Source organism: Mus musculus, chromosome 3, assembly GCF_000001635.26.
Source record: "Mus musculus strain C57BL/6J chromosome 3, GRCm38.p6 C57BL/6J".
Lineage (NCBI taxonomy): Eukaryota > Metazoa > Chordata > Mammalia > Rodentia > Muridae > Mus > Mus musculus.
In genome coordinates, this window is record NC_000069.6 from 122661280 (window position 1) to 122949637 (window position 288358).

The 288358-nt window shown below is 40.9% G+C and overlaps 4 protein-coding genes, 4 long non-coding RNA genes and 2 pseudogenes across 19 annotated transcripts in view; 4 read left to right on the forward strand and 6 right to left on the reverse strand.

Moving 5' to 3' along the window:
• Positions 1 to 940: 940 nt before the first annotated feature.
• On the reverse strand, positions 941 to 22801 carry Gm40140. The gene is made up of 5 exons (XR_867613.1): positions 22718 to 22801; positions 4974 to 5066; positions 3943 to 3961; positions 2799 to 2933; positions 941 to 1223 (listed from the first exon to the last, which is right to left on the reverse strand). It is a non-coding gene; the product is annotated as a predicted gene, 40140 (long non-coding RNA).
• A 45077-nt stretch (positions 22802 to 67878) lies between these two features.
• On the forward strand, positions 67879 to 198095 carry Pde5a (phosphodiesterase 5A, cGMP-specific). 2 transcript variants are annotated; one of them, NM_153422.2, is made up of 21 exons: positions 67879 to 68088; positions 86610 to 87198; positions 99599 to 99688; positions 113274 to 113345; positions 114977 to 115066; positions 117656 to 117793; positions 120288 to 120355; positions 132981 to 133089; positions 133955 to 134042; positions 141753 to 141928; positions 143271 to 143330; positions 156642 to 156788; positions 161777 to 161902; positions 163636 to 163730; positions 174274 to 174361; positions 178263 to 178363; positions 179692 to 179769; positions 181766 to 181829; positions 190371 to 190445; positions 191259 to 191342; positions 193916 to 198095. In NM_153422.2, the coding sequence occupies exons 1-21, from the start codon at positions 67967 to 67969 to the stop codon at positions 194051 to 194053; spliced, it is 2598 nt and encodes an 865-aa protein (NP_700471.2). In that variant the 5' UTR covers positions 67879 to 67966; the 3' UTR covers positions 194054 to 198095. The 2 variants fall into 2 exon arrangements, with proteins under 2 accessions (NP_700471.2, XP_006501544.1); XM_006501481.3 differs by lacking the exon at positions 67879 to 68088 and adding an exon at positions 69107 to 69377.
• On the reverse strand, positions 126940 to 127460 carry Gm34139 (annotated as a pseudogene).
• On the reverse strand, positions 133812 to 140701 carry 4930447N08Rik (RIKEN cDNA 4930447N08 gene). Its single transcript, NR_045168.1, has 4 exons — positions 140558 to 140701; positions 138464 to 138567; positions 137064 to 137773; positions 133812 to 134009 (listed from the first exon to the last, which is right to left on the reverse strand). It is a non-coding gene; the product is annotated as an RIKEN cDNA 4930447N08 gene (long non-coding RNA).
• Positions 153057 to 189280, reverse strand: Gm34577. Of its 2 annotated transcripts, XR_867614.2 has the most exons (6): positions 188661 to 189280; positions 180718 to 180891; positions 176263 to 176390; positions 162764 to 162949; positions 155525 to 155578; positions 153057 to 153416 (listed from the first exon to the last, which is right to left on the reverse strand). It is a non-coding gene; the product is annotated as a predicted gene, 34577 (long non-coding RNA). The 2 variants fall into 2 exon arrangements; XR_867615.2 differs by lacking the exons at positions 153057 to 153416; positions 155525 to 155578 and adding an exon at positions 158165 to 158191.
• Positions 198096 to 200608: 2513 nt separating the features above from the next.
• On the forward strand, positions 200609 to 201398 carry Gm9364 (annotated as a pseudogene).
• A 19914-nt stretch (positions 201399 to 221312) lies between these two features.
• 4933405D12Rik (RIKEN cDNA 4933405D12 gene) lies at positions 221313 to 262837 on the reverse strand. Its single transcript, NR_046036.1, has 6 exons — positions 262784 to 262837; positions 258400 to 258526; positions 255341 to 255517; positions 228870 to 229015; positions 227989 to 228156; positions 221313 to 221408 (listed from the first exon to the last, which is right to left on the reverse strand). It is a non-coding gene; the product is annotated as an RIKEN cDNA 4933405D12 gene (long non-coding RNA).
• Fabp2 (fatty acid binding protein 2, intestinal) lies at positions 233793 to 238227 on the forward strand. Its single transcript, NM_007980.3, has 4 exons — positions 233793 to 234200; positions 235458 to 235630; positions 237422 to 237529; positions 237952 to 238227. The coding sequence occupies exons 1-4, from the start codon at positions 234134 to 234136 to the stop codon at positions 238000 to 238002; spliced, it is 399 nt and encodes a 132-aa protein (NP_032006.1). The 5' UTR covers positions 233793 to 234133; the 3' UTR covers positions 238003 to 238227.
• A 280-nt stretch (positions 262838 to 263117) lies between the features above and the next one.
• Positions 263118 to 264915, forward strand: 1810037I17Rik (RIKEN cDNA 1810037I17 gene). The gene is made up of 2 exons (NM_024461.2): positions 263118 to 263377; positions 264200 to 264915. Coding segments are annotated over exons 1-2 (198 nt in total). The 5' UTR covers positions 263118 to 263180; the 3' UTR covers positions 264201 to 264915.
• A 5291-nt stretch (positions 264916 to 270206) lies between these two features.
• Positions 270207 to 288358, reverse strand: part of Usp53 (ubiquitin specific peptidase 53) — a 53415-nt gene continuing 35263 nt past the window's right edge. For 9 of the 10 annotated variants that reach the window (XM_017319820.2, XM_011240314.3, XM_011240313.1 and 6 more), the window contains 4 exons: positions 287845 to 288358; positions 286082 to 286158; positions 274709 to 274805; positions 270207 to 273316 (listed from right to left, as the gene is read on the reverse strand). The exon at positions 287845 to 288358 is cut by the window's right edge and continues 219 nt beyond it. In XM_017319820.2, the coding sequence (XP_017175309.1) occupies positions 272443 to 273316; positions 274709 to 274805; positions 286082 to 286158; positions 287845 to 288358 (1562 nt within the window). In that variant the 3' untranslated portion in view covers positions 270207 to 272442. The remainder of the gene's footprint in view (positions 273317 to 274708; positions 274806 to 286081; positions 286159 to 287844) is intronic. The other variant, NM_133857.3, reaches the window with a different exon arrangement.

Here is a 288358-nt window from a genome sequence, read left to right on the forward strand (position 1 = left end):
CTCAGGATATGAAATGCAGATAGTGAATAAACACATGAAAAATTTTAACATCCTTAGCCAGCAGAGAAATGCAGACTAAACCTACATTCAAATTCCAACTCATTCAAATCAGAATGGCTCTTATAAGAAAAGAAACAACAAATGCTGACAAATATATGGGGGGTGGGGAATAGAATTTGAGTTCACTCATGATGAGCCTATAAATTTCTCTAACCACTATGAAAATCATTCCAAAAACTAGAAATAGAACTGCCATGAGATACAGATGTGCTATTTTTTGGATAGATATCCAAAGAATTATAAGGAAACATATCCATGTTTATTGAAGTCCTATTGAAAGTATGCAAAAATCTAGATGCCTACTAAAATGTAAATGAAGAAAATGCGATATATATGCACAATGGAGCTTTATTCAGCCATAAAGAATTAAATTATGTCATTTGCTGGAAAATGAGTGCAACTGGAGACCATCGTATTAAGTGAAGTAAGCCAGATTTGGAAAGACATATGCTTTCATTTGTGAATCCTAGATGGTTCTGTATCTACATTAGCCATATGTTTGCAAGCATGTGGGTATGAGTATGTGTGTGTGTGTTTGCGTGTGTGTTGTGTGCTTTTTAGTTCAGTTCTTTTAGCAGCATCATGGGAGAATGACAGACATTTTACTTTTCAACAATCCATTCTTCAGGGTAGGTGTTTGTCCGCAGGAAAACTGTCCTATATCACAATTGAACTAACACAGTATAAAGTCACTTCTTTTTCTGTGTTTATAATTCTGAAAACCCCTCCCCAAGGGTCCCAGTAGATTCCCTTCCATGACTCCTTAATCAGAAATACATTACACATACTGTTGGCAGGAAGAATGAGATTACTATGATTTTATTAAGAAAACACATGGCCCTCTGGAAGAGGTTAAATCGTCCAAGCAAAAACTGATGCTCTGTTGGAAAGTCGGGAGAAGGGAGATGTGGTGGATTTTTATCCAACAGTGATGCAAACTGGGTACCACAACAGGGACTGGCATTTAGCAAGTGACCTAAAAGGTGCCTCATCGTTTCCCAGGGGGTTCAGTATACAATTAATTTCTGAAATTACATTTCACTGGGAGATTCTGTGATAAGACAGCCTGTGGGTATGAAACAGCAGGAACATGATCACGAGCTTAAGGAACAGGTTACAGTTGGAGACAGGCTTGAAGAAGTTGGGAAATTCCGTCCCGGTACCTGTTAGGAGAGAAGTATTCATTATGTGATTGAGGCGGATGGAATCTGAAGCCTTCATCCAGAATGCAGCCATCTCTCTCACAAAAGACCAGTTCCAAGTAATATAATTGCTGGCAAGTAAAATCTGCATTCCTAACCCTGTGTTGTTCTTTGGTCAGCTTAGTCTACAATATGCCTTTTAAAGACCTCACTGGCTTTGCATTCCTCTCATGTTTGCTACATCTTTGACTCTCTTTGTTCACACATCTATAGTCGGTGAATTTTCACTTTTTACCCTTGTCACTGGCAACCCACATGTCTTTGCACTTGGAGGAATTAAGGAATAGAAGACACTGTAACAACATGGACAGCATATATTCTACCAATAGGACTGGCTGATTCTCTTTGAAACTGATTAATGGCTGTGGCAATGTGGGCTGAGTGAAAATTTCCAATTTCTCAAGACAAACCTGGAGACTTATGCTCACAACGGTATCCAAAACTACTGGGAAGTGATTTGAAAAATGCACGAAACTTTATGAAAACTCCGAGACATACACTTTGATTTGAAGACTACAAAAGCTAATACAGTTTATTTTAAGGGTCAGAATCTAAAATTGAACAAAGTTAATATTCTAAAGGTCCAAGCTATGAAGAAACAATTTGTAATGATCACTGGTCCTGTGTGTCGTGGCTTTGTATGACAGGGGGAAAGTTTGAGGAAGGAGAAAATCATTGGTTACCAAAGTAACAAGAGCAGTTCGTCTATTTTGACCCTTCTACACTCTAGTCCACCTTCAGTGTCTACCAGTGAAACAAAGAACAGAAAACTTGACAAGAAAACCCAATGTTCTTGGGAGCTGGCTGATAGTAGGAAAAGGTCAGAAAATTCCTATTTCCTTTTCTCAACTAATTCCCCAAAGTAATAAAACAAAATGTACTCCAACTATAACTCTGGAAAGCTATTCTGAATTTTCTAAATGTAACAGAAAGCCTCCCAAGTACATTTCTCTGGTGTGGTTTAAGAGTCTAGAGTAGAAACTGATACTTGATAATGCATATTGGGACTGGGTGAGTTTCAGAGATGGTTTGTCTGGCCTTTCTGTTAGCTTATGTTTTTAGAGTGAGTAATTTAGGATGGATGGGCTCTTTGTGGAATTTCACAACAAATAGTTTGAAGTATTTTGGTGCTAAAATTATAGCAGAGCTATTTGTTGATGTTTTCTTATGTTCTAAGGACAGATTTAAACATTTGAACGTATGAGAATCTGCTTACAGATTGCAGAATGTTTAAAAAAATTGTTATTTGAACAGGAAAGAACAAAGTACTTAAGAATGAATGCCCAAATATACATTAAAGTGGAATTTTCTGTTTTTTTTTTTAAATCAGTTGAGTCACATGATGTTTTTCTGGAAGCTGCCTTGTGAAAGGATGTTTTGCTAAAACAGACACATGAGAGTATGTTTTGCCGAAGCAGACATGTGAGATGGTATGTGATGTTTTGCTTGATAGAGTGTGCAATGTTTAGAGAGTATAAGTAGAACCACACAGAGTGAAAGGATGCTCTTGCATTGCTGCTGGCCTTCAAAACTCACCAATGACCTTCTCGAGGTATTCCGGCTGCTTCTTGCTGCTTCTACTGTCTCATATTGATTCCATGGAGCCTCTTGATTTCTGCTGGATCAAGACACTGCTACTGATTTGTGTTTGGTGTTTGCTATTGGTTTGTCCTGACAACAAAGATTGAAATCACCTCAGAGAACTACTTCTAAACAGGTCCACAATCCTCTCTGTCCTATTAACTATCTTTCTTCTGTACCTTCAGTGGGTGGGCTAGAATGGAGGTTGAAAGTGTTAAAGAACTCTAATTAAAGTAGGCTTTAAAAAGAAAATCTAAGCCTACAATACACGTGTGAGAATCTGTGAAAAATTGCAATCTGGATATGTTGCAATTAAACATAAATAAATAGGAACACGAAGGAGCTTAACTAATTAAGTACATTACAATGGTAGTATAGATACTACTGGTTTCTAAATAGAATGAAAAGAATTATTAGCAGTGAACACCATCATGTATCTCTGCCTAAAGGAAATACAAGATTTTTTGGAAAAGCTTTTATGTTTTATCTTGTTCCTTTAAATTAATACTTTACGTATTTCTAGAGGATGAGGTGATGTCTACATGTACACTAATATTCAAATCAATATTAACATTTTTATCTCCTCAAACACACAGTGTCATCGAGGATTTTAGCATGTAGCCTAGACTCCAGTGGCTCCAGCAGATTCGTCTCCTTGGCCTCCCATCCTGACAAGTCAATTAAACAGATAAGCAGTAGCAAAAAGTAGAAAAACAGAGATGTTTTTCAGTGTGGCCACATTAGAAAGATGAACAAATAAAGTGGTCCAGTGACCTTTAATCTACATCCAGGGTACTGACATGAGGTTATATTCAAAGAGGTGTGCATAATTTGGCAGTCATGGTCAAAATTTGGTTCCATCCAACACTGAATCATCATTGTTTCTGTCCCAGCTTTCAAAGTGATCATTAAAGGTCATCTTTTAAGTAGTAAATCTGTTCATCATTGTAATCAACCAGGAACCCAGTCTTCTATAATATGATTACTTCTATGCTAGGGACATCCTCACTTTAATGAAAAGTTGTTCTCATCTTGGAGGAGATCAATTCTTGAGAGGTTTTGCTCCTTTTGGAATTCAAGGAATCTCAGGATAACTTACCTCTGTGATCCCAGCCAAACTACAGGGGAAAAAAAAAAAAGACTGAGATGAGAAGCCAGAGGGGGAAAAAAAGAAGCCAGAGTTTCATCTCGCCTTAAGTTACCTCCAGTGCAAGTGTACAGTCAACTTTTCTACTTCTTTCCTTCCTTCCCACCTTCCTTCCTTCCTTCCTTCCTTCCTTCCTTCCTTCCTTCCTTCCTTCCTTCCTTCCTTCTCTTTCTCCCTCTTGCCCTTTCTTTCTTTCTTTCTTTCTTTCTTTCTTTCTTTCTTTCTTTCTTTCTTTCCTTCTTTCTCTCTTTCTTCCTTTCTCTTTTACAGAATCAGTTTTCAAGTTCCTCTTTCAGGAGTGTGTTTTTACTGTATCCTCGCTGTGTGTTCTGATGTTTACTCCTGTAGTTATTACTCAGTGGTCAGTTTTCTCTCTCCCTCCCCCGTACTTTCCACTGTGGAGAGCCATGCCTCGAGCAATTGCCATTATAAGATGGTGCTGGCTTTCGCTATGCCTAACTAGTAAACAAGCCTTGTGCGAAAGTGCGAGAGTGAACTCACACCTAGTCACTGCCCATCTCAGGGCGTAGTAATGAGGTGATGGGCGAGCAACAAATCAGGAGCTGACACACCACATCAGGTGCTGAAACGCCACGCTGAGGGCTATATAAGCAGCACCATTTTCTGGGGTCTGGGTTTTCCCTCCTTAAGAAGCAATAAAGCTTGCTGCAGAAGAATCCGGTTGTCCGAGTGTGTTCTTGCCGGCGAGAACGATAGCTCAGGACACTCCACAGACCTAACCACTCTTCTCGCAACTTCTACAAAATGTACCTTTTTGATCCCACATAGGAACCAAGCCTTCTCTTTCTGTGCCTGGCTTATTTCACTTAATGTAATGACATTTAGATTCATACATGTTTTTACAAGTGATAGGATTTCATTATTTTATGATAATATTTTATTACACACACATACACACACACACACACAAAATCTATTTTCTTTATTCTTTCATCAGTGATAGCCTCTTAGGTTGGTTTTACCTTTTCTGACTTTTTTCTCCAATAGTGCCACAATAAACAGGGAGTTCTTTTGAAATATTCTTCCTGAGGAGAGAGATTAAATATCTCTTCATCCTATATAGGACAATAAGGAAAAATAAACTGTCAACTTCAGTAAATTAATGTTAAATAAAATGAATAATTGTTTTCCTTTAATACAGAGTGGAAGACTTGGGGGTAGGGGAGATATTCCATGTACAAAATATCTCCAGAAAACCCATGGTAAGGAGTCTCAGGTAGCTCTTGCCTCTTCCTATTTCAGCTCCTTTCCAATTGGGTAAAAATAAACCTAAAAAAACAAAACAACAACAACAAAAAAAGCCAAAACAAAAAAACAAACAAAAAAAACCTTACAGCTGTTTGACAAGGACTGCCACTTCTTTTTGGCCTGTCTCTTTCCCTATTAGATTTGCCTGATCCAAGCCCCCTGATACTAAGGACCTTCTAGCTAATATTCCCACCACATAGAACCATGGATTCTCCAATCATTATGAGCGACACAGTGACCCATATCCCTGCCTTCTACCTGACAGAATTACTGCAGTTGCCCATATTTAGGCTTGAGACCTAGGAGTAGTCCATAATATCAATAAAATTTGTTCAAATCTTTTTGACCAAACCACTGAAGACACCAGAGAGAAACATCAGAGTTGTGGTGGAGGATTTAACCCCAAACACCAGACAGAAAAATCAAGATCCCAACCTTGTTATGACCTAGTCTTATCCCAAACGTTTTAAATACCTCTGCTAGAAAAAGAAAGGTTACTTGAACAACCAAGAAAGAAAAACTCAACCAACAAACTAACTCCAGGTACACAAATCACCATGCAGAATAAAAAACAATAAGAGAAATCAAAATAACACATCACTTCTAAAATTACAAATACTGTAGTAATGACCAACAACCCCAAAAATTACGTGGAAGAACTCAACAGACTAATAACTCGGAAGAATAATTATAATTATGGTTAAACAACTCAAAGAATACAAAGAGATGAGGGAAAGTCAATCCTAGGCATGAAAATGGGGTTTGAATGTTTTAAGAAAGCGCAAATTGTAATGATGCTGGGAAGGAAATACTCAAGAAGGCAATTAAAAACCTCAGTGTGAACCTCACTAACAGAATAGATCATGTCAAAAATGGAGAGTTAGGGCTGGAAGACAAAGTAGAGGAATTTGGTACATCATGGAATGACCTAATCCTGGAATTATGGGCACAGAAGAAGAAGAAGGAGAAGGAAAAGGAGAAGAGAAGGAAGAGGAGGAAGAGGAAGAAGGAGGAGGAAGAAGAGGAGGTGAAGGAGGAAGAAGAAGAGGAGGTGAAGGAGGAGGAGGAGAAGGAGGAGGAGAAGAAGAAGAAGAAGAAGAAGAAGAAGAAGAAGAAGAAGAAGAAGAAGAAGAAGAAGAAGAAGAAAGAAAGCAAGCAAGCAAAAGAAATTCTCAATAAAATACTTCTCAAACCTGAGAGTCCACATGTAGAAAAATGAAACACAACTTATCTCTTATTTCTGCACAAAAGTCAACTCTAATAGATTTAAGGTCTTGTTTAAAACGTGAAACTCTAGAACTGCTACAAAAAAAAAAAAAAAAAAAAAAAAAGCAGACAGCACACTGAAGCATATAGGCACAAAGACTTTCTGAATAGGACTCCATCTTCCCATGAATTAAGCTCAACACTTGACAAATGGGACTTACCAAAAGTAAAAAGTCAGTAGAGTGAAGAGACAGCCTGCAAAATGGGAGAATATCTTTGTCTACTATACATCTCTGAGAGGATTAATATCTAGAACATACAAAGCACTCAAAAGCAAAGGATCAAGAAAGCAGACAACTCCTACCCCAAAGCAAGCTACAGAGCTGAACAGAGTACTAAAAAAAAAAGTTTTAAAATATCTAACAAACATTTGGAAAGATTGTTCAACATCATTAGCCTCTGGTGAAATGCAAATTAAAAACACATTGAAATTCTCTTTAACTGAAATAAGAATGGCTATCAAGTAGTCAAAGAAGAATCCTTATCCCTATTGGTGGAAGTGCAAACTGGTACAGCTGTTATGGAAATCAATATGTAGGTTTCTCAAAAAGATAGCGGTAGAACCACCACACCACCCAACTGTTCCTGGCCATATACTAAAAATAAAACAAAACAAAAAAACGAAGAACAGAACAAAACAAAACAAAAAACAAAAAACCCCCAAAAACCAAAAATCTTACACTATGCTATAGAGACATTTTTTTCATCCATGTTCATTGCCATTCTATGCATAATAGCTAGGAAATGGAATCAGTCTTGGTGACTAATCAACTGATGAATTTGACTATGAAAACTTGATGCATATTGAAGGAATTTTATTCAGTGGTTAAAAAAAAACAGATATTGTAAAATTTCCAGTTAAATTCATGGAGTTAGAAAAAGTATACCTAGCAAAGTAGAAGCTAGAAAGAAAAATGGCACATGCCCTGCCTCACATGTGAAATGAGAAATAGAAATATGCAAATGGAAAGGGTAAATATCAAGAGTTTGGGAAGGTTGAAGCAGGAAGATTGTGAGGGAAGAAAGGATGGAAAAGGGGTAGTAGGGTGAACCAAGTTAAAGGATATATATATAAAAAATCACATAGAAACCTAGTGTTATTCAGCTCAATTTTAAGAATATAACTTGATAATACATGCACATGTATGTGCATGCATATATATGTATATGTTCTTTATAGCTATTCTTATTGGGGTAAGATAGAATTTCAAAGCTTTTTTAATTTGCATTTTTTCCAATGGCTAATAATTTGAAGATTTTTATAAGACTGTTCTTAGAAACAAAAAAAAAAAAATCCCAGAACCAGATATTAGATACCGTCATTTGTGTTGTTGGCCGGGGACCACCAAAGAAACATAGGCTTTTGCCACTTCTGTTGGTTGCCTACCACAACTAGATGATAAGACCTTGTTGCTGAAGAGACTGTATCCTTGATTATAGGATACAGAAAAACCAAGCTGGAGTCGAAATGGAAACTTTCTCCTAGAATGCCAACCTGGCAGGCAAGAAGTGCCCAATCAAAGAATAGTGGCGTGGTTGCCATGGAAGTAACCAACAACTTTCTGATTAGACTTGAGGCCTGCTCCACAGGAGGCAATCCGTTTCTGGAACTGTAAATTGCAGTAACAAACAAACAAGCAAACAACTCCATGCCTGGGGAAGTAATAGACTGTAGGAAGGAATTTATTAATATTTAGCAAAACTGATAAAGCATCAAATTACCTTCTAATTATTTATATCCACAGACAAATGCTACTCTTGACCTTAACCTGAGAAGCTTCTCTTTGCAGTCATGTGCTGGAGCCCTCAAGGTGCCAAGGGTTAAGAAGACATAAGCAAGACTTAAGCCTCCTAAGGCCCAGAGAAAACCAAAGAAGAGGAATCAAAAGACTGAAAGGGCTGGGATACAGGAAAAAAAAGAAAAGGACTCTGGAAAGCGAGCTATTTTCTGGGCATGATAAAGCCATTCCAATGGTTAATTCAATGCAACTTTGCCTGCACAAGAATGGGCCTGTCAAAAGCCAACCATGGATAGCCCCATGGTTGGACCACTGAGAGGCCATTATTTTTCACTAATAGACTCTGGGAATCGGGAAGTCACTGCCTTCTGTAAAGTAGCCACTGGTAGCCTATCAAGCGCCGTGGGTGATTTCCAAGCTCATGGTCATATTGATGATCTTTATTAAACTCATTGAGTCTCAAAACAAAATAACAAACCAACAAATAAAAAGAAGATGCCTATAGGGCAGAGGAGGAGTTGAGAGGGTTGGAAGGTACCAAGAGAGGGTGGTGATCAAGATTAATCATTATTAATGAATTAACTAATGAACTAATCATTAATTAAACATGAGTGTGTACATGTATGAACATGTTATAAAACAAACTTAACTTTAAAATGTTATAGATTTGTACTTCAAAATGCATGAATAGTCACCTAAGTGAGGTAGAGACCCATATTAACTCTACATCAGATCAGATCAGGTTTTAGACCATTAGACCATCAGGCCATTAGACCAACTGTTGCAAAATGCTCGTTTTTATGATTTTTATTTTAGAATTTCAAATGATATATTATGGACCACATAATTTTATATTTTTAAAAGGATTCAAAAAAAGTGATTATATAAGCTAGACTAAGTACATCACCTGTCAATATAACAAGCACCCCATGGTTTGAAAGTGCCGCTAACACTGCAGTTAATACTATTATGATTACTATATTAAATATATGAAATATTTATTTTCACATAAAGATATTAACAGTATTTTGTAGTTTTCTCCTAGACATTCCCACGAACAAGTTGCTGAAGGTCTTGGATGTCTATGGTCTCTCTTATTTCATGCCCGAGTGTGAAACTATCTTATCCGTTTGTTTCTTCCATCTTCCTTGGCAAAAAAAAAAAAAAAAAAAAAGAAAGGAAAGAAAAAAGTCTTTGTGCTGGGTAGTTTTGTGCCAATTTGACACAGGCTAGAGTCATTTTGGAAGAGGAAACCTTAAATGAGAAAATGCCCCTACCAGATTGGCCTGTGGGCATGCCTGTGATGCATTTTCTTGCTTAATGACTGATTTGTCAGGGTGGTGGTGGGCAGTGTGGGCAGTATGTGCAGTGTGTGCAGTGTGGGCAGTGCATGCAGTGTGGGCAATGTGTGTATTGTGGACAGTGTGTGCAGTGTGTGTAGTGTGTGCAGTGTGGGAAGTGTGGGCAATGTGTGTAGTATGGACAGTGTGTAAAGTGGGCAGTGTGGGCATTGGATACAGGCTGGGCAGAGTGGACAGGTGTGGGCAGTGGCACTCCTGGGCCATTAGATGCTATAGGAAGACAGGATAAGAAGCCATGTGAGCAAGCCCATAAGCAGCATTCCTTCATAGTCTGTGCATTAGTCCCTGCCTGCAGGTTCCTTCCCTGGATGATAGACTAGAAGATGAAAGGTGGAATAAACTCTTTCCTTCCCTTTTTCTTTTTTTCATGATGTTTTATCATTGCAACAGAAATACTAACTAGGGCAGTCTCATAATAAAACAGAAGAAAGACAGAAGGAAAGGGAAAAATGCAAGAAAGAGAGAGAGAGAGAGAGAGAGAGAGAGAGAGAGTTAGTTGTTGGGTATTGCACATTTACTCTGAACTCTGTGCATTTTGTATAATTACTTGTTAATTTTTCAAACTGTTTATAGTATTTTATGGTCATTTTAAAGTTGAGCCAAGGAGAAGTGAATGATTTTGTCAAAGGACTTCAGTAAGACATTTCTGAAATATTACTGCATACACACTGCTGTCTGGAAGTAATCAGAGTTTACTCACACTTTTTTTTTCAATTTTTTATTAGATATTTTCTTCATTTACATTTCAAATACTATCCCAAAAGTCCCCTATACCCTCCCCCCGCCCTGCTCCCCTACCTACCCATTCCTACTTCTTGGCCCTGGCATTTCCTTGTACTGGGGCATATAAAGGGGCCTCTCTTCCCAATGATGGCCAACTAGGCCATCTTCTGCTACATATGCAGCTAGAGACACGAGCTCTGGAGGTACAGGTTAGTTCATATTGTTGTTCCACCTATAGGGTTGCAGACCCCTTCAGCTCCTTGGGTACTTTCTCTAGCTCCTCCATTGGAGGCCCTATGTTCCATCCAATAGCTGACTGTGAGCATCCATTTCTGTATTTGCCAGGTACTGGCATAGCCTCACATGAGACAGCTATATCAGGGTCCTTTCAGCAAAATCTTGCTGGCATGTGCAATAGTGTCTGTGTTTGGTGGCTGATTATGGAGGCTCCATCCCATAATTACTCATACTTTTTAAAGGGTAGTTATTGTTCCAACATTTAAGAATTGCTGAGGTTATAGATGTAAGAACATCATGGACTGGAGAATGGCTCCATGATTAATAAATAGCGCAGACTACTCGTGCAGAAGACCTGTGTTATAGTCCCAGCACCTGTGTTGGGCAGCTAACAACAACCTGTACCTCCAGTTCCAGTGGGCTCTGATACCTCAGCCCTTGACAGGTTCTGCTTTCACATGAACATGCCTCCACAGAAATTCACACATACATATCATTTGAAAAACAAGTCTTAAAAAAGCTCGTGATATCAAATGAGCATTATCAGATTCCAGATTCATGTGGGGTTTGTTTACAGGTCTCCATGTGCTTGCACATACTTTCACATGCACGTGCATGTGCACATACCTATATAGGGTAACAGCGCTGATTCTGCCAGAATGGGCACTGAGAGATACTGGTCTATAAAATACTGCTTGTCAGAGCTACGAGATGCCAGCGCTCTACATGCAGTTTGACTCTGGCATTTCCTCACAACTCCTGTCTTATTGATTCTACAAATATGAGGTGTCTACTCTTTCCAGGCCATTCCTATAACTACCATATTATAATATCTACTTAAGCCCAAACCATATCTAACTACCCATTTTCAAACACAGTGTTTACACATCATGGCTTCTTAGGGTTTCTAATGAAAGAGTGACTAAAGCTATATCCTAAAGAGATGCCTCAAAATGTCCTTTCTACTTAAATTCTGACTCCATTTTACATATAACTCATATCACAGAAATAAGTTGAATTGTTACCTTCATTTGAATGTCCAGAAAACACAACATTTTAGATTCCTCAAAAATAATACAAACATACGTTTTAAAAACTGTAATGAATATTTCTCCAGTGTGCTCTGATTTCCCTCCAGTTCCTATGTATGTTGGGGCCTCAATAGGCAGGCTTAGGTGGTCAAAGCTGAAGCAAAAACCAGTTCAACAATAAGAAGTTTTTTTCAACCTATACTTCTCATCATTTCTTCCTATTTTCAGCATATTTTTTCCTATAAAGCACACATATAAAATGCTACAAAAATGTTTCCTTCTAATAATATGACTTCATCCCAACCATCCAAGGGGCATTTGTCACAGGCTGTTTCATCTGAGGCTTTAAATGTACCAAAACAAAACAAAAACTTTGTCTCCTCTCTTCAGTAAGGAGTTTGTTTGTGTAAATCTTTACAGAATGGAATGCTAGTAGTCTTAGTCTTTCCATTTATTTTCAGAATAAAGAGCTTCAAATAGATGCATGCCTCAGAAATAACACGTGTAACTTCTGGGGTGAGCCTACAGGAGTGTGAGAACAGAGGGTTAGAGTAAGCTAACCCTACATTACAAGTATAGATCAGAAGCATTTCACGATATAATTTTCATACAACTGAGAATATAGTAATGATGAAAACACTATTATTACATCTTGTAGAGGCTGTGGAGGAAGGACAGGTATTGCAGGACAGATATTTACATCACCGATCATTACTGTTCAGTATCAAGTAACACAATCTCTCGACTGATGCTTGGGAATAACGTTTGAACTTTTGGTTAATAAGTGATGGAAAATAGAAGTCATTTCTTTTCTTTTTTGATGTTTATAAAGAGAGTTTATTTTTTAATTAGATATTTTCTTTATTTACATTTCAAATGTTATCCCCTTTCCTAGTTTCCCCTCTAAAAATCCCCTATCCCCTCCTCTCTTTCCCCTGCTCCCCAACCCACCCACTCTCATTTCCTGGTCCTGGCATTCCCCTACACTGGGGTATATAACCTTCACAGGACTAAGGGCTTCTCCTCCCATTGATGAGTGACTAGGCCATCCTCTGCTACATATGCAGCTAGAGCCATGTGTCCTACCATGTGTTTTCTTTGTTTCGTGGTTTAGTCCCAGGGAGCCCTGGGGGTACTGGTTAGTTCATATTGTTGTTCCTCTGATAGGGCTGCAAACCCCTTAAGCTCCTTGGGTACTTTCTCTAGTTCCTTCACTGGGGACCCTGTGCTTCCAATGGATGGCTGTGAACTGTATTTGTCAGGAGACAGCTACATCAGGCTCCTGTCAGCAAGCTCTTGTTGGTGCCCACAATAGTGTCTGGATTGGGTGGTTGTTGTCTGGTTTTGGTGGTTGTTTATGGGATGGGTCCCCAGGTGGGGCAGTCTCTGGATGGTCATTCCTTCAGTCTCTGCTCCGAACTTTGTCTCTGTAACTCCTTCCACGGGTATTTTGTTCCCCCTTCTAAGAAGGATTGAAGTATCCACACTTTGGTCTCCCTTCTTCTTGAGTTTCATGTGTTTTGCAAATTGTATCTTGGGTACTCTGAACTTCTGGGCTAATATCCACTTATTAGTGAGTGCATATCATGTGTTTTCTTTTGTGATTGGGTTACCTCACTCAGGATGATATCCTCCAGATCCATCTATTTGTCTAAGAATTTCATAAATTCATTGTTTTTAATAGCTGCACAGTACTCCATTGTGTAAATGTACCACATTTTCTGTATCCATTTCTCTGTTGAGGGACATCTGGGTTCTTTCCAGCTTCTGACTATTATAAATAAGGCTGCTATGAACATAGTGGAGCATGTGTCCTTATTACAAGTTGGAGCATCTTCTGGGTATTTGCCCAGGAGTGGTATTGCTGGATCTTCCAGCAATTTTCTGAGGAACCGCCAAACTGATTTCCAGATTGGTTATACCAGCTTGCAATCCCACCAGCAATGGAGGAGTGTTCCTCTTTCTCTACATCCTCTCCAGCATCTTCTGTCATCTGAGTTTTTGATCTTAGCCATTCTGACTGGTGTGAGGTGGAATCTCAGGGTTGTTTTGATTTGCATTTCCCTGATGACTAAGGATGTTGAACATTTTTAAGGTGCTTTTGGTTAATAAGTGATGGAAAATAGAAGGCATTTATTTTCAATTTTTTTTATTGGTCCTCATATTCAATTGGCCCACTGCGTGTGCAAAGATAATGAGATTTCAGGATAGGAAATATATGCTGAGTTGTAGCATTGTCTCATGAACAGTTTTAAATTGCATCCTGTATCTGCCATCAAGTGAATTTATGGAAAGGAAAATATTAACTTAAGAAGACATATTCTTAGTTTTCATGATGAATATGTTTGAGAAAGTTCTTAGGTTTCTAAAAATATTTATTGGTATTAGTTTGAATTTTGTTGTAGGTGTGTGTCTGTGTGTGTGTATGCATGTTGATATATGGATATGTGCATGTGAGTGCAGGTGCCCTCAGACGTATCAGATCCCCTGGAGCTGGAGTTACAGAGGGTTATGAGCCACCAAATGTGGGTGTTGGAAACTGAACTGTATTTCCCGGAGTAGCCCCAAGTGCTCCTAATTGCTGAACCATCTCTCCAGCCCCTAGTTCTTAGATATTTTTCTTAAGTGTCAAAATCCACTTTCTAATAATAATAATTTTTAAATTTTCAAATTAATACATTGAAGTTTGGGGACAGTGAACCAGTTATCCAAAGTCTTTCAATAAAGAACAAAAGTTAGAGAAATAATATTTTCACTTTATGAATAAGAAATACAAACTAATTGAGAAAGTTAAAGAATGACAGGAGCTTAAAAGCTAGGTGTGTTGGCACACACTTGTGATACCATCACAGGGAGGTTAAACTTGCAGAAGAAGGAGTTTCAGGGCAGCCTGGGTGACATTGCTAGGCCCTATCTTACAAACCAAGGAGGAAAAGAATGAAGAAGGAGAAGAGAAGGGGAAGGAAGAGGCATTAAAAAAAAACTACATTTTGTTCTCATATATTATGTCCTAAACGCCACATTAAAAAAAAAAAAAAGATTTAACTTTGAATTGTGTGTATGCATGTGTATCTGTATATTTTAAACATCTTTATAAAATAAAAAAAAAAAAAAAAGAAACCCAGCCAAACAAGTGAACTCTATCACGGTTAAATAGCCACATTATTTTGTACTCCTGGTTTGCAAAATCAATTGTTGAATTAAAATTTTCTCCCAAGAGCAGGAAAGAGAGAAGATTGGTCTCCCGTCCTTTTTTTTTTCCCCTTTTCTTTATGATTGGTGCAACATTCTACACCCCGCAGATGAAAGGAGCAGTACTTCCGTTCTCATGCAATCAAAGCTCCTCGAGTGTTTGGATTAAACTGACCAGGATGTTTCTCTGTCTCCAACACGACAGTTATGCCAATCTTCCCAGCTGCCTGGCCAGGCCAGCTCTCCCAGGGCCTCTCAGCTGATCAGCACATCAGTGCATTCCCAATACCAAACTTCCTTTTCTCTCAGTACTAAGAAGAATTCCACCTCCCTCCAGAACCTCCTGCCTCCTCCTCAGACAGAGGCCTATAGGAAGACTGCCTTGCTGACGCTTTCAAACTAGAACCTGCTCTAGTCTGTTGCTTGATCTTTGTAATACAGGATGTGTGTTTGATGTCTATGTTCTTGACAAAGCAAATGGTTGAAATCCTTACACTGGGGGGAGGGGGAAGCTGTATTTATTACATTTTTGCTTTATTCCCAGAAGACAAAAGTTCCATCAAATTAAAAATTGGCAAATAGTGTTGAAGAATGAGTCATTGAACTAGGTGGGTCTCATTAACACAAGTTATTTTAAATACTATGTGTGGTCACGCATCATTTTTGCGTCTTACTGTTTTTTAAGGTCTAGAAAAGTATAACTAAATTACTTTGATTCATGGCCAGATTCCATGGATAACTTTTAAGCAAAACCAAACCAAAACAACCCCCACAAACAAACAAACAAACAGACAAACAAACCACAATAGAACAAGCTGTAAAAATAGTAGAGGAAGAGGGAATATATCTCAAAATATATTCACAGTATTATTTAGCATGAACCTGATCAAACAAAATTGTGAACCGCTTTCTCTAAGGAAGAGTAGAAGGATGTTTACATTCTTAACTTTTCCTCTCATCTCCATCCAAGGCTGAAGACTCCAAGAGTTAAAGGTTAGCTGCATCTCTGTCATAGAAACCTTCCCCTTCCGTGTAGAATCAAGAATACCACTGGGATTGAAAGGAAGTGGTTTCAGCGGGAATGTGAGAAGCAGGGGTGGGGGTGGGGGTGGGGGTGGGAGAGAAAGAGGACGCAAAGCAGTAGCATCAAAAAGGAGAAGGATCCCAAATACCCATCCTCATCTAACTCAAGACAGATGCGCCTCAGGCCGTGACTCATCCAGGATTGTCATCCGCTTACCCACTCCCAGTATGCCACACTATGCTTTCTAGACCAGAATCTTTGTATGTGGGACATGGTCATGGCTCTTAAAAATTAAGAACTTCCACCAGTTTTTCTGAAGCACACTTTAGCATAAGAACCACGTTTGTATTGCAATCCCTACTCACTACCCAAATGCTCCGATTTGTGGCCATCCTTGGGTAATTTCATAGACTTATTTCTGTAGGCTCAAGATACGTTGAACAAAGCTGGCGAGCTCCCTTTCTAGATCTTCCTACCAGTCATGTAGCTGAGACCCTGGCTAGTGAAGATGCCTGAGAGTAATACTTGAGTCTGGCTTCTGGGCCTGAGTGATAAATCCTATCCAAGTGTTCTAAAACTGCAAGCACCAGGTTCTTCTTGTAGTCATTTTCTACCAAGATTAGACTGGTACTTGTTTTCCTGTCTGCCTTTGGCCCTAGGCTAGTGGTTTTTCAACCTCCCCCATGCTTTGAATCTTTGGTACAGTTCCTTATGTTGTGGTAATCCTCAATCCTAAAATTATTCTTAATGATACTTCATAGCTGTAATTTTGCTACTGCTATGAATTGTAATATAAATATTTGTTTCCCAATGGTCTCAGGTGACTCCTGTAAAAGGGTCATTGACCCCCAAAGAGGGTGTGACCCACAGGTTGAGAACTGCTGCCCTAATTACTTTCCTGCTACATACGTACTTCATCAACATGGTCTCTTAGAGCTTTTAGCTGCATCCTTTTATCAAGTACACATTGGAATTCTGGATCTCAGTTTAGATTAGGGAAAAATCCTTATAGTGAGTCTTGTAAGACCAATACCCTTTCCCTTAAGTCATCTAGAATCTAGCTAGGCCAAGGAGATCAAAAGGTCTTAGATTAAAGAAGTTGGTAAGTGTTGACCCCTGAAGATATTCAGAAAAATGTATTAATGTTTGCATTTCCAACTCGGAGGCCTAAGTTCCATTCTGATTGTCTACGCATTTAAGAGAAAGAGAAGAAGTTGAAAAGGCATTTAAGTAGAGTACACATTCATTCTTAGTTCTCCAATCAAAGGCCTATTTGAACAATCAGTAGGTAGTAAGTGACCTTCTTGCTCCTGGCATCCTCTTGGGGCTCCCTCCCTTATGACAGTGCCATACTACTTGCCAGTGTTTTTCATTTTTACAAGTGGCCAGCCCCAAACTGTGTACCAAATTTTGTTCTTCTCTCCTTTTCCTAATATCCTACAACAAATCTACTAGCAAGCATTATCAGCTCTACAACTCTAAATCTGATTTTATCAGCTTCCTTCTGTCTTCATTGACTACAATGCATGCTGACATCATGTCTTCCTGAGACTAACATAAGAAGGAGCAACTGAATTTTTTATATGTACCTATGTACCCTGCAAAATTTTTTTATACCCTGCCCAACATGCTCAGCTTCCTTTCATACCTTTTATGGCACCAACCTGGGACTGCTTGGAGTCTAAATCTAGAGTTTGAAGAAGAACTTCAGGTAGGTTTTCCAGACACAGATTCACTTCCCCCACTCACCACCCCCACCTAGCCCACTAGCCACTGGCCCTGGTACAGATGTCATGTGAAGCCAGACCACAAATTCTACTTAAGAGACCTTCAAAGTCGGCCTTCTCTGCTCCCCCCACCTCTGCTCACATAGCACCCACCCCTTCCACAGTACCTCTGTGGGACTGCTTGGAGACTGAACCTAGAGCTCCAACAATACTCTTAGCTACTCTAACTATCAAGCTGATCTTCAGCCAGTTTGAGTATGAATCCTGAAACTGAGAGTGGTGCCAAAACTGAAAACCAAGCACCATTGAGCTAGTCTGCAACCGGAATAACTGAGGCAATATCAAACAAAGCCCCAAATTCCCACCTAATAGAAGCAATACTATATATCCACACTGAGAAATGTTTCAAACATTCTAACTCCAGATGCCTAGATCTTATCACGAAATACAAACATCAGCAACCAAAACAATATGCCTCCTCAAGAAACTAGCATTCTTATTGTAATATTTTCTGTAAAAAGCAATTTATCTGAAGTATAAGATAAAGACTTCAAAACAGCAATTATGAATATGTTCAAGGGCCACAAAGAGGATGTGAATAAAGACCTCTATAAAAATTGTGAAAACCCAAACAGTGGAATGAAATAATGAAATGAATTCAAGGTCTGACTATGGAATTTGACAAAAAGATAGAATTGCTAAAGAAGAGCCAAACTGAAACAAAACTCAAAATGAAAAATTTAAGAAGTCAAACAAAAAAAAAATCCAGAAGAAAAACATGTAAGAGTTTCAAGTACTGAAGACAAGTTAAAAGAAATAGATCAATCAGTCAAAGAAAGTATTAAATCTAAAAATATTTAGGAACAAAACATCCAGGAAATCTGGGACACCATGAAAAGACCAAACCAACAAATTGTAGCCAAAAATGGAGAAGAAACCCAAGTAAAAAACTTTAGTCTAATCTCCATATGCTTGTAAAATGTATTGACAGAAAGTGAGGTATCAAAGAACACACAAAGCCATGGAAGCTAAACATAAAGAGAGGATCAAGGCAGAAATCAAGAAGGAAACTTAAAACTTAAAAATTGAGTGTAAATAAAAAGATAACACGTCAAAAATGTCTAAGAAACAATGAAGGCAGTTCTAAGAGCTCAGGGTACAAAGTACCACCCCCCCCCCCACGCCACACACACTGGAAAGATATCATGTTAATAACTTAAGGACACACTTGAAAGTTTTGAAGAAACAACACCCCAAAAAAGTAGACAAGAAAAAAAATAATTAAATTTATTGCTACAGTTGATGAAACAGAAATAGCAAAAACAACAAAGAAGAAAATAAAAAGATCAGTAGAATGAAGTTAATTCTTTGAAAAAAATCAATAAGATTGACAGATCTTTAGCCAAGATAATACAAAGAAAGAGAGAGGATTCAGAATAGCAAAATTAAGGAAGAAAGGGAGAGCCAACAACAGATACTGAGGACATTTAGAGACCCATAAGCACAGAACATAACCATCTGTAGTCCACCAAGTTGGAAAACCTAAAGGAAATGAATTCTTGATATACATGCTCTAACAAAGGTAAATCAAGTTGAAATAAACAATTTAAACAAACCCATAAGCTAAGTGAAGTAGAAGCTCTAATTTGAAATCTCCCAACTGAAAAAAATCCCGGAGTCTGATGAATGTAGTATCGAATTCTACCAAAATTTAAAAGAGAAACTTATTGAAGGATCTTACATATTTCTCTCTCTATATTTAATGATGCCACTACTACCCTGATACCAAAACAACACAAAGACACAACAACAACAACAACAACAACAACAACAACAACAACAACATTATAGGACCTGGGAGTGACCTGAAGAGAGACATCCAAGTGGTCACCCAGGGTCCCTGGTAGGTGTCAGTCATTATGCTGAGTGACTGAGTGATGGAGAGATGGGAAAGAGAGTATAGCTGTGGAGAGATGGGAGAGAAAGTGAAGCCAATTGGTTCATTCTCTGTGTAGAAAGGTGGAACTGGAGAAGCTATGGCAGTCAGACACAGGCCGATATGAGAAGCTTGTACAACAACGGGGGCCATGGTGATGTCTGACTCAGGCTGCTGCCAAGGGCATGTCTGGGTCAACGGTTCTATTGCAGCTTGGATCTGTGCTGATATCTATGGCCCATGTTACCACCAAAAGCCATATGGATGTACCTGGTTTGGGCTGCTGCCAGGGGCCATGTTGATGTCCAAGCACTGTGCTGAGCTGGCCCTGCCTCAACACATTTGGGAACATGGCCCTGCCTCTCTTGCCTTGGCAGCATGGGACTGCTGGCAGTGGTGGTGTGGGTATGGGAGACATGGCTCTTATGAATGAGTACAAGAGAACTGGCCTCACTCCTTACCTGGGCAGCACAGTTGAACTGACCTTGATGGCATGGGTGCCAGAGATCTGGTAGACTGACCAACTTAGGCCTCACCTAGGCCCAGATCCAGAGCTCTGAGTTGGCTTAACCCAACATCTACCCTACCTATGAACTGCTGGAGCACATGAAAGGGCTGGTCCCCCAGAACCAAAGCCTCAGGTTCTCCATGACACAAAGCAGCAACAGGATAGCCAAGAGGAGTCCCAGTGAAAATCAAGTATTGATAGCGTAGCAGAAGCCAGAGGTACTGAACCAGACCAATGACTCACTGCAATGAACATTTACAAATAAAGCCTTTGGACAAATGGGATATACTGTGTGACAAGCTATTCCGCTCTTGGACATATACCCAATGAACTCTACATCTTAATGAAGAGATATATGTTCATCTATGTTTATTGCTGCTCTAAATATAACAGTCAGAAACTGGAAATTTTAAAATAAAGATTGCCATATATACTCACATATATAAACAGCATTTTCTTCCAAATGCAAATGTCTACATTCTAGTCTTTCTTTGTCCCTTCTCCCTAAACTCCAAGATACTGCTGCATCATCCCATTGAAAGGGAGCCATTGGTCAAATAACCAACCCAACAATTACCCCTGGAGTTTCCACAGACATGGAAACACCACTTCCTCTTTGATCTGCAATAGATAAGCATCTCTCTTAATATATGAAGCATAAGTTTGCTGGCATTTTAAAGACAAAAATAAACAAACGAAGGAATGGGTGATATTTGGGAACTCTCCACAATGTTAGTTAGCTCCTGAAGTTTGAATCCTAGAGTTCATCTGTAAACTGAGGATAATGATGCTGAATTTGTCGGATATAAAAGAAGAGGAGGAGGAGGAGGAGGAGGAGGAGGAGGAGGAGGAGGAGGAGGAGGAGGAGGAGAAAAAGAAGGAGAAGGAGGAGAAGAAAGGGGGAGGAAGGAGGAGGAAGAAGGAGAAGGAGAATAATAAATACCCTTATACTCTGCTGGACACATAGTAGTTATCTTCTTCCTGTGACAAACTTCAATAATATCAGAAAGTTAGAAATTAAAATGAAAGCATCTCCTTGGGGGGTGGCGTGTATCCCACATCACATTGCAGGGTCTTAATATGCTTGTTTAAACTGTCATATGGTTGATGATCATTGTTTATCTTCCCATTAGATGTCCAAGGATATATTTGGCTTTATTATGAATTCCATTTCTTAAAACCTTGCGGGGAAGCCTTAGTAATGCAGTGTGTCTAATACAAGCTCTGTTTTGCTTATTCGTACTAAATAGTTTCTAATCTCCAGCCCACGATGCTGCACATGATTTATTTGCAAAACCTTCAGCCAGAGCTAGAGTTCCCCAAGTCCCGAGGATACACAAACTCCCTGCCATCACTGGGTCAACTCTTCTGATGAGAGTTTGATTTCAGTGTGTTTGTCCACTTGTGTTTAGAAAAATACTAGTTATGGATCATATTTTCCAGTGACAGCCCTTTCATTTAGAAAGTCTACCACTGAAAAGTTAAACTTCACGTATTGACTAAAATGCTACATAGATTCGAAATTAAATCTTGAAGACATGATCCCTATATCATTATCATTTCAGAAAGTTGTATGATATTCTGAGTTGTTCTAGTGAACTCAACAGGCCCATGTTTTGGATATGTAAGCCGGTTTTGTGTGATAACATGAATCACACCCAAATTCACACACAATCACGTTGTGCAACATTTCTGTCCTTTCCACAGTAGGAAACAAAGCTCTGATTCCTATGTGACATACATGTGACTCTTTGAGATATCTGACTTGTAATGATTTTAGACATTTATCTAATTTTATGTTCTCACTAAGAGACTAGCTGAAAAAAAAAACTTGTTTTAATAAGACATAAAGAGAATTCTAAAATTTAAAAAATCTCCACTCAGTCTTCAGTATTTTGCCTGGTATTTTTAGAACATCAGCAAAACATGAAAGCAAAGTTAGCATATTTGAAGGTAGCATCCATTCACACAATTATCTTGACAGTATTTTAGTAGTTAACTTGCAAAATTATCTCCTAATTGAGACATAAACATAAAATTTCAGGAAATGAAAAATACTTCCTTCAGAACTTTTAGCTAGTAAATTAAGATTTATTAATAAATTAAGACCGATAAGCTTACCTCAGGATGCTCAGCTTTTCTGCAAAATAATATAACTCACACTCATGTTAAATAATTCTATATTAAAATTCTTTAATAGACATTATCTTAATGATCAAGTCACAAGCTTCCCTGCAGCTGTCACAGTGAGGTGTTTGTTTGTTTGTTTGTTTGTTTGTTTTTGAGGGGGAAGTTTCAAGGACAGAGGGCAGATCTGGGGGGACGGGGAGATGAGTGGATTGGGGTGCATGATGTGAAATTCACAAAGAATCAATAAAAAGTATTAAAAAGTGTTTTTCATTTCAGAATAAAATTAATGTACTATCAATACTATTCACCTCAATCAGTTTCACCCTTTTAAATAGAGTCTGAATGGGGTAGATGTTCATACAACTTGTGAATAAGAGCCTGAAATGTTAAAACCAGGTTAGGAATTGGACAAAAAAGTGTCAAAACACAAAATAATAGAGCATCAAGCTCCAGTGGACTTAAGCATGCAGAGCGTGCTGGCCTTGTGAGGCAAATCCAAAAGATAAGCAAGTTCAAGTGGATGGAGTGGGCGCTCATGGGAATCCCCAGGAGCATAGGGCATGGCATCCCCTCCCAATACCGACCTAGTCAGAGGGAGAAGAGGTTTCCTAGGATCATCGGTGATCACAGCTCATGTCTTGCTCTTCTTTCCGCTCCTCTCTGTTCTCCTTTTCTGCTACACACTGCAAACCAGTCAAAGGAGAAGGGAGATTTTCTTATTTCAGTGAAGCTAGGCAATGTGGCTGCTCTAGAAATACGGAGACATTTCAACCAATGCCTGATAATTTCTTAGCGGGTCGCCCTGCTAACAGAGGTCGAAGTCTGGCATTGCCCGGAAGTTCTGAGCTCAGTGCAAAATGGCAGACTCAGATTCCTGGACCGCCTCTCCATGTTAATGACGCATCTCAATACCTCAGCTGTCAGCCAATGACCTTTGCCCACTCTGGATCTTGCTCCCTCCTTCCCCAAAACTATTGTCCTCTTGGTCTTGATGATCCTGGGGAGAAGAGAGACCCTCATGTGAGGAGCTATGTTTTACCTCTACACCCAAGCCAGTATTTTCTGTACTTTCTGCACTGCAGAATGAAGTTAGTGCAAATGAGATGTCACGCGTTTGTGTGTGTATGACAAGGTCATTATTTATTTGTTTGTTTCTTGAAAATTTGCCAAAAATATGTATCCATGTACTCAAACACGGTGAATGAAAAGGCACAAAGAACAATTGATGTAGAGTAAAGATTAGTTGACTTCTTAAACTGCCTAAAACTCATCTGGGACCGAGGTTCTCAAAGGTTTCCATTATGGAAGCCTTGTGTCAATTTTGTCTCTGGGAGACTTTGCTTAGCTCTATTTGCCAACAAGAATAGCGATACTGGCAGTGGTACTGCCTGCCCCTTTGCCTCATACCAGTCTCCCAACACACACATGCGCACGTGAACACTGTGTCTCTACCGTCCTTAGCCTGGTCAGTGGCCCCACTTTTGTCTTGTTTCTGCTCTTTCCTCAGTGCAGTCCAGGTTTGAGTTCTTGCATGCACAGACGCATAGGCAGTCCCTAAATAGTCTTTTGGCTAACGGTGAGCAGATTCCAGTACTATGAAGATTAACGACTCACTTTATTTCTTTTGGAAGGCTTGGCTGTAACTGAAGCCCAACATTTTGTTTATCTTCCACTGTTTATCTTCCAAGGAACACACTCAAATTCATTCACCATGACAAAGTGCTCGCTATGGAAATATGCTTTAATACTGTGAGGGCTTTTTGATAGAAGAAGGATTATGTCTAATTTTGAGGGTGTTTTAAGCCTTCCTAGAGGTGGACAAAACATAAGATGATTAGCGATTTTAAACACAAAGATTTTAAACTTTGTTGAAGTAGTATTTTTTATGACTTTGTAATATATAAAGTTTAGCAGAATGATCCTTATGGTAAATGGATACCCAAAACCTATAAATGTTAACAAATTCTTTTTTTTTCTTGGATATTTTCTTTATTTACATTTCAAATGTTTTCCTCCTTCCAGGTCTCCCCTTCAGAAACCCCCTGCTACAACACCATTTTTTTTTTTTTTTTGTACAACTAAAAGAAGAGAAAGGAAGAGAAAAAAGCCTGTGATCTTGGTCATGTCACAGTGCGGGTTCTAATTAATAATGGGATGTGGCTAGAGGCCACAGTGAGAACAAAGACAAGCAAAGATGAGATGATGTCACTCTACAAGCTCTGCCATCAATCCCTAAATACCTAGAAATTCATCACTAGTGGGCACAGATTTTCCACGACTAACTACTCTCTAAAACAGAATAAAAGGCATCGTGAGATGCAATGGAATGAAGGCTTGCTCAGCAGCAACCATCCCCCACCCCAGCATTTTCTTTAGCCCTAAGTGCACACACAATATTGGAACTATTTAAAGTAATGTACATTGGGGAGATAGTAAGATTTATTTTCAGTTTTTTCTTTAAATATACTTTTAGGAGAGTAAGAAATAAGGAATTTAGTAATTTTAATGTTTGTCTCACGGCTGGGTTTAAGCATTTAAACATAAAACCCTCAAATGTGATGTAAGTACCACAATTCAAAGTGTGGTAGAAGACAAAGTATTTCAATAAGAATTAAAACATATAGTCTTAGCCTTCTTTTGACCAAAATATTATTTAATTAATATTCAACATTTACTGATCATATGTTATATGCTAGAATTTTATATTTTAATTATGGAAACTATTATCTCACATTCAAATACTATTGAATAAATGAGAACTTTTGGCGAGCGCCAATCCTCTGCCTTGAGGATGTGAAAGGGAGAAAGTTCGAAGGAAAAAAGAACTTGGCGGAGATCAGGGTTCTGCTGGTAAATGTTGAACAACTGGGTCTCCATAATTAGTTTTTTAATAGAAATTCAAATGGCCAGTTATCACGGCGGTGTCACTGTGAATGCTCCATCATACGTCAATCTGTCCATTCTACCAGTTAGACATCTCTGAATGTAGAGTAGGGAAGTGGTCCGTTCTGACCCATAGATAGGAGGCCATGTCAGCAAATTACTGTAGTGACTACCATCTAACAGCAGGTTACCACTTCCCAGATACCACAGGTGCACACTTATAACTGCATAGACAGAAGAACTGGGAGACCTGTGCGGGTCGGGACAATGACTGTAGATCAGTGTAGATGCATTGATGTGCTGCCTTTTACGTTCTTCCCTTTTCCTATTGGAATTTAGAGCACCTGTTCACATTAATATTCTGTCTCTGTCTGTCTGTCTGTCTGTCTGTCTGTCTGTCTGTCACTGTTTCTGTTCTGTCTGTCTCTCTATCCTTTTATCCCTCCCTCCCTCCCTCCTTCCTCCTCTTACCCTCTCTTCCTTCTCCTGTGCTACATGAAGCAGCTGACCTCTGGCTATGCCTTGGGAGATAAGCACTTACTTCAATCTTTGTCAACTGTTTCACTGTTGTAAAATTGTACATGCTCACCCCATTCCTAGCAAAGAAGCTACTTCGAAGTGACATTCACTTGCAAAAGACAAATTAGTTTTCTCCAGTGGAGTCTCACTGGGTATACAAATTGTATACCCATGCCCAGCAGTAAATGGACAACACAAAATGAACCCAATGGCATTTTTGGAGGTTTTGTGTTTTTTTTTTTTTAGTTTGTTTTGTTTCATATTGTTTTGTTTGGGCATTTTAAAAACTATACTGATCTTTTACTTGTAAAGCATGGTTTCTGATTTTGTGTTTTTATGTTTTTTTTGTGTGTATGTGTTTCTTGTGTTTTTTCTTTTTTATTATTGTTTGTTTTTTATTTTTGCTTCCTAAAGAGAAAGAGAAAGAAGGTGTGGAGTTAGATGAGTGGTGAGGAGCGGAGGGTCTGGAAGGGGACAAGGAAGGAGAAACTGTGATCAGAATATATGGATTGAAAAAAATTATCTTCAATAAAAGGGTAATTGTTTCCTCAGGGATAGGATTTATTAAAACTAATAAATGTTTCTGCTTCATTAAGAATATCTTTAGGGGCTGGTAAGATGGATCAGTAGTTAAGAACACTGACTGCTCTTCTGGAGGTCATGAGTTCAAATTCCAGCAACCACATGGTGGCTCACAACCATCTGTAATAAGAAACAAACAAACCTATGGGCAGAGTGAGCGGGGCCCAGAGCAAGCAGTCTGGAGCAAGAGGGAGAAGGGAAGGAGGTGGGGGGGGGCGGGGGGGTGGGGGGGGGAAAGAATAACATTAAAAAGGAGAAGAAGAATATCTTTAGTAATAACTTGAAACTTTTCATTGAGAATATGTTAAGATACTCTAGTAGATGGCTCTAAACTTATGCATGTGCAACATTAATTTGAATTACAGGCTTCCAGCAAGATAGGAGGAGGAAAAGGAGGAAAAGGAGGAGGAGAAACAAGAGGAGGAGGAGGAGGAGGAAGAAGAGGAGAAGGAAGAACAGGAAGAGGAGGAGGAGGAGGAGGAGGAGGAGGAGAGGTGGGGAGGGACCTGCCAGAGGGAATATCAGGAGGAGTCAAAGGAGAAAATGGGGTGATATTCTTTGTATATACCATGTCTTATTGTATATTTGTGTAATATTCTCAAAGAATGAAATACTAAAGAGAGTTTAATGACTAATTACAATTCATTACTTCCACATCAGTTCAGACTAATCTCTTTTCTTTCTCTGAACTTTTTTTTTTTTTTTTTTTTTTTTTTTTTTTTGGTTTTTCGAGACAGGATTTCTCTGTATAGCCCTGGCTGTCCTGGAACTCACTCTGTAGACCAGGCTGGCCTTGAACTCAGAAATCTGCCTGCCTCTGCCTCCCAAGTGCTGGGATTAAAGGTGTGCGCCACCACCGCCTGGCCATCTCTGAACTTATGAAATATAGTATTATACCAGATCTTGACACATGTCCTTCATTCCTGTAATGCTTTCTTTGTATGTCACATACATGATCAACTTCATATTTTTTACCTATCAATTTAAATCTCACTTTAAGAGGCACTCTTTAATATTAGGTTACATTTCTCCCTGTTACAGGATCTCACAAGCAGTCTTGGGATTTTATTACTAGTGTGGTACTACATATGTTTCCAGTTAGCACCCCCCATGAGACTATAGCTGATCAGAGAAAAGATGGCTGGTCAAGCTCCTCCTCAGATCCTTAGCCCTTGTCACAGACAGACTGTGAGCTTCTGATGTTTTCTGAGTTTATTGAAAGATATTATATAAAATCAAAGGGGAGGAATTGAAAATTTGCTTATTTATAAGTATCAGTCTGTCTGCTCCGTTGACTGCACAAAATTGACCCGGTGACCCCAACTTGTAGAACAGGACAGAACCTGCCTCTAGCTCTAAACTATCTACCAAAGAGTTTATTACTAAAATAAAGATTGGCAAGCTGAAGACACAGAATATCTCTCTCATCCTCACAGTAATCAAATTTGAATGCCCACCCCAATAATGAAGATTTTGTCATAGGGATTGATCTGTTGCACATTAGTCTCTTTATTTTAAGATAATGAGTCTCCAAGGAGATTCCTAAACTCCTCATGTAAATAGACTACATATAGCCTGTAGACATACGCAGCAGACATTCCATGTCTGCCCTACTTCAGCAGAAAATGCTGAATTCTTTTAATACATCTGGGATGTTGGTAATTTCTTGACTTTCTAAATAGTGTTATCAAGTTCCCAAACTTAACATTCGAAGCGTCCCTCATCTCTATATAATACTAAAACATTTGTTTCCTTCATAGTTCTTTCCCATGAAATTAAGGAATCCCAGGAAAGTTTCCAGGTTGTATGTGTGGCCTTGGTGGCTTGCACAAGTCTCATACCTAGTGATGACCTATCGGTAGGAGGGCATGGTGGTAGTGTAAGAAAGCATACCACAAATCAGAATTCCCAGTATTTCTTCTCAAGCCCAAACGAATACACCAAAACAACACAAAACCTCAAATAACACTTTTATAACACTTATCTACTAATTCTACTATTGAATAAATTGAATTATATTATTGCAGTGTATGAATAAATCACAAAACTTTAGGAACTAGAGAGATAGCTCAGTGGCTGAGAAAGCTGGCCACAAAAACATGATGACCTGGGTTCAAATCCTTAGACCCACATAAAAACCAGGCACGGTAGAGCACATCTCCAGTCTCCGTGCTCCTCTGTCAAGCGGGACTTAGAGACAGCAGAATCTGTAGAAGCTTTTTCTCAAGCTGATTACCCTGGCACATAGAGCAGCAAACATGCCAGCCTGTCCCAAACTCAGTGCAAGATGAAGCTTGACACCTAAGGTTGTCCTCTGACCTCCACACAAGTGCCGGAGCATGCAACATGCACTCTCACGCACAGCAGTGCACACACATATAGACAAAACCCAGTGTTTGTTGGTGCTGGAAAGGAAAAGGTTTGGGGCTAAATGGCTATTTGAACCTAAATATTTCAAACAGAAACGTATAAGAAATAATGCTTCCTTGAGTGCTCCCCCAAGCAGATGTGCACATGCAGGATGAAGTTTGGCTCATCCATCACCCTGTACAAGAATCCACTCCAAATGCATTAAAGACTCCAGCATCAAACCTGAAATGACCAAATGTAAACACAGCAGAGAATTCCTTCTGCATTAGTATATATTTCTTTTGCTTCCCCTTGACAGTCTTTGGGACTAATATTTATTGCATTGTCTTTGAAAAGGAGACAGTAGAGTCTAGCTGGAGAAAGATAGTGGTAACCAAGAGACAGACTAGAATTGAGTCAGCTAAAAGGTAAGGATGAACATATTTATAACGGGAAATTGGGGAATACCCCACGGATGCCATTCTATTATCTTTTAATCAGTTCCTTTTAATAACAAGTTTGAGGAGAAAAAAAAAAGTCCTATTGGAAAAGTTCACAGTAGGTAGTCAGCGTCTCAGGCGGAGCTAGTGATTGTCTTTGGAAACTTAGACATCTAGAGACAAACAGAAGGAAGTGCCAGAAATCTCAGTCTTTACCATAGAAGCATCAAGGGGAAGGAAAAATCAATCCTATGTGCTATCCTGGGAATTCTCCAAGATGGGGTCAACAATGTCGAGGCAATGGCACCCGGCCTCTCACTAGGCTGTCAAAATCTAAAAACAAGAGTGGAAATGTAGGAGAAATAGCACAGTTGCTTCTACCTAAAAGCCGTGCAGCCGTAAAGGCATTTCCTACAGGAGGACCTAATTGAAGACTGCTTGAGTCACCAAGGATTGCTGACGGCAGACAATGCCAGCCAATCGGGAACTGCTATTTGGAAGAGATGCTTTCCTGGGACCAATGGGGCGTGGGTGGAGGATATTAAAGGAGCTTGCAGCAGCATTCAGATGAGCTTGTTGCAGCGTTTCTCACCTGCTCCTGGAGTCTGTGTCATGGATTCCGCAACACCTCACCTCCAACCGCCAAGGGCAGGTAGGGTTGGCAGCAAGTAGCCCAGGGCGCAGGCAGCACCCATGGGACAATTGATTGACAGTGTTATTTAATGGTGTAGAAATTGCCTTTGTTCTTTATGTCTTTAAATAGCTTGTTTTCCATTAATTTACTTATAAACTTTACATCCTCGTCATAGCTCCCCTTTCTCTTTTCCTCCCAGCCCCATCCTCCCCACTTCCTTTTAGAGAGGGGAACACCACCACCCCCATGCCAACCTGCCCTGGTACATCAACTCTCATCAGACCTAAGGCACTCTCTCCCACTGAGGCCGGACAAGGTAGGCCAGCTAAGGGAAAGGGATCCAAAGGCAGGCAACTGAGTTCAACTCGGAGACAGCCCCTGCTCCAACTGTTGGGAGACCCACATGTAGACCAGGCTGCACATCTGCTAATATGAGCAGGGGACCTAGGTCCAGTCCCTGACTGCTCTTTGATTAGGGGTTCAATCTCTGTGAGCCCCCATGGTCCCAGGTTCCTTGGCTCTGTAGGTCTTCTTAGGGTATCCTTGACCCCTCTGACTCCCTCAATCCTTCCACTTTCTCTTCCGCGAGACCCCCGATCTCCACCTGATGTTTGACTGTGGGTCTCTGCATCCGTTTCCATCAGCTGTTGTGTGGGGACTCTCAGAAAACAGTTGTGCTTTTTAACTGTGTAGGTTTGGGTTTTAGGCTAAAGGCCCAACTGAGTCACACAGTGTTCCAAAGTACCACTATTCCTCATTAAGGAAGCTGTAAAGGTTCAGTTTCTCATGTGCACTGAATAGCACACCCCTTGGTGGCCCACAAGGTGGAGGAATGAGCTGGGCATTACTTTTACTCTCTTCCTGGCTTCCTTTAGGCTTCCAGCTTGCTTGACCCATGGTTGGTGTCTTCCCCATTTTAACGCAGCACTTCCGATGGGGCTTTCTGTGACATACTTGGAGACGGCAGAACATTCTGCACTGGGGCAGCTCAGTGTGGTGGCCACCATGCAGCCTACTCAGCTTTCAATGCTATTTTATTTTTAACACTTTTCAATCTCTATTCAAATGGCTCCCTGCAGCTAGTAGACAACACAGCATGACAACATGTCTGTCTCCAGTTGGCATGGTGACTCACACCTGTAATCCCACTCGTGGGAAAGCGGGAGCAGGATTATTATGAGAAATAAATTTAAGTATTCAAAGTGCCTTACACACTCCTTGACACGTGGTTAGTATCTAACGAGACTTTTATTAGCATTTATCATTGCTGCTATTATTATTTCATACACTGTAAGGTAAAATACACACATCTGAGACTGTGCCGAGCAGAGACTTGGAGTGGGGAGGTCATGACGCAGACCTGGACATGTCACCCCCATTTACATTCTTCTACAGAGCATCAGTCATAAGGCCACACCTCTCTGCAAGGGAAGCCCGAGATCAGACCAGCAAGAAAAGCCAAGTGCCACACCCTTCTTGATGTCCTACAGAGGGACATCCCTCCCCCTCCTCACTCAAGGACTGGGTGACCATTCAGATGCCTCTCTCACCTCCTGGGCCAGCAGAAGACATCTTTTTTTACTGAGTCACTTATTTGTCATTTATTGAGTCATTATATATCAACCTTGATACACATTCTAAATGCCAAGACCTGCAGCGTGATTCCTCATTTCAGAAGATGAATGGAGCTTCAGCTTTTATTATTTTGTTGTTGTTGTTGACACTATTCTCTATAGGACAGGATCAAAAATTGTTTTAATGCGTGGGAAAAAGTTGTTAAAAGCTGTCAGGCCTGGTGTGGTGCCACAGAACTATAATCCCAGAACCTAATAGGCTGTGGAGGATCACAAATTGAAGGCCACCTTGGGATACACAGTAAAACCTTGTCTCAGTGAACAAACAAACAATAAATTGTACTTCAATAGAATGGATGGAGTGCCAACTGAGGACTAGATATCACAGGGTTTGGTGGCATACTTCTTTAATCCCAGCATTTGGGAGGTGGAGCAGGCAGATCTTTGAGTTTAAGGTCAGTCTGGTTTATAGAATGAGCTCCAAGACAGCCAGGGCTACAGAGTGAAACCCTGTTTAAAAACAAACAAACAAACAAACAAACCAACCAAACCCCAAAACCAACCAACCAACTAACCAGTTAACCAGCAACCAACAAACAAAAACCAAAAAGTAAAGATAGTATAAATAGCATGTATCAGTTCTATTTTTTCTCTTTTCAGATATTCCCTGAGCAGCGCATTGGTAAGCTGGTACCTTGGATGATGTTAGTTGAACAATCTGTTATAAAATGAAGAGCAGATACAGTCCCCACATTAAGGGATGAAACATCTAGCAAATGAAAACACAGCATGCTCCAAAGCTGAACTTCCCCTCCAGAGTCTGCCCACATCCTTTTTCTTCTTACTGATAAACAGCACTAAAGCGTTGTAGTCATTTTAGCTTTTTCCTTCTCCCACATCTCTTATCCAAGTTTCCAGGAATTCCTGTGACCACATTTAAATTGAGCAAACAGAATATGAACATTTCTGTCCGTCTTCACTGCTGCTACAAATTCACACACTCTATCACCTAGGTTACTGAATATATAGCATGCTGCCTAACACACACACACACACACACACACACACACACACACACACACACACGAACACACGCACACACACACATGAACACACGCAGACACACAGAAAAAGGTAGGGAGAGAGAAAGCAAGAGAGAGGAAGAGAGGGAGAAGGAGAGGAAGGGAGGGGCAACCTGGTACAAGAGAGGTACTCTACAAGCATTAATAAATATAAATCAATTTTATAGCAATAGATTTAAATTGATAAATATATATATATCAACTTTATAGATAGTGATGTACAATTCTGGGGACAAAGAAAAAAGGCCAAAGCTGTAAACTGTCTTTCTTGGGACTCCTAAGCAACCATTTTCCCATCCCACCCTCTCCCAGGGAAAACAAAACCCATGTCTCCCCTGAAAGCTCACACCATATGCAAAAATGACCTCTTCCAGCAAGCAGATCTCTTCGCTTCATCAAGCTTGATGCTCCCTCGGGTTCTAGCCTTTTAAAATCACTATAACCTGCCAGAAATGTTTAATGAAAATTCTTGGGGAAAGAAAAATCTTAAAGCAGTGGTTCTCAACCCCTTTAGCAAACCTCTATCTCCAAAAATATTTGCATTATGATTCATAACAGTAGCACAATTACAGTTATGAAGTAGCAATGAAAATAATTTTATGGTTCAGGTCACCACAACATGAGGAACTGCATTAAAGGATTGCAACATTAGGAGGGTTGAGAACCACTGACTTAAAGTATAATAGAAAATAGACAAGATAGTCTGGATGGATAAGTACAATACCTCACTCTTAGAAGGTCACAGTCATATTATCTTCTCTTATATATTCTGCTGTGAGAAATCTGACTAAGTATAAGCCAGCATTTCCAAAACGTAGTTTTCTTTCTTTTTCATAGGGCAACTATATCTTAGTTAGGGTTTCTATTGTGATAAAACACTGTGACCCGAAGCATTTTTTTGGGGGGGGAGGAAGGGGTTTATTTGGCTTACACTTCCACATTGCTGTTCATCACCAAAGGAAGTCAGGACTGGAACTCAAGCAGGTCAGGGAGCAGGAGCTGATGCAGAGGCCATGGAGGGATGTTCCTTACTGGCTTGCTTCCCCTGGATTGCTCAGCCTGCTCTCTTATAGAACCCAAGACTACCAGCCCAGGGATGGTCCCACCCACAAGGGGCCTTTCCCCCTTGATCATTAATTGAGAAAATGCTTTACAGTTGGATCTCATGGAGGCATTTCCCCAACTGAAGCTCCTTTCTCTGTGATAACCCCAGCTTGTGTCAAGTTGACACACAAAACCAGCCAGTACAGGCTGTAAGATCAGCAAACTGACAAATGACCCGAAGCAATTTAGGAAAGGGATTATTTCAGCTTACACTTCAAGGTAACAGTCCATTGCTGAAGTAAGTCAGGGCAAGAGCTCAAACAGAACAGGAACCTGAAGGCAGGAGTTGATGCAGAGGCCATAGAGGAGTGCTGCTTACTGGTTTCCTCTCCTTTGGCTGGTTCAGCCTGCCTTCTTTTCTTTTCTTTTCTTTTCTTTTCTTTTCTTTTCTTTTCTTTTCTTTTCTTTTCTTTCCTTTCCTTTCCTTTCCTTTCCTTTCCTTTCCTTTCCTTTCCTTTCCTTTCCTTTCCTTTTCTCTTCTTTCTTTTTTTTAACTTTTTATTTTTTATTTTTCCAACTTATTTTTTATTAGATATTTTCTTCATTTACATTTCAAATGCTATCCCCCAAAGCCCCCTATGTCCTCCCCCTGCCCTGCTCCTTAGCCCACCCACTCCTGCTTCCTGGCCCTGGCATTCCCCTGTACTGGGGCATATGATCTTCTCAAGGCCAAGAGCCTCTCCTTCCATTGATGACCGACTAAGCCATCCTCTTCAACCTGCTTTCTTATATCACTCAGGACCAACAGCACAAAAATAGCTCCACCCAGTGAGCTGGGCCCTCCTACACTAATTTTCAGTCAAGAAAATGTACCGCAGGCTTGCCCACAGGTCAATGGGGACATTCATTTTCTCAGCTGAGGGTCCCTCTACCCAAATGACTCTGGTATTTGTCAAGTTGACATAAAACTAGCCACCACAAACTATTCGAATCCTGTGGAATCACTGATCTGAAGGATACATTTGGCGATCACGGCTCTAGGCCAATGGAAGTCATTTAACATTAAATTGGGTTTAGCTTTGGGATGCATAGTTGGCTGGTGCAAATGTGAAAAGCAATGACTGTTATGCGCCTAGTGGTGTATTTGTTTATAATTATATACATGTAATTATACTGTATATAATATAACTATACTCAATGGTAAGTGTCTGAATGTTCAGTATGCCTTTTATGTTCAGTAGTAGAAAGGAATATCTACTTTCTTTTATGCAACAACAGAGTGAAGGATCTAGCCAAGTGATTAGGTGAAAAGAGAAGTTTTAAATAGAAAAATAAAACTATCTTTATTGTAGTGTTTATTATTTTTGTATTATACTGAGAAAAACCTTAGAAAACCTTAGGACATTTGAACATACACATGCAAGTATACATACATCTTTACCCATCACAAATAATATATAAAGTTCAGCATTTGTCCTATGCTTTATCCTGGAACAGCGGTGCAAATAACAATGGCCCCCACAGAGTGCTTAGTCACCAGGGAGTGGTGCTATTTAAAGAAATTACAAAGATTAGGAGGTGTGGCCTTATTGGTGAAAGTCTGTCATTTGGAGTAGGCTTCGAGGTTTCAAAAGGTCAGACTAGGTCAAGTTCTCCCTCTGTCTCGTCTCTGTCTCTGTCTCTATCTCTGCCTCTGTCTCTCTCTGTATGTGTGCATGTGTGTATGTGTATGTCTCCCCATCCCTTCTCTCCTCTCTCTCTCTCTCTTTCTCTGCCCACCCCTTTCCTCCTTCCCTCCCTCCCTCTCTCTTTTCCTTCCTTCCACTCTCATACACTTTCTCTTGACCTGTGGATCAGGATGTAGTTACCGTCTCAGCACCATGTATGCTGCCACGCTCCTGGCCATGATAATAATGGGCTGACCCCTTGAAACTATAAGTAACCCCTAATAAACATTTTCTTCTTAGAATTGCTTTGGTCATGGTGTCTCTTCACAGAAATAGAACAGTGAGTAAGACACCTAGGGAACAGTAAACAAATAGCCATGCACCCCAGATAGGACACTGACAGACTAAAGACATTATTCCATCTAAGTCCAGTTTGGTGAAACAGCGGGCACATTGAAGCTATTTGCAGGAACATGGGTGAGGGTTTATTTACAACAGCATAAGTGACTCAAAAGCCCTAGTTTTCCAACAATACCTCTCAAGATGATATGATTCGGGAAAGGAAAGTGCCAAGGAATGGTGGTTGGGATTGCTGTAGAGGGGCTGGTGATCCTCTCTGTGTCCTTATACTCTGGAACGTCTACAGCTCCATGGCCCTGACTTTAGAGCTAAACAAAACAACTGTATTGTTTTGCTTATTTTGTTACCATGGCTACAGCTATGCTTCATGATGGCAACGGTCATATTATGCCTGGAGGAAATGACCATATCGTTACATAATGATCACAGAACTCAAGGCCTATGCATGGAAAAAAAAAAGGTTATATTACTACCCAATAGCAATGACTTAAAGAGAAATGAATGTGAGAAAATAGCAGCATTAGTAAAAGTATCAAAAGGAACAGAATATTTAGACTTAACCTAACAAAAGATGCATAATGAGAGTACATTGAAATATATATGATCATCAGGTAAATGAAGATCTAAGTGATGGGGAGACACCCTTTGTCCGGGGTCTGAAAGACTTAAAGTTATCAAGATGGCAGTCCTTCCCTGAAGCATTCTACAGATTCAACACGATGACTATTAAAGTTCATACTGATTTATCTTTCCATAGAAACTGACAGACCTGTCTTAAGATTCAGACTTGTATAGAGCTTCAAGATTCTTATAAAATAGCAGACATTCTTAAAGGAAAACAAAGACGTAACCCACTTACTGACCTTAAAACTTGTTATGACACCACAGTCATGAAGACAATAGAGAACCAGCCATATCAAAATCTCTAGACTCATAGTTCTCAACCTTCCCCACGCGACCACCTTTTAACACAGGTCCTTATGTTGTGGTGACCCCAACCATAAAATTATTTCCATTGCTACATTATAACTGTCATTTTGCTACTGTTATGAATTGTAATGTAAATAATTTTGGAGACAGAGGTTTGCCACAGGGGTCGTGACCTATAGGTATAGACGTGGGGGATTTAGGGTGAAGGAATTCACCCTTTTAACCACAGTAGAAAGAAGTATTTTATTTAGCATACTGCAAAGAGGACTAGAGATAACCATAACAGTAGAACCTCTGTGTACAGAAACAGGTTGCGGGGACTCCATTATGGAGGGGTGTACATTTTGTCAGGGTGAGTCACATTTGTATGTAGTTTCTAGGCATATAATTCTTGGCATGCAAATGACAGTGGCCTGTGGTATAGGCTAATTTTGTCGGAAGACATCAATCTTCTACTCCGGTTTCACTGCTTGAGTAGAATGAAGTCACAGGTTTCCTTTGGGGCATCTGGTTTGAACCCAGCTCACACTGGGTCTTTTCACATCTTGTTCCTTTTCTGGTCTTTCAATCATGGCCTTCCAGTACATTCCACTCTGACAGAGCAAGAAACCCAATCTTGTGGCGTTAGAGGTCTCTTCTTCAGGAGCTTTTCCAAACTGGGCTGACACACTGAACACTGTCTCTACCTATCATTTATTTCTCTTGTAGGGGTTCCATGAGGTGCCACAAAAATGAAACATATTCAAGGGCAGTTTTGCTCAATGGTCTGGGTTGTGTGGTATAGGGGTTTTAAGTAGTGCATCTTATGGCAAGGATCAAAAGCCTGGCTGAAGAATCACATGAAGATGGAACTGCTGAACCCTAGAAGGAAACAAACTTGGTTAGAAGATTTAAAATATAGGGATCGAGTGTAAGGGTGGCCCCAGGAAGGGAAGCAACCAGGACATCTAGGAATACACACACACACACACACACACACACACACACACACACACACATATATATAATTTTTAAAATCATTACATTCTTTACATTTCAAATGATATCCCACTTCCAGGTTACCCCTTCCATCAACCCCCTCCCATCCCACATCTGCCCTTCCCCCTCTCCTTTGTCTCTATGAGGATGCTCCCCAACCCACCCACACTCTCCTGCCCACCAACCACTCCTGCATCCCTTACGCTGGGGCATCAAACCTCTCCAGGACTAAGGGCCTCCTTCCCATAGCTTTCAGGCCAGGCCATCCTCTGCTACATATATATCTAGAGCCATGGATCCCTCCAGGCACACTCCTTGGTTGGTGGTCTAGACCCAGGACCAGATAGATATTTTAAAATCCCACCAGTCAAATCTTCGTTTTGTTCTGTCTCCCCAAGGTCACTGGCGTGTTTGATGATATCTTGGTGACTTTGTTGTGATGCTTTATATTGTCATGTCTGCTTGGTGAATACACCATTCTTCTTTGACCGTAATGCATATTCTACCTTTAGCATCAGTCAGCAAATGTAGAGCTGACTGTCCTGGAAACTGTAACTGCTGAGATGAATTCAACTGTTCCTGTGTCATTTGAAGTTTTGGGCTAGCACGTGCTTGGTCTGTGAGTGCTAAAGACGGAACAACGGGAAGAAAAAGGTAGAGGAAGAAGCTCAGCGTTAAGAGCAAGTGCTGCCTGTTTGGTACGATGGTGTGACGGCACGTTGTGCATGGGGACAAGAAATTTGGAGTATGGGGAAGACACCATTAAACAGAAGAAAATAAATACGTTTTCATATGTGACAATCAGTGTGTACCAGTTGCCCAGTGATGGTCTAGAGATCCCTTCTATCTTGGCTTAAGTTGCTTAACTGAATAACTAACTGCCTCTGCAGGTCTTTAGGTTCACCAGGTTGTAGAATTAAAATAATTAAATAAATCCTGTCAGTGCATTCCTCAATATCCATACCAATGCTCTGGGTTCCCAAATGAAAGACACACTCAGCCTTTATACTTTGATATACCTTAATCAGTGCAATGGCTAGGCCACTTCCTAACCTCCATGCAGCTAATTCACCCCAATCCCTCCATCCCCTCTGATAATCCCGAGTTATTACTTTCTAAATCCTACATTCTATCTTGGGTGCTCTGGACCCAGAGGGCTATCCAGCTGGCCATACTCTCCCGGCTACTTCACATGCCAGCAAAGTCTTCCACTCTCCTCGGGCATGGTGGCTCTCCTCTCCTTCTCCTGGCATCGCGGATCTCCTTCCCCTTCCTCTCTTTCCCTAGCCTGAGAATCCTAAAAGTCCTGCCTCTGCCTGCCCTGTCCAACCATTGGCTATTGGCATCTTTATTTACCAATCAGAACCAACTGGGGGCAGGGTCCATCAGTGTCTTACATGTGGACACTCGTGTGAACAGTTTGTGGTACGTAATTAGCATGAGAATACAAGCAGCTACACCTGGTTCGTTAGCTGACCCGGATTAAGATGAGAATCCTAGCTGAGATCGGACAGAAATTAATTTTTAGTAATATTAATTATCTTACTCTTATTGTCCATACTGTTCCCATACTGTCCACTTGGGTGCTTAAGGTCACGTAGGTGGCCAGGATTAACGCACTGGTTATGTTGGGAGGCTCCACAGCTCTCCTTTTGGGTTTTAGGAGGAGCTGGGTGTATTCTGCAGTTACCCTTTACCAGCTGTGTCACGTGTTGGGATGGGTCAGCTTCTCACTGACTGTCTTAGGGGATTTTATTGCTGTTATAAAACACCAAGGTCAAAAGAAATATGAGCAGGGAATAATTAGTTTTAGTTTACACCTCTCAGGTGAAAAGTTCCATCCTGAGGGAACTGAAGAAGAAGCTACGAAGGCTGCTTACTGGCTTGCTCCTCATGGCATTCTTATGTCTCAGGACCCTCTGACCAGGGATGGCACTGTCCACAGTGTGTGTAGCCCTTCCACACCAGTCGTTAATCAAGAAAATGCTCCTCAGACTGGCTTACCATCCAGTCTGCTGGAGTTACTTTCTCATGTGAGGCTCTCTTCCCACGGGATTCTAGCTTGTATCAAATTGACATAAAACGGACTCACTGACCGTGTAGTTTTACTGGGAAACGTTAAGGACATTACCCTCCGTAAAGACATTATTGGGAATCCATCCTCTGGAGTCTCAATGATCTCTCTAATCAAGAGGACAAATGGCTTAACTGGAGCTATAGAACTTTTGCAAAGGCTTTCAACCTCGTCACCTGGCTCCCTGGAGTAAAGGTCAAAACAGAACCTATTCTCATAGGCCCTTAGTTCTCACTGAACTGAGTTTAGCCTCCAATGTGGCTGTTGGATATCCATGATGTCTATTAAACCAATCTTAAAGAAGGAATAGGAGTTTAAAATTCAGCTGTTTAACATCTAGATTGAGCATGACAAAAGCAATCAGACTGTCAGACCAAATTTAATGTGGTTGTACTAAGTAGTTTTAATCCTGACAAATTTAGGAGGTAGCATAAGTAATTATCTTTCTAAAGATTTTTATTTATTATTTGCCTAAATATTATTTTATTCATTATTTTTATTATTTGATACACACACACACACACACACACACACACACACACACACACACACATGAGCAGGTCGGAGGATGGTCTTGTGGAGTTAATTTTCTCCATCTGCCTTGACATGGGTTCTGGGAACTGAGTGCCGGTTGCCAGGTTTGTTCAGTAAGCAGCTTAAAACTGATCCACTTGCTGGCTCATGAGTGAGTACAATATTAGGATTTTAAGCCAGTTTTTGTAAATGTTACTAAAGTACCCAGGATATTGTATTGAAAACATAGAAAATATTAATATATCCTAAGAAGAATGTACTAACAGTCTTATAATAATTTCTATTATTATTCTATCTACAAATATTAAATGACTAATTTGTTAGGTTTCTCCATGTGTATGCATTTGAAGGAAGTTGGATTACACATATATACATTTTCTTACATATAAACCAATTTGAATCAAAATTTCTTAGGTTGCATTTTCTTGCTAATTTTGTGAAGAATAAAACCCTCAAATTATAGGCATAGACTAGCAGTGGGACAATTGGCAGGATACTTGTAAGAAATTATATCAAATCAGTAATTATAAGTACTCTAATAAACAAACTCAAAAGACATTTAACATAATCATATTTAATCAGAGTGTACCGTCAGTAAAAACAATGTAGAAAATTTCACATAGAGCTTAGCCTAAATATTGAGAGTGAGCAGCGAAGGCAGAATGACGAAGGTAAAGTTTGTTATGTAGATGTAGGTTAGTGACGTAAGATAATTGGTGTTAGGAAATGATGAGACAGAAACTAGAACTAGGACCATTTATTTTATGGGGAAAGATCTGGTGGTATTTTAATAGCACAAGGCATTTCCTTCCCAGGATCTGAGAATCAAATTTCCTTCATTTCCTTAGAATACATCCCAGTGGTGAGTCTGAACGGCCAGAAGGGTGTTGTCCCATGTTGAGACAGCAAATCAGTGACTCCAGGTCCTGGAAGGACAACACTCCAGGGTAAAGGGGTTCATAATGGTCTCAAGAGACTCAAGAAGCAAAGTTCAAAAAGCCTGTTGTGTTTCCTGAAAGGAACTTCTGATGGTAGCCCTCCTTTCATAGGAACCGACTGGTGCTGGAGCCAACAGTTAAACTGAGGGTGCTGGAACAATTTCAGACAGACCCACAAGTGAGGTATCCTAGAAAAGTCCTCAGATGAGTGCAGAGACTGAAGTTAGGCCTCATAAAGGACAACCAGAGGAGAAGGGAAGGAGAATTAGATTCGTATCTTCTATAAAGTGAACCAATCCATCCTGCAGCAGCAGCTGCTTAGTATGTACTCGGGGCTGAGGAGAAAGAAAGAAAGGAAGAAAGGAAGGAAGGAAGGAAGGAAGGAAGGAAGGAAGGAAGGAAGGAAGGAAGGAAGGAAGGAAGGAAGGAAAAGGAAGGAAGAAAGGAAGGAAGGAAGGAAGGAAGGAAGGAAGGAAGAAAGGGAGGAAGAAAGGAAGGAAGGAAGGAAAAGGAAGGAAGAAAGGAAGGAAGAAAGGAAGAAAGAGAGAAAGAGAGAAAGAAAGAGAGAGAAAGAAAGAGAGAAATACAGAAAGAAAGAAAGAAAGAAAGAAAGAAAGAAAGAAAGAAAGGAAGGAAGAAAGGAAGGAAGGAAGGAAGAAAGGAAGAAAGAAAGAAAGAAAGAAAGAGAGAAAGAGAGAAAGAAAGAGAGAGAAAGAAAGAGAGAAATACAGAAAGAAAGAAAGAAAGAAAGAAAGAAAGAAAGAAAGAAAGAAAGAAAGAAAGAAAGGAAGGAAGAAAGGAAGGAAGGAAGGAAGAAAGAAAGAAAGAGAAAGAGAAAGAGAAAGAAAGAGAGAGAAAGAAAGAAAGAGAGAGAGAAAGAAAGAAAGGAAGGAAGGAAGGAAGGAAGGAAGGAAGGAAAAGAGAAGAGAAGAGAAGAGAAGAGAAGAGAAGAGAAGAGAAGAGAAGAGAAGAAAAATAGAGTCTTGGGGTTTCAGACCCCACCAGAGTTGCTTTGGCCAGGGACCCCGTTTCCAGAGGAGGAGGGCCTTTCCACGGAAATATCTGTTCATAATGTTGGGTCCCTTGCCCTGGAGGCCTGTGGGAGTTTTTCAAGGAACCAGTTCATGAAGGTCCTGAGGAAGAGAAGTTTCCAGAGCAGGTGAGAATTAGTAATTAGGCTATGGGAGCTGACAGTGCGGTGGACAGAAACATGGACTTTCTCAAACTTAGGACCCATATGAAAATGACACTGGCCAGGAGTTGACTATTTTCTCCAGAATATACACTAACATGCAATTACTACTGCACTACTGTTAAGGACAATGACCTTAAACTATTGCTCTAGTCCTATGAATTAATTAACATTGTTATTACAGGATTGGGCTAGAGATAAAAAAAAAATTAGTTTGGCCTAATTTTGTTTTAGGTTTTAATCACCCCTCTCTACTTGTGCATGTGTGCATGTGCGTGTGCGTGTGCGTGTGCGTGTGTGTGTGTGTGTGTGTGTGTGTGTGTGCACATGGAGGCCAGAAGAGTGTGTTGGACCCCTCAAAGCTAGAGTTGTAAGCATTTGTGAGATACACAACTTGTTACTTGGAAACTGGGATCTAAACTCTGGGTTTTGTGGATACACAGTGAGCCGCTGAGCCAGGTCTCTAGCTCTGGTCTGCTTCTCTGGCTCACACACAGGCTCACTACCTTTTCCCCATGCTGTGTAACAGAACAAAGAGCTCATGAGATACCAGAGCATGTTGTCAACCTTTCCAGATTCCAGAACTGTGAAGCCATTAGCATCTATCTTTGCAAATTACTCAATCTACGGTATTCTGCTGCATCAGGAGAAAATGGGTTAAGATATCTTACATCCTTACCTTTCTTGCCAACATATCACTTTCCACAGGATCAAAAGAAGTGTTAGCTATGTGGGAAGGAGACTTCTACATATATATTATACATAGAAATCTGTTCAGAATGTGTTGAAGGGCCTCAAAACTCTGAAGGTTCTCAGAAACTTTTAGTCTCAGAATAAATGTACTAAAAAGACAATCCAAAAAAAAAAAAGTTAGCTTCACTCATCACTAAAGAATGACATTACAAACTTTTCTCATCTGAAACAGAGAGTAAAATGTTTCCACAGTCAAGCCCAGAGCTAACAGTGTTGGAGCACAGAATGGCTTTCTAAAAACCTCATTACTTGACAGCTATTCTGTCTTTCTCTTGTCTTAGATAGTGGATTTGCCCACAAGAACACTGCACGGTCTCTGGCTGCTCAGAGAACACAAAGCCGAGCTATCTGCCTGCCAGGAAGCTGTCCAGGGTGGGAGCTTTGTATATCCAGCTGTAGGCTTACACCAATGGCAGTTGTTTGACAAGACAAAGGAAGGATGTCCAGAGAAGATTGTGGGGTCATCGTAGGCCAAGCTTCTCAAGTTCTCATTTGTCTCCTTTTAAAGCCTGTAGAGCTAACCACATGCTGGTTCGAGGTTTGATAACAGTGAATCATAGGGTGGAAATAAGCGCTGTAGCTGGCACACATGGTAGGCTCATTTCTTTGGACACTGACTCCAAACAGTTGTCTTCTGTGGGAGTAGCAACGACTAGCAAACACTTATAAAGACTTTATATTTTATCCAATGGAGATGACACAATTTATGTCATTTTAGCTAAAACAAATAACATTTGAAAATTGGCATTTCACAGGTCAATAGCACACCGAATGAATTGCAGAAATGTACTTAGCTTTCTAAAAATCTAAATTTCCCTGCTTATTAAAAGAGCAACACTAAAACTCACCCTTCTTTCTCTGTGTTGATAATATTATTGTACATGCTGTGTATGCGTTTAGGCCTGAATGAGTTCAGGGCCAAGATTCCAATGCCTACTGGGTAGTTTGGGAGCCAAATGTAGAGAACTAATTTGTCTTCTTACTCTTGTTTCTATTTTAGTCTGAGTTTATTAACTTTTAACTTATTGCATCATATATTTTATAAGTTACTGCCTCTAATCCTTTTGTAATAAAATAAAGCTATAAATAATTCACACCTTAGTGAAGTAGTATAGTTAGTTGTCGGTTGTTCCGGACTGTGTAGTATGTGATTATGGGAACGACGCACAGGCAACAGCAGACAATTTTAATCCAATGTTTAGGAGCAGCAATATATTCACCAGTTTAAGAGGATGCATAGATTACAAGGAGGCTCTCCTTGGTTTTAGGGAGAATTTTTCACTTTAGTATAAGGTAGAAGTGACCGGCAAGTGTTTGACCATTGTGTATGGTATACACAATGTGAGAGGTTGTTTCAGCTACATCCGTCTGGGTTTTCCTGCCAGCGATCCTCTAATGTATGCCCTATTACTATCACCATGTGTCTCTTTCACAAGAGAAAAACGATGAGCAACTGGTTAAGCATCTTGCACAGAATCGCACTCCTGGGAAACAGCAGCAAGGTCTCAAAGCCAGCTGGCTGCTGCTGAGGCTCTTATGTCGCTACGTAACAAACATTGGCCTGAACAAGACAGCTATACACATTGCTCTCTGACTCTTCACCCCAAAGTCCTAGTAGCATTGTCTAGAGAGGGGCAGTAAAAAGTGTCCTGTGGAAGTGCATTCAGATACCATGCACTAGATTTCTAAAAGGCTTATACATGAGATTTTTTTTTTCTCACACTCTGGATAAGAACCACTAAAATAGAGGGAGGGGTCTTTGGTTTCCATTCATAAGCTAGAATGTACTTCAAGGATTATGTTCTTCTCAGCCTCTTTTAAGTCTTTGGAATAAAAAAAAATGACTGAAATGGAGTCAGTGCCATAGTGACAAAATAAGCCACGAACGAATGAGAGCAAACCATCTATAGGTCCTTCACTGCCATCACCTGCTAATCAATGATACCACAATTGCAGCAGGGAGCGACTCATATTCTAGGGGTCATTACAAGTTCAGTAAGAGTAGCAACAACCCCAGGAACCTTCCATGGACTTTTATTTGTAAAGTATTGCATTGAATAATTGAAAATCTACCAAATAGTAAGAAAATGGTACCAAAAGAATCCTGAACATTGATAACTCAAACACTGTGGTGGTTTGAATAAGAATGGCCCCCCTAGGCTCATTTGAATGCTTGGTCCCCAGTCACTGAAACTATTTGAGAAGGATTAGGAGGTGTGGCCTTGTTGGAGTAGTTGTGTTCTTATTGGAGGAAGTACGTCACTGGGTTTGGGTTGTGAGGTTTCAAAAGCCCACACTAGGCCCAGGATCTCTCTCTGCCTGTTCCTTGTGGATCAGATGCAAGCTCTCAGTTACTGCTCCACTGCCACTCCTGCTGGCTTGCTGCTGTGTTCCCTGCCATGATGCTCATGGACTAACCCTCTGACTGTCAGCAAGCTCCCAATTAAATGTCTACCTATACAGGTTGCATTGGTCACGGTATCTATTCAGAGCAATAGAAGAGTCACTAAGACAGGCAGAAACTAAGTTAACAATTTCCCTGATGGAAACAAAGTCAATGATAGAAGGCTATAGAAATGCTGTAGTCAGATTACTGAGTAACTAGTACTTTATCTGAACTGCTGCAGGTCTTTAAAAGCATCTGCTGATACTGGCCTGCTCCCCATGTGACCTGGAAGGGGCAGTATGAAGAAAGGTGTCCACATCTTTATTAATTGCACTCTTCCAGGCCTCAGCGTGTTAGGCAGGCCTGATCAGTTCTGTGGTGCCAACAGGGCAGATGGATACGGAGGCAGCGCACAGAGCCTTGATTGCTACAGAAGGCGCCAAGGCCTGGCTTTATGACCATCTCTGACACTATTAATAATATTATCCTATACTTGCAGACAGCAACCTAGCATAAGTGTCCTCTGAGAGGCTTTGCCCAGCAGCTGATGGAAACTGATGCAGAGACCCAGAGCCAGACAGGCTGAGCTTGAGGAATCCTGTGGAAGAGAGGGAAAAAGGATTGAAGGAACAAGAGAGGTCAAGGACACCACAGGAAAACCTACAGAATCAACTATCTTGGACCCCTTGGGGCTCCCAGAGACTGAGCCACCAACCAAAGAGCATTCATGGAGCAGACCTAGCCCTGCTACACATATGTAACAGATATGTAGCTGGATTGTCATGTGGGACCCCTAACAACTAGAGCATGGGTTGTCTCTGACTCTGTTGTTTGCCTCTGTACCCCTTTACCCTAACTGGGCTGCCTTGCTCAACAGGAGAAGATACACCTAGTCCTATTGCAACTTGATATCCCAAGATGGGTTGATAGCCATCCCTTTCTTTGAGGAGAAAGGGAGGGAAGAATGGGGGGAGGAGGAGAGGAAGAAGGGGCCATAAATAAATAAATCAATCAATAAATAAATGTATGTATGTGATGGTTTGTATACGCTTGGCCCAGGGAGTGGCACTATTTGGAGATATGGCCTTGTTGGAGTGGGTGTGACGTCACTATGGGCGTAGGCTTTAGTACCCTCCTAGCTGCCTGGAAGCTAGTGTTCTGCTAGCAGCCTCCAGGTGAAGATATAGAATTCTCAGCTGCTCTTGCACCAAGCCTGCCTGGATGATGCCATGTTCACACCTTAATGATGATTGACTGAACCTCTGAACCTGTAAGCCAGGTCCAATGAAATGTTGTCCTTATAAGAGTTGCCTTGGTCATGGTGTCTTTTCACAGCAGTAAAACCTGAACTAAGACAATCAATCAATCAATCAATCAATCAATCAATCTTTTTTAAAAATCTCAGCCAGCAAGCATGGACACCGTGACTGTGAGCCCAAACCTTTGATAATGTTGACTTCACTGTCTCTGTTTGTTGACTTTGTTCCCCCTCCCATTTGTATCTACTTTCAGGAAAAAAAAAAGACTCATTCTTTCTTAACTTTCGATGGTTACCTTAGGCAGTTTCTCTATTTCTTTATTTTTTACTTATAAAATGAAGATACTAATCACTACAGAACCTTTTTCATTTTCAAGGGAATGCATTTTTTTAAAAGAAAAAACAGCTTCAAGTGATTATAATGAAATGTAGCCAAATGTCAATTCATAAAAGAAAACATTATTAGGTTATAATGTTATTGACAGAAGTTTATCCAAAGCTATGAAACTTCACAAATAATAATAGATGCAAGAGACTGGAGAAATGGCTTAGCAGTTAAGAACCCTGATTGCTCTTCTCCAAGATCTGGCTTGGATTTCGAGATCAAACATGGCAGCTCACAATTACCTGAAGCTCCAGGCCCAAGGGATCCGTCTCCCTCTTCCAGCCTCTGCAGGCTCTGCTGTGTACGCACATGGACTTACCCACAGGAAAGACACCCACACACATAAAATAAAAATAAAAAGAACACTAAAAATGTAGGTACAAAATAAATTTTCACACTTTTGAGTTAGTAAATACTGTATTTTCTTTCCCACCAAGGGAAATTTACAAATACTTTCATGTTGTTAATCCCACTTGGAATGCAAGTTTCATGTGGAAACGAGGGAGAAGTCACAGAAAGCAGCTCGGCTCTGCATGGACTCACAAAATCAATATCCCGTGGCCTGCTGTCTCTAAAGTCAGATGCTGTGACATGCATCAGGACTGAAAACTATTGAAATGGCTTAGTTTTTGCCTAAAAAGGAAAAGAATGAAAAGGGTGGAGAGTTCCCATCTTGAACATCCAGATGTGTTAAATATTATGGCAAGGATGTTTACGTAATATATCATCTAAATCCTTATAATGGTTTTGTGACATAACTGTCTTAACAGGAAAGTCACTTGAAGTTCAAAGAGAGAGAATCCTTGTCAAGCATAACTGTTAGTAGATTAGAGTTTGACTCTGTCTGCAGACGCTAAAACCCAGCTAAGTCTTTCCGGGTTATTGCCTGCATACTGTCTCGAACTATGTTTTGGTGGAGAATTATATTTTTGGAGAATAGTCATCACAGAGGTAACAAGGCATTTTCTTCTGACACAATAAGCTTTTATGTTCTCATTATAAAGGCCCCTTTACAACAGCATATATAAAAAGATATACACACACCGACAGTAACCCTGTTCCATTAGATATAGGATGGGCTGAGGTCTCACTTCAGCCGCAGGGTGACTGGTCTTTCTTTAATGTTTGGTAATGCGTTTGTCCTAGGGTCAAATGGGAAAGCAGAAGCAGCAGCTCATAACTCTAAAAAGAATATGGAACGGGCACAGCCTGGGGCCAAGAAGACAGCAATAAAAACACACTGGACGAGTGCTATAGAAATGTGTCTCAAAACACATCTCAGTTCTGCAAGGCAAAGAACAAGACCCAAAGTCTCACCTATTTTTTTGGTATAAAAGGCGAGAAAACCTGTAAAGTGACATGAAAATGATGTTTATGCAACTTAAACTCCTTCATGGGTTTGACTTTTATTGGGAAATAATGTACATACAGCAAAGTGTATAAACACACACACCACAGACATACACAACATACTCACTACACACACACACACACACACACACACACACACACACACCATCATACACATACCACACCACAGCACACATATAACACACAGAGACAACACAGCACACATACCACACCACACACATATAACATACACATACAACACACCATATACATCACACACACACCACATCACATACTCACCACACTACACACATATCACACCTCACAACCACACCGCACACATACAACACATACACTCCGCCACACATACCACACTACACACATACACACCACACACACACACACATATCACACACACAGACAACACACCAAACACACCACAACACATACATACACATTACACCACTCACATACTACACACACACACACCACACACAAAAACATGACACACATACATAAACCACACACACCTCACACCTCACACACCACCCCTCACACACCACACACATACACACACTGCAACACACACACACACACACACACACACACACACACACACACACACACATCACTCACACACCACTCACACACCACTCACATAGCACACATACCCCATGACACACTCTAAGTGCATACACCTAGGTAATCAAAGAAACAGCATTTTGTGTGCTCCAGAGTCTTCGTCCTGCTGGCAGCCACGACTCTTAGACTTCCGATACTTGGTGTGCCTTACCTGCGGTTGACCTTCATGGCAAGCAGAATCATGCAGTACGTGCTCTTGGTGTCTGACAACTGCTGGACATAGTGGTATGAGCATGTAGAAGCTGTTTCTGTTCTCTGCTGAGTAAAACACAGCTAATTCCTTCTTTCTGTGTTCATGGACATTTAGACTACTGTCAGTTTTAACTTTTATTAAGATTTAAGAGTGATACATACTTAGGCACACGACTTTTGCCCTTCCCATATATCCATTGCAGTCATTCCTAGAAATGAAACTGCTGAGGCTTTGGCTGTAATATTTATTTTGGAAGCACTTTCCAGAGTTGCTCTCATCATTTACACTGGGACTGAACCATGTTCCAAGTGCTCCACACTTTCCCCGGGCTTGGGATGGTCAGTCTGTTCAAGTTTAGCCATTCTTGAGAGCATTAGGTGGTATCTTATCGTGGTTTCAACTCGTACTTCCCTAGTGAAAGACAAGTTAGATAGCTGAGCATGGTGGTGCACACCTGTAATCCCAGCACTTATGAGAAATCAGGAGGGGGAGGAGTCAAAAGCTAGCTTCAGCAACATAGTGAGTTCAAGCCCAGGCTGCGCAACATGAGGAGCATGTCTACAAAAGAGAGAAGATTTTATGATTATTGGCCACGTGGCGGAGCTTCTTTGTGGAGTGTGCGTAAAGACTCCCAACTCTGCTCTGTGTTCTATGCTCACTGTCTTTTCTTTTTCAAGCATTGAATTGTTAGTAAATATGCTGTTTTTCTTCTCTCTCTTTGATGTTCTGATGGTGAGTCTTGTCGTGGTGCACTGCAGAGGTCTGAATGAGAAATGCCCCCATTGTCTCTGGTACCTGGACACTTGGAGCCCAGTTAGACGTATGGCTTGGGATGCAGGCTTGTTGGATGGGCTGTGTTCCCTGGGGTGAACTTTGAGTTCAAAATCAAGCCATTGCTAGTTTAAGTTTTACTCTTTCTGCTTTGTGCTAATGGTTCAGGATGTGGGGCAGGGGATCTCAGCTTCTTGCTCCTGCAACCATGCCTGCCCTCCATGAGGGATGTGTGTCCATCTGGAACCATAAGCCAAAAGAAACTGTTTTTCCCATAAGTTGTTATATGTAACTAACACATGCGTGTACCACGAATGTCATTGCTTGTCTTATGCCTTTCCTTGTTACATTCTTAAGTTTACTTTTTATCAACAGAGATTTTAGTATTTACAACTCATCAACACCCCCCTCCCCCTTGAGTGGTGTCCTCTTTATCTTGCTGATAACCATGGAAACTTATCCTGTGTACTCTGGCTGGCTTTGAATTTTTGGGTTAACATCTATCCATTGCACAGACACTTTTCTGACAAGACCTGTCTGAGATATGTCCTAATCTATAGTTGTAGAGATGCATACTTAGAAGGCAGTTTGATGTTAAGGTCATTTAGCAAAGTCATACTACACCTGGCACGGACCTTTTTATTTGGCAACTGATGCTTCTGGGGTGAGCATAATCCTTTATATAGGGTGACTCCAGTTAAACACTCTCTCTCTCTCTCTCTCTCTCTCTCTCTCTCTCTCTCTCTCTCTCTCCCTGTGTGTGTGTGTGTGTGTGTGTGTGTGTATGAATGTGAATCACATAGCTTTTCCGAATACCCTCAGTCCTATGCTCCCAGTCTCCTCTCCATTTAAACATCCTTCTCCAGTAGTTCTCTGTGCCTTAAGATCTTTCTCTTTGCCACAGTGGTCCCTTTTAGAGTTTCTTGGCTTTCATAGATTTTCTGAGTTAAGCGTACAACTCAAAGATTCAATGATAAGGACCCTACATTTCATCTGACCTTTTATTTCCCCCTTTTAGGACATAATCTACATTAATAGTAATAGGGCACTTGGACTTCTAGGTGGTATGTTTGGCCAGTTGTTTGTTCAAGAAGACTTTGGTGAATAGAATAATTCAAATTGTGGTCACTGTAATTCTTGGAGCCTAAAAGTTGGTGAATTTCTAGATGGTTCAGCACAATATATTGAGTGGATATGCCACCTTCCAAAATTGACTTACTCTGAACTGCTATTTTTATTATAAAAAGTTTGTAAGGAAGAAAGAACAGAGCTATTTTAGTTACTGTTCTACTGCTATGACAGAACACTATGACCAAGGCAGCTTATGAAAGAAACCCTAAACATGACCTAAACAAGGATAATACCAATAAACACACCAACATGGACAGGAAAGCCCAGAAGGCTTCTAACCCACATAAAGAATTGCAGGCAACCAAGGATGCTGAGTGTGGAAGAAGTAGTTTTCCACAGGCAAGAACACTTCAATTGGTTATCCAATACCAAATGGTCTACTGAAAACATTCTTACAAGTAACATTATAGAGACTGAGAAGGTTGCACTTATATATTTAGAATATCAACAATTAAGGAAAAAATAGGTCATGAATTTGAAGGAGAGCAAAGGAGGGCATGTGGGAGAGTTCAGAGCAAGGAAAGGAAAGGGTGAAATGTAATTATACTATAATCTCAAAAATAAATATTTTCAAAGTTTTTAATTGAATTTAAGGCTTCACCATACATCAATCTTACATTGGCTTGTTTGGCTTCATCTTCGTTCGAGAACCAAAGCGGGGGATACTGGTTATTTATGAACTTAGTTATTACTTATTTATTTTGAGATGAGGCCTCCCTGTGTAGCCCCAAATGATCATCAGTTCCCTGTATATCACAGGCTAGCCTTAAGCTTGTGATCTTTCTGCTTCTACATCTTAAGAGTATAATGCCACTGTAGAACTTGGTGAATGTGAAGGTTTCATGAAGGTGATTAGAAAAATATATTGGAACACTGTTGAGATCATAGGCAAAGGCAATGATGCCTAATATCTACTAGTCATTAGTAGTTCATACTAGTTAATAACTGAAGAGAAGAAAACTGGGAAACTACTGACAACGTATATTATTTTAAAAAGTGACTTAAATATCAAAAGATTATTCTCCTGCTTTTAAAACAAAGTCTCAAGAGAAAGTTGTCATTCCTTCCTATTATCTGTTTCAAGAAAATTATGCCAAGTTAATACCAAATTCATTATTTATGCTAAGAAATAAGTAACTTTTAAAGATAGAATATCGATGCCTTAGGATGAGCTCATTTTCCCAAAGCTTAGCTTGAATTTAAGAATGAACTTTGCAGCTGGGCAGTGGTGGCGCATGCCTTTAACCCTAGCACTCGGGAGGCAGAGGCAGGCAGATTTCTGAGTTCGAGGCCAGCCTGGTCTACAGAGTGAGTTCCAGGACAGCCAGGGCAACACAGAGAAACCCTGTGTCAAAAAACTAAAAAACAAAACAAAACAAAAAGAACGAACTTTGTAGTGGTTTAAATATGCTTGGCCCAGGGAGTGGCACTATTAGGAGATATGGACTTGTTGGAGTGGGTGTGGCCTTGTTGGAGGAAGTGTTGCACTGTGGGGGCTGGCAATAAGACCCTCCTCCTAACCACGTGGGAGCCAGATTCTCCTGGCAGCCTTCAGATGAAGATGTAGAACTCTCAGCTCCTCCTGCATCATGCCTGCCTGGATGCTGCCATCCTCCCACCTTATGTCCATGACAATGGACTGAAAAGCCAGCACCAATTAAACGTTGTCCATTTAAGAGTTGCCTTAGTCGTGGTGTCTGTTCATGGCAGTAAAACACTAACAAACTTTCAAATTACTTATAACATGCTATGGTAACTTTTATGCTACTCTACAGTGTATTCATCCTAAATTTTTTTTCATCAGATATCAAACGAGCTCACATAATGAGCCTTTTGTTTCATTATTATTCATTTTATGCATGTGAAAATGGGCTATACATGACTTCCCAGTTCACCAGATCATAGGCAGGCACCATCTGAGAGCTCCTAGAAAGCACTGCTTCCAAATGAGAATTCTAAGTCGCCCCAATCATAAAAACTATTGTTATAATATCAAAAGGACAGAAACTACAGAACAACGAAGTCAACATGAATAGGGAGATGTTGTTTTAAATTCCTGATTTTTAAAGTTTCTAAGAGTAATATGACGATGTATGATACTTAACTGTACAGGTGAATCCAATGGGCTTTTAAATTTGGGGTCAGAGTGTGCTTTTTTTTTTTCTGTATAGAAAAATTAAACTCAACTGTTCTGGAAGAAACAGTTTCCTAAATCTAGGATATTCAGGGGATCATTTAGCACAAAACAGCTTAGCAAGCTTAGAGAGCACCTGGAACCACAGCCCCGCCCCGTCAAAGCTCGGGGCTACACTGCTCAAGTGTTCAGACTAGGAGTATACGACTGATTACACATGCAAATGGAAACAAATGATGTATCGCCAAAGAGTCTCTGGGGAACACTTTCCACTTGTAGACATACCCACGAGACTCATACTTTATATATGTAATAGCTGGAAGAAAATTTTTTCCCTAACAAGTTTGCAATTGGAGCCTTATTTTTCAAAAGAAAGTTTTTTTTCCTGGAAATGCATAACTTTCTTCTATTTCAACTCAATATAAGATGATAAATTTGTTTACTGACTTTAGGTAAAATGGAACTTCTTGCGTGGAACACTTTTATGGGAGGCAGATATCAAATCTGTCAAAAACTAAGACAACAGTAAGAAAAGCAGACAGCAGCAAGTCCTGAAGGAATTGGAACCCTCCCGCATTACTCAAGGGACTGGGGAACAATGCAGCTGGCATGGCACATGGGTTGGCAGTTCTTCAAAAGTTAAATAGTTGTCACATGACCTAGCAGTTCCGTTTCTAAATATTTACCTAGGGAAACTGAGGACACATGTCCTCACAAAATGTGTCCATGTTCATAAAGAACGTTGTTAATAGTGGCCAGAAGGTGATAAAATCCTACTGTGTACACGTCAACTGGACTGGGCAAACAAAATATGCTATGTCCTTATAACTGAATAGTATTTACCCATAAGAAGAAATGATACATGCTACTATACGGAGAAAGAGAACAGATACTTGCTTCTCAAGCATGAAAATCTGAGCTCCCATAATCCATATAGAAATGTCAGGCGTTGTGTTATGTCCTTACAATCGAAGTACCTGGGGAAACAAAGGCAGTTAGCCTACTCAACAAACAGGTTCAGTGAGGAATCCTATCTCAAAGGAGGTGGTGGATGCTCCTGGAGATGACACCTGAGGTTGTGTTCAGGCCTCCACATGCATGCACATACATGCGTATGTACACACATATGCACACAGACGAATACATTTTATTTTATTTTACTTTATTCTTTCTTTCTTTCTTTCTTTCTTTCTTTCTCTCTCTCTCTCTCTCTCTCTCTCTCTCTCTCTCTCTCTCTCTCTCTCTCTCTCTCTTTCTTTCTTTCTTTCTTTCTTTCTTTCTTGGTTTTTCAAGACAGGGTTTCTTTGTAATGCCCTGGCTGTCCTGGAACTCACTCTGTAGACCAGGCTGGCCTTGAACTCAGAAATCCGCCTGCCTCTGCCTCCCGAGTGCTGGGATTAAAGGCGTGTGCCACCACCGCCCGGCGACAAATACATTTTAAAAAGAAAGCAGCCACAAAAGGTTACATATTGAATAATTCCATTTTCTTTAAATATGTACAAATAGACAAGTTGAAAAAGACAGAAAAAGACTTAATTAGCCTCAATAAAGGGAGAGACAGTGTTTGCCAAGGGGGTCTGAGTTTACTTTGACATCTATGAAAATATTCTAGATTTATTCTAGAAATCTCTATACCCGCACTGGTTGAAACCTAATCTTACATAGACCAAGGTGATTCAACATTTGTGCTCTCTACAGCACCTCCAGAGACTTCATGGCATAAATGGTGTGAAAGCAGCAGACCACAGCTTAAGCTTTTATTGACCAGCTCTGGCAATGGCTGAGAACTGGGTTTATTAAGTAACTCCTATATCCCCCTTTTCTCATCTATAAAATCGGTAATAATTCATGTCAAACAGGCTGATTAGGGAGATTAAACAAGTTGTTTATATAAATGGTTTAAAAGAGTGTCTACTATAAAGAGAGAAATGTGAAATCCTATTAAATAAAACATTGTAGGATGCATGTGGCTAGACTCACTGAATCTGGAAAACATGGATAGCCTTCAAAGCCACTTCATTAGGCTTGTATTCAGAATTACATTTTATTTTCTAGGTATAATTACTTGTTATACACATAAGCATACTGTTTTCCTAGGACCACTTTTTAAAATTTTTAATCTTATTTTTTTACTTATTCACTTAATATCCCACTCACTGCCCCCATCTTGGTCACTCCCTCCCATAATTCTTCTCCCATCTCCCCTCCCCTTCTCCTTTGAGCAGGTAGGAGCTCCCTGGGTACCTCCCACCCCCTGGCACTTCAAATCTCTTACAGGCTAGGCACTTCCTTTCCCACTGAAGCCAGACAAGGCAGCCCAGCTAGAAGAACATATCCTACATACAGGCAACAGTTTTAGGGATAGCTCCCAATCCAATTGTTCAGGACCCACATGAAGACCAAGCTGTACATCTGGTACATATGTGTGGGGAGGCCTAGGTATGTTCTTTGGTTGGTAGCTCAGATTCTAAGAACCCCAAGCATCCAGATTAATTGACTCTGTTGGTATTCCTGTGGAGTTCCTATCGCCTCTGGGGCCCGCAATCCTTCCTCCTATTTTTCCATAAGAGTCCCCAAGTTCCATCCACTGCTTGGCTGATGAGTCTGCATCTGTCTGAATCAGCTGCTGGGTAGAACCAATTCTCAACTTGATATGGAAATACAAAAAACCCAGGATAGCCAAAACTATTCTGAACAATAAAAGAACTTTGGGAGGAATCACCATCCTTGACCTCAAGCTGTCATACAGAGCAATAGTGATTAAAAACTGCATGGTATTGGACAGAAACAGACATGTTGACCAATGGACTCAAATCAAAGACCTAGAAATAAACCCACACACCTATGGACACTTGATTTTTTTTTTTTTTTATAAAGAAGCCAAAACCTAGGATCATTTCCTATGTGGCTTTTGCAAGTGTAAATTTTGAAATGCTCCCCCAGAATGCAGCTTTCTCCTCACTTCCCACTACACCTTGAGAAATGTATATTCGACCTCCTGTTGTAACTAGAACCCCTGCTGGAGGTATGCTACATTCAGTTTGAGTAGTCCGGGGAACTTCTACAACTTTGACACTTCCATATTAAGAAACAAGCTTCTGTCACATGAACTATTGAGAGACAAACTATATCCAAACCAAAGTAGAGACTATTTTACAAGGCTGAGTGAGATTAAAAGCCAGTAACAGATGGTAACAGAGCTACTGATTGCAAGAAGCCATTCCCTTCCAAAGCTGAGAAAACAGGGGAAGTTATTTTGAGAGGGACGTCTTAGTGACACTTTGGCAGAGGTACACAACCAACCAAAGATGACCTTGACTAAAGCTTGGCAAGAATTTAACTAATTGTTGGCAAGTAAGAAATGTCTCCAAACTTAATAATGTAAAATGGTGGTTATGCATCACATTTATGATTCCATGGGTCAGAAATTCTAAATAGAACACAACAGGAATGAACCGTGTCTGTTTTACAGTGCAGGTAACCCAAATTGGGTTGGCGTGAACTCTCAGGCAGAAGGATAGCTTGATGGGCTCAGATAGCTTGAGCCATACTTCTGCTCTCACCTGTGGTTGGGATGCCATGCAAATAGGTGTCTCCATTTACTGGACCAGCTTGGAGATGGGCAGGCAGCTAACATCATTTTCTCTCCAGGAAATCTGCCTTTAGCTACTTCTTATAGCTCCCTGCAGGGGACATTCTTCAGATAGTGGGACTTCTTATATGGCAGCTCAGAGCCAGAGTATGGGCAAACAAGACACATGCAAATTCTGGGTAAGAAACAGCATGCTATACTTCAAGAACACTGATGCTGATATGTCTCTAATAAGCAATCAGGACCTGATCCTCCGTGGCTAGGTGGGCTCTACCGAGAAACAGGTCCTATATTCAGAGGATGATAAGGAGTTGCTCTAATACTTTTAGAGGAAAGTGACTCTAGCAGAGTTTCAATTCAGAAGTTCACTCTTGTAGTGCACTATTTCATAGACTGAAGACAGGTAGCAGATGTGGGAAGAGAAACAGGGAATGAATTTTAAAGAAATGGCAGATAAGATCAATGTTCAGGACTCCATGGATGGCTGGAAAAGGTAGACACAAATAAAAGTTAATCATGCCAGAGAGCTGACGACAAGCCTTGGATTGGGAGAGATCTTTGCATTATGTGATAGAGATGAGTAGGTGGAGGAGTTTTGTAGGTTGGGGCACCACTTCACATTACCACATCATTCAACAGCTGTGCTGATAGTTTTATGTCAACTTGACACAACCTACAGTTAACCCGGAAATGACGGAACCTCAATTGAGAAAACGCCTCCATCAGATCTGACTGTGGAAGATTCCTTAACTAGTGATTGATTTAAGAGCAAGGCCCAACACATGTGGGTGGTGCCTTTCTTAGGCTGGTGGTCCTGGGTTCTATAAGAACGCAGGCTGAGCAAGCCTTGATGAGCAAGCCAGTAAGAAGCACCCATCTATGGTCTCTGCATCAGTTCCCACCTCCAGGTCCTGCCCTGCTTGAGCTCTTGTTTTGATTTCCTCTGATGATGAACTGTCACGTGGAAGAGTAAGCCAAATGAACCCTTTCCTTCCCAACTTGTTTAGGTCATGGTGTTTTTCACAGCCAATAGTGACGCTGACTAAGAGAGTGGTTCTATCCTATGTGGGCTTTGTGGTTTCTATAAAGATGAGTCACTGAGCAGTAAGTGCATGGTCTATAGTGACACAGCTAGATAATGAAAAGATAATGAGGATTTTCAACTTTAGGGACAAGTCTAGTAACTTTGTAAACATTTTTTCTCCATACACAAATACAACCCTCCCACTTCCCATAAGGTTATAGATGAGATGACTTTTAGTATTTTAAACAGAGAAAACAATAAATACTTTCATTATAAAGTGAATAAACCAAATTCTTGTCACTGTTGGGAAGTTTCAAGATGCATGCAGATTCTGAATGCAACCCAATGATGTTAGCTAAATGTTTTAAAAAGTTATTTCTGTTATTTCCAAGATTATAATATAATTACATAACTCCCCCCTTTCTTCCTCTCCTCCCAAACTCTCCCAAGTAGCCCTCTTTGATCTACTTAAAATTCATGGCCTCTTTTAAAATTGTTGTTGCATATGCTTTTATAGGTGTGTATGTGTATAAATATACATACATGTGAATATACATATATACACATATATCCCTAAATATCTAAGTACAACCTTCTCAGTCTATATAATGCTACTTGTATGTATATGCGCTCAGCACTAACCATTTGACCTTAGATAACCAGTTGGTGTGGTTTTCTACCATATGGAGATTTTTCCTCCATCCGCAGAATTCCTTAGTTGCCTGCAGTTCTTTGTGTAGGGTTGAAGGCCTCTGGCCTTTCCTTGATCCACCTTAGCATGTCTAGTTTTGGTTGCCTTATTCATGTCATGTTTAGGCAGTCATGCTAGTGACATTTTATGGCTGTAGCTTCTGACATTCCAAGGAGGCACAATCTCACAGCAAACTTGGCCCTCTGGCTCTTAAAATCTTTCTACTTTTCTTCAACAATGATCCCCAAGCCTTAGGTGCAGGAGCTGTATTGTAGATGCATTGGTTTCCACTGACCTCCACAACTCTGCATTTTGATTGGTTGCCATTTTCTATAATGGAATCTACACTCATTTGTGGGTACAAGAAGAAATATTTAGAATGTAGTTAGAGATTATGCAGGTTTAGGAAAGTGCTGGCTGTAGAACTCCAAGATCCATGACTTCACCAGCTTGCAGTTTGCTAGGTTTCCATCACAAAGCATGATTTCCTTCCTGTTGACTAGGTCTACCAGCTAGAGAGCTGTTAATGACTGCCAAGAGTAACCTGTGTTTGTCTTTCTGAGTCTGCCTTACCTCACTCAATGTGATCTTTTCCAGTTCTATCCATTTACCCACAAAGTTTATGACTTATCTTTTTTTACATAGTATTTTATTGTATTTATGTACCATATTTTCATTATTTATTTGTCCTTGAAAGACATTTAGGTTGTCTCCATTTCCCACCATTGAATAAAGCAGCAACGAGCAAGGCTGAGTGAGTGTTTGGGGAGTGGGATGTGTCCAGGAGTGGTACAGTTGGACCCTACTGTGAGGTTTAGTCTTAGAGAATTCTCCACACTGAATTCAAGAGTGGCTGGACCAGTTTGCAATCCCACCAATAGTGAATGAGTGCTCCCCTTTCTATGCACCCCCTCCAACATTTGTTGCTGGTTGTTTTGCTGGTCTTTGCCATCATTCTGACAGGGGTGAGATGAAAGTTCAAATTCAAAGTTGTTTTGATTTGCAGTGTCCCAACTGATAGGGATGTGGAGCTTCTTTTGATATATTTCTTAGGCATATATTACATTTAGTTCTTTATACATTCTAGATATTGGTCCTCTGCCAAACGTATAGCTGGCAAAGGTTCTCCACCATTCTGTGGCCTTCCTCTTTGCTTGCTGATTTCTTTCTCTGTGTTTTCTAGTTTTCTGAGGTTCCAAGCATCAACTGTTGGCCTTAATTCTTGGGTGAATGATATCTTATTCAGGGAGTCTTTCCCTACATCTACATTTTGTAGGTGTGTTTTTTTTTTCTCAAAGCCTCAGAGTTTTAGGCTTCACATTCAGGTCTTTGTCCCTTGGAGTTAGATTTTGTGCAACGTGATAGATGAGGGTCTAGTTTCATTCCCTTGCATGTGGGCATCCAGTTGTAATGCTTCCCTTTTCATTTCTGACTGTTAATTTGGGACCTTTCTTTCTTCATTTGGGCCAATGGTCTAGCAATCTTGTTTATCTTCCCACAGAATTGGTTCTTAGGTTTCTGATTTGTTTTATGCTCTTCTCTGTTCATATTTCATTAATTTCTGCTCTGGTTTTTAAAATTTTCTTGCTGTCAACTGGGTTCAGATTTGGTTTGTTCTTGTTTTACCGATTTTTTGAGGTGTATCGTTGAGTTCTTATTTTTGCTCTTTTTATTTTTATTTTTGATATTATAATTTACTTACAACATTTATTCCTTCCCTTTCCTCCCTCAAAATCCTCCCATATACTCCTCCCTGCTCTTCTTCATATGCATAGGCTCATTTTACAAAACTAATTGCTGTATATTATATATATATATATGTTCCTAAATATAAGCTATTCACTCCATATAATGCTACCTGTATATATCATTTCAGGGCTAACCATTTGGCGCTAGACAATCGATTTGTATGCTCTTCTCTCCCCTGGGGAGTGTCATCTCTCTAGCACCCAGATTTCCCCACTTGCCTATAGTTCTTCATGCAGGGTCGAGGCCTGTGGTCTCTGCTCTGTTTGTTTGGCGTGTTAATGGGGTCAACCTTGTTCAGCTTATGTTGGTGAGACTTCGTGGGTGTAGCTTCTTAATGTAGGGACTCATAACTGTAAATTTCTCTCGTGGGACTGCTTTTGATGTGGTCAGAGGTTTTGCTGGGCTGTGGTTTTGTTTTCATTTAGTTCTGGGAAATTTCTTATTTTCTTTCTCCGTTTCTTCACTGACCTACTCGTCATTTCGTAATAAGTTGTTTAATCTCCACGAGTCTGTGTTTTTACTAGAGATTGGTTTGTGGTCAGTTTTAAGCCTCATTACACTGTGGTCAGATGGGATACATGGAGGTATTTCAACCTCTTTGAATGTGTGAAGGTTTGTGCTGTGTCCGAGTATGTGTTGTGTTTTAGAGGCTTCTGTGTGCCTCGGAGTATAATGTGCATCCTTTTGTGTTTGGGTGGAATGTTCTGTAGCTGCTAAGTCCATTTGATGCATGCATGATGTCATTTAACTCTGATGTTTCTCTACTCATTTTTCTTTGTACATATGACCTGCTTATTGGACACAGTTGGGTACTTAAATCAGCTGTTATTAACGGGGGCTAAAATGTCCTTAGCAACACAAACTGCTGATTATGTATGACCTGTGAAGTAATCACTTTAGAGAGAAAATCATTTGTACTGCTAAAATTTCAGTTTTGAAACATTCCTGGGACCTTTTCAGCTTCACAAGTGACTTTTAGCCACGATGTCGAAACAATCATTTGGGCCATACCATGGCGCCCGGGGAGCTTATACGGAGAGTGAATTCATGCATTTTGGTGACTCCATAGTCAGCAAAGAATGGGGACAAATGAACTTCAAGGTATTGAGTCTGTTTTGTGGATATAGCTTCTTTTTCTTATCAAATTGTTGACTATTCTTAGAAGTGCTACCATTTAATGCCAACTATTTTTTGTAAATATAGCTGAAAATTATAAAAAAAGAATGAGCTTTGACTTAGTCCCAATCCACACATAAACATGTGTTTTTGTTTATTTAAAAATAAGTCATTTTTTGTTTATTTAAATATAAGGCATTTTTCACGTTTATCAAAAATAGAGTGAACATTTTCGTACAAATCATAACAATCCTAAGTTTAAGGTCCAGCTTATCATTGATTTTCACTAATTTTTAAAAATTTTATCTTATGTGCTTTGGTGTTTTGGCTGCATGCGTGAGGGTGTCCAATTTCCTGGAACTGGAGTTGCAGACAGTTGTGAACTGCCCTATACTGGGTCCTGGGAGTTGTACTTGGGTCCTCTAGCAGAACGGCCAGTGCTCTTAACCACTGAGCCATCTCTTCAGCCCCGATTTTCACTAAATTTTAAAAGGTTGTTTTAAAGAAAAGAATCAATTTATAGAAACATCTCTAATAGTAATGTTTAGTTTTTTCTGTCTCTGGTTTGATAATAAAACCAGATTTTTCATTACATATGTGGGAGGCAGCAGGCTTCATAATCCTGTGTATGAATTCTTCCATTGATGTTTTAAAAATGTGACTTTGGGCACCCACTCCTCTGTGTTTCCCATATTCAAAGCAAATGTGAGTGATTCTTTGGACTACAAATTCAAAATCAGAGAGCTTCTACTTCTATAGATGTGCTCTTGAAGATGGTACATCTTTATACCATTATAATTACATATATTTTACTTTGTTATTATTTACTTTATGATATATGTATATTTTGCCTTCACATATATCTGGTGTTGATGGAGGCCAGAAGAGGGCATTGGATCACTTGGAATTGGAGTTACATATGGTTGTGGGCTGCTTTATGGGTGCTGGGAATCAAACCCAGGTCCTCTATAAAAACAACAAGTACTCTTAACTGTTGAGACATCTCTCCAGCCCCTAGAGTAGAGTTTCTCAAACTGTGGGTCGTGAACTCTTTGGGGACAATGGACACTTTCACATTAGACCTTTGGGAAACACAAATATTTACATTATGATTTATCACTCTGGTAAACTTACAATTATGAAGTAGCAACAAAAACAATTTTATGGGTCAGGGGTCACCACGACATGAGGAACTGTATATTAAAGGCTTGCAGCATTAAGAAGGTCGAGAACCACTGCAAGAGTCTATTTTAAATGACCCACTTTTAAATTGGCTTTTAGTCAAATGTGCCACACCTTGATAGAATTGGGATGGAATTGACCCACTCTTTACTATTTCATTCTAATTAATTATTTTATGTTTTATCATTCTGGTTAGCATAGGGCATTTTCTTTAGAGAATAGAATCCCTGTAATAGAAAGATGGATGGGAGGGATGGACTTTTTCTGATTATGACTGTGTCCTGTTAGGTATTTTTTGAGTAGCTAGTATTTTTATTAAGAAAAAGGTTAATTACTCTGTCTAGCATATTCTTCATGCGCAGGTGAAAGGAAAAACTCAGCCCTCCATCGGTTTCTTGGGTTGATCTGTGTCTTAGACAAGACTTCAAAGCATCGTCAACAGATGGTTGCCTACACTCTCCATTAAAATCCCTTGGGAAATATTCCACAGTTGGTTTTCATTGTACGTCCATCCGTGTTCCAGCTGTTTGTCAGGAAAATGTGTCTGATATTTGCCTTAAATCACCCTGCATTAATATGATTTTATTTCCTCTACATATGACTGTTGTTGTTATGAAGAACAGCTGGTTACCATCATCTGTAGATGGTCTTCCCACGTGGATTAGCTTTGGTACATCAGGTTAAGTTCTTGGCTGCTGGAAGAGACATTTGTAGGAAATTTCCATATTTGACTTGGAAAAAGATAATACTGTACACTCACGGGATCATTCTGACCCACGTTGTTACAGTTAAGCTGGGAATCAGTATCCGACCTAAACTCAGTTTGAAATAGAAGGCTGTATTTAAATGTTTGGTTGATATTAGGATGCTTGTATACAACTTGAAATATCTTCTCCAGTACTGTCAATAGAAAAGTGCACCCTTGCAGGTTCTCAGTGCTGCTACATAGGAAGGTTGTCTTAGTAAATATGGTAAAAATGTCAAAGACCACAAAACAAACAAGCCAGCCAGCCAGCAAGCAAGCAAGCAAACAAACAAACAAAACACCCTCAAAGTTTAACTGCTGAAATTTTAACATTCAACACACTGAAGAAAGGTCATAGGAAGTTAAGAAAAGTCCTACGTTTCATTTTAAATAGACCCAACAAATCTCTCTCCAGCAAATATTTTGTTGTGTTTTCACTTATTACTGTGAAATTTTCTGCTGATAGTACTCGAACACACATTTTAACTCATCACACAGGCATCCTAATATAAGGCTGAAAGTTGAAATCTAACTTCACATTTTAAATGTGTGAATTACGTCAGATCTGGATTCTGAGTTTAAATGGCGAAATCAACTTAACGGTAATCCTGGATCTCTGTGTAGTGATTCAGTGAGTGCGCAGAATCCCTTCTTCCAAATTTGCGCAACTGGTGAAGATTCTGGTCTGTTCTGTGGCTTTCTTCATTCAGTTGATTGTGACTTTAGCTGCACACAAGCACTTCGGTTTCCTGGGCTCTCACTTACCAATTGCTGGCCTTCAGTCCTAGGTAAATGGTGTTCTGATATTCAGAAAGTCCATTCTTACACCTACATCTGTCTTGTAGGGCTTTTCTTATATTTTCTTCTAGCAGTTTTAGTGATGCACCACCTTAGGTTTCAAACTGAGGTCTTTGGAGTTAATTTTAATGCAATGTGATACAGATCCAGGAATAATTTCATTTTTCTGTATGTGGATTTTTGCATACTACTTGCTGAATATTCTATCTTTCTTCCAGTGTATATTTTTGGCATTTCCTGGTCAAATATCAGATGGCTGTAGTTATGAGAACTCACACTTGGCTCTTTAAGTCCATGTATGTTGAGCCATCCCTGTGTCTCTTCTGGGACAGGACTGACTTGGTGCTGGATGCCCTCCTTGATAGATGCCTGTATTCTGCTTGCTCGTGTTTATTGAGGAGTTTTGCCTCTATACTCATCAGAAATATTGGCCTGTAGGGCTCTGCTATTGCTGCTCTGTCTTTACCTGGTTTTGGCATTTGAGTATTCCCTTGTAGAAAAAGTTGGGGTATGGTCTTTTGTTCCTTCCTTCCTTCCTTCCTTCCTTCCTTCCTTCCTTCCTCTCTTTCTGTATGTTCTCTTGAATAATTAAAGAAGTATTGATTTTAGATCTTTGAGGGTCTGGTAGAGTTTTGCCGCTTTGATTCTTAGTCCATTGAGCTACCTATGTATGTTGTTTAAAGAGTTGAGGCCATTGGTAATGATTACTAAAAGACATGTAGCTGAATGTGGAGGCATGTGTTTTTAATCCCAGCACTCATGAGGCAGAGGCAAGTTGATCTCTATGAGTTAGAGGCCAGCTGCGTCTATATAGCCAGACCAGGCCAAAGTTGTATAGTGAGATCCTATCTTAGACAACAACAACAACAACAACAGCAACAAAACAACCCCCCCCCCAAAAAAAACAAAAATACCCCAGGGAAAGGTATATGTAGATTGTAGTGATTGTGTGTGTGTGTGTGTGTGTGTGTGTGTGTGTATGTTTGCTTCTGCTTTGTACTGTTTAATTATAGCTTCTTTTGTTCTCTTTGTGTGGTTGCTTGGTTGTGCTAATTCCTCTCTTCAGTCTTAAGCATTGCTTCTAGTATTCTCTCTACAATTGTTTTCGTGGACATGAATTTTTAAAAAGCTGTTTGTATCAAAGACAGTTTTTTTTTTTCCTTCTTCCATACTTGCAAATAGTTTTGCTGGGTATAGTAGTCTATGTTGGCAGTCAAGGATTCTTAGAATTAGGATTTCATTGATCCACACTCTTCTGGATTTTAAAGTTCCCATTGAGAATTAAGCTGCTTTTCTGGTGACTTTCTCTTTACATGTGACTTGTGTTTTTTTCTTTCCTCTCTTGTAGTTTTCAATAATCTTTTTTGTGCTGCATATTTAGCATTTTATTTATAATGTGATGTGGGGTTTTTTTTGTAGTCTTTTCAATGTAATGTTCTGTGTGCTTCTTGTATCTGTATGGATGTTTCTATATGGGAAAGTTTTCTTCTATGATCTTTCTAATCTATACATGAAAATTCAAGGAATTACTCTTACCATGGTGTTAGTGTTATACACTTTCTGCATATTCATTTTCTGTACTTGAAATTTTTTCCACCATCTTTGATTGCTTTGTCTAATCTTCAATCTATTCTGTTTGTAAGGCTGTCTCTTGAGTTCTTTAGTCAGGTTATTGAGTTTTTTCCATTGTGTTTACACTTTAGCAGGAATTCTCTTCAATATTGCTATCTCCTTATTTAATCCTGATTTCAAACCCTAAATTGTCTTTGTAATTTCTTTCAGGTATATATTGCTATTTTCTTGAATGTCACTCAGGCATTTATTGTTATCTCAAAGTTCAATGTGGCGCCTGTGTCTTCTTTAATTTTCTTGAATTCTTTGATAAAGTTTATGATTGTTCTTTTAAATGTTGTGTTCTGAGGTTCATCGAAGTAATTCTTAGTAGAAAACATTTCTATAGGACTACTGTGTTCGAAGGGACACATAGCATCTTGGCTGTTTATATTGTGCTTGTAATGTGACTTGTGAGTGTGACCTTCTTTCTTTGGTTGTGTTTGAGGTAAGAATTTGTCCTGTCTTAGACTGGGCCGGTGCAGTGGCTGGGTGACTTAGCTGGCGCATGAATTCTTTGATTGGACTAGAACGAGCAAAGGTGGTATTGGAACCTTGTCCTGCACTAGCCCTGTGGGTGTGGATATGGCGAGACTGGTGGGACAGAGGAGGAGAGATTTATCAGGCAAAGCTGGCTGTTGGCCACAGGTCTGGAGGTAGAAGTGGAGATAGCAGAGAAGAGAGGGAAGAAATGACTTAACCAGCAAAGACAGCTTTGGAACTGAACCCCAACTTATGGAATAGAAGGAAGGACTCTTTTTATTGGATATTTTCTTTATTTGCATTTCAAATATTGTCACCCCCTGCCCCCGAAGCCCCCTATCCCATTCCCCCTCCTCCTGCATCTATGAGGCTGTTCCCCAACCCACCCACTTCTGCCTACTCGCCCTAGCCTACAGGACCAAGGGCCTCCTCTTCTTCCGTTGATGTCCGACAAGGCCATCCTCTGCTACATATGAGGCTGGAGCCATGGGTCCCTTCATATGTACTCCTTGGTTGGTGGTTTAGTCCCTGGGAGCTTGGGGGGGGGGTCGGGTGAAGGAAGAACTCTTTTTTTTTTTTTTTTATATTTATTTATTTATTATATGTAAGTACACTGTAGCTGTCCTCAGACACTCCAGAAGAGGGAGTCAGATCTTGTTATGGATGGTTGTGAGCCACCATGTGGTTGCTGGGATTTGAACTCCTGACCTTCGGAAGAGCAGTCGGGTGCTCTTACCCACTGAGCCATCTCACCAGCCCCCGAAGGAAGAACTCTTAACCACTCAGCCAGAATGAAGTGTCAATATGAACTTTGGAGGGAGCGGGCACAAACAGTTAAGGCCCAATTTCTAGCTATTATCCCAGAGTTCAGTTTTAAATCAGGTGACTTCCTGGTAGGAGGAATGTGTAGATATGGGGTGGGGGTGGGGTTCACCAACAAGGGGAAACTCCCTATTCGCTAAGCATATTTAATGTCATAGTAACATATCAGGAGAGAACTGTCATTTTAAAATCTAATATAATTTATCATGTGTTGCTTTGGTCATGGAATTTTATCACAGCAATAAGCAATGTAAGGCAATACTATTTCTGAGGTATCGATGCCAGTTAAATACAAATGAGTTCATTTTAAATCAGGCTAACTGGGTGTTCCCAGTTGTACATGGGTAGCTAGTGTTAGGGTTCGTAAGTCAGCAGAATCGTGTAGAGGTAGTCTTAGCTTCAAAATTCACAGGCCAAGGACAGGTGGTTGTCATTTTTATGTCCTATGTCTAACCGAATCTTGCGCTTCCATAAGGAGGGTCTTTGGTGTATGAATCAATGATTACAACTGATGTTAGCCTTAAGCTCGGATGTGGTTTTGATGGAAGCCACTGTGTCCCGTACCTGCAGGTTTGTCATAGCGGTTTCTTCCTCATGTCTCTCCCTAGCTTGTAGGGTTGGAGTGCTTTCCGGAGTCACTGGGAGGGCTGCTGTGAGGGAGATAGGTTCTGGGTCCTCTCCACCAAGAGTTGCTTAAGGAGAAAAGTGAGGTGGGGCTGTCCCTGTACTACTAAGAACGAAGAAAAACAATCACGTTAACTTTTTCCCACACTTTCTAGTGAAGCTCCTGCCTCTTGCCTTCTGGACTGTAGATGAGTCCTCACTGTGATCTTTCTGTCCTAGAGTTGGTTGGTTGGGAATTGCAAATCCACCCACTGTCACCTTTGCGCATAGAGGGAAGCTGACTCGGCCCACAGCGCACCCCAGCGGCGGTCTGGAGTCCTTCTAGCCTTGGCCACTTGGCTTCCGGAGGGCTCGCCAGTCAGCGCCGAGGCAGATGCAGAAAGCCGGTTTCCGCGGGACCCCAAGGAGGACGCCCGCCACCTGGGAACCTCGGGGACCTGGAGGGGCGGGGCTGAGCGAGCTCCGGGGCCGGCCCGCGTCTCTGTGGCTTCGCTGAGACACTGCAGGGACGAATAAAGGCAAAAGGGGAGGGTCTCGAACACTGTCCTGCTCCTCTGAGAGAGAGAGGTGGAAATCCGGCACCTCCGAGCCGCAGAGACGCGCGGCAAGCACCATGGAACGAGCGGGCCCCAACTCCGTGCGGTCGCAGCAGCAGCGGGACCCGGACTGGGTGGAAGCGTGGCTGGATGATCACCGGGACTTTACCTTCTCTTACTTTATTAGAAAGGCCACCAGGTAAGAAGAGGAGCCACAAAGGACACAGCCAGGGACATGAAGCGTGACCTGAGGCTGATCTCTCTCCCCCACCATTGAATTTTCCCCTCGATCCAACATTAAACAATCCCCGTTCCCAGGCCCTTTGCTTCGGAAGTAGCTTCTCGGTCCCAGTACGGACTGGAGTCCTCTACTTAAAGGGAGCACAGTTGAGAAGCGAGGCGTCGGATTAGAAAGGACTTGCCCACGAAGTTAAAAACAAAAGCGTACACCCGGCCCTGGAGCAAGATTACTCTCCCGGGCCTTCTCCCCTCCCCTCTACTCTCCCGGTTTCCCTCCCAAACCCGCTTAGCAAAAACCAAAACAAGCCAGAGCCCCTTCCCAGCGGCTCCGGAAGCACCACTGCGGGCGCGTCCCTGTGGTCGTGCTCCTCCCCTGCCCGGCTTGCTCTGACCCTGGAGGGGCGGGGAAGCCGGGGGGGTCTGGACCAGGCCACCGGGAAGCCTGGGTGCCGCAGCTTGCCCGGGTCGCCCCCAGTGAGGACTGTCGCCTTTGGTCCCCCAATAGTCCTCTGGTCATCCCTCTTCTGGCTGCGTCGCCGCAAGGAGGATTTTCGCGGAGCTTTGCGGCGCGCACACAAAGGGCGGGAGGGAGGCGGCCCGGGCGGACTCGGGGACCCGGGGACCCGGAGCACCCCAGAGGCCAGTTCTTCCTGGTCTCGAGCCAAACGCCGGGAGGCCGCTGCGGAGGGCGTGGAGAAGGGAGCCTGTCCTTTAGGATCCGACTGCTGCACGGGCAGTCGGGGCTCGCGCAGACTTGAGAGTGGAGCGGAGGGACGAGAGGGTGGAGCGGAGTGCGTGGCGGGCGGGTCCCCCGAAGCTCGAGGAGTCGCCGTGAAGCCCGCGCGCGCGCTTGCCTCCGGCGCGCCGATCTGGGCTGAACTAACCAGCTCTGCTTTGGAGAAGGGGCTGGAGCCCCGCCACCGGCGCCTTGGGGCAACGGCCGTCGAGCAGCTGGTGCTGGCCGCCCGAGCCGGGAGGGCGACTCTCGCCGGGCGGGGATGGTGGACGAGCCGGTGGGGACTCGCCCGAGCGCGGCCGCCACTCGGCCGGGCGCTGCCCGCCAGGGGGCGACGCAACGCGGGGTCCGCAGCCGGCGACCCGCAGCGAAGAGGCGGCGGGGGCAGTAGGGGAGCCGGTCGGGCACTCACGGAACTCCGTCGGCCCCCAGAGTCTCCCGAGTCCACCATCCGAGGAGTTCGCAAACGAGCGCCCCACCTTTGCTATGTTGCCCTTTGGAGACAAAACGAGGTACTTCCTTCAACATCCCGCTGGCCACTTTGTCTGGGGAAGGGCTGCGGGGGTTAGCGGCTGGCGGGGGCACCCCTCACACCTGCGGGAGATGAAGCCGCCCGATAGACGGGCAGTATGACTTTGTCTCACCTTGCTTTTTCACGGAGATACTACATGGGGGTCAGTTTTCTCTCTTTTCTCACGGAGCCTCTTCTGGACAGTTTTGGCGTTTTGCTTGTGAGTCTAGCCTTTCATGGCTGAGCGCTCTCTCCAGCCCAGATATACTCTAAGTACCCAGCCCTCCTTTCACCTCCCACCCCCATTATTAAGCCTTTCCCCATCAAATTCTGAGCATAGAGGGATCGGATGATAACACAGAAAGTAGAGCGGTTTCTTTTTAAAACATTACAGGAAGTTTGAGCCGAAGCACCAAGACAGACCATCTCGACCTAGAATTATCTTGCTGGGAACCACCAGTTTCCAGGGGTCACTAGTTACTCTTGAGACCTTCTGTCTCCCGTGTCCTTTCACTGTACACTCCCATCCTCTGCTCCCTTTGAATTAGAGCACAGAAAATGGGGAGGGGCCAGAGAGCAGGGCTGAGTTTTAAAGTATGCTTTGGAGATGTTCTTTAGATGGGCTGTTGTTAACAGTTGAAAGCTAAAAATACAGCAAAAATGACCCGTTCTTTGTTTTACCCTCTCCGCTTTAAAGACAAACTATGGATAGCTTACTGGAGGTTTTTGAGTGGTCCTAGGCTAGGGCACTGTTAAACCTTCCAAAAACCTTGAAAGAGTAGCAACATTGTAGTTGAAAGTAAAAAAGAGTCCTTTGATACATTTACTATTAATTTTTCCCCCTCTCAAGTAGAAATTAAAATTACAAATAAAAATACAATTAAAGCCTCAATTACAATGCTAACTGTAAAATTAGATATTCTGAGGCCCCAAAAGACTTTTTCAAGTTAGGACATTATGTGTGTGCTGTGTGCATGTCCGTGTGTGTGTGTGTGTGTATGTGTATGTGTGTGTGTTAAGAGTGCAATTTGGAAGATGAAAGTGTAAAATGCTTTAAAATAATTCAGGCCTTCATATTTTTAAAAGGAGAAAGTTCAGAAAGTTATTGACATAAAGAACAACAATCTAGGAATATGTAGGCTGAGGGCCTTCTGCGTGGAATTGAACAAAGGGATGAACGGAAGCTTTTCAGTCGTCACAGCCCATTTGTATGAATTTGAGTGTGAAAGTTGAACAAGTTATAACATCATCTGTTGGCATGAAAATTAACATCGTTTTCCTAGTGAATTGCAAGTGGACATCTCCACCCTCACCAATCTAAGCAGTTTAGACTCCTCCAGGACTGCATTAATTGGAGGTTTTAACATGCAGACATTTACAGCGAAGACCTTCTTGGTGCCGAAGCCACTTATTAGCTGTTGTTATTCTTGACAGCATATTTGAATAGCATTACCTTTCATTAGTTACCGGTCAGGTTGATGATTGTGGGTGATGTTTTAAGTCATTTCGTTTTGGAGGCGTGAGGTGGTTGGGTTTTATTGCTTTGTTTTGTGCCAGGCCAAAGCCTGAGAATATTTGGCATATAATGGAAACAAGAGACTTAAAAGGCTTTATGGCAGGTTGGATCAAAGTCCAGGAACAGAAGTTGTACAGGTCTTTGTCACAGGAGTGTGACATATTTCATACCACAAAGCTGTGCTGAATTAGTTACGTCTCTGGGTCCTGTATATGGGATTCTTTGTCATTCTCTTCTTGGCTTTTTGTGTTTATTCCTTTTGGTGCAGTACTGGGAATTAATTATGGCCTTCTGTATGCAAGGCACTGGCTCTGCCAATTGAGCTATATCATACCCAGCACTCAAAAATTTGTTATTTTGAGATAAGGTCTCATTAAGTTGTCCTGTGATTTTGAACTCACTATGTAGCCCAGGTTTAATGAACCTCAGTTTTCCAAATACTTACAAGCTGGTGTTGTGGGCATGGGCCACTATGCCTGGCTCCCTCTTCATTTCTAAATACTTAAAAGCTGGTGTTGTGGGCATGGGCCACTATGCCTGGTTCCCTCTTCATTTCTAAAAGATGTATCATTTTTACTTGTAAGGCACATATGTTAAATTTAGATGGAGGATGTAAAATAAATATTGCTATCCATTCTTAAAATAAATATCGCTATCCATTCTAAAAGGTTACTGCTTCTATAATTACATAGGAGTAGAAATGTTCACAATGTTCAAACAAATAATTTAGTAAGCATATTTTTAAAGGCAAGGCCTGTATTAAGAATAATGTAATCTTCGGAGCACTGGCCCAGTCTGTAACTGTGAGTTCCTCTATCGAGAGCAGTAAGTCTCATACACTAATGGCCAGTTTTCTTGTGTTCTCTTGTGGTCCCTGTGTTTGTGCTGCCTTCTAGCCTCCCGGAAGCATTCTGCTAGGCTTCAATTCTTCCTGCCTAGAAGGGTCCACAGAAGCTCTTCAAACAACAGCATTTCCCAGTTCCCTCCTCTCTGTGATGTTTTCAGAGCTCTAGATCCTTCTTAGAGCCTGAACTATGTGATCAAGATTTGTAAGGAAATGTGTAGATTTCATGCAGGATTAATCATAAATGGCTCTCTTGAAATAAAACGATTTTCATGTTATAATGAAAACTCAATAAACTTGTAAAATTATATAGAAACTACTACTGTTTCTATTATATCACGTTCACAGTATTTTAAGATTTGGAAACACTGGTGTTTGGCATACTTCAGGTATCACGATTTATTTTTCATGGAATTATAGAGATTGTATCTACAGCCCCCCAGCACTGTAGGCAAGTTAGGTCCCATCAGAGAACCGTGTACATGCTCAGCCACAGTTGCCTTTAAAATAATTCCATCATCATAGATGATCTCTAGTCACTTACATTGTTTCTTTTTAAGATACTTAGACTAAAAAAACTGTATAAAGTTTCACACTCCCTCCACATCAATGGCAGACAATGTGTTTGCTTTACTCAGATGTACCCCTTCCATTGTATTTGGAGACACAAATTATAGCTTTGCTCAAGCTGTCTTGGGCATTTTACTAATGCTCCAGAATGATTTCTTTTGTAACAGGAAAGACTAAACAGAACTCGATAGTATTTATTTGTTTCTATCCCAAACATAAAATTATTAAACCTTTAATTGTGGGTTTCAAGTTACGTTGGCTTCTGTTGTTGTTTTCAGAGCTGAATGTAGGGATGGAAAAAATCCTTAATAAGAAGTGGGGCAATGGAATAAGTCAGTGAGTTGATTGGTCACAGAGAGCTGACAATGCTTCATTTCTGAAGGCTGTGCGCAGGCTTTGCAGGGCTTCCTGTAACATTCATTAGCTTAGAGGCACAGATGTGGGTCAAGGCTGACTGCTGCTCTAGCAATGACTGCACTTGGAAGTAACTTTCACATCAGGCTCTCCAGGGGTCAGCTCCTGGGGGCTGCACACACAGGAACCACACATGGGAAGAGAGCCTCTCCACGTGACTTACTCTTCTGATATTTAGCTCTATAATATTATTTGCTAACTTGTTATACTCATTTTATTTTAAGTTGTATCTTTTAAGTGTAAAGACTCTATTCATTTTTAATGAATGGCAGGGTTTTGTAATTATTGTCAATCAAATATTTAAGGTAGGCAAAACAAATTGAGTGTTAAGTTTCTCTTTGTCTATGTTGACAAATCCTCTTTTCTTCTTCTTCTTTTGGTTTACTGAGGCAGGGTTTCTCCGTGTAGCCCTTATGAAATTGATTGGAATGACCAGCAATTGCATCAGTTATGAGGTCACTTGACCAGATAATCTTGTTAAGATTCTGTATTTTCGTTTGCCTGTCTTTCCCTCACCCATTCCTCTGTCTTTTGGCCTTGAACTTCAGCTCTGCTTTCTTGCATGCTTTCTCCGTGTGCTGGCAGAGCTCGTCTTTGATGAGTCTTAAACGTGTGCTGCTAAAAAGGTTCCTTCTTACTCTTGGCCGTGCTCCCCAAACTGTTCCTCCCTTACTTGGGTCATCTGCCTACTCTGGACCAATCAGTGTATCCAAGAGAGTAGGGAAGTCTGACTACTCCCGCAGGTAACCCACAGTCTCAATTTCCCTTTATGGGCAAGTCAGGGTTGGGGGTCTGTAAAGGGAAGGGCTCTGTAAGCTTAATAAACCTCAAAACCCTATAGAAACTGCTACTGTGCACAGACCAGTTTGCCAGGTGCAGTATCTGGTGCTGACTTTCCCCAGACCCCCAGCCTTGATTGTTTTCTTTTTAGAGAGAGCTTTACTCTGTTGCAGGCTGTTCTAGAACTCACGGTATAGCCATGTATCTCCAAATTCGTAAGAACCTTCCTGCTTCAGCTGTCTTTGAGTTCTTTCCCTTTGAATGTTAAGTTGAATGTGGTACTATGAAAAGTAAAATTAATATAAAGATTTACTTTAATCCTAGTTAACAACATTTAGGCAACTGCTGGCCTAAATTACATTTTAAGTTGGTTCTGAACAGAATGATAAAGCTACAGTCAAATGCAAATTGGCAGCAGTCATCAAATGCCCCTTGCAAAGTCCTTATGGCCCCAAGTGGGGTGACGGACAGCACAGCATGTTGCTTAGCAACATCTCGCTTCTCCCACTCACCCCCCCCCCCGAACACTCATGTACCCTTTAGTCCTTTAGCACAACAAACTCACTTTGGGATTTCATTTTTCATATGATGTGAAAGTCTGCTTGCATGTTAACTTTGCTTTCTCACTAAAATTAAAGGGCAACACTTGGTAATAAGTCAGAGATCCCACTCCTTTATGACATAGTCCCCCTCCCCTTTTATGGTTTAACTATGATCTTTTGAAAATACCAAGCCAATGCACTTTTGTAGAACGTCAGAACATATCTGTATTGAGCCTTTAAGACTTCAGGTTGATAAATATCCATTCAGCACGGCTTCTCTGATTTCTAAACTGCAAGCCAATCTATATATTTATTTAGTGCGTAGGCTACGGTTTCTATGCTTTCTTTCAGATAGGAGCAGGTTTCTCTTTAGGCGAAATCATTATTACATATAATTAGGAATGCAAGGAAAAATACAAACCAGAATGACCCTACTAACTTGGCAGCTGTGCGTATCAGACTTCGGGAAGCTGCTCTTGCATTCTCTGACTTGGTCTTGGAAAGCTTCTCTCAGAGGAGAGCCTTTTCAAAGACTGAAGAAACGAGGTAGAGGATTCATTTCATTGCCATGTCAAAGCCAAGTCAGAGTAGAGACTGTGGAGGAAGTGAGGCGCCTCAAATCTCCTGGTTCCCTTAATAGCCTCATAGCCAGCTAACCTTTTTCTCAGGAAAGTGTTCCTCAAAAGAGGATGTTGGAATCTGGCTGTGATGCTTTTCTGCCTTGGGAAGCTGTCCGTCAAAACTGCAGGGTGAATTACATCCTCAGGCCCCAGACACTTACGGCCAGATGGATCCTTAATGCCAAGCACACTCCCAAGACTGTGAAATCAAATCTGTTCACACGAATTTCCAGATTTCCCCCAAGGATGGGCGCCATTACACAGTTTAGAGCCACTGTTTTTACAACCTTCGAAACGCAGCGTTTCTGTTTATGGAAATTAGGAACCTTACATGTGACAAGCTTAGGCATCAATTCTGAAGCCATCTTTCTGAGAGAATGACATGAGGTAGGTTACTTACTGACTGTAACTTCGACCAGATGGGCTTTAACCCTTAAAGTTCTCAAGACAATGGAAGGAGATACTTTATGCTCCCTGTCCTTTCTAATAGTGTTTTGTTCTTAGTAGTGTGCTGCTTTTCTGGTAGTTGATAATTTTCACAGTGAGAATTAAGAACAACTAAGACTTGATCATAAACATTGATGGTCATCCCATATTTCTGACAAATGAGAATCAGAACATCACAGTAGGGACTTCAGAAAGTCTCAAGGGCCCCTCATTTTCAGATGGCTTTTTATTAATGGCTTGAGCTAGCCTGGTTTGGGATTGTGCAAGGCTCTGACAAGGTAATTGGTATAGGAATTAGGCCGTGAGGTTTTGCTCCCAACTTCACTGTTTATGAAGACGGGAGCCACCGGTAAGGGGCTGAGGAGAAAGGACACACGACACACGTGAGCTTTGACCGTCTCCTGCAGCTCCAACATCTCTTGCTTCCCAGGAGAAGGCAGCATCATCTTCTCGAGTTAAACAGTTCTGTTCTTGTATTTTTCCAAGCTTGAGTATTGAGTGGATCCAGGTCAAATTATGCAAACATTGTAACTAAAACTGTATAAAATAAGGATCTAAGAGCAGGAAACATAGCCAACATTATTTTTATGGGAGTTATTTTTGTGTTTTTTTTTTCCTTACAAATAATTTTAGCAGATTTTTATATCTTTCCAGTCTGAGGACTGAGGAGGCTCTTTCTAATTCAGGTACTAATGATTAATTGATACAACTAGTGGATAAAGAACATGGAAAAGGACAAAACCATGACACTTTAATAGTGTAATTATAAACATGAACGTGCACTTGTGTTTGGTGGATTAGTCACACCTGCAGATTTTCCCTCTGTTTTGGTTAAGGCACTCGAGAAAGCTTCCTCAAAAGTTATTTCTCAAAGAACTGCTCTGTAAGTATCCTTGAAGGCCAGGAGTGCTGTCAACTTGCCTTCAGTACTTCCCTTAAGTTGGGTAAAGTGTAAAATGGCCAGTTTTTATACCCAAATGTCCGATAACATTTTTATTAAGTTAAAAAAGTATGTCCAGGTATAGAATTATCATATAATAAAATATTGCTATGATTTAGTTATTTCATATTTTCTAACATATATGGCTAGATAACTTCATTCAAGTTAATTCTTATAATTTTTTCTCAATTAAATGTTTAGTTCATAATCTTTATGTATGATTCAGAAAGTTATGTAATATGTGGGTGTCACTAATCATATGGTGAGTACATTTTTAATTTTTAATTTAAAAAATACATTGAAAATTTTCTTTTTGGCATATTAAGAGTTTCTGTAAAAATGGTGCTTTTATGTTTATTTTAGTGTGTGTTTATATGTGTGTATGTATGTATGTGTGTGTGTTTGTGTGTTCAAGTGCATTACAGTCAGTTTACAGAGGTCAGAGGCCAACCTATGGGAGTCGTTTCTCTCTTTCCATCATGTGGGTTCTGGGAATCAAAGTCAGATGCTGAGACTTGGAGGCAGATTCTTTTACCTCTGAGCCATTTGGCCTGCCCCGAAAGGTATTTTTAAGTTAAGTACTTAAAAGGAAGAAATGGAGGGCTGGACAAGATGGTGCATACCTGAAATCCCCGATGATGGGAAGCTGAGACTAAGACAGTCTTTAGCTCAAGTCCAGCCTTGATGATTTCTAGACAAAACAGAGGAAGTAACAATAGTTATTATCCTGCTTAAGTAAATCGAATAAATTCTCATTATTTAAAAAAGTCAATTGATTTAAAATACATACTACATTTAATGGTCAACTAATTATATCATTGCTATGCACATTGAATTATTTAGTTTCCTGGACTGTAGGAAGGAAATAATATTTTAATACACAACGAGAGCAAGTAAACAGGTAATGTCATATTCTTTGGAAGAGTTGGTTTGGGTTTGAGTCCTGAGTCTACGTTGACTACAGCTGCTTAACTATCATGCTACACGGAAGTTCAATGGAAGAAAAGCCCAAGCTCGTAGATTTCACGCGATGTGGAGTCTTACTCAAGAAGAGATCAGTGTCTCTCTCACTTTCTCTTAGTATACAAGCACATTCATTAATGGGGTGTCTTTGTCAATGTGAATTTAGTTTTTGTCTATAATTTTCTAAAATAAAATCCTAATGACATTTTTTTTAAAGTGGCTGAAATTTTAGATCTCAGGCTACTGCACTTAGATCTTAGTACTAGAACAAAAATACACTAGGTTTGGGGCTGGAGAGATGACATCAGCATACACAACTGTAACTCTAGTTCCAAAGGATCTGTACTCTTCTGGCCTCCATGTGCATGCATATACTCAGGTACACATGCCAATAGATAGATAGATAGATAGATAGATAGATAGATAGATAGATAGATAGATAGATGCATAGATAGATAGATGCATAGATAGATACTTAGATGATAGGATGATACATTCATTCATTCATACATACATACATCCTTATAAGATACCTAGTGCAGTATATTTTCAATTTACAAAATTCTTTAGTAACATTTGTTTGGGGAGCTGGAGAGATGGCTCAGAGGTTAAGAGCACTGACTGTTCTTCCAGAGGGCCTGAGTTCAATTTCCAGCAACCACATGACGGCTCACAACCATCTATGTTGGACCTGATTCCTTCTTCTGACACATGAGAGTAAGTGCAGGCAGACAGAGCACTTATATCTGTAAAATATATAAATACACAAATATTTACAAATGTAGCAATAGCTTGGATGCATTGTGTTAGTTGCTTTGTACATATATATATATATGTATATATATATATATATATATATATATATATATATATATTTTTTTTTTTTTTTGGTTTTTCGAGACAGGGTTTCTCTGTGTAGCCCTGGCTGTCCTGGAGCTCACTCTGTAGACCAGGCTGGCCTCGAACTCAGAAACCCGCCTGCCTCTGCCTCCCGAGTGCTGGGGTTAAAGGCGTGCGCCACCACGCCCGGCTGAACTTATATTTTTAACTCAAGGGAGTTATTAGGTTTATAACACTAAAATTTTCTGTTTCCTTTCTTTACTTCACTAGATTCCAAGATATTCTATAATATTCTATATGTTACTACATCACAAATATTCTGTAAGACATAGATAAAATGTTTTATTTTTCACTGTCAAGCTATCTAGACTATTTAGTATGCATTTGAAGCCATATAAGGAGTTTGACTGATTGAAAAAGTGATGTTACTGCCTCATGGAGCTACTGACAGAAACGTGCTCGCGCGCGCGCGCGCGCGCGCGTGTGTGTGTGTGTGTGTGTGTGTGTGTGTGTGTGTGTGTGTGTTGTGAAATGTGTGACGTTTCACTTCCCTCTGTTCAGTCAGTGAATCAAGCCTCTGGTGCTTCTTTCTAGGTAGTCAGTGGCCAACTCGAAACGAGCTAAGAGGTAGTTTTGAAGGATTATTATTATTTTTTTTAATCTCACAAGGATTTGTCCTGGATATTTTGATTTTGAATCTCACATACCTTTTGCTATATTATGGCTTCTGACTCTGTTTTTATGGAATTTCTGTGTGCGCAAATGTGTATCTTAGCATCTGTATGTGTTTCTTCTGCTTTTTCTTTGGCTCGTTTCTGATTGTGTTGTCTTATTCTGACTTGCCTTCATTACATCATCATCATCATCATTATCATCATCATCATCATCATCCTTCTCATCATTATTGGTACCTGCTCGTATTCTTTTCTTTTTTTTTTAAATTGGTAATTTTTTTATTAGATATTTTCTTTATATACATTTCAAATGCTATTCCGAAAGTTCGCTATTCCCTCCCTCCGCCCTGCTCCCCTACCCACCCACTCCTGCTTCTTGGCCCTGGCATTCCCTTATATTGGGGCATATAAAGTTTGTAATAACAAGGGGCCTCTCTTCCCAGTGATGGCCGACTAGGCCACCTGCTACATATACCTGCTTGTATTCTAATGAGAGAAAAAAGTCTCTCTCTCTCTCTCTCTCTCTCTCTCTCTCTCTCTCTCTCTCTCTCTCTCTCTTTCTTTCTCTCTCCCTCCCTCTCTGAGTTTTTTCCCAGTTCTTTCTGTGTAATAGCTCTGGTTGTCCTGGAACTAATACTCTTTGTAGATCAGACTAGCCTTGAACTCATGGAGATCTGCCTGCCTCTGCCTTCTGAGTGCTGGGATTAAAGGCGTGTACCACCATGCCTGGTTCAAAAACAAAAATCTATTTTAAATAAAAAAATAGATAAAATACTTGTGAATAGGAAGCTATTTCTTGTCTGGTTAAATGAAAAACACAAGCCATAAATTGCCCTTTTCTTTTCTAAGATTAAAATAATTCTGAGTGAAAAGTGAGATTTCAGTCTTCACACAATGTAAATTTACATTACACACACACTGTGTAAATTTTCATTTTATAAAAGTATTACTAATCCATAAAAACTTTAGAGGATGTGAGTCAAGACATAACATGAGAAATTAAAAACTGTTGTGTTTATTTCAGCCAGGCTCTTATTATTCTCACACTGGCTCCTAATTTATCATGTAGCCAAGATGATCTCGAATGGCTGATCCTCCTGCCTCTACCCCTAGAGAACTGGGGTTACACATGCAGATCTGGGGATCCATGGATGCTGGGCCCGCTGTTTTATGTTAATTTGAGACAAACAAGGGTTATTGCAGATGAGGGAACCTCAGCTTTAAAAAAATTCCCCACCAAATTGGCCCGTGAGCAATCCTGTGGTGCATTTCCTGATTGGTGTCAATGTGGGGAGACCCAGCCCACTGTGGGCAGCGCCATTCCCTAGGCTGGTGGTCCTGGGAACTAAATGAAAGCCGGCTGAGCGACTCGTGGGCATCAAGCCAGTAAGCAGCATCCTTCCATGACCTCTGTATCAGTTCCCGCCTCCGGGGTCCTGCCCTGCTTGGGGTCCTGCCCTGACTTCCCTCAGTGATAGACGTTCCCTGGAGGTGTAAGTGAAAGAAGCCCTTCCTTCCTGAAGATGCTTTTGGTCATGGTGCTTTCATCACAGAAATAGTAACTGTAACCAAAACTGTAGGCAAGCACTCTAGAAACAGCCACATCTCTGCCCCACACTGAAACTTATTTAGATGTTCTTTAGAAAGTATTACTAGTTTTGTACCATCTACTCAACTGATAATTGAATCTATCATATATTGTTTTAAATGGAAGCATATGGGGTATGTAAAATGAAAGGTATAGCATTTTATTTCTGCTTGTGTATAATTTCAGATGTTAAAATCATTGTAAAAATTAATGACAACTCACCTCCTAATCATCCTGCAATATTCCTTTAAGTCTTCTGTAACCACCAGACAGTTGACTCCAGCTTCTGTGTATTATGAGACCCAACTCTCAGATACTGGAGTATACTGCAGCTGCGGGAGCTTGGCTAGCAATGGACTTGGAGATGTGTTTCTTGGCTCTCTACCCACACAGTCTTCAGCATCATGGAATGTGTGACAGAGAAGCCTGTCTTAGCTAGGACTTTATTGCTGTAAAGAAACACCTTGACTACAGCAACCATTATAAAGGAAAACATTTAAATGGGGTTGGCTTAATTGGAAGTTTAGTCCATTACCATCATGGCAGGAAATATGGCAGCAGGCATGCATGGTGCTGGAGGGGTAGCTGAGAGTTCTCCCACTGGATCCACAGGCAGCAGGAAGGTATAGTGACACACTGGCCAGGCTTGAGCGTCTGAGAGCTCAAAGCCCTTCCCCCCAGTGACACACTTCCTCCAGCAAGGTCACACCTCTTAATAGTAACACTCCCTGTGAGCCTATGAGAGCCATTTTTAGCCAAACCAACACAAAGCCTCAGGAAATCAAAATGTCCTAAGCATTTTCTCAAAGGCACTGATTGCTATATTAAATCATTGCATAGACATTTTGAGGTACCAAGTATCATCTCTAGAATAGAATCTTAGAATAATATATTTCTAATTAGAGTCCTCATCTAAAAAGATTTGAGATTTAAGGCTCAAGTCACCTTCAAGGCAGGAACTCACGGCTTGCTGGTGATGATAACTTCCATTTGATTTCATTTCTCCTTGTCTGGATCTTTTGGTGTTTTCTGTACTTAGTATATGTTTATTGAGCCAAAAACCATCTGTGGTAAACAAGTTTGAAAATCTAAACGATAGTCACCCATTGGTGTTACCTAAGACTAGTCACTGCCAGCATTTTGAGACCCTCTAGGTTTTCTTTGGTTATTTTAAGACATACTGTAAAAACTGAAAACAAAAGCCTAATTCTCTGACTTGAAACGGATGTATAATGCAGTTCATTTATGAAATAAACATTTTTTGTGTGTAGTAAGGTGAGTGACTGGGGAGTAATTTGGTGAGGAGAGGGGGCTTCTGGGTGGGATGTTAACATGAGAATTTCAGGCATCAAATTTTATTACATTTTTCTTGGCTAGCTTTCTTCTAGGTAGGTTGTCCTTTATTAACAGCCTTGTAAAAGTCAGAATCGTGTGACTCCTGATTTGAAGATACAGTTGTATGTGAAAGCCACATACTGAATTATTAGTGCTTGTAGCATTCCTTTGCCCCGATGTTTGTTATGTAATTTAAACGGTACTTCAAAAATGAAAACAAAAACAAAGGAAGCAAAGAGAAGTGCTCTGTGAAGGATACCTCTTGAAGTCGCTGCTTTGGCCATGGCCCAGACTGTCCACGATGGATGTAGTTTGCATATACCAAACCTTACTTGTCTCTGTTCCTGTTATGGGCCCTTCTCTAATTGCCTGAACTGTATGGAGCTCCTTTTTTAGTTCATCATGTCCATTAGCATGATGTTAAGGATCTCGGAGATAACACAGTTCTGTATCTGATGACCCTACTTTCCCTTTCTCTGCTTAGGTTTCTGGCCTTAAGAGAAGAGAGCATGGATTGCTTGCGCATGCATGTTCTAATTTGACTTACCCATCACGCAGGGATGAGGGACTCAGGAGAATTTCCTCCTGTATAAAAGAGAAGAGGTTGAGGAGCAAAAAGAGTTCAGTTGCTAGACCCAAGACTACCTTCTGGTTAGCGGATAACATAAACTGTCCTGGGGCCTTAGCCTGTCCATACAGCAGCCATTGTTACCACTAAACAATTTGACCTCCAGGGTTCTGAAAGTAGCTGACTATTGAAAGCTGAACCCTAAATATCTAGATCATCGTCTTCAAGGCTCAGGGAAACATTGTGTCTTCAGTGAGGGGGTGGAAGAATGTAAGAGTTGGTGTTATGGAAGGCTTCTGTGTGGGTATGGCAAGGCTGTCGCTCTTGAGCCCTGGGCTTCTGTGATTTATCAGCATAATCGCTGCACAAGATTGGGCCCATCCTCATACTGTTTGAGAGGAGGGAGGGGTTCACGAAGCCCCTGTTACACCTTCCCAAGGCTGCCAACTTGTGTCTGAAGAGGAAGAGATGTTATCCTCACTGGTCTGACCACCGGTGAGGTAGCCATGCTCCTGGAAACAACCCCTCACCCACACTTCTATAAGCAATCCTAATTAAACTCAGTGGGCCACAAAGAGGCAGTGGTGGGGGTGGAGAGAGAGCAGGAAGAAATCCTGGCAAGGGAAGAGGGATTCTTTGGGAAGAGAACAGGAATTAGCAGGAGTGAGAGGAGAAGAAGGGTTATGTAGAGGTAACTATAATCAAAATATGTTATACGATGAATGATTGTGCCACAATGAAACCTTCATTGCATATCATTAATATATGCTAATAAAAAATTTTTTACCAAGTACTAACTTGACCACCAGAGACATTGTAGAGTTTCTGCTTTGACTTGCATGTCCAGCTGGTGTCTCATCTGTGTAGTGTTGAGGTTGTATCTAGAATTATCTTCTTCGTGCTGCTGTAGGGTTTCTGACTTTTTAATCCACTGAAGAGAGTCATGTGTCTTTTACCTTCTGCAGAGAAGTTGGGGCTGGCCTGGGCTGGCGAGATGGCTCAAAAGTTAAGAGCACTGATTGCTCTTTCAGAGGATCCAGGTTCAATTCTCAGTGCCCTCGTGGTGGCTTTTTAGACACCAGTCTCAGGGAATCTGATACCCTCTTCTGGCCTCCACTGGTGTGGGATGCATACATGTGAACAGAGTGCCCATACATTTAAAATGCATTGAAAAAGAGAAGTTGGAATGGTTGGTTTGTGTTTTATGTGTGATGAAATTGAAACTCAAAAGAAGAAAGTTCCTTATTCCTGCTTACACATCCCGTTAGTAACAAATGCCATGATTGGAACTCAGATTTGGAGACTGAAAACTTATAAACCCCCAAATTTTAGCAATCAATAATTTCTCCCCTTATAAGAAAATTTCAATTTGAGGGCATTTGCCCTCCTATAAAATATATTATAAATGTAAGTTTGAAAGCAAGTGTTATGCTCTAGTTTTAACATAATTTAGTCCAAGAACTTTGAAAAGATCCAGTTATCAGAAACAGAATCAGTGTGGCTATCTTTTGTGTGCTTTTAAGTGATAGAAGTAGTAACCCGGCAGCCTGACAATTCATTGATATGCCAGATAAAATTGACCTTATCTGTTCACCAGAAAGTTCAGGAAAAAAATAGAATTACTGAAGTGTCCAGATGAAATACAGGACACCCAGTTAAATTTAAATTTCAAATACTATTTATAATAAGATAGTTATTTCTTGTTTTTCCTGAACCCAATATTACCTACGTGTCCAGTATTTTTGCTGTTGGTATGTCTATAGTCTAAATCCTTAGAATGAATATTTTTTCAAATGTACTCATTATATATTATTTTTAGTGCACAGCTTTTTTGATTTATAAAATATGACCTGCTTCCAGAGAAATATAGACATGATGGGATTTCATTAGATATTTTTAAAGATATTATCCTTAAGAATATTTTTTCCTTTGGGTTCTCTCTGTTAATATTTTTTAATTGTATATTTATAATGTAGCATTAATTATGACCCAATCTAGAGGACTAGAAGATGTATTATCATAAATGGTTATATTATTTTTGGGCCTTCATTGTTTAAATTTGGTTTTGATTTTCAAATTTGCTTAAGTTATTAAGATACCTTCTTCATGACAGGTGGTGATGGGTACTCTTGGGAAGTCGATATTCTTCTACATCACAGCACTAGAAATAGGAGACCTGATTTTGCCACCAGATCGCAGAGTGGATTTGGTTCAGATATTTAAATTACTTTCATAGTTTAGAAAGTAAAATTGTTAATATCTACCTCACCAGGCTTAAATAAAAATGCTACTTTTTTTTTTAATAGTAATGACTATTTCTCAAAATTCCCTAGTGTCAAGAAAGAGGTATGAAAGTTGAGATAGTATCCTAGGCTGTAGAAGGGATTTACTTTTGCCCTCAGTACCACTCAGGCCTGGTTTGAATTGAGAATGGTCCCATAAAGTTGTATGTTTGGATAATTGGACCCGGTTGGTAGAACTGTTTGAGAAGGATTATGAATTGTCGCCTTGTTGAAAGAAGTGTGTTAGTGAAATCACTCTTTGAGATTTCAAAAGACTGGCACCCTCTTAGTGTGTCTTTCTGCCCCAACTTGCTGAACAAGTTGTAAGCTCTTAGCCATTACATCGGGCACTCCTTTACTCTGCCATAATGGACTCTAACCCTCTGAAACCATAAGCTGCACATTAAATGCCTTCATTTATAAGTTGGCTTGGTCATGGTGTTTTGTCACCGCAATAGAACAGTAACTAAGAGAGAAGTTCAAACCAGGCTATGGACTATTGCTGTGACAGGCCTAACCATAGTTTTTTAGAGGAATATGGAAGACTTTGGGAATTTGGACTAGGAAAGCATTTGGTTTCTATAAGCAAAGTTTAATGGGCCATCTTAGTAGGATTTGGAAGACAGTACTGCTGGAAGCAGTGTGGACTATGTAGGCTTGATTCAAGAGTTTTCAGAGGGGAACAATATTAGCATGGGGCTAGAAGTGTAAATATTACTTTATATTCTCAGATGATAGGACGAGATGAGATCTGTACCCAGGTCATGAGAATGCACAGCTTGAGCTGAGCCCAGAATGTTTCTTTCTCTGTTCTAATTCTCCCTAGGCCTAGACCTGGAAACTTCTAGACTCCCTACAATCTAGTCTTCCAAGCTGACTGATTCAGTCTGGCTTCTCTCTGCGTCTGACTGAATTGCTTTGCTTGGCCTCATACTGACTTTGGCAGCATGTCCTGATCTTTTAACTCCTCGTTTTTGGCTTGTTCTGTTTTTACCTGTGTGTAGTTTGTTCTTTCTCTGCAATCTGTCTCTGTCAAACTGTCCCATTAAATCTTCCATACACACACTTATATGAAATTTCCACTACATCACCTTTCACCCTCACCCCTCTCTCTGCTCTTAAGGTAGCCTCTCTTTCCTCTGCTGCTATTGTGAGAGTTGGGCATAGCTCTGACTCATTCTGTCAAATCTTTCTGTGATTCATCACTTTGTCTGTCTCTAAATTAGACATTGTTTTTAAAGCATGGCTTCTTCTTTCTACAAACTAACTTTCCCCTCATTTTAGGTATTAAAGGCATGTACTAAGGGGTTGTCTGTATTCCAGGAAGGTCATACTATAAAGCATACATACCAGGGTGTGTGTGCTTTTTGGCCAGATCATATAGTCCTAGAAAATCTTTGGATGTGATCCCTTGCCAAAGCAGCCATGCTACTGGATTAAAATTCTTTTACATTGAAAGCATTCTTGTGATATTTTGGCAAGGAATGTGGCTACATTCTACCCTTGTCCTACAAATTTGCCTGAGGAAAATTGTAAAGTTTTGGTTTCTTGGTGGAGGAGATTTCAAGACAGCTTAGTGTTGACTCTGTCCCATGGTTATTAGTAATCGCTCTTACACAGGTCTGCAGAGAAAAGGAGCAAGTAGGGCAAAAAGCAAAATAAAAGTAAGAACACAAAGAAGTAGAAAATGTATAGTTTGAAGAGAAAAATAGCACCAGGAAATTTAATGTTGGAGCCGAGGATTGTACTTAAAGAGATGAGAAAGATTAAAGAAAGACCTGATTCAAAGTGGAATAAAGGGAGAAGAGCCCTCAGGGCAAGACCCAGGGAATTTTCTGTTCCTTAAAGGGCACACCGAAGTAAAGCTGCTGCAATGAACAGGTCTGGAACATGCTAATTACACACTCTAGCACTGAGCCCCAGTCCCAGCTTCCACAAAGATCATTTATGTAAGTCCACAAACTATTGCTAAAGTCAGCCTCGTTTTCCTTTGTAGGTGTCATGTTGTGTATAGCCAGCTACCCAATGGAATTAGGATGCTGCTTATCTTTGCTACAGCAGATAATATTACAGTCAAATACTCTTGTATTTCCTTTGTTATATGGAAAAGTAATTTTATCTTAGAGAAATAAATTGCCATCCATAGAGATCTCCATGTGTGTGTGTGTATGTGTATATGTGTGTGTGTATTCCAGAAAGATTGGAGAGTGACTATAACCATACATTGACAGGATTTTTGGCAGCTTTAAAAAAACAGTATCCTTTTCCTTCCTTCAAGTATTTAAGATGTCTACATGTTTTGTTCTACAGAGACATGGTCAACGCATGGTTTTCAGAGAGAGTTCACAACATCCCTGTGTGCAAGGAAGGCATCCGAGCCCATACCGAGTCCTGCTCTTGCTCTCTGCAGCAAAGTCCTCATGCAGATAATACCACCCCTGGAGCACCAGCCAGAAAAATATCTGCCTCTGAATTTGACCGACCTCTTAGACCCATTGTTGTCAAGGATTCCGAGGGAACAGTGAGCTTTCTCTCTGACTCAGGAAAAAAGGAACAAATGCCACTAACCCCCCCAAGATTTGATAGTGATGAAGGGGACCAGTGCTCAAGGCTCTTGGAGCTAGTAAAAGATATTTCCAGTCATTTGGATGTCACAGCATTGTGTCACAAAATTTTCTTGCATATCCATGGACTCATCTCTGCGGATCGCTATTCCCTGTTCCTTGTCTGTGAGGACAGCTCTAAAGACAAATTCCTCATCAGCCGCCTCTTTGATGTTGCTGAAGGTTCAACATTGGAGGAAGCTTCAAATAACTGTATCCGTTTAGAGTGGAACAAAGGCATTGTGGGACATGTGGCAGCTTTTGGCGAGCCCTTGAACATCAAAGATGCCTATGAGGTAAGTAGGGGACAATGGGAAGGACAGTGTGGTTAGAACATGAAACAGTGCTTGTGAATGAATGGTGAGAATGTGGGGAATTGAGATACATTTGCATAGTTATTGAAAACTGGAATGTAGCCAGGGCTGTAGCTCAGTGGTGGACTGCTTGTGTGCAAAGTCTTGGATTGAATCTCAAGCTCTCAGGGGACTGAGGAGATTTTAAAAAATAACAAACAAAAAAAAGCAAAGAGTCTAGGATAGGAGCACTGCTAGCTTGTCGATGCCAGTTTTTTTACCCTAGTACTTTAGTCAAGGGCAGGGCCTAGGGGAAATATTTTCTTTTCCCATTAAATAAAATGTGAGCAAATACTTCTCATATCTGTTATATGAGGATTATATATAATGTACCTATCTCTATATGAGCCTTGTGATTTTAAACTGAGATTCTAAAATGATAGGTCTAAATAAACACTATCAAAATAAGTAAATAACAAGCCTGCCATCTTTTCCCTTTGTTCAGGATGCATTCAAGAAGTCACTGCTATTTTTGAAAGCCTCATTGATACCAGAGTTTGGTTTTCTTTCCTTCCATCTTTGTTTGTCTTTTTTCTTTCTTTCTTCCCTTGTTTCTTTCTTTCTTTCTTTCTTTCTTTCTTTCTTTCTTTCTTTCTTTCTTTCTTTCTTTCTTTTTCAGATGATACACTTGGGGACTTTAACATAGTTGCAGTTAGGTCATGACAGAATTCTGATACAGCAACCGTTAATATTAAAACTTTATTTGCAAAGATATTAGGAAACTTTATGTCCTTATATCCCTGACTTTGGAAATATTGTCAAAGTATTTTTAATTTGCATTTCTCTAAAAACTAGGAATATTGAACACTTTAAAATAGTTATTGTCCATTTGTACCTCCCCCCTTTTTTTCAAACTGTCTATTCCATTCATTAGCCCAATTCTTAATTGGCAGTTCCATTTCCTTGCTTCTTCAGTTCTCCATACATTTTGGATATTAGCCCCTCGACTGAAGTATAGCTGATATAGATTTTCTCCCATTCTGTGGATGTTAGTGTGCTCTGCTGGCAGTTTTCCTTAGCTGTGTAGAAATGTTAATTTCACTTTGACCCATCTGTTGATATATATGTGAGGCTAGATCCCATGCCAATTCAGTTCAGAAAGCTCTTTTCTACTCCAGTAATTTGGAGAGCATTCTCTGTTATTTTTCGTCTCATAGTTTCTGCATTTTAGGCTTTTCGTTTATTTATTTTGTTGTGTTTTGTTTTTTGAGTCAGACTTTCTCAGTGTAGCCCTGGCTGTCCTGGAACTCACTATAGACCAGGCTGTCCTGGAACTCAGAGATCCACCTGCCTCTGCTTCCCAAGTGCTGGGATTAAAGGACTGCACCACCACCACCTGGCTTCATTTTAGTTTGTAGGTTAGTTTCTTTGGTCCATTTCAGATCAATTTGTGAACAAGGTTAAAGATATGAATCTAATTTTATCCTTTTACAGGTGGATATCCAGTTTTGCTACCATTGTTGACGAGGCTTTCCCAATGTATGTTTTTGCCTCCTATTGTCAAAGATTATGTTAGAATGTTTTTTTCAGCTTATATCTGGGTCCTCTATCCTATCCCTTGGTCCATCTGTTTGTTCTTATGCCAATAGCAGACGATCTTCATCTCTGTGGCCTCACAGTGTTTTTGAGGTGAGATGTTGCGATGCTTCCAGCTACTCATTCACTCCTTGGGATTCCTTTGGCTTGGGATTGCTCATGGTCTTTTGTGGTTTCATATAAATTCTTGGATAGTTCTTCCCCAATCTGTGAAATGTGACATCAGAATTTTGAAAGATACTGAGTTAAATTTATAGATTAGTTTTGGTAGTAGAGGCATTTTCACATCAATTCTGCCAGTCCAAGAGACAGTCTTTTTGTCTTCTAGTGTTTATCAGATGTAGATACTTTTCTGGTAGATTCTATAGTCTTTCAAGTGTAGGATCGTGTTATTTGTAAATAAGGATAGTGTGACTTTTGCCTTTTCTGTTTTTATCCCTATATTACCTTTCTCTTGTCTAATTGCTCAGATGTCAAAAATTATTAAGTAAGAGAAGGAAGAGCGGGTATCCTATCTTAATCCTCATTTTAGAGGAATTCTTTCAGTTTTTCTCTATTTAATGTAAGAGTGACTATAGGTTTGTCGTATATAACTTTGTTTTCTTGGGGTACACATCATCTACTCCTAACATCCCCAGTACTTTATCATGAGGGCAAGTTGAACTTCATTGAATGCCTTTTCAGGAACAATCAAGATGATTATGGAGTTTCTGTCCTTAAGTATGTTATTTTATTTTTATGTGTGTGATTCATGCATTTGATTTTGTTCAATCAAGCTTGACTTTCAGAGATAAGACCCACTTGGTCATGGTGTATGATTGCCTTAATGTGTTTTTAAATTCAATTTGCAAGTATTTTGTTGAATTTTGCATGTGTTCAACAAAGAAATTGGTCTTTAGTTTTCTGTCTATTCTTTTTGCTTTCTTTTTTATTGTGTCTTTATCTGGTTTTGATGTCAGGATAATACTGGCTTTACTGAATGAGATAATTTCTTGTATTGTTTAGTTTCCAAGTGTCTGTTGTTTTTATCCTTTTTTTTTCCCCCAAGACAGGGTTTCTGGCTGTTCTGGAACTCACTCTGTAGACCAGGCTGGCCTCGAACTCAGAAATCCGCCTGCCTCTGCCTCTCAAGTGCTGGGATTAAAGGCGTGTGCCACCATGCCCGGCTTATACTTTTTCTTGTTGATTTTTATTTTAATTATATTGTGAACTGATAGGATGCAAGGGATTATTTTGGTTTTTCTTTTTTTATTACTTATTAATACTTGATTTTTGTAATATGATATAATTGATTTTGGAGAAAGTTCCATATGGTGATGAAAAAATGTGTATTTTCTATCTGTTGGATGGAATAATGTATATATAAATATATTTATGCATATATATGTTAAGTCTTATTGATTGGTAGGTAGCGTGTTTTAGCTGAAAAGTTCTTTGATTTTAGTATAGGAGACTTCTAAGAATGAGGGTAGAGTTTCAAAGTTCCCCACCACGATTATTCCAAGGCTTATATGTCCTTTTATGCCTTATAATGTTTGTTTTTTATGAAATTAGAGCCTCCAGTGCTGGTGCATACATGTTTAGAAATCTTGATAAATGATTCCCTGTATTAATATATACTGTCCTATTTTATCTCCTGTAACTGGTTTTGATTTGACATTGACTTTAATACAAGGATAGCTAAGTCTGCCTGTTTTTATTTTCCATTTACTTAGTAGTTTGTTCTCCATATTTTGATATAAGCTTTTGGATATCTTTTCTCACTAATTGTGTTTCTTATATAGACAATATATAGTTGGTTCTTGGGTTTTTTTAAAAAAAGATTTACTTATTTATTTATTTATTTATTTATATGAGTACCCTGTAGCTGTCTTCAGACACACACCAAAGGAGTGCTTCAGATCCTATTACAGATGGTTATGAACCACCATGTGGTTGCTGGGAATTGAACTCAGGACCTCTGGAAGAGCAGTCAGTGCTCTTAACCACTGAGCCATCTCTCCAGCCTCTTGGGTTGTTTTTTTTTTTTTTTTTTTTTGGTTTTTCGAGACAGGGTTTCTAATCCATCTCATTAGTCTGTATTTTTAAACTGTGAGTCTAGGCCATTTATATTTAAAGTTATTGTAGAAAAGAGTTTGCTATTATCTATGGATTTGCTAGGTGTTTTCCTGTTTTGCTGTACCGTTGGTATTTCCTCCATTAGTTTTGAGGGTTTGCTGAGTTTCTCTGTCAGAGTCTGTTTTGTCTTTCTGTTCCTTTCATGGAGTGTGCACTACCATGCATTCTTCTAAAGGAAGCTATCTTTCCTCTTCCTCCCTGTAAAGTATTCCATGACGAATGTCCTTCAGTGCTGGCTTGGTTGTCATGTATTGCCTTAGCTTGTGTTTGGAAATATCCCAATTTCGCCATTAATTTTGAAAAATAACTTTGTTGGGTGTAGCATTCTTGATCCACAGTTATTTGCTTTCAGAACTTGAAATATTTCACTCCATGTAATTCTAACCTTTATGGTTTCTGAAAAGTCTGGGGTTAATTCTGATAGTTTTTCTGCCTTTTTATGCAATTGATGGTCTTCTCATGCTGATTTTAGGATTATTTCTTCACTTTTTATTTTTACATCCTAACTATGATGTTTCCTGAAGAGTTTCTTCTATCTTCATTCTGTTTGGAGTTCTGTATATCTCTTCGGTTTAGATGTCTACTTCTTTCTTTTAAGTTTGCTGTTATTATTTCATTATTAATAGTCTGCCTATTTTATTTAATTTTATCTATGCTTCTTTGCCACTATGAATGTTCAGGTTTAGACTCCAGAATGTATCCCAGAATTCTTTAAAACATCAATTTATGGCCCTCAATTTTGTGTGTGTGTGTGTGTGTATTTGCCTTATTGTCTTGACTTTGTCCTACATTCTTGAAATTTCTCTTTCTTCACAGTCTATTCTGCTAATGGTGCTGCCTGTTGTGTTTTTTATTTGTTTGTTTACATCCTTCATTTCAAGGATTTATATTTAGTTCTTTTTAAGTGTTTCAGTCTCCTTCCTGAAATTTTCTTTCATATTTGGACCTTTCACTTTTACTTTTTTTCCAGTTTATTGTTTTATTCACTTTGGAGACTGCCCTGTTGAAGTCTTAGGTTTCATTAATTCATCCATCTGTCTGTTTGAATCTTCTATACAGTTACTAATCCTTTTTTGAAGTAAGGCTGAATTCTTTCTCAGTTGTTTCTTCTCTCTGTGGTGTTGGATTCTCTAAGGGGGAGTTGATCAGTTGAGGGTAGTTGTGGGTCAGTCGGCCGTGGGTGGTCATTGTAGCATTTGCTTTGCCGTGTCTGCTCATCTCTTGGGTTGAGTTGGTCTTTCAGTTCTTATCTACCTTAGGTAAGAGTCTATGTGTATGATTTGTTCTGAGTGAGGTATTTGCATAAACTACTGCTGTAGGATTGGTGGAACTTGGTGATGAGGGTCAGATGGAGCCTCTGAGGTGATACTGTGTCAGCTATGTGCCAACAGCACCCTGTGCACACTGAACTCCAAAGCAACCAGATGCAGTAAAGCTTTGGTCACCCCTTTCATTTTGTGAACTTCCTGGAGGCAGACACTCACCGAAGTCTTTCTAGTATGTGGAGACCCAAAGTAACCCTGACCACAGCAGAATAGTCTCTTGGTCCTTTGGGGACTACTGGAACCCCAATGTCAAAATCCCACACCCACAATGAACTCAGATACCAGTAAAGCCAGGCTCTGTCTCTTGGGACCCTGAGCACTCTGGAGCTAAAGCTCTGGCCCTGCACTGGTCCTGAGGCCCCTGGAGCTAGAAGCTTCGTCACATGGTGATCTCGGGTCCCAGAGGCCTTTTTTTCCTTTTAAACAAATAAACTTATGCCTATGTTCTTTTTAAATGGAAATTTTAGCTCTGAGATATTTCAATGAAAAGTTTTGATAGTTCTACATTTATTACAGCTATGTACAGGTTTTTTATTTGTTTTCAAATTTTCCATTTAAATTGCATTATATGTATTAAGGTTGTATTTATTATTTTAGATGTATTTGTGTTTTGCCTATATCTCTATCTATGTCTATGTTTATGTATATATCTAATCTATGTGTACCATTTACATATAGGCGATCAGATCCCATGTAACAGGAATTATAGGCATTTGTTAGCCTCCATATGGGTGCTGGGAATTTAATCTGGGTCCTCTAGAAAAGCAGTCAGTGCTCTTAACGAGGGAGCCATGTCTACAACTCCTTAAAGTGAATTATAATTCTTAAACAAAACATCTTAACTGGGTAAATGCTACTTTGCCTAGTAATGAGGTAGCTTACAGTACCTAACAGTTGTTCTAGCTGTGTGCTAGAACACAGTGTGGCCCAACTCACTCCTGTGTTCCTGTTGCTGGTTTTAGTGCCTGGCAGATAGGAGTTAATATATTCATTGCATTAAAATTCTGTTAGATACAATAGATAACTAGAATTTCTAGCATAAATATCAGACCTCAAACTGGTCATATCTGTCAAGGGAAGTGTCATCAGGATCAGGTATGACATCCAGGGAGGAGGATGGGGAAAGGTTTTTGTTTTTGTTTGTTTGTTTGTTTGTTTTTTTTGAGAAAGAAATGCTTGGATGGGCCCTGGAAACTATGTAGGATTTGAGTGGCTTGGATGTGGGCCTGGCGAGATGCAGCAATAGAGAGAACTGTGAAGGAGAGCTGGGGAAATGGGATTGTGGATTGTAAGTGTCAAAGTCTGAGCAGACACTAAGGAGCTGTGGGTGTGCAGCCAGGAAACCGCAGAACTCTTGATGAGGGATATATCATCAAGTTAGAACCAAAGGAGAAACTAAAGAAGTTCTGAAGGGTGATGAGAATGTCTTAAATTGTGTTCCACACGGTTGAATTGTCATCTTCCCGACTTCATAAAGCATATTAGAAAAATCTAAAAGCTGGGAGGGCAGATATATTATTTTAGCAGTCTACTAGCAAGTGGGTCTTTGAAACTTACTCCAAACTGACACATCAGAAGAAAGGAGTGAAGTCCCCAGCAGCAGTATGGTCTGCTGAGCTGGACAGCTAGAAGGAGGTGACAGTGGTGGAAAAGAGGACTCAGAAGTGACTGGAGCTTTGGAAAAGGGTGGATGAGTATTGATATCCAGGAGTATCAGGGGCAGGGATGTGGTATGATAATCAGGTAGTTTAACTCCAAAGATAACCCCACCCACCCCCTCACCCTATCCTCCATCCCATCCCCATCTCACCTCCATCCTACCCCTACCCCACCCCATCCCATCCCCACCCCATTCCCACCCATCTTCCACCCTCACCCCTTACCCCCACCCCACCCCAATGTTGTGTACAAACAACTCTTCAATTTTGAAAAAAACATGGTCTTCATGGAGCTATCCCCCGACCTCTCTGAGCACTGTGAGTAACATCACATAGTAGCTGACCCCAAGAACCATGAACCACAATTCTATCACTGCCAAATTTGCAGGTTAATTCTCTCCTGTTGGAGGTGATGGCTTTCAGTGGCACCATAGTCCCTAAAACTGTAGGACTATAATTCCCAAAAGCTTTGTCAAGAAATCTGTCACCTGTCCTGTGGTCTTACATGTCTCCAACCTGTCACCCGACTGTATTTTACTTAGTAGACTTCCCACATTTAAAGTTTGACAGTGTGTTTTTGCCTTGTAGTTAATAAGGGTTTAATTCTTAGACTGGGGTCTAGGACAACCAGTTCTTCTCACTTGCACAGATCCTGGGGTGAAGGCTCTTAGCTTTGGGTTTCTCCTGCTCTTCACCTTGGTACCCGGCCTTAGTGTTTATGGTAGTCTTGCAGATTTTCGTGTGGAGTTCATCTATATTCCAGTTCCCATTGGTATAAATGCTGGAAGTAATTTGTCTAATGAAAAATTCACCTCTCAGCTTCAAGCATAACTGGATAGTAAAAATGCTTTCTCGGAGCCTTTTGTAAAAGCAGTCAGCTATGGACATAAGTACGGATGCTTCCTGAGTCTGACTCCTTTAACCATGCGCTAGAAAAAATGACACTGTCAGTGTGCTTGTTCCTTAAGGATATTTGGCTAGGAAACACTCTAAAGGTTATGATGTGGCAGAAATCTAAGAGTTGACCATGAACTAGTGCTTGTGTTGACACCAAGAACAGTTCTTAAATTTTCACAGAAACTTTAAGTGTGAGAAATTATCAACATTTGAGTTACTATTTAAAAATTCAGCACAGACAATTATATATAATAACACAAACTTGAAAATACAGTTAGTACTAAAAAAAAAACCTAACACACTGCCACATTTCCTCAGCTTAGCCCAGTGATTCTGTTGGACTGTGACTAATAACAAGGAGAGGATTAGCTGATGGATGGTATTTAAACACTGACTGATGTGGTCTTATGACTTCCTAGTTGGGGAAACTCTTCAGTGTGGCATATTTATCAATCATAAGACAATATTAAAGCATCTATCAATAAGACGGTAAGGAAACAGTATGTGTAAGATATTGACTTAATAAGATATGTTATAATAATAACAAAATATCTAATACCTACACAAGACCACCTTGAACTGGTTCACTTTCTAAAGAAGTTATTATACCTCCTCCCTGTGATTTTTTTTTTAATGTTGCAAGGTTTTATATTGCTAAAACCCCCGCCTCTCTCCTGAATTGACTCTAATGCAAGCACGCAAGTTCTGCTTCTATATGACAACCACACTCTCGGCCCTTGACTTCTGTAGAGCGTAGATGGTGTTAATGAGGAGTCATGTTACCATTTCATGATTCTTAGATCTGCTTCGCCCTTCCCTTTCCCTCTTTTCCAGAGGAACAAATCAACTTCTCTCACTCTGTGGTCCTCAGTCTCTACTGAAGGACTCATCAAGTTCCTTTCTTAAAGGAGTAGGAAGTCTCTCTGGTGGAGTCCTAATGAGTACAGTTATTTCCAAAATAAATATTAGAAAAGGAAAGAGCACCAGCAGATGCTTCAATTTAGATAAATCGTGGGCCCTTGCAGTGTTACTGTGCCCCGGGGGAGCACAGACTGGGAACTGCTGTGTCTCTGTCTGGCCATGGTCAGGGCTCTAATTTTAGACATTATCTTTAAAATGCCATTCTTGGAGAAAATGAGCCTTACTTGGCGATTCTTCTGTGCTTTTGTTTTTGTTTTCTGTCATTTGTGTTTTGAATTCAAAGATCAGTATAAGATATGTTCATACATTGTTTTTCTCAGCTTACCACTTGTTTCTCCTGCTTCCTGTCTCCTGCCCCATGTCAGCTACAATACATAGTGTGTGTGTGTGTGTGTGTGTGTGTGTGTGTGTGTGTGTGTGTGTGTGTGTATCACACTTGTGGAGTCAGGGAACAATTTGTGGGAGTCAGTTCTCTATCCATGTGAGCCCCAAGGATTGAACTTAAGTTTCCAGGCTTAGCAACAGGAAGCTTTATTCGCCAAGCCATCTCACCGGGCCTTCATTTCTGATCTTCAGGAAGAACATTTCTCTACAGACAATAAGTGGTCAAATCTCGAAAATTCGACAGCAATGCAATACTATTATCTAATGTGTACAAAACATCTCACAATCCATGCTCAAAAATTTTTCAGTTAACCTAGTAAATATCCCTTGTACAGTTATATTTCTTTCCATCAAAAATGCAATTCTGGATCAAAATTTGCGTAGAGTTGTCATGTCTCCTTCCAAACTAAAAGAGCTTATCACTATGTATTTATCTGTCTTGATTTAGACTTTTTTGAAGAGTACAGGGTAGTTGTTCTTAGACTGACTTTCTTGGAGAGACTGAAGCTAGGGTGTTCTTATGGCAAGAACACCCCCAGATGTGTAATCTTGAGACCTTGTTTGGTTTTCCAAACAACTAGTTCCCAATTCTCCACATGAGGTGGAAGTTTACACTCCTGTTTAATTCTAAAGCTACCTGGAGGCACACAACCTGCGTGTTGAGATGTCAGCCCCTCCAGGATGCTCAGTCTCCCCAGACCAGCCTCAAGTGTGATCCCAGGCATCCCACACTCCCTTCATACTGCCTCAGTAAGAGTCTTGTAACCTGGTCAGGTCCAGTCATTTGATCAGATGATCAACAGGGCTCAGCAAGGCTTTATCCCTTTTGCTAAAGCTCAGAAACAGTCTGAAGGGAACACAAGATCCGAGAAATGGGAGAAGGGAAAAACTCCGACCACTGTCTGGTGCTTGGCTACCCCAGCACAGATCTGAGGTTAGCCTAGAAGTTGCACTAACCTGATAACCTGCGTTGGTGTTGCAGTTTTGGTGCGTAGACAAAAACTCTACTACCTTGGTAAAATGGTTGTGTTAAATCTTCTTCTTTATAAATTGAATTTGTAATTCCTGAATTCATTAACAAAATTATCACAAAAGATACATTCTATTCTCTACTTTTGATTTAGTATTATGTAAAATAATTCACTAATTGTTCATTTTTACTTCTTTACCCTTCACCATCAATGTCTTTCTGCTTTTCTTAGATACAGTGAAGTCTAAAGATAAAAATGTCGAGATATGCAAAGCTAAAATAAGAACTATTTTACTAGAAACATTTAGCGAACACTTCCTGTGCATCTGAGTAAAACCTAGTGCATATTTGTTGGAAAGAAAAGAATGTAGTGGAATTTGTTATGTAAAATATTTATACTGATTTATCTTTTCCTTTGAAGATATCTTTAAAGCCAACTTCAGTGCTACCCTCTTGAGAAAATTGGCCTCATTTCTGACCCCATTTGATAGAATCTGGTGTAATTACCTACTTCATTCACAGCTCTGGCTTTGCACGACTTTAGACCAATTTAAAGAAAAAATAGAAATGACCTTCAAAAGATGAGGGCTTTCCTGAGTGAATATTCCGTAGCCCCGAGGGGAATTCCAAATGCAGCTTTTAGAACAAGGAGACCGTTAGTATGTGGAGGACAGAGCTCACCTGGGTGGGACACTTTGTCGTGGATGTTTCCATTCTAACCTGACCATCCATGCTCAGACCGGATTTTCTTTTCTAAGATTTCAGTCCTAATGAGCAAGGCTTGCTTTGAGGATCACAGACCACAAATGACCACATCTGATAACGATAGTATCATTCATTATGATTCTCCCAATTACTAATAACTACCAAGTATGAAGAAGACGGTGATGGATGAGAGAGCTTTTTAAAACGTTCACTTAATTCATAGCTCAGTTTAGATCTTGCTAATCTAAGTAATGATGGAGAACTGCCTTGTACCTTAATTTGACCTACATTTAGAACTTTGATACCTTTTCACATATCCTTTGTGATTCTTAGATCTTCATCTCTGTGCTTTAAAAAAAGAAAAAGGAAAGATAAGGCTAGAGAGATGGCTTGGCAACTGCTACACATGCAGAGGACTGGGGTTTGTTCAGTTGCTATCACCCAGGGCAGAGAGTTCACAACTGCTCTAACTCCAGCTCCAGAGGACCTAGTGCCTTCTGGTCTCTGTGGGTACCTGCTCACATGTGCACACACACACACACACACACACACACACACACACACACACACACTTAAAAACCAGTTTTTAAGAGCAAAGAGCTTTAGGAAGAAACAAAATCCTTACACCCAATAAAGAAGTGTCAGCACTTGGGAGGGCAGAGGGAGGAGGCATTTTTCTGTGCTGAGAACCTCAGCACCCTGAAGACTTCCCTTAGACTTTAAAACCAAGTGAGGATCCTTGGGTTTGATGGAGAATAGGATTTAAAACTAGCCAGTTTATGAAAGCAGAGTTGAGGTTTAAGAAAGCTCTTTGTAAGTGAGGTTCGGTCTGAGGGTTAAGGGAAATAGTCACTCAGAAGAAAGTGAGACATGCTCAAGGGTGTGGGCACGGATCATTCAAAGAAGAGTTGGGCTCATTTGTGTTTTGAACAGTCACGGATAGGATTGGGGTGGGATTTTGAAGTTACTATCGTTAAAGAGTTGCTAAGGAACCTCAATGAGGTTACTGAGTGGGTCTTCCTGGGCAGCTTCAGGAGACAGCTGATAAGGTAAGAGTCTAATCTACAGCGATGAAGGAATGTATCTTTAGTATAAACAAAGTTAACAAATTTCATGTCCTGGGGAACAGGGTTGAGGCCTTACCTAGAATTATATACATTCAGGCCTAGGTCATCATTACTTTAATTTAAGGTAGCTATATATGAAATGAATGTTAATTCTATACTGGCAGCTTTTATGGAAAATTTGAGCTAGAATTGGAGATGTTCACTCGGATGGCAAGGGGTTTTACCCAGACTGTAGGATGAGTCTCCTCTTCTTTTCCATCCCCCATGGTTTCCATATCTTACTCCCCTGTCTCAGAAGGACAGAGTGGATGTGTAGAACAATCCTTACAAAAGACATTAAGTCATTTGTTGGGAAGGTTTTAGGACAGAGCTGCTGTTCTGTGAGTGACACAGAATCACCAGACAAAGACAGATGAGAACAGACAATTTTTGTCATAGGGCCAAAGAGGTTACTTTTCTTCAACTATAAAACACTCTAAATATTTTGTATGACATTTATTTTTGGGTTATTGTTAAAATCTTGTTTTGGGTTTGGGATGTTTAGTTCTCATAAGCATGGGAACCCCCAAAATAGCCCTGAAATTTATCTCTGTCAGATGCTATGGGCTTACATGATTTTAATGCCTTTCACAATGATAAAATCATTACTCAATAGTAACAAGGTAAGTCAAAGGTTAGATTTCTCTAATCTAATGCACAAGAAAAATCAAATCAATCTTTGTACAGGCCAACCAATAAATTGAATTTCTCTTTTGTTCCCAGGATCCCCGGTTCAATGCAGAAGTTGACCAAATTACAGGCTACAAGACACAAAGTATCCTTTGTATGCCAATTAAGAACCACAGGGAAGAGGTAAGCCAATTTTTCATTTTATATAAAAGATCATTTAGAAATCTTTTTTATTTTGAAAAACATCTTTTACTCTCATATTTATGAAGTAATACTATATTGACAAATTATTGTTAAATTTGAGTATATAAATACTTCAAAATTCTGTTTTAGATTTTTTAACTGTAGTTACAGTGTTGAATGGTAAATAGAGGATTTCCCTTGACTATTGAGAAGCAAATTATGTACATTTCACTTCCTATCTCTCCTCTGTCGTTGGACTGTCTTATTCTATCTTATATATGTCATTATGGTATGTTCTAATGGATTTATTTCACATTGAATGAATGTTTTTTTTTTTTTTGATTTTTTGAGACAGGGTTTCTCTGTATAGCCCTGGCTGTCCTGGAACTCACTTTGTAGACCAGGCTGGCCTCGAACTCAGAAATCCACCTGCCTCTGCCTCCCGAGTGCTGAGATCAAAGGCGTGCGCCACCACGCCTGGCTGAATGAATGTTTTATTGCCTAAATAATGCTTATTTCATAAATGTTCCTCCAGTTGCTATCATTATCAGTTGATTTCTGTGGATTTAGATTGCAATTTGGAAAACAGAAATTGTAGCAAGTTTCAATGACATAGATTTAGATATAAAATTATAACAGGTAAGGGAAAATATTTTATATTTTATCTATCTTTTGTTAGCACTCTGTTTCCTCTTTATTTTATACTTCTATGAAAAAACAAAACAAAACATTGTAAGTTGTCAATTAAACCAAATGTTTCAATTGCACATTCTCAAATCTGAATTCACATTACAATCAACCAGGGGATTTTGAAGGATCACCGGTTGGGTGAGTCATGGTTTTCCAGATAAAGAGAGTCAATAGAATGCTTATAGATACAGCTGAGATTTATTATGGGAGTTGGCCAATATAATTGAAGGTCATCATCTTCCTTCATTAACCCAGAGAACTATTTTAGTGGGCAGTGTAACTAAGGCTTGAAATCCTTAGGGGCTGCTGAGTAAAATCAAATCCAAATGCCTTAAGTCCTAGAGTTCTGATGTATAGAGGTGAGAGCTCCAGGAGAGGGGGCGAATAGCCTCTGCCCCTGGCTATCTGGTCTACCTAGATCCTGAGTGGCTTGGACAATGCCCACTCTCATTGGTGGATCAACACTCTTCTTCACGAGTCTGTTGATTCAGGTGCTATTTCTTCTCGAGACACCTTCACAGATGTACTCAGAAATAGTTGCACTTGTTGCCTGGAGTCACTAAAAGAGGAGGATATATAAAATTAACCTTTAATACCAGGTAAGCTGGAATGTCTGTATTAACTGTTTTTATGGTGCTGTGATAAAACATCTTGACCAAGGACAACATAAGGGAGAAGTTTCATTTCAGTTTGTGTTATCAGAGGGAGAGTCATTCCACAATGATGAGAGAGGCATGGCTGTTTTTCACCAGAGTAGGAAGCTGAGAGACCACGACTCCATACTCAAGCACAAAGCAGACAGAAGTGGGGCAGAGCTATGACCTCCCAGTGACTATCTCCACTGACATTCTTAACCTCCTTGGATCCTCCACAAATAACACTACCAACTGGGGACCGAATGTTCAAATACCCAAGCCTATGGGAGACATTTCTGATTCTAACCACCAGGTCCTCAGAGATTCAAAGGCCACTGTAGGTTTTTATAAAATTTGTGCCTGGCTTAATCTCAACTATGTAGCAGAGAATTTTCTGCATGGGCTCTGAGACAGCAGAGTATAAACCCATGCTTGCCTATGGTTTATCCTCATACTGAATTCATATCCAACAAGGGTCTAATGTCAACCAGAGCTGTCTTCATTTTAACAAATAACATCCCCTCCTTTCCTTGTACAGGTACATGGAACTTTTCAGTCTGTGGGCTGGGCCAGTTCTTCTGTCCTCCTGAGACTTCACCGGCCATGTACCTTTTAGTTAGGGTGTACCACTCATTAGGGTGTGTCTCCAGAATGAATTTGAGACGCAACCATAGTACTGAGGTTTGTGCTTTTGAGACCCAATTCTTTGTCATTCTACTGGAGGAATGTAACTGTGAATGTCAAGAAGACTCCTGGAGGTTTACACTTCTCATTTTCTACAGTGTTGAAGGGAATTAGATGGATGTAGATTGGTTAACTTGGTGGCCTCCATTAGAGAGACACCCCCTCTCCCAAGAGCTATACCAGGACTCCCTTTGCCCATGCACTTCACTTCCTGAAGCAAGCCTCCTGCCTACTCTACTTTTTCTCCTGTTAGTGTCTGGTCCCCCTCATTCCCATTATTGCGTCCTAGAGGGCTTCCCATTTTGAGCTATTGCAGGTTAAATTAAAGCTCCCAGACCTGTGGTTATTCCTTGTTGTCAGGCCCTTAGGGTAGCCGAGTTTTAAATGGTAAGTTCTTCTTTTAGGGTGTGCCTGGCCACTGCCCTCTGAGTCATATGCAGCAGCTGCATGGATATTGCCGGCCTTCTCTATCTAGTCCTGACCTTCTGCATGAGGAATCCCTGTTTGACCAAAGCCCACAACTGGTTTGGGGTTTGTGAAGCTTTGGCTTGTCCTGAGGGCAGGACTGCCTGGCTCCACTCACCTCTGGGTTGAGGCTTCTGCTGCCTCCGCTCCCAGGGAGCCTGGCCTGAGCTGTCTGCCGGGGTCTGCTTCCTTTTGGTGGAGTTGGCAATCTTTCTCTCCGCATGTTTCTGTCATCGCTTTTGTGAATCTCCAAAGCTCTTCTCTGTCTTTGGAACAGTTCGTGTTATTCCTCTTCTCCTTTGTCACATCAGGTGGAGATAGTCTCTTGACTGTTAACTTACCGGAAGTCTCTCGAATTTTCTTAAATGAAAATTTACAGGCGGGCTCGACGAGCCTTTTGGAATAATTGTAAAGACTGTTTGCTCCGAGCTTGACTCTCATCGTATTGCTTCCTGTATGACTAATCGGGGTTAATCTCTTTGAACTTCACTTTCCTTCTCTGCAAAGCGGGGGTAATAAAAGACCCACTGGCAAAGCTGTATTCACACAGACACAAGGCTAGACATGCCTTGTGACACTGTGGAAATGGTCAGTAAATACCATCTAGTGCTTTTTGAAACGACTCACGTGAGTAACAATAATGAAACTTGTAAGAGAAGGAATGTGGGAGCCCGAGGCAGTCACTAGCCAGCTCGTAATCATGGGCTGGGTCCGATGAGAGTGGCATAGCCTGGCCTGGGATTCTGCTTGTCATCCCTTAACCAAATATCAACTTTAAAAGAAACATGGCCTTCTAGTCTTTTTTTTTTCTTCTCATAATTGAGGGTGAGTGGATTTACCTTCTCTTTGTTTAAATCATTCCCATTAAGCTACTTCCCATTCTAGTTACTTACCAGAAAACCTAACAGAGCTATGATTATTGAATTACTGTTTATCTCTTGATTATAAAATATTTTATACTCTTTAGTGACAGTGATATTTTTTTCAGGGGAAAGAGTCCTGGCAGTTGTGTGGTTGGGGAAGTTGGGTGTTACATACTGAAGTCTGTGCTCTGACATAGGCCAGGGCACTCTGAAAGATTTTTAGGATTCACTAAAATGCTGAGTATTACCTCTTGTTATGTATTTACTTATTGTCTGTACACACACACACACACACACACACACACACACACACACACACACGTGAGTGTATACACATACACGCATGGAGATCAGAAGGTAAGAGTTTTAAGAGTTTTTTCTCTCCTTCTACCATGTGGGTCCAGGGAATTGAATTCATGACTTTAGGGTGGGTGGTAAGCACCTTTTACTTGCTGAGCCATCTTGCCAGCCCAGCCTCTTGTTCTTGTGAGATATATTAGCAAATTAAAATTTTCAGGAGTTCCTTTCAATAATGTTACGTTATAATCCATTGACATAATGGATATAGCAGTGTCATTTTGGAAGCCGGCATCATGGCTATGCATACAGTGTAGAGAGTAAGGTTTTATCTTTCTCCCTCTTCTCTCTATTCCTTCTAAAGGTACGGGTTAATAGGGGGAAAATGACTAGAGAAGCTTGAGGAAGCTAAAATAGTCTATTTCCAAAAGGTCAAAGACCTATTAGTCAGAGGCAAATGAATGGCCAAAGGACAAAAGTCAATCAAAGGAGAGGAGATCTGTCCAGTGTGTGAGAGTGATTAAGTGGTGTGAAATAGGACTTGGAAGAGACAGAAACTCTGGAGGGAGAGTCCCTGATATGTGGTGGAGAAGACAGCAGGGCACTCAGGGCAGGGAAGTGAAAAGGAAGACAAGCATCGACACTTGGGCTCTCAATAGTCACAGATCAGAGTCTGTCCAAGAGCATGTTCAAGGTCTCCGGGGCACAGTGCAAAGTTCACCTCACTGATACCTTCCAGTTGTCTATGAAAAGCAAAAGATCCACTGACCCGTCTCTCAGAGACTATGCTTAGGAGAGCACATCTAAAACTCAAGCTCTGGTGCAACACCACCAGTGTCCACTGAAGAGCAACACCACCAGTGTCCACTGAAGAGCAACACCACCAGTGTCCACTGAAGAGCAACACCACCAGTGTCCACTGAAGAGCAACACCACCAGTGTCCACTGAAGAGGTAGCAGTGTGTCGAGGGCTATGGCTGTTTACTCCCTGTCTGCCTTACGGGAGCATTGAACACTGTGTGGAATTTCTTCCTATCCCCATCACTTCCTTATCATTTCTCATTCTCAATAGATTTTGATTCTTCTCCTTCTCAGCGATAAAATGGAAACAAAGGAAAGAACAGCTTTCGTTTCCCCCAAACCCCTCTGTGCTTTTACAGAGCCGTGAGGACAGCAGTACAAGGACTCTTGCATTCCTGCTGTGAGGGAGTGTTATGGAGTGTTATGGAGTGTTATGGCTGATGCCACTGCTACCCGATCACCGAATTTCTTCTCTACCTGCTCCAAGATGGGGTCCTCTTAATTTTCCCTCCAGATGGCTCATTCCTAGTAGCACAGAAATATGCTGCTCATGAAAATTTGGAATAGTCTTCCTCAGAAATAGGAAAAAAATGTAAATGACACTAGTGTGACCTGTTTCAAAATGTGTTTCTCAATCAAAACAGCCACAGTGAGCAATTGTTATTTATCCAAATTAGATGACTAATTGGTAAAATTCACATATTGCATTAAATAAGTTTAGCGCATGTCAAATAAGAGATTTATTTGCTTAGTGAGTGGAATAGAAAGTTTTTGAATTGATAAGCTGTTAAATTAATTAGTGGTATAGGCTGAATATGATGTGGTTTCAGACTGGAAAATATGTTATTCATTAAACAAAGATACTGAGATGTTATAATTTTTTATTATTTTATTATTTAGAACATCTATTATGTTCAGTAAGAGAAAGCAAAAATAAATAAAGCTGTTAAGTGACCGAGAGAGAAAAAAGGAAAGAAATAGGACTTGGGAAGTAATTGCCTTATGTGGAGAAGGCAGTTTCCCTGTGTAATGTTTCTGGAGTAAATACTGTGGGAATTGTTCCAGGGGTCTGTCATTTTTATAACACCCTGGGAAGCACGCATCTTATGCCCTCATAACAGACCAAGAAACTAAAGTGGAACATATAGGGGTCTTGGTCACATAACTAGGAACTATAGACTAACACCCACAAACACACCTTTGGACTGTGAAGTCACAATACAGAAAAGAAATTGTTGACATTCCACCGTGCATGACAACTGCACTGTCTCTCCTTCTTAAATTTCTGTGGTTTTGCATGGGAAGGGACGGAAGGGGTCCTGATGCCGTGTTGTAGTCACAGCCAGGGGACCTGATGGTCTTCTGATGACCATTCAATGTCAGGGCCTAAGTCACTTAACGCAAAGATTCCTTCAAGGAAGGAAGGAGCAGAGAGACACATTCTCTAGGCCTGTAAGAAAACTCCATAGGCAATCTTTTAGCAGGCACAGAAGAGTTGCAAGAGGGTTCTTGCACTAAGCTGGGCCAGTGTGCCCCAGAGAGCAACCATGGTATGCCTACAAAGCAGACTGGAAGGAAAAAAAATATGCAAGTGTGCTTTTCAGACCTGCTATTAAGTTTCGTTCAGACTTAATTCTGGATTTTTCAGGCAAAGGCACTTGAGACAGTTCTTATTTTAGTCACTTGCATTAGTTATTTATGTAAGCAGACAGAATTCTCTTATGTTTAGCAAAGGAGCACGGAGAATTCAGCTGCCACTGGACCAGATGGCCTATTTCTGAAGCACTGCCCTTCCTCAAAGTATGGTTCCTTGTAACAGTACTGGAAACGAGTGTTCCTTTGTATTTATAGGGACCAAACCTAGATACTAACTCTCACACGGGGACTCATCACTTGGAGCTTCCTGCTGCTTCCTCTGTGGATCACCTGGGGCGGAGGGCAAGGGAGTGAGAGGGAGACAGAAGGCAGGGCTTTATAGAAGGCAGGAGTTTACAGAATAATGCAATGCTGAAGAGAGCATCTGCCAGTTTCTAGCTAGATTCCTGAGAGATAAATACTTTGATGAATTAAAGCCATTTAACACACGCCCACATCACACAATAAGGCCCGACAAATGTGTCATTAAACTACAATACGCAAAAGTAAATGCTTTGTAGAATTTAAGCTTTGTATGGCCTGTGTTTTGACCATTTAAAATATTGTCTCTAACACTGTCTTATTTGACAAGTAATGGTTGAATTATTGAGATATATAGATACTGATCTAAGCAAAAGAGAGATGAAAAATAAATAGGAAAATAAATAATTCTGGCATTATAAAAGCAGATACAGGAGGATTATCAATTCAAGATTAGCCTGGGTTACTTAGAGAGACCTTGTCTCAAAAAAGATAATAATAATAATAGCAATAATAATAATTATATATATATTTTAAAGAAGCAAGCAAAATACATGCTTTTTACTTTTTCCATTTGGAATGAGAGTGCTTGTGTCCCAGGAGCAATTCTGTATGAGGTGGATGTTAAATGGATCCAGGATTCACATGAAATGCTGGACCAAGGAGCTGAGACTTTGCGGAACAAGGCCGAGAGCCTGCTGCTGTGTTCATCTGTGTCTTTGCCCGCAGCCTTTCAGGAGGAAACACCTGCTCCCATGATCTGCTTGTCAGTGCTTGCTGCACCACGGAGGTAGAGACTGAAGATCTGGTGATCTATGCCCGTTGTAACAGGGGAGGGTTTTTTAGATTTGACAAGGAAATTCAGTACAAATAAAATGTTAAGAGTGGTATGCCTCTAACCATTTAATTCCAAGGAAAATATAATTACAAAACTCAGCAAAGTTTATTAGTGGACTGTCAGTTGGTCTAGGTCTATTTTAGTCGCCTTAAAGAGCTGGTCAGCTTTTAAAAACAATTGTTCCCGGAGCTTACTCCCCTGCAGTGTTCTTTCTTGTAGGTTTGTTTTAGAAACAAAATAGACTTGCTGGGAGAGGTTTCTGTTTGTTCTGGACTGGAAGCTGTGATGCTGAAGAGCCTTCCCTTTTCCACATTAGCACTTAGATAATAAACAACTGTACTTTCAGAGAAGAAGGTAACCACTTTCCCAAGGGGGGTAGGGACGATTCCTAAGAATAGCAGATGAAGAATAGTCTAATAGGTGAAATCTTTGTATCTACATCATGGACCCAGAGCAAAAGGGAAGTGCATAGACAATTCAGACTTGAGAATCCCACCAGCAGTGTGTGCTATCACTCAAACCAGGCCTCATTGAGAATGCTTAGAAAATGTGGTTCATGCTATCCTTCATTCAGCAGAGGGTCCAACTTCATTGGTACAGTCTTTACCCATTCTGATGCTTGTTGGAGGGTATTGCATTTTTTAATTTTATAGGTCATTTATACATTTAATTTTGATGAGTTTTATATAGTCCTCAGTGGTGAGTGTTAAGGATCTGCAACCAGTTGCAGATAAGAATAAAGAATTTCTTTGTGTAATATTCAACCCAAGCCTGCATATTAAACCTGTAGATAGATTTTGAGATTTTTCACACATATTATGGTAATTATTAATGAAATTACAACTCTAAATAGGTATGTGTGCCAGCATCGTATTCAGATAAGGACTAAAGTTTCACAGGGAAAGTCCTTTATCAGCTTCCGTGACTCATGTTTCTTTTTAAACCCAACTACATTTTAATATCTACATCACAAAAAGAATTATGTTGAAACTTCATCTAAAATCCTACTTTCTTCTCTACCATAAAGAGAAAATTAGTCCTCCAGGCTGAATTTTAAGACAAAGAGATGTGTCTTAGTTAGGTTTTCTGGCACTGCCATGAAACACCATTACAAGAGCCAGTTGGGGAGGAAAGGGTTAATAATGTTTGCTTACATTTCCACATTGCAGCTCATCTATAACCTCCGTCCATTTGTGTTACTTCTTGTCGGGTATTCATAAGAAAACTAACAAGTGCACGCACCCTTCTTTTCTTATTAATGGGAAAAAATTTAACATATGCACATTTCTCACTTTGCACTGTGAAGAAATGTCCTAGCTCCAAAGAAACTCATTTATTTAGAGAGTAAGCAGGATTTTGAAAAGAACACTTGAATGCATTCTCCACAAGTTGGTAATACTGGATATTGCTGTTGTTTTATTTACATTATGTCGCCGTGTTCTGGTTTTCTTGAGGTGGTGTGTGGCCAGGGGGTGGGATGTCAGGATTTGCAGTCTCTTCCATTTCTCCTGTGTCATCTGATTCCACGTGGAGCTTCTGCTGAAAACTGAAATAGAGAGATGTATTGAGACTGATAAGTGACCCCAGAAAACGTCTAGGACTAGCTGCTTATTGAATAAGGGGTTGCTCTCTGTGACAGTGATGGGTTGTCCCTGACACGACCAGCAGTCGCATTCCACATTGCTCGCTCAGAGAGACTCAAGCTGTTCCTAGAGATCATTCAGCTATGTGGGACATAATGTCAGTTGATGCTGTGGGTATTGCCAGTGAAACTGAGGCTCCTTTCTGCTTGAAAATACAGCATCGGGCACGAGGGCGGCAGCAATCACACGGGCTTCCCAATAGTGCTCTGACATTCAGAGTGGCTTTGACGCAACTGTGAAGCCTGAACATATACTGGCCATAAAAGCTGCCGCTGAGAGCTAGACCAGGGAAGCTAGAGGATCAACATTCCCAGGCCAGTCTTGGCTACGTAGTAAGTTCCAGGCCAGCCTAAGCTATATATTAAGGAGAGACTTTGCCTCAAAAACAGCAACAAAGCTAACCACAAAGTCATTACTTGATCTTAAGAAAATGTACCGATTTGTTCAAAGAGCAATCCATGGCAGACTAGAGGGAGAGCCTTTACGGCACACAAGGAAGGCGGAGGATGCTGACTTTGTTCTAGGCAGTTGAAATTCAGACCACCGATGTCTTTTACCTGTGTGACTTTAGACAAACATTATACCTTTTCTTTCCTTGTTCCTGCTGATGCTGATGACTGACTAAGAGTCTTGTTCATGGTAGACAACTGTTCTACCATTGAATTAGAGCCCCAAGTGTCTGTTCTTAACCTATTGCTTTATTCCACGATGATTTTAGAATGTCATCCTTCAGAAGGTAGAAGAACACACACACACACACACACACACACACACACACACACACACACACACACACACACACTTCCCTCCTGAGAGTAATACCTAGTGTATGTTTTATGTTTGGTTAGTTTGATTTTGGTGGTGGTGGGGAGAGTGTTCTCTTCTTCTTCTTCTTCTTCTTCTTCTTCTTCTTCTTCTTCTTCTTCTTCTTCTTCTTCTTCTTCTTCTTCTTCTTCTTCTTCTTCTTCTTCTTCCTCCTCCTCCTCCTCCTCCTCCTCCTCCTCCTCCTCTTCTTCTTCTTCTTCTTCCTCTTCTTCTTCTTCTTCCTCTTCTTCTTCCCTCCCTCCCTCCCTCCCTCCCTCCCTCCCTCCACCCACCCATCCACCATTCTATCTGTTTTTGCAATATGGTCTTTTTGCATAGATCTGGCAGACCAGGAACTCACTGTGTAGCTCAAGTCGGTCTTGAAATCTCAGCAGACCTCCTGCCTCAGCCTCCCCAGTGCTGGGAGTACAGCTGTGTGCTACTACTTGCTTCGTTTTGAATTAATTTATTTCTATGTGTAGGGATGTTTGGCCTGCATGTGCCTGTGTACTGTGCTGTGCTGATACCTTCAGAGTTCAGAAGCTGGTTTGGATCTCTTGAGACCGGAGTTACAAATCGCTGTGGGCTGCTCTGTGGGTGTTGGAGATCAAGACTTTGTCTTCTGAAAGGGCAGCCAGTACTCTTAACTGCTGAGCCATCTGTCCAGCCCGCACTTGCCCGATTTTTAATGTAAATGTTGTACTCAGTAATCCTAACTAAAACAAAAGCAACAACAAAAAACTTGTCATCTAAGCCTACGGTATTAGTAGTAGAAAAATCATCAGCTACCAGAGAGTATGGACTACTTATCATGAATATGAGAATGACGTATGAGTATGGGAATAACTCATTCTATGAAATTGTCTAAGTACATATCTTTCTTTACTATTAGAAGAAATTAAATACAGTCAGCCTTCTGTAAGGATGGGTTCTGCCTCCATGGATTTATCTAACTTCAGATAACCATTCGGGGAAAATTGGTTTGTTCAGATTATATACAAACTTTTCCTTTTGTTATTCCTTGAATAGTACAATATAGCAACTACTAAGATAGCATTTACGATGGATTGTGCATTATAAGTAATCTAGCAGGGACTGAAAGGAGGTGGGGGTATGTGTATGTTGGATACAAACTATATGTCATTTTACATGAAGGAGCTTACTGTTCTCCGATTTTGGCATCTGAATGGCAGGAATCTGGAACTAATTCCAGACCCTGTGGCTTCTTGGGTCCAACTGCATAGAAAATCTTTGTTATTAGAGGACACAAAGAAGACAAAATTGATGTAGAAACCCTAGCAGCAAACTAGTCCAGGATCAAAGTACAAGAATGGTACAAGAAGCAAGGTTTAAACTATACAAAGGAGTTCAAAAGGGAGATGGCATTAGAGCGGGGACCAATTGATGTCTGAAGCCAAGTGGGAAATCCAAGGTAAGGAAATTGAGCTTCCAAATGAGCGCTCAGTGTCTGAGCTTCCATGTGGTCAGAGTGAAGTGTGTGAGTGGCATCTGTAGGCCGTAGGAGAGTCCACGCCGCAGGTGGGGGCCAGTGGGCTTAAAGTGAACTCTGTGAAAAGGCTCAACCGTTAAATTCTACCTATGAGCTGAGTTCATCTCCATCAGCAGCCCTGGCAAGCAATGATGGAGCTTGCCCTCTGCTTAAGCCAGTGCCCCACACAGGTAGCAGGTTCAAATCCTCACCCCAGTAGCATGCAAATAAAAGTTAAAAGGAAAAGTACAGAGGCTTATGCCAGCAAGCATAGCATATGATGAGAGGTGGAGGCAGGAGGATTGCTACAGGGCCAAAGTCATCCCAGCATACAGAGTGAGAGAGACCCTGTCTTAATCAAGAAACCATAGAGAGATGGGGGAGGGAAGTAAGGAAATAAGAGGGAAAGGGAGAGAGAAAATTTGGAGCACAGATTTTAATGAAGGAGAGCCCCAGGGACCCTCATGTGTCTGCTGACGAAATCTTGTTCCAAGTGTTCTGATACTAAAATGGAAGACACCAGGAACACCGTGGGACCAGTGTATTTTGAGTCTGCTTTTCTACTGGGTATTGATGTTCCCTGACCCACCTTCTCTTGTATGTCTCCCTAGTTATCCCAGTCATTGCCTGGACACTGACTGTATAGCCCACTGACCAAGTTAAAGTTTTGATTGCTGGTAGTCCAGGAACTCAGAGTCCCAAATGGCCTGTCTTTTCATTGGCTCCATTTACAGGGGACTTCAACAACCTCATGAAGTCACAATATGGCTTTTATAACTCCAAATTTTTCAGAGTTGAACAGCTGATTTTGTTTCTCTTAAGACTTGAATGTTGACCTACCTCACTGTCAATTTATGGTGGCATACTGATAGACTCTAACTTGATTTGAGGGTCAGTTTTTAAGTAACAGTTTTTGAGTGAACACGTCGAGCGAACTTTCTGAGAAGTGCCCCCCTAATGTGCCCCCAAATATGGGCAACTGCATCATAAAACTCCCCACAAGGCATACTACTTCTGCTTGGGTCATTCTCTGCCCACTGAACTCTGAACTCCTTCTATCAGTTATTCTTTGATTTTTTTTTTTCAAGTAGGCAGTTTAGCCCTTGTTGAATAATGAATGAATGAACAAACATTTAAAATCAGGTTAGACTTACATTGCTACATATGAGGCCCGGTCGGGTTGTTCTCATCAGTTCTGTTTCCAGTGAAAATACCTAGCTATAAACCAGACATGCTTGACCTGAGCCAAAACCTTTCCCAGTCTTTGTCATTGAGACTAGAGAATCTAGAGTATACAAGAGGCCTGTGAAAGTCGGGGTGAGCCAAACCCAGGGCAACAAAGGCAGTTAGGATAAATGAGTAATTCTCTTTTATAAATATAAAAAAGTATATTGTTCTTTTATGATACAATACAGAAGGAGAGAAAATACAAGAAGCAAACCACAAAAAACAAATCAATGTTGGGGGGACCTTTCCCTTTTCCGATCTGTGCTCCGAAGGGGAAACTTTGCATTATTTTCTTGTAGGTAGAGAATTAGAATGAACTGAACGAAGAAACACAAGCCTCCCACACAGAATTCAGACTGTGTTTCCTAAAGTGGGAGCTCTTGGGGGAAGTGGTTTAATCTTGATAAGACTAAATTGGGAAAAGAGCGAAGCAGTTGAATTCATATTAAGAGGGAGCTGCAGTAAGTTGTAAGTTGTTACAGACTTGAAGTAATTCCCCAACCTGAAGTTAGAACTGAACAAGTGTAACAGCCCCTGACACCGAACCACGAGAGGCTTCTTCAAGCCTCTCCAAACCTTTTGTGGAACTCAAGGCTTACGGGCCAAGTTTAGCTTGGCCAACTTAAGTACAGTTTATCTTTCAAATTCCTTCTGACCTATGTGAGAGTAGGCTTCGCCTGTTAATTCCTGTTTTGGTTTTTTTTTTAATAACTTCTTTTCCCAAAAATAATTCTGTTGAAGGTCAAATAATTTTCAAGGCCAGCGTTTCAAAAGAGCACGAGCTACGTTCCTACATGAGAAATTCCTGCACATGCATGATTCGCCCGCATTCCTCTGTAGCTGGCCACTGGCTCCTGCTTCATTTTTAGTGAATGAGCCTTTTTGAAATAGTTGCAGTCAATGTAAAATGTTTGTTTGATTATATATTTTATTGGAAATGTAAAAGATTGTTCTGCTTTGTGTGTGTGTGTGTGTGTGTATTAGAAAACTATGCAGAATATTTACTTAAAACACAATTACCTGCTAGCTTAATCTGATTATAAGATGAAGATCTGAAGTCCAGTGAGGTTTGGGCTCTAGGAAATTAGGAATATTACTACCCTTCTTAAGAATAAAAGGCTGGACGCAGGAGTTTTGTTTTAGCTTTGCAGCTTTGTGCTTTTAAACAGCCCATGTCTGCTGTAAACACGTTCACTTTGAGGATCTGAGGATAATGGAAAAAAAAAAGTGTCACTTTTCTCTTCTTATCCTAGGTTGTTGGTGTAGCTCAGGCCATCAACAAGAAATCAGGAAATGGTGGGACCTTCACTGAAAAAGATGAAAAGGTAACAAAACCAGAGGCTGGCATGATGCCAGCTGAGAGAGACTCGTTCTCTCTATGGCACATGACCTCTGGAGTAAGGCCTTGCTGAAATGGTTGCTTGAAAAAAAATTACGGTGAGAGGTGTGAGTGTGTGTGTGTGCTCGTGTGCATGCATCAGTAACAATTAAGGAAATGGGGGCATGGAAGAAGTTGGCGAGGCAAGAGGGTGGAAGGGAAAGGAGATAACTACAGTACTCATTTGTGAAATTCTCAACAAAATATTTTTTGAAGAGGAAAAAAAATGATGTGAATTTGAGAACACTGTCTTCAGCTAACTATGGTGTTGTTTGACCTGAGGGTTCTTGAGTGTCATCAGGAACCCCGTGTTCTCCCCTCACAGAACCACCCGGCAGCCTTCCCCTGAGCTGGGTGCACAGGAAGGGTCCCTCTGTGTTCTAGTGTTCTCATTGTACTTTCCATACATGTCGGACAAACATTCATCCTGGAATGGGAACACTGACTTCTCTAAGCCCTGTACCCTGCACTTTTCCTGCTGGTAAAGCAAATCTAGTTTTATACGCTTCACACAGGAGTGCCCAGGTGTAAATTCAGGATGGAGTATAGGAATTCATCTTCCAAGAGAACAGCAACCAGCGTTATCTTACTGTTCCCCTCCAAGTCTTAAGAAAAACATTCCACCTTCCACACTGGCAAGATTCCCCTCCTGCTCATCCTTAGGTCTGCCTCTGCCTTCATTCTCCAGAGACCATCGAGTTTTATCTATTGAATATGTATTGTACATCTGTCATAGCACACAGCATTTCCATTGCTCCAAGCCGTTGCTGGTGTGTTGTTCCTCTGAAAACTAGTTGGTATTTAATTCAAACAAGGCGATTACTTGTGTTTTTGTTATATAGCAGTATTGACACCTATGCTAGCCCCTATGTATGTTGTAATCCAAACCATAGGAAGTGCCTTTGAAAGTCAGAGTAGCATACTTCTATGTTATTAATTACACCTGGATACTTGATATCAAAGCATAATTATTAGATAAACTTTATGTCCACTATTCTTATAGTCCACTGGAATAACCCTACTCTTAATAGATATTTAGAACTGTATCACATCTTGACAAAATATATCCATAGGTGTGGATAAATCATACCATTTAAAGATTGCTTTAATCACTAACTTAACCATGAGCACATCACCCTACTTCAGTGTAGTAAGGATTCAGATTCAATTTAAAAAGATGTATTTAAACTAATACTGGTAACCTTGCATAACACTTGTTACTGCCAATGCTCTCTTAAATATGTACGTTTTCATTTGCTGCAATAATAAATTATGAGCGGTTTACTTGATCCCTCAGAGGTTTGCATCTTAGTGTCATATCCAATCTACTCCAAGTCTTATAGAGGGGAAACTGTGATTTCATACACAGTCATCATTTCCAGGCCTCTTCTCTTCTTCAGTCATCTGTTAACTTACACCTGTTGGCTAACACTCAGCCTATCCTGCTTTTGTGCATAGCGAGCATCTACATTTTAGCATTTCACATTTGCTTCAACTATAGTACTTTCATGTTTCAGGCAGTGTTTCTAGATAGTTTTACTGGCAGTTCCAACCTGGCTGTTATCCTCTCTGTTCTAGGACTTTGCGGCCTACCTGGCATTCTGTGGTATTGTTCTTCACAATGCTCAGCTCTATGAAACGTCATTGCTGGAGAACAAAAGAAATCAGGTAGGTGTCACTTCTAAAGAAATCAGGAAAGTGTCACTTCTAAAGAGATCAAGGTAGCCCATGTTAAAAAAACAAAAAAACAAACAAAAAAAACAACAAAAAAGACCTTGGTCTCGTAAATATTTTTGCCACTTTTTTCTGGTGGTCATTTCCTTTTATGGTTTCCATGCTCAAAGGCGCCATCGCAGTTAGACAGTGTTCTTTGCCACCAGAGACATACATGAAATAATGTCATTAAATAATGTTCTTAGCTGCTGCTCTTCAACTGTAGGCACCCTTCCGTTCCATAGCTTCCCAAGGGAGCATCTTAGCATCCTTGGGGTCTTCCTGACATCCTTCCCCAATCCTATTTCTTAGACCTGCTATCTGAAACTTTTTTTTCTTATTAATTGCTGAAGTTGCTAATATACATATTGGTCTACAGCCATGATGAACTGTTCTTAAGTTTTGTTTATGTTAGTTCTAATTTTTAATTATGCTATGAATATATCTGTATTGCTCTTGCTGTATAACTTTTAATTTCCTCCAATATTAATTAATTCCCTTGTTTCTTGGAACTGTTTGCTCTAATGTAATCTTCTGTTCCTGCCCCCCACCCCCACACTCAACTCTCTCACACATTTCCTAGAGGTCTTCTTTTTTTTTTCAGATGTCTAAATTAAGGATTTCCATATTTCCTGTCACCTGAAAGTCCCCCTCTGTGCCTGGTGTGCGTTACAGCCACATGGAACTTTCCTCCACGCTCCACTTAGGGAAATTCTATTTTCTGGGTCTCTCAACTCCTTGTTCACGTAACTCCTGATTTGCTCCAGCATGTTCTCAGTCAAATGTCTAAGAAGCAGCATGGAGGACGTTGTCTCTGTGAATCCTTGCATGGATGAGGGTGCCCGACTTACCATTGCGCCCGGCTGCTTGGTATGAAGCTGTATCTCTGACTTTAAGTCATCGATCTTCTGAGGAGCATTCAGGTTCTGACTCTTGGTTCTTTACAAATGCTTTGTGTGTGTGTGTTATCTATTATATATAAAATAGGACCTATGTTGCCTTATATAATTATATTTCTAAGCTTTTTGTAATGCTTGGTTTTGTTTCTGTACGAGTCTCACAAGGTCTCTCTCTTCTTACCATGCCTGTATGTCAGGTCACCTGGTTAAGACTGGAGATTTAAGGAAACCTTCAGTTTTGTGTAATCATTTTCTATGACTTTGTAATCCATAAACTTCTCCACACTCTATTTTCTCTTTTCAGAATTAATGTTATGTCTGGAACTCCATCTCAATGGCAGGTCTCTTGACTTCACCGTGGGTAAAGCCCAAAGTTCAATTCCCAGCACCAAAAAAAAGAAAAAAAAAAAAAAGGAAGACCCAGTGCTCTTAAACCGGAGAATTCTCCTTATCTCCTACTCTAATCTCATCACCTTCTATTCCAGTTAATTTTACAAATACAGCTGCAATAATACCACCTCCCTCCTGCGCAGTCACAGTCCACGTCCCCTGGAGGCTGAGGCTTGGTGGGCCCCCGCCTCTGCTCAGGAGGATTCTTGTCTCCCTGCTTGTCCTTTTGAGCTGAGCGCTCCCATAATCCATTTCACCTCTTCTTCTCTGAAATGTTTCCTTCCCCAAGCCCACCTCACTGAATCCTGTTCTCCCAAGCGCAGTTAGAATGGCGTCTCACACAGCAAGTCCTCTGGAGAAAAATTCTTTCTGGCCCTCATCATCTAAATTCTCTGTGAGAATCTGCAAAGACTCCCATGCCAACCAGAAGCAGAAGATACTACTTTAAAAAGCTCAGGAAGAATTTAAAATGTCCTTTTTTTTTCTTTTTCACAAAATATATTTGGGTTATATTCTTTCCCTTCCTCAGCTTCTCCCTCACCCTCCTCATCTCCCTAACAATAAAACAAAATAAGAAGCACACATGCTTGCATGCACCGAATCTGTAAATTGCTTTTGGTAAGATGGCTACTTCCACAGTATTAATACGACCAGGCCGTGAGCTAGGGAGATCCATCCTCTTACAGCTTCTGCAGTTTCTTTCTTCAGTCTCAGAGTTTTTATCACACAAGTCTTTCACTTGTTTGGAGTTATTCCAAGTTATTTGTTTTTTGACGTTATTATGAAAGGTATCATTTCACTGATTTGTTTATCGGTACGTTTGCCATTTGTAGATAAGAAGGCTCTGATTTTTGTGTGTCAATTGTGTGTTCTGCTACTTTGCTGAAGACGTTTATGAGCTTTAGAAGTCTTCTAGTAGGTTCTTTGGGGGGGGGTCTTTTAAGCATAAAATCATATCATCTGCAGATAAAAATATTTTGACTTCTTCCTTTTCTATTCATACCCCCTGGTCTCCTTCACCTTTTTTTCCCCCGTAGCTGAGACTTCAAGAATTATATTGAATAGTTATGGAAAGAGTGGACAACTTAAATATGGAAACTCTTTCTACTCTACTGACTGCGTGATCTGTGTAGGGTTGCATTAGCCACACAGACGTGGCTGTAACCGTTGCGTAAACGTGCTCACCAACAGCCTTTAGCCCACTGTGTTGCTTCAGTCTCTGCGTGATCGTGACCTGCCACCTTTTCTCGTCCAGGTGTTACTTGACCTTGCCAGCTTAATCTTTGAAGAGCAGCAGTCACTGGAAGTCATTCTGAAGAAGATAGCGGCCACTATCATCTCCTTCATGCAGGTGCAGAAGTGCACCATCTTCATTGTGGATGAAGACTGTCCTGTGAGTACAGAGATGGACTTTGGGTTTTGCAAACGAACACATCTCTTCCTTGAAGGCACATTCTGATTCCAAATGCTATTTTTCCTTAGAAACCCACCCCAACTCCCAGTGTATATAAATATTGATGCAAAACCAATACAAGAGTGAAATGTTTTTGAAGTGGGATGGAGGTGAGGGTAGCAAGAGCCTTCGGTGCCCCATCACTAACCATGGGTTTCTTCTCTGTGCTACCCCTGCCTGTGGCTGCTCTTAATCCGGAAACACCCTGTATAGCACTGTGCAGACTAAACGTGTAAGAGCTGTGGTGCCTTGGTGTCCAAAACAGGTAGACTCCCACTCTGAATGGATGGAGTATAAAATTTTCCTCTTACCAGAAATTATTTAGAAAAATTAGCCGGGGGTCTAGGCAGGTGGTAGGTAAAACTGACGGCATTTGTAAGTTCTACATCATTTCCCAACAATAGGAAATGACCCACTGTTCTATCACACAGATTTTTGGTCCATTTATCTCTATTGTTAGGAAGCTTTCCCTGATGGGAGAGAGAGATGGAGCCCTCTCACAGGGATGGATACTTATGCTTAAATGTTATGCAGAGTATCTGCCTAGAGTTTGCCTGAGAATCAGACCACTGGCCTGCCACAGGAATAAAACGCAGACTTTATCCCTCCTCACTGTTTGAACCATGGAATATTCCTTATGGTAGTAGTTGTTCTTCCTGTGGTCTAACAGGAGACGTTCATTGGTAGGCTATTAAGAAGAAAGGATAGACTATCGCTTGAATAGGTCAGTTATAATTCATATAGGATATTTGAGTTGACATTTCTGGTAGAGGTAGAACAAGAGAAGACATTCAGTCATACTACATTTTTAATTGGCTTAGATATTTAGATAATTCATTATCCTCTTAATATGTGTGCTAGAATGGGTGCATTGAATACTGTAAAATTCTTACTAACAGTGTGTCAAATAAAAACTCACTGTACCAAAACAATAACCAGCATTTTCATGGGTAGCTACTATTTTATGTTTCTATTGGTCTCTAAAATATTTAATATAAAGTAATTAAGGATAGTTGCTAGCTTTTGAAAGTTCATGTCAGAATTCAGTAATTCCATATACTAGCTTGCCCTTTTCCTTCAGTGATCTTCTCTTTAGCATTTAATCTTTTAATTTTTTCTATAGAAGCACTCCCTTTTAAAACCGTAAGTCTCACTGTATGAACATTTAGTGGAGGTTTAACAGTTAATATGGTACCAAGCTGGTTTAGGCCAGTGTGGTTGACTCTCAGCTCAACAATATGGCTAAGAATATATTCTGACCCCTTTTGTTGGGTTTAGAAAAGAATTTAGTTGAGTTGATATTACTGCTGTTTATGGATTAAAACCACTTCAATACACGTAAAAATAAAAAATGTAAGCTCCCCCAATATATGCTCAGCTTTTCCATTCTCAAATTATACTTTTATTGTCTTATGCTTGTTTCTTCCCAATCTCTCCTCATTCTGCTGTATGTACAACATGGAGCAATATGAATTTTGTTTTGTAATATGAGGTAAAACTATTTCCTGATATCACTAAAGTCTTTATAATTATTTTATTTTCCTTGTTAAACATTGCCAAATGGTATATCTCTTTAGGAAAGACTTCTATGAGCTGGGGAATAGCTGAGCCAGCAAAGTCCTTGCCTTGAAAGCTTAAGAATCCAAATTTGCTATCAGAAGCCAGATAGCAATGCCAAAATGTTGGGGCAAGCTTGGTACTCCAGTGCTTGGAAGGCAGAGACAGGGGGGCCCTCAGGGCTCCACAATCGGTCAGGGCAGCCTAACTGTGAGCTCCAGGGTAGGACAACATTCCTGAGAATGATGCCAGAGGTTGGTAGCTGGCCTCCCCCTCCCCCCCCACCTCTCTCTCTCTCTCTCTCTCACACACACACACACACACACTTTCTCTTTCTCTCTCTCTCTCACACACCCTCTCTCACAAACACACTCTTAAAAACACACACTCTTTCTCTTTCACACACACTCTCTCTCTCACACACACATGAACATACCCTCTCACACACACTCATGAAGACATGCGCGTGCACACATACATACTCATGAACAATAATACACACACACATGCATGCACACACACACTCATGGAAATATGCATTTAAAAAGCCTGAGTTGTACTAGCAGCAGAAGTGTATACTTGAAAGCTTTCTTCAGATAAATTCAGAAATAATGTGAGCCTTTAATAATAGAAAGAATCTTTGAGGATGTTGTGAATTTAGTGCTTGGATCCATTTGGTTGAAGAATAAGGGAAATATGTTTGAGCACTGGCACCCTAGTGTTGCACAATGTGTGTGTGTGTGTGTGTGTGTGTGTGTGTGTGTGTGTGTGAGAGAGAGAGAGAGAGAGAGAGAGAGAGAGAGAGAGAGAGAGAGAGCCTGTGTGTATTTTCCATGGCTTTGTACATGTCTCAATGACGTTGTCACTCTGTTTGCAGGACTCTTTCTCTCGTGTGTTTCACATGGAGTGTGAGGAAGTAGGAAAACCCTCTGATCCTTTAACGAGGTAAAGTACACTCCCTGACTCGCTCACAAGGAGAGCACGCTGCTAAGAAGTGCTTTGTTAGTCTGGGGTAAGCTGTATAGGTGACAGGCTGTTTGCCCTGCAAAGGCCATTGTATTTCCTAGGATACCTTCCCTGGTGTTAATCGACAGAGAATTATTTCTTATAGCAGAACTCTGGTTAGCACAGGCTTGTTCTGTTCTTATGAACTCGTTCAGCTAAGAACCACAAATACTGCTCTTCTGTTACATTTTTTTCTGTTTACATATCTGGAAATATCGTAGATTTCCTGGCAAGCTTTCTGTAAGACTATTCCAAGTTGGAATCGGCCATGAGAATTTACCTAGGAACAGGAGGAGGTCTACCATCCTAATCTTAGACATCTATGTACCCGCTCTTTTCCACCGTTTTTAAATATGTACTCATTTTTCTATTAATAGTATTTATTTTGAAAAGTATGTGCTGTGTTTGTAGATGGAGGATAAGACGCAGTTATCCCAGTCTGGCAAGTGCTTTCTGGAGATTGTGAAGTGGATTTAGGGCACACTACTAAATGTTCTTACTAATATTTTTTTTTTTAACCATACCAAAAAACATTATTGTTCTCTCAAATGCTAGGATATTCTTTTTTCCTTTTTAAAAAATTAGATAGTTTCTTTATTTACATTTCAAATGTTATCCCCTTTCCTAGTTTCCCTTTCTCCCAGAAACCCCCTATCACATCCTCCTTCCTCCTGCTTCTATGAGGGTGTTCATCCACCAACCCACCCACTCCCACCTCCCCTCCCTTGATTCCCCTACACTGGGGCACTATTGAGCCTTCATAGGACCAAGGACCTTTCCTCCCATTGATGCCTGACAAGGCCATCCTCTGCTACATATGTAGCTGGAGCCATGTGTACTCCTTTGTTGATGACTCAGTCCCTGGGATCTTTAAGGAGGTCTGGTTGGTTGATATTGTTGTTCTTCCCATGGTGTTGCAAACCCCTTCAACTCCTTCAGTCCCTTCTCTAAGTCCTCTATTTAGGGACCCCGAGCTCAGTCCAATGATTGGCTGCTAACATCACCTCTGTATTTGTAAGGCTCTGGCAGGGCCATTTCAGGCTCCTTTCAGCATGCTCTTTTTGGCATCCACAATAGTGTCTGGGTTTGGTAACTGTATATGGTATGAATTCCCACGTGGGACAGTCTCTGGGTGGCCTTTCCTTTAGTCTCTGCTCTACACTTTATCTCCATATTTTCTCCTTTGAGTATTTTGTTCTCCTAAGAAGGACCGAAACACCCACACTTTGGTCTTCCTTCTTATTGAGCTTCATGTAGTCTGTGAATTATATCCTGGTTATTTGGAGCTTTTGGGCTAGTATCCACTTATCAGTGAGTACATACCATGTGTTTTCTTTTGTGATTGGGTTACCTCACTCAGGATGAGATTTTCTGTTTGCCTAAGAATTTCATGAATTCATCGTTTTTAATAGCTGAGTAGTACTCCATTGTGTAAATGTACCACATTTTCAGTATCCATTCCTCTGTTGAAGAATATCTGGGTTCTTTCCAGCTCCTGACTACTATAAATAAGGCTGCTATGAGCATAGTGGGGCATGTGTCCTTATTACATGTTGGAGCATCTTCTGGGTATATGCCTAGGAGTGATATAGCTGGGTCCTCAGGTAATACTATGTCCAATTTTCTGAGGAACCGCCAAACTGATTTCCAGAGGGATTGTACCAGCTTGCATTTCCACCAGCAATGGAGGAGTGTTCCTCTTTCTCCACATTCTTGCCAGCATCTGCTGTCACCTGAGTTTTTGATTTTAGCCATTCTGACTGGTGTGAGGTAGAATCTCAGGTTGTTTTGATTTGCATTTCCCTGACGACTAAAGATGCTGAACATTTATTTAGGTGCTTTTCAGCCATTTAGTATTCCTCAGTTGAAAATTCTTTGTTTAGCTCTGTAGCCCTGTTTTTAATAGGGTTATTTGGTTCTCTGGAGTTTAACTTCTTGAGTTCTTTGTATACATTGGATATTAGCCCTCTATCGGATGTAAGACTGGTAAAGATCTTTTCCCAATCTCTTGGTTGCCTTTTTGTCTTATTGACAGTGTCCTTTGCCTTTGCAATTTTATGAGGTACCATTTGTTGATCCTTGATCTTACAGCACAAGCCATTGCTGTTCTGTTTGGGAATTTTTCCCCTGTGCCCATATGTTTGAGGCTTTTCCCCACTTTCTCCTCTTTAAGTTTCAGTGTCTCTGGTTTTATGTGGAGGTCCTTGATCCACTTGGACTTGAGCTTGGTACAAGGAGATCAGAATGGGTCAATTTGCATTCTTCTATATGCTGACTGCCAGTTGAACCATCACCATTTGTTAAAAATGCTGTCTTTTTTTCCCCAATGGGTGGTTTTAGCTCCTTTGTCAAAGATCAAGTGACAATATGTGTATGGGTTCATTTCTGGGTCCTCAATTCTATTCCATTGACCTACCTGCCATTCTAAAGAACAGAAATCCACCAAGATGAGGTACCAGAAGTTGTTAAGCATTTATCATACTTTTCAGCTCTTAAAAGCTATATATATATATATGATGATTCTATGATGCTGTAACAACTTTGTTGCTTTTGTTACTATATAAATATGAGTAACTATGCATCCACTATTATGTATAATTGCCTTTACTCCACAGGACAAAGTGAGTTGGTATGATGCTTGTCAAAAGTATGAAACAAGTTATGTAGGCAAACCTTTTGTACTCATGCTGCAGCGTGTATCTGTTTAATTATTTTCATATTGACATTTTGATTTGCACTACAAATTCAACCAATATCTTCTAATATTTAGTGACAGCTGGACAAACCTAGTGAAATAGTGACCTCTGCTGGTAAATATACATTTTAAAACAGCAAAAGCAAAGATTTATAAATGTTTGGTTTCTTTTTGATAAATTCTGTCTGTAGGCCAAATGAAAGATACTTTACCATTTATAATTGTCTACCATTCCAAGTAACTTATAAAATATTTTTATAAGGGACAAATATGCTAGTGTGGTTATTTTAAAAGAGACAAATTCTAACTGATTTTTAAACTAATATTATGGCAATAGAAACTATGCATTGTCAATGGCTTTTCTTACCCTACCATTTCAAAGTTAGCCTTTACTCTAATAATGCAGTAAAAGACCATTTATTCATGAGATAAAATTATTGAAAATGGTTTATTAATAATATTAGCTATCTGGCTTAACTTTATGACAACTGAATGATCAAAGGTGTTTAACAGCTTTAACATTTTGAGAAAGTGTTGTTGATATTGACACTTAATGTTTATTGTATTGTTATATAGTATAAAGTATAATACATATTACATCTATATCTTATACTTCTCTAATTGATTACAAATGGTACAATGATTTAGTACTCTCTATTTCTCAGTACTAAACATTTTGCGAGTTCAGAACTCATCTATGAGATGAAGTGCTGTACAATTTATGTTAACAATTAAATAAATCATTTCTATTTTTAAGCTCTTCTCTATTGATTGAAAGTCATGGGTTCTGAGCCTAGGGATTCAACCTGCTTGATAAACTACTTGCCACGCATGCACATAGCCCTGGGTTTGATCGATAACACTGCATAAGCCAGGTATGCTTGCACACACATGTAATCCTGGCACTGCAGAGATGGAGATGGTGAGGAGGTAGGGTCACATGGTCATGTGTAGCTCCACAGTACGTGCAAAGGCAACATGGACTAGAGACCCTGTCTACAATATTAAAGGATAAAAATTCAGGGCTGTTTTCAGATTATTTTCTTTTATATGCTTAAATAACATTGAGTACAGTTTTCACATGTTAGATATCAAAATGTGAACAACTATTCCTGTGAACCTTGTATATCTTTATTAGAATTGTTATGTAAGCAAGATGAAGTTAGTAGTGACTTTAGAGTTGGCTTGTCACCCCAGATTCCAGAAGTGGGGTACACTTCCAGGTGATGGGAGGTTTTTTTTTCTGTGCTGTGATACAGAGCTCATGTTGGAATTGTGTTAACCCTTTATTTTCAGGAGACATTTTAGTCCTGCTATTCCATCCTTGTGATATTTATTTTTCTTAAATAAGTGTGCCTTTTAATTATGAAATGATAAACACATAGATTTTCTCCTTCATATTAGTCTTGGACTATATATACTAGCTAGAACTTGTTATTGATTATTAAATTAAAAAATACAAATGTAGTTCAACTTAAGAAAAACTACTTCCTATGCTCTCTTTTTTTTTTAAATTTTATTTTTTTACTTATTCACTTTATATCTTGCTCACTTCTCTGCTCCCCTCCTGGTCACCCCTCCCACAATCCTTCCCCCATTCCCTTCTCCCCTTCTCCTCTGAGCAGGTGGGGACCCCTGGGGATACCCCACCCCACCCTGGCACTTCAAGTCTCTGTGAGGCTAGGTGCTTCCTCTCCTACTGAGGCCAGACAAGGCAGCCCAACTAGGAGAACATATCCCACATTCAGGCAACAGCTTTTTGGACAGCCCTTGCTCCAGTTGTTCAGGACCCATATGAAGGCCAACCTGCACATCTGCTGCATGTGCAGGGAGGCCTAGGTCTAGCCTGTGGATGTTCTTTGGTCGGTGGTTCAGACTCTGAGAGCCCCAAGGGTCCAGATTAGTTGACTCTGTTGGTCTTCCTGTGGAGTTCCTATTCCCTACTACATTTAAAGTGAGAAAAATTCCATTGCAAAGATAACAGGCACCAAGCAGAGGAATGTAGAACTCAGACTGTATTTAACTACAGGTAATGCTGTATACTAGCTAGTGTGTGATTTCTTTGATCTCTGAAGCTTCAATTTCTTCTTCTGTAATGATAGAATTTCATTAAGGCTCAAAAGGACCTAATACCTGTACATTTTCAAAACCCTTCCCTGTAGCTTGTAGCTGCTGTCCCAGGCGTGTCTTGGGTTCACATCAGCCTACAAAGGTTCCTGTGAACTTCTGCAACTCAGAAAGCCTTACCTTCCCCCCAAATTCCCTGCCCTTGCTTTCTCAGAAATTTTCTCTTATGCAGCTCTGTTGATATCTACTCTACAAATACTGAAATGTATGACTTAGCCCAGCGCTTCCAGAAGGAGATGCTGAGACCTGTTTAAATGTGCACAGTGTGCTCTGGAAAACTAAAAGGGAGAATGATGTGGGAGAGGCTAGTGGAGTCAACTTGACTGTCCTATCTGGTCTGTTGTCTGTGGGGTATGCGGGGAATGAACGAGGGGTGGGGGAGGTTGTGTGCTCCTGTCTTAGACAGCTGCAAAGGCTAAGGAAAGCCTAGCAGGGTTGCTGGTGAGCCTTCTACCTGAAGTTTTCTTGGCTGTAGAATCCTGGGTCTCAGAAGAACAGTCTTGATTTAGTGTCCTGGTGGGCTTTGTCTTGGGACATCCCTGGGAGGCATGGCCTTGAAAGTGGCCTCTAGAGATCAGCAGCTGAGACATCAAGCCAATCAAGCCACATGCACTTCCTGCTGCTTAATCTCTAAGACACTTTATAAGGCCACCGTGGTATCGCTGTTATTTAAAGGATGACATCCCATCCGCGTTCATTGTATTACACTTTGAAAGCCTTCACTATCTATTCTATCTAGCCAAACATTTTTTGGCTAGAAACACTCATTTTATTCTTTTTTCTCCCCAGAACATTTATTTTTCACTAAGACTTTCCCAGAGGACATAAGTAACCTTGTCACCAGCCCCAGTCCCTCATGAAAGGTTAGCTCACTCACTGCTATAAAGAAGTTCCAGACCTTTTCGAGGACTGGTAACAACCTTAACTGGCAAAGAACACTTTCTTTCTTCTTTTTTTTTTGTGGTAATCAAAGTCATTATTTATTTATTTTTAATTAGGTATTTCTGAATTAAAATAACTTCCAAACGCTGACACCATTGCATACACTAGCAAGATTTTGCTGAAAGGACCCAGATATGGCTGTCTCTTGTGAGACTATGCCGGGGCCTGGCAAACACAGAAGTGGATGCTCACAGTCAGCTATTGGATGGAACACAGGGACCCCAATGGAGTAACTAGAGAAAGTACCCAAGGAGCTGAAGGGATCTGCAATCCTATAGGTGGAACAACAATATGAACTAACCAATACCCCCCTCCCCCGAGCTTGTGTCTCTAGCTGCATATGAATCAGAAGATGGCCTAGTCGGCCATCAGTGGAAAGAGAGGCCCATTGGTCATGCAAACTTTATATGCCCCAGTACAGGGGAACACCAGGGCCAAGAAGTAGGAGTGGGAGGGTGGGGGAATGGGGGGGGGGGAGCGTGTGGGGAACTTTTGGGATAGCATTGGAAATGTAAATGAAATAAATACCCAATTAAAAAAAAATAATAATGTTTAAGTAAAACAAACAAACAAACAAAGCAGAAAAAGGGCAATGGATATTTCATAATGAAATTTTCATTCATGTTCTGTTGCCAGACATCCAGTCTGGCTAAAGTGTAACAAAATGGAAACAGGATGACTGTCATAGAAAGTGTTCACTACAACTTGCTGTGCACAACTGCTCCAAGTCCGCCCTTAACCCCCAATGCTTCCAACTTAATTACTTCCCAGCCTGTTGGGCATTGATGAAGGAACAGGTAGGTCGTCTCTCTGACCCAGTCTTTGTCCTAAGGCTCATACGTCTGTCTGTGCATCAGCTCTGTGAAGAAGGCAGCAGAGATCTGCCAGATCAGTGATAAAATCAAGTATCTGACCAGTATCCTATGTGATGGGAGACGCTGGGTTCCATTCTCTCCTTTACACATTTTACAATTGCTCTCCATGCACTCATTCACAGACTTGTTGTCAGCGTAAATCCTGCCTTCTGGACTCTTGGCAGGCAAAGCCAGCAAAATGGCCGTCAAACCACGTGCTTTGCTGCAACCTGCTGCCAACACTGCTGCCTCCGCCCAAGTGCCCAGCCGCCCGCTTTATTTTTGATATGCTACAGCTATTTAACATTTCTCTAATGTATGTAGAACTGACTCATGTCAGAAATTTGTTTTACACCGTTGTTCTCTCTCTTTTTTTTAATTCTTATTCTTTTTTACCGCACTTTTCTTTTCCGATCTCTTTACCCATTCCTAAGGTGCAGCTAGCTTTATAAACATCTCTGCAATGTCCTTTTTTTCCTAATGGGACCCACTTGAATGTTCTCTATTCTTCTTCTCCACATATGATGTTTGTGTTGTTACCAGTAGTATTTTGGAAGGTTAGTTTTTGTTGTGAATCATGTATACATTAAATAAAAACCGCTTAGATAGGAATGCAAGATAGTGTTCTCTGTATAGGACAGGGAAGCTGCATCTATGATCATAACAATACAGTTACCTAAATAAGACCTGCACAATAATAACACTCGTTGACAGGCCAGCATGGAGAGGGGAAATCTCACAAGGTCCCACTCCCAGCTGAAAAACCATAGGCAATTAATGGTTGCTAAGAAAGGGAGAAATGTTCTTCCCAAGAGATGAGTCCCCTGATGGGTCAAACAACCCCAAGTGGTGAGTCCTAAGCACACACACAGGATCAACACTAAGTGGACCCAGCAGATTGTATTTACCTATACATATGTATATATGTAACAACAATGGTTAAAGAAGGCATGGGTTTGAGGAGGGGTCAGGAGGACTTAGGAATGATGGGAGAGAGTGGGAATAAGTGAATACAGGACTCATGTAGGAAATTCTCAGAGTTAAAAAAAAGTATAAATTTAAAAGCAATGTATCTTATTACTTTCTCCTGGATGTGCTAGGCTGGTCAAAGCTGGCATTGGACTCGTATACTACAAATGTCCCAAATCTCTGATGCCTCCTACCTCACCGCCCTTAGCTATGCTCTATGCATTCAGGGGCAGTGATGGAGCCTAGACATCACATTCATGGTCCAAACAGGGGACAGAAGAGGCAAAAGCACAAATCAGTATTTTAGAGGTTGTCCCAAGTGTGCCTTGTCATCTTATCGACTGGGAATGATTCCTGTGGCAACACTCACTCTTTGGGCTGCAGAGTAATGGAGTAGCTCTGTGTCCACGCAAAGAGGAGTTAATCTGGGCACAGCTGGCATATCTCTACTACACACTGCCCAAGCAGCACATGCAGCTGAAACCTCCATCGCTCTGTTGGTTTGCTCCTAGGTGATAAGCTCCTCTCTACTGGCTGACCTAGGTGAGCTTGTTTTTCTTTCACAAAGTTCCTAGAACGGCCCCGGAGAGCAGGTGTTCACGCTGTATTGATTGAGGGCAAGAAGCAGTGCATCAGCATTTTTAAAAAGTAGGAAATAACCATGCTCTTATGTAACTGCAATAGAACTCATGCCTCTATAGCAGCTCCTACTTCAGAGTTCATAGTTCTGGCAAGTTTCTTAGGCATTTTGAGTTGCTTCTGACTGATGTTGGTAATGGTAAGATGGGATAATTATTACTATTTTCATTTTTAGTCTGCAGAAGTCTTCCATGGTGGCATCTTTTCTGGTGTTTTTCTTTCTCTTGGTGGTGACCTTTTTATTTTTCCTGTTTATATTATGGCTTCTTCTTGTTTTATTTCCCTAGGCTATTGTTTGTAGAAAACAAAAACCCTTGTAGTTTTAAGTATTGTGTTATTTTAGCCCCAAGTCTGTACTTACAACCTTTCCTTGAATGTCACACAGATAACACATGTAATCAGACCCAGGAGATCTGTTATGCAAGGCCATCTGAATGCCTTCAAGGCCGAGCTGGAAGTTCATCTCGTACCCATCTATTCCCCTGCTACATTTTGTAATGTCATTTGTGCTCTTTTTCATTTATGCATAATACTTTCCAGCGTGTGTGGGTGGGGGGGGGGTGGGAAGCTCTATTTGACCATATTACAATCATGTCAATACATATGTCAGAAAGGAGATACTGAAATATCTGAGCCATTGTAGAACGCCATATGACCTCACTGTTCCAAGATCCAACCTGTGTATAAAGGATGGTAGACAGGTACCATATTGGAACTTCGGAAACTTAGAACTAGAAAAATTATTTTCCAAGACATGTATTTCTTTTTTCTAATTATAATTTTTTATTCTTCAGAATTCCATACCTATATACAATGAAATATGATCATACCCCCATTTCCCTCCTCCAGTTCTTCCATGTGCCTCTAAATTGTGTTCCCAACTTGATGCTGCTAAGTTAATAACCCACTAAGTTCAATTAGCATTGCACATATGTGCATGGTGTGGGGCCGTTCCCTGGCACATTGAAACCTGCCAGTGGGAACACCACCCAAGAAGAATGGTTCTGTCTTCCCCAACAACTGTCAACTGCCAATCACACTCGGTAAGGAGCGGGGCCTGGAGAGCACCTTTCCCGTCCCAATTACACAGTGCAACCTTACTGTTGAGGACACCATACATACACTTTGGCTGCAAGACATAGAGAAATCCACCTGAAACTAAGCAGGAACCTTTCTCCCATCTGGCTAGCTCTCACAGTGTCAGAAGGCTCTGTGCAGGCTGCTAAGGGAAGAGAAGACATCTGGTCCTACCAAGTGCTGGACTCTATGTGTGGCGCAATGACCTTCAGGCAGTATCTGCCCACTCTCCGGTGCAACAGAAGTATTTAGTTGTAATTAGAATGGGCCTGGCTGGGTTTTTGTGCTGGCTGGGCTTTGTGCAGTTCTTGAGCAGATAAACCGTAGCTGCTAAGAGACGATGATTTTAATAGCTACGTGATGTACAGACAGGCATTGCCTGAACTCCTCTTTGTCTTCTAGCTCTTAAGGTCTTTCTACCTCCTCTTCTAGGACAGTGCCTGAGCTTTGGTGAGGGAGGAGTGACTGGGGAAGACTTCCCACCTGGGCTGAGGTCTCAGCGTTTTACTCTCAGCATTTGGACTAATTACACATTGATTGCTGATGTCGTAATTAGGGTTTCTGTTGCTGTGACAACACAGCATAACCAATGGAATGGCACAAGCCTTTTGGAACCTCAAAGCCCACCCCCAGTGACATATCTTTTCCAATAATGCCACATCTCCTAACCCCGTGGTTCTCAACCTTCCTAATGCTGTGACCCTTTAACTCAGTTCTTCCTGTTGTGGTGACACCCCACCAACCATAAATTTATTTTCATGGCTACTTCATGATTAGAATTTTGTTACTGTTACGAATCATAAGATAAACATTTGCTACATAGCATATCTGATATGTAATCCCTGTGAAAGGGTCATTCATGACTGGAGGGGTCACGACCCACATGTTGAGAACTACTATCTTAATCCTTCCCAGTTAACCAACTGGGGACAAAAATATTCAAACGTATGAGCTTCTGAGGACCAGTCTCGTTTAAAACACCACAGCTACCTACTGTGAAAGGAGTTTCTCTCACCAGGACTGAGAGCATCTCAGGTCTGTGGCATAAACACAGATATTCCGGGGCAACTTGACATGTTCATTTAAACAACAATCTTGGTTTCTTCCCTAGGACCTATGACTAGGATTACAGGACTAGGCATGACAACCCCTCCTGTGGAGCAGGCCTCAAGTCCAACCGGAAACCAAGTAGTTACCCCATAATAATCCTTTTTTGGCACAGGTGAGCAGGCAGATACTGCCTGAAGGTCATTGCGCCACACATAGAGTCCAGCACTTGGTAGGACCAGATGTCTTCTCTTCCCTTAGCAGCCTGCACAGAGCCTTCTGACACTGTGAGAGCTAGCCAGATGGGAGAAAGGTTCCTGCTTAGTTTCAGGTGGATTTCTCTATGTCTTGCAGCCAAAGTGTATGTATGGTGTCCTCAACAGTAAGGTCGCACTGTGTAATTAGAATGGGTTGTTTTGGAGACCCCTGGGGACTCCATGACCAATAACTCTTTTTTTTAAAGGTTTAAAATTTTTTTTACTTTTTATAATTCTTTTATTTGTTGAAGTTATAATATAGTTATATTATTTTGCCATGCTGTTTCCTCCCTTCAATACTTCCCATATCACCTTCCTGTCTCTTTCAATGTCGGAACCTCTTTTTGTTGTTTTACAAGTATGTGTGTGTGTGTGTGTGTGTGTGTGTGTGTGTGTGTGTGTGTGTGTGTGTGAGAAGAGAGAGAGAGAGAGAGAGAGAGAGAGAGGGGAGGGGAGGGGAGGAGGGAGAGAGAGAGAGAGAGAGAGAGAGAGAGTTACTAAGCAAAAACACAGCCTGTTTATAATGTTTGTATAATGTTACTTGAATGTACATGTTGTCAAGGCTGACCATTTGGTATTGGATAATTAACTAATTGTGCGTTTTTTCTTGTAGAACACTATTCATCAAACTCAACATTCTTTAGTTGCCTATAGGGGTTTTGTGTGTGTGTGTGTGTGTGTGTGTGTGTGTGTGTGTGTGTGTAGAACTGGGACCTTGTGAGCTTTCCCCCCAACCACATTAACATGTCTATGATGTTCAGCTTCTGGTTAGGTAGCCATATTGGTGAGACTTTATGGGTGTAGTTTCTTGCATTCCTAGGAGACAACCTCATAGCAAACTCTCCGATCTGCTGGCTCTTAGCATCTTTCCACTTCTCTTCTCCAACAATCCCTGAGTCTTAGGCATAGGAGTTGTGTTGTAGAGATAGGAGTTGAAATTTGACTCCACAACTCTATGATTTGATTGGTTGTGGGTTTAATGGTCTCCATCTGTTGCAAAGAGAAGTTCCTTTTATAAGGTGTAAAAGCTACTCTTATCTGTCAGTACAAGGACAAATATTTAGAGTGTAGCTAGAAATTATGATTTCATAAAGCAGTGGCTGTAGGTCCTCCTCCATGACCTCAGTGGCCCTGCATTGGTGGCTTGGTGTCCAGTGACAGGCATGAGCTCCCATGAGTCCAGTTAGAGAGCTGCTGGTTACCATTGAGGTATTCATGCAACTACTGTATCCTTAGGGTTAGTCTGCCATGCTGCTCATTGTTGTGGCTCATGGGCATCATAGCTGTAGGACTGCTGGTTGACTCCCTCTTGAAAGCTTGCATGGTACCCTCTGGAACCATAAGGAGAAGACATTCAATGACCAATAACTTAGGGAGCTATCCCATGCCTAAGGCATATATTCATTTTAAATATCTCCCACTCATTTCCCATTTCTCCAGTTAGTAAAACTACAATTAAAATAGGCATATTAGACAGGAAACATGCGCACGCATGCACACACACACACACACACACACACACATCTAGGAGGAAGATGCACCTAGAGAGAACCTACTAAAATTCTTTTAAGTATGACCCTTTAATAAAGTTCCTCATGTTGTTGTGACCCCCCCAACCATAAAATTATTTCATTGCTACATCATAACTGTATGTTTGCTACTGTTATAAATTGTAATGGAAATATCTGATATTCAGACTATCAGAAATGTGACATCCAAAGGGACCCTGACCCACAGTTCGAGAACCACTGTTCTGCACAGTCCAAACGGGGTAGGTGCTTGTTGTATCAGGCTATTCAGATTAGGGTAATGACTGAGCCGTAGTCATCTAACATATTTTCAGATTAGGATGTAGATTTCCCCCCTGCAGGTCCCAGCTGCTGGTCCCTCCTTTACCAGTTTGTATAGCACATTTTCCCCCACTGCATAGAAGGAACTCACTTTTCTTATGTCTGCAGGGAGCAAGATGCAAACAAAATCAACTACATGTATGCTCAGTATGTCAAAAACACGATGGAGCCACTTAATATCCCAGATGTCACCAAGGACAAAAGATTTCCCTGGACAGTAAGTAACCTAATTTTAGACCTGACAATCACAGGCTGGTCTCCCTTCAGACCCAGACTTACACAGCTGCTTGGTGTCTGAAGGACTAGGCTGGAAACTGGCTGTTTAAAGGGAAGGATCTCTGTTTTTCCTGCTCGAGGTGGGGGATGGTAAAGAACCTCTATGTGTGTTGGGAAGGCTGTGCTGTGTGTTTTTTGTATAGTGACAAACTAGCATGTGCAAATTGAGGTAATTTAAAGAACACGGTGTCAGCGACTCTCCTCAGATGGAGTTCCTGACTTTATCTGTAAACATTACGGTCCGTGTGGTTTGGCTGCACACCACTGGCCGTCTTCTTAGCGAGCTGCTCCTTGGGAAGATGGGCATCCACTTGCCTTGACAGCGAAGTTATCACAGAGATGTGTTCCACAGACACTGAACACTTTGAATTCCTGTGTTTTCGTTAATCTTTCAGAAAACACTAGCCTGTGACACAGCTGCCTTGATTCTCTTGCCTGCACACTTGGGACAATGTTGTCAGACTGGGAATGTAGGCTTCAAATATGATGGCATTATTAAGAATGCCAATATTGTCATGTGTTGTTTCCAGGCTTTGGATTCTGCCTGCCTTGTAGAATGGAAACCACTACCTCACCAGGACAGCAGACACTGAATAAATATTTGACTTAGGTTTACTATAAACTCTTTGGAGAGTTTAAATAAAGGACATTTGGTATTTTTCTGATAAAGACTGACTTTATTGCTCATTGTCTGTAGCTGATACAAGATGAGCATGTGCGTTATTTCATGTGTGTTCTACAGTTAATAGGATGTTCGTGGGACCAGTTATTTCCGTTGTTTTAGTGGTCTTGGCTTTGTTCTTTAGAATGAAAACATGGGACACGTGAACACGCCCTGCATTGGAAGTTTGCTTTGCACCCCTATAAAAAATGGGAAGAAGAACAAAGTCATAGGTAAGACTTTTCCACTGACTGAACACTCAGAATTTGTGCAAGAAAAAAGCATTCCCTACTACTTTCATGTGTGACTTGTAAATTTAAAGAATAAAATGTCTGACGAAAGAAAAACATTTAGAGTTATAAGTTAGCAATTTTTATGTTGATAAATACCTCTATGCATGTCAGACATTTTATTCAATATACAGTACTTTTTTAATCATTAAAAATACAGTTTTATCTGAGATTTTTGTTCAAGATTGATGTGCTAAAGTCTGTAGACTGGACTGGCAAAATGGCTCAGTGGGGAAGGGGCTTGCCACCAAGCCTAAATTCTATTCCCAGTATCCATATGGTAGAAGGAGAGAACCAACTCCAGAATGTTGTCTTCTGATCTCCACATCCACACTGTGACACACTTGCACAACCCCCTGTGTGCACACACACTCGCATACACATAAAAATGTTCGAAGTTCATACACTGAGAAGTATCAGCTGACAACGTATATTCCCTGATATTTGACTTTTCAAATATGTAGCTGAGGTTATAGATTGTATTGATTGTTTATTCACTTAGTCAGTATTTATTGAGCACTCCTGTAGTCTAGGCTCCTGGCATAAATCAGGAAGCAAAGCGGAAATCCCTGTCCTAGGGTCTTACGTTTGTATACAGAGGTTAAAGGGCACCCTCTACTACATAACAGCACAAATTCCTTCCCCAGACAATGGAAAGATGCTCCCTGTTTACCCCTTGGTGTCATAGGCTTTATGAAGTTCAGGGTAAACATTACTGGGCATTGGTAGCACATGGCTTTAGTCCTGGCACTCAAGAGGCAGAGGCAGGTGGATTTCTGAGTTGGAGGCCAGCCAGGGCTACATAGTGAAACCCTGTGTTTAAAAAGACACAGGTGGACCAAAGGTATTCTATTTTGTACTCTAGGTACCCATGGTTAACACAGAGAAAGCAGTGTGAACTAACAGCATGCTCCCAAGTTTGTAGAAATAAAGGAAAGATAACTGACTTCTAAAGATTAAAATTGGACACTGAAACCCTAATGGAACATCACTTATGTATAAATTCACCTTAACGAAATCGGCATAGCTTTCAGGTTGCAAGAAAAAAAGGTCTTGTTATTTCACATGGAAGCATGTAGGTAGGTAGATTTGCTAGTGTGTGTGTGTGTATGTGTGCCTGTGCATGTGTGTGTGTGTGTTACAAATGGTGAAAGTGCCTATCCAAGTTGGACACAACTCTGATCCCTTTGCTAGGAGGCTGTTAAATGTTCCATGAGCTGCCCTCCTTTGTTCCAATTCCAGACCCACTAATCTGATTTCCCTCATTTGATTTTCCTTCCAACACAGTTCATAGGAAGGGAACCGGTTGCTTTGCAGGTTCGCGTTTGTGTTCTAAAGTTATGTTTCCTGTCAGTCCTGGTCTTCTTCACCAGTCTTGCCATCCCCTGTCACCAGCATGCCACCGTAGGTCCTGCACCTGTCAGGCTTGGGGCCAGACCTTACATACACTCTTAGAAGCTTGTAGGCTACTCCTTGCTGTATTGTGTTATCTACAGTACTCTTCTGAGCTCAGACAAAAAGATCAGAAGCCAATGAACATGGAAGCACATCTATAAACATCATCGCCAACTGATTTCCAAAACATGCAACAAAAGTTACGTTGCAAAAGTTTACTTGCTAGGAGACTAATTGGAAACTACATTATGTTATGCTTTTTTAGAAACTGTTTTTCGCGTAACTCTAAGAACTAACATAAGCTGCCTTTGAGAGAGTGAAATTGAGCCCCCACAGGGACGTGCCATTTACTAAGATGTGGTCATAGAAAGAAGGATGACTTGCAAGTCTGCTATGCCTCAGCAATGTCTCTGTGACATGATATGGAGGGGTCAGGGCTTGCTGGGGGGGGGGGGATGTGTCTGTCACGCCTGCACTTAAGCACAGCTGGCTACAGAGCACAGGCCTGGGAAGGGACCTCACAAGCCCTTTGCTTCATTCTCACAGAAACGGTCAGGAGCACTCCGTGACTCCATAGATCTGTCAAAAGTCACTTTTCAATCTTGTCTGTTTCAGAAAAATGAGCAACTTTTTAAAAGTTAGAAAGAGAAGACTCAAGCCGAGCATGATGCACACAACAGGCAGAGCTCTGTGAGTTTGAGGTCCACATATAGCAAGGTCCAGGACAGGTAGGGCTGCATAACAGAGAGACCCTGTCTCAAAAAACAAAAGTCAAAACAAAAGGATATGAATAACTGGGCATATGCTTTCACATCCTGCTGAGAAGCAGAAGCCAAAGGCAGCAAATGTCATTAAAAAGAGAAAAGAAAATTTAAAAAAGGGATAAATAGTTTCTGTGGGAGTTTGTGGAATAGATAGGTACTCAAGTTCACTGCAAGTGTGAGATGGGAATTTCCCAGTGTACCCTGCTGTTTGATAAGTGTGACGAAGCTGGGAGATGCAGTTCTGCACATACTTAGATTTCCACAGGAGCTGTGGAGGAAAGATCATGGCTGTGGATAATTCATCTTGCATGTCGCAGACCAGATCTCCATATGGCATTCTGATAGAGAACCCCCACAGAGTTACACGCAGGCAAACAGGCCACCCCGTGTGCCTGTGTAATCTTCTTTCCTCTTCATTGGTTCTCATTACTGACGTTTAGATGAAATTACAAGAATTAGACCAGTTCAGAGCCTATTGTATCATCAACTTTATTCCCCAAAGTATCCTATCAACAAATGTTTTAGAATGCTCTGCCTAATACAGAAAGTTTCCACCGATGCTCAGGAAAAAATTTTCTCAATTAGCATCCATTCGTTTGAACCAGTTGTTTGACTTGTTGATAAAGCTAAATATACCCTTTTCTCCATAGTATTCTTTCCGGAAATTTTTATCTCTAATCTCCATAACAATTCAAAGCATATTTAAAGGGGTAATATACTTTTATATTTAAAAAATATATTAAATTACATTTACATTCTATATATTACATTATATATTACATGTTATATATTATATTATACCCACCTCCTCTCCTTCTGTTAAGATTCTGTCTGGCTTGAGTCTATGCAGGTCTTGTTCATTCACAACTGCCGTGAACTGAATTCATGTTCGACTGCCGTGTGATCAGACGATACTGTTTCTTTCTAGTCATTCCCTGTCTGCGGCTCTCAAATCTCCTCTCCCCCTCTCTTACAATGATCTCTGAGCCTTGAGTGTATAATATAATGTCCCATTCAGGGGTCCACATTTTTCAGGCTCATATTTTCTACATTTTGAGCCCGTGTATCAGTTACCATCTACTTCAGAAAGAATCTTCTCTGATGAGAATTGACAGATTCACTAATCTATGAATATAATGATAAGTTGTTGGTTAGTTTAATATTCTGCCCACTTAACAGTAAAAGCAGTAGTTTCTCCTTTAGGGTCTTTGACCTTTCCAGAGGTGAGCTCTGGTCTCAGTGACGGTGCTAAGTGTAGGTTTCAGCTTGTGTGGCAGGCCTTAAGTCCAATTGGAAAGTAGTTGGTTACGCTATCCCGTTAGTGCCACTATTGGACCAGTGAACAGGTCTTGTCAGGCCAATGTAACTGTGGCTCATGAGGTTCATGACCGAGTCAGGCTGGTGCTATACATAGCACTTTCCAGTGCTCTGAAAGCTAATGGCAGAGATGAAGCTTCCAGGTTGGTACCAGCTTGCCTTCCCCGTGTCTGTGACTCCAGTATGTGGTATCTTCAGCTTCTTGAGAGTAACGAAGAGCGTTAGCAATCGTCTTTGATGTTTGGGTCTATGGGACCTCACAGGCCAAGAGCTCCAAAAGATATAACCCATTCTTGGCACTGATTCTGGGTGAGCCAATCCAGACCCAGGAAGACAAATGTCACGTGTTTTCTCTCATTTGTGGGCATTCGGGGGTGGGTGGAGGGTTGTTTGGTCGTTGAGATGTGGACCTACTTGGACATCCTGGCTGGCATGGAACTTGATAACTGTTGAATTCATTGAGATCTGCCTACCAAATGCTGGGATTAAGAACCCATGCCACCACACCCTGCCAAATAAAATAATTTTGAGGACGTCCTATGATGTATTTTGATCATATCCACCCTAGCTCCTTGCAGATCCCTATCTTCCTACCCACCCAGCTTATCTTCTCTTTCTCTCTCTTTAAACTCATGCAGTCCAATTCATGCTGCCCCAGTACTCTTGAGTGTGGGGCCATTTGCCGGAATGTGATCAACCTATGAAGGGCTCCACCCTTAAAAACGGATGCTTGAGGAGGTGTGGTGTTACGGAGGGGACAGAAGAAACAGAGCGGGTCAGATGGGGTGCAGGACTGAAGGCAGGGTCGTGAAGGGGGCATGGAGAGGGATAAGCAAAACTACTCTACTGCTGCAGAAACTCACATGGACAAGGTTAAAGTGGAGCTACCTGTCATGGGTGACAGTGCCCCCTGTGAGACACCATAGGCTCGCAAACATAACACTCAGTGCCACGAGTCAGTGGCTTCTTGAGCAGCTGATTCTTTTGATTATCTGAAAAATTAAATATTTTTGTATAGAGAGACATTCCCGAATTAAGATTATTGACAAAAGTAAGCACACATATCCTTTACAAGATTAAATCCTGTTATCTGTTTTTAAAACTTCCTGACCAAGATTATTGCCCCCGCCCCCAAAATGAGCAAAATTAATTTTTCTTACGATTAAGGTATTTTAAGGCCAGATACTAATTTTTATGTCCACACGTACAGCAGAGAGAATCAGTTGCTGTAGCAAAGTATATTATATATGCCTTAGCCTTGCTTGGCCGAAAAACTAGGGGGTTGGAAGCAGATGATGAGTCCCAGAATTACAGAAAAGGCCGCAGCTGTGGGGTTCAGAGCTGTCCTCTGTGTGGTTTCCAGAGATACTCGGTAGTGGCCAGCTCTTAACGATGGCAGTGGCCACACAAGCTGATGCTGAGGAAGTGCCCCACCCCCTTCTTAAGATTAGGGAACATGAATAATTTACTGTTTGGTTTCATTATCACTTCATCTTCTTCCTAATGCAGTCTTGGGTATTATTTTACCTTATTATAATATTTGTTACTATGCATGAAGTAGTCATAATGGCTCACATTCCACCGTTGCATAGTCTAGCTCTTCTCACCGGTCATTTGTGAAGAAATGGTGAAAATTTAATCTATATATGTGCCCAAGCCTTAAATTCTCTCTAAGAAGAACTCCATTTGTTTCTTATAAACCTTCCCATGGATTTTTGCTTGCCATAATTAAATTTTCTAAGGGATTTAATGTGATCAGTGGGATAAGCATGCATGCTTGCCCGGCCTGCTTTTGAGAGAGAATTTAATTATATGCTTAAGTGGCTGTTTGTCTTCAGTACCCCTTTCTTGCCCTGGAGCTTACGTCTGTGTTTCTGCACCTGTAGTGGTGACTTGTAACACAGACACATTTTATCTGCTCTGCGCTGGGCTGTGGATACAGCAGACTTAACATTCATTTGGCAGTCCATTTAAATGATTTGTGAGCAATTCCAGAGGTTGAATTTAATACTCCCCTTTTTTATTTCTTTTTGTCCGGAGCTTTGCAGTCCACCACTGCCCTACATCCCCAGATCCATTAATACCTCTTAACATACTTGTTCAGCGAATTTTAGCCAGGACAGATTTGAATTACTATGTAACAGACTCAATTAGGGCATAGCTTAGCAAATTGCCTGATGTTCATGCCCTAAGCCCTCTGTCACACTTTCCGTGGTATGCCTTCAGGGATTGCTACGAGGTAATCTAAAAATCTTATTTCTGAGCAACGACCACTGTGTATAAGATAACTTGTGTAAAAATTGAAAGACACTTCCTCTGTGATCTGAGCAAAAGAGCCTGAAACAAATGACTTGCAGGAAGATTCCAACTGGGAGACAGCCAGAGCCTACGTAAACAGTCCCATAGTTATAATGTGAGGAGCCACAAAGATGAGAGGACATAGCCCTGTGTTTTACCAAATATGGAGTGCATGTTGCTAAGATAATGAACCTGAGTGATGTTATATATGGCTTTTTGCTCACATGGTCCACCGTCTTTAAGTCTCATTTGAAGTATTGCTTTATAATAGAATAGTGTTGGAAATGTGGTCCCCACAGCACTACATGCAGATAGGAAAGTGTGCAGACATAAGTACTACATAGGCAAACACAAATGAAAAGCAGATCATCTGTTAAAACAGAGAGCGCAGCCATGGTGACAAAAGGAATTAATATGTAATCAGATGTCAGCACAGACCATGAAAATCCTTTGTGTTCCAGGAAAAATAAGGGCTAATGGTCGACTCAATCTCTGTGGGAAAGTACCTCGGGTCAGAGCTGGGGGCCGCAATCTTTTCATTAACTCAACATTTTTTTTTTCTTAAATTCTTACTGTCTGCCAGGATTTTGTTAGCTGAGAAAGTGGGATTGTGGGGAGGGGATTGCTAAGCCCAGCACACTTAAAGCCAAGAAAGAAACAGAAGTGCAATCTGTCCTTACTCACCCAGTGTCACTGTGAACACAAGGAGAAGCGCCTGCCCTGGGTCTGAGCTGCGAGGCTGAGGGGGCCTCTGTTTGAAGGAGATGTAGGCGTCACCTGGGAGACAGGCAGGAGCGCACCAGACAGCAATGCAGGCCCCAGGTAGATGGAAAGACCACGGGCAAAGGTGTGAGCAGTTGACGTGCAGTTTGAGCAGTGCATGCGACTGAGCATGCGCAGTGACGGAGCTAGGCGGAAGCCAAGGCAGAGGTTGATTTTAGACTCCTGTGGGTGCTGTGCAGTTGTAAATAAATGCAGCTGCCCTGTCCTCGTTCCTATAATGGTCCCACCACCTTCACAAGGAAAATCATGAGGACCAGAGATTGTGTGTCTACTCAGTACCTATCCCACAGTGCTCACATATGGGAAGTCTTCTACTTAGAGACAAAGTGATAAAAGTTAACAACACATTTTACTCAATGGTGGGCCATGTATACCAACACCTTGTACAGGAACCTCATTCTGTAGACACAGAATCCCATAGCAACACCGGCTGAGTAAAGATTATCATAACTTTAGGGTAATTCTCCATTCTTGCCCAACTTCATGGCTGACCTATAAGGAGAGATTATGATATTCTTTAGGGACTAAGTCTGCTTTTATATCTAAAACAGTTGTTGTATCTGTGATTACTTCTTTCCATGTGATTATCCTGAATACTTGAGCATATATTTGAAATCCGAAGCTGCCTCTGTGAGCTGCCTATTTTCTGCATTCTATTTTGTATGCAATTGCATTTTTTAAAGCTCTGATTTCTCAGTAAGGGAAGGCAGACTGTGTGACCCAAACCTCTGATCTGCATCAAAACTGTTCTCTTGGCACAAGTACAAAAATCCAATTAAGTTTCCAAAGGACAAATTGTCTTTGGGGACTCAACTGATCTGAAATTCATGACCAATCTGGAGGAAAATAGTTCTCTAAGAATTTTTTTTTTAAAATCATAGACGATATACATTCAGGGCTGAGTGAAACTAACGCTCATATAAATTAATCGGGGTTACTCTCCTAGGTTTGTTTTTGAGAAGTCTGTGTTCTTACTTGGAGACACCAGGCATCTCTAAGAGAAAGCAGTAAAGCGATCTTTGGGTGTGAATATTGAGGTCCATCGGAGCCATGGTGACTGATGATCTTATGTGCTTAATCTCTTGGAATGCTATAGGCGTCTGCCAACTTGTTAATAAGATGGAGGAGAATACTGGCAAGATTAAAGCTTTCAACCAAAATGATGAGCAGTTCCTGGAAGCCTTTGTCATCTTCTGTGGCTTGGGGATCCAGAACACACAGATGTATGAAGCGGTGGAGAGAGCCATGGCCAAGCAGATGGTGACATTAGAGGTGGGACAGAGCCCGTGGGATTTGGACTGCCCAGGCACATACTCATCGTCTCCTCCAGACATGCACAGCGTGAAAACATGGGATTCTCCTGATGATGTCCACACACTTATTTAAAAGCTAAAGAGAGTAGATTCCAAATGCCTAGACTCTAGCCGAGGCTCATATGACCGAACCGCAACTCTGGTCCACCCGTGCTTTTGCGGCATAAAGCAGGGTTTGCCTTCTGTAGTCCATTCACGGGGATACCCACTATCCCTGAGTCTCTCTCATTTATTTCCCTCTTGCGAATCTCTATGAGGATATCTATTTTTTTTAAAAAAAAGTTTTAAAAAAAATTCCCTACCAATCTTGGAGAATTGAAAGTAAGGAAAAGGAAAAATAAATAAGGGAAAATCAGTACGTGGCGGAAACAAGTGTCTTGAACTCTCGGTTCAGAGGCTTGGCTTCCTGAAGCTTCTGATCCAGCTGGTTTTCTGGAGAGGCTGCAAATATTATTGCCTCTGTGAACTACATTTTTTACGTTTACATATAAATTTAATTTACATTCTTTTATTTACATATAAAATAAACCATTCAGTACAACCACATCTTTGGATTAAAGGGAATTTCTAAAATCATCCCACATTGCTTAGAAGGTACCCTTTTTGAAAATGAGAATTATGACTCTTACCCGGTTAGAAGGTTTAGAGTAAACCCGGCCCACGAGGAAGCACTGGGTCCCCCCATGAGCCTAACAGCCGGTGCAGTCAGCTGCTGCTCGACTCTCTCTGCCCTTGGCCTGCAGAGCATCTTCACACCTGTATGACTGTACATTCCAGAGTGAACTTGGTAGCTATCACAGGTTTCACCTTGAACTTGGTTGCTATCACAAGTTTCACCTGAGAACCATTTCTAAGACACCCCCCCCACACACACACACACACTAACACACACACAAATAGCAACTTTAAATATATCTATTCGGGCAAGAGTTTTATTCCCCTAGTCTGAACACAAGTATGTTTCTGAAAAAAAAAAAAAAAAAAGCCAGTTCAAAATAAACTTGCTGCTGCTGTGTGAGCCAGTAATCCATTCTAGAGTGACTCGTAAATAATGCGTTTGTTACATCAACAGTGTCAGAATGAGAGTTTCGGGATTTTCTTTTAAAATTAAGGAGTGTAACTTCAGGAGCACGCAATGGACCCTCGATGGAGGTTCCACGGTGTTGATGAAAGCCATACCGAGAGTTGGCAGTGTGAGATCCTAGTAACGTCTCTCACAAGTTAGAACAGGATGCCAGCCGGGTGTTCCCTGCACATCAGTCATCCTGCCTGAGTAACCTGGGTTCCTGTCTCACCCCTAGGTCCTGTCTTACCATGCATCAGCGGCGGAGGAAGAAACAAGAGAGCTCCAGGCTTTATCGGTAACTCTTTTTTTTTTAACAGCTGTATGACTTTATTTTTTTTCTTTTCCATTTTTTATTAGGTATTTAGCTCATTTACATTTCCAATGCTATACCAAAAGTCCCCCATACCCACCCACCCCCACTCCCCTACCCACCCACCTCCCCCTTTTTGGCCCTGGCGTTCCCCTGTACTGGGGCATATAAAGTTTGCGTGTCCAATGGGCCTCTCTTTCCAGTGATGGCCGACTAGGCTATCTTTTGATACATATGCAGCTAGAGTCAAGAGCTCCGGGGTACTGGTTAGTTCATAATGTTGTTGCACCTACAGGGTTGCAGATCCCTTTAGCTCCTTGGGTACTTTCTCTAGCTCCTCCATTGGGAGTCCTGTGATCCATCCATTATCGGTAACTCTTTTCTTTTGGAAACTCACTGACTAGCCATCTAATTAATTTACAAGTGGTTTTACTAGTGGTAGATATTTAGGTGGACACAGAAATTCTTTATGGTGATCAACTTTCTTGCTAGGGCCCAAAGTCACTGATAACACGAAGCACCCATGGTCTATGTTGACTTTGTCATGCTATTCTGTTATCCTGACTTTTGCCCCCAGTGCTGGTCTATGTTGACTTTGTCATGCTATTCTGTTATCCTGACTTTTGCCCCCAGTGTTGGTCTATGTTGACTTTGTCATGCTATTCTGTTATCCTGACTTTTGCCCCCAGTGCTGGTCTATGTTGACTTTGTCATGCTATTCTGTTATCCTGACTTTTGCCCCCAGTGCTGGTCTGTGTTGACTTTGTCATGCTATTCTGTTATCCTGACTTTTGCCCCCAGTGCTGGTCTGTGTTGACTTTGTCATGCTATTCTGTTATCCTGACTTTTGCCCCCAGTGCTGGTCTGTGTTGACTTTGTCATGCTATTCTGTTATCCTGACTTTTGCCCCCAGTGCTGGTCTGTGTTGACTTTGTCATGCTATTCTGTTATCCTGACTTTTGCCCCCAGTGCTGGTCTATGTTGACTTTGTCATGCTATTCTGTTATCCTGACTTTTGCCCCCAGTGCTGGTCTATGTTGACTTTGTCATGCTATTCTGTTATCCTGACTTTTGCCCCCAGTGCTGGTCTGTGTTGACTTTGTCATGCTATTCTGTTATCCTGACTTTTGCCCCCAGTGCTGGTCTATGTTGACTTTGTCATGCTATTCTGTTATCCTGACTTTTGCCCCCAGTGCTGGTTACAGCCTTCACATCTTCTCTTTCACCAAAATTGACTTAGGTGTTTTTTTTTGTTTTTGTTTCCATGTACTGGGGAGATTGAAATGGGTGATTACAGGCGTTTGGTTGTCACAAGTAACCAGCTCTGCATTGGCCAGAGTAGAACGGTCTGATCTCTGACCAGATGGTTTATGGGAGGGGGTTTGAAATCAGGATCAGATAGGGTTCCTGGAGTCCTGTCATTAGTCAGGACGACGGGAGGGGAAAGCAAGCGGACACGTGAGCATGTATGCCAGGCATTCTGGGTACACTGGGTACAAAGTTGGGAACACTTTGGTACACTTTGGTGGTGGTGTGTGTAAAGCTAAAGCCCCTGCATGTAACAGTTTACAGTACACTTACAGTACACACTTTCACTGTAAGTTGTTGCTGCAACCTAGCTAGGTCTCTATAAGGAGAAAAAATAGTGCACAGGAGAGGAAAGCTTGAGCGGAACACAGACATTCTATTCAATTATTATCAATACCCCAGCTCGCCAGAAGATAACCTTCTAATGCTCTGTCAATGCATTCTCATGGAAACTCCAGCCCGGTTGTGAAGACCACCCTGGTGCCTAGAAAAGCCAAAGAACTTCAAGTTCACAAGGCCACGCCAGTAGAAAGAGGCAGTGGAGAGTTTCTAAGTTAAATTGTGTTTAGGAACATGAGTCACCTAGCAAGGACAGCAAAAGAGTCATTAGGTAATTTTATCTGAAAGGTCACACAAAGTTTACAGAGTTATTGGGTTTAAAGTATCCTTTGCCTTGGGCTTAATTGGTACTTTTTAGTTTATTTTTTATTTTTTGAGCTGGGAGTGCCTCTCACACATTAGCTCAGGATGGCCTGGAACTCACTTGAGCTCCTGACATTTCATTCCCCTCAGCTTCCCAAATCCTAGAAGTATAGGTGTGAGCTAGCTCACCCAAGTTAACTGGCACATTTGCTGTACTGGCTAGTTTTGTGTCAGCTTGACACAGCTGGAGTTATCACAGAGAAAGGAGCTTCAATTGGGCAAATGCCTCCATGAGATCCAACTGTAAGGCATTTTCTCAATTAGTGATCAAGGGGGAAAGGCCCCTTGTGGGTGGGACCATCTCTGGGCTGGTAGTCTTGGGTTCTATAAGAGAGCAGGCTGAGCAAGCCAGGGGAAGCAAGCCAGTAAGGAACATCCCTCCATGGCCTCTGCATCAGCTCCTGCTTCCTGACCTGCTTGAGTTCCAGTCCTGACTTCCTTGGTGATGAACAGCAGTATGGAAGTGTAAGCCGAATAAACCCTTTCCTCCCCAACTTGCTTCTTGGTCATGATGTTTGTGCAGGAATAGAAACCCCGACTAAGACATTTGCCTAGTCTACCAACAAGATCTAGTTTTCACTTCGATGGATACTGTGTGCTTTCAAGCCCCGAGAGTTAGAACTTCATGCTAAGGTAAAGGAGGAGTCACACCCTGCAGGAATTTCTAACGACAATGCTGAAACCATCACGGGGGATACTGAACTCTGTTTTACACTTCAGAAATAGTGGAGTCTTTCACAAAAGTCTGAGCTTGGTTTTTTTACCCCCTCAATTATGCTTATAATTTTAGCAAGAGAAAAACACCGTGGAATCGCTGAAAATTGCTACACTGCATATTGTTCAGAACCATCTGTTGTTCCACTTGGAAAATAGATGTCTGGCAGCTGTGCTAGGGATGGAGGGTTACATCTTTTGTAGGTCAAGTAATTTATTTAAATTGGTTGGAATTCAGCAACTGATTTCAATTCTAGTTTCATGTCAACCGAATAAAAACTCCTTTCAGCTCCGGCTACCCAGGTGTCCGAGTCACCCAGGATGTCCCCAAATCGCTGCCTTTGCCATGTGTTTGCCTGCTCGGCTCCATTCCAACTGTAAAACAAATTCCAGAGCTCTCCATTTTTTTATTTAGAAATTTTACTCTTAAGAGATTAAATAATATATGTACCAAATGTGTGTGCCTGTATCCAGAGATCCAGAGAAATTCTCTAGCCATAATGAGGTGATTGATAGGAAACTCGAACGCAACTTTTTTTTTCTTTACTTTTGACTTAATTTGATTTTTTTTTAAAATCCCATTTCAGTGTGTACTTCTCTTGGATTAGCATCAAGTATCACATAGGGCCTTTCAAATGCGCCCGTTGTCATCTTTTTGATGATTCCCTAGTCACAGATTGCTGAGAAAGCAATAAAAACAAACAAACAAACAAAAAAACCAAAAACAAAAAAACAACCAATCATGTGACCGTGGTTTTTGAAAGTTGCTTATGATACTAGAATATAGGGTTGGAAGATGACTTACCAGTTGCAAACATTAGCTACTCTTGCAAAGGACCTGGGTTTGGTTCCCAGTATCCTCTTTGTAGCTTTCAACCATCTGTAACTTCAGTTTTAGGGATCCCGTGCCCTTTTCTGGCCTCTTCAGGACCGAGCAGACAAATAATACACATTTAGGCAAACACTTAAACACATAAAATAAAAGTAAATAATCCTCTTAAAGAAAGATACCAATATAGATCTTAAATGTATACCTCTTCAAATGAGAACCGCTTTGAAATTCCTCGAGGCATTTTTATTGACTTCATATCAAAGAGAAATAAAACAAGAGGACTTTATAAAACATTAATGCTAATTGGGAGAATTTGACATTTTATGGATGATCAAGTTCAGAAGATGCCCATCTTTTCGGACTTGTTTTGATAATGTCTTGTGTGTGATTAAGGAGCCTTTTATTGGCTGGAAACAGTTGTTTCTGTTTATTTTGGGCTTGAGCTCTGAGACTTAAAATCTAAGGCAAACCGAATACCCCTGATATCAATGTGACTGTGTATGTGTATGCGTATGTATATAAAACACACAATCAAACAGATTGCATAGCCCTGTGCCCACATCTTTAGTTTCTGCTGAGGCACTCTGAACCACAGGAGAAATGGAATCTTTTTAAAGAGGCCTTCACCAACACCAAGAAACTTAATAATCTTTAGATGATTGCTATGCTTATCCTACCCCAGTGTATTATTTTTCGTGCTCACATGCTCATAGTTTTCACACTAACCACACAATAAGAAATATAATAATAATATAAAAACGTAAGAAACAGCTTTTAACTGTTAATAGATCTAGAACTTCTTATGGGTTATTGTAGTCTCAAGCAAATAGGACATCTCTGTGCCCCGCTTCATCTATGAAAGAAGAGAATATGAGCTTACCCTGCAGAGTTGCAGTAACAAGTTCCTGGTGCCTGAACCTCCACGGACTTCTGGTTATTGTTAGTAGTTGTAGCGATATTGAGGTCCTTGTGGCTCTGTTATGTAGCAAGCTTTGTTTCACAGGCCCTGTACTGTAATAAGCACCTCAGAAATTATACACAGAGGTAGGTAGAAAACTTCCAGGGGGGAAATGGATCCCGTGTTTTAAGACTAGATTAAAATCAGTTTATAAACTGTACTTGTTGAAGATAGTCTAAAATGGACGATTCCAAGTGAGTTTCTACCATAACTGCTCTCAAGTAAGAAATATTCAGGCCAGTTCTTTCTGAATTCCCAGAGTCCTTGAGCATGAAAACATGAAGCTTATTGATATGCAGACAAACTGAAACTGATGTTTAGAATTATGTATGCAGGATACATGATGTAAATGGAAGAAAATGGAAATCCAACTGCAATTTTAATTTTTCCAGAGGAAGTAAGATGAATAGGAGAACTACAAGAGAATAAGCCATGTACCACAAGGATGTGTTGTCCCTATAGCAGTGTGGTTTGTTACATGTTATAGAATACTGATCACGTGGTTGATGAATTTACAAACCTAGTCTTTACCTCCTAGTCTATGCAGGTACTATATTAGGTCCATCAAATATACCAAGAGTGTATTTGTGTACAGATATGTATGCATATATATGTATATGTATATGTATATGTATATGTATATGTATATGTATATGTATATGTATATGTACACATATATAAAATGAATATATAATATACATATGAATAATATCATCACAAAGATAATCACTTTGACTATGATAGATAGCAGGCATTTTGAAATTATAAAGGTACTCTTTTCTGAGAGACTTGTACCTATGAAGCTATATCTGTGCCTCAATTCCATCTCTTGGGGCCCCACTCCCTCTTAATCAGTGCTCTGACTTAGACATGGGAGAGGTGGCAGCTCTGATTTCAACAAAGATTTTAGTTCATCACTTGCTGAAGATGCATCTAGAGTTTGTCTCTATACAATCCTATTAGGAAATTCATAAATTCTCTTGTTTTCTAATCATGGTTTGAACCAAAAATATGCTCAGAGCCTCTACAGTGTGTATATGTACACACACACACACACACACACACACACACACACACACACATCCTTCTGAAGCAGGAGGAAGCAGCTAGCTGACCTTGTGGTTTCTGCCCATTACATGTGGCATGGTGGTTACTGCTAGTTCCACAAAAAGGCATTTCATTGAAGATAACCACAGTGACCACGTAAATGTCATTGACTATAGATGGCCTCTCTGAATGCAGTGGCTCTAATATTTTTACATCCATCAGAATCACTTGGAAAGCTCCTTGGAACACATAGATGGCCTGGGACCACTCCTGGCTTTTCTAGTTCAATATTTCTGTGTTTACATTTCTCCTTTGATAGCCCACAGAGAACCTCCTTGTGTCAAAGATGTTAGTATGTTGAGGTGAGGGCTCTGGGTAGGCACCATGTACATTGGCTTCTCCATGTTCAAATACTGGTTTCTCTGCCCCCATATCTTGTTGCAATCTGGACTTGGCACTGTATTTCCTGTTTCTAAGTTTGTAGAAATATCGTTTCCCATTTATTCTCTGACTTGTCAATCAAAGCTAGCCAGCCAATGGCTGGACAGAAGAGAGAATAAGGCAGGATTTCCACCAGACAGGGGGTGGGGAGAGAGAGAGGAAGATGGAGAGGGAGAGAGAATTGGCCTTGAGGAAGGGGTCAGGGAGACATCATGGGAGACCATACCTGAGGCCCAGAGAGCCAGACCGTTACTAAAATGCAAGTATCTCATGAATTTTGGCTGGGAAGTAGCCAGATAAGCTTAGAGGATTAGAATAAATCAATGACTGCCCAGGTACTGTGCAGTAAAGCTTGATTATATAATTCTAGTAGATTCAGTTTCATTCAGTTGGGATAGCTGGAGATAGAGAAATCCTGCCACTTTTAAAATTCCTATTGCAGTGAGTGTTGCAAGAGTAACCATTGTCAAGCTCGGTTCTCTGGTAAGATGAAGCATCCTTTTGATAAAGGGCCACGAGTGGGATAGCTGGATCTGGAGGTGGATTGACTCAACTTTCTGAGGAACAACCCACTGATATCTGAGGAATAACTATGCTGGTTTCCATAGTAGCTGTACACAGTTTTCACTCCCACCAGCAATGGAGCAGCGTTCCCCTTACTCTCCAGCTCAAGCTGTCATTTGTTTCATGGATCTTAGCCGTTCTGACAGATGCAGCGTGAAACCTCAGAGTAGTTTTGAGATGGCTGAGGATATTGAACATTTCTTTCTGGTGTGCTCTTCAGTTATCAATATGCGATTTTGCCGATGCTTTTGTGTAGACTCAGTACTATGAACACGCCTCTTAGAATCACTTTCCTTGTGTCCACTGATTTTGGATTTGTTGTGTTTTCAGTTTTGTTGTTGTTGTTGTTTGTTTTTGTTTTGTTTTTGTTTTTTGAGACAGGGTTTCTCTGTATAGCCCTGGCTATCCTGGAACTCACCTTATAGACCTCGAACTCAGAAATCCACCTGCCTCTGCCTCCTAAGTGCTGGGATTAAAGGCGTGCACCACCACCGTCCAGCATGTTTTCAGTTTTATTAAACTCTAGAAAGTTTTTAGTTTCTGTCTTAATTTTTGTCTCGACCCACTTTTTTCTCAGTCGTGAGCTGTCCAGTTTCCATCAATTTGTAAGATTTTTGTTGTTTCTGTTGTTAATATCCAGCTTTAATCTCTGGTTTTCAGATAGAATGCAGGATGTTATTACCGTTTTCTCGTATCTCTTATACTTGGTTTGTGTCCAAGCATGTGGTCAGTTTTGGAGAAAGCTCCATGAGATGCTGAGAAGAAGGTATATTCTTTTGTGCTTGGGTGGAATGTTCTGTAAATATCTGTTTATAATATTGGTTTATATCGTCATTTAGCTTTGGCATCTCTCTGTTTAGTGTTTGTCTGGATTACCTGTCTGTTGGTGAGAGCTGGGTATTGAAGTCTCCCACTGTCCATGTGTGAGGGTCAGTGTGTGATTTAAGCTATAGTCGTGCTTATTTTGCTAATTTGGCTGCCTTTGTGTTTGGGGCAGAGGTGTTAAGAATTATAATGTCCTCTTGGTAGATCGTTCTTTAGGTGTGTAAGGCCTTTCTTTCCTATCTCTTCTGATTAGTTTTGGCTTTAATTCAGATATTAAAATGACTGCACCAGCTTGCCTCAGGTCAGTTTACTTGGAATATCCTTTTCTATCTTTGTACCCTAAGGTGATGTGAATCCTTGATATTAAGGTGTGTTTCTTGGATGAAGCAGAAAGATGGACTATTTTTTCATTCATCCTGTTAGTGTATGTGTGTGTGTTTTAAATTGGAGAATTGAGATCATTGATGTTGAGAGATATCTATGGGAGTTGCTGGTGTTTGTTGATTCCTGTTATTTTATTTTGTGGTATGTGTGTGTGTGTGTATGTGTGTGTGTGTGTGTGGTGTGTATTTGCTGGTCTGAGCATGGTTAACCTCTTTAGGACTTGTAGATAGATATTGTTTAACTTGGTTTTTATCGTGGAATGTCTTATTTTCTCCATCTTCTGTGATTGAAAATTTCGCTGGGTGTATTATTCTGGGTCACCATCTGTGACTCTGTGGAACATCTGTCCAGGTCCTTCTGACTTTCAGAGTCCCCCTTTGAGAAGTCAGGTGTTGTTCTAATAGGTCTGACTTAAATGTTAGTTGGTCTCTTTTTTTCTTTCTTGAAGCTTTTAATATTTTTCCTTTGTGTTGTATGTTTAGTGTTCCATTATTATGTGCCAATGGGAATTTTTTTCTGGTCTAGTCTATGTGGTGTTCTGTGTGCTTTTTTACCCTGATAGGCACCTCCACTTTAGATTAGGGACATTTTCTTCTATGATTTTGTTGAAAATATTTTCTGGTCCTTTGACCTGGGTTTCTCCCCTTCTTCAATTCCTCTTATTGTTAGATTTGGTTTTTTTCACAGTGTCCCTGATTTTTCTGGATGTTTTGTTCATGGATTTTTGCTTTGCTTTGTTTTTTAGATTTCACATTTTCTTTGACAGAGGTATCCATTTCTTTTATCCTGTGTTAATGCTATCCCGAGACTCTCTCTTCCAGTTCACGTATTCTGTTGGTGAGGCTTGCCTCTAAGGTTCCTGTTTGAATTCCTAGTTTTCATTTCCAGATTTTCCTCAGTTTGTTTTGTTTTATTGACGATTTCTAATTTAAGGTCTTGAACGGTTTTTATTTATTTCATTTTATTGTTTGTGTTTTCATAGATTTCTTTACGGGGTTGATTCATTTCCTCCTTAAGGACCTTCATCATAGGCATAAAGGTCTTGTGCTTCAGCCGTGCAGTGATTCAAAGGGTCTATTGTGGTAAAGTTGCTTGGCTCTAGTGGAGACATTGTCCTGGCTGGTATTGATTGTATTTTTATGCTGATGTCCAGGCATCTGGGTTTGGGATGCTTATAATTCTAGGTGCTGGTATCTGGTCTTGTCTTTGTTGGATGGGAGGTTTGTTTCTTAGTTTCTGTTACCCAGTCTGGTTCTTAGGGGAGTATGGTGGCTCTGTGTTGCCCGGTAAGGAATTATTCTGGGAATCTTGATAGGTCTCCAGGAGGCTTGGGGCAAAATGTGTATGTAGGTTTTGGGAGCTCACACTTAGGAACGGGGATGGGTTAGGGAGGGTCCGAAGGGGTCCACAGGAGGGGGGAAAGCAGGGTTCCATCAGGATCTCCTTAGTCCTCTGTGAATGAGTGCAGGGAGTGAGAAAAGGCCATAATGGGTAGTCTGCCACAGAGCTGGGGATGACACAGGGGAGTTAGATTAGGAGAAGACCCGGCAGTGTGTCCATCTGAAGCTTTCCTAGCTCCTCTGCGGGCCTACCTGCTTCTCTGGCAGGCTAGGCTGGTGGGTTCCAGGGAAAGCCTACTGGAGTTGGGTGCTGGGATAGAGGGGGAAGAAATGCTGGAAAAGACAGCCTGTGTGATTCCCTAGAGATAGGAGAGAGGATAGGGAGGGAGGGGAGGCTGCAGCAGCTGATCTAATACAGAGCTTAGATGACACCAGGGCATTAGGATCAGAGAGAGGAGAAGATCTGCAGTTAGCCTGCCTTTTCCCCTGGCCGGCATCTCACTTTCTAAATTCTAACACACACAGCTGGGACCAACGGCTCCAGGAATCTAGAATTGTACCTAACTGCCCTACCTTGAAATACAACTCATTTCAGTCTCTGCTATTTATTAGGAGAATGTACACTATTTTATCTTCTGAAATAGAAAGAAAAACAAACAGAAAGTTGACCTTTTATATCATGCTTAGGAAAGGGTTTTAAGGGATTTCTGACTTTCTCATGCCTCATTAGTGACTGATCCAAGTTCTGAACCGCATCTCATTGACAACGAGGCTCTCATGGAAAATGTTTGCCTGTCCATGCTGGGTCAGTTCCTGGGGTTTGCTTGTGCTGTGGGGTGGTTGTGGGTTGGAAGGAGGAGAGGAAGCTGTTTTCTTCTTAATTGGAGCGGCAGAGAGTATGCATACACGAAGGCTTGGGCTGTGTGGGCCACCTTTCCTGCAGCTTGTAGAACATACTTTGAAGGAAAAGAGAAAATGTCCTGTTATACAAAAAAATGATGCCTTAAGAATAAACCATCTGTTCTCGTGTCTGGAGAGTGTGCTTAAGGAGAGCAGCTGCTATCTGTTTCCTCCCCAGCTGGAGTTGTTCCATCTCTGATGCTGGAAGCCACTGTAAACAATGAGACCTTTTTTGAAACATTTTCCATTTTCTTCCCTGTTTCAGGCTACACATCAGTCCACGGGACTGGCTTTATAGAAAGACTATTCTCTTGTGAATTTTGTCTTCGGGAAAGAGCCTTAGAGAAGGGAACAAGTCTAGTGTATGTGAGGTGGAACATGGCAGCCACTAAGAACAGGAGAAATAGCTTCCGAGGCAGGGGCTGCATGGCTCTCAGTAGTGCTGGGACACTTTAGTCTTGTGATAGCTTTTAGTTTAGGAAAGTTGAAGGCCAGATAGGATAGTGCCAGCCGGACACTAAGAAATCTAAGGGCTTTGACAACTGATTTCACTCTTAATATTTCTTTTCTCAATAAATGAAAGGCTCTTTTTATCCAGTTACTCTCAGCCAGATCTGGCTAACATACTTAGTAACACTTAATTGCCTGCCCATAGAGTGCATGATCATGGGTGATGGAGTAGGGTGGCCTACGAGTTCAAATAGCACAGGCTCCATCAAGAATACAGGAGAAGCCTCAGTGCACTGAGGCAGCCAGGGCCCCTTGGCCAATGACTCTTTGATTGATACTTTAGAGAAAGTTTCAAGTCATGTGGTTATTGTTTTAAATTTCCCTAATATGCAAACAGCATAACAAATTATGATTTTTGTCGAGGCTAGCGTGCACTCAAGGACTGCTCCAACACAGGCAGAGTCTTGGTGCATGCCTATGATCCCTACAGTGGTGAGACTAAGGCAGGGAGGTCATGAGTTCCAGGCTAGCCTGAGCTTCAAATAAAATGAAAATGGTTGCCACTTTAAGCAAAGAGAATAAGATTTTAATTCCCTTCCATTTGTTTACTCTTAATAAGTATTTATGCTAGTAAATAGAAAAAGGGTAGGAAATATGAGACTAAGTTACAGTCATTGATGCATTCAACTGGTGCTCCCAAAGAAGGCAAGCAGCAGGGGCACTTAGCCCTAGGTTAGATTGTAACCGTGCCCTAGAGGAATTTATCAGTTAAAGAGTGACCGACCATAGAAGCAGAAGGTCCAGAGAAGGAGAGACTGATGATAAAGAGCAAGGTATCTTTGAATACAATATCTGTGCTTGCTACAGTTAAATGACTATAAAACCAAAGCCAAAGATAACAGTTAAAAAAACAAAACAAAACAAAACCACAAAGCCAACCCTTCTGAAATACAAACAAAACCAGCTTCCCAACGTTACCTGTAATGAAATTCCAGCAAGTGCTTTGTTTGTTTGTTTGTTTGTTTGTTTGTTCGGCAGGGTAGGTGATTGTCATGCTCACACTTTGGTGAAAATCACCTTTAGTTTACATTGTAGACTCTACAGAGTAGCAATAAGGTCCCATCTGAGCTAGGCAACATACTGTCATGAAAACCAATTTCTAACCCTTCCGTTGGTGTGGGTAGAGAAATGGATACCTAGTATCCATAAGATTTTTGTACACGCCTTTAATCCCAGCACTCTGGAGGCAGAGGCAGGTGGATTTCTGAGTTCGAGGCCAGCCTGGTCTACAGAGTGAGTTCCAGGACAGTCAGGGCTACACAGAGAAACCCTGTCTGGAAAAAAGGAAAAGAAAAAGAAAAGAGAAGAGAAGAGAAGAGAAGAGAAGAGAAGAGAAGAGAAGAGAGAGGAGAGGAGAGGAGAGGAGAGGAGAGGAGAGGAGAGGAGAGGAGAGGAGAGGAGAGGAGAGGAGAGGAGAGGAGAGGAGAAAGGAAAGGAAAGGAAAGGAAAGGAAAGGAAAGGAAAGGAAAGGAAAGGAAAGGAAAGGAAAGGAAAGGAAAGGAAAGGAGAGGAGAGGAGAAAGGAAAGGAGAAAGGAAAGGAAAGGAAAGGTAAGGAAAGGAAAGGAAAGGAAAGGAAAGGAAAGGAAAGGAAAGGAAAGGAAAGGAAAGGGTTTTTGCATGAATGAAATGTAGTGTTTGGACCATTATCCTTACCTTGGTTCCTGCTTGCCTTCCATCGATGGAATGAATAGTCCCAGATAGTTCCATCTGTGAAACGAATACGACCAGAGAGGTATAAAAGATCGTTAGGATCCTCTGTGCCACTTACTGTGTGAAGTAGCAAGCCTCTTTTCTCTTTCACCTGTCCGAAATCATGTTAACCCCACGGGATTCAGTATTAAAAGTGTAGAGAGTTCCCGTGATAAGGATTTCTAGTATATTGCAGTTTGCCATTGCTTAACAAAATACTGGAGGTAACCAACAGAAAACGAAGATGTTTGTGTGGGCTTATTCTTCCAGAGTTTGTACTATGTAATCAAGTTGCCTCCACTGTTTTGTGGGTCTGGAGTTCACACAGTACATTACTGGAGAAGCCTTGCAGAGAAAGCTGCTTGTTCCATGACTGAAAGACGAAAAGAAGGCTTCAGAGTCTCACATTCTAGAGCATTCCTCCAGTAAATCTAATTGAGCCTGCTTCTAAAATATTCCACTACCTCCCGTGTGCTAGCTCGCTTTATATAAGCTTGAGCTAGAGCCATTATGGAAGACCGAACCTCAATTGAAAAAAAAAATGTCCCCACCAGATTGGCATGTGGGCAAGCCATTGGTGCATTTTCTTGATTGATACGGTAGGGCACAGCTCACTGTGGGCAGTGCCACCATTGGACCAGTGCTATAAGAAGTCAGGCTAAGCAAGCCATAAAGACCACAGCAACAAGCAGCACTCCTCCATGGCCTCTGCATCAGGTCTTGCCACCAGGTTCCTACCTTGAGTTCTATCCTGGCCTTCTTTAGATGATGGACCAACTATAAGCTGTAAGACGAAATAAACCTCTTCTACCCCAAGTTGCTTTTAGTCCTGGTGTTTTACAACAGCAATAGAAAATCTAAGACAGCCCAGTAGCGCTAGCCTGGAGAACAAACCTTTAACAGAAGGGCACTTAAGGAAAGACTCTAGATTTGAACTTGAAATATCAAATATTTCAATATTGAAGCAGTATGAAAGGAAAAATAAAGGAGATCTTCTGCTTCCCTATAGAAAAGTTAATGCATTATGAATAACCGCTATTCTAATTTGTAGCTTTATTTCATTCCCTTCTCTTTTTTTAAGGCTGCTGTGGTACCATCGGCCCAAACCCTTAAAATTACCGACTTCAGCTTCAGTGACTTTGAGCTGTCTGATCTGGAAACAGCGCTGTGTACAATTCGGATGTTCACTGACCTCAACCTTGTGCAGAACTTCCAGATGAAACATGAGGTAGGAAAGCTCTCTCTCTCTCTCTCTCCTCTCTCTCTCTCTCTCTCTCTCTCTCTCTCTCTGTGTGTGTGTGTGTGTGTGTGTGTGTGTACTCACGTGTATATAAGATAGAGAATTGGATCTGACTGCTGGCACATAATAGGGATTTTCTGTTTTACTGATTAACATATCGTTGCTTAACCATCAGTCATTAAAGATACATCTTTTTTTGACTCCTGCCATGTATCAAGCACCATTTTGAAGAATGCAGGAGGATCTTACTTAAAGCGACGGAGGTAGTGCAAAATCAGGTGGCAGGAGATTCTGGGTGGAACATGGGTCAAGGGGAGGGTGGCCAGAGAAGCCTCTGGAAAGACGAACAGCAGAACAAGTAGACTGGCAAGCCATCAAAGAGCAGCGGCTGCCTCCTGGCACCAGTGGTGACTCACTGAAGCAGGGAAGTAAGGCTGTCATCACCAGGGTTGTGACTAACAATGCAGAACGGACCAGGACCATAGGTGCCTGTTGTGGGGTCAGACTCCTCAAAGGAGGTCATCTCTGTGGAGCAGAAATGAGACCCTTTTGAACCCCAGTCTCCAAATATAGATTTCCTATCTAAACATTTATAGGTCTTCAAGGTTTTCACTGCTTAGCCTTCCATTAATTCATAAAGGGAGAAGTTACTCAGTGTCCTGTGTGGTTCTGATGAGTGGACCATGCTCTCAAAGACCTCACCGTATGGAAAGAAAGCTAAGGGTAAATATAGCTAAGGTTCATAACGTGTCCTTTGTGGTCCCAGAGACCCGAGTCTAATTATTATTTTTTTATTTAACCAAAGTTTATATTATATATATTTTTTAAGATGAAAACCCAACAATACAAATAGGCTAATGATGTGTCACTCCTGCCTGGGTGTTAGTTAAGGGATATCATGTTGTCCAGTTATTCCAACAAGCTCTCATGAATGAATCTCATTCACAGATGTAGAACCCAAACCAGCGTGGATTAGAAATGTCACGGTGTCACTCATAGCTCGCTCAGTGATTAGCACAAATTCACTTTGGCAGTTTATCTCCACAGTCTCAGTTTCCACACCTCTTAGAGTAAATGATGTTGCTACTCTGTGGGCGTCCGTGTGAATTACATATCACATGGTTGTGAAATGTGTGCTTGTGCTATTCTGCTTAATCCATAGATATCGAGAGCACATCAGTTATCCCACCTTTAGACAAAATTTGAATATGCTAAATCACCATCAAATTTCTCCACTGTACAAGGTAGGACTCACTTTAAAAGTCAGCTCCGTGAGGCTCAGTGGTTAAGAGCACTGACTGCTCTTCCGGAGGTCCTGAGTTCAATTCCCAGCAACCACATGGTGGCTGACAACCATCTGTAATGGGGTCTGATGCCTTCTTCTGAGGTGTCTGAAGACAGAGACAGTGTAGTTACATACATGAAATAATAAATCATTAAAAAAAGTCTGCTTCGTGAATGTAATAAGTTCACATTTAGAGTTAGAAGCCCTACATTACATGTGGATCCCAGTTTTACTTAATACCTTGATCGGATCCATGTGTTCCTTGGAGTGTCCACATCTGTAACTAACACGGACTCTACTCCAAGGGCTTGGCTGGAACACAGGGATGTGATTTTTTTTTGGTAAAACTCTTGTTGATTTACGTTTTGTTTGGCTGATGGGCAGCATTTGAGGACTGGGTAATTCAGATACTCAGTTTCTCTAACAATCATTTCCTTGGATTCCTACCCATAGGAAAATACTCCTCACCTACTTGCCTTTCGTTTGTATGTAACTTCTATCTGAATGTAAAAGACACAGATGATAGGTAATGCAGTGTCTCTCAAAGAAACACATGAATAGAGTAGACAGGCAAGACAATTTCATTTTGCAAAGAAGTGGAGCTCTGTGGCCAGCAAGCACACCAGGGTAGGAAGTGTACTTTGGTTTTATTCTAATGCAGATGGTGGCTGTGTATTTTCCCCACTGGCCAGTTTCTGGCCTCACTGTCTTTGAGACTGGTTAGTTTTAAAAGAGTCAGTGCTAAGAAAATGAAGGAAAGGGACGGGCTGCTCCTGGCCATAGAGTTCCAGGAACACAGGAAGCCCTTAGCATAAACAAAAGCTTTACCAGGTGGATGGGATTAATAGATTTGCAGGAAAATTGCACAAGACAGGGAGTGAGGGTGGGGATGGGGATGGGGTAGGGGTAAAAGATTTTAATTCCTTTACGTCAAACTTTAACAAGTTGAAGGAATTTTATGGAATATTGGCACTCTGTGGTCTAAGGAACTTAGATGAAAACAAAACAGAACAAAACCACGTTTGTTTATATTTACTCTAGGCAACGTCAACCTGGGCATTAGGATTATTAGGATTGCATTTCCTGTGCTCTGTCTAGTCGTCTCTTTTATTTCAGGTTTTATTGTCAATATAATTTTAGATGGAGAAAATTAAAATTGCTTGCTAGAGGGGATGCCCCTACCAAGACATCTCACACCGAACAACAAACCTTCGCTATTAATTTGTGCTGATGGCAGCCATTGCCTGTTTAGTGGTCTCTGAAACAATCCACTTTATTAGGACAGCACTTGTTGATTGTATTCCCACTTCTGCCCTTTCTGTCTCTGCCCCCCACCCCCACCCCTGAGCTGCCCTTGCTTGCTGCACCTCAGCCACTGTCCCTGGGGGACAGGTCCTTTCTGTAGTTTCTTAGTCACGGAGGAAAAGAATTTGTAAACAGATGTAGAAACTTGAGGACCCTTTTATTGGAGTTTGAGAGATATCGCAGGGATGGTAAGTTGTGAGTCTCAGCAGCTGCCAGGAACAGAGGGAGCGAAACGTCAGGCTTTGTGAGTGGGAGGTCCAGAGCCCACACAGGCTCAGCAAGTCTGTGAGCAGCTGCTGGGGTTGGGGGTTTTTCAGAAAAAGAAAAATGCCCAGTGACAGGGCAAGCAGGTTTAAGGTTTGGGTCAGTTTGGTTCTGAAAGAAGAGATATGAAGAGGGGAAAGAAAATGTTATTCTCCTTGGATTAGAACTAGGCAGGCTTCACAGTGAGTTCGTGATTAGTGCACCCAGGACTACAGCTTCTGAGGTCTGAGTCTTCTCCTTTCTTAACTTGTGCTTAGGCGCTTCATCTTCCCACCTCCTGGGAGCAGTTGTACTCTTAAGACTGTCTTTAAGACTGTCCCTTATCCCAGGCAGTCTTTGGCCTTCCTCAAAGGTGTTATCAACTACCGACCAAGCCTCTTTACTGAGAATTAACCTGAGCCCTGCTTCAGGTTCTAAGCAGGAGTTATTGTGACAGTTCTCCCTCCCCCAGAGACTCAGGAAGTGGGGTGCAATGGATGCTGGGATGGAGGGGACCATCCTCAAAAGGCTCCAAGCCTTATATGTTTTATCAAATTCCAAACAAGAGTTAGGAATGACTTTAGCCATTGATTCAATTGCAGGGTATGTATACACAATTCAATAGCAGCAGCCTTACGCTTTTGAACTAGTGAAAGATGTACGTAGACACCAAATTTGCAGTCTCCCTGATGATTTTCTTGCTGCTTTCATTAATCACAAGTAGTTTCCTATATGATGCCAATGCATACTCTCAAAACACATTAAAGTAAAACTTGGGGCTTTCATTTAAAATCCTCCTGCTGTAGCTGATCTGTTATCTCCCCACCGGACTGTTCAGAAATATCCAGAGGAAGGAGATGGGTACTGAGATGTCAAGGCTCAGGGAGAACACACCCGCCGCAGGCACACCAATGTACTTAACATAGGCAGCTCCCAGGGCCCAAGTCCAGAGGTCCCAAGGTTCTTTTGGGGGAGAATTCCCTGTGAGCTGAACTGAGAACTAGAAGAGAAGGTCATCTGGAAAAAAGGGATCATGCCAAGTCCCCCGTGACTGAGCAGTTTCTACCAACAGGGAGGAGGTTCCCGCTCAGCCCCCAGAGCCAATCACAAGGATGGACACTTGCCATGCTTTTCTCATATACTTTTTCCAACCCCAAGGAAATGCTCTTTGAATTTGCAACATCCCCACAGACACACTCAGGAAAGCCCGTGCTTGTTTCTCCAAAACTCGTAGTAAATCATTCAGATTTTGAGGAGAAGCAGACTGCTAACACAAGCAGAACCATCATGCTCAGATCACGAGTCCCTGAGGGTTTTATTTAATAGCCCCCTTAGAAGTTAAATTAAACCCAACTTGGAAGACTTGCTTGAACAATTTTGCCTTTTTCCTGCTTCCCATGTTTTTTTTTTTTTTTTCCTTATGCGTCCCAGGAGGTTTATACAGTATCTTCAAATTTTGATTTCTTGGTAGCAAGGCATTAAGTGCATTAGGCAGAACCTAAGCCATTAAAGATCTAATGTAGAAGGCATTAAAATCTGTAATTCTAGTTTGTCCTGAGACGTGAGCTAGATACCTCAACCCCAGCCCAGCTTAGATCTGAGCATGGTGGCTCTGCTTGTGTTAGCAGTCTGCTTCTCCTCAAAATCTGAATGATTTACTACGAGTTTTGGAGAAACAAGCACGGGCTTTCCTGAGTGTGTCCGTGGGGGATGTTGCAAATTCAAAGTGCACCACACGAGAACCTGAGAGAACTCATTTCTGAACATCCATGCACATATGACTCTGGATTCTAATGATGACATGGGAGAATTTTTTTTATAAAGGTAGTTGGTGTCCTACCTATGACAAAGTACCTTTCTTTGAGATATTACCTATTTTGTTATCTAACTTAACTAAGTCTACTTGGTAGGTTTTGGTTGAACTGGTAATGCTTGAATTCTGGCCCCGCCCCTTATGAACAAACACCAATCACAGGTTGTCTGTTTGAGAGTTGGCTCCTTCCTCTGTAAAGTGATCAAATAGTCATGTGTGCCTCCCTCACACTTGTAGGGATTGAATGTGAACACTGCGGGGTACCTGGAACGTCGAAAATGTGTAACTAACTGGGCAGTTACTGTCACTCCTTGTGCCCATTTCCTACAGGTTCTTTGCAGGTGGATTTTAAGTGTGAAGAAGAATTATCGGAAGAACGTTGCCTACCACAATTGGAGGCATGCCTTTAACACGGCACAGTGCATGTTTGCTGCTCTGAAAGCCGGCAAGATCCAGGTACTTCCCGGAGCCATTCAGACTCCTGCTCAGTGGAGCTGACAGCGTATCTTTTCAAATTATTTTCTTTCTTTCTTTCTTTTGTTGGGTTTTTTTTTTTTTTTTTTGGTTTTTTGAGACAAGGTTTCTCGTACAGCCCTGGCTGTCCTGAAACTCACTTTGTAGACCAGGTTGGCCTTGAACTCAGAAATCCTCCTGCCTCTGCCTACCCAGGGCTGGGATCAAAAGTGTGTGCCACCATGCCCGGCTCAAATTATTTTCTTATGGTGATTGAATAATTTATCAAATAGTGGTTGAAAATTAGCATAATAGTTGGCTACTAACTTTCTTTCATTCGCAATAAAATGTTATGTAGTAAAATCTTTTAACATCATGTTACATTTTCATAATCCCTGGGTCAATAAATATTTCCATCAGAGGAAGACAGTGAAAGAAAATCTTCTCATTTTACAGTCAACTGCTCCACGGTGGAATTACTCAAAACCCACCAAGTGTCACGATAGATGAGTTCATTGTCTGCCAGACTCTGTGGAAGGCTGTCACTTCTATAAATGCTATTCCAGACAGGTTTTGTTTCATATGCCTTGGTCAGAGCCTGAGTAGAAGGAAGATCAGTGCAGAAAACAAACCCATAAAGTATCCATTTCTGTCAAATATCCTACTTTCTTAGGTTAAGTTCCATTTTAAGTGGCCAGTTTTAAAGGAAGTGACTAGGCTTGGGTTTGGCTTAGCGATCGAACACTGGAATACCATGTGTAAAGCCTTGGACTTGATTGCAGAACCTTGTCTAAGAAGCCATACAAAATAACACAGCAGCTATTTTACGCCATAGAAAAATTCCTAAGAAAAGGATAAGCTTACCTTGGGTTGGCCGTGAGTCTTAGGATTACCACTACAGAGAGCTAGCTGCCTGTGCTTCTGTGGAGAAGGAGATGACGGTTGTCACAGGTGCTCCAGAGTCACAGTGCTGGGCCTTCTTGTGCGATAGAATGGTGTGACAGTTTAACTTGTATTTCATACACTGTGTCACCGACAACGGGCATAGCACTGTAAATAATATAAATGACAAGTACTCAGAAATAACTGATATGTAGCCTAGGAATATATTATGCAAGATTTGAGAGCCATTTTTCTAGTAATTTTATTCCTACTATATTATTTAATAGTCACGTTGTCTCAGTTGCTTAACAATATAGCAGCTGATCACAGGGAGGAAAACAATGGTTACAGAAAACAGAAGAAAAAATATTAAAGTGTGTTAAAGTCACTCCACATCTGTAAGATTCATGGCATTACTAACTGTGGGTGGGTAGAGTATTCTCTTTCTTTTTTTAACTTAAAAATTATGGAGTATGTGTTGGTGTGCACGTGTCACGGCACAGGTGTAGAGGTCAGAGGGCAACCTCAGGAGGTGGGTCTGTCCTGTCCCTGTCTGTTACCAGACCTGAACTCAGGTTGCCAGGTTTGCATATATAGCAAACACTTTTATCCACTGAGCCAGCTTGCTGTTCCCAGATTATTTATTTTTGTAGCATTTCAATTTTTTCTATTGTTTGGTGACATTTGTGGTAGCTCACTGTAAATGGCCACATGAACGGTCTCCTGCAGGGTAGAATTTCTGGAGAGCGCTCTGTGGCCACACCAAGTACAGGATTTAATACTGAGAAGTCGTAGGAGAACACCGCGCCCCACACTTTCTCTCTCTCTCTTTCCTTCAATGCCTTTGCACACAGAACAAGTTGACGGATCTGGAGACCCTTGCGTTGCTCATTGCTGCTTTAAGCCATGACTTGGATCATCGTGGCGTGAACAACTCATACATACAGCGGTAAGACGGCTTTGCCAAGAAAACAAGAAAATGCTTCCTCTGCATTGCTGAACTGTGCTTTTTAAAGTTAGAGGAAAAAAAAAAAGTATAAAGAGTACATTGGCCAAGTTTCTTTACATAGCCTGGCTACGTGTAAGGAAAATGGGAAGTGGATGCAGGTGTCATACTGTACTGATCACATTTTAGGCCTGAAGTTCAAACAGTATTTCTGCTGAGAATCTTATTACATGACCATTTTGAGTTTTGCTTTAGTTTGTGTGTATCCAGCTTTTAATCCCAACGCTAAGGAGGCAGAGGCAGGTAGATGTCTGTGAGTTCGAGGCCAGCCTGATCTACCGAGTGAGTTCTAAAACAGCCAGAGCTACACAGAGAAACCATGTCTTGGAAAAACAAAACAAAACAAAACGAAAGAGAGGAAGGAAGGAAGAAGGAAGGAAGGAAGGAAGGAAGGAAGGAAGGAAGGAAGAAAAGAAAGAAAGAAAGAAAGAAAGAAAGAAAGAAAGAAAGAAAGAAAGAAAGAAAACCATGAAGAGTAGAAAGAAAGAAAGAAAGGAAGGAAGAAAGGAAGGAAGGAAGAAAGAAAGAAAGAAAGAAAGAAAGAAAGAAAGAAAGAAAGAAAGAAAGAAAACCATGAAGAGTAGTCCAGAAGGGGTAGGATTTTTACCATGGAGTGGAAAAGACTGTATTTGAAATAGTGTTTACTTTGTCCCTGCTTGCTTATGATGCTCAGTAGACTAAGGTTTTCGGTTTTAGTAGCAGTGTATATTACCCAGTGTTAGAGAACTGAGTTCTGTGGTCAGTCTGTTGCTCTGCCAGAATTCTTGTGTAGCCTGGAGCAAGGAAGACAATTTCTCTACACCTTAATATCCTTTAAAATGAAAATGATGGCATGCCCATATCACAAGGCTGGCATGTGTTTTCAGAGACCACAAGCATCACCACCCAGAGGAAGGTTTGCCGTATAGTATGTTAAATTCTAGCAACAGCTACTAGAGATGGTTGTACTGAGTGTGACACTCTCACTGGCAGATCTTAAGAGTAAGGCTCTAACCTCTGGGACAACACATAAGCAGCATCTTGTGATGACAAATGAGCTAATGAAACTGACAGTACTTTTCATCAACTATCAGGCCCCTGTTGCAGTCTGGTCGACTTCTTGTAGCAGCTTGGTTGAACATGTTGTCTACGATTTAGTGGCAGAATCCGTTATGACTGAGCGCCTTTGTAAGTGTGCCAGTGACCTGACTGATCACTCCCAAGTGGAGATCCCAAGTGTGTTCCAGGGTGTTTGTGAAGGCTCTCTAGTCGTCGTCCATTATCTGATAAACAGAAGACTTGGTGTAAGAAGAATTGCAAGGATGTGCAACCACGTCCTGGGCTGTGCTTTACACAATGAGAGAGAACAGTCTTGCCTGTCCCAGGCTGGCTGTTTCCACTTGAAAACCTAGAGATCTGGAGAAGTAACTTGGTGGCATGTCCTTTGTCAGTGGGCCTTATATGACTGAGATCCAGAGTGTCACATGAGTCATGCTGACGAAAGGGAGGTAGCAACAGGAGAAGACCCACAGTGTGTCACAGGGTGTGACCCATATGTGTCAGCCCATACATGCACATGGCTATCCCCCTGCCTTACCCAGAAAAAAACAGCTTGTTATTAGTTCATATACCGCTATTTTTTTTGTAGAAATTGCTCTCATGTTGCTCTATATAAGTGAAAAATAAGAAAAAAATGCAACTCTAGTCTCATTTAAAAATTTAAAAAATAGTTACTATTTTAAACCGTTTTTTTATAAATCTATTAAATTTTGTTCATCTAAAACAATTTACCCAGAAGTACACCTGGAGAGATAGTGTCTTCTCTCTAGGTAAAAATTCCTGGGTCTAGGAGCTGGGCAGAGGGCAGGGGGCACTTAGATTGTAGAGTCTTACTTTCACACACACAAGGTAGTAACTCTTGGAAAAAAACTAAAGTAGTTCAGAGACTTATTTCTTCCCAGGTCACTGTGCTTTGAGTACAGGAAAACAGGACTTTTTCCTTCCTGACTGGTAATGACCGGTACTTAAAGTAGAGCTGGTAAGCAGGATATAAAGTGTCAAGTGGACACTTGAGGCGGAGAGGTACTGTAAGCATCACCATATAAAGTTATTTCTTCTAGAGGGGCATACAGTACCAGACCCCACAAGATGTCCGAAGTGACACATAATAAAAAATACAAAAGGAAGGTACAGAAGTAAGCGCAGCTAACCAGAGAGAAGGGGGTATTCATTGGTAAGGGAATGGGAAAGTGACATCTTCCTCTGGGAAGCTGAATCTTCCTGCTTCTTCCGAAATGACTTTGGGGAAGCTACTTTGAGGTAAGGCTTTTCTTGGGTAGGAGGCCACTCCCTTGGACCACTGTTGGCTCCTTGCTTCCTTCCTTTAGTAGGAAGACTGAAATTGCCGAGGAATCCCACTGGTATCCCGTGATCTATTTAAGGGCACTGCTTCCACGTACCCTTTCTTGATGGACGGGAAGGAGGAATTCTCTCGGACAGATATGAACATGAACATAGACTGTGGTCGTAGTTCAGTGGCTAGAGTGCTTGCATAAGCGTGCATGGAGTTCTGGGTCTGACCCTTAGCACGATGTAAACTAGACTTGGTGATCCACTCGGGAGAGAGAGGCAGGGTAATCAGATGATGCTCAAGATTAGCCTCAGTTACACAGCACGGGTGAGGCTAGCCTGAGAACGTGAGATGCTGCCTCAGCATGGGTGAGGCTAGCCTGAGAACATGAGATGCTGCCTCAAAACAATAAGACAAAATGAGTGGGCAGTTAGAACACAGTAGCTAAAGTGCAAACATTCGCTTTTTTTTTTTTTTAAAGCTATAAACTTGTATTACATAGAGAAAAAGTTTCTGCATCAAACCTGTGGTCCGTACCATAGGATTCGCACGCGCGTTTATTTGCTTAGTTTCAAATCCAATGACTATAAAATGATTCATCAAAAACTGTGCTACATGTTGGACTTATGCATAATGAATATTTGCTAGAGCTTTGGTTCTTTGCTAGTGACATAGACAGTGTAGTTCCTGACCCTTGAAATGACAGTGACAGAAATTATCTACCACGTCCTGAGAGTCATCTGATGCAGTGGACTTCAAGTGTACATAAGAGAAGGAGGTTGGCCAAGCAAAGTATGTATGGTCCATCTCCACTCTTCATAGAGAAAATGAGACTAAAGCTAGATGCCGAAATGGGGATGGATTTTCAGGAAAAGGACAAAGACATTCCAGGATGCTGTGAAGTAGGCACCTCACAGGACAGTAGTGGTAGACCAGCAAGAAAATGGACAGGCAGGAAGACCCGCAAGATCCCTTCCAGGAAGGGGGTGTAGCACCAAACAGCATGTAGTAAAATTGATAGGATTTGTAAAAAGGAACTGTTGCCATAGCAACAAGAACATTTCCTGGGAAGAAGTCACAGCCTGAGCCACATGATAGATAGGTTGAAATTAGAACCACAGAGCTCAATTAGAAGACTGCCTCAAGAAGCCAGTTATAAACCGCCAGTCACAGAGTAGAGGGGAAGAGGCCAAAGGAAAGATGCTAATTAACTGATGGGAAGAGAGTTATGTGTATCAAGGGTGGGGAGGAAAAAAATCATGACTTCTAGTCTGAAAAACTGGAACAACAATGCTGAACGTGCCGAGTGTGAAGGAGCCGGGCCATAGGTTAAAAGCTGCGGAGATTCCAACCCTGGGTCCTGCACACGTGACAGGCAGAGTCAAGAACATGGTGGCAGCAGCCTGGGTGACAATGCTGCTTTATCTCACAGGACATGTTTTGCATCAATTTCTAAGGCTTTGTAAGACCAAAGACTGTGCAAGACAAGAAAATGAGGAGCAAGTATGCCAGTCCAGTAATGCTCACTGACGTCAGCGTGGAAATAGAATTCCACAGTGGCAGTGGTTTCCATAGGACCTTCTGATGTGGCCTTAAATAGAGGCGACATGAAGACATTGGGTTCGAGATTCTCCTCCTCCTCCTCCTCCTCCTCCTCCTCCTCCTCCTCCTCCTCCTCCTCCTCCTCCTTCTTCTTCTTCTTCTTTTATAAACAGGAAATCTGAGATATTTTCACCCATTGCTTGATTTATGAATTTGTATTTTTAGAATGTAAGTAGAGACAAACACATTTTGGCATCTGTCTGTCTCACAAGTCAAAAATCCTCTCTAATATGAAGCAGTTCCTTCTGCCTCACCTAAATATGTGAAGTGCATTTAAAGTTCCAACGGGTTTGTGCTATATCTACCTAATTGCATTTCCTGGAGCAGCTCCTAACTAGGTCAGTGAGTAAACACTATGTAGGGCCCAGAGACACCAGGACAGTGCAAGGCAAGGAGAGGAAATACTTGAAGCCCAGACTGTCACTCATATCATCATTGACAGATAGACGTACTCTATCTGAACATTTGGTCATCAAAATCACATGCAGAAATGCTCATTTATAACAGTCGCAGCCTAGGTTGATTTGAAACCCTGGTTTGAAATAAAAATTAGTGTATGTGTAGTTTATTAGTGACTATGACCCCCCCCCCCCAGCAGGAAGAAAGGCCTGCAGTGAAGAAGGGAGAGAGGTAGTATGCCAATATGCACATATTTGAGCACCTGGTACTCAATTCTGCCAGAGGTGATTTGGAGGAACCATAGAAGGGAACCTGGAGCTACTCAGCTTTAAGGCAGAAGGCAGGAAGTCCCCTCACCCCTTAGTCAAAGGTGGGTCCCAGGCCTCCTTTCCCTACACTGGACAGGGTGAGCGCAGTTCACTCCTGTGGGAACCACCAGCTGTGGGGTCAGATGAGAGGTAGCCAGGGTGGGCCAGGACAAGGTAGAGAGCTTTCTGATTGGCACCACCATCAAGTCTGTTAAAGAACAAAGGAAACACAGCATTAGTAGCTGAAAGAAGCGGTGGGTGTGAGGGTTCTGATTCAGTGCTTATACAGTGAGGTACAATAATAATAAACCAGGTAGCACAATGCCTGCCATGTCACAGGCTCTTGATAAATGGAAACTATTCTCACTAGGGAAAACAGCTGTCAGCAGATTCCAAAGGTTTACAGTCTGGTGTGGTGAGAGATTTATAAGCAACTAACCCCATCTGAATACATCAGATACTAAACTAGGGGTGTAGCCTCTAGCTTCTATTTCAAGTTGTGTGTCTTACGTATATGTGAGTCAGTTGGTTAGTTTGGCTGATAGGTTCCAGAACAGGTTCCCACTTTGTGTCTTAGACTGGCCTCTAACTAAAGCTCCTCCAGCCTCAGTGGCCCTAGTGTAACACCCTGATTTTCTGCTCTTTCCTTCTTGTATAAGTGAGAATAACAGACACCTAAAAGCTTTCCCTTTTACTATGCCTGATGTGGATGGGGGAGGTGCCCGCCATGCTAGTAAAGTTGGCCTCAATATGGGAGAACACTCACTAGAGGGCACAGGGAAAGCATCCTAATTAACAAAATCAGAAATGAAAAGGGAGACATAACAATAGATCCTGAAGAAATCCAAAACACTATCAGATCCTTCTACAAAAGGCTATATTCAACAAAACTGGAGAACCTGGATGAAATGGACAAGTTTCTAGACAGATACCAGGTACCAAAGTTAAATCAAGATCAGATTAATGATCTAAGCAGTCCTATATCCCCTAAAGAAATAGAAGCAGTCATTAATAGTCTCCCAACCAAAAAAAGCCCAGGACCAGATGGGTTTAGTGCAGAGTTCTATCAGACCTTCAAAGAAGATCTAATCCCAGTTCTTCACAAACTATTCCACAAAATAGAAACAGAAGGAACTCTACCCAACTCATTCTATGAAGCCACAATTACACTGATACCTAAACCACAAAAAGACCCAACAAAGATAGAGAACTTCAGACCAATTTCCCTTATGAATATCAATGCAAAAATCCTCAATAAAGTTCTCGCTAACCAAATCCAAGAAGACATCAAAACAATCATCCATCCTGACCAAGTAGGTTTCATCCCAGGGATGCAGGGATGGTTCAATATACGGAAATCCATCAATGTAATCCAGTATATGAACAAACTCAAAGACAAAAACCACATGATCATCTCGTTAGATGAGGAGAAAGCATTTGACAAAATCCAACACCCATTCATGTTAAAAGTCTTGGAAAGATCAGGAATTCAAGGCCCATACCTGAACATGATAAAAGCAATCTACAGCAAACCAATAGCCAACATCAAAGTAAATGGTGAGAAGCTGGAAGTAATCCCACTAAAATCAGGGACTAGACAAGGCTGTCCACTCTCTCCCTACCTATTCAACATTGTACTTGAAGTCCTAGCCAGAGCAATTAGACAACAAAAGGAGATCAAGGGGATACAAATTGGAAAGGAAGAAGTCAAAATATCACTTTTTGCAGATGATATGATAGTATATATAAGTGACCCTAAAAACTCCACCAGAGAACTCCTAAGCCTGGTAAACAGCTTCGGTGAAGTAGCTGGATATAAAATTAACTCAAACAAGTCAATGGCCTTTCTGTACACAAAGGATAAACAGGCTGAGAAAGAAATTAGAGAAACAACACCCTTCTCAATAGTCACAAATAATATAAAAATACCTTGGCGTGACTCTAACTAAGGAAGTCAAAGATCTGTATGATAAGAACTTCAAGTCTCTGAAGAAAGAAATTAAAGAAGATCTCAGAAGATGGAAAGATCTCCCATGCTCATGGATCAGCAGAATCAATTTAGTAAAAATGGCTATCTTGCCAAAAGCAATCTACAGATTCAATGCAATCCCCATCAAAATTCCAGCTCAATTCTTCAACGAATTAGAAAGGGCAATCGGCAGATTCATCTGGAATAACAAAAAACATAGGATAGCAAAAACTCTTCTCAAGGATAAAAGAACCTCTGGTGGAATCACCATGCCTGACCTAAAGCTGTACTACAGAGCAATTGTGATAAAAACTGCATGGTACTGGTATAGCGATAGACAAGTAGACCAATGGAACAGAATTGAAGACCCAGAGATGAACCCACACACCTATGGTCACTTGCTCTTTGACAAGGGAGCTAAAACCATCCAGTGGAAAAAAAGACAGCATTTTCAACAAATGGTGCTGGCACAACTGGCGGTTATCATGTAGAAGAATGGGAATTGATCCATTCCTATCTCCTTGTACTAAGGTCAAATCTAAGTGGATTAAGGAACTCCACATAAAACCAGAGACACTGAAACTTATAGAGGAGAAAGTAGGGAAAAGCCTCGAAGATATGGGTACAGGGGAAAAATTCCTGAACAGAACAGCAATGGCTTGTGCTATAAGATCGAGAATCGATAAATGGGACCTCATAAAGTTGCAAAGCTTCTGCAAGGCAAAAGACACCGTCAATAAGACAAAAAGACCACCAACAGATTGGGAAAGGATCTTTACCTATCCTAAATCAGATAGGGGACTAATATCCAATATATATGTATAAAGAACTCAAGAAGGTGGACTCCAGAAAATCAAATAACCCCATTAAAAAATGGGGCTCAGAGCTGAACAAAGAATTCTCACCTGAGGAATACCGAATGGCAGAGAAGCACCTGAAAAAATGTTCAGCATCCTTAATCATCAGGGAAATGCAAATCAAAACAACCCTGAGATTCCATCTCACACCAGTCAGAATGGCTAAGATCAAAAATTCAGGTGACAGCAGATGCTGGCGAGGATGTAGAGAAAGAGGAACACTCCTCCATTGTTGATGGGATTGGAAGCTTGTACAACCACTCTGGAAATCAGTCTGGCGGTTCCTCAGAAAATTGACATAGTACTTCCAGAGGATCCCGCAATACCTCTCCTGGGCATATATCCAGAAGATGTCCCAACCGGTAAGAAGGACACATGCTCCACTATGTTCATAGCAGCCTTATTTATAATAGCCAGAAGCTAGAAAGAACCCAGATGCCCCTCAACAGAGGAATGGATACAGAAAATGTGGTACATTTACACAATGGAGTACTACTCAGCTATTTAAAAGAATGAATTTATGAAATTCCTAGCCAAATGGATGGACCTGGAGGGCATCATCCTGAGTGAGGTAACCCAATCACAAAGGAACTCACACAATATGTACTCGCTGATAAGTAGATATTAGCCCAGAAACTTAGGATATCCAAGATATAAGATACAATTTGCTAAACGCATGAAACTCAAGAAGAATGAAGATCAAAGTGTGGACACTTTGCCCCTTCTTAGAATTGGGAACAAAACACCCATGGAAGGAGTTACAGAGACAAAGTTTGGAGCTGTGACGAAAGGATGGACCATCTAGAGACTGCCATATCCAGGGATCCATCCCATAATCAGCTTCCAAACGCTGACACCATTGCATACACTAAGATTTTGCTGAAAGGACCCAGATATAGCTGTCTCTTGTGAGACTATGCTGGGGCCTAGCAAACACAGAAGTGGATGATCACAGTCAGCTATTGGATGGATCACAGGGCCCCCAATGGAGGAGCTAGAGATATTACCCAAGGAGCTAAAGGGATCTGCAACTCTATAGGTGGAACAACATTATGAACTAACCAGTACCCCGGAGCTCTTGACTCTAGCTGCATACATATCAAAAGATGGCCTAGTCGGCCATCACTGGAAAGAGAGGCCCATTGGACTTGCAAACTTTATATGCCCTAGTACAGGGCAACACCAGGGCCAACAAGTGGTTGTGGGTGGATAGGGGAGTGGGGGGGAGGGTATGGGGGACTTCTGGGATAGCATTGGAAATATAAATGAGGAAAATACCTAATAAAAAATATAAAAAATATATGGGAGAACAGCGAAGAACAGAGAGTCCGTGGAAAGGTTCAGAAGAGAGGTTATCTGCCCTCTTTATCTTAGCCTGTTCTCATTGCCGGACATGTCCCTGCCTGCTCCCATGTGATACAACTCCAGGACACTTAGCAGATAACTCTTCCCCCACTTCCTTCTGGCTGCCACCTCTTTATCTGAGGTACCCTTACTTGAGCCGTTCCAAGTTCACCCGCCCGCAGTGCCCCAACTGACCCCAGGTAGTCCACACATCCCAGCAAACCCTTTCAACAAATCTGCTGATGCAATTCGGTTCACTGCTCAACTTCTTATGTTAAGCACAGCTCCGGATCCACAAGTGCAGATCATGAAGTGGAGGCAGATCCTGAGAAGAGCAAGCAGTATAGGAGGACTTGGTCAGGTTATGCTAATAGGAGCATTAAATCGGCAAGATGGGTGACCCTTTAAATAAGAGCAGGCAATGTCACCCGCTCTCTAGTCTTCATCTGCAGCTGTGTTTCCCACAAGCATCTGCCTGGTTTTCACTCTAACAACCAATTTTTTTTCAGGGCATCTTGTTAGTTCTTGAGTAGCTCTTTTTTTTTTAATGAACAAATAAAATGGAAAACAATACACTAGTGAGGAAATAGCAAAGTGTTCATATTTTTAGCACAACCATGGGGCCTCGAGCCCCATTCCTATACATTTTAAGAGCAACAAGTTCCAGGAGCCTCTTGTCTCTTAAAGAAGGAGTTGGAAGCCAAGCGTTACTTTTCACGTGACGGTCATGAGAAATGAAGTGGAAGGCTTCCTGTCGTGCATTCAAGTCCTTTTGTGACTACTGTCCCACACATACAGTAAACAGTGCAATGAATACCCTTCCCCCTCAATTTACCCAGCAGGAAGTCTTCAATGCTTCTCCCAAGTTCAGCTTAGAAAGCTTGCGGGCTGTCCTGCACTCAAACAACCCTGTGACTCATCTTCCTCTTCCTGCTTTCCTACCCCCCTTCACACACACACACAACACACACACACAACACACACACATAACACACACATCACACCACACACACACCACACCACACATACACCATACACACACAACACACACATATACATACCACACACACACCACACACATATACCACATATACACACATATACACACCACACACACACACACACACACACATACACATACCACACACACACACATGCCTCCTTTCCAAGTCTATGTCCATACTGTCCCCACCTTTGTCTTGCTTTCCATTGTTCAGACTTTGTGAATTCCATCTCAGTAGGAATGAGCTACTCATATGTACGACACATGAATGAGCTACTCTCTGAACATCTTTCTAGAGGAAAGGGCAACGTGGACTTGTTCTAGACTTTAAGTCAGTTGCAGTGCTGAACCTGAAAACTAATACAATAACAGCTATTGTGGGGTAGTACAAGGCTGTGCCTAGGGCTGGCAGTCTCTGGCCTTACTCCCCATATCCTGTGTTTTCACATTTCAAACCAGTGAGACTGCCCTTTAAACAAACGGGCAGCCTTATTCTTTGAAAACAGTTTACGTCAGTATTTATTTCTGAGAGATTATTACCCCCACTCTCCTCAGCAGGGGAGAAAATTATTAGTTTGTTTTTGAGATAATTTCAGATAATAATAATAATGAATTGGTGAAGTAACATGTTTAGGAACGTTTTCTTCCTTTCTTCTTTCAACATAATCACTCCAGGAGCGAGCACCCGCTGGCTCAGCTGTACTGTCACTCCATCATGGAACACCATCATTTTGACCAGTGCTTGATGATTCTAAACAGCCCAGTAAGTATGTCATTTATTGTTGTGAGTTTCAAGAGAGCTTTATACATGCAGTTGTATTTTTAGGTTTTGGACTTATTCCCAGCATCATAAACTCTTGAACATTCTCTACTCCTTTTTGGGTAAGGAAGGATTAGCCCAAACATTCTACAGCCTCACGTCTCTGGACAGCAAAAAACTGATCTAATGTTGCCCATGAGGGAAATTTGATTACTGGCCTTTAATTACTCCAAACTAGAAGCCGAACTGGTATTTTATGGCTGCTGCTTAACTTTTTAAACAAATGAGTGGTATATAAAGATCAGTATCTGTTTCTTCTTCTTCTTCTTCTTCTTCTTCTTCTTCTTCTTCTTCTTCTTCTTCTTCTTCTTCTTCTTCTTCTTCTTCTTCTTCTTCTTCTTCTCCTCCTCCTCCTCCTCCTCCTCCTCCTCCTCCTCCTCCTCCTCCTCCTCCTCCTCCTCCTCCTCTTCTTCTTCTTCTTCTTTTTTTTCTTTTTGGTTATGCTAGGATTGAACCTAAGGCCTGGGCCTGCTAACCAGGAGATTTTCCAGGCAGCTGTAATCCCAGCGGTCTCTGTTTTATTAGAGCTTCTAGCTGTTCACAAACCATTTTGTTAAGGAACGAGAAAGCTATTGGACAACTTGAATAAGTGAATATTTGTAAATGTAAGAAAACACATGAGTTTGCTAAGTAAAGACACAGTTAAGAAACATAACATTAACAAATAACATGTTCATATTATCTGTTGTCTAGCTGTGTTAATTTTGTAAGAAAAAAAAAGAGAAAGTTTTCCACTATTACATTGAACAGTCATGATGCATGATACATGATCTGAGGAGATTTTATCATAAGGTCTTCACATTTGCTGGGCTTCAGTCTAGTTTTCTCCCTGGCTAGAGGAAAACTAGGGAGTCACATCGTGTTCACTATTTTTAGGGCCAGCCATATAATATACCATTCTTATGTTGCAAACCAAAATGGCCACTCAGGGATAATAGTTGCACTATGAGCCCAATTTCTTCCTTTGCTGCCTCCGCCTGCATCTCCTGCTCCTTACTCTGCATTTCTTCTAACTCCTTCCTTCTAACTCCTATGCCTCTGTGTCGTTCCCCCCCTTCTCCAGCCAGAGAACAAGGAAGCAGAGAGGCAAGAAAAGGGGTCTGGCCATTCTTAACAGGCTGACATTGCTCAGGGTCCCACTCTTTGTGCCTGGTGGGTGATGGTAATGTCATCACCTCTGCAGAGCACCCTCATTGTGGGGATACCGCACAACAGCTACAGAATTGGCCAGCCAATATGGTCTTCCTTTTAGATTTCTTGGGCAGGACGCATCACACAAATCCCTTCTAGTCCCACCTCCTCACAGAACAGAGAAGACATACACGGGGTCTCTCTTTCCTACTTGAGGCAAGGGGAATTCTCACCTCTTCCCTGACACCTTGGTGTGACTAAAAACCTAAGAAGCAGTCAACTTGGGGTGCGGCTCAGGCGTAGAGCGTGTTTTGCATGTGTTAAGGCACTAGGTTGGATCCCCCAACCCTGTTAAAAATGAAAGTTACACAACATGTTTGGCTGCCTCCTATGAAAGTTTATGTGAGACTTGATACCATTTGCTGTTAACATCGAACTCGAACTCATTGATAGGTGACTGGCATCATTTAACGTGTCGTGTTATGGGAATAACATGCAAGTTATTATAGGAACAGTTAAATCCTGGCATTCACTAAGAAAGTATTTGAAGAGTGAAGTGCAGGTCATTGTCCCCTCATTTCTGGGCTACGTGAGGCTGGGGCACTGCCTCTCTGTTATTGTCTCATGCCTCACAGCCCAGCTCTTTCTTCCGTTGCTCTCGTAAGCTTTCAATACATTCAGAGGCAGCCTCGGGGCCTTCTGGGTCAACTCACCTCCCAGAACCTCTCGTGGTTGGCTTTGCACTCTGATTCAAAGCAGCACAGGTCTTCAGCGATCTGCCCAAACACCACGTTTCCCATCAACTTTGTTATTTTTAGTGTACAATTTTCCAAAATCGAGCCTGGAGAAACATATGCATGTTAGAGTAGAAACATCTGGGCTTTCCTTGGGAAAGTGCTCTGTAGCTAAGGCTTTTTATTTATTTCTTTGGTACGGGAGGAAGTAGATTTAAAAAAAAAAAAGTGGGCTCATCTATCCCAGTCTGTCCTCTATCTCCCTGAATAGCTGAAAGCTAGTCTTGACCCCCTAATCCTCCTGCCTCTACCTCCCAAGTGCAGGGATTATGGGAGTTTACTACTACACCCAACTTAAAAATGTCCTGTTGGTGTCTTATTTCAAGTTCAGTTCCAAAGGAAATAAATTACTAATCTTTAGAAAGGTGGATTAAATATTTTCCTATCATACTTCTTTTGTTAGATAATATATAAATTATTATTTCATATGTTATTACTTAGCATAACACACAAGAAATCTGGTTGTACATTTTGCCGGCTTAAGTCATAAAAGCCGTCTATATATATTCTATCTTCGTAAGCCCAATTTAGAAAAAAATTTAGCAGACTCTGCTCTTTGGAATAAAACTGAGACTGCAGTATCAAAAAAGACATTTTGATTTCTGCTGGAAATTGTCTTATCTTGAAAACAAGTAAGGGCATCGGGAGTTTTCTGAATAGTTTCTTTTGGCCCAAATCTAAAATGATGAAATATTTTAGAATAATGATTGTGGTTGAAATTATAGATTCTGGTCATTATTCTAGTCCATGTTAGTTTCAGACTCTCATTACCCGCTAATCGTTATCTTTGCCCCCAGCCTTCCCCCAAGCTGAGCAAATCAGTTCCAGCTCCCTGACTTCAGTCTTTGCGTCCAGATCTCACTTCTAAAGCTCCGGGTACTTTCTTGGCTCTGAAACTTAGTAAGACTTTTGATTCAGCTTACACACATTTTGAATGTATTTGGAGTGGCTGGTGCTTTATTTAGTTCAAGATCAAAGAGCTACTCTGTCTTGAATTACAGACAAAAATACAGGATGTTATGTAACAAAAACCTTCAGTGAGATAGACATGGGTTACCCCCATTGCCCCCCTCACTTGTTTAGAAGAATATTTTTTACTAATATGGAAACATGACCTACAAGGAAAAGTTAGCATGATTTTTATTACTCTTTGTGGGAGGGGTTGTAATATAGTTACATCATTTCCTCTTTCTTTTCCTTCCTCCCAACTCTCCTATTTACCCCTCCTTGCTCTCTTTCAAATTCATGGCCTCTTTTTTTCATTGTTATTACACATGCGCGCATGCGTGCTTGTGCTCTTCCTTGGGGGAGACTCACCTGCTCTCAGCATATGGAGTACTCACTCCCCCTTAAGGGTTCCTTGCAGACCTTTGAGCCCATGCTTTCTTAGGTTCCCAGCTAGTAAAGCACCTTTGGCTCAGGCCTGCTAACCATCTACATTGCCATGTTCATCAGGAACACGTACAACTCTTAGTACTGGTTAAGGTCTATAAACATGAACCAGCAGTGTCACCAAGTTTGTTACAGAAGCCACAGAGGAGTGTCTCTAATCAATTATCTAAAAGTTTCACAACTCTGTTCTTCATATTCATTAATGTAACTTGAGTTCATTTTGCCCAAAGGAAAAGGATATATTTATTTGGTGTTTATATTTCAACTCAATCTCAAGGAGGTGGTGAGTTTGAAACACACATGTATGGAGGCAGGGATAGTGTCATGTAGCTGATTTTGTCTTCCCTGTCAGGGTGGTGTCTGGTGATAATGAACAGGGAAAGTAGTACTCCATTGCATATACTTCAGAAACGCAGGCTGAGTGTACGAGGCATGTGTTTAAGTTATACGGGTAGAGCTTCAGAGTTTGTTCTTCACAGCAGCTCCCGTGGGCAGAGCACTAACAATGTTTTTCTTTTTATATAAAGGGCAACCAGATTCTCAGTGGCCTCTCCATTGACGAATATAAGACCACACTGAAAATAATCAAGCAAGCAATTTTAGCCACAGACCTAGCACTGTACATTAAGTAAGTTTTAAGAAGTGATGCCCTCTGAAGTAAGTCTTGAAGACGTTTTCCTGTCCGCACTGGGAAGTCTGTAGAGAAGCCAGCGCCCTGACACAGCTGTAACCAGACTGGTAGATTTTAAAAACAGGCAGTCAAAGGAGCCTACTCCTTGGCACTTGTATAGCTACAAATGGTAGCCCAAGTCTATGCATGATGCTCTGCTATGGCTGTGTCTCTGAAACTGCCTTGAGTCATCATGGTGGGTTCCAAAGGCTACCTATTTTCCTCCTTTCCCTCACATGCCAATCTCTGCCCATTCATGATTCTTTGATATGACCACCAAGCCAAAGGGGGCAGGCAAAGAACACTGAAAGTGATCCGAGTTTCTTTTTATTTGACTTTCGTGGACGAATGTAGAACTGTGAATGTTGACGTGGAAATTAAATGACTACAACACACACACACACACACACACACACACACACACACATCCACCGCTCACTGTCTACAAATGTATGTGTGTGTGCTTCGTTGAAATTTGGATCAGTTTAAAGGGAATCAGGCCAGAAGAAAATAGAGCAAAGTTCAGGTTGTTCAAAGGTAATTTCAGAGCACAGATGATCAAATCACAAAGAACTTGAGAAACATCACAGTCTGCAGAGGCTTCCCATTATTATGTCACGTGAGCTGCTCCTCTCTGTGTGGAACTTTGATAGTTGATCATACACAGTCCATTTCATCATGGATGTTTATCTTTTGTTTGGCCTTGTTTCTCAAGATGCCTGATGATGCTGGGTACAAAGGAGGTCTTTCCCAGACACTGATGACCCTTACGTCTGTGGAATGACAGGAAACAGTGTCTAAAACTTGCTCCTTGCTTTCAAAGCATGTCTCATCTTCACTGGCCTCCTTTTAATCTGCAGCAAGATGTGGCTGAATTAGAGACCTTTGACCCTCTTACCCCCATGTACTTCAGATATCTTAAATTATTCTTGCCAACACATTTTAACTCACACTATTCTATGTTTTAAAAATAAAATAAATTATATAATTAAATAATTTAAAAATTAATTAAATAACTAAAATGTTTAAATAAGAAATATCCCTGAGATGAAATTGCCATTATTTTTGATCTGGAGTTACAAACAATGTGACATTTTTTAAAAAGTTTCCATTGTAAGTAAGCCAGGATCAGGAAGGCAGGATGCTGAGTGTGGATGAAGCTTTGATGTTGGGTTCTGAGATGGGGACAAGAGAGATTTTCCTCAATGTGTGCTCCATGAGTCTCATAGGGGAGAAGAGCAGGAGGACTCACTGTAATCACCATGTTTTCCTAATTTTTTTTAAAGGAGACGAGGAGAATTTTTTGAACTTATACGAAAAAATCAATTCAGTTTTGAAGATCCTCTTCAAAAGGAGTTGTTTCTGTAAGTTGGCTTTACTGTCCACAAAAGCTTGTCTGCCTGGTTAATTTTCTCTGAGCAGTCATTAATTGGGATCATTTGTTATGTATAATGACTTTTGAGGTTGTCAACTGCTCCCAAGTGGAATATGAAAAGTTGAATGTGGTCATTGGCAAGGAAGGAAACTGACAGTTGCCTTGCTGAAGACTGACACTGTAAGGAAGTGGAACATTTGTGGCTCAAGATTAGTGTTTTGCTTCATGTCTCCCATTCTTTGGAATGGAAAAGGAAATATTAACAACCTATAGGTTGTGAGAACAAGATGGTGGCTGCTAATGTCATTGCTCTTGGGCCACAGCACAGCAGTGCTTTCCAGTGGACCCGCCAAGGGGTCCATGTTTCCACCTCAGTACACAAATTCCTTTCTTCTAGCTGCAGATGATAGCTCTTCTGCTACTTGCCTCTGTCTTTACCTTGGCAATAACTTATATCAGGAAAACTGAACCAGGAAGGCACAATAGTCCCTGCACTTGGAAGGATGAAGGAAAATGATTATCACAAGTTCAATGCCACCCAGAGATATAAATTCTGAGGCACTGTCTTAAACAATAAAATAAAACACAACAAAACGACAGTCAATAACTAATGGTCCCGCAGATTACAGATAGTGTTGCTACAATGCCAATGTCGACATTTAAAAAAAAAAAAAAGATTGGGATTGCTTAGTCTGCAAAGCAAATATGCAAATTAAAAGGAAACAACATATAAACATGGGGCTGCCTATTTCATATAGTCATGTTTTCCTTAACATCAACCCATCTTTCAGAATAGTGCCTTAGACATGCACAGGCCTGCTCCTGTGACTAGTATGCACTCAATAATAACAAAGAGAGAAATGCCACAAAGCTCCAAGTTTGAGCTAGTTTTCTCTGTCACAGAGAAGTTTGTAATCAAGGTCCTATGGTTTCTCACCTTTGGTAGGCAGGCTATACCAGCAAGCACAGCTGAAATCCATCATGACAGTGGGTTCCACCCATAATTAAAAATACCTCCAAATGGCTCAGTCCTTTGGTAGAGTTAGTATTGTAGAGATCGCGACAACATTAGCCTTGAGCAGGTAGAGCCTGTGCTTCAGGTGGAATATCTCTAGGGGAACAAAGGATACTTTACCTCAATTGTTTGTCTTGCAAGAATAGCCTTTTTGCTTATGTCTTTCAACAACGTAAAGGGACCATTAGGCATTTGAATATGACTCGGGGGAAAGACTGTACTGCAGTCAGACATTGGGCTTAGGGATGTAGGCTCAGCTGCTAGAAGGCTTTTGTAATGTCCACAAAGCTTGGGTTCAAATCCCTAAAAGTATATAAAACAGGTATGATGGGCACACCTGTAATCCCAGAACTTTGGTCATGGATCAGAAACTGAAGGTCATCTTGGCTACACAGAAAATTCGAGATCCTCTCAAAATATATGAGAACCTCCCCACCCACCCCCAAAGGTAATTTTTACCTCTGTGTTGTTTTATTCCAAGGCACATTGTTATAGCCAAGGGACTGGGTAGTTCCCACTGCTATCACCAGAGAAAGTCTAACCACATAACAGAAAAAGACTTTCCGGCATATACTGCCCTACCATGCAAAAGTTGTCACATAGAAAGCCCTGCAGGTGATAAGTGAATTCAGGTGACCCACCATAATCCAGGACTGTCCTTATTAAGATGTGTGATGTTATCCTTCTGGTAAACCCGGATGATTTCATCTCACTATCAATGTGGAAAAACCAATGATAGCAGGCAAGATTTACCCCCAAGGACCAACTTCAGCAACTCCCAGGGCAACCAAAACAGGGAAGCTATATATTGTAGTCACAACAGCCAAATAAATACTGTTTGTTCTTTGGTCTTCAAATTTTGAGTGTTCTCTTGTTAAGCAGGTTTTAATTGAAGTCTTTTTTATAACCAGTAACAACTTACTGAGGATAAATATTCACAAGATTTGGGGGTTTCTTTCTCCCTTAACAGAGCAATGCTGATGACAGCCTGCGACCTCTCTGCGATTACTAAACCCTGGCCTATTCAACAACGGGTATGTTCCTCAGTAGTGATCAAAGCCAAGCTAAAAAGTCAAAGTCAGAAAAAAAAATCTCTTCACTTAAAGGTATCTTTGGAAATAAATAGACTTTAATTCCTTTATGTATAAGACAGAGGCACATAACTCATCGAGAGTTTTAATGATTAAGTGACACTGCTTCATACAAAATGCATACATGGTCGTTGCTACCACCTCTGCCACTTCAGCTGTGGTGAAGAGTGTGATGTCTCAGGGGCACTGGTGTTTGTCTCAAGAAGCAGCGTTGAGCACCCTTAGAATTCTTATTCTTCCATGCCTCTCCTCCAGGAGTAAGTGAGAAACACTGCCAGGTTCAGCGGCCAGCTTGGGGTGGATCCTGACCCACACCCCATCAAATCATAACTTAAAAATCAAGAATGGGGACAGCTCTGCAGTTCTTGGGTTGTTTAAGATTACTTTAACTATGCTGAGGTTTTTGTTTTATTTTGTTTCCATATGAAGTTTATTTTTTTTTCAAATTTCTGTGAAGAATACTGTTGGAATTTGGATGGCGATTGTGTTCAATCTATTGACTTCTTTTGGTAGGTGGCCATTCCCCCAATATTAATCCTACCAATTCATGAGCTCTATCTTCTGATATCAGCTTCCATTTCTTTATTCAGTGTCTTAAGATTTTTATTATGTAAGTATTTCACTCATTCATTTCTTGGTATGTTCGCTGTTTGTATGAAGGGAAAGTACTGGTTTTGTGTGTTAATTTTGTATACTGCTAGTTTGCTGAATGTATTCATCAACTATAAGAGTTTTCTGTTAGAGCCATTAGGCTTTTCCATGTATGGAAGCACATCGTCTGTAAATAAAAATTCTTTAGCTTCTTCCTTTCTCATTTACATTCCCGTTTCCGTCTCCTCCCCCTTCTGTTTTATTGCTCTACTTAAGACCTCAGGCTCTGTATTTGATGGCAGTGAAGAAAGCAGATATCCTAGTCGTATTCCTAATTTTAGTGGAAATTCCTTGAGCTTCTCTCCATTTAGAATGATGTTGGCTGCTGACACCATTGCATACACTAGCAAGATTTTGCTGAAAGGACCCAGATATAGCTGTCTCTTGTGAGACTAGGCCAGGGCCTAGCAAACACATAAGTGGATGCTCACAGTCAGCTATTGGATGGATCACAGGGCCCCCAATGGAGGAGCTAGAGAAAGTATCCAAGGAGCTAAAGAGATCTGCAACCCTGTAGGTGCAACAACATTATGAACTAACCAGTACCCCGGAGCTCTTGACTCTAGCTACATATGTATCAAAAGATGGCCTAGTCGGCCATCACTGGAAAGAGAGGCCCATTGGACATGCAAACTGTATATGCCCCTGTACAGGGGAACGCCAGGGCCAAAAAATGGGAATGGGTGGGTAGGGAAGTAGGGGGGAGGGTATGGGGGACTTTTGGGATAGCATTGGAAATGTCATTGAGGAAAATACGTAATAAATAAAAAAAGAAAAGAAAGTTAAAAAAAAAAAGAATGATGTTGGCTGCGGGTTTGCTGTCAGTTGCTTTATTGCGTTGTTTATGTTCCGCCTATCTCTAGCTCCTTCAGGACATGTTCATGCAGGTATATTATAATTTGTTAAAGGTCTTTTGTGCAAATAAGATGTCCATGTGGTTTCTATACTCGAGTCTACTTCCATGGTGGATTACATTCATTCATTAATGTATGCCAAACCATCCCTGCATCATATGGATGAAGCTAGCTTGTTCGTGGTGGATAATCTTTTTACGTGTTTTTGAATTGGGTTTGCAAGCATTTTATTGAGCGTTTTTACATCTATGTTCATCATATATAATTTGTTGCTGTGGTCAAGTGTTTGTTTAGTGTTGGTATCAAAGTAATACTGGCTTTATTTTTAAAAAATGGAAAAAACTTTCAGCTTATATTTTACAGAATAATTTGAGAGTATTACTGTCTGTTCTTCTTTGAGTATATGGTAGAATCCTTTTCTAAATCCATACAGCTCGGGTCTTCTTTTAGTTGGGAGATTTTTCTTTTTTAATTACTACTCTTATCTCATTGGATGTTATAACCTATTTATGTATAGGCTTAGGATTCTCTGAATTTTCTCAGTGTTTGTTGTCTCCCTTTTCATTTTTAATTGGTTTTTTTTTCCTACTTTAAAATTAGAATTATTTTATGTGTCTGAGTGAGTTGCTGGTATACATGTACCATGTGCTTCCCTGGTGACCCTGGAGTCAGAAGAGGGTCTTAGGTCTTTTAGAACTGGCATTGCAGGTGGCTCTTAGCCATCACGTGGGTGCTGGGAACCAAATGTGTTCTCTGCAAGAGCAGCTGGTGCTCTTAACCACTCAGCTATAGCTTTATTATTCTCTTATTCTCTAATTTCATGCATTTGATCCTCTTGGGTTTTGGGTTAATTTGGCTAAAGGTTAATCATGTGTTGAGTTTTTGTTTGTTTGTTTTTAGAACCAACTCTTCATTTCACTGAGTCTTTGTATTCTATTTTAAAGTTTTTCATTTCATTATTTCATTTTATTTCATTCATCTCATCCTTGGGTGTGATCATTTCTTCCCACTCTTTTTGATGCTATTGTTATTTTTTTCTAAAAATTTCAGGTGCATAATTAAGTTGTTGCTATGAAATGTCTGTTTTTTTCCTGTATGTTTGTTTATTTGGTTTGAGTTTTGTTTGTTTTCTCTGTAGACATTTAATGCTGTAAACTTACTTGGCTCTGGACTTGTGGTTTCCCATGGACTTCAGTATATTGCATTTGCCTTTGCATTCGGTTGTAGGAAGTTTTCAGTTTCCTTTGATTCCTCCTTGACCTAATTGTCATTCAGTGGTGTGTTTCTAGTTTCTGTGAGTTTGAATACTATTTCCCATTTTGTTGATCTATAGCTTTATTATTTTATGGTCAAAGAAGATGAAGGATGTCATTTAACTTTAGCTATATTTTTAAAGACACACTGAGTGTCCTAATGTGTGGTCAGCTTTGGGGAAAGTTCCATGGGCTGCTGTGAAGAACGTGTACACTTTGGTGTTTGGGACTAATGTTCTGTAAATGTCTCTTCCTGATTTATGATGTCTGTCTTAATTAGGGTTTTACTGCTGTGAACAGACACCATGGCCAAAGCAACCCTTATGAGGACAACATTTAATTGGGGCTGACTTACAAGTTCAGAGGTTCAGTCCTTTATCATCAAAGCAGGAGCATGGCAGCATCCAGGCAGGCATGGTGCAGGAGGAGCTGAGAGTTCTACATCTTCATCTGAAGGTAGCTAGAAGACTGGCTTCCAGGCAGCTAGGACAAGGAGCCCACACCCACAGTTCCACACTTCCTCCAACAAGGCCACACCTACTCCAATAAGGCCACATCTCCAAATAGTGCCACTCCCAGGGCCAAGCATATTCAAACCATCACAATATCATTTGACTGTAAAGCTTCTCTGTTTTAATTTCTCTCTAAATGACCTGTTTGTTGGTGAGTGTATTAAAATCACCCACGGTCACTGTCCCGGGTCAACCTGTGATGTTAACTCTAGTAATGATTCTTTTATGAAGTTAGATTTCCATGTGTTTGGCATGTAAATGTTTAGAATTGTAATATCCTCTTGGTAAATTTTTTCCTTTAGTACATATGAAGCCTTAGCTTTTCTGACTAGTCTTGGTTTGAAGTCTATGCCTGCTCATTTCTTAGTTCTATTTGTTTGGACTAAGTTTTTCCATCCCTGCCCGCATGGTGATATCCTTGATAGTGAGGAGTGTTTCTCAAAGGCAATGTAAAGAAGGGCTACTTTTCTCTAATCCAATCTTTTACTTTGTGTTGTGCCTTTTTAATCAAGGAACCAAGACTATTAATTTCAAGTTATTAGTGAACAGAGTTTATTAATTCTTATTATTTTGTTATGGTGTAGCTTTTAAATGCCTCTTTTGGTTAACTCTACTTGAATATTTATTCCTTGCATCCATTTGAGAGTGTTTAATTTTATCTTCACACTTAAATATTCCTTCTAGTACCTTCTGTAGAACTGTTTTAGAAGACATAAATTTCTTAAATCTGTGGGATTTTTTTTTCTTCTTGAAAGTTATATTCTGACCTCAAAATGTATATCTTAGCACATGCATGCATACACATAGATAGATACATAGATAGATAGATAGATAGATAGATAGATAGATAGATAGATAGATAGACAGACAGACAGACAGACAAATACATGAAAATCTTAAAACAAATTGAGTATGGAAGTAAAAATAGATATACTCATGTTAGATAAAAACAACATCAATACTCTGAGAAAGACTAATTTATTTTTGGTGATATTAATACTGTAATTTCTAGACAGGAGAGATAGCTTGGCAGTTAAGACACTTTTAGAGACTAGGTTTCATCCTAGAACCTATATCAGGCAGCTCAGAACTGTCTCTAACTCTAGTTCCAGGAGTTTATACCCACTGCACACAATGCACACATAAAAAAAAATCTTTAAATAAAAAGCAATAATTTCATTAATTAATTTGATTAATTTTTGGTGCCCAACATGAAATCCAGGCCTTGAACATGTTAAGCAAGCACTCTTTCCCAAGTCCTTGAAACAGCAATTGCCCAAATCTATAGACCTACTTTTAAAACAAAATCATGATAAAAAGACTTCTTATAATTAAAACTTTTATAATAAATATTTTAAAATTAAAAACATGACATAGAAAAGTTAGCCAGACTCTGTATGTGATGGCTAGCCTTGGCTGTCAACTTGACTGCACCTAGAGTCAACTAAATCCTAAGGAGCTGGGCACACCTTTACAGGATTCTCTTAATCCGATCATTTGAGGTTGGAAGGTTTACCCTACGTTTGAATCATTTGATGTCAGAAAGCATGCTGTGAATCTGGGCTATACCTTCTGGTGGCAGACCAGAGAACAGGACATGGGAAAAGGAAGCTTTTGCCTTTTTGCCGGCATGCCCATTACTCTGGCTGGCAAGTTCATCTCTCCTACTGCTGAGGCTTCCCTTCACTGGCATTGCAACTTACTTCTTCAGTATTCCAACACAAACCAAAGATCAGATGAGGCACCCAGCCTTGTGAACTGAACAAGGATTCTTGGAAAGCAGCCACTGTTAGACTATTTGTGCCACAGCCTGTCTGAAAGCCACTCTAATAAATGCCATTTAAATGTAACACACACACACACACACACACACACACACACACACACACACACACACACATATATATATATATATATATATATATATATATATATATATATATTCCATCAGCTCCATTTCTTCAAGAAAACCTGACTAGTATAGATTATAATATGCCAGGAGTGACTCTATAGAAAATAAAGTATAAGGATGAATTTTTAAAAATTTTCTGGAGCAGTCTTTCCAGCTTGCTGGCACCTATAGTCGCTGGAGCCTCCTAGAAGTTTGCAGAGCACTGAAAGTCCACGGTATGAAGTATTTGAGGAATGTGCTGAGATAAATACATTTCCTTACTCTGATTGGCCTACTGGGGAAGAGCAAGGAATTTACTGACTCCATGCATAAAACTTTTCACAATTTGTAGAAAAATAAGGAAAATAACAGTGCCATGTGGTTGCTCCTAACACCTCTGGATTTATTCACAAAAGGAAAAAAAAAAATTGAGCTTCCTGATAAAAATTAACCAACTTCTGGTGTCTCAGTATACAGTGACAGTGGAAAACCACGAACTCTGCGGTGCAATGGCAGATGTGTATAAACAGTGTAAAGGCTTCTAAGTGTGCCCTGGCAAAGAGCCTTCTCTCCAGCAGCCATAGAGCTCAACTTTTGAAAAAATCAAACCGAATCCCACATTTATAAGAATGGCTGGATCACAATGAAAATTCAAGTCCCAACCTCAGAAGGTGTTACCAGTTCAGGAAGGGCTTTGATTGGTAAGGAATTGGATCCTTCAGCTTGGGAAAGCAGCGTGTAGGAAGTCCCTACTGAGGCTGCGGACTCTGAGCTCTCAGATTCTGAAGGGTTTCTCACCAGAGGAAGCAGTCTTGTCACCCCTAGCAGAGGATGTATCCTTATCCTGACCTCCTGCAAAAATATTGCCCTTTCTGCCATCGCCTGGGGGAATTAATCCTTCTTTGCCTATTGAACCAGCAGTGACTTTCTGTGTAGGAGATGCCAGGCAAGACAATATTGATGTCTCTCAGGGCCTACCACTAGTTGCCTCTAGACCTATAGAGCCTATAGGCTCCTATAGGGGATGTAGAAAGTGTAGTCCATGAGAAGCTATACCATACCACAGAGGAGCTTAATGAGTTTGCTAATTCACTTCTACAGAAGTCTGGAGAATACATGTGGGAATGGATTTAATGGGTGTGGGATAATGGTAGAAGAAACATAAATTAGATCAGGTTGAGATTATTGATATAAGTCCAGTGAGTGGAAGTTCAATGTTTAATATGGAAACTCACACAGTTTGGGGTTGTTGTTGTTGTTGTTTTTAAAGTGTCACGGACTAAAGAGATAGATCAGTGGTTAAGAGTACTGGTTGTTCTTCCAGAGGACCTGAGTTCGATTCCTACCACCCACATGGTAGCTCACAACTGTCTGTAACTCCAGTTCCAACACCCTCACGCAGACATACACCAATGCTCATGAAATTAAAAAAAAAAATTATCAGGACCTTGATCATCTGTCTCTTCCAGAAAATATCACCAGCGATCCACTCTATTGTTGACAATCTGCTGACTGGGTAAAGAGCAGGAGGTAGCAACCACTTTAGATTTATTGGTAGCACATATGCATATCAGAGGATGGAAAATGAATCCAATCAAAATCCAAAGACCTACCTCAGTGAAGTTTCTAGGAGTCCAGTATTATGAGGCATGGAGAGATATGCCTTCTAAGGTGAAGGATAAGCTGTTGCACTGGCCCGTCCTGCTGCTAAGAAATAAGCACAACATTTACTAGGCCTATTTGGATTCTGGAGACAGCATATTCCTCACTTAGGTGTGTGACTTTGGCCCATATACTAAGTGACAAGGAAAGCTGCTAGCTTCGAGTGGGGTCTGGAACAGGAGAAGGCTCTTCAACAGGTCCAGGCTGCTGTACAGGCCGCTTTACCACTTGGATCATATGATCCGCAGACCTGGTGGCACTTCAGGTGACAGTGGCAGATAGTGATGCTTTGGGGACCCGATAGCAGGTGAGTAGTTAAGTCAGAGAGGAGAGTTCTGTTTCTTTGCACCTCAGCTGCCTTCTATATGGTTAGAATTGCCATTCTAAAAATGGGGGCTTCACATTAGGCCCTTGGTCATATGAAGATCATATGCCCCAGTACAGGGGAATGCTGGGGCCAAGAATCGGGAGTGGGTGGGTTGGGGAGCAGGGCGGGGGGATAGGGGACTTTCGGGATAGCATTTGAAATGTAAATGAAGAAAATATCTAATAAAAAATTGAAAAAAAAAAAAGAAAAGAATGTGGCCTACAGAACCCAGACTCTGAGAAACTGTAAGATAAACAAACCAATATTCATCAACAACAGAAATTACAAGAGAAGGTCAAAAGAGAGATTACAAGAAACTTTAAAGACCTGTCCACCAGTTTCAATACAGTATCTGGTGGTGTTTTTCACACACCTTTTATAAACAGGTGCTTAAGACACGAAGTTTGCTGTGACCTTTGACTCCTAGGACTGCCAGAAGCTATATCCATAAAGTCTCATCAACCTGACTGCCCAAATGTTAGCTGAACAAGGACGGTGCCAATAGACATGATAACATGGTTGGGGAAAACTCACAAGGCCTCAACCCTTTGCAAAGATTGCAGAGAACTAAAGAATGGTGGAGGAAGGAGAAACCATCTTCTCCAGCACACTAGTTGATTGTCCAATACCAAAGGGGTCTGCAACCCTATAGGTGGAACAACAATATGCATGCGCATGCGTGCGTGCACACACACACACACACACACACACACACACACACACACACACCACGTTCTAACAATGGGAAAAAAAGGTTGTGAATTTGAATACAAGCAAGGAAGGGTATATAGAGATGCTTAGAAGGAGGAAACAGGAGAGGAAAATGCTATAATTATATTTATAAATTCAAAAATTAAAAAAGTTTTTTTTCAAAAGAAGATAGGAAGTGGGGAGGAGGGGTGGATCTGGGAGGAGTTAGGGAAGGAGTGGAGGGTAGATAGGATCGAAACACATTGTCTAAGATTCTTAAGGAATTCTTCGCTATTTTTAAAATAAAAAAACAATGGTTGCTCAATAAGTTGGTCGCTGGTTATTCATACAGGTGGGCACAGTCTTGTCATTGTCTGACAAAACTGAAGCACATTTCTTTTTCTTGGTTTCAGAGGATCATGGGATTGGGATTTTGTGGTTAAAGCAAATGCAGTATTGTTTCTGTTTCTCATTACTGTCTCATCCTCATGCTGCTAATGTGATGGGAACAAGGGGTTCGCTACATTTCATTATCTTCACCCAAACTCTGTCCGGAAAGACGATCTGCTTTATCCCATAACTCTCACTCTCCTGTGTGTTTCAGATAGCAGAACTCGTGGCAGCTGAATTCTTTGATCAAGGAGACAGAGAGAGAAAAGAACTTAACATGGAGCCGGCTGTAAGTCCCCTGCTTTGTTGGTAGGAACTCTTCACAACATTTTAAAATTAGATGCTTGTTTTAGAGACAGGTTCTTACTGTGTGCATCAGTCAGCTCTCCATCACCAATGCTTTGGCCTCAGACTCTTAGTGCTGGTGTGACAAGCATGTGACCACCCTTGGCTAAAGTTTATACCGCTTCTTAACACTTCTATGACATTTTTCCTCCAGTTTACTATGTAATACTTTCTCTCATTTTAGAATTATACACACTGATTACAAAAGCAAGCTAGGAAGACGAACGTTGCTTACACACCGTGCCCCGTATTTTCTTGTGGTTTCTTTTCTCAACTTTAATATAATAACGCACTTTTATTCTAATAGTATCTTAGGCGTATATGAACCATAATTACATGAAATAAATGCAACCACAACTTAATTGCTGTAATATTTGCCATGTTCATCATTACAAACAGCACAGTGATAAACAGCTCCATTGATCTTCCTTACTATTCTGTGAGGATAAATTTCCATAAGGGAACAGTGACTTTAAGAGTGTTTGCATAGCAGCCTTTTAATATAAATGTATGCCTCTCAAATGGGAGAGAAGGATTCTTCTCAAACCATTTATGTTTTAGTTACTTCCTTTTCTTTGTGGGGTTGGAAATATATACATATACATGTATATGTATGCATGTATATATGTATATGTCTGTATTGTATGTATGTATTTACATATGTTTGCACCCCTTAAGCTAACCACCGATTCATCTCTACAGCCAATCTTTCCTGTGTACTTTGAATAAATGTAGATCTGTTTGTGTGTATTTTCAGGATCTAATGAACAGAGAGAAGAAAAATAAAATCCCAAGTATGCAAGTTGGGTTCATAGATGCCATCTGCTTGCAGCTGTATGAGGTATTTACAGAGAAAATACTAGAAATACTAGATTGCTAAAGTTAGATTATGTTATGGATTGACTCTGAAGTGCATCAAAGAGATTGACACTAGATGTTTTTTGCTTCTAAGTAAAAAAAATAATAATAATTATCACTGTTATTGTTTCTTTTTCGCTGACGAATCTGATGTCTGTACAGAACAAGGGCTACAATGTATATTTGCTATTTCACAAAGGCATTGACTCATTCCATGTATACATATCTGTGGAGTGCCTAGGGTGTGCTGGACACTGACATATTAATTTAGGAGATGCTAAGAGGCACACGATGGTGCTGTTCTCCAGGGGATATTTCCTGCATACTCTGTATTAGCACAATCTGCTAAAGTTTCATTTTAGCTTAAGTACAAAAAGATACGTCACCCAACTCTTTTTTTTTCCACTGTCATATTATGGCTTAGATACATCAAGGACATTTTTCTGAGGACTTTTTTCAAGGAGGAGGTTACAGGAATACAGGCTCCGATTCCCACCCTCTGCCAGTTTCACTTCTTGGCTTTTGGTAGCTTTTGTTCTTCCAGCAAAAAGATTCTTCTAATATTCAATGTTTAGATGTTTATTACCCCAGTTCAGAAAGATGGTGTCTTTGTTTCTAAAGAGTTCAAATGGATTTCAGTTTTATTTATTTGAGAAATTATCTTAGAGTTACCATAAAAGGATAAGACCAGACAAAAACTAAAATTTTCCAATCCAGACATTGCAGATTCAGTAATTGAATGTGTAGTCCATCTTCCGCAGAGAAAGAATATTTGCCCCAAATGTATAGTTAGTGTAGACCCCAATTGAGAATCTAGGGTTTTTTGTCCTTATTCAGTGTTCTATGGCTGTGAAGGGAGACCATGACCAAGGCAATTCTTATATAGGAAAACTTTTAATTGGGGCTGGCTTATAGTTTAAGAGTCCATTATCATCATGGCCAGAAGCAGACAACAAGGTACTTGAATGGCTGAGAAGTAGTTAAGAATTACATCTTCATCCACAGACAGAGGAGGAGAAGGAGGGAGGCAGGGAAATAAGAGGGGGTTGAAAGGGGGGAGAAGCTGCTTGGTCCTGGTCCTGGGCTTTTGAAACCTCAAAGCACACTCCCAGTGACACATTTCTCCAACAAGGCCACACCTTTTAATCCTTCTCACATAGTGCTACCCCCTGGTCACTAAGCCTATGGGGGCCATTTCTATTTAAAGCACCCAAAACATTGAAAGTTTTAATACAGCCTGCTGATGAGGGTGAAGGAGAAGGTAGAACAGAAGACACCAAAGGAAACTGAGGAAAAGGCCACCCCATGTCCACCTCTCCACTACTGTCTCCCAACTGACTACAGGGTCCATTTGGCTAGTTTCCTCTTTTGTGAAGTTCTTCCTCAGAAGTGGCTGGGAGCAGTATTTTAGGTACCCTCAACCCTCCTTTGTACCACAAACACCTTCTCTGTTGGTTGAATAAAGAGCCTTTCTCAGTTGATGAGCCCCAAGGCTCTTTACTTCTCCCATACCTGAAATCAGAAAGAATAGTGTTGTCAGAAGAGCCGTTCTAGATTCCACTCTGTTGTACAGTTTGGGTGCACACTCATTATGTTGTTGGGAATTCTATATGATCTTAAATAGTGTTTTACTTTTCTCATGAAAGTAGTATGTTTCCACTGCAGATCAAACAGAATGTCCTGGGAAGCAAACTGGAAGATAAAATCTCCCATGGTCTTACTATTCAGAGATAGCTACTGATGTTGGGGTGTGTGCTATAAGATATCTTCATGTCATTTAAGAAAAAATTGATTTTGAAATCCATGATATAACACTCATAGTTCTGTGACAGATGCATATTCCTGAGACATTTGTAATGACCATAAAATACTTATAAAATATTAGTAAGGCTTATTGCTGGGCATTTGTCGTGTCTCTATTACAAAGAAAGCTACAGCAGATGTTCCTGTAGCTAAGTGACACTGTGGTTAGTATATAATAACCTTTATAAAAATCTTGCATTAAAAAAGTACATTGTCTAAAGCCATTCTGTGTGAAAGCAAAAGATACGGCTTCCCACGGCACAGCTTGTGGAAAGAGGAAGATCTACAGAAGCGAGCCCCCACAGCTTAGTGTTTGCATACTTTTAAGATTTATTATTATTCTTAATTATGTGTATGTCTTTGTGTGGGTATGTGCAAAGGGTGTAGGTGTTCCTAGAGGACAAAGCCAATGGACCCTCTGGGACACTAGGCAGTTATGAGACATCAAACATGAGTGCTGGGAACCAAACAAGAGCAGTATATGCTCTTAGCTGCCAAGCCATCACTTCTGCCCCCTGTTACCCCAACGCCCCCTACCCCGCCATCAAGCTCCCTCGGTGTTACTTTCAAATGCCTGTACTCACTGTGTCCCTAAGTATGCCTCAGCCGGATAGCCTAAGGGGAATCCCTGGCAAACAGTCTATGTATGTTTCTAGGACTTAAGAGAACGCGATGCTCCTGCAATGAATGTGGCCCTGGTGGCAAGCCTGTGGCGGAGGCTTCTCTCTAGTTGTTTCCTTTCTTTTTTCTTAGGCCCTGACCCACGTATCCGAAGACTGTTTGCCCTTGCTGGATGGCTGCAGGAAGAACAGACAGAAATGGCAGGCCCTCGCGGAGCAGCAGGAGAAGATGCTCCTTAACGGGGAGAGCAGCCAGGGCAAGCGGGACTGACTGATGCCTCCCTCAGCCCCGCCCCCACACCCCTCCCCGTGTACAAACTGCCACAGGCCTGGTTTCCCAGTCCACTATGCAGACTTGAGTGCACTTTGCCACTGCTGTATTTTATTTTTTGCACAACTTTGGAGAGCGTGAAGTGTTTCAGAGATTGCTACCTACTTTCCATCCTTTTGTTTTATGCCACTGAAGTGGAGCGATCAAGTCATGCCCACTCTAACGCTTTTGATAAGGATGGTGTAAACGGCGATTCTACACTCAGCTTGGTCATGCTCGGGGATTATAAATACTGGCCTTTGTGTTCCTGAGTCACCACTTTTTTAAAACACCTTAGGAATGGTTCTGAAAAGTGGGTTAGGGGCAAAGTAAATGTGTTCGGGGACATTGAAAGCCACCTTGAAAATTAATGCTGACCGAGTGGGTGTTAGGGAGAAATTAATATAAACTTGTCAGAAGTGTCTTAACCAAGTTAAAGAATTGGGAAACAAGAAAACGTGGTACCTAATTGCTCTGCTCTTTCTAGGATGGGGAGAACTTGCAGTATATCCCATCTACGTGGTAGAACAAACTTAAGCTGCAAACCATCCATGCAGCCGCCCTCTTCAGCAAGCAGACTCCCCACTGCGTCTAAACCCCAGGCCAGATGATTCCCCTCCCCCAGCTGTCCCAAGAGAGACATGGGAGGGCCCTGGATAGCCCTCCACCAAGAGAAATGTTTTACTTGAAGATCTTTCTGACAATCCACATTTTTAAATACTGAAAACTTTTAAAACTAATTGCTTTTTTGGGGGGGAGGGGTCGTTGTTTTTTTTTTTCGAGACAGGGTTTCTCTGTGTAGCCCTGGCTGTCCTGGAACTCACTCTGTAATCCCAGCACTCAGGAGGCAGAGGCAGGAGGATTTCTGAGTTCGAGGCCAGTCTGGTCTACAAAGTGAGTTCCAGGACAACCAGGGCTACACAGAGAAACTCTGTCTCAAAAAACAAACAAACAAACAAACAAACAAACAAAAAGCCAACTAATTTTTTTTTTTAATTTTTCTTTTGCTTTTCATCTCCTTAATCCAACAGTTTAAGCTTCAACAGAGAAACGGTCACAGGGGCACATGCCTGAAGGCAGATATGACTACAGATACGCGAGTGCAAGTTGAGTCTTTATCCCTTCTGTCAACTGAAATTGACAGGAAAAAAATATTAATAATTCTATGAGTAGCAGAGGTTTGTCTCCAATAGGCAGGTCAGACAATGAATTCAAAGGAACAGTCTGTGAACGTCTTCCTGCCCAAACAAAACAGCATTCAGTATTAGAAGTAGAAAGTGAGTCAAAAAACAAAACAAAACAAAACAACAAACAAAAACAAACAAACAAAAAAACCAAATAACTGCATTAGGGGAGGAGCATCTGTTCCAGATGTGCAGATCTGTTCCAGATGTGCAGAAAGGTTTGGGTTTGGGCAGAATTAGAAGGATTTGATTTATTCATTCCCACCCTTTCCCCACATCCTCCCAAAGAGGGTAATGTATTTTGTCTGGGTTTCTAGCATTAATTTGCATTAAAATGGTTTCTCTCTTGCTTTTCTCTCTGTTTAAAATTCAACATGGTCATTTTAATCCTGTGTATGTATATTGTATTGTGGCTTTGTTCTTCCTCAGATATGAAAAGGCAAAGCAGGCTATACTGGCAGTGTTTTGTATTGGTCAAGGCTAGACCAGGGAATTGTCACCCAATACTAAATGTATTCTTGTTGTAATACTTGTATTTTTTTTTCAGAATTTTATCTTATTTTTATTTCATGTCATAGAGATGAAACCTGGAAGGTTGCTCTAACGCACTGGTGTGTAAATGGTACAGACTGTCACTAATAGTAATCACACCAGCCTCACACTCGCCTATGCAGAGTGTAGGCGCACTGCTTAGAGGACATTCTACAAGCCTGGCACTGTGACCGAGCAGCTATGCTGAAATGCAGTCATATACATGTGTTGCTTCTCCACACTCCTCTGACCTAAGTCACTGAGAATATTCTTAAAGAGTTCATTATATGTGGAGGGTTTGTCTAACATAGTGACAGGCAAGAAGCCGTATGTACATTGAAAATCATTCGGTTTGCTTTAGGTCGTGGTTTGTCTTACTCTACATATTAACATAGGAAAAGCACTGTGATATTTTATTGCTGGGTATTTTATTCAAATAATTTTTATTTTATAGGAAAACCATTCCATACATGGAATGCTATCTGTGGTACAAGAACACAAATCATAGTTTTTGTTCTGAATGTGAATATTGCCTTTCTAGTGTCCACTCAAGTTGGAATATATCTATCACATTATATTATCATTCCTCTCTCATGCTGCCGTGAATCCATAGTGCCCGTAATGAACAAGAAAGTGTTCTTGTCCTGGACTGTTCTCTTGACAAATTTCTTGGCTGGCTATAGTGAAATAATATGATATCATGTCATTTTTAACTTTCAGCCAGAAAAATCCTCGTGGTTTGGTAAGTTGTCTATAAAGTTTTCTGATCTTACACGTTTAGAAGAGTTAGCTGCCTTTACCAGTCAGGGTACTCACGTAGTTTGGTTTAGACAAAGCCTGTGTTTAAGGGGCATGCCCCCCAAGAAATAGCTAGCTCTTAAGCTTTTTTATGGACCTTTGAGACCACTGTTGCAAAATGGGGTATTGAGGTAATGACCTGACAGCGCCCGTCATTTCTTCGCTGAGTTCCTTAGATGGAAAACAAGTATTGTTAATTCACTCCACACAGACCTGGCTCGGAGCAAAAATGTAGGATGATACTCTGTCACTGGTTGGCTAATTACAAAGAAGAACTTCTTTTAGCAGCAACACGGAGACAAGAGTATATATGAACTTGAGTCAGAAATTCTTGCCTACCAGTTAAGTGCCTTTACTCTCAGAACGCTGCCGAAGTGTAAGGCTTGGCACCTATCACATTTCCAAATTTCCTGTGTTTCTCACTAGATTACACTCCTAAACCTTATCAGGTAAGCGGCATGGCCTTTTGCTTTAACTTGATTTAAGATGAGAAGAGATGAAATGTTCCCCGCTCTCCTGTAAACAGCTGTCTCAAATAAGGTGGCAGAATTTAATGACTCAGTGTCAACCATGCATCAGCCCGTTTCTTATTAAATCCTCTCCGTATGTTAGGCACAGTGCTCAGATGCTGAGACACAGCAGGAAGTGCCAGGAGCTCATGGGCCAAGCATGGAATGAGTAAGGGCATCGCTTCTCATCCCGCCAACTCAATGTGCAAGTATATAGGGCTTTCCACCACTTTCCCCTTCTTCTGTAACATACATAACATGCACTTTTATCCAAAATTTCTTAAGAATCTGTCAGTGAACATTCCGGCTTCCTGTTGGCGTGGACCATTTACCTTGCTGATAGCTTAAAGAGCACCTTACGCAAGGAGTCACATCTTCCACAACATAGGTCATGTTTCCATATTGCAACTAGAGAGAGAGAGAGAGATCGGAGTTCTCAGACTATTCAACTGCAGATTTGGACTCTTTCTGCCCTCTCACAGAGAGCAAAGAAGGAAGTATTAAAGCTTACCTCACCCTTCCACATTGTTATCAAAAGCCTGTGTAGACATGTCTTGAATGTCATTGAAAGTGATGTAAATAGCTGAAAAATATAAATTTCTATTACCGTTTAAGAACTCTAGTGAACCCTGATTCGCCACTGTTGATGACCTATTTGTATTCTTATGCCTTTTCAATATATCTGAACAAATATATAGTTTCTGGCACTATTTTTATACTAGCGTAAAAGAGTTACTATGTAAATTATGTTTTGTTGTGAAGTCATCTAAAAATGGCTGAAATGTCGGTTTCTTTCCTTTCCTCACCCCACATTATAAACCATTTCCAGTGATCCTTCTGTAAGAATGTGACTCTGCAGAGGCACACACCCACCTGCCTCGGGTGTCTGTGGAGTCAGACCTGGTCAGGGTACTTGTGAAGTCACCACGTTGTCAGTTGTCATTTTTGCAGTGCTGTAAAAATAAAGTGAATGAACGAGAATGTGTGTGGTGTGATCATTAGGGGACTTAAGGCTCTAAGACTGAGGGCTTTCCACTGGAAAAGCTTAATCCAGCTGGTCTGAGAGAATTTTACACTGTGGCTTGATCACTAGTTAGTCTTTACATAGACCCTTCAGTAATAGTCTTTTCCTTTTTTCATTGGTAATGTCTCATGCTGCCAATTTGAGGGTAGTGTTTCCCACCATAAAGGCACTGTGGAGGGGCGTGGTAGTAACAGCCTGGTGTCCACAGGGAGCTAAACTTAGGTATTTCCTTCTTGCTAAATGACTTGAACCAGAGTCGAGTCCAGATGTGTAGCTTCACAGCCAATGCTAAGACTACACCTTGCTTTTTTTGAATGCAGCGTTTTAAAACTCCCACATCCAGTCTTATTGGATCGAATGTCTAGAAGCTTTATAAACCACATGTTTCTCAGCCAGTTTGGTTCTCCTTTATTTAGTTCTCTTGATAAAGGTTAATGTGATGCCTCAAGGGACTCACTGCTGTTTCTGGTATAAAAAGCAACATGGTAGAGATACTAGGTTTTTGTTTGTTTGTTTGTTTGTGCCACTAGGCAAGCTCTCTTAACTGGTTGAGAAAACATCTCACCCCCAAAGAGTGCCGCCAGTACCCATAATAGAATACTTACAATTTCTGACCATGAGAGGGTGCCAGAAATTCATTTTTTAAGTACTAACTGCCATAAAGAATAATTTAAAAACTGCTCCTTCAAATATTTTTGGTAACTAAATATACAAAGAACTCCAACTGAGAACTTCTGAAAGTAATGAAAATTTCATCTCTCTATTAATTTCTATGAAAATGTAAAGCTTTGTTTACCCCTTTAGTCCAGCGAGCAGGCTGAGATTTTCTCCAAGCAAAAAATAAGATCACTTAGTTCTCTGCTGCTCGGACTTCCACTCCCAGGACAGCAGCCCTTTCTGTAGAACTAGGAAGCCGTAAACACACAATCCTGGGGCTGTCTCTCAGCAATCAGGAATTCCAGGCCCTACATTAAAAAGTTGCAGGAGACACTGAGTTTGCATTGAGTAGTCTCTGCTTTATGCTACGTTCAGCTAAAGGTCGCAGGGTTAGGAGAAGGATTTGTAGCTAACAAGCCAGTTGTTTACAAACCCCAAGAAATGGGAATGGAAATCATAGTTATTTGGAGCCCAAAATCCTAATTAAATTGTATGCATGCCAAGCATGATAGTTTGGAGCCTGACTATGTCCTGAATCATTGACCTGAGCCCTGGTTCACATTTTCTCTTTGTGTCACTCTTTGCCTTTGAAAGAATCTTCGGGAAATTAGATGACTCCTGTCAGGGTGTTCTTAAGGTGTGTGCTCCCACTTGATCAACCAGGTTTCTAATCCCATGTGTGCTGGCTGGTTGCTCTCATGTTGACACAAGCCTAGACCAATCCGGGGAGAGGGAATTGAAAAAAGTGCTTCCACCAGATGGTCGGTGGACAAATCAATAGACATTTTCTTCATTAATGATTGAGGTGGGAGGGCCCGGCCCATGGTAGGTGGTGCCACCCCTGGGCTGGTGGTCCTTGGTGCTATAAGAAACCGGCTGAACAAGCTTTAAGGAGCAAGCCAGTAAACAGCACGGCTCTATCGCTTCTACTTCAGTTCCTGCCTCCAGGTTCCTACTCTGGCTTTTCTTCATGTTGTGCTACATCTGTAAGTTGAAGTCTCTCTCTCTCACGCACACACATACACACACACACTCGCTCTCTCTCTCTCACGCACACACATACACACACTCTCTCACACACACACACATACACACATACTCTCTCTCTCTCTCTCTCTCTCTCTCTCTCTCTCTCTCTCTCTCTCTCTCTCTCTCTCTCTCTCGGTGTTTTATTACAGCAATAGAAAAGTAAAGGTTGGCCCCATACCAGTGCTCCTGTGGGCAGTGCCTACTGGACTCCATGGATTATAAAGAAACAAGGAAAGCTTGGGAAGGTGTCGGGTAGGAGGTGTATCTGAGGATATAAGGGAAGCTGTGGGGAGTGGAAATATGGTCAAGACAGATTCTATGTGCATTTGAAATTCTCAAAGAACTTATGTACTTTTAAAATAACTTTCTAGTGTCACTGGTTTAACTAGACCAAGAGGAAAGGTATAAAGATTAACAGTGCTTCTTATGTCGTTCTCTCTGTTCAGAGAGCCCAATGGGAAAAGCCAAGGGGCTGTTCTACTAGTCCCAGAACAATAAGAAGAAAGCCTGGGGTGTGTCGACAGGGCTGTCTTGCCTGTCAGTGCTCCCTCTGTTTCTGGAAATTATTCAGCCTTTTTAACCCCGTCCTCCAGACAAACACTCTATCCTGGGCCTACACTGCCTTGACCTACAAAGCTCTATTAGGTTTTCAGCATCGCTCTGCTTTGAAGGTGCCCACCAAATTTTTTTTTTAGTGAAAAAAAAAAGTTTTTTTAATGATTTCTTCCTCTTCATAAAATTGAGTTCTTTGTTAAGACATTGACTCTAGCTGGGGAAGCACTTCCGGGTCGCCGCTGGCTGCCAGTTCTTGGCGCGATGAGGAAACTGAGGCCCAGAGAGGTTAAGTGTATTGGCTAAAATCAAAGAGCTAGTAAGTGATGGAGCCAGGACTCAAACTCAGGAGCCATGTCCACCTTGTTCCCTTCACTCTTCCCTCATGTGACTGAGACGCTGTGGTTTAATCTGGACCGACCCTGTGTGGAGGAGACAGAGCTGCAGCAGCAGGAGCAGCAGCAGCAGGCTGGCTCCAAAGCATCGCAGAAAAAGACAACAACCTGGTACCTATTGGCAAGCCGGCCTCAGAGCACTACAATGATGAGGAAGAAGAGGATGATGAAGATGATGAGGACAGTGAAGATGACTCAGAAGATGATGAGGACATGCAAGACATGGATGAGATGAATGACTATAATGAGTCACCTGATGATGGAGAGGTCAATGAGGTGGACATGGAAGGCAACGAACAGGATCAGGACCAGTGGATAATCTAGGTAGACAAGCCAAGGTAGCCTCAGAGTGATTCCAGACCACCCCAACCTATTTTGAATCTACAGCCTCAGCCCCTCAGCCTGCAGAACCAGCTTGTGGCTGTAGTGCCTAAAGCTTTCCCTTAGGCACTTTCTCAGCTACTGCCAGGACAAGGTCTCCTTGGGCTCTTCCAGGCCATGAGTCTTCCTTTGAATCCCAAGAGCCTGAGCCCATCCCATCCCTGGCTGGTACCTCACTCCTTGGTTGCCAGGTGTGGTCCATTTCTAGCCCTCGTTAATAAAGACACAGAACTGATTGTCCCCCTCCCCCCCAAAAAAGACATTGACTCTAGTAATAAGTGATTAAAAAGTCAACACAATATTAAAGGAAATGATTGAACAAGAGATGAGATTTGTAAAAGCACTCTTCTCGTAGACTGCTTGCTAAGAAAAAGTTTCTATTTTCACTGCACTTTGCAGAGTAAGTTTGTCGGCAGGCTTTTCTTGAATAAATTGATAGCCACTGTAGAATTATATCTACCAAGAGGTTTCACTGCCAGGCTCCTGTGAAAATGTATTAAAGTCCTGGCTGACTACCTTGTAGAGGAAACTATTCATCTCTTTAAAAGTCAACAAAAGATGGTCATTCGTTCCCAAATAATTAGTTCTATACTCAGTTTAGGGAAGGCAACACACAAGGTCAGACAGAGGGGTGGTTCCTTCCATGTGCTGAGGATTTAAACTTGATGCTCATGGTTGATTTCTTTAAGATTTGTCACATTGTTTTGTCAGGAGAAGGGAAATGCATTCCGGACAGAGAAAAGAGCTTATACAGACTCAAAATAACAGACTAGAAAACTTCAGGAACCCAAAATGACGACACGCATTTATAATCCCAGTACCCAGGAAGCTGGGGTGGGGAGATCTCAAGTTTGACACCAGCCTGGGCTACATATAAGAACCTGTCAGACACGAATGAAAGGAGGGGCTAGAGGGATGCTTCAGCATCTAACAGTACCTGCTGCTTTTACAGAGGATCTGGGTTCAGTTCCTCTGCCACAGAGCAGCTCCCAACCTTTAGTACCTCCAATTCCAGGGGATACAACAGAAGTTCTAGCCTCTGAGGTTGCACATACGTGCAAGCAACATTCAGACACAGAGATGACCTAATTTAAAACAACAACAACAAAAACAAATGCTATGCATTTTGGTTTTTTGCCATATTGGATTCTGTACAAGTTGGAAATCTTAAGTGTGGCAAGTGAGCAGTCCCAAGATCCAAAGTGAAGCAGGCAGGCAGGGGTGAGTTCATGTGTATTGCACCATGGAACACCTTCTTCTAGCCTCTGAGGTTGCACATACATGCAAGCAACATTCAGACACAGCAGATAAGAGCATTCTTCTAGTTCTATGCCCCAGTATAGGGAATGCCAGGGCCAGGAAGCGGGAGTGGCTGGGTTGGGGACAGGGGGAGGGGATTTTCGGAGGGGAAACTAGGAAAGGGGGAAACATTTGAATTGTAAATAAAGAAAATATCTAATAAAATACTAATTAGGTATTTATCAAAAGCAGTTCATCTATGGAATATGAGCAAAATGTAATTATTACCTTTATTGACTGATAAGACAGAAAGTAGTAAAATTTGGTTTTGCAAGCTTACAAGCAACCATCTTTATAGTAGAAGATAATTACATTAATATGTATATTAACATATAGACTCTATTGTCAGGACACAGTCTGTGGGGACAATTTCTTTTTCACATTTCTAGTTGTAAGAAATTATTGTTTCCTGTCACCCAAGGAATTTCATGTCATCAGAAAGTGAATTAAATGAAAAGTTATCTAAGTACAATAAAAAAAAATTTGACCAACACACAACTATAGAATAAAATACTAAAATCTGAAAAAAGAGTATTCTCCTAAAATAATAAAAAGCATTATTTAGAATATCTATGAATTAGAAGTAGTAAAAGATTTTTAAAGTGTAGAATAAATATTATGTGTATAAAATAAGGCAAATGTACTCTACGGGCATAACCAGAACCCAAAATAAAGGTAATTAAAACCCTAAGCCATAAGCATGTGAGCACGTGCTCCCTCAAAGCAGGGAGTGCTCCCATATCTCTACCATAAAGAGTCTTTAGGTCTGAGGGTGTGAGAATCTTGCCTGCCAGACAGGAGACCCTGAGTGTGATCCCCGAACCATTAAAAAGTAAGTAAGGACATTTCTGTGTCCATCTATGCAGAGTATGGTCCTGGAATCCTGTGGAGCCTCTGACCGCAGAGGTCAAGCCTCATAAGAACTCTGCCCTCAGCCCACATTGAGAGGAGGATCGGTTTTTTTTGTTGCTGTTGGTTTTTTTTTTTTTTTTTTTTTTTGGTTTTTCGAGACAGGGTTTTTCTGTAGCCCTGGCTGTCCTGGAACTCACTCTGTAGACCAGGCTGAGGATCGTCTTCATTTGTGCTGAATTGGGATGGAAATTTGTGGACCTTTCCTCTTTTCTTTCTGTCCTTCTGCCTCCCAAGTGCTTTGATTCACAATTATGAATTACTACACCCAGTGCTACGTGTGTCTTAATGTGATAAGCAGCGTGTGTGTGTATGTGTGTGTGTGTGTGTAAATTATTCAGTTCACACAATAAGAGTTTGAATATGATTGTGGTAGAGAGTTTGAAAGCACATAAAAGAAATCTCAGACCAGTGATATCCCTGGCATGTGACAAAAAAAAAAAAATGTATTCAAAGAGAGAGATCTACAAGCAAGTCCTTCCAGTTTCCACAGAAAGCATACAAGTTCATTATTCATGGTTGCAAATGTGAAAACACAGTTCCCAGAACATGATGCCAGAGTCAGGAGACAAAGATCAGAGAGAATCTCAAGTTCACACGGTGGAACCTTGTGACAGTATTGGAAAATGGAGGACTCCTCATCCCTAAAGGGGTGCCCTTGGCCTCTTGCTTCACCCGTGACGTAACCCATTAAGACATCTGCTTGAGGAGTCACAGCCTTTGTCCACATTCCTTGAAGAGATGACCTAATTTAAAACAACAACAACAACAAAAACAAATGCTATGCATTTTGGTTTTTTGCCATATTGGATTCTGTACAAGTTGGAAATCTTAAGTGTGGCAAGTGAGCGGTCCCAAGATCCAAAGTGAAGCAGGCAGGGAGGGGTGAGTTCATGTGTATTGCACCGTGGAACATGTTTGCCAAAGCCAGTGTTCCCTCAGCCCCTTGTCCAGCCTTAGCACTCACCAAGTTCTCTGCATGAGGCTGTGCCAACCCTCTAAGGCAGTGCTTCTCAACTTCCCTACAGTTCTTCATATTGTAGTGACCTCAGACATAAAATTATCTTTTTGCTAGTTCATAACTATGATTTTTACTACTGTTATGAAATATAATGTAAAGGTCTGATATGCAAGATAACTGATATGTGACCGTTATGAAAGGACTCCCAAAGGAAACATGGACCCACAGATGCTTTCTCGTGGCTGCTGTACAGTACCAACAGGACTTTCCAGTCAGTGACTTCTTGATTATAGAAAACCATACCTTTCTATGGTTACTGTACAAAGATGTTTAGGATGAAGCTAATTTGAGCTATTTTTTTGATGTGTTCGTGAGTTTGGTTTGCAATCATTTTATTGAGGATCTCTGAATCTATTTTCATCAGATATTGACCTAAGTCACTCAACACTTTAAAAAAAAAAGTCACAGGGAAACCTACTACTGAGGAGCCTTCTTAAAATACACCTAAACACATACATAAAAAGAATAAAATGTGTAACTGGGGCTGGCCTTGAACTAGTGATCTTCCTGTCTCTACCTCCTTTAGCAAATCCTACTGGTATGTGCCACCACAACTGGTAGAGAGGAGGTAAGGGAGGTGGGGGAGAGTGCAGGTGTGTTCGGGGGACTAGAAGGAGTAGAGGGAGGGGAAGCTACAGTTAGGATATATTATATGAGATAAGAATAAATATTTCTTTTTTTAAAAAGTAAGAGTTAAATGGAGTTAATAATGGAGCAGCAATGTTCCTCCAAGAAAACACATATTAACAAATAAAATGCCTGCATCCAGAACTGGATTACTTATTTTGTAGTTCTTGTCAGATGAGGTCCTAAAGACTTCAAAATTACATTTAGTCCTCCTAAGTATTGCTGGAGACACCACACACTTGAGCCTTAGACCATGGTAATCAACTAGAAGCTTCATCCCTACTAGATTGCATAGTGCTAGAAGATTCTTTCTTCCCTCTTTGAGACAGGGTTGTTTGTTGTTGTTGTTATTGCTGTTGTTTTTATGTAGCCCTGGCTGTCCTGGAATTCCCTCTGTAGAGCAGGTTGGCCTCAAACTCAGAGATCTGCCTGCCTCTGCCTCCTATGTGCTAGAATTAAAGGCATGAGCCATGACTGCCTGGCTTGGTAGAAGATTCTAAGCATACTACCAGATGACAAAAGTAAGTATTCATGATACCCATCTGTGAACCCTGTGAGCTGCAATAATAACTGTCCTGGTAAGACGTGCCTACTACTGGTGCAATAGCTGCATGAATATCAAAAGAATAACCAACCAGTTTTTGATTGGATTTAAGGCCCACACCACAAGAAGAAATCCATACCTGGCACCTTTACTGGGCCAAGAACCTGTAGCTAGACAGGTCATAGGCTCTGGAAGAAAACCTATATTCTGCTAAATTGATATCATATGAAACTATTTCCTAATGGCTTCTCATTATTCCTATAGATTAAGGAGCCTTGCAGCCCTCAGCAGAGAAGCTTCTGCTTGCAGTAGATAATGATCAACAAACAGAGCCAGGACTGGCCAGAGTGCTAAGAAGGTTCAACCCTGAAGAAACCCTGTATACTGAAGTCCTTCTTTCAAAGGCTTGGGTACCACTATAGAAGAGAGGGCAGAAAGGATTTGAGAGTCAATGGCGGTAGGGGACTACAAGGAACTGTCCAACACAGCAAGGCATTTACACACATGAACTCACAGTACTTGTGCGGGCCCAAGGCAGACCAAATCCCAGCCTGGAGAGGGGAAGTGGGTGCAATGTTGCACTCCCTAGCCAAGGAGTGAGTTACTAGGAATGGCTAGAGCTTGGGAAAGAAATCAGATCAATTTCCTTTTAAGGACGTAGCCCCTGGCAAGTTGACTACACTCCAGTGGAAGACCACATGTCCAAAAATATTTGGACAGCACAAATTAACCTCAAAGAGAAGGGGGAAATATATGAAGAGAAGGGACATCTATGGAAAGTTGAGAGGGTGAATATAATAAAAACTTATTGGACAGAGTTAACAAGGAGCTAATGTTTTTAAAGTTTAATTCGTATTGTCTGGGCTGCACAACTTCTATAGACCATTCTCCACTTTCTGGAGCTTTTTAGAGGGCACTGGTTCCTTTTGGCCAACAACACAATCTAGAATCACCTACAAAGAGAGAACCTCAATTGAGGAATTACCTTCCTCAGACAGGCCTGTAAGCATGTGTGTAGGACATCTTCTTGATTACAAATAACTGGTGTGACAAGGCCCAACCCACTGCTGGAGGTGCCATGTGGTAGTCCTGGGCATGTGGTACTGGGCTGTATAATCAAGTCAAGGAAGCAAGCCTTTGTCTGTGGACTATGCATTGGTTCCTGTCTCACGCTTCTGGCCTGGCTCTCTTGGATGACGGATTGTGATAGGGAAGTGTTTAGCTATGTTTTGTCATAGCATAGAAACCAAACTAAAACAGAGGTTGGTAGACGGAATGTGCAGCGCTACTTTAATGCAACAGTGCTTAGGAGTCCTTGCTGCTCTTCTAGAGTATTCCAGTTTTATCATCACACACACACACACACACACACACACACACACACACACACACACACACACAATGGATAGCTCACAACACCAGCTCCAAGGGAATCTCTTGCGACACTTGTGGGCACCTGCACATGTGTGACATATACTCACACAGACATGATAAAAGGAAATACAAACTGTTTTTAAAAAGAAGAAAGTTAATGTCTTTAACTTATTTCAAATAAAGGGTAAAGTGAAGTAAACATTTATTTCTCTTTCCTTCCTGACTTTGGATGTAATAGCTGCTTCAAGCTCTTTGATTTCCTCACCATGATAGATTGCACCTTTGAACTATGAGCCAAAGGTGCAGTCTCCATTAAGTTGCTTCTGTTGGGCAATCAAAGCAACAGGAGAATAAACTAAGATAAACTATGATTTTTAAAATTTAATTTAAATTTTATTTTAATATATATTTAATCACATATCATATATGTATATATAAATATGTGTGTGTGTCAATTACATTACACACACACTCACACCCTGCTCAGTCTGATTAGTATTACCTATATGTGTATGATTTCAGGGCTGACTACTTGGTATTTGGGTATTGAATGAGCAATTAGGGGCACATCCCCAAGGAAGACTCTCCCATTCAGCAATCCTCAGTTGCCTATAGTTCTTTGTCTGTGAGTGAATCCTCATGAGATGTTGTCTCGCCCTGGTAGCATATTGATTGGTGTTGTACTTCTTCAAATCTTGTTCTGGCAGCTGTATTGTTGAGATACCATGATTGAAACATCCCTGACATTTCTAGGAGAAACCATCGCACAGTAGATTTTCTGGCTCTCTTACAATCTCTTGCCCCCTCTCCTTGATGTTCCCTGAGCCTTGGCTGCAGGAGTTTGTATTGTAGATGTACCAGCTGGGAAGCCATGATGGTTTCTCCTCTGCATCTTGACCAGCTGTGGTTTTCTGTAATGGTCTCCAACTATAACAAAGAGAAGTTTCTTTGGCAAGGGGTGAGAGCTATTCTTCTCTGTTGATATAAGGATGAGCATTTAGAATGCCATCAGAAATTATGTTGATTTAGTAAAGTAACAGTAATAGGTTCTCTTCTATGATCTATGACCCTACTAACTCTAGGTAGATGGCTAGGTTTCCAGTACCAATCATGATTTCCTTCCTGTTGATTAGGCCTTAAACTTTAACTAGACAGTTGTTGGTTATCACCAACATATGAGTGCCACTATTGTCCCCTTAGGGTTCTCCGTGCCATAGCGATTGCCACTGTGGCTCATAGGTGTTATAGAATATTAGTTGTTTCCCTCCCTTGGAAACTTGAATAGGAACTTCAGGTACTGTTAAAAACTAACGTTCAAGATAGGAACATTTCAAGGCAGATCCAGCTTAGATTTTCCATATCTTATGTCCAAAGTTCATGGTGTCTTCAGCAATAGGGATTTACCTTCAACCCATGGGAGCCAGCCAAGAGCAGTAGCAGTAAGCTAATATATTTAAAGAACACAACATTTTCCAAACTTAGTTTTAGCTTCACTTTTTTTTAAATCTAAGAGCACTCATACATTAAATAAATATTTTTTTAAGTAAGAAAGAAAAGCAGCTTCATGCTATCCACTTTCTAGCACAGCATTTGGAACCATTTTGAGCTACTGAATTATTTAGAAGTCTCCTTGTCCTTGCTGTGTGTCTTGAGTTCTCATTTCAATGTGAGCATCATTTTGGAGACCTGATGTAAACTTTCATTTTGCAAGAACTTTCGTGTAATTCTTCTATGGAATAGTGCGAGTTATTGCTGGCTCTTTTATACATTTAGGATTTTAAGATGCAAAGCCTAGGAAAACTGCTTACCCAGATGGTGTCCTCTAAAACGGAATTGAAGAGGATGCTAACATCCTCCAGGTTTTATGGTTGTGTATTCCAAATTGTACTATGATCATTCTCTTTAGCAAAGATAATTAGACAGACCCTAAAACTGAGTGCCTAAGTCAGTGCCTCCTAATCTACTAAGTGGTTTTGAACATTGGTAAGCCTTTAAAGAAATACTTCATTTTCAAATTAGTTTCACTCTCGTTGGTTTATTTTACAAAACTTTGTGGCCATTGTCAGTCAGCATTCTGCAAAAGTGTGTGTTTTTGTAGTTGTTTTTTTTTTTTTATAAAGCTTTACATAAATCATTGTCTGTTAACATTCCACGGGATAGCTTCTGACAACAGAACCTGAACAAATCCCTAGATGGTAGAAAGTACTCACAGTATAAGCAGAATGGACTCCAGGCCCGCCACTCCTTCTGTATCTTAGTTGCTTTAAACTGGTCATAAAGACTTTATTAGCACTAATTCCTTAATACCTGTCACGGACACCCACCCGCACCCCAATGTGAGATCAAATCATACTTACTAGGATAAATCTTATCCTGGGGACAAGGGACAATAGAGAACAGAATGCCAGATGGATAGTCACCAACGTCTTCAGAGAACATTGTTCAGAACTAAGCGTGTGTGTGTGTGTGTGTGTGTGTGTGTGTGGTCATTTGAAATGAAGTTGTACTGGGCATGGAAGCACTTGCTTGTAATTCCAGCACTTGGAAACTACTCGAGTCCAGCATAGTTTTTATGGTAGCACGCTGTCTCAAATCAACAAGATGTGTTTGCTTATTCTAGCCCTTCCAAGAGTAACTAAACACCAAATAATTATAGAGAAATGGTTCTTATGCAAGGTTACTTGACACTATCTGGATGCCATCTATCTTTGATTCATAATTGTAGTCAATTCACAATATTTGTTTCAGACACAGACATTGTGGTGATTTGACTGATAATGGCTTTATAGACTCATATATTTGAATTCTCCTCCCCCCCCCCTTCCCCAGTTGGTGAAATGATTTGGAAAGGATTAGGAGGTGTGGTCTTGTTGGAGGAGATATAGGATTAGGCCTTGAGATTTCCAAAGCACAGGCCATTCCCAGTTAACTTTCTCTGTCTCATGCTTGTGAATTTCAGTTACTGCCCCAGAACCATTTCTGCTGCTGTGATCCCCACCAGAATGGTCATGGACTCACCCTCTGAAACTATAACCCCCCTCCCCCAATCAACTCTTTTTCCATAAGTTGGTCATGGTGTCTTATCATGACAGTACCAACCTAAGGCAGGCATATTTCAGTTCAACATTGATGTGTTTCAACAAAGTGTATAGAGATGCAACTTGCCTGGCAGGGAAGAAGGTATTCCAAAGAGACACTGGTAGGCCTTCCATTTAGCTCTCAGACTCCTGAAACAATGAAACCCAAGGAATTAGAATTTCTCCAGCAGTATCATGGTGGGAGAAGAAAAACTTGGTGCCAGCCAGATGTTGAACTTGTTTCCTGGAAGAAGATTTCACACAGGTCTTGTCAGACCACATTGCAGGATGAGAATGAAATCCAAACGGTGATGGTTGAATAATGGGCAGGATCACACCATCAAGTGACCAGGACTTCTTCATTACCTGTGTGTTTCAATTTGTAATTAAACCTTATCTGAGTTTGAACCCCATGGATGGACTTGGGACTTGGCAAAGTGTCACTAGATGACTTTGTACCTCGTTCCAATGTGGTCACATTGAATAAACCTCTCTTATTTGTTTCTGGGTTTTGATGCTGTCTTGGTTTGGCTTTGTATTATTACTTGTTTGTTTCATTGACTTATTAAGGCTGAGTAGCCAAACTGGATCAATTTGGAATGTCATGGCCCAGGCTCTGACCCTTAGTAACTCAGAATAAACTAACAAAACATCAACCAAATCAAAAGAAGTCTAAGCCCCAGACTCATTACCATGCCCCAAGCTGGCAATGCCAGGTGATCGGATGCAAGAGGTCCATGGTTACCAGATCCAACCTGGTGCTTCTTCTGGTGACAAGTGGATTGTCCCTGGGTCAGGGCTCGGGGCCGGGATGTCGAGCACTATAACCGATAACGGCAAATGCACAGCTCTCATCTCAAAGAGGATAAGAGATAGTTTGTTCTAGAGCCAAACATGGCTGACCATGACCCACAGACACAAAGACTCCAAAATGCCACCCTACAAATGGTGACTGTTTTATAAAGTTTTTACAGTAATTGAACAAGGAACTTATAATTCAATGCACTTTTCAGATGTGTTGGTGGGTGTGTTGGGAACAGATATTATCAGTGCCACACAAAATAACAGGGAAAGTTACTCAGCAAGGCAATTTATTTTTTTTACAAAAAGGAGGCACAACCAAAGCCAGGCTAAGACTCACTCAGAGGGCAGGAAGTTTGCCTAGCTTTTATTCTAAGGCAGGTGGTGACTATGTCTTTTCTCCATTGGCTGGGGTCCAACCTTACAGTCTCTCATGACTAGCCAGTTTTAAAAGAATCTGTGCAAAGAAAATGAAGGAGAAGGGGAAGAGAGAAATCAGCCTTTCCAGGTCTCTGTGGCTCAAGAAATAAGAGGGGGACTTTGCATAAACAAAAATTTCCCCTGATATGAGAGATTTAAAATTTGCATAACAATTCTAGAAGGTAGGGAAGATTAAATGACTAACCTAGAAGTTTTACAACTTGGGGCAGATTTATGGAATATTGGCCCTTCTCTGACTACCTATCTTTGATAGGAAAAAAAGATATTTTCCTCACAAGTAAATTGTATAGGCATGTTCAGCAAAGTGGAGATGTCTACCATACGAATATGTGATCTAGTGGAATTCTTAGCTTTGGAGTGGATGGTGGGGGATATGTTTATACAGTCTAGAAAGCTCTTACACACAAAGGTGGGAATTAGTTATTAAATGGGCCAAGATAACCCAAGATGTTTGGCTGTTCAACATCTCAAGCTCTATAATCACTGACACGATCATCACCCAATCAGCTTTGTAGCTGTAACTTTCCAGGCGCTCCAAATGATGCTCAAAGAGAAGGCAAAGGCAAAGACAGCCATGCAGGCCCTCAGTGTGGCTTCCCACCTGTGACCACGGTCTTGCTCCAGTCTCTGCGGCAAAGACGGTCTCTCTGGCAAGGTATTCTGATAGGTTCAAGTCCTTCTTCCCAAGCCAGGCACTTCCTCTGGTTCAGAGCCGATGTCTTTCCTCCTTCCACACACATGGGGAGAGTCTAGCTTCTTAGGGTCCCATTGCTTCAAGTCTCATAGGCAAAGGGAGGGACACAAGTATCTCTTTACAATGTCCTCATTCCTGCCAGGAAGTTGTGCCCAAATTTTTTTCATGTCTTTTTGTAGTTTAGTAACTCATTTCTTTTTGTTTTTTGAATACTATTCCTCTGTAGTGGGGTTGATAAACAAGCGTTCAGGGAAGAAGCTGCTCACGCAGGCTGATCAACTGATAGAAAAAATGACTACGGAGAGTTTGGAAAGTTTTGCTCCGAGGCTAACTGTAATTTCCTTTGGGTCATTTCTGTCCCTCTAAAGATCCATTCCTTGCCCAGTTTCATATCAGAGCTAACATCCTGACAAACAGATGAAAGCCTTTGGGACATATTAACTGAACAAAACCCTATTCCTCACCAAGGGAAGGGCTAAGAAAGCTGCCAGGTAACCTGAGACCAATAGTGGAGGGTCTTCTGCCTGTTGCAAACGCCCACTCAATATTTCCACCAATATAATTTTTAAAAAATTTTAAGGCTTATTTTAATAACTGATGTAACCCCGAGGCCACCATGTACCGATATGAGGGGGACTTTGTTTCTTAGTCTCTTTCTAAGGCAAGGAAGTCTTGTGTGCCTCTTTGGCCTTAAGCCTGGGACTCTCAGCCTAGTCATCCAGGTGGCTTCTTGCTGGCCTTTTTTGACTTCAGCTTGGGTTTTTTTGTTGTTGTTTTTTGGGTTATATATATATATATATATATATATATATATATATACATTCTGTTAGATTTCTGAGGCCTTGTAAAGAGACAAAAGGCAGAAGAAGACAAAAGTCCTGATCTTCAAAAGATAGGACTGTTTATCAGCACATACAGCAAAGGGCAGCCTCTCTCCTGCAGGAAGCTGAGGGGTCTGCCAGGGGGAAAAAGATGGCTCTGACTTTTTATGGGGGCCGGGAGCTGAGGAATGAGCAGCTTGTTGTATCATGAGACCCATGTTTCTCACCTGGAGTCTCTTGTTCCTAAGTTGTTTGCTCAAGGTGAGACAGGATGTACCAACAGACATTCCTTTCTATGATGACCCAGCAAGGTATTCTGTGACCTCGTAGGAATCCTGTTTTTACAGGTGAGGCACTCCATCACATTCCCCTTCACCTTCGGGGTCAGGCTGAGACTCAGGTGGCAGGCAATCTTCTTAGACTCATTGCTATCTGGAGATTCCAACTCAGATTACAAATCTTCCCACCCATGCCCCCTTCTGAGGCATCTGCACACCAGCCGTACCCTCCTGCTTCTGTATGCCCACATGCCTGCCTTTCTGGGGAGCCAGGGTGTTTTTCTAGCTTCAAGCATCAATTCATAGGTTTCCAGATGATAGATCCATCTTGGATCAGCTTCCAGATCTGCTGACAGTCGGTGCTTGTAATTTCACTCATCTCATTGGGATTCAAACAGCAACCAGGCCTTCATTTTGCCACAGTGGAGAACACCTGAAGCAAAGCTCCCTCTATAGCCTGGGAGTACTCTAGTGTGGAGCTGCAGCAGTGAAAGAACCAGTGTATTTTTTTAATGCCTTGATTTATAGCCTGCTTTGTTCTGTTACTGTAAAAACAATGTCCACATTGGAACAAAGAACCTGGGGTAACCTTGGGTTTCTTGGGCCATGGATATTCAAATTTGGCTCCAGAATAAACTATCTCTTATGCTCTTTGAAGAGAGAACTGCGTGTTTCCCATCAGATGGGTTCATGATTTCTATTGATCTTTTTTCTTTCCAGTATGGGAACTGAACTTAGGGTGACATGCAGGCTAAGAAACTGTTCTATCCCTGAATGATTCTCCCGTCCTCATTATTACAGCTGATGTGTGAAAGAGCAGGATATTTTCATGCTTTGTGGCTCCTCTCGCCCAAGAACAATGTACATATTATTCAGTCCTCATAAGTAGGATTATGAGTTTTTGTTGCTACCGTTGTTGTTGCTGTTACAATAATTTGTTGTATGTGTATGAATCTCAGAAGGAAGCCACAGGAATCACAACCTAACCCCAAAGGTGAAGGGGGATGTGGTAGGCTGTATCACCTGTAAAACAGGATTCCTACAGGGGCACAGAGAACCTTGCTGAGTCATCATCCTGTGCAGTGGTATCAGGTCAGAAGACAACTCATGGGTGTCAATTATCTTTCCTGTGTAGAGCCTGAAAATCAACAGGCTTGGCTCAAAGTGCTTACTCACGGAACTATCTAATGGATCCAAGGCATTTGATGGATATAAACACAATGCATTGCTTAGAATAAAAAATACAATTATGATGACTAAGTAGATCACCACCACCACCACCATCATCATCATCATGACTGAGATTTCAAAACCAACCCTAGGGGTTCAAATGGAAGCTTGTAGGCTTAAGTAGGTAACTTTGGAGGCTGAAAACACAGAAAGTTAAGCCAAGACAGCTCTGCCTTCTACCTTAGGAAACTGTTGTATCTTCACTGAGATCCTGTGAAGGGCAGAAGCAAGGCTGGCGTTTATCTGATGTGAGACTGCTTACTAGTAATTGATCAATTGTGTCTAGTGGCTATGGAACTTTTTCATGGGGTTTCTTTAGTAACAGAAAAAAGGCTTTAAGTCAAGGCATTAAAAAAAATACATTGAACCTTTTGCCTCTGTAGCTCTACCCTTGAGAACTCCCAGGCTTCAGGTGTTCTTTCAGACTTATCATCTAAATAGATCCTAACGTCTCAGGCACCGAGCACCTCTAACAAAACTCATCTGGGCCCACACAGCATGCAGAAACCAATCACTTCTGCTTGTCCCCTTTACTTGGGTCATACTCCTCTTTGAGCTTACATTAAGCATGACAATTACTAAAACCCTGAAAATCTAACCGTGCTCATCCCCATTTGAGGTTGAAGACAGAATCATCCTGCCAATACTCGAGGCAGGGTCTAACACAGCCAAGATGACACGCTATGGAGGGCCTATGCTCTGGAACAAAGTCTCCATTGGACACAAACCAGCGCCTTCCCCTAAAACTGACAGGGGACTCACCTGCAGAATCAGAGCTGGGACCGCATCTGATTAACTAGGCAGGATTCTTCTGCTTCGTTCCTCAATTTAAACCTGAAGCTCATACCAGTAGCTTGAAGATGAAATTGATAGACCCCGTTCTTCCCAATGTGTTTTGATTAAATCACCTATGGTTTGTTTGTTTGTTTTTTTAATCACTCCTAGTCTAATTGTTGTACTGGAATGATTGGCTGAGTATGGCCTGTTGGAGTTCCTGGAGCCTGGACCTTTTACCCTAAAGCCCTGGTTACACAAATACATTGGATTATTATCTAGGAGCAATTTGGGTGGCCTAGGATGCTTAACAGCCACACTATGGAGGGTCTGCACTCAACAGTCACTGTCAGGATTAAAGGAATAGTTGGAAAGAAGCCCTGGGGGAGCTAAGGGGCAGTGATGGAGAAAATCCCCAGGGGAAGCAGTCTGCTCCTGGACAGAGTAGGGTCTCAAAGGGGAAGGAAGCCCAATGATGCTTTCCTAAGAGGCAAAGCTGCAGGGTAGAGCTGGCAAGCGTGTGTGTGGGGGGAAGACAGTGTTGCTCCAGATGGGCAAGAGTCTTAGTGACCAGTGTGTTCACTGGGGCAGTTAAGCATCATTTTGCCCCAAGTCTCTACCTTCGCCACCAAGACTTGCATTCAACTTGTGTACTCAAAATAACCTTACTAGGTAGATGTTTTATCCCATTCTTAGTCCAGGAAGCAATGTAGGCAAGACTAGGTGACTAACAAGCGACATAGCTTCAAGGAGGCAGAAGGAGGGTGAGATTGGGGTGCAAAGTCCACACTCTTCATCACTGGACTAGCACAGCATTATGGGCCAACTACCTGGCACTGAAAAGAAGAACACATCTGTGACTTGTCAGCCACAGATAGCAATTACACTTCAGAGAACACCTACACCATCTTTCTTGACTTTAGATGAATGCTTTAATTTTCAGATTTAAGGGAATTGTTATATGTGTCTTCTGCCATCTATAAAAAGAGTTGGAGGGCCAGTTGAGATGGCCCTGTGTGTAAAAGCATTTGCCATACAAGCCTGACAACCTGAGTTCAATTATTCATTCTCATGGTGACAGGAGAGAACAGACTCCCAAATGTTGTTCCCTAACCTTCACACACTCCATGAAACACACACACACACACACACACACACACACACACACATAATAATGATAATAAAATGTTTTTAAGAAAGAGAGATCACAGACATCTAATTAGAAGTTTTTCTCATGAATGATCTTTATTTATGTATCTATCTATGCCTTGTTCTGCATCCATATCTCCGTCTTCCGAGTTACTCTCATACATCCCAGCTACACAGAAATCCACCATCAGGAGTTTTGTTATCTCTTACACAGGGGGGAAAGGGCTAAGGTGAGCATTTTATTGTTCAGATAATCAGGGCGCTTGCTAAAGTCTGCTAATCTCAGCACAAGCCTTTGTGTTCTTAGCTTCTCTGAGCAAGACTGAGATATAGACTACTCATAATCACCAATCATATTTGAGCCAGTTAATCATTTGTCAAAAGGTTTCTTTGGAGTTTCTTTTGATTATTCTCAAGTGGCCAAACTAACCCTCTGTAGAAATAAATCCCTTTAAAAAAATAGAGCTACATTTCTATGCATATACACAGATACACACACATACACACACACACACACACACACACACACCCTTCCTCACTAGCAATATAACTATTATTTTGATTTTTGGGGTTTTTATTATTGTTTAGTTTTTAACTAAAAAAGATTTTTAAAAATTTTAGTGTTCACCAGCTACAACTGCATCATTTGAAGAGTTGCTTTTCAGGGCAGTTCCGTGATAGACTCCAGCCCCGTCCCGCCGAGCTCCCTGGTACACTGGCTTTCCAGGGCAGGAACAACTGGGACAGGAAGGAAGAAGCACTTTCAGGCCACCAGCTCTGCTCTAACCTGATCTAGCATGAGGAACACACACATTTGTGTGCAAGCTGGCTTGACCGGGGCTATCTCTCCAACAAGTCTGCTTCGGGGAGTTCTCAGAGACAGAGACGCACATTGAAAGAAAGGAAGTGTCAAACGGTACAAATATATACCCGCTGAACTCATTACATTATGGGATATTTATATAATATACCACACAGACGTTAAAATTATTTATAAACAGTTTCACCAAAGTAGTATATTTTAACATTTATTGTGCATATATGTCTATATACATAGCTGTGTGTGAGCCTGCTCCTGTGCTGTGTTCCGCACGTGTGTGGAGGTCAGAGGACAAACTGTGTCCAGCCCTTACATGACTCGTTGGGAGCTGAGCTCAGGCCGTGAGGCTTGGACCGAAAGCACTTTTACCCACTGAGCTGCCTCCCCGGCCCCAAATCGGCGTATTGCTAAATGGGAAAAGCAGATGTCAGCACACTAGATACAGACTTAGAGAACATTTATCAGAAGGGATGAGACTGCATTGTTACATGATGCTGATAAAATGGCTCTCAGGATAGAGAAAACCAGTTCTACAAACCAGCTCTACCTGACTTAGCTGTCCTTACGTCTCTATATGCTCTGACTTTGCTGAGAAAGGCCTCCCTCTGGTGGTCTTATGGTCAAGAGAGGTGGAAAACCCAGTAAGAGTGTTCTGGGAAATGTTTCCAGGAGACATTAGACAGGCTCTCCATCCACACAGCCCATCTGGCTGAGAGGCAGGGTGGCGCGCTTGTAAACAGCATGGTAACATCCCTCTGCGCCACACCTGTGTCCGCCCTTGTGACAGGTGTCCTCTGTGAGCTCCAGAGAGACTGCGACTTGGTCGTTGACTCTGGCACACATGCCCTTTCTCCTTGTGCACTTTGGTCACTGAGGCTGCTGATGCACTTGTGAATGGCCTCTGAGAGGTTAATTAGCTTCAGATTAGGAAATGCTTATTTTAGATCACTTGAGTTGCCAGCACGATCATCTGTAACAGGTGGCAGAGTCTACAGGAGTTGGTGGGGAAACAAATTTTGGACTTTTCTGTTTTTCCGGGCCTCATAAAGCTTCTCAAAATGTTATCTTTTTTTTTTTTCCCGAGTCAGGGTTTCTCTGTGTAGCCCTGGCTGACCTGGAACTCACTTTGTAGACCAGGCTGGCCTCAAACTCAGAAATCTGCCTGCCTCTGCCTCCCAAGTGCTGGGATTAAAGGCATGCACCACCACCACCCATCAAAATGTTATCTTTTAAGAGAAGTAGAATTGTTATTTGATTCCACGCCATGAAGTTCTGTATAGCAAGAATACCAGGCCTATAACAATGTGTTAGCATTTCATACAGCTGTGAAGAACACTGTAAGATGTACATTGGTGCAAATTCAAACCATGTTCTTTAAAAAAAAAAATCGGGATCCCTTAGGTCATTAAATTAACTAGGAAAAAAAAACTGTGATTTGAACAACATGATTTTTCTAATCCTCCTTTCTTGACCATTGAATTATAACACATGAGAAGATTTATTAACACAACAAATATAAACAAGGAAAAAGTCTTTTCTAAGTTAGAAGCAAGACTTAATACAGATAGGCTTACTTCAAAGTATGAGAGCAATAAAATTCACAGGAAAAGCTGCAGAATTAATACAATAATCATATAAATACAATGAAGGAAGGAGAAATATTCTTCAAAGAATGTCTTAGGGTAGTTTTTATGAAGTATTCATAAGATCTTTACAGTTGTAGAAACAGATTAAACTTGAAGAAATGGGAAATAAGCTTCAGTTTGTACCAGGCCCGGGGCAATGTGGGCATGGGACCAAACAATGCTGTTGGAAAAGACAGGCCTTGTTACATGTGAAGACCACCCCCCTCCTTCATGTTTTCTTCCTCGGTGGCCCCTGGTATCCCGATAAAGCAGCCCTTCCACAGCTGTAGACAATTAACCTTAATTTGCAAACACTCAAATCTGAACTCACAATTGCTCTCATATGATCTGGGAGGTTTTGAGGAAGGTAAGAGATTCAAGAAGTTGGGGGGCCGGGGGGAGAGGTATATGTGTGCAAGAGGCTCTGATAAATTAATCAAGAATATGTCCCAGAGCAGGCACTTCTCAGCTGCCTTAATGCTACTACTGCTATAAATCACATTGTATATATCAGATACACAGGATATCTGATATGTGCAGGTAATGACCCACAGGTTGAGAATCACTACCCTGGAGATATGCAGACAAGCTAGTCTGATGGAAGCAATTTGCCAGTTGGGGTTCCACCTTCCCAGATAACTAGTTTGTGTCAAGTTGACAAAAACTAGCTCAGCATATAACCTAATGGCTTCTTAAAGGCCACATTCTCTGATACCACCACACAGGCAATTAGATTTCAACAGGAACTTGGAAGAAGAAACATATTCAAGCCACAATAACCCCTGGTAAACATTGTCACACAGTTTTGAATCACAGAGAGTCCAATTGCAAATAATTTTTTGAGTGGTCCAAGAACACAGATTCTGAAGTGGACTTGGGGATTTGTAACAGCAGCCAGCCAGAAAGCAAAGAAAACCACTTCACTAGAGAGAATAGCAATGTCAAAACTCTTGTGGTAGATAGGGACCACAACCAGCAGAACCAACAGAAGGGAGTGAACTTATGGTCTAGTATCCTAGCCTTTTATGAGGTCTGATTGATCAGAACAAGAAATTCCCAAGTCTACTGCTGCATTCTATCTACACACTGAAGGAAGACAATGAAATGCAGAGTGTGAGCAATGACGGCAGAGTGTGAGCAATGGCGGCTGTGCTAGACTGTGAGCAGCAGAGGCCTCCTGGGAAGCCTAAACACAAAACCAAAACCAAAGCGAAACAAAACTAAGGACTTGCCACCAAGACTTTTATAGACAGCAGAGCTCCAAACACCAGATCCCCGATTGTGACGAGTTTATTTTGCCTTTGTCAGGACCCTGGTCAGGAGGGATAGAGGCCTCCTATGGCCTAAGTTGGAACTATCTAATCTGTTTGTACCCAAACTTTGAAAGTCATCAATGTATGGTACTGCTGAGGGTATTGTGTTGACTTAAGTGATAAGACAGAATGGGTGACAGAAACATTGCTGTCCTTGAAATGTTCTGTGGTGATGATCTCTTGAAAGTGAGAGTCCAGGACATGCTGAAGAGAACTCATATTCCTGGTAGAAGTGGAAGTAAGATTCTGGTGAAGTAAGTAGAAGCCTGATAGCAGCGCTTACCCATCAGAATGAACAGCAAGGTTGAAGTGGCTGATGGGAAACACAAAAGTGGCCATGACTGATGGGTGACAAACACAATACTCCCAGAGGCAAGACAGGCAAACACTGTGGTTCCCCACTCACGAAGTCAGGTACTAGAACCACTTTTAGAGATCTTAAGGGTATGAGAGGGATGACCCATATGGTATCCCCATCTAATTCATCAGGTTGGCCACTACAGAAACTGAAGGTCCTGGAGAATGACAGTCAACTAAAAAAAAAAAGCATCGCCCCAAAAGAAGTCAACAAGGAAGTATATAAAACATGGTACATGGAATAGTATAAGTATATAACACATGATTCATGAAATAGTATAAATTTAGTCTTTCTTGAGAATTTTGTTAACTCTCACATCCAAAGGACCTAGAAATTACATGCCTTAAATATTCTTTTTTTTTAAATCTATATTTTCATTTTATGTGCATTGTTATTTTGCAGATATGTCTGTGTGAGGGCATCAAATCACTTGTAGCTGGATTACAGACAGTTTTAAGTGCCTTAAGCAGCAGGGGGTCTTCTTGGGGTCAGTGCTGTTCTTTGATCAGGTTGGCCTTCTAGAAAAATATGGTTTTTACAAGCCAGCGGGGACTCATCTGAAAAGAAGAAACACTCTTCCAACAGAATGATTAAGAAAGCAGCAAGATATGAATCGTAATCCTATCCAGTTTGTGCATCTACTTTCACAGTGTACGAGTCAGGTTTACATAGCAAATGTTTGGTGATTGTGGCTCCAAGGTTTATATGCCACAAGCTAAGACAACTTCTTGGACTGTTATTAAACTTACCATAAGGTTAGATGGAGTGAGCACTGGCTCTGGCAATGGTCGGTGATGTTTTGAAGGAACAGCATGGGACTTCTTTGGCTAATGACTCCTTAGATTTAACTCACTCTTGGCACTGGAGGCTGACTTGGTGGTGTAAGATATCTAGCTGGGCATTGTCTTTCACATTGTATGGTGATTCCATTTAAATTCCTTTTAGATATGTGTCTTAGTCAGGGTTTCTATTCCTGGACAAAACATCATGACCAAGAAGCAAGTTGGGGAGGAAAGAGTTTATTCAGCTTACATTTTCCACATTGCTGTTCATCACCAAAGGAAGTCAGGACTGGAACTCAAGCAGGTCAGAAAGCAGGAGCTGAAGCAGAAGCCATGGAGGGATGTTCCTTACTGGCTTGCTTCCCCTGGCTTGCTCAGCCTGCTCTCTTATAGAATCCAAGACTACCAGCCCAGAGATGGCACCACCCACAAGGGGCCTCTCCCCCTTGATCACTAATTGAGAAAATGCCCCACAGCTGGATCTCATGGAGGCATTTCCTCAACTGAAGCTCCTTTCTCTGTGATAACTCCAGCCTGTGTCAAGTTGACATAAAACTAGCCGGTACAATATGTATATATTTTATAACACATTTAGAGTAGCAGATTTTGATATGGCTTTTCAAAAGGTCTTTAGTGGGTTTTTTTCCCTCCCCACAGTCTCTACTTCACCCTGCCTTCCCTCCCTCTTCTCCACTTCATCCTGCTATTCTTGTTACCTCTCTGTCTCTTTACAACACTATACTCTATTTCCCCTTCCTGGAAGATGCCCCTCCTCCTCATCCCAGACCCAGCCCTCATCCCTTACAGCCCTCGGTCCCTTTCCAGCTTCCTAACCTCTGCAGTTGTTCAGATTAAAGCGCACACACATCTAAAGCCTAATGCCTAACATCAGCATATGAGAGAAAATATGCAATTCTTGTCTTTTGTGTGCATTATATCACACAGGAAGATTATCTCCAACTCTGTCCGTTTACCGGCAATTTTTTTTATTTCATCTTTTGTGATAGTTGAGTAATATACCATGGTGTAAATGTACCACGATATCCTTTGTGTAGATGCTGAATAAAAAATGAGGACATGACTGCTCCAAGGTATGGTTGAAAAGGAGGAGGAAGAAGAGGAGGAGGAGGGGAAGGAGGAGGAGGAATCTATTGTAGATATGGGGGGAATAGCCAGAGGCATCTGGAAGGATCCAGACTGAACCAAGCCAGTAGACTGACTGGGCCATGTTAGGAGAGGGACAGAGACAGAGAGGGAGGGGGGAGGGAGGGAGGGAGGGAGGGAGAGAGAGAGAGAGAGAGAGAGAGAGAGAGAGAGGCAGAAAGCAGGGAGTCAAGGACTAAAGACCAAGAGGCCGAGAGAGCCCCTGGACCAAAAGCGCACATAGTATCAAGAGAGAAGCCATAGACCAAGAGGCCAAGAGCAAGCCAAGAGACCAAGAGGACCAAGAGGACCAAGAGAGTGCATATGAACTGATGCTCTGTGACTAAAAATTATACAGGGAAGAGAAGCTGGCTGGAGGGAAGCAGAAGCCCAGTCCCTGGAAGGGGAAGGTGTCCCGTAGGTGCTGGGGAAGCTCCAGGTACTGAGTGATGTTGAGAGAGCTGGCCAGAGTCTGCTTTGTTAGCTTAGTAGGCACCTCAGCCATTTGTGCCAGGTTTCCTTGAGACTCAACACATGCTACGTTACAGTTTATATAGTCCGAACTAAGTCAGCAGCTTTCCAGACAGCATTGACAGAGCAGGGTTGTCCAAGTGACCAATTGTAGGCCGTACGTACAGTACAAGGTGGACAGAAGGGCCTTCAATATATGTTACAGAATGATTCTTGACCACTCAAAATCATTGGAACCTAAATCTTAAGTTTTTCAGCATCTAAAATGTTTTCCTAACACTTTTCATGATTACTTCAATAGCAAGGCAAATTTAATCCTTAGCACTAGAAAAACACGTTTTCCAAGCTTTTCCCAAAGTTAAAAAACAATGCAAAAGCCATCAAGCCACAGACAGACAGACAGACACTCATACACACACAACTATTAGACATAAAATTTAACTTAATCCTCTTTACCTCCTAATAGCTGAAGGGTAATAAAACCATCAATAACAAAGAAAACAGAGAATTCATAGGTCTGAGGTCCTTATTTTTTTTTTTAAAACAAGCCAGGACCATCAGTCTGCATCCAAAGGTGGATATTTATTTACACTGACAAGCAATCCACTGGAACCTGTAGGATAAACTGACTCAGAACGACTCTCAAAGGTTAGTCCTATGAGTTAGAGGCATTAGGGCACAGCAGCTGGGGACATTGATCGAAAGGATAAAGAAACCCGGGGTTACTGCTCTAATTGGTGGCATAAAGCTGGGAGTGTGGGGCCAAAAAATGAATCAGACATGCAATGGCCAACTTTATTCAGAGCATCAGACAGTTCATATTCTGAAAGTATTCTGAGGAACAAGCAAGGTCGGATGAGCAAAGGTCTGAGTTTAGGCTGTATACAGTTGTGAGGACTATTCACTTGGCAACAACATCTGAACAGTAATAGCAGATGATGAGCAATCTGAAGCAAGCCCACTCCTATTGGCTACACCTGGGAGGGGCATGAAAGGACATTCCAGGAACAACCCATGTTTACAAGAAACAGAGATCACAAAACTCTTGTTTGTTGGGAGTTTTCTCACAAGCTCTCAGAATCCTCCTCACATACTCCATTCATGGACTGTAAAAGCCAAAGTTATGTTTTAAGTCTTAATTACTGCACCTAAGAGATCCATGGAACAACACTGCCTCTAACCTGTTAACCCCTTGCCCAAAGACAGTTACTTGCTGAAATGCTGTAGGCTATTGTTTATGGGTGATAACAAGCCACATGTTTTTGCTCCCCTAATCAAGTTTGTTTGACCCAACTACACCAGATGTGCCTGGCCACATGCAGAGGGAAGGTATGTGGGCAGAAGTACATCATGGTATATGCCTGCCTCAGGACATATGATTGAGAAATATGGTGAGTTATGGGTTTGCTTTTCTAAGCCTCTGCAAAATGTGACTGGTAGCCATTTTATGGGAACCTAGGAATAAACCTGGCCAGAGTCCATTATCTTGGACAGAATTTAATTAAAGCTTCCTTTAAATTTGCCTACAAAATTGTAATAGAAATCTTATTCTAGACCAGTAGGATTAACACAATCCATCGCTTTCTTTAGTTTTACATCCATAGTGTGTGTTCAGGGCCTACTATGTAAGTGCTTTCTTTGTAAGTGTAAACAGTTCTAGCTCACAGTCCTTCATTTAACTATTAAAATAAATCAATCATTAGTATTTAAAAAGTGATTGTGTTTATTTTACTTCAACACAAGATAGACGGATGAACATGTTTAATTTAAATTGAACTTTTTCTTTCTTTTTTTGTTGTTGTTTAGGGGGTTGGATTTTTGTTTGTTTGTTTTTGTTTTTGTGTGTGTGTGTGTGTGTGTGTGTGTGTTTTCAAAATAGGGTTTGTCTGTGCAGCTCTGGAATTTGCTCTGTAGACCAGGCTGGCCTCGAACTCAGAGATCTACCTGCCTCTTCCACCCAAGTACTGGGATTAAGGTGTGTGCTACCACTCAGCCTGGCTTAAATTGAACATTTTCACTGAAAATGAAACTCTCTTAGTGAAAGTTAAAGAAACAAATGAGAGACGGGAGAGCTAGCATGTAAATTATTTGCCTTGCAAATGGAAAGAACTAGGTTCAAATCCTACAACCCACACAGAGTCAAACCTAGTAACATATGGCTGGAATCCCATAATTTCTATGGTGAAATGGAAGCTGGTAACAGGACGCTTCAGGGAAGCCCGTGGGCACCTCGCCTGACCTACACTGTGGCAGAACAAAAGGCTCTTAAACAAGATTGAAGGTGGAGGTTAACATTCAAGGTCAAAACAGGTGTTGCGGCACATAAATCCATTCACACACACACAGATATGCACAAACCCATGTATACACAAAATACATACATGTACATACACAATACAAGAAAGGGTAAAGAAAACATTAAGTTGCCTTTCAATTAAGCCCCATAAATCGTGGGGTTTTGTTGTTGGTGGTGGTTTTTTTTTTTTTTTTACTTATAATTAGGGAATGGTTGGGCCAATTTAAGTCATTAAGGAAAGTGTTCCCATTTAAGTTAGTCTGATGCCCTAGCAGAAAAAGGATTTAAGGGGCACATATTGATTGAAAGAGTAGAGACGCTATGAGCAAATTGCAATGTCTGATTGACCACCTGTCTCAAAGGTTGACCTCGCATGTAGATGAGCTAAGTCAAATGGAATACTGTGCTCAGATGTTGCAGCAGATCCATAGCTTCCAGGCATAAGCAGCACCCACTGCCACCCAGGACAGCAACCTAAGGCACTCCCCAAAGTGGTTCTCTTTATTCAGTCTTATTTCTATCATCAGAATTTAGTCTTTATTTCCCAATAAGGTTATAATAATGTCTGACTAGTTCCTCAAATATTTTTATATTTTCTAAATTACCCACACTCAGTAGCTTGTATTTTTATTTAAAAAATACAAAGAAAGTATATATATGTATGTGTGTATATATATGTATATATATGTGTATATATGTATATATATATGTGTGTGTGTGTGTGTGTGTATGGAGAGAGAGAGAGAGACTCAGGAGATGCTCAGTCTGTAAATTGTTACCCAGGCAAGCATAGAATCTGAGTTCAGATCTACAAGACCTATATAAAAATCAAAAATGATCGTGCATGCCTATAAGCCCTGAAAATCACTGGGCAGCCAGTCTAGCCAAATCAGTGAGCTTTCAAGTTCAATGAATGTCTCTGTATCAAAAGAATAAAGAGTGAAAAGGATTGAGCAGCCAGAAGTGGTGGTGCACGCCTTTAATCCCAGCACTTGGGAGGCAGAGGCAGGTGGATTTCTGAGTTCAAGGCCAGCCTGGTCTACAGAGTGAGTTCCAGGACAGTCAGGGATACACAGAGAAACCCTGTCTCAAAAAACAAACAAACAAACAAACAAAAAACAACAACAACAAAAAAAAAAACAAACAACCGAAAAGGATTGAGCAAAGTCGTTCATCACCCAGCTCTGTAAGCACATAGGTACTAACAAGTACATATACCACTTATACACAACACATATGCACAACAATAATAATAATAACACACACAGGAACGTTTAAGGATAAGGAAATGTTGATGCATTGATTTTTGCTTGTTTTATTTATTTAGTTTTTGTTTTGAGATAAGACTTCAACTATGCCCCTGCTGGCCTGGAACTCAGTATGTAGCCCTGACTCACTTCATAAGGAGCCAGAGTCCCTAGTAATATCCTGCCATTTAAACAGTTTCTGAGCCATCTATCTTCAATTACATTTCTTTGGGTGAGCCTGCAGATAGGAACTCCTCAGTTAAGCTGCAAAGTAGGTGAAGAGTCAAAAGATTATGCTGGGAAACCAGGACCTTGTACCATAGAAGATAGTTGTATCCAGTTCGTGATTTCTTAACACACTAGAAGATCAAACACTGACTGTCTCTCTCTGAATGGAAATGGATGCTTTTTTTTTAAACACAGAAATGGGCAAAAGAATTAAGACAGAAATAACAGGTAGCTTTAAAAGTGAGAGGGTATAAAGTTAGGGGAGAGCAGGGCGAGGGTTTATTCCTCCCTGTTTCCATGGAGTCATCTCTGAGGAAAGGGTAAAAGGCTACAGAATAATTAAGGTGCTCACCACACCTTGTTATAATGCAGAAAAACACACAGAAGACTTGCCAGGCAAGGCAGATGACTGGGGTGGGATTAGAAACTACGAATGTGGCATAGTAACACCATTATCAGGAAAAAGCACAAAGATGTTGTTTTGCTTGGCTTTTATTGGCAGTTGGATACTGATCAGGATAGAGAATGCATATAAACCCAGAAGGGGCTCTAGCTTGAGGGAGAACAGCTAACTGACATTTTCTTCAGACTGTTAAAAGCAAAGACTAACCTCGAGTCACAGGAAGGAAAGCATGAACAAAGTAAACAAAGCAAAAGTGGCTTGCCAAGGCAATTCTGTTTGTAAAATGGGTGTGCCGAGGCCCAAACCTGGCTAGCAAACATTTGTCTCTGCCCTAGGTGGTGACTCTGTGTCATGCCATTGGCAAGAGCTTGACTTCACTATCTGCCTCAATTGGCTAAAGAGGGAAAGAGGAGGGCTCAGAAACTGTGAGCTCCTGCTGGAACTAATTACCGCTTATAGAAATATAACAAATTTTTTCTTACAGAACCAAGAGCTGATATTGTGGGAAAAGGGGAACCGAGAAGACAAAGCTGTCAGTGTAGTGGCCTGCACTCAAAGGTCTGTGAAAGCAGTGACTCATCGCATGACATAGTGTTGAGTCTAAGGAGGGAAAGCAATGAAGTAGCGATGTAGAGTGGGGTTAGGTAAGTGGAAGGCCAGAGAGACGAGGCTTATCTGGGGTCACTAAGATGATGGCACACCAGGGTTTTCAGTAATAGGAGACTGATAAAATTAGATAGGCGTAGACAGCTGATAACTCCAGGTAGTGCAATATGTAGCCAAGATAGATGGGAAAAGATGGTATCTAGAAATACTGAAACAGGTTGGAAGATAATAGAGCGAAATGAAAGTGGGTGTAAAGAAAAAGGTCTTCATATATATATGTGTGTGTGTGTGTGTCTGTGTGTATACATATATATATGAAATATACATGTACAAATATATGATATATATGAAGTGTGAAATATATATATATATGGAAGGTGTGTATGTATGTGATGTTTGTGGGTGTGTATATTTGTGAAAAATCATTTAGCTGGGGTAGTGAGGAGGTGTGATGATATTGCAAACCCATCCTTGCCACTTGTGATGTAAGGCATTTAGGGCCTACCTTGCTTAATGAGAATCCATCCTCAGGATAGACTCACGCCATGGAGATGCCACACTTCCGCAGGCATAATCACTCAACTTGGTGGACGTGCCTGGAGTTCTATGCCATGGGAATGGAGGCAAGAAGACCTCAAGTCCAAGACCCAGTTGAGCTACACAGCAAAACCCTCTTTCAGAAAAACAGAAGAGGAAAAAAGAAATGAGGACTGCCATTTTTTTGAATAACAAGTATGATGAATCCTCCCAAATCATGATTTTTTTAAGAATCAGGAAAGCATCCATTATATTTTATACAGCCATTATATTTTTTAGACATCCCTGCATATTGCCAAGCCCAGTCTTTGAAAAGAATCCAGGCAGTCATTTCAAACTCTGAAACATAATGAAACAAGTTGTAAGGGTCCATTAACATAGAATGTGCTAATGTTTGTTGGCAAACTTTAGAATGCCCCCTTTTTCCCATTCTTTGCTAAGATGCTCAGTAATCTTAAAACCTTTCTGTAAATCCAATCCTTTCTGCTTATCTGCTAGTCTTTGATATGTAAAAGCTGAACAACTTGCGATAAGAAACAGAATCCATAAATTCTGAGGTAATTCTACCATGACTTATAATGCTTTTTTCTTCTTATGATCTGTAGAGTATAATAACCTAGAAATGTCTTTTCCCACTATTTAGTGAGGCAAGGGGATTTCTGTGAGATTCTAAAGGTCTAAAGGTCGTCGGAGATAAGCTTGGAACATCCTCTTTCCCTTGCTGATGGCATCTCTGGACATCACGATAGTGATGTCCTTGATGTCCGTTTGTTATCACGAATCTACCATCTATCTTTTGGATTATACTCAGACCTTTATACCCGGGCTTGGGAGAGTTATCTAACTCACCCTTGGCAGTCCAGAGCAGGATCAGAAGAGCAGTCAGAGGCCATGACGGAACGCTTTGAGGTACACAATGAAGATTAGCGATGTGCTGTACGAGCAGTTGATCGAATCCAAGCTAAGCAATGTGTTCTTTACTCTCCTCTGGAGACCTGGGTATGAATTAGCAGATGCTTTTGCTAATGTCCACTGCTTCCACTAAGGGAGGTGAGGACTACAGAAGCCAGAGAGAGGGCAACAGAAGTCCATAGTCTCCACAGCATCTGCAGCCACATCCCCACACTTCCACCAAACCCTAAGATACTAAGTTTTATAGTTCTATAAGAAAGGGAAATAAGTAGGCTAGGTCTCCACTGTTAGTTAGCTCAGTCTTCCAAGGAAAGTCTATAAGGAAAATGGTATGCTGCCCACAGGTTTTATATATATATACACACACACATATATATACATTTCCTAGATAGATAGATAGTGAGCCGGAAAAGTTGTATGGAAGGAAAACTAGACAAGAACTACAATGTTAAAAAATTGAGCAGGGCATTTAAACATTTACTGATGCTACGATATGGAGAAAATGGGTTTCCAAGCTGACAAATGGGAGCTAAAGTTTAATACGCCCATCTGTTAGCAGCATGTGTGGAGCCAAACAGTATTCTCTTACAACGGAGCCTTTTGCTCCTTTTTACTAGTTTAAAGTGGCCATAGACAAAGCAGGGAGTCCTGTTATTGAAACACTCTCAGCTGAAGAGTGGTAAGAAATCGCTGTAGTTCCTTCCTCCCAGACCTCTTCCTTGAACTATGTATGTGCTATTGCAGAGGCTGTGCAATCAGAGTGAAAATATACATCACGAGACAGCACACTGTCCTTTCAGCAAATCTGTACCAGCCACAAAATAACTTTCTAATAAAAGCCAAATAAAATAAAATAAAATAAAATAAATGAAATGAAATGAAAATAGCAAAGCAGATGGAAACCAGGGATGCTCTTACTACATTGGTATTGGTGTAAAACTTCCTTTCTTAGACAATGAGGACAGAAACTAAGGTTTATTGAGTACTTGATTTCTACCAGTTGTTCAAGTTGGTACTTAACACATGATTTAAAAAACAAAACAAATCCCAACAAACCCCCTTACATATAAGGTATTGCTATCTTTCTTTTATATGTGGGGAAATGGAGGCTCAGGCCGATTGAATAATCTGAGGTCATAAATAGTAATGGGTTTTATGATTGCAATACTAAATTTGTTGGTTTGCTTCTAAAATACATGTTTTTTCCCCCTTTAAATTATATCATATTTCTATTTCACTGGCCAGAACTCCTTATTTTTATAATAAAGATTGGCTCTATTACCTATAAGCTTTAGATAGATAGATAGATAGATAGATAGATAGATAGATAGATTTTTTTAATGATGTATGTAATGTGTGACTGAGGATTTGTGGATGTGAGAGCATAGGTGCTCACAGAATCCAGAAGACAGCATCAGATGCCCCAAAACTGGCATTCTAACCTACCTGCGGGCTAGGAATCAAGCTTGAGTCCTCTGTAAGAGCAGTGTGTGCTCTTTTTGCTGTTGTATGTATGTTTGTTTGTCAATTTGTTCAAGACATAATCTCACTACAAAGCCCTGGGTGGACTGGAACTTGCTGTAGACCAGGTTGGCCTCAAACTCACAGAGATCCATTTGTCTTCCCCTCTCCAGTGCTGAGATTAAAGGCACGTGCCACCACACCCGGCTACAGCATGTGCTCCTAACCGCTGAGCAACCTCTCTGTCCTGTGGCTTCTTTAAAAACATTTGTTTATTGAAAATTGTATACTTTTACACAATTTGATCCTAACTTCACCATCGTCTCCCTCCCAATGGCCCCTATCCCATCATGTCATCCATTGTTGTTATTATAATGCCTGCTGCCCATATACCCATGGATATAGGTCTACCTAATTGGAACATGGGTAATCTACGTGCCAAGTCCCCAGAGGACAGTGACTCTCCCTCCCCCAGCAGCCACCATCATCCACAGGCTTCTAAATCCATGGATCTCTGTAAGCAGAGGATTGCCCGAGAAGCCTTTCCATAGGCTCCAGTGCCTAGGACCATCCAATAATTTGACATTGCAACATGACTACAGGATGCCATTCATGAAGTTCATGATAAAGAGCTGAGCAATCAATGTATCAAAAGCATTGCAAAAACAATCCCATAATGTTTTAAGCTAAATTTACAATTTTAAAATGTGAGGCATTCATAACTCCCCTGGAGCATATGGGCCTCACCTAGAGCAATCCATAAACTTTCCAATTTCCTTCCATATTAAAAGTGTGCTAGGTGTTTGATGCTTCAGAAGTGATAAGGCTTCGTTATCTTTGAGACAACGCAGCTGGTTTTATTAAATCTGAGGCTGTGAATGAGGAGAGCTCTCCTTATTAGAACCCTCCTGCTTGTGTTCTGACTTCTCTTTATGGAGCTAGTAGAAGGTAGTTTACTATTTAATGTGCTCATTTAATAAGAATCAATGCAGAGTTGTTGGGAGCAGAAAAAAAGAACTTGGCTTAAGGACTGCCATTTTGCCTTCAGACTCCATTTTACCTAAGCTGACCAACTCCTCTAAGCAACACTAGTTCCCCAAAACGTTAAATCCTACTTCAGCTCCTCCTTGGGGCTGCCAGAAGAAACAAGGCTCCTGAGTCCTTGTGTGGTAACCCTGGTGGATCATTGACTCTGCTTACGTGGTGGGAACTATAAGACTTTGCTGTTTCACAAGCCCACTGCTGTATTCTTTCCCCTTCCTCATGGCGCGGGGTGACAACACAACTTCACCAAAAACATGATGCCCAATGGACAACAATGAAAATCCTAAAATGTGGGTCTGTTCTCCAACGTAGCGTTCAGAAATATTGGAATCTTCCACCCCTGGTCTAGAACGGGATCTCAGCTTCTTTGCCGCCCTGAGTTAGTCAGACTTTCTCTGAGCACCATCATTCTTAGTAATCATCTCTTTTCAGTAACTGACATCTTAAGACTAGTTAACAATCAAGATTTCCTTCTTCATGCTGCTACAAGTTTTTCCTCTTCCTACACAGGCCTCTATAAGCCAAACCAGCAGCAAAAGAAGGGACAGATGTGGATTCTAGCTATTCTCTCTTGCTCCACTGCCTCCACCCCCTCCCCCAACACACACACACACACACACACACACACACACACACACACACACACACTTGGGCAATGGTTTCTCAGTCTATCTAGTTTGGAAATAACAGAAAATGAGGGAAAAAAATTAAATACCATACTTAACATTTGGCTTTTGTTCTCTTTTCACACTGGTCCTAAGAGTTTTGTGTGAGACAGCTATGTAGCCACTCTCTGGTTACTTTGTGGGTCCTTCTTTCTTTTACTCTTTCAATCCCCTAACACTAGATAGGAGAGAGAAAAGAATAGAGGGGAAAGGGGAGGAAAGAGATCCTTGGCTAATGTTATAGTTAGACTACTCTGATGACTAGGGGCATCACATTTTTGGGGGCAAGTTTGATCTTCTCAGTCAGGAATTTTATTTCTTTCTTCTTCTTTTCTTCTTCTTCTTCTTCTTCTTCTTCTTCTTCTTCTTCTTCTTCTTCTTCTTCTTCTTCTTCTTCTTCTTCTTCTTCTTCTTCCTCCTCCTCCTCCTCCTTCCTCTTCCTTCCTCTTTCTCCTCTTCCTCCTCCTTCCTCTTCCTCCTCCTCTTCCTCTTCCTTCTCTCCTTTCTCTCCTTCTCTTCTTGTTTCTTCCTTCACATGACTACTTACCAAACGCAACCAAAAACAACCAACCATCTGCAGCTGGCAAAATCACACCCCTGCTAGAGCACGAAGCAAATCATGGACAGCTGATTCTGACAGTCCGAAGCAGCCCTATACACCACACCAGGGATCAAAATAAAAACACATCCCCATAGTGTTCCTGTGTTTTTAAAAGAAACCAAAACTCCAGAATTCTCACTATACACCCACATTTCTACCTCTTGAGGTTTTGCTTAGTGATCTATAACCCTTCAAGACAAAACCAAACAAACAAAAAACCTCATGATTCCCAGGGCATCAGACAAGTATGCCAGGAACCAGGGATATTTCTACAAACCTCTGATAACCCCAAATACAATGCAAAAGGGTATATTAGAAAACATAACTTCAACTAACAAACATTGTTTGGAGTGTGTTGCTCGAGGTTGGCATGAGAGGAGGGAGGGAGGGAAACTGGATTTGATTATGCCTGTATTGAAATGTCATGCGGAATTCCTTAATTTACATAATTTACTCACATTAATCAAGAATAAAACATTAAAAAATAAAGAGCTGGCTGATATGTAAACATTGAGAACACATTCAGTGAAAAGATTCAAACATAAAAAGACCACCTACTATGCAATTATATTTGTATGAAATGTCTATAGAGGTAGAAAGCAGCTGAGAACCTAATGGTCTAAAATAGAAAATGAACACCCACTGCTAGAAATGTATGCAGTTTCTTTTAGGAATAATAACACTGTTTCAGAATATGATGACAGTGATGTTTGGGCAAATAGCTAATATATTAAATTTAAGATTAATTTTATTTCAATAAACTAATCTTAGGGAAAAGATTATTCCTAATTAAAATAAAAATACATTTTTAGCTCCAACAATCACTCAAACTTTAACTTTGAAGTTGCATTTGTGTTTAGTTTTGTAAGGCTCCTGTGAAAGGCTTGGGGTATAAGTCTCATGTCTCCGAAGTTTGATATATGTTACAAATTATATTACCTGCTACATAGTGTGCACTTTGAACTTGTAAATAGAAAACTACCTTGAGAGTTTCTTGTTGTTGTTGTTTGTTTGTTTGGATTGGTTTATTGCCTAATTCATTTTTGTTGTTTGCTTTTTGGCTGGAGTGGAACTCCCTTTTAGACCAACCTTAGAACTGGCTGCCTCTGCCTCCGGAGAGCAGCGATTAAAAGTGTCAGCCATCATTACCTGGCCCTAATTCTTGAAATAAAAATGCCCACATGCTGTAGTTGAAGGCAGAGTAGGAATGATTATCAGATTTTAATTCAGTTGAATCCCAGCAGTAGATTCAAAGAAAGCATGGGAAGAGAAACCAAAGGGGCCTGGCATGTGAGGCGGTTAGGTTATCTCCTGAACTTCGAACTTCCACATCACAGTATGAATTGGTTCGAAGATAAGAAATAGAATAAATTCTCTCTAGTGGACAGGACTGGACCTCTGCTTTCCTAGAGACACACACAGCTGAGATCATGGCATTCGACGGCACGTGGAAAGTAGACCGGAACGAGAACTATGAAAAGTTCATGGAGAAAATGGGTAAGCACTGGCTTCCTGTCTGTTTGTTTTCTCCTGTCTGTGTAGTTACTGAATGACCTGTGATGTGGCAAAGCTCTAGCTGACCGATTGTTCAGAGCCAGGAAATCCATACTTGCACCTCCTGCTTTAGGAAGAATATCTTGTCTCCCTCGGGCAAGCCCTGCTCTCTGAAACACACCAAAGAAAGAGACACCTATGATTTCTTCCCTTGCCTGGTAATTGCACATGCGTAATTAAAAACTGACATGTTTGCGTTCATTTAAAAAAGAATATTATAGTGAGTTATAATTTCCAGAGTTTAAAAAAAAAACCCACGGGATTATAGGGGATTAAAAAAGCAAGGATCTTTTAATAAAGTAAGAAAATAATTTTTTCAAAACCCAGCTTAAATAAATTATATGTAATTCTTTCCTCTAACTTATCTAACGTTAGGAATAACCATAAAATGCTGTACATTCTTCACAGAGGTGTAATTTAACTCTACTATAAATGTCTACTAGTATGGTAGCTTACACTACAAACTAGGCAAAAATGTTTCATTACTTGAAATAAAGCCTGAATAAATTATCTTTTACTTTAGGGATCCTGAATTGAAGTTTATAAAATTTCATATTATAATGAATTAATCATATAATTTCCGAATAATTTTTCTGGCTTAGGCCAATGAGGAATGCCACAAAGAGTCAATATAATTATAAGGCAAGCAAACCATGGTGGTGTACACTGGAGATCTTAACAGTCTTGAGAGTGAAAAGACTATAGGCTAACCTGTGCTATGCAGCAAGTTTGGGGCCTGCCTGGGTTACATATCAAGAGCCAGTTTCAAACAACAACAACAAAACAAATAAATGCAATTTTAGTGTTGGAAATTAATAAATACCCAGACCTGAGGTTGTGTTTCTTTAATGTATGAATATACCTTTTAATTCTTCATTTGACATTGCTGAAATTGGGCTGATCATTGAAGCAAAAGGTTTGTTGATCTTGTTTTTGTTATCCAGGGCTAAGGTGCTATACTTTGTAGCTTCGTTTACATTTTCTTACTTTGGAAAAGCAGCTTGAACCTTCTCTGGGTCTGCCAGAGCTTCCCCTTTTTTCTCTAGAAGCATTTTTGGTGGTGTTGAGCATCACGACACTATTTGCTCTTTCTTCCACACCCACAAAATAAAGATGAGCAAGGCAAAACAGAACTTGGAAAGAGAAACCCTTTCGGTGACACTCTGATTTCATGCCCCTTCCAACCTCTCTCCGTTGCAGGCATTAATGTGATGAAGAGGAAGCTTGGAGCTCATGACAATCTGAAACTGACAATCACACAGGATGGAAATAAATTCACAGTCAAAGAATCAAGCAACTTCAGAAACATTGATGTTGTGTTTGAGCTCGGTGTAAACTTTCCCTACAGTCTAGCAGACGGAACGGAGCTCACTGTAAGACATTCTTTTAAAATTTAATTTTATTTGTAATTCATTTTTTACATTCCATATTCCATTCCCTGCACTTCCCCACCCACCCTCTGTTCCACATCCCACACCTCCTCCCCACCCCACCCTGTCTCCATGTGGATGCCCCCTCATCCCCCACCCCACCAGACTTCTAAAAGCCCTGGGGTCTCCAGTCTCTTGAGGGTTAGGTGCCTCATCTCTGAATGAACACAGACCCCGAAGTCCTCTACTGTATGTGTGTTGGGGGCCTCCTATTAGCTGGTGTTTGCTGTCTGGTGGTCCAGTGTTTGAAAGATTTCAGGGGTCCAGGTTAATTGAGACTGCTGGTCCTCCTACAGGATCACCCTTCTCCTCAGCTTCTTTCAGCCTTCCCTAATTCAACAACAGGGGTCAGCTGCTTCTGTCCATTGGTTGGGTGCAAATAACTGCATCTGACTCTTTCAGACATTTTTTATAAGCAGTGCATTCTTGACTTTTTTTCAACCAATACAAAGTGGTTTATTCTATTGAATGATGCAGCTAATGCAAACCTTCTTCATTTACTGAAGAGACCAGTGAAGTTTGTTTATCTCTTATATTTCTCACATTGTCAAAATGTTTAAATATAATATTTCATTATGATACACATCTGTGTAAAAGCGATATTGAATAATGAGACTTAGACTAATGCTCTTAGATTGACTGAGTGTAGGGGTAGTCTCAAGGAAAAGGAAAGTTCTGTGTTTCAACTCTACATGAAGGTGGATCGCAAGCCTTCAGTGTTCGTGATACTCAAACTTAATAACTGCTTTATAAATGTACTTGAACAATAACGGTAGGGAATGTAGCTGAATCAGGAGACTGCAGCAAGCACAAATCCCTGGGTTGTGCTTCCAGCACTATATAAAAACTGGCCATGGTCACAAGGCCTGTGATCCAGGACTTGGGAACTGGAGTTTATAAAGCCAAGCTTATCCTCAGATACAGCCTAAGTTTGAGCCAGCTTGGGCTACATGAGATCTTATCTGGAAAAAAACCCAATAATTAAACAATTAATGAATGAACAAGTAGCCAAATGTGAGAGTCTAGTGCATCATAGGTCATTAAGAATGTCCCTTTCAATGTAGAAGATAAAAAAAAAAAAGGTAATCAGTTTTCCAGGTTATTTTTCAAAACCTTTTTTAGTCTTGGAGTTCTTCTAGTCTAATATATTTGCAGTGGCATGCACATGCGTGCGATAGGTACACAGGGAGAAGCCAGAGGAGGACATCAAGTGCCCTGCTCCACATCTTATTCCCTTGAGACAGGGTATCTCACTGAACCCGGAGGTAGGCTGGTGGCCATGGAGCCCCAGTGATCCTATCTCTGTCCTCTACAGCCCTGGTGTCAGGCATATGCCATCACACTTTTTAATGGTGGACTCTGGATTTGAGTTCAGGTCCTCGTGCTTGTGAAGCAAATTCTCTTACCAGCCAAGCAAACTCTTTACCCTGCCCTGACAGTGTAACTGCTGAATACCTAACTTGTCACTAATGAGAGTCATTACTCATCAGCATACAGCAACTCTCCTGGGGGCGGGGCTCAACAGTCGCCAGCACAGCCTTGATCCCATAGCTCGTGTACAGTGCTCTTTCTGACGTTTGAAGAACTGCTCTGTCATTTCTTAGTCTCCATAGAAGTAAATGGAGGTAACATACGACTTCCTATCATCCAGAGGGTCACTGTGAGTTGATGTGCATCTGTTATATTAAATATATCCAAGACTATAATAAATGCTGCTTTATTACTGTGACACAGGGGGCCTGGACCATTGAGGGAAATAAACTTATTGGGAAATTCACACGTGTAGACAATGGAAAGGAGCTGATTGCTGTCCGAGAGGTTTCTGGTAATGAACTAATCCAGGTAAGTTGTAAGAAACATTAATAAGTACATTCCAAAGACAAGGTGATTTTGAGTAAGAATTTTGATCTTTTCATATATATACATATGTATATATATATGTGTGTGTGTGTATGCATATGTGCATGTATGTATATGTGTATATATGTACATATATATGTATATGCATATGTATATATTATAAGACATATACATGGCATTATTTATTGAAGTGCTTACTTATATACATACATCAATTCCTATTTTAACAAAAAACATAAATGCCTACAAACACAAATGTAATTTTAATGGTTCTATCCTGTATCTTCATAAAATGCTATCAGGTAAAAAAAAATGCTAGGATGGATTCTAACATTACTACCTTTGTTTCTTTGAGATTTTACCTTAATGGCACATCCTTTTTTATGTCTGTTAACATCTTTCAGACCTACACATATGAAGGAGTTGAGGCCAAGCGATTCTTTAAGAAGGAATAAGTCAACTTCTCAGAGCCTGGAGCAACGCTGAAGAGCTAAGCTGATGTCAGATTTCTTTCTCCATCATGCTAATGCCAGGCTCATTCGTCATCCTATCAGCACTGGTCTCCAGCCTTGTCAAAGCTAAAGAAGTAAAAGCTAATTAAAAGAACTTCATTTGTTTTATGATCCTTAAGCTATACATGAACTAGTCTTTTAAAAGAAAATAAATCCTGTTCTCACACACTTGTATGTAGTGTTTCCTTTAAAAAAATGTTTGTGCCATATGCATTGATGACTGTTTCTTAAACATCGTGTGTGTGTACTGAGTTGTGATTTTACTGAACATTTTTAATTGATACACCCCACAAAAAAACATCTTGAGTGGTTTCTTGTATATAGATGGCCCTCAATTTATATTATAGAACAGTGTATCCTTGTAGAGAACATGAACCAAAAGGTAGACTGAAACCTTTCCTTTGAGTAGATTGAAAAACTCTTTTCCTATTCATTCATTTATTTATTTATACACTCCAGATTTTATTCTCCTCCTGGTCCACCCTCCAACTGTTCCACATCCCCTTCTTCCCCAACCCCTTGTCTCCATGAGGATTGTCCCCCGCACCCACCCCACCCCACCAGACCTCTAAACTCCCTGGGACTTCCAGTCTCTTGAGGGTTAGGTATATCTTCTCTGCCTGAGTCCAGACCTGGCAGTCCTCTACTGTATGTGTGTTGGAGGCCTCATATCAGCTAGTGTATGCTGTCTGTTTGGTGATCCAGTATGTGAGAGATCTGGGGGTCCAGGTTAATTGAGACTGCTGGTCCTCCTAGAGGGTTGCCCTTCTCCTCTGCTCCTTTCTCTAATTCAACCACAGGGGTCAGCAGCTTCTGTCCATTGGTTGGGTGCAAATATCTGCATTTGACTCTTTCAGCTGCTTGTTGGGTCTTTCGGAGAGCAGTCATGATAGGTTCCTTTTTGTGAGTGCTTCATAGCCTCAGTAATAGTGTCAGGGCTTGGGGCCTCCCCTTGATCTGGATCCTACTTTGAGCCTGTCACTGGACCTTCTTTTCCTCAGGCTCCTCTCCATTTCCATACCTGCACTTCTTTCAGACAGGAACAATTATGGGTCAGAGTTTTGACTGTGGGATAGCAACCCCACCCTTCACTTTTCTGCTGGAGGTGGGCTCTACAACTTTGCTCTCCCTACTGTAGGGGGATTTCATCTAGGATCCCACCCTTTGAGTCCTGAGAGTCTCTCACCTCCCAGGTCTCTGGAACATTCTGGAGGGTCCCTCCAATCTTCTACCTCCCAAGGTTGCCTGTTTCCATTCTTTCTGCTGGTCCTCAGGGCTTCAGTCCTTTTCCCCATCCCAACACCAGATCTTGTTCCCCTCCCTCCCCCCCATCCCCACCTACCTGGCATCTCATCCCTTGTCCCCTTTCCATCCCAGATCCCTCTCTCTCTTCTCCTTGTGGTTGCTTTCTTCTTCCTCCCAAGTAGGACTAAACATCCTCACTTGGGCCCTTCAGCTTGTTGACATTTTTGAGTTCTGTGGACTGTATCTTGGGTATTCTGTACTTTTTGTTTTTCTTTTTGGCTAATATCCACGTATTAGTGAGTACATACCATGCATGTCCTTTTGGGTCTGAGTACCTCACTCAGAATGGTATTTTCTAGTTCCACCCATTTGCCTGCAAAACTCAGGATGTCCTTATTCTTAATAGTTGAATAGCACCATTGTATAAATGAACCACATTTTCTGTATCAATTCTTCTCTCGTGGGACATCTGGGTTGTTTCCAGCTTCACAATAAGCTGGCTATCATGAATAAGGCTGCTATGAACATAGTGGAACATGTGCCCCTGTGTCATGGTGGGGCATCTTTTGGGTATACTCCCAAGAGTGGTATAGCTGGGTCCTCAGTTAGATCCAGTTCCAATTTTCTGAGAAGCCTCAAGATTGATTTCCAGAGTGGTTGTACCAGTTTGCCATCCCACCAGCAATGGAGGAGTGTTCCTCTTTCTTCACATCCTCACCAACATGAGTTGTTCCCTGAGGTTTTGATCTTAGCCATTCTGATTGGTGTAGGGTGGAGTCTCAGGGTTGTTTCGATTTGCATTTTTTCTGATCACTAAGGACTTTGAACATTTCTTTAGGTGCTTCTCGGCCATTTGAGATTCCTCTGTTGTGAATTCTTAGTTTAGTTCTACACCCCATTCTTTGATTGGATTGTTTGTTTGTTTGTTTTTTGGGGGGTGGTTAGCTTCTTGAGTTCTTTATATATTTTGGATATTAACATTCTATTGGATGTGGGGTTAGTGAAGTTTTTTTCCCAATCTGTAGGTTGCTGATTTGTCCTATTGACTATGTCCTTTGCCTTACAGAAGCTTTCCAGTTCCATGAGGTCCCATTTATCAATTCTGGATCTTAGAGCATGAGCCATTGAAGTTCTGTTTAGGAAATTTCCCCCTGTGCCAATGAGTTCAAGGCTCTTTCCCACTTTCTCTTCTATTAGATTCAGTGTATCTGGTTTTATGTTGAGGTCCTTGGTCCACTTGGATTTGAGCTTTGTGCAAAGTGGCAAATATGGGTCTATTTTCATTTCTCTATATACAGGCAGTTAGACCAGCACCATTTATTGAAGATGCTTTCTTTTTCTTTTCTTTTTTCTTTTTTTCCGTTGTATATGTTTGGCTTCTTTGTCAAAGATCAAGTGTCTGTAAGTGTCTGGTTTAATTTCTAGGCCTTCAATTCTACTTCATTGATCACTGTGTCTGTCTCTGTACCAATACTATGCGGTTTTTATCACTATTGCTCTGTAGTCAAGCTTGAGGTCAGGGATGGTGTTTCAGCAAGCCATTCTGTTATTGTTAAGAATTGTTTTCGCTATTCCGTTTTTTTTTTTTTCCAGATGAATTTGAGAATTGTTCTTTCCATGTCTTTGGAGAATTGAGTTGGGATTTTAATGGGGATTGCATTGAATCTATAGATTGCTTTTGGTAGGATGGCCATTTTTACTATGTTAATTCTGTCAATCCATGAGCATCGGAGATCTCTCCATTTTCTGAGATCTTCGATTTCTTTCTTGAGAGACTTGAAGTTATTGTCATTCAGATCTTTCACTTGTTTGGTTAGAGTTACCCCAGGGTATTTTATACTCTTTGTGGCTATTATGAAGGGAGTTGTTTCCCTAATTACTTACTCAGCCTGTTTATTCTATGAGTTGAGAAAGGCCACTGATTTGTTTGAGTTAATTTTATATCTGGCCACTTTGCTGAAGTTGTTTATCAGTTGGAGAAGTTCTCTGGTAGAATTTTTGGGGTCGATTTTGTATACTATTGTATCATCTGCAAATAGTGATACCTTTATTTCTTCTTTGCCAATTTGTATCCCCTTGATCTCTTTTTGTTGTCTTACGGTTCTAGCTAACAATTCGAATACTATACTGAATAGATATTAGGAGAGTGGGCATCCTTGTCTTGTCCCTGATTTCAGTGGGATTGCTTCAAGTATGTTTTCATTTAATTTGATATTGGCTGTTTGTTGGTTTTCAGTAAATTGCTTTTATTATGTTTAGGATTGGGTCTGGAATTCCTGATCTCTCCATACTTTTAACATGAAGGGGTGTTGTATTTTGTCAAATGCTTTTTCTTTTCTTTTCTTTTCTTTTTTTAAAAAATAGTTTTAGAGCTTTATTGCAGAAAGGCAGAGAGAAAGAGAGAAGGTAGAAAGAGGGAGAGAGGGGGAAGGGAGAGAGAGAAGGAGGGCTAGAGAGGAGAGTAAGAAAGGCAAATGCTTAAACACAAATGCTTTTTCTGCATCTAAGGAGATGATCATGTGATTTTTTTCTTTGAGTTTGTTTATATAGTAGATTATGTTAATGAATTTTCGAATATTGAACCAACCTTGCATCCCTTTTCCATGGGCCTGTGTGAGTGAGCCTCACCCTGGCAGATGAGACCTCTTCGATCTGGTCCAGACTTAAGCATAACTAGGGTGAGCTTCACTTCATCTCTCTGGAATGTAGTTCAGGCATCTTTAAATTGAGTAATTAGACTGGATTTCTAAGCTCCTTTCATAATGTAATATACACTTTATGCAATATAGTACATATAATATGGTGTCTGAGAAACAGTAAGTCTCCCTTTCTTCAGCAGCCATTTGGGAGTATGCCATGGGGGAGAGATTGCTGGGATGATAGAGAACATGGAGTGGGAGGGGGGAAATATCACCTATCTTGTTAAATATGGCTGGTTCATGGACTAACATCATGCTTTGCTCAAAAAGACCCTATGTTTGTTTAAAGGCCTCGTTGTTACTTTTTTAAGATTCTCAATTACACAGAGTCATTGTATTTTGTCTTCCTTCTTTTGGTTGTGTTTGTGTGTGTGTGTCTTTGTGAGTACATGTTTATGATGGAATGTGGGAGTCCGTGTACACATGTGTGCCTGGGTATATATGGAGGCCCCAAGTTGATATTGGGTATCTTTTCAAACTTCACCGTATTTGAGGGGACAGGTTCTCCAGCTGAACCTGGAGCTCGCCAATCAGTGATTGGCAGGTGGGAAAACTATGGGGACCCCTGCTCCTATATCTACTGCCTTCTCAGTATTGGGGTTCCAGAGGTGCACCACCATGTCCAGGTTTTATGTGGATGTTAGGGATCATAACTCAGGACCACATGTTTGTTCAGCACGCATCTACCCACTGAGCGATGCTGTCAGCTCCCTGTGTATTTATACAGGCCCTGCAAACTTCACCAGTCCTATCCCTAAGAGCGGACTGTTCATAAGTATAAAAAAAGTATTTTCAAAAGAATAACTAGACAACGCCAGCAAGGCATTCATGGGCACTTCAAACCCAAATGTGTAGGTAAGGTACTTGCCTGATACAGAGCGGGAGCTAGAGGGGCTTTGTGAGGACTGGGAGGGGAGGCAGGACAGATGCTTCCCTCAGGAGATGGGGCTTTACCTTCCGTTGAGATTTGCTTTGGTTACAGTACAGGAGTGCCCTCTACTGGACAAGGACACGGTCGCTTTCCATTTGTGTCTCAGTGGCTGCTGCAGAGATAGCTAGCTATACCATGTCCTAAAGTTTAAAATGGTATTGAATGATTATGTGGCTCCAGCTTCTGTATGAGCAAAACTAACACGAAGGCTCGTTTTCCTTACTGCAGGAGCAATTCCCTAAAACTGTTCTCATTCACTAAACAGAAACAGCATTAACACTTTATGTAGGGTTATCTCAGTTCTGAATGAGAACACCTGAAGTAGCATTGCCATCTTTTGAAAGTGGGTAGTGACACCACGTTTGCTAACACACAGGGTTGTGTACCTCTGCTTTGCTTGAGCCCAGAGGCCAACATTCAGAATACTGGTGCAATTGAGTTTATTGGAGAATTGAATGGGATGGAAGAGTGAACGAGAAAGATCAGGAGACGTGGAGCAGTCAGCAGTGATGATAAGGAACTGTTGCAGAGGGGGTCTCAGCTCACCTGTCCCCACTGAGGAGTCCATTAGCATGCACGGTTATAGAAGCCCCTCCCTCCCCCAGTCTGTAATCCAGATTACTAAGAATTAAAGACAGAACTTAAGTTTTAATTTGGTATTCAGTAGTTAGGACTGTGGGAAGGTGGATGATTAGTAGAAATCGGAACGGAAAGGCCCGAGTTCTCCCCAAGGGTCAGCCCAGTTTCAAGGCCACATCCTCAAGTTTTGTGTCCAAACAATTTACACACACACACACACACCACACACACACACACATCCCACACAGATACACACCCACCCACACCCACATACACACACAGACACACACACACCCACACACACCCACACACAGACCACACACACACACAGACACACAGACAGAGACCACACACACACAGACACACACACAGAGACCACACAGACACACAGACACACAGACACACAGACACACAGACACACACACATACACACCCACACCCACAGACACACCCACACACACCCACAGACCACACACACAAACACAGAGACCACATACACACACACACACACACACACACACACACACACACACAGACACACACACACACACAGACACACACACACAGACACACACACACACACACACACCCACACACACACCCACTTTCCAAGTCCTTGAGAGCTAAAGAACAGCCCTCTTCCTGACCTTAGAGCAGCCCTCATGCAGATAAAGGAGCACACGATTGATGTCACCCGTTTGCTTCACTTCTAGATAACGTAACAATAGTATTTTTTTAAAAAGATGTCGAAGGAAATAAATGTGACACATCTCTTTAACCAGTTCTCTGAGCAGGAAGAATGAGTGAGCACAGCCCCTCTCACACTCCGACCAGGTAAGTGTGTGTCCTCGTGTGCTCCAGAACAGAGCTTTTCCCCTCTTTTATTCCAGTTACGTTTTTCATACAACATAGTCTGATCATGTTTTTGTCCTCTCTCAGCTCTTCCCAGATTCTCCTCACTTATCTACCTAACTTTTCTTTCAAACAACAAGAAAGAAAAAAACCAAAACCTACTGAACCGTTCCATTCCCCTAAAACCACAAAACCAAAAATCCGAACAAGCAAAAGATCAGTAAAAATACTTTTTAAATGTGAAACAAAACAAAAAGTAAACACACACACACACCCCACACACACCACACCACGTACCTCACATAAAGACACAGACACACATGCACACACACAGACACACCACACACACACACACACACGAAGTTTGTTTTATGTTGGCCAACTACTCCTAGGCATGAAGCCTGCCTTGGCGTGTGACTAATGTAACCAGTAACACTCCATTAGAGAAAACCGATTTTCCCTTTGAGGGTGAGTATACATTTCCCTCTCACTCATGGGTGGGACCCCATGGCCAGTCCTCCTTTCAGTGCTGGGAACACTCGACTTATGGAAGTCTTGTGTATGCTGCCATAATATGTAAATTCATACATGCATCAGTCCTATTGTGCCTGGATTTTTTTTTTTTTTTTTTTACTTCTTTGGGTTTTGTTTATTTTTTTTTTCCCAACTATGGCCTGAGAATCTTTTTCCTTTATTAGTTCTTTGAAAATTTTGTACAATTACTTTTGGCCATATTCAACCCTACCCATCTTCTCCCAGACCCAACCCCTCTTCTACAGCTATCTAACTCTGTATCCTCTTAAAAACAAAAATAAGCCAAACATTGGTATCACATACCTTTAATCCCAGTACTCGAGAGGCAGAGGCAGACAGCTCACTCTCTGAGTTCAAGGCCAGCCTGCTCTACAAAGGAAGTTCCAGAATGGCAAGCGCTATACAGAACAAGCCTGTCTAGAAAAAATAAAACGAAAACAAGAAAGAAAACACAGAGTCCAATTTGTGCTATCGATGTCTTGGGTGTGTGGCTTTCCACTAGTATACAGTTTATCTACCAGTGGTAATGTTCTTTAAAAAAAAAAAAAAACAATTTACCCTCTTCTAGGAGCCAACAACTCCTCAGGTAGAGATGGGGCTTGGTGTGCACCTTCTTTACCTTGCTGGGATTTGTTCTGATCCATGACAAAAGATAAAATACTTAAAAAAAAAAAGAAAGAAATGAAATGAAATGAAATGAAATGAAATGAAATGAAGAGCCTTGTTTGCTTCTTACAACTCTTCCTACTACATACCTCTACAACTCCCATCTTGCAAAGCTGAACTAATTGAGCTATTCATATTTTATAGAGAACCTCACCCAGCATAACTCAAGCATAATTCTAAAATTGCCATGAGCCCATGACTCCAAACCCTGAGCTCTTACACCATAACCCTCTAACCGATGTCACACAGAACAGACTGAGAATAGCTCATTCCCTTACTTTTATTGTTCCAATGTCACCTGCTCTCTGCCATTTCACTTCTCCAACCTTGTCTCAAAACCAAACAGCTCTACCGCCCACATGGCAAGGAGACACAGATTAACGCATCTCTCAACCCCCATCTGAAAAGTATGCAGTAATAGCGACGAGCAAGCTGGCCAAGGTGCAGAGAACAAGGGCGCACTGGATGCTTTGCGCCAAATGAATTGTCTATGCTCTACCTCTACCCTCTCTTCCCAAGGTGCACGGATCATTGCTGAAGAGAGTGTGGGAAACTATGAGAACCAGAGGCCAATGAATGAATACAAGGGAACAGAATACAACTAGGCAGCTGTACATATGAGCTTGTCGTGATTATGACAATACGTATAAGCCCTGTGCATGTCAATGGAAGCAAGCATTTTCTTGAATGATGACATATGTATGTTGGGGTGCGGGGGTCAGCTTACTGTAGCACCACCCCTGAGCATGTGGTCCTGATGATACCAACAAAGCAGTCTGAACAAGCCAAGAGGAGCAAGCCACTAAGCAGCTTCTCCTTCACTTCCTGTCTCTAGCTTCCTGTCTTGGTTTCCCTCAATGGACTGTGTGACTCAGGAATCATAAGCCAAATAAACTCTTCCCTGTCCATGGCCTTTAACACAGCAATAGAAACCTAAGTAGGACTCAGTCTTCTAGAGAAGATTGTGCTGGAGTCTGCCGGCACAAGTCTAACAGGACCTGAGAGGGGAATAAGGGCTAAAGATAGGAAAGGCAGAAAGAAGAGACAAGGGATAGATGGGGGGGGGGGGGCTGACAGTAAATACTGAAGCAGCCCCAAGTTTATTTTGCCTAGTCTTTTTATACACCACAGTACCTGAGCCTCAAGTGTATCTCCTTTTATCAGTCCATGCCTCAGCAGGCCAGGAAATCTGCCAACAGACCTGACCTGCCTTGACCCTGCCTAAAAGGCAGACTTTCACAGAAGCAAGCAAAATGGCTCCCAACAGAGGACCCATCATTGCCGAGTAAGAGTCACTCTATGAAAAGAAAATTGTTAGGACAACTACCTAGGTTCCATGGAAATTATGAAGCCATTTTATAGCTCTTCTCATTGTTAAATCAGAAGTCTACGCCCATGTCTATACATTCATTTAAAGTCCATTTTAAGTTCATTCTCTCTCTTTTTTTTTAAAGACCAAGAAACATCTTTCCAACCTTGAAAACAGAGATGCTGTGCTCCAACTTAAGTAAGCACACTATCCTCTCTGTCCACCCATCAAAACTGGGCAGAAGACAGAAGTGTGTTTGTTCTTTATCTTTCGAATTCTAATAATCCTCTAGGTTTGTAGATTGTTAAAGGCAGTTAAGACAAGATCTCATCAAAAGCAGGATTACAAGAGGAAGAAAGAAATGAAAACATCACAGGGTTGGAGGATCCTTCTGGTTTCCAGAGGCATCCGGAGCTGACTATGAGTCACAGCTCTCCATACCTGTCTTAGGGTTTCTAATCCTGCACAAACATTATGACCAAGTAGCAAGTTGGGGAGGAAAGGGTTTATTCAGCTTACACTTCCATACTGCTGTTCATCACCAAGGAAGTCAGGACTGGAACTCAAGCAGGTCAGGAAGCAGGAGCTGATGCAGAGGCCATGGAGGGATGTTTCTTTACTGGCTTGCTTCCCCTGGCTTGCTCAGCCTGCTCTCTTATAGAACCAAGACTACCAGCCCAGAGATGGCACCACCCACAAGGGGACCTCCCCCCTTATTCACTAATTGAGAAAATGCCTTACAGTTAGATCTCATGGAGGCATTTCCCCAACTGAAGCTCCTTTCTCTGTGATAACTCCAGCTATGTCAAGTTGACACAAAACTAGCCAGTACAATACCCTGGGGAATACTGCTGGGGGAGAGCTGGTCTCCCAGGACTGCTAACACACCTGTGAGCACAGGTCTGCTCAAATTCCTGGCCCAAGATGTACCCACCCAGAGCCATCAGGACACAGGAACCAAGGAACAGCCAGAGACAGTTTCCATCTGCATCTTAGAGCTGACCCTGTGCCACAGCTCTCCATACTCAAATTCCTCCCAGAGAGAACTGGTCTCCCAGGAGTACTGACACACAGGCTTGCAGAAGGAACAAGTCACAGTCAGAAACTGCAAGACCAGCTAACACCAGAGATAACCAGAGGATGAAAGGCAAGGGCAAGAACATAAGCAACAGAAACCTGATGATGGTACTTGGCATCATTAGAACCCAGTTCTCCCACCACAGTGAGCCATGGATACTCCCAACACACCAGAAAAGCAAGATTCTGATTTAAAGTCACATCTCATGATGATGATAGAGGACTTTAAGAAGGACAAAAATAAATCCCTTAAAGAAATATAGGAGAACACAGGTAAACAGGTAGGAGCCCTTAAAGAGGAAATACAAAAATCCCTTAAAGAATTACATGAAAACACAATCAAACAGGTGAAGGAGTTGAACAAAAGCATCCAGGATCTAAAAATGGAAATAGAAACAATAAAGAAATCACAAAGGGATTACCCTGGAGATAGAAAGCCTAGGAAAGAGATCAGGAGTCATAGATGCAAGCATCACCTACAGAATACAAGAGATAGAAGAGAGAATCTCAGGTGCAGAAGATACCATGGAAAACACCGACACAACAGTCAAAGAAAATGCAAAATGCAAAAGCTCCTAACCCAAAACATCTAGGAAATCCAGGACACAGTGAAAAGACCAAACCTAAGGATAATAGGTATAGAAGAGAGCAAAGATTCCCAACTTAAAGGGCCAGTAAATAGCTTCAACAAAATTATAGAAGAAAATTTCCCTAACCTAAAGAAAGAGATGCCCATAAACATACAAGAAGCCTACAGAACTCCAAATAGATTTGACCAGAAAAGAAATTCCTCCTGTCACATAATAATCAAAACACCAAATAGACAAAAACAAAGAAAGAATATTAAAATTAGTAAGGGAAAAAAAGTCAAAGTAACATATAAAGACAGGCCTATTAGAATTACACCAGACTTCTCACCAGAGACTATGAAATCTAGAAGATCCTGGGAAGATGTCATACAGACCCTAAGAGAACACAAATGCCAGCCCAAGCTATTATACCCAGCAAAACTCTCAATTAGCATAGATGGATAAACCAAGATATTCCATGACAAAACCAAATTTACACAATATCTTTCCACAAATCCAGCCCTACAAAGAATAATAGATGGAAAACTCCAACAGAAGGAGGGAAACTATACCCTAGAAAAAGCAAAAAAGCAATCTTCTTTCAAAAAACCCAAAAGAAGATAGCCACACAAACATAATTCAACCTCTAACAACAAAGATAACAGGAAGCAACAAGAACTATTCCCTAATATCTCTTACCATCAATAGACTCAACTCCTCAATAAAAAAGACACAGACTAACAGACTGGATATATAAACAGGACCCAACATTTTGCTGCATACAGGAAACCACCTCAGTGTCAAAGACAAACACTATCTCAGAGTAAAGGGCTGAAAAAATTTTCAAGCAAATGGTCCCAAGAAACAATCTGGAATAGCCATTCTAATATTGAATAAAATTGACTTTCAACCAAAAGTTATCAAAAAAGATAAGGAAGACACTTCATATTCACCAAAGAAAAATGTACCAAGAAGAACTCCCAATTCTGAACATCTATGCTCCAAATGCAAGGGCACCCACATTCATAAAAGAAACTTTATTAAAGCTCAAAGCACACATTATACCTCACACAATAATACTGGGAGATTTCAACATCCCTCTCTCATCAATGGACAGATCCTGGAAACAGAAACTAAACAGAGACACTATGAAACTAACAGAAGTGATGCACCAAATGGATTTAACAGATAGCTAGAGAACATTACATCTTAAAGCAACAGAATATACCTTCTTCTCAGCACATCATGTTACCTTCTCCAAAATAGACCATATAATTGGTCACAAGACAGGCCTCAACAGATACAAGAAGACTAAAATAATCCCATGCATCCTATCAGATCACCACAGACTAAGGCTGGTCTTCAGCAACAACAAAAACAACAGGAAGCCCACATACACATGGAAGCCGAACAACACTCTACTCAATGATAACTTGGTCAAGGAAGAAATAAGAAAGAAATTAAAGACATTTTAGAATTTTATGAAAATGAAGGCATAACGTACCCAAATTTATGGGACACAATGAAGGCAGTGCTAAGAGGAAAACTCATAGCTCTAAGTGCCTCCAAAAAGAAATTGGAGAGAGCATACACTAGCAGCTTAACAGCACACCTGAAAGCTCTAGAACAAAAAGAAGCAAATACACCCAAGAGTAGAGTGCAGGAAATAATCAAACTCCAGGCTGAAACCAACCAAGTAGAAACAAAAAGAAATATACAAAAAAAAAAATATATATATATATATATATATATATATCAACAAAACCAGGAGCTGGTACTTTGAGAAAATCAACAAGATGGATAAACCCTTAGCCAGAATAACCAGAGGGCACAGATACAGTATCCAAATTGACAAAATCAGAAATGAAAAGGCAGATATAACAACAGAAGCTGAAGAAATTTAAAAAATCATCAGATCCTACTACAACAGCCTATACTGGAAAATCTGGATTGAATGGACAATTTTCTAGACAGATACCAAATATGAAAGTTAGATCAGGACCAGATAAACCATTAAACAGTCCCATAATCCCTAAAGAAATAGAAGCAGTTATTAAAAGTCTACCAACCAAAAAAAGCCTATGACCAGATGGATTTAGTGGAGAATTCTATCAGACCTTCAAAGAAGACCTAATACCAATAGTCTTCCAACTATTCCACAAAATAGAAACAGAAGGAACACTAACCAATTTATTCTTTGAAGCCACAATTACACTTATACATAAACCACACAAAGACCCTACAAAGAAAGAGAACTTCAGACCAATTTCCATAATGAATATTGATACAAAAATACTCAATAGAATTCTTGTAAACCAAATCTAAGAACACATCAAAGTGAGCATTCACCATGATCAAGTAGGCTTTATCCCAGGGATGCAGGGATGGTTTAATATACAGATATCCATGAACATAATCCATTATATAAGCAAACTCAAAGAAAAAAACCACATGATCATCTCATTAGATGCAAAGAAAGCTTCTGAAAAATTCAACACCCCTTTATATTAAAACATTTGGAAAGATTAGGAATTCAAGGCCCATACCTAAACATAGTAAAAGCAATCTACAGCAAACCAGTAGCCAACATCAAACTAAATGGAGAGAAACTTGAAGCAATCCCACTAAAATCAGGGACTAGACAAGGCTGCCACTCCCTCCCTACCTATTCAATATAGTACTTGAAGTTCTTGCTAGAGCAATTAGACAACAAAAGGTCAAAGGGATACAAATTGGAAAGCAGGAAGTCAAAATAGCACTACTTGCAGATGATATCATAGTATATTTAAGTGACCCCAAAAATTCCACCAGAGAACTCCTAAACCTGATAAACAACTTCAGCAAAGTGGCTGGATATAAAATTAACTCAAACAAATCCTATACTCAAAGGATAAATGGGCTGAGAAAGAAATTAGGGAAGCAACACCCTTCACAATAATCACAAACAATAGGAAATATCTTGTTGTGACTCTAACCAAACAAGTGAAAGATCTGTGTAACAAGAACTTCAAGTCTCTGAAGAAAGAAATCGAAGAAGACCTCAGAAGATGGAAAGATCTCCCATGCTCATGGATTGGCAGGATTAATATGGCCATCTTGCTGAAAGCAATCTACAGATTCAATGCAATCCCCATCAAAATTTCAACTCAAAGAACAATTCTCAAATTCATTTGGAATAACAAAAAACCCAGGATAGAGAAAACTATTCTCAACAATAAAAGAACTTCTGGGGAATCACCATCCCTGACCTCAAGCTGTACTACAGAGCAATGGTGATAAAAAAACAAACAAACAAAACAAAACTGCATGGTATTGGTACCAATATAAGCAGGTAGATCAATGGAATAGAATTAAAGACCCAGAAATGAACCCACACACCTATGGTCACTTGATCTTTGACAAAGAAGCTAAAACCATCCAGTGGAAAAAAGACAGCATTTTCAATAAATGGTGCTGGTTCAACTGGATGTCAACATGTAGAAGAATACAAATTGATCCATTCTTATCTCCCTATACAAAGCTCAAGTTCAAGTGGGTCAAGGACCCCCACATAAAACCAGATACATTGAAACTAATAGAAAAGAAAGTGGGGAAGAGCCTTGAGCAATGGGCACAGGGGAAATTTTCCTGAACAGAACACCAATGGCTTATGCTCTGAGATCAACAATAGACAAATAGGGCCTCATAAAATTGCAAAGCTTCTGTAAGGCAAAGGACACTGTCAATATGACAAAACAGCAACCAACAGACTAGGAAATACTTACCAATCCTATATCTGATAGAGGGCTAATATCCAATATATACAAAGAACTCAAGAAGTGAGACTCCAGAGATACAACTAACTCTATTAAAAAATGGGGAACAGAGCTAAACAGAATTCTCAACTGAGGAAATTCAATGGATGAGAAGCACCTAAAGAAATGTTCAATGTCCTTAGTCATCTGGGAAATGCAAATCAAAACAACCCTGAGATTCCACCTCACACCAGTCAGATTGGCTAAGATCAAAAACTCTGGTGACAGCAGATGTTGGCAAGGATGTGGAGAAAGAGGAACACTCCTTTACTGCTGGTGGGAATGTAAGCTGGTACAACCACTCTGGAAATCAGTTTGGCAGTTCCTCAGAAAATTTGACATAGTACTATCTGAGGATCCAGCCATACCACTCCTGGGCATATACCCAGAAGATGTTCCAACATGTAGTAAAGACATGCTCCACTATGTTCACAGCAGCCATGTTTATAATAGCCAGAAGCTGGAAACAATCCAGGTGTCCCTCAACAGAGGAATGGATACAGAAAATGTGGTACAGTTACACAATGGAATTCTACTCAGCTATTAAAAACAATGACTTCATGAAATTCACAGGCAAATGGGTGAAACTTGAAAATATCATCCTTAGTGAGGTGACCCTGTCACAAAAGAATACACATGGAACATACTCACTGATAAGTGGATATTAGCCCAAAAGGTTGGAATACCCAAGATACAATTCACAGACCATATGAAGCTCAAGAAGAAGGAAGACAAAATTGTGGTTGCTTCAGTGCTTCTTAGAAGGGGGAACAAAATACTCACAGGAGGAAATATGGAGACAAAGTGTGGAGCAGAGACTGTAGGAAAGGCCATCCAGAGACTGCCCCACCTGGGGATCCATCCCATATACAGTTGTCAAACCTGGGCAGACGCTGGATGCTGGGAAGTGCTTGCTGACAAAAGCCTGATATGGCTGTCACCTCATAGGCTCTTTAAGAGCCTGGCAAACACAGAGGCCAATGCTTGCAGCCAAACATTGGACTGAGCACAGGGTCTCCGATGGAGGAGTTGGAGAAGGGACTGAAGGAGCTGAGGGGGTTTGCAGCCCCGTAGTGGGAGCAACAGTGTCAACCGGCCAGACCTCCCAGAGCTGGACCACCAATCAAAGAGTACACATGGAGGGAGTGTATGTGGCCGAGGATGGCCTTGGTGGACATCAGAGGGAGGAGCAGTTCTTGGTCCTGTAGGGGTTCGATGCCCCAGGGTAGGGAAATGCCATAGTGGGAAGGTGAGAGTGAGTAGATGGGTGGGGGAGCACCCTTATAGAGGCAGGGAGGAAAAGGATGGGATAGAGGATTTCCTGAGGGGAGACCTGGAGAGGGGGGTAACATTTAAAATGTAAATATATAAAATATCCAGTAAACAAACAAACAAAAAAGACAAGATCTCACTTTGTAACTTCCACTGTGGGCCCCAAACCCACAGCAACCCTCTGCTTTAGTCACCTGAGTTGTTGAGATTATAGGCATGAGCAACCATACTTGGTTTGTAACTCATTTTTAATAACAACTTTGTTTTTCTCACACGAAACTCGCATTCTTAACTCCACTCTGTGTACCGTGTCAAGGTTGACTAGCTCATTCCTAATCTCACCCAACAGTAGTTCAACTCTTCTGGCCCAGCAGCTCCTTCAGGAAGTAAATGAGAGGCATTTCTCAAAACAGCCACAGATGTTCTTGGAAGCAGCACATGAGCTGCTTTAGTCGGATCGTAAGCCAGGTAGATGGCCTGAGGTCCGGCCATGGGTCCTCAGTCAGTCTCTTGCTTCCATGTTGATAACCACAGCTATTGCTCTAAGTTAGAGTGTGGGGCTACAAGCATTTGTGGTCACCCACCTCCCAAATGCCCATGCCTCCCAAGCTTTCCCACTCTCTCTCATCACCCTCCACCTTCGCCTTCCGAGCTCTTAAGGAGTCCCACTATGCCATCCATACCAGAGTGAGTGGGCTCCTGAGAGTCCCAGTAAACAAAGCTCTCAAGACTGCCTAAAAGAACAGGGAAGGATATTCGTGGCTTTGCAATCTCACACCCCAAATTCAATCTCTGGAACTCACGGAGAGAAGAGAACCACTTCCTAAAAGTTGTCCTCTTATCTCTACACATGCACCTTGATATGTGAGCATATAGTGTCTGCATGTATACACACACACACACACACACATACACACACATACACACACACACACACAGAGACACACACACCGATAATAACAGATAATTCCTAAGATTGGATAATGTTTATTTCAGTGTGGTAGAAGCACACAATAAATATGTTTATACTGTTTCCAAAAGTACACTTTAGTAGTATCTAATATACTCACTATGAGTATCTCCAGTACATTTTCATCTTGCACAACTGTGATTCTAAACCCATTACACAAGATTCCCCTTTCAAGCAGGCCCCATGATTATCTTTACTGTTTGTGAAGTGACTCATTTAGATACTTTATATAAATGAGATTATACAGTATTTCTCTTGATACTGGCTTATATTACTTGGCATAGTATCACTAGTGTTCATTCAAGCTGTATTGCAACAGAATATCCTTCCAGGCTGGTTTCCACTGTATATTAATATTGTTACACAGTTTGATCATCTATTGGTGGACACTGTATTGTTGTGAACAAAGCTGCTATTAAATTAAACATGGCTGTCCAAGCACCTGTGCTTTCCTTGTGATATTATCTAGCTTTGTTAATTTGTCTGACGGAATGAGACAAGAAGTGTTCCCTCACTTCTATTTTTTTAAAGGAGAGCTTGGGAAAGCCTGGCATATATCTTTCCTTCAGCGTTTAGTAGGGAAGGCTAGAGTGGCGTCACACTTGCTAGGAACTCTGCCTAACATTTAGGAGGTGTTGGCATCATTTCCCAGAATTGCATAAAGCCAGGTGTGGAAACAGATTTGTAATCATCCCTACTTAATCATAATGAATATCGTAAATCATGCCAATCTTATAGAACGGAGTGTTTAGACTTGAGAAACATGTGTTCCTATGTAACTTACCCATGTCTCTGTTGGCCCCTTCACTGTAGCACTGGTTCACACACACCCGCTTCCTCTCCCCCTCCCTGCTGTAGGCAGGGCGTAGTTTAAGATAAAAACTAAGAATCTCCACTTTCCCAGGAGAGGCTTGATGCTGGCTTCCACAGAGCCACGTCTTCCACCCTCACACAGTTTGACCTGAAAAGTGGTTAAAAAATATTCAAACCCTCTGATATTTGTTACCTCTCCATATCTGATATGAGAAATACTGAACTAATTTGGTGTTAGATAACTTTGGCTTATTTTCTAACTAAAACAAACAAACAAACAAAACCAAAACAAAACCAAAAAACCAAAAAACCAACCCAACAACAACAAAAACAAACCAAAAGCACCCAACTTCTAGTCAGTGATTTTTTTTTCCTAAGAATATGGATAAGTTCAGAGAACCAAGTCATTAGTGATAACATTTTCTAGACATAACTTCTGTTAAGTTGATTGACATTTCTTATATGTATGAGAAGTGCAGTTCTAGTTAACAGTTTACATACACAATTATCATCTTGGCATTCATTTTCTTACTCTAGGTCATGCCCATGTTTTATGGTTTTACATGACTACTGTGCAACCTCATGAGATAAAATGGGACAAGTACCGAATAATCTTCCAGTCTCTGCTCATAGGGACTGCTTCTCTAATATCCTTCATCAACAATCCATTGACTGATTAGCAGCTAAAGCAGGTTGTGAATTTCAACATCTTTCTTATCACTATCAGTTTAGCTTTGCCCAATTGTAGCTGTTTCTAAACTTTAAATTTACTGAGGCACCTTCTTTATTTTGAAATATAATCAAGTGTGGAACTCTAAATATGGGCAAAACCGTGTTCTTGTGGTAGAAGTCTATATGGTGTATATGTGGAAGGAGAAAGGGGGAAGAAATTACATTTTTTTTGCTCATGGCCCACTCTGCCCAGGAGTTGAAATACACAAGCCATTATGAAGAATCTCAAAGTTCTGTAACAGAGTTTAGAAACTCCACTGATATATTTTTTAAAAGATTTATTTATTATATGTAAGTACACTGTAGCTGTCTTCAGACACACCAGAGAGGGCATTGGATCCCATTACAGATGGTAGAGCCACCATGTGGTTGCTGCAATTTGAACTCAGGACCTCTGGAAGAGCAGTCAGTGCTCTTAGCCACTGAGCCATCTCTCCAGCCTCCCCCTGATGTTTCTGATGTGCTCAGCCAGCACTCCTAATTATTGGGGTGACTACTGCCTCTGTTTATTATGGCTTTCTAGACAGTGCTTGACAGTACTGTCAGTAGTCAGAAAGTACTTATTAAAGTTAAAGGAGGGAAATAGTTAAGGGTTAAAGATATCAACCAGTGGCAAACACTTGCCGAGAAATCTGAATGCTAGGTTTGAGACTCAGAATTATCCAAAAGGGAGGACCGAATTAGTATATGTTAATTACTAGTACTTAGGTAAACCTCAGGTAGTATCCCCTCCAAGACTGACAGATCAGTTGCATCAGATCCTGTGGTATTATTTATTACACTATAATGTTTAAGAGAGATCTGTAAAACGTATGTTTGGCTAGGATTGCTTTTGGCCTAACAGGTTATAACAAAATAAAATTGAATAAATATTAAATGCCTTCCATTTTCAAGGTGTTGTCTGAGGAACTGTAGAAGGCTCCAAGAAGGTCAACTGGCAACTCCCTGCTAAAGGGCAGCCTACACTCTACAGGAATGACAGCGGACATAAAACAGCTACAAGCCAGGGAAGGGTGTATCCCCTTTGCCAGGAAGGTTAAGGCAGAAATGTTACTAGATGAGGTCTTGTGTGTCTTCTATGACATGAGATACAGGTTCTGTGGCTGTGAATATGGAATTGGGGAAGACGTGGAATAGGGCTGGACAAACAGTTTAGCCAGGAAAAGTGTTTGCCTTGCAAACACGGCAACCTAAGTTCAATCGCTAGCCTCCTCCTAAAGGCGGAAGGAAAGAATCAACTTCTCAAAGTTGTCTTTCAGCTCCATCCATGCGTTATGGCATGTACCCCAGCAACACTAGATAAACAAACAAACAAACAAATTAATATTCTTTTGCAAAGACAGAGTAGCAGTAGTGGTAGTGATGAAAATGTTTTTTGTTTTAAATCCACTCCAGAGGATTGGAGTAGACTAAAGGGACCGTGTATCTTAAGCACCATCTCCTGCCTCCCAGTCTCAAGGCTCTTTACAAAAGGGAAGTAAGTTTCCTCAGAAAGACGTGGCTCTTTTTTTTTTTTTTTTTTTGACTGTTGTAGGTAGCTGCTTTTTCTGTGTGTTGGGTAGGGTTCACACAGTCCTTCAGGAAGCTCAGTGGATGATTCTCCATTATTGGGTCAGAGGGTTAACACACATAGTCATGTGAGTCTGAACCTGTGTTATTGCCTAAACAGAACAGGGAATTCTAGGCCACCCTAACGATATAGCAAGACTCTATCTGAAAAAACAGAATGAGCTAGGCAGTAGTGGCACATGCCTTTAATCCCAGCACTTGGGAGACACAGGTATGCAGATTTCTGAGTTCAAGGCCAGCCTGGTCTACAGAGTAAGTTCTAGCACAGCCAGGGCTACACAGAGAAACCCTGTCTCGGAAAAAAACAAAACAAAACAAAAAACCAAAACAAAACCAAAACAAAAAACCCAGAATGAACAATAAACAAACAAACAAAGAAAAAATAAACTAGCACAAATCAAGCCAATATGCTAGACAAAAATGTTAAAAAATTTTCAGGTTGATTTAGACAGAGAAATCTGAGAAAAAAAATGATCAAACCAATATACTGTCACACATGGTTGTTATAGCTAGAATGTAGAGAGATGCTAAGAGCTAAAGGAAAGAAAAACACGCATGCGAGCACGTCCTTTCAATACCTTCGACCCAAGGAGAAGCATGACAAATTCCGTACATACAGATGAAATAGTTAGATCCTTGGGGAACTATGAGGCCTGACCCGGGTCCGCAGGGGAGGATTTAAACAAACAGTGAGAACCACGGCAGTGTGAAGGGATGGGACGCACTAACCTGAAGAGAGCTTGGTGATGAAACAGCAGAGTAAAGCGAAGGCAGAAGGCCGCGTGGGGAGGGCGGAGTGAGATTAATTACTGGATACAGGGTGGGTGCTGTTCACAGTCAGGACACAACAGAGAAGCTATAATTGAAGTAGGACAATTATGCTGCTTACTCTCACACTAAGAACACTATCCCCAATCTGTGAGATAACAATGATGATAAAATAATGAAAAGAAGTGCCAAAATACGGATAAATAATTGTACCAATCAATGGGATTACTGTTGGGAGAGACACTGGGGTGGTTTGAATATGCATGGCCTCCACAAGTTAATATATTTGAAGACCTTGTTACTAGGAAACGGTACTATTTGGGAAGGGTATGGCCTTGTTGCAGGAAGTGTGTCACTGCGGATGGACTTTGAGGTTTTACAAATGAGAAGTGGAGATGCCAGAAATGTTAATCCCACAGGGTTGTCTCCTTGATGGAGGAAATGTATACCTGTTTTCCACCCAAAAGGCTGGGAGTGGATGTAATTAATGACCTGGTGACCTCTGCTGTCTACAGGACCAGGTCTCGCCAAAGTCCCCCAGAATGTTTGTCCCAACCTCTCCTTCCCTAGGCCTTTATTTAGCCTTGTTTCTCAGTCAATAAAACCCACCCTTCAGGGAAGTGTCACATATAGCCTGCTGACCTCTATGCTACTCAGTCCAGTCAAGGACCATACCAGATCCCAGGCCCTTAAGCTAGAGGACCCATCTTCTTGGTAGAAGTCACAAGTACTTTGCAAAAAGAGTTTCCATGCAGTCATGCCTTAAGCTTTCTTGTGCACATGATATTTGGATAACTGTTACCAGAAAACTTTTTTACAAAATTGTACTGTACTTAAATGTGTATAAAATAAACTATATATTGCCTGATGTCAGGCTCTAGAATCTTACCAGTTGGGCTAAGTCATGGTGCAGCTGAGCTTCCTTCTACTCTCAGGGGGTTTGTTTCCCTGCTGGCAATAGCATTTGCATGGTGTCTATCTCTCTCTGTCTCTCTCTCTCTCCCCCCACCCCACCCCCCTGCTATCAAGATGCAGCTCTCAGCTCTTGCCCCCCCTATGTATGCCACCTCACTCCCCACCACAATGATAAGGAACTGTGAGCCCCTGAAGCTGTAAGCAAGCTCCCAGTAAAATGCTTTCGTTTGTAAGAGCTGCTGTGATCAGAGTGACTCCTCCCAGCAACCAAACAGGGACTGAAACAGTGACTAGGAGGAAAAGAAGAAACAGACGAGAGGTGATTCACTAGCGGCCTGAGGAAGGCAGCTGGGTTACACTCTAGCAGCAGTGAAACAATCCAACACACAGAAATGGAGAGGTCCTAAGGTCTGAGGGGGCTGGGGAAATGCAAAAGTCATACGCGACAATATACCTTGATTTCAGAACAGGACTATTCTTGAGTTATTATTAATTATTATTGTGTGTGTACACACACATGCAGGCATGCACACATGCCCATGCATGCTCGTGCAAGGGAGGACATGTGGGAATCAGTTCTCTCCTTCCACCTTGGGAGTCATGGGGGTTGAATGCAGGGCCTCAAACTTGGCAGCAAATGTCTTTACCAGCTAAGCCAGTCCTCGTCTTACTAAGCTTTTAACCAAGTGGCACAGCATTCCTTTAGCAACACACTCTACATTCATTGCTATTATGAGGAGTACTCAAGAAGCAGGCCAGTTAAGTCTGAAGTGCAGGATCCGTCAACTGAATTCAACATAAATGCCCCTGTCTATCTGCAGTAATTACTATCCCCACAGAAACAATGCTTCCACACGGGTACCACTCACTTAGCGCCCAGGCATGCCCTATCCTCCCTGGATAGATCAAGGAAACCAACACCTCCACAGGCAGGAAACGCAACTCAGGACCAGGGGTACTTGGAAACATTTCAGAGTCTTTTTTTTCCCCTGATGTCAGGCTACTTCCATTTTAATAAATTCAAGTTTTCTCAGTCCTATTTCAATAATTAGAAAGTGGTCTTACCTTGCCAGTGGACATATGATCTACCTCTGAAAGAATCAACAGTTCCATTTATTTTTCTTAAGTATTGTAAACACTCAATGTTAATTCGATGCAGGGAACTTCTAACCCACAAAGGGAGAGAAATCTGTCTACAGCAAGCTGCTGAAGCCTGCTCCCCCAGCATAGCCCTAGCCTTTTTGTCCCATGCCTGCCAGTTATTGATGCAGAAAAATAGCATAGCTCAGAGCAGGGTCATGCTGCCCACATACCATGCAACGTTCTGTATTTTCTTAAGATTTTTTTTTGAAATCTTAAGAAATTCTACAATCATAAGCTCCAATCAGAACAAAGCTTAGGACGAACCAGAACAAAGGTCAGTCAGAACGGTTCTGTCTAGACAGCCAAAAGAGCCCGAGTCAGAGCCAACCTCCCTGCCATGCTGTGTATGTGTTTACTGTTTTTCTTTTTCCATTATAAGCTGGCCCTTGTATGTTCAAGGTCCAGTCTTAGCTCCCGAGCGGAGGCTTCAACCCTGATCAATCAGTCTTCGGGGTGTGTGTTCAATAAACTATTCTTGCTTAACTGAGACTGGAGTCTAAGTGGTTTGTGTGGAGAGCTTTGAACCTTAACACACAATCTGATTAATCCCCAGGAAATGGCTCTCATTCTTGCAACCTGCAAGGCAAAGGATACAGTGTTCTTCTTTACAGCTGCATGCTATCTTTGTCTGTATGACCTACTAGTGAACTGAAGCCCAGTTAGCTAGCTGACACAACAATAGCATTAAGATATTGAAATTAAAGTTCACTTTTTGGTTATTTTAGTAACCTTAGATAATTTGTTATTTTTGTTCCCTAATTTTCTAAATCCATAACCAACTTTCGTATTGTCCATGCAAAAACTACAGCTCTCATCTTAAAAGAAAGAGACAGTTTATTCAGGAGCCACCCTGAATGGCCATGGGGACACAGATCTATATCTGTTACCCAATTCCATATTCCCACATGGAAACAGTTTCGTGAAGTTTTTAAAATTGCTTCACAGAACCAAGAAAGTAATAAAACAAGGCAAGCCCAAAATACACTGGTGGGTACTTTAGAAAGGCTGATTTAGGAAAGGAGAAAGCTCTTCTGTAAGCCCACGATGCTATCAGGGCTACTTGGTTGGTATAAGTTAGTGGGCTGCTAAGTTAGTAGACTCCAACAGGTTTTTATCTAATGGTTACAGGATATTCTGACATAGAGTTGAGTGGCTTATTAAAATACTCCCATGAAATACCTATGTAAATTCCACGCTTTACCTTATCTGAGCCTTCTGAAAATTCGTGACTGTAATTGAGACAGGCTAATTCCATGACAGACTTCTAATTGGCAGTTCCTGGGATTAGGCCTAAAATCCTAGGCTTCAGGCAGCTAGTCAGAAAGTGCCCTACCATCAGAAACGACCCCCCCCCCCCCAAAAAAAAAAAACCCAACCTGGCCTGAAGCAAGGACAATGGGTTTTCAGCCCTCACACCCAGGCAATAGTTTCAGAATGTCCTTAAGAGAGAGTAGATAAGGCCACCTACCCCAGGATTCCTCAGGCAAGTTTCTAGCCACCACACCAAGGTTATGCTTCTGGAATGCCCGAGATAAGAGTAAGACAAAGCCCATCTATCCGAGAATTCCCCCAATGTGCAGCGAGCATACTTGGTAATGGGAGACTCCAGCATGCTGGACTTCGACAAAATAAAACACTCTGTGTGTTTACAAACTACTTGAGTCTGGAGTATCATTCTTCAGCGAATCATGGACCCTTACAACGTCCACCTCATCAAAACTGTTTCAAAAATTATGAGCAAATCGCTCAAGTCTGTACAAAATCATCCAAAGTTCTCAAACTGTACACACTTCCCAAACATGTAAGAAACCAAAAAGTTTACGTGTATTGGAGAGATGATTCTACGGGGTCTGCCAACCTTTTTACATTGTCACACAATGTTGTCGTCTCCAAAGTTATTATCAGAGAATCTCACGATCTAGTTTTTTAAAAGGAAGGAAGAAAGAAAGAAAGAGAGAGAGGGAGGGAGGGAGGGAGGGAGGGAGGGAGGAAGGAAGGAAGGAAGGGAAGGAAGGAAGGAAGGAAGGAAGGAAGGAAAGGAAGGAAGGAAGGAAGGAAGGAAGGAAGGAAGGAAGAAGGGAGGAAGAAAGAAAAACATCCCCCCACACGCTCATGTTTATAAAAAGACTACTTTTGTGGGTGGGCAAGGCTGGAATCCTTTGAGGCGGTTCCTGAAGTTCTGGCATCATCTCAGAGAAAAGGAGTTGAGACAGTTTTCATCCCAGAAACCGGGAGAACCAGTAATGCACCCTGCAAGGCAGCGTTTGAGCTACGTGAGAGAGCTCACCTGCACCTTAGAAACCACCTCTGAACACCGCAAGGGGACACCCCACCAGGAAGCAACGGGGCGGGGCACAGAGCGCATGCGTGCGGTCGGGGAGGCGGGGCAGACACCTTCGCCAAGTTCGGGGGGCGAGGAGGGGTGGTGGAACAGAGCGCCTGCGCCAAGAGCAGCCGGCCCAGCGGAGTCTGCGCGTTCCCGGGAATGCCGAAGAAGGCGAATTCCTAGAAAGGGAGGACGCCTGCGCAGTCCGGAAGGCGGGGACGCGGGGGCGGGGCGGGGCGCGGCGGCGGGGGCGGGGCGCCTAGTCGATTGGCGGGGTTACCCGGAATTGGTTGCTAGACTGGGCGCGAAGCGGTCTTCAGGTTTGGTCTCAGTTGCGCGGAAGTGAAACGACGCGGAGATGGAGGTGAGCCAGGCGGCGTCTGGTACCGACGGTGTCCGGGAACGGAGGGGCTCGTTCGAAGCTGGAAGGAGGAACCAAGATGAGGCACCTCAGTCCGGGATGAACGGGCTTCCGAAACACTCCTACTGGCTGGATCTCTGGCTCTTCATCCTTTTCGACCTGGCCTTGTTCGTCTTCGTGTACCTCTTGCCCTGGTGAGTATCCTGAGTTGCAGAGTTGAAGAGCTTAGGAAGCTGGCGGCTGCTTCAGTCTTCTCGGAGAGGGAGGGAGGGACGGCAGCTAGAGATGGCGGAGTTGGAAGAGCGAAAATGGATTTCCTTGACACCCCAGTGGCAAGAGGAGTGTGGAGAAAACTTGACTTCCCATATTTGTCTGTTTCATCACCACAAACGAACTGTTAAGTGTTAGAAACCTATACCCATAATTAGATCTATCGTAAATAATAAAAAATAATTACTAAAAACTAATAAAAATAAAAGTAAATAAATATCGTAAGTAATAAAAAATAGAGCATGACAGGTTAAATGTGATTATATCTAAAGTGATTTGAGTGTTGTGCGCCTGCTTAAAATGCTTAGCCCAAAGCAAGCCTTGTAAACTTAACTTGTCCATAACTTATGCAGATAAACGCGTATTATCTTCCAGAGTATCCCCAGTCCTACATCTGTCAAAGAATGGAGTATCTTGGGTTTCTTTGGCTCTCATTTTTTCGGTTTTGTGGCAAATTAGAAGGCAGAGAATGGGGGGGGGGTTTGAAAAGATAAACAGTTTTTTGATAAAAACTCGTTAAGTCATTTTGGTATAGACATTTCAAGAACAGTGATTTATTATTTAGTTATTTTTAATGATCTCATTTTCACCTCTGGGTAGAAAATTCATGACTTAATAATGTAGGCCTTTAGTTTTCCTTATCAATAGTGTAAATTATGTAGGGATAGGCTAGCAGTATCTATGTTCAGCGTCCCACTAAATGTCAAAATAAGCAGATGAAGGAAACAAGTATTTGGTTTTTACAGACCGGTTTGCTGAGTCAAGAATGGGGCTTCTGGAGTGAATCTTGAAAACGACTATAGACTCTTGAATGAAGAGGACTCCAGCAGCTGACTTCGGCACCTCTATCTAACCTTTTCTTCAGCCCTTGACCTCACTAAAGTACTATCATATGTTTAAAACCTGTTTTTCATGGTTGAAGTAATGATTGTAGCTAAATGATAGATAATATATATTTTTAATAATGTCTGTAACTTAAGTACTTATGGGAAATAAATGTATGTAAAAAAAAAAAGTTATCTTTGTGAAGCTTACTTTCTCAAATATTGTTTTAAAACTATGCTATTATAAAATAATTATCTAGAGTTGAATAGGTAGCACTTACTCAGAAAGGCCACAGTCCCAAAGCAGCTACTAGAAACATTTTGGAAGCTGTTCCTTGTCATCTTAAGACCTGGGTGATTAGAAATTCTTTACTGTTGGTTTTAGTGCTATTCAGTATATGAGAACTGTCTAAAATACTCAGAGGGGGTGTTCTTCTCCCTTATAATTCACACTATTTGGTGAACTGTTTACAGTTGTCTTAAGATACTGTTGCATTTGCTTGGGTAATTTTTGTGCAAGGTGTAACTGAAGTATGCGTATTAGCACACAGGGCCGAGGTGACTCTTGAGTTCACCACACTCTGGGACCTGCTTACTAATTTTCTCTAATAAATGTTTAATCACTGAATTTAGTTTCACACTGTGTCAGATTCTCTGGTGGTAGAGTGGGGAGGTTAATAGCTTGCCATTAGGTCACACAAGTACTTTATTCTCTTGAGCCCCAGGCCAGCCCACCACAGCTGTCAGCTAACTGGACATTTCTAGGATGGAGACCTTAGTATGATGGTGAATTTTTGGGTCACTTTGGGCTAAGGGATCCATGACAGATGGCAAAACATTATTCCTGGGTCTGTCTGTGTTTCAGGAATAGGAGCTGATATGCTGGGAAAATAGTAAAGGAAGCCTCCCTGATGTGAGACCAGTCACCCCACCCCACCCCTTTTAGAACATGGATGAGAAGGCAGATGTCTCTGCTGGAACATCTATTTGTGTGGATACCATCCTGAGACGAGTGAAGGCTGTGCTGAGGGAGTCTGGCCTCAGAACACAACAGCAGAGTAGGCTCTGCGGGACAAGCCGGCTCAGAGAACAGCTCTGCCTCCAAGCAGGGCTATTCTGACCTTGGAGTTAACCAAAATGGGCCCCAGCTGGGACAATGACCCACTGCCTTAATGCCTCTGTGGTGTACCCCTCCCCTTAGAATAGCTCCCTTGAAAGTGTTTCTCATTCCTCTCAAGTCCACTGAAGCTGTACAGCTATATTTAATAAACTCTACTCCAGCCCTTTTCATTACTTTCCCCGTTGCCCAGGTTGCCAGCCTTTCAGCTACTTCCAGGAATGGGCTCTGCGCGGACATCAGTACTTGCAGATCTGAGTTCTCAGACTCTGGCCAGTCCCTGAGGTTTGGACTAGAACTCAAACTTCCCTAGGCTTCAAGCCTACAGTAGATGGATAGACATAGATAGACAGATAGACAGACAGACAGACAGATAGATAAATAGATAGATGATGGATTTCTGAGGTTTGTGTAAGACAATTTCTTGTGATAATTTCTCTCTATAATAGTGCTCTTTCCAAAGAACTCAAGTCCAGTTAATACACAATTATAATTGCCACAAAGGAACAGCATGCAGGCTCCAACTCCTATAGATAACTGAGAATGTTTTTTTTTTAGTAAACTAGAAATAAATGGGCTTTTCAAGGCAAGCTGCAAATTTGTTCTCATCAAAGCAAAAAGTAAGCTGGTAAGTTCCTTAGTAAATTCACAGTTGGTTTCTAAACATGAAGTAGCTTCTGATGGTTGCATTTGAATTGGCTTAAGTCTTGGAGGAACTTGTTAGGGAGGCATTAACCTTGAGTTACAGGATGAAAGTGAAGAGCTCCAAGTACTGGGCACTGAACAAGCTATGTTTGGAAGTCAGGAATAAAACAAGGCTGGGCATGGGCCAGATACCTGCTATAAGGCTTTTTAGTCAAGAATGGATTTTGCTTTTGCTTTTACATTTGATTTTGTTTCCTGAGACAGGGTCTTACTGTGTGGCCCTGTACACAGCTTTGCAGACCAGGTTGGCCTTGAACTCAGAAAGATCCACCTGCCTCTGCCTACCCAGTGCTGGGATTAAAGGCGCCCAGCTGGTTTTCTTTTTGTTAACAATTTGAAGTGCTTAGAAAACAATTTCATATTACATGAAAAGCACATCTAATCTAGATTTGATGTTGGTAAACTTTTATTGAAAAACAGCCCTTGACAAGGGAGCTAAAACCATCCAGTGGAAAAAAGCATTTTCAACAAATGGTGCTGGCACAACTGGCGGTTATCATGTAGAAGAATGCGGAATTGATCCATTCCTATCTCCTTGTACTAAGGGCAAATCTAAGTGGATCAAGGAACTCCACATAAAACCAGAGACACTGAAACTTATAGAGGAGAAAGTGGGGAAAAGCCTCGAAGATATAGGCACAGGGGAAAAAATTCCTGAATAGAACAGCAATGGCTTGTGCTGTAAGATCGAGAATAGACAAATGGGACCTCATAAAATTGCAAAGCTTCTGTAAGGCAAAAGACACCGTCAATAAGACAAAAAGGCCACCAGCAGATTGGGAAAGGATCTTTTTTTTTTTTTTTTTTTTTTTTTTTTTTTTTTTTTTTTTTTTATTTATTTATTATATGTAAGTACACTGTAGCTGTCTTTAGACACACCAGAAGAGGGAGTCAGATCTCATTACGGATGGTTGTGAGCCACCATGTGGTTGCTGGGATTTGAACTTCTGACCTTCGGAAGAGCAGTCGGGTGCTCTTACCCACTGAGCCATCTCACCAGCCCAAGGATCTTTACCTATACTAAATCAGATAGGGGACTAATATCCAATATATACAAAGAGCTCAAGAAGCTGGACCCCAGAAAATCAAATAACCCCATTAAAAAATGGGGCTCAGAGCTAAACAAAGAATTCTCACCTGAGGAATACCGAATGGCTGAGAAGCACCTGAAAAAATGTTCAACATCCTTAATCATCAGGGAAATGCAAATCAAAGCAACCCTGAGATTCTAACTCACACCAGTCAGAATGGCTAAGATCAAAAACTCAGGTGACAGCAGGTGCTGGCGAGGATGTGGAGAAAGGAACACTCCTCCATTGTTGGTGGGATTGCAAGCTTGTACAACCACTCTGAAAATCAATCTGGCGGTTCCTCAGAAAATTGGACATAGTACTACTGGAGGATCCAGCAATACCTCTCCTGGGCATATATCTAGAAGATGTTCCAACTGGTAAGAAGGACACATGCTCCACTATGTTCATAGCAGCCTTATTTATAATAGCCAGAAGCTGGAAAGAACCCAGATGCCCCTCAACAGAGGAATGGATACAGAAAATGTGGTACATTTACACAATGGAGTACTACTCAGCTATTAAAAAGAATGAATTTATGAAATTCCTAGGCAAATGGATGAACCTGGAGGGCATCATCCTGAGTGAGGTAACCCAATCACAAAAGAACTCACATGATATGTACTCACTGATAAGTGGATATTAGCCCAGAAACTTAGAATACCCAAGATACAAGATACAATCTGCAAAACAGGTGAAACTCAAGAACGAAGACCAAAATGTGGACACTTTGCCCCTTCTTAGAATTGGGAACAAAACACCCATGGAAGGAGTTACAGAGACAAAGTTTGGAGCTGTGACAAAAGGATGGACCATCTAGAGATTGCCATATCCGGGGATCCATCCCATAATCAGCCTCCAAATGCTGACACCATTGCATACACTAGCAAGATTTTGCTGAAAGGACCCAGATATAGCTGTCTCTTGTGAGGCTATGCCAGGGCCTAGCAAACACAGAAGTGGATGCTCACAGTCAGCTATTGGATGGATCACAGGGCCCCCAATGGAGGAGCTAGAGAAAGTACCCAAGGAGCTAAAGGGATCTGCAATCCTATAGGTGGAACAACAATATGAACTAACCAGTACCCCCCAGAGCTTGTATTTCTAGCTGCATATGTATCAGATGGCCTAGTCGGCCATCATTGGAAAGAGAGGCCCATCGGTCTTGCAGACTTTATATGCCTCAATACAGGGGAATTTGAGGGCCAAGAAGTGGGAGTGAGGGGGGTAGGGGGTAGATTATGGGGGTACTTTTGGGATAGCATTGGAAATGTAAATAAAGAAAATACCTAATTAAAAAAAATACTGATTTAATAGCAATGAAGAGCATCATCAAAATCCTTTGGCTTTTTTGCCTCTAAATTTTCTCTAAAGGTTTCACACATTTAGTGAAAGAAAGCGTGAGTCAGCCTTCCCTTCTCCAGACATGAAGCTTTGCAGAAATCGTCTGCCAGGTGTCACATGGTGCCGCATATGTTCTCAGCTCCGTGACTCAAGGTTGCTGAAAAAGCCAGGTGCCCTTCTTTCCTTCTGTAGGCCTGGAGGGTTTTCCTGACTCTCTGATCCCCCACCCTCACACCCTGTGGGATGGCAACCCCAGGTAGTGTTGGAGAGGAAGCGTGGGAAGTGGCGACTGACCAACAGGTAGGATTCAGTAGAAGCATTAAACAACCAGTTCTTAAAGGTGAAGCCCAGAGGTGATGGGTCTGTTCACCCCATGAGGGCCTGTAATTTCCAGTGCAATTAGAAACTGGTCTGCAGCTGTGAAAATGTGACCTCTAGTAAGCTAAGCTCTTTGGCAAAGGTATGGAGTCAGGTAGAGAATAACAACAAAGCCAGAAATTATAGGGATGCCCTTATATGCATAACTTCATACAATATATGAGACCTGTGGAATGTTAAAAGGGTATTTTCATCTGGAATTTGAGAATCAGCTGGTTTTCCTAAAGGGACGGATTGCTGGGAAGTACTGTTGTCTCTGTGTTATCATTGCGGAAATGAGATTCAAATAAGATGTGGGTCTCTCTTGAAGCAAAAGAAATCAGTAACACTGTGGTAAAAATGCAAGTCACCTGGGTGTTGTGCTAAAAGTGTACAGCTCGATCCATGATGCTTTGGGCTTCTTCACCTCTTGAAGATATAGTTCTGCTCTTCAGTGCTTGCTATTTGCTTGTTGCATTGGATTGTCAGTCTGGATGTTTTTGTTGATTTTATGTTGTAAGTAAAACCAATATGATGGACTAGCTGTGGCAGACTCCGCTACAAAACAAAAGCTTTTCTAACCCACTCTTCCCTACCCACCCACCCAATAACATGTTTCCTGCAGTATCATTCCACCCTCAGGAGGACTTGATGATAGCATTTAATTTGTGCAGAGGTAAAAAAGAAATGATGAAAGATTTACCATACATAGAGTGTTCCAGGACATCCGTGGTCTCAAAAAATAAACAAAACAAATAAAAAGAGTCACTATATACAGTCTGAAGAAAAAAAGCAAGCCCAATAAACCTCCGGTTTTGGCTCCATGTGAAACCTTACAAGTTGAAACCATCCAGAAGGGTCCTCTATCTACAGCTCCAATCCTTCTCCAGGAGCAGCCCAGATGCAACCTTGAAACAAGTGTCTTTTTGCATAGAACTCTGGGACAGAATAAAAGGAAGACGGCAGGGGAGGGATCTCTCAGTCTCAGAAAGCCACACTGTTTGATGATAAGGTAATGATCTCGTCCTCTTGCTTTACTAGATAAAATTCTCCCTCGTGCTTTTGAATGAGGGATTTCCCCTAAACAATACCTGAGACCCGAGTTTAGTTCAAGCCCTGGAGATGGGTGATTAAAGCAGAGTCAGGGCTTCCAGAGGGGAGCTGGGCTATAACATAGCCTTTTTATGATAAACTGTAACTTAGAAGCATCCTGTAAAAACAAGAAAAGTCAAGGTTTTAAATACAGCTTTAACAAAAGTTCAGCTTCATCTGGATTAAGCTGGAACATACTTAAAAAAAAAAAAAAGAACTTTTTTGATCATCAATCACATCCTACTCCATAATAAATAGTATTGATGTTTATTTTAAAAAGAAAAGAAAAACAGCCCTAACACCCATTACAATTTGCTTATGGCTGTTTTCAATCCATAACTCTGTTCCAGGGATCGCCTGTCCACAGTCAAACCATTGACGTCTTGCCCTCTATAGAGTGGCTGCCAAGAGCTATGGTTCTGACTCCGGGATGTAAATCTCAGGAACATCCTAGGCTAATATTTGTGAGCTTTAATTTTTTTTTTAAAATGTTTCCCATAAATTGAGTAATGTGGAGAAGGGGACCACAGTTCATAAATGCAAAGAAAAGACCAGCTATACTGCTTAAAATTGAGTTTCTCTCATTGTTTTGAGCCAAAAGAAATTGATTTCACATGAAAATATAACATTCTGAAGATAACTATTTGAAACATGATTACATTATTTAAGAAGTTACAAGCTTTTAACACAGAAACATTGGTTAAAAACAGGCACCAGAAAAGAAATACATATAATTAATTAGCCAATACATACTGAATCTATTCTGTGTTGAATCAACAAATGATCAGTTTCTATTTCAGTCAGTCTTACATAACTGAGAAGTGCATCAATTAAAAGGAGAAATGACATTTCTCTTTGCAAACTCCACTGAGTTGAAAAGGTACATCTATGAAACTGCTGTAAAATACAGAAATTAGTTAGTGTTTCAAATGATACATTCCCAACAGGGAATATAGACCAAATAGGAATTTTTTTTTAAACTTAAAAATCTTTTAAAAACTATTAAAAATAACAAGATCTTTGCTAGTATTTTACAATGTTATAAAAGCAAGAATTATCAACACTGATAACTCAATACAATTTACAAAGTTTACACTATTTACAAACTCTCCGTACTAAAAGCTGTTAAAAATAATCTTTAAGGATGAATTTTAATTTTATATTCAAGTGTTCCTTAAGAGAATAGAAAGTAATGATCATCAATTATGCTGGAAAAGAACAAAAACAGGGTTTGGCTAAGAATTGACAACACTTTTATAAGCAATGTTCAGTTTAGCTAAAAGTGCTTTTTCTTAAACAAATGTTGGGTTTGGGTTTTACTAATTTGTGGGACTCGTCAAGTTACAAGTTTTAAAGTAATGATTGTGAGTCTCCTCCATTTAGAGAGATGATAAAGACAACTAATTTTGTAGCTTTCAATTCTCTGGAGTAGTCATTTTGAAACTATTCTACAACTAGTTAGTTTTTCAGCCTGTTACAAAATAAAATCAAAACTAATAAGGCAATTCAGCTTACTTTCAAAATAATGAAAAATATTAAATAAATAAACTCTACTCCATGATGGTTGTGGATACAAAAATCACTGTTTAAGTGAAAAAAATAAATAAAAGGACATTTCATTAGGAATAAACCTTTATATAAAGGCAGAAATTTAACCTGGAAGCCTCAATAGTAAAAGCTCTGACAATCTAGCAATCTTTAAGTGATCAAAGCAGCAGTGACCATCCCAATAAGAGGCCCAATGTTAACTTGTAACATTGGTTATTAGCAGCCTAAAGTAAATTAAACCAGAGGGAAGACCTTTCACATTTCATATAAAGCTAGAAAATAATTTAATAAATAATATACTACCAAATTTTTATTTTTAACTTACATGACTGAAATATTTTTAGATACAAGTTATAAAGATAAATAGATATTCTGAAAAGTTCTAGGAATAAAGTAAATTTTATATGACTTTGAGATTATTAAAAATTGTTCATCATTAAGGCAAAGGCTTTCCAGATGATCACGTAAATCCATGGGTATTTTTAAGACACTTGAAGGATCACATGTATTAGACTATCACAGAAGTCAAAAGCATGTGGGTATAGCCATCTTTGGTTACCCACTAGAAAGTGCTCTGCAAAAGCAAATATTGCTTTCCTAGACACTTTGTATTTCTTAATTAGCAAAATACACCAGCCTACATATGAATACTGGAAGTACAATAGTTACACATTTACTAACCAAATAGGAGACACGGTGCTTACTTAACTGTTATATAGCAAAGTAATTATAGACTTCCTTATTTTTCAAGGCACGCCAAGATCACACAAAGGAAATTTCTAAAATATTTAGTAAGTTTATCATAAAATATGTTATCCTGATTTTTATTTTATACAGTTAGATTTTATCAGTTGGTATTTTTAATGGCTGGTTCATTTATCTTACATGGATAAAGGTCTTTGTTCAGAAGGACAGTTGACGAAAGATGACCATTATGTAATGGATCCCTCTACTTGCTCAGTTTGAGAGAGTGAATTATTACTATGATGGCCACTGCTCTCTGGAAAATAGAGCTTAGGTCTTTGATGGTATTTCAATCTGTAGGTATCAGTCATGCAACTATCAACTGAGAAATAGGTAGTTAATGAAATTGTTTCATTTGGACACACAGAAGTAGAGTCTTGATCTGGCTGAAAACTGTTAGTTGAACAACTGGACGGGTAGCTGTTGGCAGCAAGTTGCTTCACTTGAATAGTTTCTTTATCTCTTTCCTGGGTCATGCATGGACTCCCTTCTAAACTTGGTCCTGAGGCTGGACTCAAGCTGTGTTTTGGAAGGCTGGAGGGATTAGTGTTAAACGCCTCGGTAACCCCGACATCAGGGCTAAGTCCAACTCTCTCTAACCTTGGTGCACTGGCTGTAGAGTATTTCTTTGGTGGCAAAGGGGGTGGTGAACGGTGGCAGTGGAGTTTTGGCATCTGACAACTATCAGCATTGCAGGCAGACAGAAGTGTAAGTTCTCTGGACAGAGAGTTGTCAGAGTAACCCTGTTCTGTGATATTTTGCTGTGACCAAAACATGAGGGGTCCAGTTTCGGGCTTTAGCCCAGCAGTTCTCACAGATGAAGGCAGTGAAGATGGCGAGACTGTTTCGTTACTGTCGACTCTCTTCCCAGCCACAGAACTCTCATCAACGTGAAATGGCAAGCCTGTTCCCTCAGAGTTTTCTGTATTATGCCTCTCTGAACATTTGCTCCTATCTGGTCTTTCTACTTTGTGTTCATTTGTCTGGTAAACATGCTCTCTTGCAAGTGTTTGTGGGCTGGCTGAAGGAAACAACTTGTCATTGGTTTCACCAATCTGTGACCTGGAATTTAAAAATAAAAATAAAAGCCAAATAACCACAGAGGAAACTAAGTATTTGTCTTGTCATTTTAATTTCCCAATTATGGTTTATATTTTTACAGCATAGCAGTAGAAATGGGGACTACTTTGTAGCTGTTAACATTTTCAATTCTCTCTGACCCTGAATCTATATGCCAGGATAGTACATACATGCCTGCCAGAAACATCCATCACTTTAAGAATCAGTATCTTCACTGTACGACGGATAGCAGTGGCAGCAAGAGGCTGAACCCAGGGCCTGTCCACGCTAATCATGCGCTCTACCATGCCACTATATATCCAGTCCCCAAATCACATTCCTAATAATTAGAAATTTAAAACACTGAAATTACATTTATTTATGATAAAATATACAATTTAAGGGAATTGTTAGAAAAGCAAACAATTCAATGGCTTAAAACATTTCCTACCAAGATTACAATGTTTATAGGCAGTAGAAATACTTAAATTCTAATATATAACATGAGACAGTGTCCTAATCTTAATCAAGACTGACTTGAGGTAGTAAGAGGAATAATTAAATTATTTTCTCTGTAGTAAAGCGATTTTTCCTTAGTTATTTGGAACTGAAACAGCAGTGTGGCATGGCTCAGCAGACACAACTATGATGGAATCCCAGCTCCATAGCTTCTCACATCACCATCAAAACTGCAGATTGTTTTTATACTAGGCCCTCCACAGTAGGGGTTTTAGTTACCCAATGTCAACTGCAGTGCAAACCACTCAGTGAAAACTTGTGCGATCATTAGTTCAGTTTTCAGCTGTACAGACCTCTGAATAGCACTCCCGATAGGCTGTCTGAGTCCTACCCACGCACCTATAGGCTATTACATAGGTTGCTGTTGTGGCCTATCCCATGCTTGTGGTCACCTAGTCCATAGTGACTGATGATGTCAACTCTGCCAGCCATAAAGGAAGTGCTTTAAAAAGTTCCTTTAAGTTCTAGACTCAGGGAAATTGGAGAACAGTAAGAACCCGAGACCATGAAGAAGAAAAATTAAAGTTGTGCTGGTTTTGTTTACACCTCAAACTGAAAAAGTGAGTGTTCCAGGGTAGACAACTGGGTAGTTAAGGTGGAACAGGCATTAGGCATCTGTAGGTAAGTATAAGGAAAAGATATCAGCACTTCTGTATGCCAGCTGTGTATGAGAGTATAATAAAGTAGTCAACTACTGTACCAAATAGTTTGCAGGCATTTCTTTGCCCTTAGGTCTACATGTTATGAAATAATCCCAATAAAATCAGCATTGTAATGCTTTCAGATTGAAAATACACATCTACTCCCTTCTGCAAGAGCTCCCATTATATGAATTTAGGAACTGAAAATTTCCTATTTCTAAATATCTATGATTACCTTTTTATCAAATGGCTTTTTATTTGCACATGTGATTCTGGGTGGAGCTCATGAATTTTATCATCTGCTTCCAAGTCCTGGAGTTCTTTCCTAAAGCCTGGGGAAAACAGAGAAGGAAAACAAAAATTTTTAAATGATCTTATACACTCTATTGCACTCGTTCCTCGTTCTGAGGGTCATCAGTCCCAGAACAGGTCTGTTGTTCTGGGCCATGTGTACCTCCCTCCTGCATAAGCATTACTGAGGAAATGTTACAGTGGGAAAATCCTGCACCTGAAGACGTGGTAACTTTAAGCAGGCCTCTTAACCATGTACACCTGCCTCCTCTATGAGCCGAGGTAAGAATCCATTTTACCTACCTCACAGGAATGTTTAATGACATCAATTGAGTTAAATAATGGGATGGTATAGCAGCACAGAAGACAGCTTCTATTTATCAAGGGATGTGCACCAATCTTATTAAGAAATTATTATCTTTGTATGGAAACAGACTTGGCAAGGCTACACTGATATGCACACTCCAGTGAAGCCTGCTTGGCAGGCCGAGAGGCCTGGAAGCACTCACGAGGCAAAGAGTTTCATGGAAACTCAACCTCCTGGAACCTTGGCGTTCTCATAACCTGTATACTCATACCCTATCCCCGAGTTACTCTGGTGTATGGATCCACGTGCTCTCTTTTAGTATTATTTTATTATAAGTGCCTTTAAAGATTGCATTCTGACATAGCTAAGCCTTCACCAGTGTTCCAATGTCCTAAGAAAATCCTTGAAGCCTACAAACTTGGAATTAAGTAGGAATTTAGTAAGAAGGTTATCTATTCAGTAACATTCAAATTTACTTCTAGTAGAGAGGGTGAAACTAATTAGGCATTACAAAGAAAAGAGCAGGAATAGCTCTGGGCTGGTCTGCAGAGTGTTTACTTGGGACAATAGCCAGTCTTACCCAGACAAGGAAATTCACAATGGCCTAGCGAATAGGTGAGTTTACCATGAAAGAGTTAGGGAATCCCCCTGAGACGTGTTTCTTCACTAGGCCCAAAGAAACAGCATAAATCAGGCATTTACTAAGAACCCCTGGTGGTGGGCTTAACAATAGACTGGCATTACACCTGGCTCCCTTCTTAGAGGCAGAGGCCTGGTTCCCGCCTTCTTTTGATGTATACATTCCTTATGTTTTGTGTCACTGTAATAACTCGGAGGATGTATCTCGCCTGGTTTCTTGTTATTCTTCTGTATAAAAAGTTCGATGCTCGACTTGACAAATTACATTCAGATTCTACACAATCTCCTGTGTTGCGTCTGTCTGCCATTCATTCGCCGACTCCTTGTCCATCTGCAACCAGAGACCCGTTCTACGTTCTACGCAGACAAGGGACCCAGAGGGTCTGAGGCACTACACGACTTCCTGATTACTTAGGTAGCAGATGCAAAGCCAGATCTGTGTAAGTCAGGCCCTGTGCTTCTCCTCTCCAGTGCTGGGGACAGAATGAGGGCCTTCTACACAATAATTACGTAAGTGCTCTACCACCGACCATGCCCAAGTCATGCTCACCTTTACCATGACTCATACTGTGTCCTGTGGGACTTAATTTACCCTCAATTCTAACAATGATAGAATCAAGGTTTTTTGAATGTTAAAGGCTTGTGAAAAATAACTTTACAATCCAACTTGTTATTCCTAAGTAACATTGTGAATTTAAAATCCCAAATCACATTTTCCTTTTTAAAAAATATTTAGTATCTAGAAGCGAATATTATACCGTATACAAGGTAGCAGCTGCCAAAGAAGATGGAGGTCACCCCCTAAAGAACTATTGCTGAACAGGTCCACTTCCCCCACATCCGAATATCTTTTCTCTTGCACTACCTCTGCTGGGTGGTGGGCTAGAGGAGAGGTTGAACCCTTAATAAAAATAGGTTGCAAAAAATTTATGCCTAAGTCATATTTTATATTGCAATTATATTTGGAGAAACTATCACATATGTGTGTAGGGTCAAAGAAGTGCTGGTTATTTTTAGAACAAACAAATTCTGACATTTTCCAACTGCTATCTGTGTCAAGCAAGATATGAAAAGACCATTAACATGACAGTCTGAACACAAACCATTAAGATGCAGCCAGGCATTTCAACCCCTTACTCCTTTCACTATCTGTTCTGGAAGCAATGTTTAAAATCGAACATCCCTCATCCCATTACCTAGGTTTGCCTTTACTATTCTTTCAAGACTTTGGATTTCTACCCCAAAGAAGTTTTGTTTATGTCACCATGCATTAGATTTTTCTCTAAGTGAATAAATATTTAAAAATAATTTTTCTCTACCACCAGCATAGGAAATGCTGATATAATCCTCAGAAACAAAACCCCGTTGCAGATCAATCCTTTTCTAAGGGTATAAAGATGTTCCAAAATACATTTCCCACAATTCCTTTGAAATGTTGACTGCCAACTCCAGTTAACTAGCAATAGTGTTCGTTTTTTTTAAAATGTCAGCCTTAAGTATTTTGCAAAATCAATTTCCCTTTCAAACTTGAGGAAGCAGGTTGTGGGAAGTTAGGAAACGTAACCAATGCTAGCTTATCCAAGGTTAGCTGAAAGGCATCTCTCAGCTTGCATTTGCACGTACTATTAACATACAAGCCCTAACCACCTGTCATGCAGATGAAACAAAGCCATTAGTTTAAACAGCAGATGACATCATTGATCTGTCTGTCTGTCTGTCTGTCTACCTACGTTTTTTTAGGTGCAGTTCAGGCAGGCCTAGAATTCATGACCTTCCTGCCCCTGCAGCCTAAACATAGCCCACCAGTACATACCACATAACGATATTCTTTAACAAGTTAATGCCAAGGAAAAATACCCAAATACTTAAGAGTTACCAATACATTGTACAATTGAAAATTTTTGCTTCCTTTTGTACTTTAGCTGACTTTTTCATCAGCCATTTTATCTGTTTCCCTTTATTCCCCTGGTTCTAAATTTATCTGAACATCAGATCTATGAATTGAAGCCTACAAAGAAAACAAATGAAAACAGAAAAATGACGGTTATAAACCGAGTTACTTTAACTTAGGCGCCTTTTTTTATCCCTAAATAGATCGTTTTGTTATATTAAAAACAAACAATCCTGATCTTTCAAAATTCAACTGGAAACTACAATTAAGAAAACTGTTACTCTAAAGAAAAAAAAAAAATCAATATGATCAGAAAGTTAAATTTTAGAAATGATTTAGAATTTTAAAGCTATAGATTAGCATGATTTAATACTTTCATATTGATTAAAAATTCATTTCACTTCGTACCCAATAAATACAAATATAGTTTGTAAACATAAACATTTTTCAAGACAAAAATTAATTACTTTAAAGCCTCAATTCTCTCCTTGCACTAACTATTCACACACTAAGCAGCAGGAGGCAGCAGAGGGTTTATAAATATGTTTGAGAATTTAATATCACCATGGCTGGCATTCAACCCACTGGTCTGACTTCAGAATTCCAACTAACTTAAAAATAGGTGTGTTATTTTTCTCTGCTGCTGACATAGACATCCACATGTCTTGCAGGGAATTCTGGCTCCATGTTCTTTGTAAATCTGATAGTCCGATTTTAACACTTGGCATAGTAGAGACCTCAATATTAAGGCAAACAAATTAACTAAGGTTAATTTTGATTTTGTAAAAACTCCGTAACACAATATTCAAGAAGTTGAAATATATGCCTTATCTGAAAACATGGTTCATTTTCAGAACAGGCTCACAGAGAAATATAACTTAAATCTGCCTAGACTGTGCAATTTTCACTCATTATTGTAGTGAGATTTAAATATATAATGGTAATTATTATAGTTTTCAACTTACAGACTTATTTCAACTTATAATTACAAATGCTAAGCATTCAAGAACAGGAATCTAACCACTGACTTAATTTACAAATAAAACAATATTAAATTATTTCAGAAATATTATTAAACACTAACTGTCTAAAAATATTTTTCCCATATACCAAAAGGAACTTAGTATACAGTAATCTGTGCTACGATACCTAAATTTTGTGATGTTATAAACTGACAGGAATCAGTAACTTCCTTTTTCACTGGGATTACATTTTAAAGAAAAAAACAGATATTTTTATTTATTATAAAACAATTCCAATAGTACAAGTTTAGTTTTTAAAAATGTACAAATTATATTTCAGAAAGTTCAGAAAAAATTTTAAAAACTAAGAGAGATACAAAGCTTACCCAAACATCCGCTAAATAATCAAACATTAAATCCCCCTCCTTTAGACACTTGAAAATAAGTTATATACAGAGTGGTTGTTTATTTCTACATAACTCACTGCTACCTCCACAGTACCACAGTCGCCAACACTTCCTTATCACTAACTGGTGACTTGTTGCAGACCCAAGCTGGTACTTTTAGGCTCTGTTTTGTCTGTGGCCTTCCTTGAAGCTCCCCAGCCCTCTAGCTCCTCTGCTGCTTTCTCCTCTGCCTTCTCAGGTGCCGAGACTCCAGACCTCCAGCAGTTGCTCCTGCTCTGCCTGCGACTCCCACCGTTCTCTTACCCAGCTTCTTTGCTTCCATCTATTCTTATTTTGCCACTTACAATTTTACTGGATATTCTGTTCAAACATAAGGTAGTCAATCCTATAAGTGATGGCTACAAAACACACATTTTTTTCTTGTTTCTAAACTTCGTTCTTCACTGAAAAATAAAGCCCATTTATCAAGGTGATGAGCTCAATGAATTAAAAATTAACATGTTATCCCTTCTTCCATTCACCCTTTATTTTCCCATTTTGTTAAGTGGTGCATCTACTTGTGCCCAAATATGGCTTCCTTCCTTTTCTCTATTATGTATGCCTACCCACTTAAGTCATCTTTCTAGACACTGGTACTGCCTTAGTTTATGACCAAATAATTTTCTCAGTGCTCAAAATTCACCTTCTACCCATCTACCAAAGAAAGCAAAGCTGCACCATGATTTATGTTCTATTATTTCTTATTACAATTATCTCATGACTGCCACATCTATACCATTCCAGCTTTGCATATATCAAATATGTTCTTTGTGTATGATTATTTTTGACAACATGCTTTTAATGTATTTCTTTTATTGTATTCGAAAGAATTTAAAATCCCACAAGGAATTTATTTTTAAACTGAAGCTAAAAATTTCAAATACCACTATGGCAACTTCAAGAATACCCTTGCATTTGCAGAACTTATCATATGGAGGTAAGGCTACATAATACCTCTAGGAATACAAAGTTAAGGCCTCTACTGGTCTCACTGGGCACCCACACACGTGGCAGACATTCACAGAAACACAAACGGCATCCACAAAAATAAGTTTAAAAAAAGAAAAAGAAGAAAGGAAGGAAGGAAGGGAGGGAGGAAGAGGGGAGGGGAGGGGAGGGGAAAAAAGAGGAGAGGAGGGGAGGGGAGAGAAGAGAAGAGAAGAGAGAAAATGAGCTACCACAGGAGGATTTGGCAATTGTCCTTTGGATAGGCACTAAAACACTGGTAAGGAAGACTGGAACATACACTTGCAAACCAATGTTCACAGTAACAGTGTTCACAATAGCTAAAGTGTAGCAACAGCTCAAATGCCCACCAAGAGAGGAATGGATTAGCTATAAGAAAATGAAGTCCTTACAAAATAACAATAGAATGCTATCCTGGATAGGGGAAGGTTTGGGAGTACTCAGCCCTACACAAAGAATCGCAGGCAACTATGGAATATTGAGAGCAGGAGAAACAGTCTTGTCCAGAGAGGAACACACTAGCTGGTTATCCAATATCAAATGTTAATATCTGAAAATGTACAAATAACAATCTAGGCTCAACAAATTATATGTATTTAAGAATATATATGTATGTACATATACAAAACACACATATGTACACACATATATTTTTGTAACAGCAATTAATGAAAAAAAAAAAGCTTCCATGAATTTGAAAGAGAGCAAGGAAGGATACATGTGAGGGCCTGGAGGGAGGGAAGGGAAACGGAAAATGATGTAATTATATTATTATCTCAAAAATAAAAGAAAAAATGACAGACATATTTATGTGTTACAACATGGTTAACCCTTGTGGTCATTATGAAAGGATAAACACAAGCCTACTTAAACGAGGCACCATGAACAGCCAAACTGATGACAAAACAAACCAACCAAACCAAAATGATAGCTGCCAGTTTCTTGGGGGTGGAGGGGAGCCTGTAGAGTTGGGGTCTTGATAAGGTCATTTGGGAGATGGATGGTGGTGACAATTGTACAGTGTAAAAGTACTTAATGACATAAAAACAATTACAATGTTGAGCTTTTTAAAGAGTTCTTTACTGAAATAAAAGTGAGTGTGTAGTGCAACAACACACACTCACACATATGAAATGTGTAAACTCACTGCAAAACAATGGAGTTTTCATCATCAAACTCTCTATGGCCTGTGTTTTGTAGCCATCAGGAAGCAAGGAGCATTTACTGAACTTGCAGGAATTGTTCCTTTCACTGAGTCCTGCTGTGATTTCTGGCCAGCCTTTTACTGTTTCCTGTAATACTTGGTTACTTAGACTTTTATCAGACTTTTAAAACAAGCCAGGCATTTTGATATGGGAAAGGAAAGTTATTTCCTTAATATAGTGTTTCCTCCTGATAGCATACATTTGATGAAAACAAAATAAATTAGCAAATAATCATTTTCAAGGCTTGTAACCTGAAAAATAATCTCCACAAACACAAACAAGGACTAAAATGTTTTATAATTGGTTTGTGGCTGCTCACTGTGAAAATTTACACCTCCTTTCTTTGAGTTCTAAAACTTCAGAACAGTTTCCTTTATTTTAACAGCACAGCCCCTCTTCTCCCACCACAAGCGCTCATGTTTGTTTGGCTTACAAGCTACTATATATTTTTAGCATATCACCTGTAACAATGCCATATCACTGCATAATTTCCAAACTAAAGCTTTTCTAATGATCACTTGTTAATCTTTCTTAACACCTATGGTATCATTGTAGCTATTACACAGGCATCCGTAAACCCACACTCTCCCACTGTCCCTGGCATTGTTGCAGTTATTATACATACTTAGTTCAGTTCCAGCACTTAGAAAACTCATGTTGCCATCCTTAAAACTAGGATTGCTTGAAGCATTGCCATGGACGGTGGGTATAAGTCCAACTTCTAGTGGCACTAGAAGTGCCACTTCTAGTGTAATGTTTGAAGAGCCCAGAGATGATTCTGTGTTGTATGGTCTTTTCATTCCTACAACTACACTGCTTCTGTGAGACACTGGCACCTAGGAAGATACCCTGTGCTGACCCTCAGTACACATGTATGAATAAGGTATAGACTGTGACAAGACACTGAAATCTTGAAGATATTACCACTTGTAAGTATGACAGTTAATATGTTAAGAGTCACTTAGGAAATTCATCTCTAGACATGAACATGAAGGTTGCTGAACTGAGGTGGGAAGACACGTGCTAACTGTGGCAGCACAGTCCACAGACTGCAGCCCTGGTCTCAGTATGAGCATTCATCTTTCCCTGCTTCCTAACTGCAGATGCAGTGTGACTCAGCTACCTCCAGTTCTCACGGTCATGCTATTCTGGCCACGCGGAGCTTGTTGGGAATAAGCAAAGGAATGTGACTAAGTACTGACATTTTACTTCAGACTCCGTTTTACCTAAGCTGACCAACTCCCTCTCTAAGCAACAATGGTTCCTCAAAACATAATGCCTATTCCTAACAACAGAAAGAACCAATAGATTTGATTGGTTGGGCACAACCACTTATATTCAGTCACTTGACAATGATGGAACACTTGGGAAAGTCCCTAATCCCGAAGTGCTGACTGGTGAAAATTACAACTGTAACTTGGCCCAGATGCTCATGGGTTTTATGTGTATAAACCCTGCTTCAGCCCCTAGTCGAGGGCTGTCAGAAGAAACAAGCTTTTGGAATCCCTGTCTGGTGTCCTGATTAATCAGCAACCACTTACCTGGTGAGAATAATAAAGGATTTTGCTGTTTCATGGTATATCCCCTCTCCATCCTCAAGGTGCACAATGGTCACAGTGTAACAGGTATTTAATACTCTCAAGCTATAAGCCCAGGTAACTCAAGCTGCCTTATCAGGTATATCACAGCAACACTAAACCTAACTAATACTGTAACCTAGAACCTGTATATCCCGGCTGATGATGTTTCCTTTTCTCACTCCTTTAAAAGTCTCAGGCATGGTCTTCCCCTATGGAAAGGAGCCAGCTCGGGTTTTCCATTTGGGATAAGGGGATGCTCTGGCACTTTGGTCTCACTTTTGGTTCACAATTTAAAGTAGGGAGCCTCTCTATACTCTGGCCTCAGTTATGGTTTGCCATCTGAGGTTAGGGAGTGCAGAGACTTCAGTCTCCACCCTAGGTCATCCCACAAGGTCAGGGAATCAGCAGAAAATCCAGCATGTATTCTCTACAGCTCTTCCTTATTTATAGAGAAATAGTAACTGTGGCAGGCCACTCTGTTTCCTGGTGCTCATGTCCTCCTTTCTTTCCTCCATATCGTATCCAAACTGTCACAACTCCCACAGTATAGTACCCATGATCTAGATAAAGTTCCTGACACACAATTCAAAATAAGTTCATAACAAGCTAAAGAGAACATGCATATATTCAAGAACACAAACTGGATAAAAGAAGGAAGTCAGTTTAGATTATGAAAATAGAAGTCAAAAGGAAATAGAAATATTGAAGAAAAAACAAACTGATAGAAATGAAAAACACAATAGGTCAAGTCAAAGTGCAGTGAAAAGCCCTGCCAATAGAAGGGATCACATGGGGGACAGAACTTCAGGACATGAAGGCAAAGGAGAGGAATAGGATCACACAGATATATACTTAGGGAAAATCTTTAGGACACTATGAAAGGCAAATTAATGAATTATGGGCATGGAAGGAGAAGAATAGGAAATGTTTTCAGTAAAAATCACAGAAGATCATTTCCCAAATCTTGGAAGAGAAATGCCTATCCAGATACAAAAACATCATACAGACAGGATAATAAAAGAAACACCCATGCTACAGAGTTAAAACACTAAATTTATAGAACAAAGAAAGTACATTAAAAGCTGCAAGCAATAAGGACCAAGTTGGACTAGAAAAGAAACAGCCATGTCACAGAGTTAAAACACTAAATATACAAAACAAAGTTAGCACATTATAAGCTATATGCAAAAAGGATCAAGTGACATACTAAGACAAGCCCATCAAAATAATTGCTAACTTCTCAGAGGAAACCTTAAAAGCTTGAAGACTTGGAAAAATACGCAACTCAAATTCTTAAAAACCACAACTGTCAATATACCCAACAAAACTATCTATCCTAAATGAAGGAGAAAGGAAAATTTAGCATTACAAAGGCAAGCTAAATGTAACTTATGACCAAATAACTAGCCTAATAGAGGCTACTGTGAGGAATTTTTCAGACAGAAAGGAAAGATTAAAAGGAAAGAAACATAGTCAAAGAAAGACAAGTTATACAAGAGGACCAAAACCAAAGCCAAACCAAAACAAAAAAACCAAGCAACCAACCCAACAAACAAACAAACAAAAAAAAAAAACCCTACAAAATCAACAGAAAGAAAAGAATCAACATACACTTTTATGTCCTAGGCACAGAGAGAATCTAGCAGATAGGATTAGAAAACAGAACCCTTCCTTTTGTTGCTTCTAAGAAATATACTCTGCCATCAAAGATACATTGTCTTAAGGTAAAAGGGTGGGAGTTTTTAGAAACAAATAGGACTGAGAAAAAGCAGACATCCCTATTCAAATACCTATAAAAAAAGACTTCAGAGTTAAATCTAACCAGAAGATATAAAGACAGTTCAAAATCTGTAAAGAAACAGCCCAACTAGGATATTACAATTCTAAATGCACCAAATACAGGCTCACCAAATTTCATTAAACATATGCTTCTTTAATAAAAACACAAATTTATCATACTGCAGTAATAGTTGGTGACTTCACTATCTCAGACTTTCACCATTACAGTCATCAGATAATAAAGCCACACCACATATCAAATGGAACAAAGAGACACTTCAGAACATCCCACCAAAATTCTACAGAACACAAACTCTTCTTAGACATCCATGATACCTTCTCCAAAATGGAATTACAAACTAGGATACAAAGCAAGCCTTAATACAGAGAAAGTAAAGCAATCTCTTTTATATTTTATCTGAGATCACAAGGTAGTAAGACTACAAATCGATAGCAAGAGAAATTATAGAAAATACACAAATTCATGTAAAATAAACAGCACAATATTGAATGAATGGAACATAAAAGAAATCAAGAAGGAAACTGAAAAATTCCTAGAATTGAATGAAAAATGAAGACACAATATACTAAAACCCATGGGATACATGATAGTCCTAAAGTTTATAGCTCTAAGTACTGATAGTAAAAAAATCAGAAATATCTCAAATAAACAACCTAACTATATACCTTTAGACATCTTTTGAATATGATACAGCTGCTGCCATTATGAACTCTCTGTGTGCACATACATACACACCAAGTCAATTTTAGAGTGTATTTTAACAGGCTATTCAGCTCCTCAGAGTGATGAACTAAAATCACTATTGTGAAACAAATGTGAAAAGCACACATGACTAGACAGTAGGCATAAAAGTTTGATTTCTTTATCCTGTTATTATGACACATGCATACCAAAAGAAAATGCATTTGGAATTACAAAGTTATTTAAAATGTTATCTGCATTTCTCCATTTGTTTTGTCTTACTCTATTGGATGGCCGTTGACATACAATCCTTGTGTCTTACTTAAATTCCTCAGTGCTGGGATTTCAGGCACAAATCACCTGACTCAAGTCAAAATAATTATTTTGGCCATATAGGATTTTCTAAGGTGTTCTGGTTAGTCTTATGTCAACTTGGCATAAGCTAAAGTCATTTGAGAAGAGGAAACCTCAATTAAGAGGAGGCCTCCATAAAATCAGGTTGTAGGCAGGGCTGTACAGCATTTTCTTAGTGATTGATGGGGGAGGGCCCAGCACATTGTGGGCAGTGCCATTCCTGAGCTGGTGGCCCTGGGATCTGTAATGAAGCTGTCTGAGCAGCCACAGGGAGGGGTCAAGCAGCACCCCTCCTTGACCTCTGCATCAGCTCAGGCCTCCAGGTTCCTGCCAGTTTTGATGATGAATAGTGATACAGAAGTGTAAGCCAAATAAACAACAGAAACACTGACCAAGATAGAAGGTCTATCATAACAGCACACAATAAATTACTGTAATTCACTCTTTGCGGCAACCATCAAAGCATATTTAAGTGCAATTTCTACCTTCTGGGTGGTCTTTGCAATGATGAGATATATACTCCATACTGTCCATATTATGGCTGTTCATCTTAATATGTTCACTGAAAAATAAAACACACACCAAGCATATCAGTTATTGTGGATTATGTTAGTTTATTCTAAGAAGGGAATACACTTGTTAAAAATGTTCTTATGTGCTGCTGCAAGGGCTCTGCATACACTTTCTGTTGTTTTGCTTTTTTATATAGTTCAAGGTGGCCTACAATCCGCAATCCTTTGCCTCCAAAGTGCTACAACTAGTGACGTGCCTTAATATATACTACTTAATTTCTAGCTTACAACACCTGAACGTTGTCACACTCTTCTTATGACTGGAAACTGCTTTGTAAGTCACATTAATCTGCCCAATCATTAAAATGCAAGTTTATGTCTTTACAGAGTCCTGTTCTTTTTATAATGTGTGCTACTACATTTCAAAAAGTATCATGAAATTTATAACACTAGGAAGAAGGTCCCTTTAATTCATGATGGAATCGATTATCTTAATAGAGCATAAGCAGCTGATCTTATAAGCCTGATTTTTAAAAGTGAATCAACGTTGTCAAGTTCTAAGTAAAATTATGTATGCTTCTGAAAATTACAGCCAGAGAAAAGTAGTAAAAGTTAAGCAATTGGCTACGCCACTGAGGTCAAGACGTTTGAGAGTTGACCGAGAAAGCCAAACGCACCGTTGCCAACATCACTAATGAAAGTATGTATTCAGAATTAATCACCTGACCACACACTTATTTGGTTAAAATTTTTTTATATTTCCTTCCATAGAATTGATTTGTAATAACAGAAACAACTCCAGTTTTGAGATACAAATGTCAGAGATGATAACTTATATTATATATGTATAAATGGAAGAATTTAACAATCAGCTTAAAACTAAGATACCAATTTAGGTCAGCACTTTAAAGCCTGTTGCAAACAATGAGCAGCTGAGGACTGGAGAGGGGGCTCAGCAGGGAAGAGCACTGGCTGCTCTTCTGCAGGACCTGAGAGTTCAATTCCCAGCAAGTGCATGGCAGCTCACAACTGTCTGTCACTCACGAGGATCAATACCCTTCTGGCCCCAGTAGGCACCAGGCACAAATGTGGTGCCAGAGATACAAGCCAAACACTCATACATAAAAAACAAATGTATCTTTAAAAATCAAATTGATATAATGAAAATAATGGCTCTACTTTAGTGTTTTTCAATTTTCATAAAACCGGACAGTCATTATTTCGGAGTTAGGAAATAACTATGTAAGTTGAAAATATGAAATCTCAAGTAAGCTGTAATATACCAGGTCTTTCTCTTCACTCTAATTTCATGATGTCTCCCTAACAATTCATTGTACCCACACCTGTAATTACTTCAAATAACTAGGGAGAATGGGTGGTGAGCACGGAGGACGCGGTGAGGAGGCTGACTGCTCACCTAGTGTGAGCCAACAAATGCTGTTTAAGAAAGCAGAAGTCTCATTTGCCAAGTTCAGTCCAGCTTTTACATAACAGCTTCAAAGCAGAAAAACATATTTTGAAAAAGAAAAAGAAGGGTCTGGAGAGATGGCACAGCAGTTTATACTTCTTGCTCTTCCCAGCACCCACAGTTCCCAGTCTGTAACTCTAGCTCCAAGGGACCCACTGACTTCTTCAGGCCTCCACAGGCACCCCCACAAACATGGTAGACACCCCCCCCCCTACACACACACACAGAGATATGAATAACGAGGGAGAAACTGTTGATTGTGTTTTACCTGAAGGCTTTCCCACCACCGACATCCATGACTGCCCCACTTCCCTCCACACCAGGAGAGTCCAAGCTGGCAGATCCGTTACTGACATGATCGCTGCTCTCATACCCAGACTCTGTCCTTTGCATCTGCCAGCTGGTACCAGGACCTCTGCTCTCTGCAGCACTTAGATTTTTCTCTGCTCCTTTTCCATTAGTTTCAAGGGAACTTCTGCTTCCTGCCTCTTGCTTCATTTCATCTTCGTATATGGTCATTAAGCCTTTTTGCTTTGGGTTTGCCTTTGGCCAGTTATTAAAACTCTGGTCCTTGCTACACCTAGGCCTGCTACCGATATCCGACTTCCGCCTCGGACTGTGCTGCCTCTTCTCGCTCTCACTAAAAACGCTATCGACGTTTAGGGTTTCTCTCATGGGTTTCCAGCCACGGTGGCGGCTTTTAGTCTTACTACTGTAGCTGCCTCCTTTGTCCCTTGAATCTTGGCTGCTGTCTGTTTCATATCCAGTGCCACTGTCACTCT

What these genes read in the sequence shown, in the direction of transcription:
- Pde5a (NM_153422.2), top strand. Translation starts at nt 67,967, where the DNA reads ATGGAACGAGCGGGCCCCAACTCCGTGCGGTCGCAGCAGCAGCGGGAC. An exon ending in TTAAGAACCACAGGGAAGAG is followed by an intron (nt 99,689 to 113,273) that starts GTAAGCCAATTT and finishes TTCTTATCCTAG; the next exon opens with GTTGTTGGTGTAGCTCAGGC. An exon ending in CTTCAAAAGGAGTTGTTTCT is followed by an intron (nt 179,770 to 181,765) that starts GTAAGTTGGCTT and finishes CTCCCTTAACAG; the next exon opens with AGCAATGCTGATGACAGCCT.
- Fabp2 (NM_007980.3), top strand. Translation starts at nt 234,134, where the DNA reads ATGGCATTCGACGGCACGTGGAAAGTAGACCGGAACGAGAACTATGAA. An exon ending in AAAGTTCATGGAGAAAATGG is followed by an intron (nt 234,201 to 235,457) that starts GTAAGCACTGGC and finishes TCTCCGTTGCAG; the next exon opens with GCATTAATGTGATGAAGAGG. An exon ending in CTGGTAATGAACTAATCCAG is followed by an intron (nt 237,530 to 237,951) that starts GTAAGTTGTAAG and finishes AACATCTTTCAG; the next exon opens with ACCTACACATATGAAGGAGT.
- 1810037I17Rik (NM_024461.2), top strand. Translation starts at nt 263,181, where the DNA reads ATGGAGGTGAGCCAGGCGGCGTCTGGTACCGACGGTGTCCGGGAACGG.